At 37.0% G+C, this 281,774-nt stretch overlaps 35 protein-coding genes, 1 long non-coding RNA gene and 2 other non-coding genes across 68 annotated transcripts; 22 read left to right on the top strand and 16 right to left on the bottom strand.

Moving 5' to 3' along the window:
- The first annotated feature begins 8,791 nt into the window (after positions 1-8,791).
- LOC109159061 lies at positions 8,792-10,003 on the top strand. Its single transcript, XM_019307066.1, has one exon. The coding sequence runs from the start codon at positions 8,792-8,794 to the stop codon at positions 10,001-10,003; it is 1,212 nt and encodes a 403-aa protein (XP_019162611.1).
- A 2,582-nt stretch (positions 10,004-12,585) lies between these two features.
- On the bottom strand, positions 12,586-14,121 carry LOC109158516. Its single transcript, XR_002050401.1, has 2 exons — positions 13,516-14,121; positions 12,586-13,234 (listed from the first exon to the last, which is right to left on the bottom strand). It is a non-coding gene; the product is annotated as an uncharacterized LOC109158516 (long non-coding RNA).
- Positions 14,122-53,012: 38,891 nt separating this feature from the next.
- On the top strand, positions 53,013-57,901 carry LOC109158420. 5 transcript variants are annotated; one of them, XM_019306343.1, is made up of 6 exons: positions 53,020-54,948; positions 55,134-55,194; positions 55,524-55,744; positions 56,156-56,425; positions 56,525-57,229; positions 57,452-57,901. In XM_019306343.1, exons 3-6 carry the CDS (start codon positions 55,528-55,530, stop codon positions 57,493-57,495), a joined length of 1,236 nt encoding a protein of 411 aa, XP_019161888.1. In that variant the 5' UTR covers positions 53,020-54,948; positions 55,134-55,194; positions 55,524-55,527; the 3' UTR covers positions 57,496-57,901. The 5 variants fall into 5 exon arrangements, 4 of the variants coding, with proteins under 4 accessions (XP_019161888.1, XP_019161876.1, XP_019161886.1 ...); XM_019306331.1 differs by having other exon boundaries at positions 55,322-55,744; XM_019306341.1 differs by having other exon boundaries at positions 54,938-54,948; positions 55,158-55,194; positions 55,322-55,744.
- Positions 57,902-58,890: 989 nt separating this feature from the next.
- Positions 58,891-62,094, top strand: LOC109159383. The gene is made up of 3 exons (XM_019307500.1): positions 58,891-59,772; positions 60,462-60,989; positions 61,941-62,094. Exons 1-3 carry the CDS (start codon positions 58,984-58,986, stop codon positions 62,040-62,042), a joined length of 1,419 nt encoding a protein of 472 aa, XP_019163045.1. The 5' UTR covers positions 58,891-58,983; the 3' UTR covers positions 62,043-62,094.
- A 4,288-nt stretch (positions 62,095-66,382) lies between these two features.
- Positions 66,383-68,173, bottom strand: LOC109163964 (probable protein phosphatase 2C 24). The gene is made up of 3 exons (XM_019312699.1): positions 67,540-68,173; positions 67,125-67,439; positions 66,383-67,032 (listed from the first exon to the last, which is right to left on the bottom strand). The coding sequence occupies exons 1-3, from the start codon at positions 68,044-68,046 to the stop codon at positions 66,610-66,612; spliced, it is 1,245 nt and encodes a 414-aa protein (XP_019168244.1). The 5' UTR covers positions 68,047-68,173; the 3' UTR covers positions 66,383-66,609.
- A 13,029-nt stretch (positions 68,174-81,202) lies between these two features.
- On the bottom strand, positions 81,203-85,496 carry LOC109157995 (methylsterol monooxygenase 2-2). The gene is made up of 7 exons (XM_019305812.1): positions 85,166-85,496; positions 83,405-83,542; positions 82,752-82,897; positions 82,388-82,507; positions 82,077-82,289; positions 81,911-81,991; positions 81,203-81,661 (listed from the first exon to the last, which is right to left on the bottom strand). Exons 1-7 carry the CDS (start codon positions 85,193-85,195, stop codon positions 81,580-81,582), a joined length of 810 nt encoding a protein of 269 aa, XP_019161357.1. The 5' UTR covers positions 85,196-85,496; the 3' UTR covers positions 81,203-81,579.
- A 6,777-nt stretch (positions 85,497-92,273) lies between these two features.
- On the top strand, positions 92,274-93,518 carry LOC109159039 (protein FAR1-RELATED SEQUENCE 12-like). The gene is made up of 3 exons (XM_019307033.1): positions 92,274-92,403; positions 92,706-92,783; positions 92,875-93,518. Exons 1-3 carry the CDS (start codon positions 92,274-92,276, stop codon positions 93,516-93,518), a joined length of 852 nt encoding a protein of 283 aa, XP_019162578.1.
- A 338-nt stretch (positions 93,519-93,856) lies between these two features.
- On the top strand, positions 93,857-95,430 carry LOC109159030 (protein FAR1-RELATED SEQUENCE 9-like). The gene is made up of 2 exons (XM_019307021.1): positions 93,857-93,938; positions 94,323-95,430. Exons 1-2 carry the CDS (start codon positions 93,877-93,879, stop codon positions 95,428-95,430), a joined length of 1,170 nt encoding a protein of 389 aa, XP_019162566.1. The 5' UTR covers positions 93,857-93,876.
- Positions 95,431-102,087: 6,657 nt separating this feature from the next.
- Positions 102,088-106,959, top strand: LOC109163923 (liprin-alpha-1). The gene is made up of 15 exons (XM_019312648.1): positions 102,088-102,248; positions 102,354-102,444; positions 102,536-102,582; positions 102,889-102,978; positions 103,127-103,180; positions 103,259-103,336; positions 103,423-103,491; positions 103,579-103,734; positions 103,809-103,935; positions 104,250-104,290; positions 104,842-104,931; positions 105,020-105,124; positions 105,978-106,160; positions 106,526-106,635; positions 106,746-106,959. Exons 1-15 carry the CDS (start codon positions 102,213-102,215, stop codon positions 106,825-106,827), a joined length of 1,359 nt encoding a protein of 452 aa, XP_019168193.1. The 5' UTR covers positions 102,088-102,212; the 3' UTR covers positions 106,828-106,959.
- On the bottom strand, positions 106,911-109,056 carry LOC109163852 (pentatricopeptide repeat-containing protein At3g46790, chloroplastic). The gene has a single exon (XM_019312568.1). The coding sequence runs from the start codon at positions 108,947-108,949 to the stop codon at positions 106,994-106,996; it is 1,956 nt and encodes a 651-aa protein (XP_019168113.1). The 5' UTR covers positions 108,950-109,056; the 3' UTR covers positions 106,911-106,993.
- Positions 109,057-109,123: 67 nt separating this feature from the next.
- On the bottom strand, positions 109,124-109,195 carry TRNAD-GUC. Its single transcript has one exon. It is a non-coding gene; the product is annotated as a tRNA-Asp (tRNA).
- An 830-nt stretch (positions 109,196-110,025) lies between these two features.
- LOC109163948 (DNA-directed RNA polymerase II subunit RPB7) lies at positions 110,026-113,539 on the bottom strand. Of its 2 annotated transcripts, none has more exons than XM_019312692.1 (7): positions 113,374-113,539; positions 112,432-112,640; positions 112,136-112,301; positions 111,991-112,041; positions 110,692-110,757; positions 110,529-110,597; positions 110,026-110,165 (listed from the first exon to the last, which is right to left on the bottom strand). In XM_019312692.1, exons 2-7 carry the CDS (start codon positions 112,545-112,547, stop codon positions 110,100-110,102), a joined length of 534 nt encoding a protein of 177 aa, XP_019168237.1. In that variant the 5' UTR covers positions 112,548-112,640; positions 113,374-113,539; the 3' UTR covers positions 110,026-110,099. The 2 variants fall into 2 exon arrangements, with proteins under 2 accessions (XP_019168237.1, XP_019168230.1); XM_019312685.1 differs by having other exon boundaries at positions 112,432-112,635.
- A 1,628-nt stretch (positions 113,540-115,167) lies between these two features.
- Positions 115,168-117,169, top strand: LOC109163861. Of its 11 annotated transcripts, XM_019312640.1 has the most exons (4): positions 115,171-116,447; positions 116,583-116,606; positions 116,649-116,690; positions 116,805-117,169. In XM_019312640.1, exons 1-4 carry the CDS (start codon positions 115,539-115,541, stop codon positions 117,066-117,068), a joined length of 1,239 nt encoding a protein of 412 aa, XP_019168185.1. In that variant the 5' UTR covers positions 115,171-115,538; the 3' UTR covers positions 117,069-117,169. The 11 variants fall into 11 exon arrangements, with proteins under 11 accessions (XP_019168169.1, XP_019168126.1, XP_019168176.1 ...); XM_019312624.1 differs by having other exon boundaries at positions 115,168-115,746; positions 115,807-115,868; positions 115,983-117,169; XM_019312631.1 differs by having other exon boundaries at positions 115,170-116,447; positions 116,649-117,169.
- A 685-nt stretch (positions 117,170-117,854) lies between these two features.
- On the bottom strand, positions 117,855-122,478 carry LOC109163932 (serine/threonine-protein phosphatase PP1 isozyme 2). Of its 4 annotated transcripts, none has more exons than XR_002051358.1 (5): positions 121,809-122,478; positions 120,202-120,761; positions 119,908-120,127; positions 119,489-119,590; positions 117,855-118,189 (listed from the first exon to the last, which is right to left on the bottom strand). XR_002051358.1 is itself a non-coding variant. In XM_019312668.1 (4 exons), the coding sequence occupies exons 1-3, from the start codon at positions 122,005-122,007 to the stop codon at positions 119,954-119,956; spliced, it is 933 nt and encodes a 310-aa protein (XP_019168213.1). In that variant the 5' UTR covers positions 122,008-122,478; the 3' UTR covers positions 117,855-118,189; positions 119,908-119,953. The 4 variants fall into 4 exon arrangements, 2 of the variants coding, with proteins under 2 accessions (XP_019168213.1, XP_019168204.1); XR_002051361.1 differs by lacking the exon at positions 117,855-118,189 and adding an exon at positions 119,055-119,263; XM_019312668.1 differs by lacking the exon at positions 119,489-119,590.
- Positions 122,479-124,931: 2,453 nt separating this feature from the next.
- LOC109163835 lies at positions 124,932-142,131 on the top strand. 2 transcript variants are annotated; one of them, XM_019312553.1, is made up of 8 exons: positions 124,932-124,938; positions 137,646-137,652; positions 140,408-140,545; positions 140,916-141,006; positions 141,275-141,405; positions 141,506-141,569; positions 141,655-141,716; positions 141,927-142,131. In XM_019312553.1, the coding sequence occupies exons 3-7, from the start codon at positions 140,414-140,416 to the stop codon at positions 141,669-141,671; spliced, it is 435 nt and encodes a 144-aa protein (XP_019168098.1). In that variant the 5' UTR covers positions 124,932-124,938; positions 137,646-137,652; positions 140,408-140,413; the 3' UTR covers positions 141,672-141,716; positions 141,927-142,131. The 2 variants fall into 2 exon arrangements, with proteins under 2 accessions (XP_019168098.1, XP_019168102.1); XM_019312557.1 differs by lacking the exons at positions 124,932-124,938; positions 137,646-137,652 and having other exon boundaries at positions 140,260-140,545; positions 141,308-141,405; positions 141,927-142,127.
- On the top strand, positions 129,248-132,514 carry LOC109163795 (metal tolerance protein B). 3 transcript variants are annotated; one of them, XM_019312503.1, is made up of 3 exons: positions 129,248-129,485; positions 129,665-129,680; positions 131,242-132,514. In XM_019312503.1, exons 2-3 carry the CDS (start codon positions 129,666-129,668, stop codon positions 132,388-132,390), a joined length of 1,164 nt encoding a protein of 387 aa, XP_019168048.1. In that variant the 5' UTR covers positions 129,248-129,485; position 129,665; the 3' UTR covers positions 132,391-132,514. The 3 variants fall into 3 exon arrangements, with proteins under 3 accessions (XP_019168048.1, XP_019168051.1, XP_019168059.1); XM_019312506.1 differs by lacking the exon at positions 129,665-129,680 and having other exon boundaries at positions 129,249-129,485; XM_019312514.1 differs by lacking the exons at positions 129,248-129,485; positions 129,665-129,680 and adding an exon at positions 131,007-131,123.
- Positions 132,629-135,107, bottom strand: LOC109163826 (ras-related protein Rab11C). The gene is made up of 3 exons (XM_019312541.1): positions 134,861-135,107; positions 134,571-134,740; positions 132,629-133,585 (listed from the first exon to the last, which is right to left on the bottom strand). Exons 2-3 carry the CDS (start codon positions 134,733-134,735, stop codon positions 133,103-133,105), a joined length of 648 nt encoding a protein of 215 aa, XP_019168086.1. The 5' UTR covers positions 134,736-134,740; positions 134,861-135,107; the 3' UTR covers positions 132,629-133,102.
- Positions 142,132-142,184: 53 nt separating the features above from the next.
- On the bottom strand, positions 142,185-144,604 carry LOC109163846. Its single transcript, XM_019312564.1, has 2 exons — positions 143,989-144,604; positions 142,185-143,431 (listed from the first exon to the last, which is right to left on the bottom strand). Exons 1-2 carry the CDS (start codon positions 144,466-144,468, stop codon positions 142,211-142,213), a joined length of 1,701 nt encoding a protein of 566 aa, XP_019168109.1. The 5' UTR covers positions 144,469-144,604; the 3' UTR covers positions 142,185-142,210.
- A 61-nt stretch (positions 144,605-144,665) lies between these two features.
- TRNAD-GUC lies at positions 144,666-144,737 on the bottom strand. Its single transcript has one exon. It is a non-coding gene; the product is annotated as a tRNA-Asp (tRNA).
- A 2,971-nt stretch (positions 144,738-147,708) lies between these two features.
- On the top strand, positions 147,709-152,039 carry LOC109163810. Of its 2 annotated transcripts, none has more exons than XM_019312523.1 (5): positions 147,709-148,111; positions 148,193-148,339; positions 148,423-148,765; positions 151,334-151,453; positions 151,587-152,039. In XM_019312523.1, exons 1-5 carry the CDS (start codon positions 147,794-147,796, stop codon positions 151,706-151,708), a joined length of 1,050 nt encoding a protein of 349 aa, XP_019168068.1. In that variant the 5' UTR covers positions 147,709-147,793; the 3' UTR covers positions 151,709-152,039. The 2 variants fall into 2 exon arrangements, with proteins under 2 accessions (XP_019168068.1, XP_019168075.1); XM_019312530.1 differs by having other exon boundaries at positions 147,710-148,105.
- Positions 152,040-164,962: 12,923 nt separating this feature from the next.
- On the top strand, positions 164,963-167,595 carry LOC109163790 (UDP-glucose iridoid glucosyltransferase-like). Its single transcript, XM_019312497.1, has 2 exons — positions 164,963-165,688; positions 166,522-167,595. Exons 1-2 carry the CDS (start codon positions 165,205-165,207, stop codon positions 167,397-167,399), a joined length of 1,362 nt encoding a protein of 453 aa, XP_019168042.1. The 5' UTR covers positions 164,963-165,204; the 3' UTR covers positions 167,400-167,595.
- Positions 167,596-167,922: 327 nt separating this feature from the next.
- Positions 167,923-170,335, top strand: LOC109163786 (UDP-glucose iridoid glucosyltransferase-like). The gene is made up of 2 exons (XM_019312492.1): positions 167,923-168,579; positions 169,325-170,335. Exons 1-2 carry the CDS (start codon positions 168,099-168,101, stop codon positions 170,215-170,217), a joined length of 1,374 nt encoding a protein of 457 aa, XP_019168037.1. The 5' UTR covers positions 167,923-168,098; the 3' UTR covers positions 170,218-170,335.
- A 2,578-nt stretch (positions 170,336-172,913) lies between these two features.
- Positions 172,914-173,595, top strand: LOC109159024 (MADS-box protein JOINTLESS-like). The gene is made up of 4 exons (XM_019307007.1): positions 172,914-173,090; positions 173,194-173,235; positions 173,300-173,341; positions 173,437-173,595. The coding sequence occupies exons 1-4, from the start codon at positions 172,983-172,985 to the stop codon at positions 173,593-173,595; spliced, it is 351 nt and encodes a 116-aa protein (XP_019162552.1). The 5' UTR covers positions 172,914-172,982.
- A 4,910-nt stretch (positions 173,596-178,505) lies between these two features.
- LOC109163781 lies at positions 178,506-182,574 on the top strand. The gene is made up of 3 exons (XM_019312487.1): positions 178,506-179,158; positions 179,838-181,878; positions 182,000-182,574. Exons 2-3 carry the CDS (start codon positions 179,971-179,973, stop codon positions 182,279-182,281), a joined length of 2,190 nt encoding a protein of 729 aa, XP_019168032.1. The 5' UTR covers positions 178,506-179,158; positions 179,838-179,970; the 3' UTR covers positions 182,282-182,574.
- A 7,057-nt stretch (positions 182,575-189,631) lies between these two features.
- Positions 189,632-193,770, top strand: LOC109163750 (probable serine/threonine-protein kinase At5g41260). The gene is made up of 10 exons (XM_019312461.1): positions 189,632-190,107; positions 190,209-190,432; positions 190,614-190,749; positions 191,025-191,158; positions 191,269-191,374; positions 191,634-191,719; positions 191,885-192,073; positions 192,198-192,362; positions 192,570-192,683; positions 193,311-193,770. Exons 1-10 carry the CDS (start codon positions 190,026-190,028, stop codon positions 193,551-193,553), a joined length of 1,479 nt encoding a protein of 492 aa, XP_019168006.1. The 5' UTR covers positions 189,632-190,025; the 3' UTR covers positions 193,554-193,770.
- A 631-nt stretch (positions 193,771-194,401) lies between these two features.
- Positions 194,402-195,301, top strand: LOC109163771 (DNA-directed RNA polymerases I and III subunit RPAC2-like). The gene is made up of 4 exons (XM_019312480.1): positions 194,402-194,589; positions 194,669-194,774; positions 194,955-195,031; positions 195,134-195,301. Exons 2-4 carry the CDS (start codon positions 194,674-194,676, stop codon positions 195,283-195,285), a joined length of 330 nt encoding a protein of 109 aa, XP_019168025.1. The 5' UTR covers positions 194,402-194,589; positions 194,669-194,673; the 3' UTR covers positions 195,286-195,301.
- Positions 195,302-195,307: 6 nt separating this feature from the next.
- Positions 195,308-198,343, bottom strand: LOC109163760. Its single transcript, XM_019312470.1, has 2 exons — positions 197,486-198,343; positions 195,308-195,769 (listed from the first exon to the last, which is right to left on the bottom strand). Exons 1-2 carry the CDS (start codon positions 198,010-198,012, stop codon positions 195,556-195,558), a joined length of 741 nt encoding a protein of 246 aa, XP_019168015.1. The 5' UTR covers positions 198,013-198,343; the 3' UTR covers positions 195,308-195,555.
- Positions 198,344-199,536: 1,193 nt separating this feature from the next.
- On the bottom strand, positions 199,537-201,664 carry LOC109163739 (tubulin beta-2 chain). The gene is made up of 3 exons (XM_019312450.1): positions 201,100-201,664; positions 200,706-200,975; positions 199,537-200,373 (listed from the first exon to the last, which is right to left on the bottom strand). Exons 1-3 carry the CDS (start codon positions 201,491-201,493, stop codon positions 199,700-199,702), a joined length of 1,338 nt encoding a protein of 445 aa, XP_019167995.1. The 5' UTR covers positions 201,494-201,664; the 3' UTR covers positions 199,537-199,699.
- A 23,164-nt stretch (positions 201,665-224,828) lies between these two features.
- Positions 224,829-232,060, top strand: LOC109163713 (neutral ceramidase-like). 2 transcript variants are annotated; one of them, XM_019312448.1, is made up of 11 exons: positions 224,829-225,230; positions 225,443-225,497; positions 226,294-226,683; positions 226,846-227,054; positions 227,602-227,943; positions 228,624-228,888; positions 228,972-229,242; positions 229,337-229,462; positions 230,457-230,520; positions 230,807-230,973; positions 231,252-232,060. In XM_019312448.1, the coding sequence occupies exons 3-11, from the start codon at positions 226,346-226,348 to the stop codon at positions 231,798-231,800; spliced, it is 2,331 nt and encodes a 776-aa protein (XP_019167993.1). In that variant the 5' UTR covers positions 224,829-225,230; positions 225,443-225,497; positions 226,294-226,345; the 3' UTR covers positions 231,801-232,060. The 2 variants fall into 2 exon arrangements, with proteins under 2 accessions (XP_019167993.1, XP_019167992.1); XM_019312447.1 differs by lacking the exon at positions 225,443-225,497 and having other exon boundaries at positions 224,830-225,230.
- Positions 232,061-233,801: 1,741 nt separating this feature from the next.
- LOC109163671 (mitochondrial uncoupling protein 2-like) lies at positions 233,802-238,348 on the top strand. Of its 2 annotated transcripts, XR_002051318.1 has the most exons (10): positions 233,802-234,260; positions 234,468-234,698; positions 234,771-234,849; positions 234,935-235,068; positions 235,136-235,234; positions 235,422-235,526; positions 236,059-236,133; positions 236,809-236,895; positions 237,882-238,057; positions 238,172-238,348. XR_002051318.1 is itself a non-coding variant. In XM_019312432.1 (9 exons), exons 1-9 carry the CDS (start codon positions 234,195-234,197, stop codon positions 237,903-237,905), a joined length of 900 nt encoding a protein of 299 aa, XP_019167977.1. In that variant the 5' UTR covers positions 233,802-234,194; the 3' UTR covers positions 237,906-238,348. The 2 variants fall into 2 exon arrangements, 1 of the variants encoding a protein (XP_019167977.1); XM_019312432.1 differs by having other exon boundaries at positions 237,882-238,348.
- A 2,809-nt stretch (positions 238,349-241,157) lies between these two features.
- On the top strand, positions 241,158-244,194 carry LOC109163661 (serine/arginine-rich splicing factor SR45a). Its single transcript, XM_019312420.1, has 7 exons — positions 241,158-241,257; positions 242,203-242,225; positions 242,318-242,407; positions 242,512-242,623; positions 242,791-242,940; positions 243,323-243,386; positions 243,477-244,194. Exons 2-7 carry the CDS (start codon positions 242,203-242,205, stop codon positions 244,085-244,087), a joined length of 1,050 nt encoding a protein of 349 aa, XP_019167965.1. The 5' UTR covers positions 241,158-241,257; the 3' UTR covers positions 244,088-244,194.
- A 33-nt stretch (positions 244,195-244,227) lies between these two features.
- On the bottom strand, positions 244,228-246,276 carry LOC109163653 (calmodulin-binding receptor-like cytoplasmic kinase 2). Its single transcript, XM_019312409.1, has 6 exons — positions 245,978-246,276; positions 245,636-245,877; positions 245,283-245,451; positions 245,105-245,194; positions 244,711-245,012; positions 244,228-244,632 (listed from the first exon to the last, which is right to left on the bottom strand). Exons 1-6 carry the CDS (start codon positions 246,207-246,209, stop codon positions 244,321-244,323), a joined length of 1,347 nt encoding a protein of 448 aa, XP_019167954.1. The 5' UTR covers positions 246,210-246,276; the 3' UTR covers positions 244,228-244,320.
- Positions 246,277-246,789: 513 nt separating this feature from the next.
- LOC109163641 (probable anion transporter 4, chloroplastic) lies at positions 246,790-249,661 on the bottom strand. 2 transcript variants are annotated; one of them, XM_019312391.1, is made up of 8 exons: positions 249,068-249,661; positions 248,404-248,630; positions 247,944-248,349; positions 247,802-247,846; positions 247,557-247,703; positions 247,333-247,470; positions 247,217-247,250; positions 246,790-247,135 (listed from the first exon to the last, which is right to left on the bottom strand). In XM_019312391.1, the coding sequence occupies exons 1-8, from the start codon at positions 249,497-249,499 to the stop codon at positions 246,951-246,953; spliced, it is 1,614 nt and encodes a 537-aa protein (XP_019167936.1). In that variant the 5' UTR covers positions 249,500-249,661; the 3' UTR covers positions 246,790-246,950. The 2 variants fall into 2 exon arrangements, with proteins under 2 accessions (XP_019167936.1, XP_019167943.1); XM_019312398.1 differs by having other exon boundaries at positions 247,944-248,307; positions 249,068-249,658.
- Positions 249,662-249,730: 69 nt separating this feature from the next.
- LOC109163679 (acyl-coenzyme A thioesterase 13-like) lies at positions 249,731-252,980 on the top strand. 3 transcript variants are annotated; one of them, XM_019312442.1, is made up of 4 exons: positions 249,731-250,179; positions 250,302-250,442; positions 252,169-252,309; positions 252,612-252,980. In XM_019312442.1, the coding sequence occupies exons 1-4, from the start codon at positions 249,985-249,987 to the stop codon at positions 252,759-252,761; spliced, it is 627 nt and encodes a 208-aa protein (XP_019167987.1). In that variant the 5' UTR covers positions 249,731-249,984; the 3' UTR covers positions 252,762-252,980. The 3 variants fall into 3 exon arrangements, with proteins under 3 accessions (XP_019167987.1, XP_019167991.1, XP_019167989.1); XM_019312446.1 differs by lacking the exon at positions 252,169-252,309; XM_019312444.1 differs by lacking the exons at positions 249,731-250,179; positions 250,302-250,442 and adding an exon at positions 251,681-252,067.
- Positions 252,981-254,688: 1,708 nt separating this feature from the next.
- LOC109159015 (UPF0503 protein At3g09070, chloroplastic-like) lies at positions 254,689-256,503 on the top strand. The gene has a single exon (XM_019306995.1). The coding sequence runs from the start codon at positions 254,689-254,691 to the stop codon at positions 256,501-256,503; it is 1,815 nt and encodes a 604-aa protein (XP_019162540.1).
- Positions 256,504-256,553: 50 nt separating this feature from the next.
- On the bottom strand, positions 256,554-273,819 carry LOC109163624 (protein NRT1/ PTR FAMILY 8.2-like). Of its 3 annotated transcripts, XM_019312360.1 has the most exons (7): positions 273,807-273,819; positions 267,451-267,452; positions 263,947-263,951; positions 258,866-259,005; positions 258,521-258,738; positions 257,844-258,397; positions 256,740-257,574 (listed from the first exon to the last, which is right to left on the bottom strand). In XM_019312360.1, the coding sequence occupies exons 4-7, from the start codon at positions 258,984-258,986 to the stop codon at positions 256,740-256,742; spliced, it is 1,728 nt and encodes a 575-aa protein (XP_019167905.1). In that variant the 5' UTR covers positions 258,987-259,005; positions 263,947-263,951; positions 267,451-267,452; positions 273,807-273,819. The 3 variants fall into 3 exon arrangements, with proteins under 3 accessions (XP_019167921.1, XP_019167905.1, XP_019167914.1); XM_019312376.1 differs by lacking the exons at positions 263,947-263,951; positions 267,451-267,452; positions 273,807-273,819 and adding an exon at positions 259,217-259,532 and having other exon boundaries at positions 256,554-257,574; XM_019312369.1 differs by lacking the exons at positions 263,947-263,951; positions 267,451-267,452; positions 273,807-273,819 and adding an exon at positions 259,118-259,135.
- On the top strand, positions 263,952-266,991 carry LOC109163591 (protein NRT1/ PTR FAMILY 8.2-like). Its single transcript, XM_019312343.1, has 4 exons — positions 263,952-264,284; positions 264,368-264,585; positions 264,834-265,387; positions 266,006-266,991. Exons 1-4 carry the CDS (start codon positions 264,158-264,160, stop codon positions 266,880-266,882), a joined length of 1,776 nt encoding a protein of 591 aa, XP_019167888.1. The 5' UTR covers positions 263,952-264,157; the 3' UTR covers positions 266,883-266,991.
- Positions 267,764-270,375, bottom strand: LOC109163601 (protein NRT1/ PTR FAMILY 8.2-like). 2 transcript variants are annotated; one of them, XM_019312357.1, is made up of 5 exons: positions 270,119-270,341; positions 269,803-269,967; positions 269,512-269,729; positions 268,875-269,428; positions 267,764-268,806 (listed from the first exon to the last, which is right to left on the bottom strand). In XM_019312357.1, exons 2-5 carry the CDS (start codon positions 269,906-269,908, stop codon positions 267,936-267,938), a joined length of 1,749 nt encoding a protein of 582 aa, XP_019167902.1. In that variant the 5' UTR covers positions 269,909-269,967; positions 270,119-270,341; the 3' UTR covers positions 267,764-267,935. The 2 variants fall into 2 exon arrangements, with proteins under 2 accessions (XP_019167902.1, XP_019167897.1); XM_019312352.1 differs by having other exon boundaries at positions 269,803-270,375.
- Positions 273,820-281,774: the final 7,955 nt, after the last annotated feature.

The raw sequence follows: 281,774 nt of genomic DNA, 5'->3' as shown, positions 1-281,774 counted from the left end.
GTTATAACGAGCATATGCAGTTCACAACAGATAAGGCAGATAAGGCAAAGCATAAACATTGATCATAACCCAATATGAACAATCCCCAATATAAATCCCATAGTCACATCCCCCAAGACACTCGTAATCACAACTCGTCCATGTCACAGCACATAACACACTTTGTTGGCGCCATAGGACCAATCGCATGCCCATACATGAGGGTCAGCGCATATAGCTCTGACACGGCCCCGCAGCACCCTGCCCCGTATCGCAACACGGAGGGGTTGATCGCAACCGACCGATGAACCGCAGCTCATCATAGTGTTTGATCGCAACCAAACAGTGGACCGCAGCCCAAGAGAATGTCATCTGACCGCAGCCAGGAAAAAGGACGAACCGCAGCTCGTATAGAAACGTTTGATCGCAACCAAACAGTGGATCGCAGCCCAAGAGTATCAATCTGACCGCAGCCAGCTTCTGAACCGAAGCTCAGGATAACCAATCCGATCGCAACCGAATTGGGGTAACACACACACATAACACATAGCAAGCACATGCAACCCACATTACACATTGGGAAGGGGGAGAAAATGTATAACGAAACCTATGTGTGATCCATCACATACTAAGAATAGTCCTAAGGGGTTCATACTTCTACCACCTAGGTCAACGGGATACCAATTCAACTAGCATGCAATATAATAGACTCGTAAACCTACGAACGGCACCCGAAATATCAAACTAGACATAGGCACGATGAACGGAGTCCGTTGGGACACCACGGGGATCGGGGGAACATCAAACGGGGAAGCCGGGATCCCGAATTGGGGAAATTTCCAGCGGGTAGCCGGTGGGTGGGGGGCCACCCGCCGGAATTACTGTTCCGGGCAGCGGGTCGCCGGCGGGCAGCTGCCCGCCCGCCGGCTACCCGCTGCCGGGCGGTGTTTCACGGCCGTGGGTAGGTGGCGGGTCCCCTACCCCCCACTGACTCTTTTCACACACTTTTCGCCCCGGGAACCGTTGTGGAACCCGAAACCATGCTTAGACACTTTACAACGCAATTAACGACAACACGTAGACAATTAACGAATCAAATACAAGAAACGAACGACACATAACCTATCATGCTTTTCTAAATATAATCAACACCCAAACATGCGATTTTCCCACCCGATAATCCAAGAATAAGATCATACGATACAACCTAGGGTTCTAATCACTTTTATATCAACAAGTATACGGTTCGTCTTCTAATTGCAAGATTCGGTAAGAATAACACATAAACATCAAGAGCATCACACAATTATCAAGAACAACACATAATCATCAAGAACTCTATATAATCATCAAGAATTCCATAATCATCAAGAATCTCCCAATATCAAGATTATCAAAATCCCTCATGGGATCATCACATCAAACATCAATAACAATCATCATATCTCGCCAATACACAATAATATGGGGGAAACCCTAAGGGGGAATCATAGCTATGAAAATAGGTTTGTTGAGACATGGGTTACCTCTTAGCCTTAATTAATTCCTTGGCTATGAAGGATCTTTCTTTAAGCTTCCTTGCTTTCTTGATTTCTCCTAAGGGGATTCTTGGAGCTCTTTTGGGGTGGTGGGGCGTTAATCTTGTGGGGAGTTCTAGGTGCCTCTTAAGTCCCCTATTTATATATTTAGGAGTCCTAATTAGGAACTAATATTATAGGCTTGCTAATTCTATTCCTTTTGGAACTAAGGATTGGGTTTAGGGGTTGGGTTTATATATGAGGGCCCATGGACTATGGTGGGCCTTTTTCCCTAATTAATCATTATAATTTATTCTTTCTCTTGGGCTATTGATTAATTAATTAAATGGTTTTAGGGGTCGTAACACGGGGTGTTACTAGCTTCCATTATCTCAGACACCTAATTGTTAATATTAGAAGAAGAACATAATGTCATTTTTTACGCTAATTCGAATACTAACGAGCTGATTACTAGATTGTATAGTAGAATTACACACAATCTTTCATTCCTTCATTCTTTAATCAAATCTTTTTTTTTTATTTTATTGAATTAGAGTATTTAATTTGATCAATGTATTCTAAATATGTATGCAATATGTGATTGCATTGTCGTACAGACTTAACTCACTAGTTCACTAGTTCAATAATTGAGAAAAATGTTTGATTGCATGAGCAACAATACTAATATGATACTCCATAGTAGGGGTGTAAACGAGCCGAGCCGAGCTCGAGCCTGGGTAGGCTCGAGCTCGAACTCGTTTATGAAGGCTCGGCTCGAGTTCGAGCTCGAGCTCGATCGAGCTCAAGAATTGATGCTCGAGCTCGAGCTCGGTAATTTTCGGGCTGCTCGAGCTCGGCTCGAGCAACTCGATTGTTCGAGTTCGAACTCGAGTTCGATCTGGAGCTCGAGTTCGAGCTCGATTTTGATATTGCATTTGACCTATTTAAAACTTTTGATTAAAAATTCAAACTACTTTGTTTTAGGGATTTTGAGTTTAAAATTTTAATTTCTAATTGTTATTTTTATATTATATTATATTATATTATATTATATTATGTATTATATATATTATATATTATATGGGTTGCGAGCGGCTCGACGAGCCACGAGCCTAGAATATCTAGGCTCGGCTCGAGCTCGATTACTAAACGAGCCGCTCGAGCTTGGCTCGAGCTCGATTTTGACCGAGCTCGAGCCGAGCTTTGACCGAGCCGCTCGCGAGCTGCTCGGCTCATTTACACCCCTACTCCATAGTAGTTTGTGGGGCTTACTTTCCTAAATGTATATACCATGATTAAACGAAGAGTTTATTAGCGAAATGGTCCTTCGACTATTGCAAAATTACCAATTTAGTCCTCGACAATTTTTTTTACCCAATTAAGTCCTCAACTTTGAAAATGTTAACCATTTTAATCCTCTGTTAGATCAAGTGTTAAAAGTCTGTTAAATTGGAGGGCATTGATGGAATTTCGCAAGATATCTACTTTGATGGTTGTAAGCATTGAAAAATTTAATAATATTGTTGGACCATGGTGGGTAATTGATTGCTAAATTAATTACTTTAATTAGGCTAATTGGACCAATATTTATTTAATTGGGTTAATTAAATGGCCCATTGAATAATTAATTAGTCTAATTACTTAATTAAATGTAATTGGATGTTGGATTATTCGGCCCAAGTTGGTGGAATATTTAATTGAGTCGGACCAGACTGCTTGGATGAATTGGGTTGCCTAATTAGCGGGTTTGACTTGGTCTTGGCCCATCAAAATTATATGTGGATTACATAATTTTGAGGAAATTGGATTATTTGATAATATTTAAAATTTAATGAAATGATGAACCTGGACGCAATGGTGTCCCGATACGTTCCTTAATTTAATTAAAATAATTAAATTAAATAAGGAATTGAGAGTTGGTTGGAGATTTTTCCTCACCCTCACCACTATAAATAGTGGGTTCATTTTCAAAGAAGGAGAGCTGGAAATCTATATAACGAAGCTCTGCCGAAATCTCGCCGAGAAATCATCTGGAACACGCCTGCAGTTATATATACTGCGTATATTGCGTTGAAGAACACGCCGTTTGAACACCGGGAGCCCTTCTTTGAAGATCAAGCTGCATATTAGCCCTTCATTGAAGAACAAGCTACATAACTCCGGAGGCCCTTCAGCAAGGAACTACTTCCAGTTCGGCATACTCCCGAACTTGGCATACTTCCAGTTCGACATACTCCCGAACTCGGCATACTTCCAGTTCGGCATACTCCCGAACTCGGCATACTTCCAGTTCGGCATACTCCCGAACTCGGCATACTTCCAGTTCGGCATACTCCCGAACTCGGCATACTTCCCGTTCGGCATACTTCCGAACTCAGCATACTTTCAGTTCAACATACTTTGAACTCGGCATACTTCCAGTTCAGCATACTCTGAACTCGGCACACCTCCAACAAGGAACAAGGAACAACTTCAAGTTCAGCCATACTCTGAACTCGGAACACTTCCAATTTGGCATATTCCAAATTTGGCACACTTCCAATAGGCATACTTGTAGTAGAGAATCAGAGGACTTCTCATATACAGAGATTGTACCCTTTCCCGTTTGATATATACTTGATACTACTTGTAACCGATACTTTGAATTTTGAATATATATAATTCAAGTTTTTCGCGTTTACATATTTTGGCACGCCCAGTGGGACCGCTCTGCCTCTCATCTCTCTACTACTACTATACCTCTATCTGCGCATCAAATGGCATCGAACAATCTCATGTTCAGGAGAACCTATGCCCAAGCTACCAGGTCCAAGTCTACGCCTGTAGCTAGCTCTGGCACTACCCAGAAAACGCAAGGTCCGCTGACAAGGAACCGCGCAAAGGATTTGGGGGTCCAAGTGCCTGAACCTCAGTCCATGGCACGACGTGTGGTTCGAAGGCTCGACAAGGCCCCTGTTGCCTCAAAGGCAATTGCTTTTGCTGGAAGTCCACCCTCTCCCAAGGGAGCTACTGATGGTGGTAGTCCAACTTCTATGCAAGGGAACGCTAGTAGCGGGAGCACTTCCCCCGTAACTCCGCCACATCCATTATGGAAGGCTGCACCTGAGTGGTCGCATGTCTACAACGTCATGCCGGCCATGGCGACAAACACAGAGTCTGTGGAGGAGCAATTAGCTAGAATTGCTAAGTCTCTGGAAGGAATGGCTGTCGCTCTCCAAAATCAAGAGAAACGGCTTAACACCCTCGATAATAGGGTAGGAAGCATCATGGAGGAGCAAGGAAGCCGTGCTCCAGGAAAGCAACCCGAAGGGCAAGAAGAAGTTGGTCAGCAATCACCACCACCTCCTGTTAGCCATGCGGCAGGAGAAGCTACTTCCCACTTACCTGCAACTGAGAAATCTATACCAGTCACCGAAGGCATGATACCGGTGGATCAGTTGAAGGACTACATAATGAGGGCCATCAAAGGCAAGTTGGATGAAGGTCAACCTTCATATTCCTATGCTAAGCCCTACACACAAAGAATTGAGGAGTTGAAAATGCCATACGGCTATCAACCTCCTAAGTTCCAGCAATTCGATGGCAAGGGAAATCCCCGACAGCACATTGCCCACTTTGTGGAAACGTGCAATGATGCAGGGACCTATGGCGATCTGTTGGTAAAGCAGTTTGTCCGTTCATTAAAGGGAACTGCGTTTGATTGGTACACTGACCTCGCGCCCGGCTGCATTGATAGCTGGCATGATATGGAACGTGAGTTCTTAACCCGTTTCTATAGCACGAGGAGAACGGTCAGCTTCTTGGAACTCACCACTACTCACCAATGGAAGGGTGAACGCGCCGGTGCCTACATCGAAAGGTGGAGGGAACTATGCCTGAATTGCAAAGAAAGAATATCTCAAAGTTTTGCAATTGAGATGTGCATCCAAGGCATGCACTTTGAACTCTCCTATATCCTACAAGGGATTAAGCCAAAGTCCTTTGAACTTGCCTAACTCCTCCAATGCACCTGGAAAACAAGAAGTTAAAAAGTGGAACAAACCTTTTCCAAAGCAGGAAAAGAAAGAAGTGATGAATGTGAAGGCTACTCCCATGACAGTCTTCACTAAGGCAACTGAAAGGCCTAGGTCAAGATCATTTTCTGGCCCGTCAAGGGGTGGTAGAAGGCCGACAATTGAAGAAAGGCAGGAGAAGACTTATCCTTTCATGGATTCCGATGTATCTCCCATGTTTGATGAGCTACTCAAACTTAGACTCATTGAGTTGCCAGAAATGAAACGTCCCGATGAAGCTACAAGGGTGGATGACCCATATTACTGCAAGTACCACCGTCTTCTTGGTCACCCAATTGAGAAATGCTTTATCTTCAAAGACAAAGTAATGGCACCAGCCAGGGATGGAAAAATTGAGCTCGCTGATGCTAACTCAAGCTCGAATCAAATCTCAATTACACTCGGACGGTTTGCTCCGTTGTGTGCTGAAAAGGAAGATGGGAAACAACGGAAGCGTCCACTCCCCTTTATCGTTAAGCACGCTGTCGGTCAAAGTTCAGAACCACGGGGGAATGATAACACATCTGAAGGAAAATGGGTGATTGTCACTCATAGAAAGAAGAAAGTTGAGCCTGTGAAGCATCAAAAACACATAGTGAAAAGTTGGCTTGAGAAAACCTCAAAAAATACTCATGCCCGCAAATCAAAGGCGAAGGGCCATGTCAAACAGCCACGAGCACCAGTTCCTTTGGCTCAATATATGCCAAAAGGATTTGATCTTCAAGGGGCAGGCACTTCTAGCTCCTGCCTAAATACAAATGACAAGCCAGAAGATGGAGGTGAATGTTCATCTCCTAAGCATATCGAGGGTGAGGAAGTGCTAATGCATAAGGCTACTTCCTACTCCACAGAAATTACTTCAAGGATGAAGACTTGTTACTTGGAGGCACACCACACAATCGCCCACTATTTGTTGAAGGCTATACCCGTGGGCAAAAACTCAAAAGAATTATGGTTGATCAAGGATCAGCAGTCAACATCCTATCCCTCCGAGCTGTGAAGGACCTTGGTATATCTACAGATGAGCTTGCCCAGAGTCATCTAATGATACAAGGCTTCAATCAGGGAGGGCAAAGAGCAATCGGCATCATCAGACTTGACTTAAGGATTGGAAGTCTAAGTTCAGGTGTCCTCTGCCATGTCATAGATGCAAGGACATCTTATAACTTGTTACTTGGAAGGCCGTGGATACATGAAAATGGGGTGGTACCCTCGTCTTGGCATCAATGCCTTATGTTTGAAAAGAACGGCGTAGTTGAAAAGGTTGTCGCCGATGAAAGCCCTTTCACAGAGGCTGAGTCTTACTTTGCAGACGCAAAGTTCTATATTAAAAGGCAAGTTATTGTTGAAGATATTGAGGAAAACAATGACGATCTGCCTTCCCAATCAAAGTCAAAGGGAAAACAAGTTGTAGAGGGAGATCAACACAACACAAAACTCATCTTCCCGCTTGCGAGGATTGATACACAAAAAGCACATGCAGCAAAATCATCTGAAGAGAAAGGTGGTGGTAAAGTGGGCCAAATATTCCCCGCCAAACGTACCGAGGGTTTTGACCCTAACGCTTATAAGCTTCTAGCCAAAGCTGGCTATAACCCCAACGAGCCACAGAAGTTGGGAAAGCTTATCCCAGAAGCCGGTGGTAAAGGCAAAGCAAATCACCAAGAACCTCAAACGCGCAAAGGGTTAGGCTATGTTCCCCCTAAACCAGTGCGAATTCTTATAAACAGGGCTGCGAGTAATTGTATCTCCGCGGAGGGAAGCGAGTATGATCCAAAACTCACCCCTACCAACGATAATGGGCAAGACAAAAAGAAATCAGTCTTCGACCGAATTGGTAAGGCAGACTCTCGACGCTCAGTCTTTGATAGACTGGGGTCAAGTCCTAAAGCCCTAAAGAGAAAGTCAATGCATGATCGACTTGGAGTTGTCCAAGTTGTTAAAGACAGTGTCAATGTTCCTGCTGAAGTGGAACCTCCCAAGAGGCTTAGAAGCATGATTCCTTCTCGGATGAAACGAGAAACATATATTCATGTTTCATGCGGTGAAGTGTTGAAAGTCCAACCGAAGACTATTGTACACACTCGCGTACATAAAGAGGAAAATGAGGAAAGCGTAGGCTCAAGTGATGACGTACCACCAACTACTCAGGAAGAGGTGGCATCATCGTTCCATATCACTTTATGTGATGAAACCCCGATTGAGGGGGAAGATGCAGAAGATGCACCCCATGAGTTAGAAGAAGGGGTACGAGCCGCGGTGGACGAATTAAAAGAAGTTGATCTGGGAACTCCTGAAAATCCTCGTCCTATCTTCATTAGCGCACTCCTATCTGATGAAGATGAAGAAATCTATGTCACATTGCTGAAAGAATATATAGATGTTTTTGCATGGACGTATAAGGAGATGCCTGGGTTAGACCCAAAGGTAGCTGTGCACCGCTTAGCGGTGAAGAAGGGGTGTCGCCCGGTTAAGCAAGCTCAACGACGCTTCCGCCCCGAGCTCATTCCCTCGATTGAAACAGAAGTTAATAAGCTTATTGAGGCTGGCTTCATTCGTGAAGTTAAATATCCAACCTGGATATCTAGTATTGTGCCCGTGCGCAAGAAGAACGGACAAATCCGCGTCTGCGTAGATTTTCGGGACCTCAATGTGGCATGCCCGAAAGATGACTTCCCGCTTCCTATCACGGAGTTAATGATAGATGCCGTGACTGGGCATGAGATCCTGTCATTCATGGATGGCTCCTCCGGTTACAATCAAATCCGCATGGCGCCGGAAGATGAAGACTTAACTGCATTCCGAACGCCAAAAGGCATCTACTGCTATAAAGTAATGCCCTTTGGTTTGAAAAATGCAGGTGCTACATACCAACGGGCTATGCAGACAATATTTGACGACATGCTGCACAAAATGGTCGAATGCTATGTAGACGACCTAGTTGTGAAGTCAAAACGGCGCACAAATCACTTGGTGCATTTAAGGCAAGTCTTCGACCGCCTACGAAAGTTTCAACTAAAAATGAACCCCCTGAAATGTGCTTTTGGGGTTGTCGCTGGAAAGTTCCTCGGGTTTACTGTTCGACACAGGGGCATCGAGATTGAGCAAGCCAAAATTGACGCCATAATGAAGATGCCCGAGCCGAGGAACCTTCATGAGCTTAAAAGCTTACAAGGGAAGTTGGCTTACATCCGAAGGTTCATATCAAACCTAGCGGGAAGATGTCAACCTTTTAGTCGGTTGATGAAAAAGGGCGTCCCATTCATATGGGATGAGGCATGCAAAAACGCATTTGAGAGTATCAAGTCATACTTGATGAAGCCGCCTGTGTTAACTGCTCCTGTTCACGGTCGCTCGCTGATCCTTTATATCTCCGCCCAGGATTGTTCTGTGGGCGCCTTGCTTGCTCAGGAAAACGACAAGGGGAAGGAGAATGCTCTCTACTATCTTAGTAGAATGATGACCCCGAACGAGTTAAAGTACTCCCCAATTGAAAAGCTATGTTTGGCATTGGTATTTGCCATCAAAAAACTTAAACACTACTTTGAGGCTCATACCATCCGGCTTGTTTCCAAAGCGAACCCGGTGAAGTATGTTATGGCGAAGGTCGTGCTCTCCGACCGCCTTGCAAGGTGGTACTTATTGTTTCAACAGTTTGAAATCATCTATGTGCCGCAGAAGTCTGTCAAGGGGCAAGCCTTAGCTGATTTCCTCGCAGATCACCCAATACCTGCTGAATGGGAGTTGTCTGATGATTTGCCTGATGAAGATGTGCTTGTCATTGAAATACTACCCCCATGGAAGATGTACTTTGATAGAGCTTCACATAGAGAAGGGGCAGGTGCTGGAGTTGTCTTCGTCACTCCAGAAGGTGAGGTGTTGCCATATTCATTCACCTTGACCGAGCAATGTTCAAACAACGTTGCTGAGTACCAAGCATTGATACTTGGGCTCGAAATAGCGGCTGATATGAAACAACTGAGAATTAACATTTATGGAGATTCAAAGTTGATCATAAACCAAGTGTTGGGTCTATATGAAGTGAAAAAGGCGGAGTTAGTCCCATATAACAACTACGCAAAGATACTCATGCAATGGTTATGGGACGTTACAATTGAACACGTACCGAGGAAAGAAAACAAGCAGGCTGACGCCTTAGCCGCATTGGCTTCAACTATTACTCATCCTGCAGCCCGAGTGCGGGTATGTCAAAAGTGGGTAGTTCCACCAATCTTTAATGAAGACGGATCAGTTGATGAAACTGTTGAACTCCCTACTGCCTCAGTTTATGATATAGGCAAAGACGACTGGAGGCAATCGCTAATTGACTACCTCGCTGAGGGAAAGTTACCCGAAGATCCACGTAAGAGGGTGGATATAAAGCGTCGAGCTCCTCGCTTCATCTATTATAAAGAGGCGTTGTATCGTCGTTCATTCGAGGGAGTCTTTCTCTGATGTCTAGGGGAAGAGGAAGCTTTACAAGCTATGCAAGAAGCTCATTTTGGGGTTTGCGGTGCACATCAATCCGGTCCCAAGTTACATTTCCACATTAAGCGAATGGGATATTATTGGCCTACAATGGTAAAGGATTGCATAGACTATGCTCGAAGGTGCCAAGCTTGTCAATATCATGCAAACTTTATCCATCAACCACCAGAACCTCTGCACCCAACAGTTGCATCTTGGCCATTTGATGCTTGGGGACTTGATGTGGTTGGCCCAATTACGCCTAAGTCATCTGCAGGGCATGCATATATATTAGCTGCCACCGACTACTTTTCAAAGTGGGCGGAAGCCGTGGCATTGAAGGAAGTGAAGAAAGAAAATGTTGCAGACTTTCTCCGTGTCCACATCGTTTATCGATTTGGTATCCCGCGATATATCTTAACAGATAACGGGAAGCCCTTTGACAACAAGTTGATGGACAAGATCTGCAAGCTTTTTGACTTTAAGCAGCGAAACTCATCCGCTTACTATGCAGCTGCAAATGGGCTTGCTGAAGCTTTTAATAAGACCCTATGCAATTTGTTGAAGAAAGTGGTCTCAAAATCGAAAAGAGACTGGCATGACAGAATGGAAGAAGCTTTGTGGGCGTATAGAACCACATACCGCACACCCACTCAAAGCACTCCATACTCTTTGGTGTATGGTGTAGAAGCGGTCTTGCCTCTAGAGCGCCAAATACCTTCCTTAAGGTTGGCTATACAAGAGGGTCTTACCGATGAAGAAAATGCTAAGCTACGCTTGGCTGAGCTAGAAGCCTTGGATGAAAAACGTCTGCAGGCGCAACAAAGCTTGGAGTGCTATCAAGCTCGCATGTCTAGAGCTTTTAACAAAAGGGTAAGGACCCGTTCCTTTCAAATTGGGGACAAAGTCCTAGCTGTTCGCAGGCCCATTATCGTCACGAGAAAAACTGGTCACAAGTTCACTTCAAGGTGGGATGGTCCCTACGTGATTCTAGAAGTCTACACCGGTGGGGCTTACAAGCTGATTAGTGAAGATGGTTTGAAGATTGGTCCAATCAATGGAAGGTTCCTAAAGCTTTACCACCCTTAAACTTGGGGTGTCAACACAAGTCATGAAGATATGATGAATGACTCGTCCACCAAAAATGCAGCACGTGGTTAAACTGCTAATGCATCTCGCTTTGTCTATGGGTGGGCCCAAATCATAGACGCTCCTGGCCCGCATGAGTCTAAACTGTGAACGGCTCTACTTTTAAAAAAAAAATCATTTGAACTACGTTTGACTTGATCTCCTTTATAGGAGTACGTAGGCAGCTTAGAAATCAAATTATCTAAGTTCAGTCATAACAAAAAACAAATCCAATTCATGTTGCAAGAGTGGTTTATCAAGAAAATCATTCGACAAGTCAAAGCAAAGATGTACGAGTTTGCTAAAAATCAAGCACAAAAATGAGAAACACCCAATTATCAAGAGTTGAGGAAATAAACAACATCAATTTTGCAACAAAAAGAAATGACTAAGGGGGAAATGGCCTCATTCAAGCTCTCCCCATCTTTTGGAGTCAACAGAGTCAACCCTTAAATGAGAGAGACTTCTACCTTGGCATTTGAGACTAAATTCGCCTCAGAAGCGATAGAAGTGTCATAATCACAGCCATAGGGGCAAACCCTTCATGAAATCTTAAAGGGAGGAAGCTACAATTTTAAAGGAAAGACACTACAGGATACTCCTTGGCACGAGTCGAAACTGCCTCATATCTTTTCAAGACTCCTTACGTCACTAAGCATATATTATGTACGTACATATGTATATGATCCGCAAGGTGAAAATGCCAAACATATATATATTGTATACATATATATACAGTCGCATGGACCAGTAGTGGAGTAATATATCTACAGTGCATGCAAATGGTGGGGCAAAACAAAAACATTAAATATATATGCCTATGGACCACGTATATGTGATATATATATACATGCAAACAAGATGCATGTGTATATTATATATATATTAAACATGGGCCATGTTTTATATATTATATGTATATAAACATATATGTAATTTGCACAACACAACTAAATTTAGTGCGTTACATATATTATTATATTATTATATACATATATGTGTGAAGTTAGTGCATTGCATATATTGTTATATACATATGTGTGTACATTCACGTAAGCAGTCATGAAGCAGAGGGCATGAAGGTGAACTACACATTACATATATATATATTGCGCGAGAAACAAGGATTACGTATACTCCGTATTGTATGCACCCACAACACATGCAAGTTGCCAGCTCATGCGCTATGTAAATGTGTGTATATTGCACTCGTAGCCACATGCATTTTGCACAACACAGACGTGGCAAACAAAGTGAGAACATGCGAATGTTTCAGCTTGTTTACACGCAAGGCAAAGACTGACATGGGTACAGTGAAAGGCAAGGCACATGGCTCAAGAAGCATAAGATCACATCGTCGTACATATATACATCGATATCCACGTGGACCATGCTATGTGTTGAGTATATGCATTTACACACGCAAAGTGGAGTGAAAGATGGCACTGCCCAAGCGATGCTTGGTCCTCTACTCTCAATATATACACTCTTCCCAGACTCTCAATGCATACATATTTCAGTAGGAAGTTCAATAAGAGAAAACATAGCACATATGTTCAAGCATGGCGAAAATCAAACAGTCATGCAGCGGAATTTTTTTTTTTTTTCCCAAAGCGATGAGGCAACACCTTACTTGGCTGGGAAGAGGGGTTTCACGTTTTTTTAAACGCCGTAGTTGCGTTTGAAGCGACACTGACGTCCCAACAGGCCTTCCTCTCCGTCAAGTCCTTCGACAATAGTTCTGTGGTGAACATAAAACTCCCGGGACATGTGAAAGTAAGGCAATAATCAATTCATTTTGTATGAGTCTCCAATTCCAGAAGAGCAGAATCGAGGTGATGTTTCTCCATTGCGATGTTAGTTCAACGGCAACTCGTCGGAGCACGGCGACCATCCAATAGCTTTCCTCTCCAAATGGCGTCATTGTCGACAGCCATCCCTCCAAATGGTGTCATTGTCGACAGCCATCCTCCAAATGGTGTCATTGTCGACAGCCATTAGCATCCCCGTCGACGACAACAACGTGTCGGAGCACGCGCTTGGTGACATTTAACCTTGTGACAGCGACAAAGACGTGCCTGAGGCGACATCCTAGCAGTGACCGACAATTAGAATTTGACAATGGTGAAAACAGGCCGAGAAAATTAATTCACAGGTGCTTTATGTCCAATGTCTCTCAGTTGTTGTTCTTCCCCATTCACGATGGGTGGCGGGCGAGTCCAAGCATTGGTGAGAAAACAACCCGGAAAATCAATTCCCAGGATGTCCCATCCAATGCTCTCAATTCTTCCCCTCTTTGTTTCTTGATAAAAGCTGCAAAAATTAAATACATACATATATATATGGGGCAGAAATTAATGTTCGAAAATTACCTGAAGGCTATTGTGCTACTCTTGGACGATTGAGGATGCAAAGCAACTAACATGGAGTAACTATTTATAGTTGTGGAATGCCGGGGATAGGGATGAATTTGAGTGTATCTGTGGTTCAAAATTTGTTTCATTCAAGTCCTGTTGTGATTTTGTGGTTGATGTTATGACTAGAGTCCCATGCTGATGAAATTGCGAGTATAGTGGGACGAATAATATCACTCCAGAAGTCCATGTAGACGCTTGGTTGAATGGAGATTAGCCAAAGTTGATGAAAATCTAATTCGCAAAAGCAAAAAGTGACGTACATGTGTCGATCTGCATATTCAATGTACATGTGTTGAAGTTTAATTTCTTTCAAAATATTCTGGAAAGAAATTAACTTGGTTAAAATTAAGGTGAAAAAAGAAATGGGCCGTTGGATATACTATGAACTTCGGATATTGGGCTGCTATAAAATATAAATATTGGGCTGTTATCAAATTAGGTGTTCTACCATCAAGATATCATTTATTGGACTGCTTTCTCCAAAATTGGACTGCTACGGTTAATTTCGAGACTACATTCCCTATGCATTAAAGGCACGTCAAGCAAGTCTCGAAGGGGCAATTTGTAAGCATTGAAAAATTTAATAATATTGTTGGACCATGGTGGGTAATAGATTGCTAAATTAATTACTTTAATTAGGCTAATTGGACCAATATTTATTTAATTGGGTTAATTAAATGGCCCATTGAATAATTAATTAGTCTAATTACTTAATTAAATGTAATTGGATGTTGGATTATTCGGCCCAAGTTGGTGGAATATTTAATTGAGTCGGACCAGACTGCTTGGATGAATTGGGTTGCCTAATTAGCGGGTTTGACTTGGTCTTGGCCCATCAAAATTATATGTGGATTACATAATTTTGAGGAAATTGGATTATTTGATAATATTTAAAATTTAATGAAATGATGAACCTGGACGCAATGGTGTCCCGATACGTTCCTTAATTTAATTAAAATAATTAAATTAAATAAGGAATTGAGAGTTGGTTGGAGATTTTTCCTCACCCTCACCACTATAAATAGTGGGTTCATTTTCAAAGAAGGAGAGCTGGAAATCTATATAACGAAGCTCTGCCGAAATCTCGCCGAGAAATCATCTGGAACACGCCTGCAGTTATATATACTGCGTATATTGCGTTGAAGAACACGCCGTTTGAACACCGGGAGCCCTTCTTTGAAGATCAAGCTGCATATTAGCCCTTCATTGAAGAACAAGCTACATAACTCCGGAGGCCCTTCAGCAAGGAACTACTTCCAGTTCGGCATACTCCCGAACTTGGCATACTTCCAGTTCGACATACTCCCGAACTCGGCATACTCCCGAACTTGGCATACTTCCAGTTCGACATACTCCCGAACTCGGCATACTTCCAGTTCGGCATACTCCCGAACTCGGCATACTTCCAGTTCGGCATACTCCCGAACTCGGCATACTTCCAGTTCGACATACTCCCGAACTTGGCATACTTCCAGTTCGGCATATTCCCGAACTCGGCATACTTCCCGTTCGGCATACTTCCGAACTCAGCATACTTTCAGTTCAACATACTTTGAACTCGGCATACTTCCAGTTCAGCATACTCTGAACTCGGCACACCTCCAACAAGGAACAAGGAACAACTTCAAGTTCAGCCATACTCTGAACTCGGCACACTTCCAATTTGGCATATTCCAAATTTGGCACACTTCCAATAGGCATACTTGTAGTAGAGAATCAGAGGACTTCTCATATACAGAGATTGTACCCTTTCCCGTTTGATATATACTTGATACTACTTGTAACCGATACTTTGAATTTTGAATATATATAATTCAAGTTTTTCGCGTTTACAATAGTATCTTCGCTTCTCGTATTCTCCGACTCCATCGTCAAAGCCGCACAACTTGGCCATCGAATCCAAATCGTCGTCTTAGATTTTCCGGCCAGTTCGTGGGTGACGACCCTCTACCTGAGGAGTCTCTAACAGTGGATCAGTATTGGATTCGCGGCAGTGGTTGGGATTGGGAGAGATTGCGAGGAAAGTACCGCCGGCTACCGTTACAAACCTGGCTCTGTTCGTGATTGATGAAATCTACTGGACTATGAAGGCTCGGGGTGTTTCTCGGTAACATCTGCTTATGAGGCTGTTAAGGGAACTTTGAGCATCCCGGACAAGAAGGAATGGAAGATTATCTGGAAGCAGCGAGTCCTGAACAAGGTATGCACTTTTGTCTGGCTTCTCTGCCACTAGAGGATCCTTTGTAACGCTGAAAGATGCAGACGGGGTTTTACTATCGACGGCACCTGTGATCGTGAGATGAGTCTCAGTTGTCGGAGGTGCAGTTTGGCGGAAGATTGGGGCGGGAGAGACTGGGTGATGATCAATACTGATGCATCATTTGCCTCTGGAGACTTCCCATCTGGGTGTGGAGGTGTCATGCGATCATGCAGTGGTAGTTGGCTAGCAGGTTTTAGCTGTATGGTTCGAATGAACCAGTGTGCGGAGAGTGAGGCGTGGGCCATTTATACTGCCTTGAGGTGGACTTGGGAGAAGAATATTTCAAAGCTTTGGATCCGCAGTGATGCCAAGGAAGTGGTGAGTGGATAAATGGTGATTTTACCTTGCTTGGCCCTATCACTGGTATCATCATCGCTTGCAAGGGGTTGATTGGCAAAGTGTGGCGGCGGATGCTCTAGCTAAAGAAGCAGTCAAGCGCTGCTGTGACTGTGTTCTGGAGTTCCTTGAGTTGATAGGGGTTTAGTTGAGGGTCTTCTCTAAGAGCCATGGTCTGGCTTGGGGATTGCTATCTCCTTCCATCTTCCCAAAAGAAATAAAATTAAAATTAGAAAAATATGAAATTACCTTTTTATCCTTAAATTTAACAGCTTATGGATGAAGTTTGAACGGAGGACCAAAATGATTAACATTTTTAAAGTCAAGGACTTAATTGAGTAAAAAAAATTGTCGATGACTAAATTGATAATTTCGCAATAGTCGAGGGACCATTTCGGTAATAAACTCTTAAAAGAATTTATTATTTTGACTTTGGTATAATAGACCTCTATATATACATAGAAGGGGGCTTTTGGGGTTTGATTTTCTAGCTCTCTAAAGTAAAAAGTAATTAAAAAAAAAGTACATTCTTTTACTTTATTATTTATCTTTGCATTTTTTCTTACAAATTGAGGGATTGTGTTGGCCTACTCTCAATTGTAAATTCTAGTTATAAAACTAATACCATTTTTCCTTTGTCATCCAAAAAGGACAAAATATTTAATTTTATTATGTGATCACCATGTAAGATTTCCATAGATGTCGTCATATTACAATTTTTTGTTATAATTTATGATTTAAAAAAAATAGATGAAATTCAAAAGTAGTTATATATCATATAAAAAATAATTTGAATTTTAATAGAAAAGTATATCAAATTGAAGTTATTTTTAACTCTTGCAGGCTAATCATCAACTTAGTTATGATTATTAGGACTCTATTATCCATATTAGACTAGGACTATATTATTCGTGTTAGACTAGGATTCTATCTAGCATCTCTATATATTCGCTCCATGTACTCTCAGACATCATTCATTGAATACAACACAATTATATTCTCATCTGGTATCAGTTAGCTAGGGTTTTCTTTTCCAACATCCATGTTCCTCACTTCGTAGAAGTAACTGATGGCATCATACCAAGATACACCGTATGAGAAGCGATCCGGTCAACGATGTGACGTTGATGATCCGTGTCAAATTTGTAACCGTTTCGGTCACACGGGAGCCAATTGTGTTTGGCGTTATGATGATCCGTGTCAAATTTGTAACCGTTTTGGTCACACGGGAGCCAATTGTTTTTGGCGCTATGATGATTCGTGTCAAATTTGTAACCGTTTTGGTCACACGGGAGCCAACTGTTTCCGGTGTTATTCAGGGGCTCTGGGTTTTCAGGCTAATGTGGCCGTCTCTGGTAATAATGGTGATTCCAACGGTCCTCATCAGTGGTTCCTTGACACTGGTGCTACAAATCATGCTACGCCTGATTCTTCTTTGATGACTTCCGCGACAAGTTATGATGACCTGGAGACTCTGCGAGTCGGCAATGGTACAGGTTTGCCTATTGTTAATGTTGGTTCTGCTTCGTTAGCTACTGATTCTATGTCTTTTAAGTTACATGATGTTTTGCATGTCCCTGGTCTCTCTTCTTCTCTATTATATGTCCAGCGTTTTGCAAAGGACAATAATGTTTTCTTTGAGTTTCACCCTCTTTGTTTCTATGTAAAAGACATTTTGACCAAGAAGGTTCTTTTTAAGGGACATGCGTCTGGGGGTCTCTACACATGGCCTGCGTCTTCTGCTTCCCCTGCTGCATTTGTTGCTGCACGGTCCTCTTACGTTTGGCACATGCGGTTGGGGCATCCTCATTCTCGAGTCTTACGTAAAATTTTAGCGTCTTCGTCTGTTAGTACATTTAATTCTAGTGATCTTCCCAATGTCTGTTACTCTTGTCAATTAGGAAAATCTTCTCGTTTTCCTTTGTCTCGTGTCGAAACTACTAGCACGCATCCTTTGGAATTAATTTATTCAGATATTTGGGGCCCTGCACCATTACTTTCTGCGTCTGGCTTTAAATATTTTGTGTTGTTTGTGGATGATTACACTCGTTATATGTGGTATTATCCCATGCGTGCTAAATTTGATTTGTATTCTATATTTGATAAGTTTCGGTCACTAGTTGCGCAAGATTATTTCTTTTCAATCTGATTTAGGGGGAGAATATAAAAAGCTTGGTTCCACTCTTGCGTCCTTAGGTATTCGTCACAGGCAATCCTGTGCGTATACTCATGAACAAAATGGCATGGTAGAACGTAAGCATAAGCATGTTGTTGAAACGGGACTAGTATTAATGGCTCAATCCTCTGTTCCGTCTCGTTTTTGGGATTATGCTTTTGAAACTGCGGTTTATCTAATCAATAAAATGCCAACTCCTGTCTTATCTGATAAATCTCCTCATTATCTTTTGCATTGGTTTCCTCCATCTTATTCGTATCTGCGTGTTTTTGGGTGTTTATGTTTTCCAAATCTGCGTCCCTATAATCGCAACAAACTACAGTTTCGGTCATCCCCTTGTGTCTTTCTAGGATATCCTCCATCTTTTCGTGGCTATCGTTGTTTAGACACTAACACTAACAAGGTTTTTATCTGTCGCCATGTGCGATTCGATGAGGTTGTCTTTCCTTTTGTTGCTTCTATGGATTCGCAGGTTCCAAAACCACGCAAGGAGCAGTGGGGTGTTGTACCAATTGTTTCTGGTGGTGATCCGACAACTGTCACGACTCGTGACCCTCCTGCTGCGCCCATAGCCGCTTCTGACCACCACCGCCAGCAGCCTACTACCGCCGAGCCCATGACCGAGTCCGAGCGGACAGTCACGGACCAGCCGGCTCCTCGGCTAAGAGGCCGGCCTCGTGGTTGGTCTCGTCCCGTGCCCTCACCCGTTCGCTCTCATGGAATGAATACGAGAAATTCGGGACCACATGATCATGTTGCTTTATCTGCTGCTGCTGTTACTACTGAACCTACATGTTTTACTCAAGCGGTTAAATTTCCTGAATGGCGGGATGCAATGGATTTGGAATTTAATGCCTTGGTGCACAACAATACATGGAGGCTTGTTCCCTTTAAATCAGGTATGAATGTAGTTGGATGTAAGTGGGTGTGGTTCGATTCAGCGTTACAAGGCTCGGTTAGTTGCCAAGGGATTTAATCAGATTGTTGGTGAAGATTTCTTTGAGACCTTTAGTCCCGTTGTTAAACCGACTACGGTACGTCTTCTCTTATCCCTAGCTATTTCTCGTGGATGGACTATTCGACAGCTAGACATACACAATGCTTCCCTAAACGGCAATCTCACTGAGACAGTTTATATGCGCCAGCCCCCTGGCTATGAAGACAAAACGATGCCCGGGCACGTTTGTCTCCTTCAACGTTCTTTGTATGGGCTTAAGCAAGCTCCCAGTGCTTGGTTCACTCGTTTGCATGATTTTCTGGTTTCTGCTGGTTTCTCACCTTCCAAGACAAATGTCTCTCTATTCATATATTCACATGGCAATACTCGTCTATATTTTCTGGTTTATGTGGATGATATTTTGGTTATGGGATCTGATCCGGCTCATGTGACTGCTCTTATTGACAAGTTGGCTCTTGAGTTTAAAGTTCGTGATATGGGTGTTCCCTCGTTCTTTCTGGGTATTGAGACCGTTCCGTTGTCTGATGGCATGCTTCTGTCTCAACAACGGTACATGAAGGATATTCTAAAATGGGCAGGTATGGTTGATTGCAAGCCCGTGGCTACTCCGGTTTCAACCGCGAAGGCCGAGACTGATGCAGTGGTACCATACGCCGATCCCACTCAGTATCGCAGCTTTTGCTCTGCAATATCTTACGATAACTCGGCCTGATCTTTCCTATGCAGTCAATCGTTTGTGTCAGCACATGCACTCTCCCTCTACTGCGGATTGGGCGGCTCTCAAGAGGGTGTTACGGTATGTAAATGGGACACTACATCTCGGTCTTAAGATTACTTCTTCTCCTTCTCTAGATATTCATGCCTATTCTGATTCGGATGACCAGGCAGCTATAAGTTAAGGACCACATCGGGAAAGATGGTGGATAGGGTGTGGAACTCGGAGCACTTACTGAAGTTTTACCAGTAGAAACCCATTTGTACGGCCTGCCCCATCCCCAATAACAGGCCGACTTCCCACAATAATGTTTGTTGTTTGCTTTCTCTCGTAATGAAATAACAATTTTGTTGAACATTCATCCTACTTCGAGTTGGGGGCGAACTCAGGCACGTCTAGGCTCGGGTACTCGGGCGCCACTCGGTCGCCACAAGGCCGGCCTACGTGAAGTCGGCCGACGCGAGGTCAGCCATTACGAGGTCGGCCGGGGCCGGCCAACACTCGAACATGACGCACGCCCTAGGGGTGGTACGAGGTCCGACCTCGCCTACCACCGAACGGAAGGATTCGGGGTGCGAGTCAAGAGACTCCATCCCAGGAATCGCTAAGATGTCCTAGGGGCGGTACGAGATCTGGCCTCGCCTATCACCGGACGGACGTAACGCAATCCCAACACCCTAGGGGTGGTACGAGGTCCGACCTACCGCCGAACGGAAGGATTCGGGGTGCGAGTCAAAAGACTCCATCCCAGGAATCGCTAAGACGTCCTAGGGGCAGTACGAGGTCTGGTCTCGCCTATCGCCGGACGGGCGTTACGCAATCCCAACACCTTAGGGGTGGTACGAGGTCCGGCCTCGCCTACCGCCGAACGGAAGGATTCGGGGTGTGAGTCAGGCGACTTCACCTCAGGAATCGCTAAGGCGTCCTAGGGGCAGTATAAGGTCCGGCCTTATTCATCGCCGGACGGGCGCAACGCAACCTTAACACCCTAGGGGTGATACGAGGTCCGGCCTCGCCTACCATCGGACGGGTAACATAGCTATGAGCGGCAACCAGCCGAGCTCACGGCATAGCTCCTCGTGAGGTCGGCTAGCCGAGCTCTGGCGGGCCGGTTAGTCTAACGTTGGCGGGATAACTAAGTCTCGCGTAGGCAGGCAGGCTGGACCCGCGACGGCGAAGGCCTTGAGGCCCGCGGGAATACCTTTGGGCACGAGGTAAGCCACGCCGAGGAGCAATCAAGGAAAACACGCAAGTAACAAGCAAAGCGGACAGAAGTATAAGACGAAATAAACAAGCAGTGTCATAGCAAACGATGTTATGGCGAAGCCAACAGTCTAATGCAAACAAAAGTGAACATCCGGGCAGCGACCCGCGCAACAAGATAACACATGTCTAAATAAAGGAGATAATCTGTGCAAACAACTAAATAGAGAAATATAAGGGGCCGCCAACTCTGAAGGACATCAAGGCCGCGCAGTCTCACGGACACCATCATCACCACTCAAGTTAGCCGCCTGAGTCTCCTCCGGGGGGCGTTAACGCCGGCAAAGCGAAGGAGGTCTGCCACGAAGTCCGCACTCGACGAGCGGTCGGCCACCGTGTCCATCGGGGGGAGGGGGGGGGGGGGGGCGCCCTCTCCCACCACCATATCCATGGGATCACCTGGTTCCTCCTCCGTCAACTCCTCGGGCAGGCCCCACGCCACGGGGTCGAAGGATGCATCTCTCGCGCGAAGGACGGAATAGATCTTGCTCTGCATGGAACCCTCACCCGCCTCATACATCGCCAACCCCTGCAAAGTCACACACTCACTCCCCTCGGGGAAACTCATGAGATCATCCAGGGTCTTCTGCGGGTGCTCAAAAAGGTAGGCCTTCGCGTCCCTGGCAAAGGCCTCGGAGTCCTTGTAGCTCGAGACAGCCACCCTCGCAAGCTCCTGGTGCGCCTTCAGGGCCTCCTGATGCGTCGTAAGCTCTTGATATCGGCTGGCAATCAACTCAGCATGCTGACCCTCCAGCGCCACAAACTGCTAGCTCACGGCCTGGCGAGCTCGTGTCTCGGCCTCCAGCTGATGGCGGGTACTCCCTAGCACCTCCTCCATGCTCACGGCACGGGCAACCGCCTACATGAGGGCAAATGTGAGCGGAAGACAAAATGACAAGGAACAAGGAAGCACAACATATAATCAGAAGAAAGTGAAGGCAAAATGGCAATGAACAAAGAAGCACAACATGTAATCATAAGAAAGTGGCGCGTACCTCTAGAAAAGGACAAAAGATGGTGTGATCCTCATGCATCGCCGCATCGCGGGGTAAACGAAGGCTGCGCAGAAAGGCCTCCGGAGGGATATCACCACAAAGTATCGAGGCCGTAGGGGGGAGATGGACGGACCACTCAGTCAAGGCACCCTGAGGCGGCGCCGTGGTCATCGGAACTCGGGTAGGGGGGTCGGCTGGCCGACCATCCGATAGCTCGTCCACGTCAATGGTGGACCTCGCCTCACGTCGGCGTAACACCCGGGTACCTGGGGGGGCCCGGACGCCCGAGGAGGCATGGCTAGTCTCGCCGGTCTTGCGGCGCTTGGGGTCCTCACCACCACAGCTCCGCAGACTCTTAACAAGGCTCGTGAGGGCAGAACGACGGGGAGCCATACCTACACCAAGACAAGTTGGTAAGTACTTCACATAGAGAACACATAAAAGAAAATATACGTCAGCTGGGCGACAAAGCAGAATTGGCGGGGGGAGGCATCAAGTGTCCGGCCTGCAACTCGACGACATCATCATCCTCTGAACCCTCGCTCGAAGACTCCTCCTCGGTCTCCCCCGCGGCGTCTGGAAGGGGGGGGAGCACCACGAGGAGGCGGAGGAGGGAGGTCGCGGGAAAAGCCCGCCGCGACTAAAGACTCGTGATCAACGAGGGCCTGGGAGTCTAACAAAGCAGCTGTCTCACCCAAAAACGCCCGGGCCAGGACGTCAAGCTCCGGGGTGGGTTCGGACAACGGCACTTACAGAAGTACCCCCCCCCCCAAGGCACCTCAAAAGGAAGCGTCGCACCCGTAGAAACAAACACGAACCGGGGCCTCCAACCCTTGTTGAAGTCGCGAACGTGTCCCATGATCTTCGTCCCCGGCCAAGCCGAAAACGCCATGTAGCCCTTACTCTCTTTAGACGAGGAGTTGGTCGCGTGAAAGAAGGAGTGGAAAAGGTCTAGGTTAGGGCGAATACCCACCTCGACACATCGAACAATGAAGGCCGCCACTGCCCGATGAGAATTGGGGACTAACTGACCCACGGCCACACGGTGGAAGTTTAGGACCTCAATGGTAAACAGGTGAAGTGGGAAGGCCAAACCCATGAGAAGAGATGTGATATGGACACCAAAGAAGTTGGGTCCGGGAGGCTCCAGTATACTCGTTCCGGGAGGCGAAACGTGGACCACAGCGGTCGGGCCGACCAAGGCCTTCGCCAAGGCGATATCATGGGGGGTCAAGAAAGACCCGAATCCCTGGGGGATGGCGGAGTCGAGCACGGTGTACCGTCTCAACGGGAAGGGATCCGGGAGAGGCGTAGGAGTCAACATGAAAGGGGGGTGCGTAGCTAATGGATCTATATAGGGGTAACTCAACGTAAGGGGATAGTGGATCTAAGTCAACGAACTCGTCATCACTAGGTGGGAGGTCCGCATAATCAATGGAATCCAAGATAGTCCAATAATCGAAAAACAAGGGTAAATCTATGGGGTGCGCGTCCTCGGCAAGAGGAACTATACTCATAAAAAGCTAGCTAAGGAACTCTAAAGAGGGTGTGCAACGAAACTCACCCGACTCAAGCAAGGAGGAGATGAGCAAAGGAGACGCGGTAGGAGGACACGGCGGGGTTGGCCGATGGCAGGTTCGGGTCGGCCAGTGCTTGGGGTCGGCCTCGGCTGGCGGAGTCGGGGTCGGCCGGTAGGGTGAGGTCGGCCTCGGCCGGGGCTGGGGTCGGCAGTCCGGCAGGTCGGCGGGCAGTGGCGGTCGGCGGCGGTTCGGGCGGTCGGAAAAATTGGGGGGGAGAGGGGAGGGAGATTTTTCAGAATTTGGGAGCTTGGTTGTGTGTGTGGGGAGTGAAGAGGGAGCTACTTTTTGTAGAAGAAAGGGGGGGAAAAAGGAGGGGAAAAAGAGGAGACATTTTTTGGGAAAAGGGGGAAATTTTGGGGAGAGGAAAATGTGTGGTTTTGGGAATGTGATGAGGGGTTTGGGAAGATGGGGGGTATTTAAAGGGGAAGTTGAAGGGTTATGGTAGGATAAGGATTCTTAAGCCGATAAAGATGAACACAAGTTTAAATTCCAGTTCAGTTAGGAGTCCTATTGCGATGGGAATTCTTCAAGAGGCTGGGTTGGATTTTTGGAACGCGATTTGGGGTCCCGTAATTATTAAATTTGTTTTTACTCTCTCGCACTGACGACTTCTCGCTGCCCCGAGAGTGGGGAACTGATGATGAAATAATCACGGAGCCGGATCGGAGCAGGAGAACACGGACCGGGTTGGACCCGCGTTCACCCACGTAGCATGGCGAACCACCCCGGGGTCGGCCCAACGGGGGGTCGGCGTGGCCGGCCTCACCGAGCTCGGCCGAGCCCCAAGGGCTCGGCCTCCGCCCCCTGGCCGAGCTCCGTGCTCGGCTAAGGGCCGGGTCCTCGCGTGGAGCGAGTCCCGCGGTGCGGGCTGCGGCTCCTCCCGCGGGCCCAGGGCCCGTAGCGCCCGGGGTATATAAACACCCCCCAGTGTCCTAACCAGACATCTTCTACTTTCATACAATACTTGTAACGTTATTACACGTCCCGAACCTCTGTAATAACATTTTATGCTCGATTAGTACAATATTTACTATTTTATTATTCATCTCTTATATTCAATATATATACGGGTTGTATAATCCGGACCCCCGGGTTCATATAATCCATCACATACAATTCATCATCATCATCATATCATCTTCAACCTCTCTGGTCTATCTGAGCTTCAATTCCATCTGAATCATCATAAACTTGTTCTGATATTTTCAGCAGACAATTAAGATCCAAAAGACAATGAGACATCAACCTAGTATTGTTCCAGCTTTTATTTGTTTGATTCTTCTACTGAGAATCCAGCCTTATGAAGCCTGTAGAACAACCAATCTTTTGCTTCCATCTCTGCAATGGCGGCCGGTTACGACGCCGTCGACCAACCCCGGGCACAACTCGGTCGGAACGGTGAGTGAGCAGAACTTTGCTGCTGAGACGACTATGCCGCCGAGAAAGAACCACCTCTTGCTTCCTTCTCTGCATTGGCGGAAGGTTACGCCTCCGTCAAGCAACCCCGAACACAACTCCGTCGGCACCGTTAATGAGCAGAACTTTGCGGCGGAGATTCCCCAGAGAAAGAAGCCTAACCACCTTTTGCTTCATTCCCTGCAATGGCGGCCGGTTACACCTCCGTCAACAAACCCTGCCCACAACTAGGTTGGCACGGCGGCGCATGCACCTAAACTATATATACATATTCTTTTATTATATTCTCTCTTTTTTTTTTTTGGAAATTAATTGATTATTACGAAGAATAAGTAGTCAATATGCTCAAAACATGTATGAGCAGCTGTGTATGATGACCAACATAGTCATGACTGATCAATAAAATTGAGGCATTTTTTTAATAAATATTTTAGAGTAATGCATAGTACGTATTGCATGCGTGAGACTTAATATTCAAAATTGCATGCCTTTAATTTTTTGTATATACCACTTTGTATTTAATTTGCATATGGACAACTTTTGCCTTTTCATTGCCGAGCTAGCGGAATAAGAGGAGCTAATTACATGAAAGAGAAATATATATCTTGCGTTAAGAATATATATAAGGTCTCTACATGGATAAATTATCTTGATCAAATTAGTTCCAAAATATGACATTATTCGAACCCAAATGTACCCATATATAACAAAATGATAAAGCTAAGCTGTCAAAATGGGTTTAACTCATCGAGCCAACCCATGTAGCCATCTAATGAGGTATGGGGTAGGGAGCTTTAAATTTAGAGGCCAGCACCACCCTGTCAGCCTTCTCATGAATCTCCCATCATCGATAAATTATATTACTACGTATTGATTATGGTCCATATTTTAAGGTGAACATTTTAATATACTAAATTTAATTTTTTAGGTAATATATTAAAAATTAACTTTTAGTACACTCAAAATTAACATTTGAAAAGTAAACATTCAATAAACTAAAAATAAACATCGAGTTGTAGAAGGCTGGTCTGCAATGACCAAGTGGGAGTCGGTTGGCAGCGCATGATTGTGTCTAACATCTAGTGTTTTGTTGTTTCTTTTGTCTTTTTCTCAGGGTACGGTCCCCCTCCCCTTTATCCCAAAAAAAATAAACTAAAAATAAACATGTATGTCAGTGGTGATATGGACCATAGTACACAATATATAATGATTGCCCATTACCTTATTGGGCTTAGTTGTAATGATAGTTATAAATAAGACTAGGGATGGCAATTCAACCCGCCTCCGACGAGGAAAACCGGTCCCCGCCTTGACGGGGGCGGGTTCGGGGATTTTTTTCAGGGAATGGGGCGGGGATGGGGACGGGGAGGGCATCCCCCGCCCCATCCCCGATCCCCGTCGCCGTCCTCGATTCGCCGTATAATATTAAATAAATAAATAAATAAATATTATATATATATATATATATATATATATATATATATATATATATATATATATATATATATATATATATATATATATATATATTAATAAACTTAAAAACAAAACATTCATGAACATTCACAGTAGTGCTGCTTGTGCGACTGCCACTGTTAGTGTTTTAATTGCTCAAAAAGCCCCAACATATAATTGGCAATATTATTATGGCAATCTAAGATAGGGTTAGCTTGGTGTCAGTTTGTGTTACAGAATACTGATTGATCAGATACAGCACCAGACGTACTGACACTGAAGATCTGTTTTAGGAAGATGTTTCGTTTTACTGAACGCAGTTTAAGAAGTCAGCTTTGGAAAGAATATCAGCGGATCTGTCTTGGAAAGGTATGGACCGAATCTGTAAGATTACATCCTTCTCATATGGTCCTACCATCTACAATCAGAGATACCTATGGAAAGTGTTGTTGCTATGGAAGTATAAGTACCCTTATTCGGTCATGGATTAAGGTTACGCTTTTGAGAAGAAAGAAACACTCCTACATATTCTAAGAGAACACATCTTTGATTATCATGCCTCTTCTCAAGATAATTTACTCTTGTTGATTATGATAAAGAACTTGAGAAGAGATATCGTTGCTTAAACGAAAAGGACGCTAAGATCACGCTGTTGTGGGAACAACATTGGACTGCGTCACTGAAGTGGACTGCATCAGAGTTAGCTCTCCATGTGAAGGGATTTCATTGGACTTCTGTATGCACGGCTCTCCATCTTCAACAATCCACTAAATCTGTGTAGACTGGGTACGTACCTTGTGTGGAACACTTGGGTGAGAGTATTGTATCTCTACCTTTGTACATTGATTATGAGTTAGTGGATTGGACGCCTCTGTGATCGTCCCCCAGATGTAGATATACACTGTATCGAACTGGGTAAACATCTTGTGTGTTTGTTTTTCGCTGTCTGCCTTAGTTTACTCTTTTTGCAAACAAACAAATGATCTATCTAATTGACTGACATCATCATTGAATCTGGCAGTCTAATCTATCAGACATTTAATGTCCTTAAATTGAGGAAATGCAAAATTTCATGTGGTATTAGAGCTTTTAAGTCTACATAGTGACTTGATCCGTACGGGAAGATTTGTTTTTGCATTACTCTTTTTCCCTGGAAGTGTCTCTGGTTTTCGGTTGGCAGTTTGCTTGCTTGTGTGTTTTTGGCTGGTTTTTTTTTGTTCAGATGGATGCAAGTATGAAACCACCAGAACTGAATGGACACAACTTATCATTCTGGAAGGCTCGTATGGAGATCTATCTCCAGGCACAAGGTACCAGGGTCTATCGTACTGTTCTCTCTGGATGGAGTCACCCAATTATTCATAATCCTGATGGAACCACTGAGGCAAAGCCCATTGATACTTGGATAGAAAATGAGATGACGGCCTCTGATCTGAACAATAAAGCACTTAACTCTATCGTAGGATCTCTGCATGAATTTGTTTTTACCTTAGTCACTGGAGTAAAAGAAGCTAAACGAGTATGAGAAATTCTTGAAACCAGATTTGAGGGTACAAGTGATGTGAAGCAATCAAAGCTTCAAATGGTTCTGTCAGAGTTTGAAGCGCTTAGAATGGGCGTAGTGGAAACAATATCAGTTTTTCACAGTCGAGTTCAGAATCTGATGAACAGAGCCTCAATACTCGGCGAACCGTTCACTGATGAGCGAGTAGTAAAAAAATCCTTCGATCCTTGCCAAAACACTTTCGAATGAAAGTAACCGCAATCCAGGAACACACAGGCTGGGAAAGGAAAAGTGTGGGAGAGCTTATGGGGAGCTTACACACATATGAACTTGAAGTTCTGGGTGATGATGATCTTGCTGTCAACAGAAAAGGCAAGTCAATGGCTTTTGTTGCTGAAGCTGATCGTGAATCGGACACAGAGGACATAGATGTTGAAGCCTTGGCCTTGATAACCAAGAACTTTAAGAAGATCTTGAAAGGCTTTAACAGAAGGAGTCAAGGACAACCTAACAAGACACAATACAAAGGCAATAACTCCTCATATCAGAAAATAGAAACACCCTCTTTCACACAAAACAATCAGCCCCAGACTGGCCGAACAAGACAAACCAGAAGCAGTTCGACTGACACAGGTAGATCTCTCAACCGGTCAGTACAGTGTCGAGAGTGTGAAGGATTTGGACACATGCAGGCTGAATGTGCAACTTACCTCAAAAGGAAGAAGGCTATGTCTGTGGCTACACTAAGTGATGATGAGGAGGAAGCATCTAATGATCAGTTAGATGACAACGTAGGCAACTTTGTGGCCTTCTTTTCAGCTACAGAGAATCAACCAGAAGAAAATGAATCTGATGAAGAGTCTTATATATCGACAGATGATTTTGAAGAGAGGCATATCCAACTTGAAATGGAATTTGCTAAACTCGTTGAAAGTTGGGAACAACTGGCGAAAGTTAATAAGAATTTAAATGAAGAACTGAAGCAACAAGATGATCTTCTGAAGAAACTAAACACAGAACTTGTCACAAAAGAAGATCTTATAAATCAGATAAGATCTCGAGAGGGAAAATTGATAAAAGAGTTGGAGGATCTGAAGAAGAACATCAAAATGATGGACACCACATCAACTCTAGACAAAATTCTGAATTCTGGTCGAAATCCAAATGATAAAAAGGGTCTTGGTTATGAACGAGGAGAGCTCTCGAAGACTATTCCTGAGTTTGTCAAAGAGGGTACGACAGTTGGTACATCAGCTCGCAGGTTTGAACTAGGTCAGTCATCCCGGTCTGTCCAAATAAAGGAAAAAGGAAAGATACATGCTCTAACTGCAGGAATTGGTTCTGGCAGAGTGGAGTTTCAATCACAGTGCTCAAAGTTCAAAGCTAAATTTGCTAGAATCAGACAATATACACCCATATGTCACTACTGTCAAACAAAAGGTCACACTCGACCTGAGTGTTATTTTTTTTACAAAGACCAAAGGAAGGAGAAATATCAGAACAAGACTATTACACCGTTCACAAGACAGGTTTGGGTCAGGAAGTCAGAAGTAATATGCTATCCCACTATAGTTCTGAGCGCCTCTACAACTGAAGCAAGATGGTATTTCAACAATGGGTGTTCCAGACACATGACAGGAAATGCCAAGTGTCTTATGGCTGTTCAACCTAGCAGTGGATCAGTTACATATGGAGACGGACAAAAAGGGGAAATAGTTGGAAAAGGTACCCTAAATATACTAGGCTTACCTCATCTAGAAGAAGTTCTATTAGTCAGTGGTCTGAAAGCAAATTTGATTAGCATCAGTAAGTTGTGTGATCAAAACTGGAATGTGTGCTTCAATCGTAACTGTTGCAGAGTCAGTGACAAAGCCGATCAACTGGTAATGGAAGGAACACATTTCTCTGACAACTGTTATGTTCTGACTAATGAAAATGTTTGTCGCCTATCTAAAGCAGATGAATCAAAACTATGGCATAGACGACTGGGTCACATAAACTATAGAGATATGGATAAAATGATCAAATTAGATGTTGTGCGTGGGATACCTAAGATCAGAATAGAACAAGAAGGAGTTTGTGGTTCATGTGCCATTGGGAAACAAATAAGAACTCCTCACAAAGCTGTAAAGGTTATCACCACTGAAAGATGTCTAGAACTGGTGCATATAAACCTTATGGGACCAACACAGACTGAAAGCATTGGCAGAAAGAAATATATACTTGTGTGTGTAGATGATTTCTCTCGGTTCAGCTGGGTATATTTCCTAAGAGAAAAATCTGAAGCCTTCAATGCTTTTAGAACCTTGTGCATAAGGGTTCAAAAAGAAAAGGACGAGCCTATAATAAAAATTCAAAGACTGAGGAGTGATCATGGGAAAGAGTTCGAAAATTCTTTATATTCAGATTTCTGCTCTGAGAATGGTATAGTCCATGAATTTTCAGCTCCCAAAACTGCTCAACAGAATGGTGTGGTGGAAAGAAAGAATCGAACCTTATAGGAAATGGCTAGAGTTATGCTACATGCATCGCATCTGCCACAACGCTTCTGGGCTGAAGCAGTACACACAGCATGTCATACAGTAAATAGAGTCTACCTTAGACCTGGTACGTCCAAACACCATATGAGATCTGGAAGGGGAAGAAGCTGAACTTGAAGTATTTTCATGTGTTTAGAACAAAGTGTTATGTGCTGATTGACAGGGAACAAAGACGGAAATTTAAACCTAAGAGTGATGAGAGCGTCTTTCTAGGGTACTCTCCAAACAGTCGAGTCTACAACAAAAGAACTCAATATGTAATGGAATCAGTAAATGTTATTATATATAACTATCCTGACGAATCTGTAGAAGCATCAGTAACTGATCCAGAGACAGAACCTCCTCTCAGTGAGTTAAACACATCTGAGGACACCAGATCCAAAATACAAGATTCATCAGATGAAGATCAAGAAGGTTCTGAACAGGAGACTTCTCTTGTTGATAATGTGGGTAAGAACAAGCCCACCAGAACTCAGAAAAATCATCATTCAGACAACATCATTGGGAATCCAACATATGGGTTGAATACCAAAAGCCGGATGAGAAATAATCTGATAGAAATTTCCGGATCAGCCTGCTATACCTCAAAAATAGAACCAAAAAATGTAAAAGAAGCTTTACAGGATGATCTGTGGATCAAGGCGATACAAGAGGAACTCCACCAATTTGACAGGAATCATATTTGGGATCTGGTACCAAGACCTGATCGTGTCAACATAATCGGAACAAAGTGGATCTTCAAAAATAAAACTGATGAAGCTGGAAATATTGCAAGGAACAAAGCTCGGTTAGTTGCTCAAGGCTACACTCAGATGGAGGGAATTGACTATGATGAAACGTTTGCTCCTGTGGCAAGGTTAGAGTCGATCAGAATATTGTTGGCAGTCGCATGTATACTGGGATTCACACTATTTCAGATGGATGTTAAGACAGCGTTCTTGAATGGGTACCTGCATGAAGATATTTATGTGGCTCAACCGAAAGGATTTGAAGATCCAGATCATCCATCTCATGTCTATAAGCTCAGAAAAGCCCTCTATGGTCTCAAACAAGCTCCAAGGGCATGGTACGAACGACTGACACAATATCTGCTACACCATGGGTATAAGCGAGGAAGTGTTGACAAAACCCTGTTCGTAAAAACCAATGGAAGTCATGTTACCATTGCTCAGGTTTATGTGGATGACATTGTCTTTGGTTCTACTTTACAAAAGTACACTGATGATTTAGTAAAAGTCATGAAAGAAGAATTTGAAATGTCCATGTAACACCCCGTGTTACGACCCCTAAAACCATTTAATTAATTAATCAATAGCCCAAGAGAAAGAATAAATTATAATGATTAATTAGGGAAAAAGGCCCACCATAGTCCATGGGCCCTCATATATAAACCCAACCCCTAAACCCAATCCTTAGTTCCAAAAGGAATAGAATTAGCAAGCCTATAATATTAGTTCCTAATTAGGACTCCTAAATATATAAATAGGGGACTTAAGAGGCACCTAGAACTCCCCACAAGATTAACGCCCCACCACCCCAAAAGAGCTCCAAGAATCCCCTTATGAGAAATCAAGAAAGCAAGGAAGCTTAAAGAAAGATCCTTCATAGCCAAGGAATTAATTAAGGCTAAGAGGTAACCCATGTCTCAACAAAACCTATTTTCATAGCTATGATTCCCCCTTAGGGTTTCCCCCATATTATTGTGTATTGGCGAGATATGATGATTATTATTGATGTTTGATGTGATGATCCCATGAGGGATCTTGATAATCTTGATATTGGGAGATTCTTGATGATTATGGAATTCTTGATGATTATATAGAGTTCTTGATGATTATGTGTTGTTCTTGATAATTGTGTGATGCTCTTGATGTTTATGTGTTATTCTTACCGAATCTTGCAATTAGAAGACGAACCGTATACTTGTTGATATAAAAGTGATTAGAACCCTAGGTTGTATCGTATGATCTTATTCTTGGATTATCGGGTGGGGAAATCGCATGTTTGGGTGTTGATTATATTTAGAAAAGCATGATAGGTTATGTGCCGTTCGTTTCTTGTATTTGATTCGTTAATTGTCTACGTGTTGTCGTTAATTGCGTTGTAAAGTGTCTAAGCATGGTTTCGGGTTCCACAACGGTTCCCGGGGCGTAAAGTGTGTGAAAAGAGTCAGTGGGGGGTAGGTGGGGGTAGGGGACCCGCCACCTACCCACGGCCGTGAAACACCGCCCGGCAGCGGGTAGCCGGCGGGCGGGCAGCTGCCCGCCGGCGACCCGCTGCCCGGAACAGTAATTCCGGCGGGTGGCCCCCCACCCACCGGCTACTCGCTGGAAATTTCTCCAATTCGGGATCCCGGCTTCCCCGTTTGATGTTCCCCCGATCCCCGTGGTGTCCCAACGGACTCCGTTCATCGTGCCTATGTCTAGTTTGATATTTCGGGTGCCGTTAGTAGGTTTACGAGTCTATTATATTGCATGCTAGTTGAATTGGTATCCCGTTGACCTAGGTGGTAGAAGTATGAACCCCTTAGGACTATTCTTAGTATGTGATGGATCACGCATAGGTTTCGTTATACGTTTTCTCCCCCTTCCCAATGTGTAATGTGGGTTGCATGTGCTTGCTATGTGTTATGTGTGTGTGTTACCCCAATTCGGTTGCCCCGAGCCAGAAGGGTCATCAAGCTCTTCGGGGACCTCGGGGTCAAGCTCCAGCGGGTCGGGGAGCGAGGAAACGTCCATGAGCGGACGAAACTCCCCGGACGAAGGCGTTAGGGAAACGCCTACGAGGGTAATAGGGGATTACCCTCAAGTCGAGCCCGAGGAAGGACACCGGGCCAACGAAGCCGAAGCGGATGAGGAAGACTCGGCCGGGCCGGCACCGCCGAGCGGGAACGGGTTTGAATTCCTCAACAGCGAGAGCGTCGAAGGCCAGAGGAGCTTGTTGACAAAAGGAGAAGCAAGCAGAATCGCGGCAACTCTCGCTGGTCGGGTCGAGTTCGACACCAGCAGGCAGCTCGAAAATATCATCGAGCGGCATCAAGGGAAGTGGATCGGGATGCATTACGATTCGCTAATGGCCCCGATCACGTTCCCCTTCTCCAGCCTCCTCACCACTACCAGGTTATGCCCGGGCAGATTTGCCCAAACGCGCATCGTATGATCGCGTGTTTCCCCCAAATCTGCAGTCGGCACAACGTAGCCTGCACGATGGAGCTCTTCAACTTTGTCTACCAAGTGAAGGTGCTGGCGGCTGCGTACGGGGGTGGATTTCTGATGACACATTCCCAAGCGGACAAATGCTCGATCGAAGGGCTGCCCGGGAACAACCGGGGGTGGAAGAACCGAATCTTTTCGGTGAAATACGATCCGTGGATCCTCCCGGTCGAGAGGGTCTGGAGTCAGCATTTTCGAAGGCAAGTCGTCCCAATCGAGACTCAGGCCCTCATAGACGCCGTCACCAAAATCTCGGGCGAGATTTACGAATACCAAATCTTCAAGACGCCCGAGTCCCTCGAAGCGGCCAACTTACCCGAGCCCGTATACGATATACCCGAGAAGTACAAGCCCGAACCCCGGGGCATTACGATCGCAAGGATACCCGCCCGGGGAAAACGAAAGGGCAAAGGTTCAACATTAGCCTTCTTCTCCGACCTTAATAGCCCGACTGGGCCTTTAACTCGATCTAACCCTTTCTTTTATTTGCAGAGATGGCCGGTTTTGGAGATGAAGACATCCCGCTACGCCTGGTGGCCAAGATTTCTCTTGGCAAGAAGAAGGCCCAGGCCAAACCGGCCGGGGAAAAAGAGATTCCGGTTGCCCGACCCATAGGGGCATCGACCGTCACCACGACTGAAGGCTACGTGGTGGACGCCTCGGAGGTCCTGGTCGCCCGAGTGGCGGTCGGGAAGAGAAAAGAGAAGATGAAGGAGAAGACCGCCTCGGAGACCGGGGCCCTAAAACGGCGCCGCGAGCAGCACAGCCCGACGCCCTCAGGCGGCGGCAGCAAAGGTGGTTCTTCGATCCTCACCCGGATCGGGAATGCCGGGTCGGCTAAGGAGAACATCTCTAAGCTGACCCCGAGCCAGGTAGCCGAGAAGATCGGCCACGACCTGGCTGAGGTAAACACATTTCCTTCTTTTAAGTTTTCTTTTAAGTAACTCCACTCGGCTAAAATTCGATCGTGTTATGCACTGCAGATCTCCCGAGCGGCCCAGTTCCTTCAATAACGGGCCTTACAGGCCAATGAAGCCGAGGCCCTGAAGAAGGTCGCCAACCGGCGATTACAGGAGATCCGGGACCTCGAGGCCGAGCTCAAGAAGGTGAAAGCCGAGCGGGATCTCTCGGAGCAGGTCGCCCAGCAGGCGGTCGAGGAAGTGGCCGAGCTGAAGGCTCGTCAAAACGACCCGGACGAACTCGCCCGACACCTCTTCCGAGACAACGAGTCGGGCACTCGTTTTCTCCGGTCCGTTCGGGGCACCGAGATCGGGGAGAAGCTAATATGGACGTTTGGCCGGTGGGCATACAAAGCCGGCCAAAGAAAGATGCGCGAACAGACGAAGAAGATCATGGAGCAAGCCCTTGAAGGGGATGATCTTCAGCTGGTCCTAACTAGGGATGTCAATTGTACCCGCACCCGACGGGGAACTCGATTCCCCGCCCCTACGGGGACGGGGATGGGGATAAAAATAGGGGATCGGGGATGGCGATGGGGATAATTTTGAATTCCCCGCCGGGGATGGGGGCGGGGATGGGGAGTACTCCCCCCGCCCCGCCCCGTCCCCGATATATATATATATATATATATATATATATCACACAACACACACATATGTATTACTTTGTATACAATATATAATTTTAGAAGCATTATTGTTATATTGTTATTGTATGTCATGCCTAGGAAATGCATATTTAAATAACATGTTTATTGTAAAATATTAAATACTACTTTAAGTTGGGGATGGATATATATGCGTTATTTATTTAAATGATTTTTAATGTTTAATTTTTATTTTTTTTCATAACTTATTAACGCGGCGGGGATTCCCCGTCCCCGAATAATCCCCGTGGGGATGGGGATGGGGGGAGTTTTTCCTTCCCCGGCGAGGATGGGGACGGGGATGGGGAATGAGAAAAAAGTCGGGGGCGGGGATGGGGGGTATGTCCCCCGCCCCCACCCCGCCCCGTTGACATCCCTAGTCCTAACTACGCTCCCTGATAACATACCCGACCCGGGGCCTGCACCCTTCGAGCCAAAGGAGCAGATTAAGGGGAGCGGAGCCGTGGCCACCCCAAGCGGAGCGGAGCTGCCGAAGAAGGGCGATGCCGAGGCCGCGAAGAAGTAGGATAGGGTTTACTTCTTGTTGTAATGACCTCGATCGGGAGCCCGGTCCCGAATTTGTACCGGGCGCGTTTTGATTAAGTAATAAACCCTTTTGTATCCAAGTTGTGCCCTTCGTTTTTGTTTTACGTTTTTATCCTCAACGCGCATATACCGATCGTAAGTGCTCGACCTCACGGCCATTTAGCCCGGTCGTGCACCACTCACTCGATATCTGACCTTGTGGCCTGATGGCCCGATCGCACATCCAATATTTCGACGTCTCATTGGCCTACCCAACCGAAATTTCAAGAATAGGTAAGCCTCCACGTTCGGGATATCTCCGAACAACGGACTTATGTCAACGTCATATTGGCCAACCCGATCAGGTTTACCCGATCTCCAGGCCTTAACGAAATTTTGAAAATGGGTAAGCCCCCACGGTCGAGTTTTCCCGAGCGATGGGCCTACAGACACTTCCTTATCCCAGCCCCCACACTATTGTGCTCTCGAGGCACGAGTGAGTGCGATAGTGGAAAGAAGTTGATTAGATCGGGGAATTATGCTGTATGCTCCTGGCTTCCCCGATCAAATGGCGTGACCCGATTGTCCGCCGAAGAGGAGCGTATTTGACCGGTCGATAAACTCGCTTCTGTCGATGTAACTTCATCTGCATACACCAAAAGGTATAGAAAATAATCGATCGGACCGCCGTATACAAACGGTCAAGCAATCACCGATCGTATATACATTAGACATTCCCGCTCGCAGGCGGTTAAGACATATTTACAATAATAAATTTAATTACAAATGACGACCGGGACTAACTCGCAGGTCGAGCCCCCACTTCGTCCAAAGATTACAAAATATAGGCTAGTGCCTAAACATAACGAGGTGCTCGGAATTCCAAGTCCCCTCGATTATCCGACCGGTTGTCGTCTCCAGTCGGTATGTACCCGGCCGTATGATAGCGCTGATGATGTACGGTCGTTCCCAATTTTGAGCTAGCTTTCCGCCTTCCAAAGGTTGACTGGCCTCCCTTCGTTGTAGAACATAGTCTCCCACCTGCAAATAACGAGGGTTGACCCGAACATCCTTCGAACTCTTGACCCGTTTTTGATACTCAGCCATACGCCGAGCAGCTAGCTCTCTTTTTTCCTCGACCCCGTCGAGATCCACGACCATCGCATGTTCGTTCTCCTCCGCATTGTAGGTTCTTTCTCGATCGGTCGGAATCCAAGCCTCGATCAGGAGTCGGGCCTCTGCTCCATAAACCAGGGCGAAAGGGGTCTCCAAAGTAGCTTCCCTCGGGTTCGTCCGATAAGTCCACAACACATATGGCAACTCATCGGCCCAACTACGACCAGCCGAGTGTAGCTTCTTTTTTAGACCTTCCAAAATCGTCCGGTTGGCATTTTCCACTTGTCCATTTCCCTGCGGGTAAGCCACCGACGACCGGACGTGGGTCGTCCCGATCGTGGCCAAGAAGTTTTGAAAAAATTGGATCACAAATTGGCGGCCGTTGTCGCTGATGAGATGCACAGGCACACCAAAGCGGGAAATCACATTGCGCCAAAGGAACCGAGCACACTGCTGAGAAGTGATCGTGGCTAAGGGCTCGGCTTCGATCCACTTAGAAAAGTAATCAATGGCGACAATCACAAACTTTCTCCGACCGGAGAGCTGAGGGAAGGGGCCCAAGATGTCTACCCCCCACCTAGCGAAGGGAATTGCAATCGTTACCGGCTGATAGAAAGTTGCCGGTCGTCCAGGCATCCGGGCAAATAGTTGGCACGTCTCACATTCCCGAGCTAACTTTTCACAGTCTAGCTGGAGGGACGGCCAATAGTACCCGATCAGCATGATACGACGGGCTAACGATCGGCCTCCTTGATGTGAAGAACAAATTCCCGAATGCAATTCCTTCATGACTAGATCAGCCTCAAATGCGGTCAAGCAGCGCATAAGAGGTCCTCCGTACGATCGCCTATAGAGACGACCGTCCAAGACTTGGAACCTTGGGGCTCTAAGCTTGGCCTTTCGAGCACGCTGTGGGTCGTCTGGGAGTCGACCGTGCTCGAGGAACTCCTTTAGATCGGTGATCCAATTGTCTTCTACCGGCTGGATCGGATTGACCGGTAGACGATGGATGCTATGTCTCGGGATCACCAAAATTCGTGCTATCTTCGACATATGTTCTGGGGCGTCTTGAGCCAACTTTGACAAGATGTCCGCGTCGGCATTATCTAATCGGGGGATGTGCCGGACGGTATACCCCCGGAACTGAGCCAGCTTCTCCATGGCTAGGTCTCGGTATAATTGCAGACGCTCTCCATTGACTTCATAGTCTCCGAGAACCTGCCCGACCACGAGCGCGGAATCTGTTTGAGCTCGAATGTAGTCAGCTCCCAAGTCTCGAGCGCACTATAAGCCGTTAACAAAGGCTTCGTACTCGGCTTCATTATTGGTCGGATGGAACTGATACATGAGAGCAAAATAGACTTTGAATCCTTCCGGGCTCGTGACTACTACTCCTCCTCCTGCTCCTTTCTTGCTACTCGACCCGTCAGTAGCTAACGACCACCACTCAGCCTCGGGATCCGCGACTTCGGCGGGTCGGGTATCCCGGGCGGTGCACTCGACCAAGAAATCAGCTAGGGCCTGACCTTTGATAGCTGGTCTCGGTCGGTATTCGATCGCGTACTGGGTCAACATCAACGCCCACTTGATTAGGCGACCAGACGATGAAGCAGTTCGGAGGACTGGCCCGATCGGCTGATCGGTCAACACGCGAATTGCTCGACCCTGGAAGTAGGGAGCCAACTTCTTCGCAACAATGTATAAGGCGTAGACGACCTTCTCTAACCGGGAGTACCAGAGCTCGGGACCATGTAGCGCGTGGCTTACATAGTACACCGGTCGCTGGACCCCTTCCGGATCAATTGCTGGACTTCCCGAACGGTAGAAGGTGGTTGCATGTCCAGAATCGCTTTCACCTTGGCCGGGTTAGGCTCGATTCCTCTCTTAGTCATCATATAGCCGAGGAACTTGCCGGTCTGAACCGCGAATGTACACTTGGTCGGGTTCAGCCGCAACTGGTACTTCCTCATGATCTGGAAGCACTCCCGGAGATCCCGAGTGTGGTCGGATCGGTCCCGGCTCTTGACCAGCATGTCATCAATATAAGCTTCCATTGTTCGGCCCAGCAAATCAGCAAAAAGCATATTGACCATTCTCTGGTAGGTCGCTCCTGCGTTGCGGAGACCGAACGGCATCACTTGGTAGCAATACAGCTCGTCCGGGGTCACGAAGGCTGTCTTGCTCTCATCTTCATGGTGCATCATGATTTGATGATAACCCTTGAATGCATCCATGAAGCTCATCAATTCGGCCCCGGCCGTCTCGTCGACCATCTGGTGGATACTCGGTAGAGGATACAGGTCGAGCGGACAGGCCTTATTGAGGTCGGTAAAATCAATGCACATCCTCCACGCTGGGGGCTTAGGAACAAGAACTATATTAGCCACCCACTCGGGATAGATCACTGGTCGGATGTGCTCGATCGCCGTCATCTTCTTGACTTCCTCTCTAACAAACTCGCGGCGATCAGAAGAAAGGTGCCGCGTTTTTTGCACGACCGGCTTTGCTGCGGGATCAACGGCTAGCTTGTGGAAAATTACCGATCGGTCGATCCCGGGCATGTCTTCGAGCCCCCAGGCGAAGATATCGGCATACTCCCTGAGTATGGCCAAAATTTCTGCTCGGAGCTCGGGGGTAAGGACCCGACCAATTTTAATCTTCCTATCCGGTCGGTCCTCGGATAGGGGAACTTCTTCTATCTCCTCGGAAGGCTTTGGCTGTTCCTTCCGATCTTTAGCCTCTTCTTTGGCTATGGTGTTCACCCGGGAAGACGAGCCGGAATCGCGTCTATTAACCGCTCGGGTGTAACACTTTCGGGCGGATTGGACATCGCCACGGACTACACCGACCCCATTGGGGGTGGGGAATTTCATGCACAGGTGAGGCATTGAAATTATTCCACCGATCTTCATAATAGCGGGTCGGCCCAAGATAATGTTGTGGACGCAGTGGAGGTTGACCACAACGAACTCTAACTCCGTCTTGATCGACTTCGGGGCTGTGCCGATCTCGACCGGGAGCGTTATCTTTCCCTCGGGGTAAATAAGAGCCCCGGTAAAGCCAAACAGTGGTACACCGACCGGAGTCAGCTCCTTCCTGTCTAGTCCAAGCTTTTCAAACACGTCCAAATAAAGGACGTTCACACTGCTACCAGTGTCGACCATAACCCTCTGGACATCCGTCCCTTTCACATCAATTGTGACCACGAGCGCCTCCATGCCGTGGTCACCGCTGCTGGGTTGATCTTCCAGGGTGAAGGTTATGGGCTCCATCTTTTGCCTCTTCCCGGTATCCCGGGAGTCCACTATGGCGACCGGGCAATTAGTCCGCGGTCGGGAAGCGTCTTCCAATCCACCGAAAATAACGTGGATGGTCGGCTTTCCTGCTGGTTAGCTGCTAGATGGAGGGTCAGGGTCCCGTCGGTCATCGCGACGATCATCCCTTCGATCGTCTCTTCGGTCCTGACCTGACCGGTCGGAGCGGTGATAGGAGCGCCGCTGATCTCTCCGATCGGTGTTCCTTTTGGTGTCTTCTCTCCTCCCCACACACTTGTCCAACTTCCCAAGATTGAGCAAATCCTCCAACAGTTGGCGCAAGTGGGTACACTCTTTAGTATCATGCCCAGCACATCGATGGTAAGCGCAATGCTTACTCTTGTCAGGACCATCTCGATCGGGATGGGGAAGCTTGATGAGATTGCAGGACTGGGCATACTGCATGGCCTCCGCTGCCGATCGGTTCAAGGCCGTAAACTCGCCAGTCCTGGTGCGGGATCGGGGATGGTCATCACCCGATCGGTGTTCCGCCCGGCCGGCTGGTTTACGGGACGAAGACCCGACCTCCTGCGAGCGCTTTACGGCGTTCGCCTCGCCAGCATTGGCATAATCTGTGACCCTTCGAAGGGCCTCCTCATACGTGGCCGGGGGGTGTAAAATGAAATCTTGATATAAATACCCCGCCCGGAGAGAGATGTGTAACATGTGAGTGGCGGTCGCATCATCCATGGGCTCAACCTCCCCGACCGCCGCCTTCCACTTGATGAGGAAATCGGTCAAGCTCTCGCCTTCAAGTTGCTTGGCCTTCTCCAGATACATATAGGGCTTCCTCACCACTTTGGAAGTGATAAACTTCCTCACGAACTTGACCGCCAGGGTGTCAAACCTGTCGATCGAACCCGGCTGCAAAGTTCAGAACCATTCCGCCGCCCGACCGGTAAGCATGGAATAGAAAGCCCTGCACATTAACTCTTCTCTCCAGAGACCTTTAAATCGAGCGGGTAAGGCTGAGCCATCACCGCCGCCGTGAAAGGCGTCTGGTGCAGGGTCGGTTGATCGACCTGGGGTGTTGCAGGGTGCGCGTTTCTGAATTGCGCAAACTCCGCCTGGAGGTTATAGAGTAATCCTCGGGTCTCGTTGAGCTCGGCGGCTTGAGCAGCTTGGGCTGTATCCCGAGCGCGTCGCCGTCGGTGAGATCTCGACCCGCTATACCCGGATGAAGCCTCCTGGCTGGCCTCTTGCATCTGTACGTCTTCTTGCTGGTGGTTCGGGTCTTGGGGTCCCAAACGCTGACGCATCTCCGGTTGAAGACGATCAAAAGCTGCCGCTCGGGCAGTCTCTTCGGGGTCCTCCGCCTGGACGGGAACCTCGGCCGCTTGCTGGGCCTGCCCTGGTGCCTCCATCGCATCAGCACCCCCCGACCCCAACCGCGAATGAGCCGAGCGTCGAGCCTGGGAAGCGAACCGACGCTGCGGCTCTACCTGTGCGGTCGGGTGAACTGGAGGGGCAGCGGCTGGAGCCGTGTAAGCAGGCGTATATGGTGGATACCCAACTGGGGGAGTGTAGTACATCGGTTGGGTAGGCCAATACCCATACGGCGGAGGTGGGACCGGGTATGGATATTGCCCGGGATACATCACCGGCTGCTGCTGATATGGCTGACCGGGTGTTGGGTACCCCGGTTGAATGTCGTTCACCGGTTGTTGGGCAACCGGGTATGTGTTAGACGGATGCGGTGGTGAGAGATTGAGATTCAGTTCCACCGTCTGACCTTGCTGTTGGGTGGCATGGTGCCCAGATGAGCTCGCTGCATCCGCCTGGTCGTCGGCGAAGTTGTTGTAAGCCCACGGATACATGATTGCGTTGGGATCGGGTGCTCGTCAAGACGTTGCTTTCTCGCACGGGTCCCCACAGATGGCGCCAAAATGATACTGCTAATTCTACGTAAGCAATATAAAATAAACCCGAGACCAATTAAAGCAAGTAAAAGACTTTATTGATCACGGTAAAGGCCCTAAGTACAATCTACTTGGTTGCTCTGAGTGCCGACTGACTGCGGTCGGGATTCTCTAGTAACAACCTATCGATCGTCCAAAAGTCCTCTACACTGTAGCTACTGTGGGTATTTATAGCCGCTGTGCCGGGGACAAGAATCCGGTCGTTCGGCATGTCCTCCACGTAGCCACCACGTGTCATCCTCCCGGGTGCCCTGTCTATCGTCGTAAAGGGCTGCCACGTGTCCTTTGTCAGCTCTCTCGCCAAAGGGCTACCGCTCGGTGGTCGACACTAATGCTCGGGCAATTCCCGGTCGCTTCCCGACCGGGTTTTTCATAAAAAGCCCGACCAGCTACCTGCAAAGACAAAAAGACAAAGACAAAGGCACCTCGGTCGTAGTAGAACTATGGCGGTCGGGATATTCCCTACCAGCTGTTATTTCTCAAGTGTCAGAGTGTACTTGACCGTTAGTTCTTGGCATGGAGACAGTGCGGGAAGTGAACCGAAGTCAAAGTTATGGCAATCTATGGCCAAATTTGATAGATTCTATCCCATATAGGTGAGTTGCAAAATTTTCAATTATATTTTAATTTTAGAAAATACTCTAGCGAACCGACCTTAGCCCCGTGTCATGTGCGAGAGCTTCTCGTCCCTCACCTAGTAGGTGAGGCTATTGTCTCTTACGAACGAGGTCTATCGACTAAGGTGGTGGCGAGGCATACAGCGGGGTGACAAGGCATATGGTGGATGAGACGGGTTGTACGATGAGGGTGGCAGGGTTCTCTAGATGGTTTGTAGGGACCTCAATCATGTATAGTGGCGGATCTAGGATTTACGTTGAGTGAGGCAAAAAAGCAAAAGTAAAATGAATTAAAAAATGATCAAATATAATGTTCAAATACAAATATCAAATACGAATAAAATTGTTAAACAACTATGCCAACTAACATTAACGAATTTCCAGCAAATGTATTCATCCTTAGTAATTGACATAACTATTAAACAACTACACCAGTACAAGACTAAACACAGCTACAAAGAGCAATTACTAGATGGAAAAAAAGAAACCAACTCTAAAGTTTCAAACTGCTAACCTTTCACTCATATTTAAAGTCAAATAATGGCCTTACAATCTCAGTTAAATCTAACTTTGCTTAAATGTTTATATGTTTAATATATATATATATATGCCATTTATATGATTGCCCTCATTGTGGGTCCGCATATAATTATGTATTGCGACGTGACGCAGTTCTCTAGATGAATTGCAGGGACCTCAATCATGTATTGCGACGTGACGCATGGAGGATAGTCCATCAAGAAAGCTTAACACCTAGTAAGACACATATATGGTTGAGATAATGAAACGTTATGGTTCATATACTTGTTCACAACATGTGGCCCTGAGAGTAGTATAAAAGATGAGAGGTGAGGGGGTTGATGTCTCGTTTAGACCATCATGAGCTCTCTTCCTCTCCTCTTAGCTTATCTATTGGTCAAATGTGCATTACGCCATTAATTTCTACGTGTCAGCTAGTTAGTAGCAGTAGCCTACCGGCCTATTGGTTAGGCTCATTTGTTGGGCTACTTGGGTCTAATTTGTTCTTTAATTAATTCATAGCTCTTGTAGCTTGTTTACATTATTTAAAACGTCGTGGGTATTGTTCAATCGTGCACCATGTATGGCGTATACGGATGTAAAAATGAAGTTTTGATTAAAAACGCTCGTCGTACTCAAAATAAAAAAAAATCAGTTTCAATTCCCCTCAACAGCATTATGTTGTTCATTCATTCTGGATTTTTGGTTTATAAATTCTGGTTTTTAGTTCATTGATTCTGGATATTTAGACGGAAATTGAAATTGATTTTTTTTTTTTTCATTCATGCTGGTTATTTAGTTCATTCATTATGGATATTTAGTTCATTCATTATGGATTTTTAGTTCATTCATTCTGTATTTTTAGTTCATTGATTCTGGATTTTTAGTTCATTGATTCTGGATATATAGTTCAAATTATGCACAACATAATGCTGTTGCCGGGAATCGAAATTGAATTTTTTTTTTAAAGTGAAACGTGCGTTTTTAGTCAAAATGACGTCGTTTTTGCATCCGTGTGCACCATGCATAATTTGCCGATATTGTTAGTTTAATACTCCGTATTAATTTTATACCTATTTCTTAATATTAACTCGGTATAATGGTAGATTTAATCCATTAAAAATTATTATAGTATAAAAATAACTCCAGTCACATATACAAAACTTCACTTATAACGATTTTTGAATTAGGGATGGCAACAGAACGGGGCGGGGGCGAGGAGTATACTCCTCGTCCTCGAAACCCAGATTCTATCCCCGTCCCCATCTCCATCCCCGACGGAGAATTGAAAATAGTCCCTATTTCGTCCCCATAGGAAATTAGGTGGGGACGACGATTCCCTATCCCCAATCAATTTTTAGTCAAAATTTTAAATTAGTATAATTTTTAATTTTAAAAACTAAAAACTTATATTTTAAGTTACAATATATATATTGTTGGAAAAAATAGCTTGAAATGGCATAAAAATGACATATTAAGTGGCTATTTTGTGGTACAATTATCAGTGGGGTCCACTTCCGATTTGGGTCGGGCCAAAGTGAATTCGGGTTCTTCGTAGTGAGACGAAGAGATTGATATATTGTACGCTCAAAACGGATAATGGGTGAATGAGATATTGATTCTCAAAGTAGACCCATTTGAGTTGGAAAATGAAGGGAAAAAGTGAGCTTTTGTCCCACATTGGTTTGGGAAGAAGATTTGCCCCACTATTTATACATGAGCTCTTGTTAAGCTTATTGAATTGTATAGCATAAAGGGTCTCTCTCACGCGTAGGGGGGTGCAAATTAAATCCCAAAACTTTGGTGTTTATTTTCTGACAAAGCCACGAAATTTCTATTGAAACTGCAAGTTTCAAAGTTTCGGCCACGCTAGGCCAAATGTGCAAATGAATTGCAAATTGCAATTGCAAATTTCGCCCAGCCGCAATTTGCAAATTTCGCCCAGCTTGGTCGAAACTTTGCAAAGGCAGTGGCCGAAATATGCACAGTATACACGAATCAGAAAGCTCTTGTTTGTGACTGTTGGGATTTAATTCAGCTGTTATGGGATTAATTCTTTGAATTAATTTCAATTTTAATTTTTGAATTAACACCCATGTTAATGGTTGTCGTTACAGGAGTTGTAGGGGTGTCCCTAAATTCCATAATAAAGGCTATTCACTCCTCAATCCCTATATAAGAAGGGGTAGAGTGTAGCAGAATTTTTCTAAGGAAAAGTAACAAGAACACACAAGAAAAATAATTTTTCCAGCCTCAAAATACTTCTGCTTCTACTCCGTTCTTGAAGCTGTGCTTTTGCCCGTGCTCTTGTTCGCCGGGTTCGTTCGTTTGGGTGCTCAACCGTCGAACCGTTGTACGTTTTATCCTGGGAGACCTAGGCCACAACGCTCCTAGCACTTTTGGGAGGTGGCAAATAAGGTTTTAAGGAAAGAAAGACACTTTGCCTAACTCGTACATTTCTTTCTTCCTCCTCCTTCTTTCTTGTTTTGGATTATGCTTTTAAGCAAAAATCCGTTCTCCCTCTTTTGATATTTTATTTGGATTGGACTCATAATCTGAGGATTATTAGTTTCAATTTTGGTTGATATATATATTGGTATATCTTTTTCGTAGATATATATGTAATATAACCTTTGGATCCGTTTTATATATATTTGTGTGTATATATATATTTCGGATAAATATCCAATAATATTTTATATACTAGTGTGTGTATATATAAATATTATTTTTGAGATATTAAATCGATTGTGGTCCATTATCACCAACAATCTTAAAACCTTATTATTTTTTATAATGAACAAGTCGATGGATTCCAAAAGTGTTGGATCCGTGAATGTTGCTCGTGGTGCACATTCAAATGGTCGGAACGGCAACGATGTTGCACATTCCGTGATGCCAGTTGATGGCAGCAACGTTGGAAATAGTATTTCCATGGGAGTTGCAAAAACACACGATGGTGCTCCGGAGAACTTTGGTTCACGATCCGGTAGACCTGTGGCTAATGGCACACAATTGGTACCTATTGTGTTGTCTAGTGGATCGGCTAAAAGCCACGAAAGATCCTATGATGGGGTAATGACTACATGGTCAGAGGACTATGGTAGTGTTACCAATGATTTCAACCGTAATCGAAGGAAACTCAAGCGGAAGCTTAGCTTTCAAGAAGATTACGAGAAGAAGGAGAAATGCCACTATGAAGCGAATCGTCATCCTGGTGAAAAGGTTGAGGACAATTTCGCTATGTTCAAAACATGTGGATGGTTGGACGAGTGAGGTCACAACCGAGGTACCCCCGATGTGCGCTATGGACCACCCTTCGTGGAGTGGACGATTGAAAAATGGAACAAGGCACACGGGTTCGAAGGACTACTACATAGGAATAATGGAAATTGGTTTCCAATGTAATTTTTCCTATTTATTTATTTATTAAATAAATGTTGTAGTATCCTTGTGTTACATTTTATTGTTGAATAAAATGAATTGTTCCATTTGTGGGTATTGAACTTTGTATATTTTAAATATTCTTGTGTGATATTTTTAATATATAAAAGATTCAATATGGGTGCGTAGTGCATCACGGGGCATTATGTGGAAAATGCAAAAATGGCTTAACGGTCTGAACGAAATGTAACAAACATGTTGCATGTTTGAAATCCCGTAAAAGGACTTCGGTTCTAGTTCATGTTGAACGATACAGATTTCAAATAGGATCAATTTGTCAAAATTTTGGATAACTATATAATTGTGAGCATCACAGCTCAAGTGTTGAATATTTTATATAATATTCTAAGAATGATTATATGAGTTTGGTTCAACTAGTTTTGGAAATTTGGTTGATTTGGTTTTGTTAATTGTGTTATAATTAACTTGCTCAAAAATTTCAAATTATACTAGTATATTTAATTTGAGACAAATTGTGTTTTGATGAATAGTGTTTTTGTAACACTAATGGATAGTGCAATTTAATTTGGCACTTTGAAGTGCAAATTAAAACACTGTAACAGTGCTATTAAGCACTAGGTAAGAGTGCCTAATTAGGCACTTTCGGCCACTTGGTGGCTACACCTTTAGGTGTTGAAAACTTACGCATTTGGTGTTTTGGTAATAGCAATAAAGGTGCTAGATTATGATTGGTCTTAATGCTAATCTACTTAGCTTAAACCTTTCGTATGTGGCTAATTAAATTTAGCATTGTAAAAGTGCTATGTGATTAGCACGAAAGGAGGTTTGGTTAATTGAGTAATTAACTAATAATCCTAGTGTTAAGTAGCACTGTAGTTATGAATTAAGCAACCGAATGTTGCTATGAGTTTATAATTTAAAGCAATAGAATATTGCTTTGGATTCAGTGCGTTAGTTAAGCAGCAATGATTCGTGCTTAGTATAGCATGTTTCGTGATTCACTACTAAGCACTGATTCGTGCTTCGATTTCGGAAGCACTGATTCGGGTTTGTGGCCTTTCGGTCAAAACCGAATGGATTTGTAAAGGCTAATCTGTTAGCTTCTACGAGATGTGTTAACGTGTAACACATGTTTATTCGTTATAAGAATAAAAGAGAATAACCAAATTAATCGTGGATTAATGCGGTTACGAACGATCATTGTAGTTAATATGGAACACCTATTGGTGATTCGGCGCAACCGTGGGTATTGTACTCGAGAGTACGGTATGGTATTCACCCCAATCGATCGAACGTTGTTGCCGAACGTAAATATCAAGACGTTGATAAGTTCGGTTCTACCTCAAAGTATGTGGGGTGAGACAATACTTTGGACAAGTAAATACCTTTTAAATAAGGTTACCCTCATGAAATTCTTACGAATTGTGGGTACGTAGGAAGTTTTCCTACTAATGCCTGAAATGTGGGGGTGTCTTGCCAAAGGTGTGTATTGGTTCTTAATACATGAGTCCTAGGTTTTGGACGTACATAAGAACACAATAAATTGAATCAAGAAATTCATCGTTCTTTAAAGATGTATTTTTGTGAAGGTTCAATAAAGGCTCAACACGTTGAAAGGAACTTTCGGCGTAGCTGTGGTTGAAGGGTATGAAAGAGAACCCGAGCTCAAAGCTAAACGTAGCAAGAGAGCTAGGATTGAATAATCCTTTGGTCCAGATTTTCTGACGTACATGCTAGAATGTGACGCGCATATTCTAACTTGTTTACTAGAAAATAAATTGGTTTTTCTGACATGGTTGTTAGAAATCGAGCCTCGAACATATGTAGAAGTGGTGACTTTTACAAATGGACCAACCCGAGAGAGGCTACCGAGAGCAAAGCAGATTCTATCTTAGAGAATCATACTTTGAACTGGTTGATCTCCTTTCGGGTTATAAAACCTTTGGATCCTAACAAATCACTAGTCGGAAGATAAAACCGGTTGGTTATATTGAAGTAAAATGACCGGGCTTGTAATTATAGATTACATGTAACGCGAGTGCCACGATTACTTCGATATATATTCTCTTGTGATGAGAATGGAATGCATTAGAATGTTTCTTGGCAAAGTCGTCTAACGAGACTTGGAAGTTCATCGAAATGGATGTATCGCTTTCTTAATAGACATGGAACAACCTGAGGGTTTTGTGGTTCCGCGCTATGGAAAGAAAGTGTGTAATTGGTGAGATCATTGTATTGTTCGAAACAATTGCCTTAGTGTTTGGCATGTGAGGTTTTGATCATGCAGTGATGACCAACGAGTTTGGTATAAACGAAACTGAAAGTGTGTCTACGTATTGCGTACTGATGGTGATATCACTGTTTGTTTATACACGATAAACTCATCGTGGGCAGTAATGATCAAAAGATCAATTCTACCAGGATCATGTTAAAATTTGAGTTTTGACATGGAGGATATGGGGTTGGCAGATTTAATCCTCGGGATTAAAATTGTGAGAAGACCGTATGGTCTCATGTTAAGCCAATCTCATTGTGTTGATTAAATCCTTGCAAAGGATGTTAATCAAGTGGCTTGGACACCGTTAGATACTAACGTACAACTAGCCAATAATCACGAAGATTGTACATCTCACGGAGAATACATTCAAATTATTTGTAGTTTAATTGTATCTAATGGGTTGTACTAGGCTGGATATTGCCTTAGCAGTTAACGAACTCGGTAGATATACGAGTAACCCTAGTGTTGCGCACTAGAAGGCAATAGCGTAAGTTATGAGATACTTAAGGTATGCTCGTACACTAGACTGCACTACGTGGGATATCTAACTGTACTTGGAAAGTATAGCACGGATATCAAAGGATGCTAAGTCCATCAAAGGCTACGTCTTTACGTAGGCCAGTGCAGTCGGTTGGACGGAAATTCTCGAAATGAATTTGTGATAGCTAAGATCCGACGGGATCAAAGCTGAGAGCCTTACACTCGTGTCGCGAGCGAGTAGGCCGAATGGCTATGCCATTTTTTCGAGAATGTTCCTAGTGGTAAACTTGTACCTCCAATTTGTGTGCGTTGCGATAGTCAAGCCAAAATTGGTTAAGTACAGAGTTAGGTGTGGAATGGTAAGTCTAGACTTATAAGTCATTGACACAATACCATTAAACAATTTCTCACAACAGGGGTTATCTCCATTGACTACGTGATGTCAAAAGATAACGTAGCAGCCGCTAACTCGCTAACCCGAGGGTAAGCAAATGGTTGTTGAGAAATTGGAACGAGGAATGGGTCTAAAGCCCTTGGACTAAAAGTTCTATAGTGGATACCAAACCTAGCTGGCACCTAGGTTCAATGGGACAACTAAATTATGGAACGGAGCGTGTCACTGTGGGGGTCTCTGACTTCCTACCACTCCTCGTTAGAAACAGTGACTCCCGCACAAGGCTAGCACGTTGGTCCTTTAATGATTCGAATGTCGGTTGACATGTGTGAGTATGCGGGATACTCGGAAAAGAATCACCTATGTGAGAGAGAAGTGAGGGTCGCTTCAAAGGAGAATTGATGGGCACAATTCTTCACAAACTCTTGCAGAACCAGAACGGTGACCCACGACCAAAATGGGCACACTCATGAGAACAGAGCATGGTTGGGAGGTTTCTGTGTGAGATATGTCATCGTCTACACAAACGGCAGTCGGTTCAAAGACATCGCGTTCTACCGTACAGCCAGTAGAGTAAACATATCTTTACAAGGGAAGGTTCAAAGGGTATAGTGATCCCTACCTATCCTATGCAGGGATCGACCGTTGAACACAGTTGTATCCGATTTCAAAATACCCCGAAAATCAATTTTTCATTCATGTGGGGGATTGTTGGAAAAAATAGCTTGAAATGGCATAAAAATGACATATTAAGTGGCTATTTTGTGGTACAATTATCAATGGGGTCCACTTCCGATTTGGGTCGGGTCAAAGTGGATTCGGGTTCTTCGTAGTGAGACGAAGAGATTGATATATTGTACGCTCAAAACGGATAATGGGTGAATGAGATATTGATTCTCAAAGTAGACCCATTTGAGTTGGAAAATGAAGGGAAAAAGTGAACTTTTGTCCCACATTGATTTGCGAAGAAGATTTGCCCCACTATTTATACATGAGCTCTTGTTAAGCTTATTGAATTGTATAGCATAGAGGCTCTTTCTCACGCGTAGGGGGGTGCAAATCAAATCTTTTCGTATACACGAATCAGAAAGTAATTCTTTGAATTAATTCCAATTTTAATTTTTGAATTAACACTCATGTTAATGGTTGCCGTTACAAGAGTTGTAGGGGTGTCCTAAATGCCATAATAAAGGCTATTCACTCCTCAATCCCTATATAAGAAGGGGTAGAGTGCAGCAGAATTTTTCTAAGGAAAAGTAACAAGAACACACAAGAAAAATAATTTTTCCAGCCTCAAAATACTTCTGCTTCTACTTCGTTCTTGAAGCTGTGCTTTTGCCCGTGCTCTTGTTCGCCGGGTTCGTTCGTTTGGGTGCTCAAACGTCGAACCGTTGTACGTTTTATCCTGGGAGACCTAGGCCACAACACTCCTAGCACTTTTGGGAGGTGGCAAATAAGGTTTTAAGAAAAGAAAGGCACTTTGCCTAACTCGTACATTTCTTTCTTCCTCCTCCTTCTTTTTTGTTTTGGATTATGCTTTTAAGCAAAAATCCGTTCTCCCTCTTTTGATATTTTATTTGGATTGGACTCATAATCTAAGAATTATTAGTTTCAATTTTGGTTGATATATATATTGGTATATCTTTTTCGTAGATATATATGTATATATAACCTTTGGATCCGTTTTATATATATTTGTGTATGTGTATATATATATATATATATATATATATATATATATATATATATATATATATATTTCGGATAAATATCCAATAATATTTTATATACTAGTGTGTGTATATATAAATATTATTTTTGAGATATTAAATCGATTGTGGTTCATTATCACCAACATATATATATATATATATATATATATATATATATATATATATATATATATATATATATATATATATATATATATTATTTATTTATTATTAATAATTATTCGGAAATGAGGCGGGGCGGAGAGGTATCCCCGTCGAGGACGGGAAATTACAAAGCGATCGTTTATCAAAATGGAAAAATGGAGAATTTTCTGAGAAAATGGAAAATTGAAGAGGTGAAAGAATGAAAAATGAAAATCTTGTTTACTAAAATCATCTCTCCAATTGTTTAACTCCATTCCATTCTCCAACTTTATGTATAATTTTGGAGAAACCCAATTTGAACTTCTCCAAATGGAGAAGTGGGAGAAACATGGGTGGATAGTGATGGGGTATGGGAGGACTATTGTTTAATTCTTACTATGCACATTTGTTTCGTTTTCTTCCCTTTTCTTTCGTTTTTCTCCTTTATTATTATTAATATTATAAGTATTATTATTATTATTATAATTTATAATTATATTATTATTATTATTATTATAATTATTATTACTATTATTATTATTATATTATTTTCTTTTTTCTTTTTTCTTTTTTCCCCTTCTTTATGCACACAAATTTGTTGGTGTTGTTGTTGTTGTTATTATTAAATTATTATTACTATTATTATTGTTGTTGTTGTTGTTGTTGTTATTTTTATTATTATTGTTGTTGTTGATGTTATTTTTGTTATAGAAATGTACAAAAGCTATTTAGGACGATTGTATTTAACAAAATAGAAAATTAGAGAAATGAAGAAATGAAAAAAGAAAACTAGATAAATGAAGAAATAGAAAATTGAAAATGAAAAAACAAAAAAAATGAAGTAAACGACCCCAAACATTCTCCGTCCCTATTCCCATTTCCCGAAAGTTTTTTACATCTCAGTCTCTATCGGGGTGGCGATTGGAGATTCCCGTCAGGAACGGCGCATATTGCTAATTTGCTATCCCTAATTTGAATAGCGAATACTGGGAGTACGGATCATGGAACAGTAAAGAAATGAAGCTGCGATCACCTGCAATTCGCTTCCCATACACCCTAGGCAACTTGACTAAATCAGTCAACCACTGCTTATACCGCGCTATAACGACTCATAACTACCTTTCCAAGTACGCAGAAAACTATCTTGCTTCCTGTAGCTGCAAAAGCCAAAGCTTCACTGTCAATGGTGAAGAAGGAGATATTATTGATTTAGACGTTCTACCTCGACTACAGAAACATGGGTTTTTCACAGACGCGTTCCTACTAAACAAAGTTGTATCCACATGCGCGAAAACGGCGTCTTTAACAGCCGGCTTTCAGATCCATTCTCAGATTATCAGGCTGGGTTTTGCCTCAAACCTGCATATCAACACTTCTCTCGTTGATATGTATGGGAAATTTGGGACCCTTTCGTTAGCTCAGAAGCTGTTTGATGAAATGCCCGAAAAGAATGCTGTCACTTGGAATGCGTTAATTTCGGGATATGTGGATGCCAGCTGCTCTGAGATTGCCCTGGGAGTGTTTGTGAATATGCTGAGGGAGGGTGTTGATCCGACACCGTTTAGTGTTTCGACTGTTTTGGTAGGGTATATGCAGCTCGAAGCGTTTGAACTTGGGGCTCTGTTGCATGCTCTATCTGTGAAAGCTGGGTTCAATTCTCAGGTGCGGTAGGGACTGGTTTGATTGATATTTATTCGAGATGTTTGAATATCGAGGCTTCGAGGAGAGTGTTTGATGAAATGTGTTATAAGAATGTTACTGCTTGGACTTCAATGTTTACTGGATATGCTTGGAATCAATGCAAGTTTGATGCTATGATTTTGGTGAAAGGAATGTTGTTCGTGGGGATTAAACCAAACTACAAAACTTATACTAGTTTACTCAGCTCGCTTTGTTGCCCACATGACTTGGTTCACTGCAAGCAAATACACAGTTTGGTGATTCGAGAAGGCTTAGAATTGGCCCTTCACTTAGCAGCCACACTGGCATCTATATATTCAGCATTTGGTTGTAGCTTAGAAGATTTCTATCATCTCTGCTCTAACATTACTGTGTGGAACCAACTCACATGGAACGTCGCTATTTCTGGATTTTCGAATTTGGGAGCTGTGGATAAAGCTTTGATAATCTTTGGTAAAATGAGGCGGGCAGGTTTTGCTGGCGACTGTTTCACATTTACGAGCATTTTGAAAGCAGTTGGGGTTGTTTCAGGTCTCGAAGAGGGGCAGCAGACCCATTGTTTATCTTTAAAAACGGGGTGTGACTCACATGTTCGTGTTCAAAATGGGCTTCTTTCCATGTATTCCCGATGTGGAAAGCTCGAAGGTGCAGAGAGAATTTTCTCAGGAATGGAGAGACGGGATTTAATCTCGTGGAATTCACTTCTCACATGCTATGCTTATCACGGCTCTGGCAGGGAAGTCATTACATTGTTTGAACGAATGAAGAGTAGTGGTATTAGACCGGACTTGACCACATTCCTCGTTGTGATTTCCGCGTGTAGACATGCTGGATTAATTCATGAAGGACTCGAGTTCTTCGATCTGATGATCACCGAAGATTCTCTGCCTCCACCTAAGGTAGAGCATTACGCTTGCATTGTGGATCTCTACTGCCGGGCTGGTCTTCTACATGAAGCAGAGGGCTTAATTAAGCAAATGCCAATCGAACCAGACCCCTCGGTGCTCAAAGCTTTACTGAGCGCCTGTCGAGTCCATGACAACAAGGAAATTACCCTACGCTGTGCTAGAAAGCTCGTTCAACTTTGCCCCGATGATGTTGCAACTTATGTACTGCTAGGGAATGTACTAGCAACAGGAGGGAATTGGAATGACGCGGAATTAGTGCGCAAGGACTTGTGTGATCGAGGGGTGAAAAAGGATCCTGGTTGTAGCTGGATATGACGCATTTCTATTTTTTTTGGTGCGCCAGAGGGGCCGAGGCCCCAAGGTTAGTAGACTCTTCTAGTAGCAATGCCGTGAGCGTCCCTTTTCAATACCGTAATTCTTAGTATCCTGACTTAAGAACCTTCCTGACTTTGAATATGAATCCCCATATTTTGTTTCTGTACATAGCTAGCTGATCTGTTTTTCTGTCATTTCCTGATTCTTTATTCATTTGTTCTTTATTTTCAGAATGAATCTTGAACATTTTTACAGATGAAGCTGGGTGGACATTTGTTCATATTGATTGCAAGTTAGTATTATTTGATCTGTTTAGATTATATGAAATATCTTGAAGATTATGGCAATTTAGAATTTTTTGATTATTTTTTCTTCAAATCTTACAGTGTGTTGGTACTTTAATTTGTTGGTATGACCAGGTCAATTGTTGGTACTTTAATTTGTTGCCATATGTTGAAAGGGTGTACGCAGAGGTCAATTCTTGGATCAAATGACACCTTGTTCCCCTCCCACAGACACACCCGACAAACATGCATTAACACATGATGCTTTGCTCTTAAAACCTTGTACTAATTTCACAGAGAAGAAAGAAACTTCAAGAATTTCGAAAATTCTATGCAGATCAATGGCTCAACTGGATCGAAAATCGTCTGAGAGCTTCAAGAATTCCAACTCTCCAGCTTTCAAGAATTCCAACTCTCCAGCTTTCAAAAATTCCAATTCTCCAGCTTTCAAGAATTCCAACTCTCCACTCAAGAATTCCAATTCTCCAGCTTTCAAGAATTCCAACTCTCCAGTTTTCAAGAATCCCAACTCTCCAGCTTTTGAACGACATATACAAGGTTTTTTTTTTTTTTTTTTTTTTTTTTCAACTCTTAGGCTCTGTGTGGCAGAAATTATTTAGGAGTTTATAGCTTCTTACTCTGTTTGGTAATATTACAAAAATAAAATAACAACTTAAAATAATAACTTATTTTGAAACGCTACCACCTTCAAAAATAAGCTAGTAGCTTCTAAACTATTTTTTCCATCTTTATCGTTATTATTTTAACCTGTACCTTTCCAAATTAAAACTCTTTTGGAATTTTTTTTCTCCTATTTTTTTTATTCATCTTCGTTATGCAACTCCTTTACCGCCAAGCATCCTCCTTGTCTTCATTCGAACAACTGGGACCATTTGAATTATTACAAAATGAGCCCCATATGAGGTTATTTATGTGTTTTTTGACATGTTATTTTGTGCTTAACTTTAGGTGATGAAAGGGTGTTGAGTCCATTTGCGTCCCCAAACCAGAAGTGTTATGATCTAGAAGAAGCTTCCCCACACCAGCAAAGTAGCAAGAGATCTGTTCTCACAAAAGTGAAAGAAAGGGCAAGGAAGCTGCGGCACAGTTTTAGTGGCAGCAGGAAGAAGCATGATAACCAGGGTCATGGCGACGTCAGCACACCGACATGGGGTGTCACCTTAGAGGACGAGGATGAGGACGATGAAGATGAAGATCCAGAATATCTTGGAGCTCCAAGTAGGTACCAAATGGTTCGATCTTTAAGGTAGTAATGTCTTGACTAGCCACATTACGCAATTAAGCTTATATATATGCGCGTTTCTGTTGGGTGATCAGTGTATGAATCAGAACTGGCACCTGATTCCTATAAAGAAACTGCACGACAACACCCCCGAGCAGATCCTATGTTTTTTGAGAGGAATGCTTCACCCCAATGCGTACAACATTCGCAAGAATTCGAAAATGAGAATGGAAACGAAAGGTCTGATAGCTCGAATAATGTGACAGCAACCTCAGGTGCAACTCAGGACATTGATTCTAAGTTTTTAGGTCTGAGTATTAAGAACACAAGGGAGCAGTCATCAAGAGATTGGAAAACCGGGGAGAATTCTGATCATCCTGCTGGCTTGGCGAAATTCGGGCAGAATGGCGAGGGAAGAAAAGATGAGGTACAGCAAGGGATAATCACCCCAACAAGATGGGATAAAGGGGTATCAGTGAAGGAGTACTTCATGAACAAGCTTGAGCCCGGGGAAGACGAAAAAGCACTCTCAAAGGTCATCTCTGAGGCCATGAGTCCCAGAAGAGCTCCAGGAGAAATGGGAGTGGTGGAGAAAGTGAGGGAGGTTGTCAATTCATTTCTCCGGCCTCAAGAACCCTCTTCTCATTCCAATCCATCATCATCATCATCATCTTCCACCACTACTACAAACCCGTCGCTTTCCAGAATTAAAACCTCCATCAGCAACACAACTTCATCACCCAAAGCTTCCACTGAAAACTCATCTCCAATCATCCCTGTATCTACCAACCTTGATGAAGGTAACTACTATACCACTACGCCAAAAGCTATAGCTAGTAGCAGCAAAGGCGTAACTTTATTTCCTGGGCCACATTTTCGAAAGGCAGGGTGCTGGACTTGGCCCTTCAGGGGCCTTCGCCCAACAATCCCCAAGCCTATTGGCGTTGGATTTGGCCTTTCAGGCCTCCGCCCAACATATTACTTGTGTTAATAATGGCAATCTGATGAACATTTTTCTGCAGCTTGTGATGAACAGGTTCATGCAAGGATACCCCAAACAAACTGATCAAGACAGTACTTTGAATGTAACTACATATAGCAGGGAGTGAATTATTATTTGGATTCAGTGTAAAAAGTAGGAAGAAATCATCTGCTACCTCTCTCAGTTTTTATGGACCCTCTCTTTTTTCCTTTGGCTGAAAGAATTTGTATTAGTTGTTTCTCTATCTTCCCTTCTACAGAACTGTTAGCATTTTATAGGTAAGATGTAATGATTAATTAATTAATTTTTAAGGAATAATAATAAGAGTGGCTGACATGATCTCTCAGCACTTCAGTTTAGTGATTCCTCTCTATAGAGGATACAATTAAGCATTATTATTTTTGGGAGAAGAAGGAGAAGAGGATACAAGCATTTTCTTTAACTATAGTTTAACAATTTTGGACCTTTATTGGCCCCAAAGGCCCTTTTATTGGATGCAGGGTATTTTTGTAATGGGCATTCCTAAATGCTTTTGACTCATTTTTTTAAAAAATGTTCTTGGTTAGCAATTTTGTAACATATTATCGTATTTGTTTACCTACTTTTGCTATATATCTTAATATTGGATTCAAATTCTTTAATAATCATAAAACTCATTATCCTAACAATTATTATTGTGTGGATCATGGTCCACACAACTGTGTGGACCATACTATCAAATAATGTATATTCAGTACACAAATAATGAACTTTTAATATATTAAAAATATACATTATATCCGGGAAAAATACATTATTTGAGTCCTGAAAGTAATGTACTTTTAGTATATTAAAAATGTACTTTTTGTTATAGTCCACACAATAATTCGCCTTATTCTAAACATCAGGCCGGGGCAAAAGATGCGGAATGAGAAAATTAAACGGAATGTTAATTATGGCAAACAAATGAAAGTCAATGATGTTATCAGCAAAATTAAAAAAGTATGACTAAATGTGACAATGCCACACTACTGAATGACAAAAAATGAAATTTGCTTCCGCTATAAATGGAGTACTTTTGCTTTGTTAAGCGATCAGCGAATCATGCTGTCCATACTGTTGCTAGGGAAGCTGTTTCTGTATCAGGTTGCTGGGAGTGGTTTGATGATCTTCCTCATTATCTTGATGATTTAATGAATTAATTTCTTATCTTCAAAAAATGAAATTTGCTAAAAAAAAAAAAAAAAAAAAATCCCTTTTTGTACCCAAAAATGATGAAAAAAAAAAAAAAAAAAAAAAAAAAAAAAAAAAAAACCTCACAAATAATGAGGCTAGGAAGCACATGAACCACCATTTATACCAGACGAGTAGAATGTTAAAAGTTAAAAACTATTTTCAGCAGCATAATACACTCCAGCAAAATCACAAGATGCTCCATAGGCTGTCACATGAATCAACAAGTTCTTACAAGTTAGTTACACTTCTTCATTATAAACTAATAGAAGTATAGATTGCATTGACAACATTTTTGTTCACATCATCATCCTTAATTCCCATCAAACCAACAATTCTTGAATCACAGGAATCAATAATATGTTGTCACCAAAACATAGTATTGCTTCAATGCTGAAATCAGTAGTAATTTCAAGCCTGATCGTGTTCTTATTCTACAGTTTCTTGAGCACCCACCCTTATTGCCAATCATACAAAATCTTCCATAAAAGGCTGCCAGAAAACGCCGCCGCCGATCATCTTCTAGAAACATCTCCGACAAACATCACCCACCTAGTATTCGGAATCGCAGGTTCGTCAAACACGTGGGGGAACAAAAGATGGTACATAGAATCATGGTGGAAGCCAAACACCACCCGGGGCTACCTCTTCCTGGACACCCCTCCACTCCGGCACCTCCCATGGCCGCCCACCTCGCCGCCGTTCAGAATCTCCGACGACAACTCCAAGTACCTGCAGCCCAACAACCGGCGCCGCACGCCCTCCGCCGCCATTCGGATGGTGCGCGTGATCCAGGAGACATTCCGGGCGGCGGAAAACGGCGGCGGGGCGCGGTGGTACGTGATGGCGGAGGACGACACGGTTTTGTTCGTGGAAAACTTGGTGGGTGTTCTGTCGAGGTATGATCATAGGAAGATGTTTTATATTGGGATGAACTCAGAATGCATTATGAGAAACTATGATACCTCGTTTGGAGTGGCGTTTCGTGGAGGTGGCTACGCCTTGAGCTATCCTCTGGCGAAGGCCGTGGCGGAGAATATGGACGCTTGTATCAAACGGTATCCGTTTTTGTTCGAGAGCGACCATATTTTGCAGTCGTGTATTGCTGATTTGGGCGTCTCCCTCACTCAAGAAAAGGGTTTTCATCAAGTAAGTATAATATACTTACATGCAAGGAAAAGTTTACAATGACAACATAAGTAGTCAGGAATTTCAACCACTTACAGATCCAGATAATAGGGGCCGGGTCGAATTTGTAACTTTGTTGTTAACAAGTCAACACTCTGCCTACAACATCAAATATAATATAAAATAGACAATACAATTTCAACTGGTCATAGAAGTGAAGTTTGGAAAGTATGATCATGATCGAGTCTCATCAGCGGCAGTGTGAGAGCAAGCTCTCAAAGTGAGGGGCTCTTTGTGCGCAATAAGCAAAGGTCTAGCCGGGACGTAAGAGACCCTTAAGGTTGGGGTTCTACCTTTTGGAAAGTAAAATGGACAATACTAATCAAGTTAGTCAGTTAATTGGCATGCTAATTATACAAAGTTACAAGTTCTTTCAATGACAGCGGCCTATCAGCTATCTTGGTTTAAACCCACTATGAATAATTTAATTTACTTTCTTGTTGTCATTTACTCAATATACATCCTCTAGTAAAAGTTGCAGAATTTCGTCTATATCACTCGAATACAACATGAAAAAGTACATGATAGTACTCGATCCAAAAGACACTAAAACCCTATTTTCCTCTATATATCTCTATACAAAAACAGCTAGCTAGCTAGCCTCTAACATTACCTTAATTGTTGTTGGTGTATATATGTTTGGCATGCAGATTGATCTAACCCAGGACATTTCTGGGCTGCTGTCATCCCACCCACATTCCCCAGCTCTTTCCCTGCACCACCTAGACGCAGTGGCGCCCATCTTCCCATCCATGAACCGACAAGAAGCCCTAAAACATCTCATGAAAGTCGCCGAGGTTGACCAGCCACGTCTGCTACAACAAAGCGTCTGCTACTTGAAGAAAAGCAACTGGAGTTTTGCTGTTTCCTGGGGCTACTCCGTACAAATCTACGAGCAATTCATCCCGCCCAGCGTTCTCCAGAAGCCCCTGGAAACGTTTTCCGAGTGTCGGAGGGGAGCCAGGCCTCCTTACATGTTAAACGCCCGGCGGCTGTCGAAAGACTCCTGCGAGGCTCCGCATGTTATTTTCTTCGATTCCGTCGAGGAAAGCGTGTTTGACCATGTCGTCACGACCTACTCCAAGCGATCCCCGCGTGGGCTGCCGCCCTGTGCCAACAATTCCGCCGACGGCATTGCCAAGATCCGCGTGCTTTCTCCCATGAAAAAGCTTCAACTGGTAATTATTACACATTTAATTAAACATCATGAATGGAGCACAACTGCCATTGCTAAAAACAAAAACGAACCTTCTTTTTGCAACTACTTTAACAAATGATATGGTCGATCGGTAATATCAATATATGATCACTTAAAAAAAAAAAAAAAAAAAAAAAAACTTAGATGATCACATTTTAGTGGGACTAATTTTAAGTTAGCAGGACCTGTCCCTAGAGCCTCTGCCAGTTTTATATATATATATAGGGAAGGGATCAGGTGCGGGTGGTGCTTTCCAAGCGGTTGTGCGGGTGGGCTTACATTAAGCATTACACTATGGCACTTTTAAGTACACAACAGACGTACATTAAACACACAAACAAAATACATTCAGAATACAAACTCACGCATCTTAAGCACAATCCTCACACACCTTAAACACAAAACTCACGCACCTTAAACACAAAAATACACGCACCTTAAGTTTTAACAACAACTCACATTAAGTACACACTCACGCATATTAAGTACAAAACTCACGCACCTTAAGCACAAGACTCACGCACATCAAGTACAAAACTCATACACTTTAAAGTTTTAACAACAACTCACATTAAGTACACACTTACGCACATTAAGCACACAACTCACGCACCTTAGACACAAGACTCACGTACCTTAAGTACAAAACTCACGCACATTAATCAACCGCACAACTACACGGGAAGCATTCACCCGCACTGGAAACATATATATATATATATATATATATATATATATATATATATATATATATATATATATATATATATATATATATATATATATATATGACTTGTTTGAGTGATGGGGAAGAAACCCAATTTTCTGACAAGTTTAGCAAGACATGTTTAAGGAAGAATTATATATATATATATATATATTCTAAGATGAAGTTATTAAGAATGTTACGTTGTGTGTTTGGTTGGTGCAGGTTGGAAGCAGAAGAGAATGTTGTGATATAGTTGAGATAGTAGGGATGGATACAATGGGAATAATGCTAAGGAGTTGTATGAAGAATGAAATAGTTGGGTGAAGTTAGCTTAGCTAGTATAGGTTGCATTCCATCCATCTGCTACAATAATAAGATATATATATATATATATGCCCCAATAATAACTTTCTGTCTAGCTAGCTACTCCATTCTCTCCTCCTAATAAATTTTTAGGTAAACAAAATGTAGTCCATTGTTTTATTTTATAAAGAGAAGGAACATTTATTTACATTTATATGCTCATATAGTACTATGTAAAGTTCTAGAAAAATAAAATTTCAAAAATCTTCTACATATTTCAAGTACACACCCATATATTCTAGGGAATATGTGTGTGTGTTGGTCTAGTCCACACAAAGTTAATTTACCACAACATTTGACAATAAGACAATTTATATGTTCCAAAAAAAAAAAAAAAAAAAAAAAAAACTCAACTAGTTAACCAATCAACCCAAAATAAGTTTATAAACTTTACTTTGTTAGCATTCAATTCGCAGAATGTATGATTCGAACCTTACCAATAATCATAAAGGGAGGTATGAATTTGGTCTTATTATGACACTAGTGCACAATCATTTTTTGGGACCCTGTCGACTAATCTCCAAGACAAGACAGGAGTAGTGTTGAGAGACTCGCACGGATTTAGTTCAATGGTTCAATAGACAATATTTGGAAAAAGAGATCAAGATTCGAACATCGACGGCGGCAGTGTGGGGATTATGTCTAAAGTGGACAAATCCCTTATGCACACTGGAATTTGACTTTATCTGTTGAATCATTGAGCCACCGTAATTTACATCAACCCAAATGCTCTGTTGGGTCGGAGTGTGGGGACCATTGGGGTTGGGGATTCAACATTTGGGAGAAGAAGGGAGAAGGAGTAGTGTTGAGGTATAATTCTGTCGCGGAATAGGTATGGAATGGCATAGCATTCCCAGTAATAGATATATTCATTTGTTTTGTAAAACTTTTTATTCCCATGAACAATGTTCCTGGGAATGACATATTCCTCCTATAGGGAGAATAGCTATTACTAAGACCCCAGTGATATTAACCTATTCTTGAATTTGAGGAATAAATTTTATATTTTATTTCCTATTTTGCCTTTGTGAACCAAACGTGCTATTATATTGTCTAAGCAGATCATGAATTGACATACTTTAAAAATCATTATATATTTCTCGGTTGTTCATTAATTGGCTAAACACTCACGAGTTTTTAAAAAATAATTAAAAAAAATCGTTCAATAATCAAATATAAACATTCCAATTAAGTAGTGTCACGTGAAAACGTAAGTAAATTTAGGAAAGAAAGGTAGCATCTCCCTGAAATATATTAGTCTACACAATTTAAATTGGTAGATGATTAGGAAATAGGAAGCTTTATATTTCTTGCCAAGGTAGCTATCTTTTTCTTTATTATTTTTTATTGTATATTGAAATGTTGATAAAAATATCTCTCCTATCTTTATTACATTTTTATTTTTCTTATTAAATGTTTGAATTATTGATCAAAATATCTCTCTTATCTTTACCTTATATTTTAATATTTTTCATTGAATATTTGAATTATTGATCAAAATATCTCCTCAACTGCTGTCATCTAGTGGAGTTGGAACGCTTATAGCCTAAAGTTTACCTAAAATTTGCAACCTCATTAACTATCAACCAAATTACAATTATTAGGAATTTTTTTGCTGAAATTTTTTATGGTGTCTCATTTATTTTTTAAAAAGAAAATTGTACTTAAATTCAATTAACTATATTATCAAGCTAAGTATGAAATCGGGTGTGCAACCATGTGCAACAAGTACGACCAAAATATTATTGGTAATAATTGAACTTGTGATCATCGAAATACAAGAATCGCATTTCACATAGTCAATGTCCATTTTGAAATTTTTTTAAAGGAATAAGGGTCAAATAGGTCATCTAATTACACACCAAAATGCAATTGAGTAACGCAATTTCATGCAATTTAATTTAAAATGACTTGTTTACCTGTTAATGTGCTGATGTGTCGATTCTTTTATTTAAAAATAATTTTAAAAATTTTATTTTAATACTTTTAAAACAAATAATTATTTTAAAAAAAAAAAAAAAAAAAAAAAAACTGTCGGAGACGAAGAGGCTCCATGGCTGGCCCTTCGTTTTCGTGGCTGGCCGGAGACGAAGGGTCTCCTTCGTCCCTGGCAAGCCATGGGGCTAATTTTTTTTTTTTTTTAAATTAAAATAATTATTTTATTTATAATTATTGAAATAAAATTTTAAAAATTATTTGTAAATAAAGAAACTAACACGTCAGCACATTAACAAATAAACAAGTCATTTTAAGTTAAATTGTATGAATTTTCGTTGTTTAGGAATTTAATTGTAATTTTTTTTAGTTCATTAACCTTATTGTATTTTGGTGCGTAATTGGATGATTTATTATTCTTTTTTTAAAAAAAAAATAAAACAAGAGACAGCGATTTTATATTGACAATTAAAAAAACTATTGACATTCTTGCAGCATGTTGTCATTCCTTTCATCAGATCATCTAATAAATTGTCTTCTTAAATTACTTGTCGACGGCGGACGTTGAACAACAATTACACAAGTCAAACGCCCTAAATTCGAGTAAGCAATATTAGTGGTTGATGCCAAGAATGAAATTAAGGGTTTAATTTGGCTTCAAACACATACAATACAACAACAATTATTTTAGAAGATCAAATATCAAATTTAGTTGATTTAGTCGCATGACACGTATAGAATTTATTTATATCCTATATTACGAAATTAGACCACCATTCAATTTATTAAGCTGCTCATTTTGTGTTATAATTTAATTTGTGTTACGACTAAATTAAAAAAGTCTAAAATGACGATCAATATCACAACATTTGCAATTAGATGTATGTTTATTATATTTACTAACAATTTGTAATAGATATATCCTTAACGTATTCAATATAATATGTAGCATAGTAGTATTGTTAAAATGAATTAAAGTAACAAACTGTTAAAACTAACCAATAACACGATGAGACGATCTACTAACGGGACATGATAGAATGACCCACGCTCGTATGGATAGTTTAACTGGTCATAGAGGTGAAAATTTGAAAGAATGATAGGATGACCCACAACTTGATAGGTCTCTAAATCTCCAACCCTTATCAGATCACAAATTATACTATCAAACATTACGCATTTTAAATTGTAAATTTTAAGTCAAAATGATAATCTGATTATGTATATACAATTAATATATTAGGGATGTTTGGCAATGGCTAATAGCTTAAATTAAAATAGATAGCTAATTGAATTAGTTAGTTTGACCATTTGATAATATTAGCTGAAAAAATGTTTAACTGTTTGGCTAAACGTACATTATTTATGTACTGAATGTACATTATTTAATAGTATGATCCACTTAATAATGATTGCTCAGGTAAATTATTATGTGATTTATGATCCACAACATTGTGTTGTGTGGACCATAACAAAAAATACATTTTTAATATACTGAAAGCACATTATTCATGTACAGACAAACTATTTGCTTGGAGATAGTTTAGGTGTAGTTGAATTATAATTTTGCGGAGATTACAATTATGCTGTTTGGTTAGGGAGAATTGTAATTCTTTCCAAATGCTAAATTACAATTTCGAACTCTCCCCTTTAAATTGTAATTCATTGTTGAATTGGAGATTTGAAAGGCATTTTTATCCTTGAGGGTATTATTATTATTATTATTATTATATGAAGGCATCAATTATTGTATCACTTACTCCCTTTCAATTCCCTCTAATCTTATTTTGCATACCAATCACTATTTAAATTCTTACTTTATTCTTTTCCCATCGAATTACAATCATTTCCACCCTAATTCCTTCCCTGTGGAATATACATCATGCAAAATAAGAATTTTAAATACTCAAATAATCTATTTTTAAAAATATAATGTACATTTTTAATATACTAAAAGTACATTATGAAAAATACTTGGTGTATTTCAAAACTTGTACTTCCTCTCACATGCTCTTGATATAGAAATTTTTATGTGGACCCACATGACAAAAAATAACAATCATGATTTGCCATTACAAAGAGTATAAATGTGGGAGTATAATTTTAGAAGTCTATGTAGTAGAACTCGTACATCATATGTGTACTGAAAGTACATTATTTGACAATATAATCCACACTAATAATTTATTTATGGTCGAAAGACGGGACAAGTAGGTGACAAAGCAAGCCTACCCAACCGGCTAAGCCCAGGTGTTTCGTGTTTTGGTGATGGGGAAGTGCTCTGTTAAAGTTGCACAAGCTGCTATCATCTAATTTCTTTACATTATATTGCATGCAGAATTCTGACTTGACTGACACAGCTTATATAGTTTTACTTTTCAACAAGATTCAAATCCAAATCTTTGTTTCGAAAATATTCAAAATCTGAAGATTTCAACCTATGACACTCTAATCAAACCTTAATCAACCTTAATAATTAATAATTAACAGTATCAGATTAGATCAGACGACACGGGATGCATTACAAGATTTCATTAACATTAGAAAAAGGATATGATCTGATAAGGAAATGATATGACGTAGCCGCGGGGGTTTACGTGGCCTTTTTCAAATCCACCACGACTACACTCACGTTGTCGGAGCTCCGCCTCGCCAGGGCCAATTTCGTCAATAACATCGACGCATCGGAGCAGACCTTGTCGGAATTGTCTATCCCGACGTCCTTCTCCGGCGAGCTTGACCGCCGCTTCTTCCCGTTCAGGCACATCCGTGCAACTCCGCATGCGGTATCGTTCGACACCACGTCCCAGAGTCCGTCGCTCCCCAGAATTATACAGTCATCTTCCGGCGTCCGGTCGGTGATTGTCACCTCCGGCTCACATATCACGTACGGCTTCAAATAGTTATCGCCTATAGCTCTCGACATGGACAGAACTCCCAGAACCCTAGGCCCTTCCCAGTATATGACCCGCCCCCCTGCTTCCTGGATCCGGTTCAACTCATCGGGGCGATCCGGCTGCAGAATTGAAATCAAAATTTAGCGCCACAAAATAGCAATCGCGAATAGTTAAACTTCACAATTAAATTTCGAAGAAAAAATTTGTTTACCTTGTGATCGTTAGAGAGGGGAATGGCCTTGCCGTTCCGGCAAAGGACGGCCCTGGAATCGCCGCAATTGGCGACGATAATTTTGTCTGGGGTTACAATTGCGACGACGGCGGTGGATCCAACGGCGTCGCACTCCGGAGTTTGAAGCTCGCACCGGCAACTGCCGCGAACGACGCTCTCGTTCCATGCAATCACCTCCTTGTCCATGCGACTGAAGCTCTGCTCCATCGCTTGTTTCCAGTCGGCGCTGGTTTCTTTCTTTTCCAGCTCTTCTTTCACGAGCTCGTGTAACCGCTCTTTACACTTCATCGCTACCTGAAAGCGGAAAAAGTGGAAAGCAGTTCAGAACTCCGTTCACGTAACAGAAATATAAAACAGGGGAAAGGCTTCTTAATTTGGAAGTGTTAAAGCTTACATGAGAGCATCCATGGCCGTCATACACTGCAAAATAGTGCAATTCGTTGTTATTTTCGCGATCCATACGGCAAAACCACGGATGAACCGCAACCGCATCTTCCATGTCCCGCCTCCGTCCACAGACGGAAGCCATGCCGTATTTGGGAAGCCGTACCAACTCAAAAAGCAGAGAGGAACCCGCCGGACTCAAAACCGGAGGCAAAAGGAATTTCCTCGAGAAATCCTTCGCCTCCGCCGTGTGTCCACTCTCAACCGCCACTTCACCCTCGGAGCCGTCGCAACTATCCACCGCGTTATCGCACAACCGCGAAACCGATCCCGTGGAAGTGGAGCACAGCTCAAACCGAGGACGCTTCAGTCCGTTCTCCGCCTCCGCCGGAGTAACTCCGGGAACGAACTTAATCCTCCTGATCTCCAGCCTCCTCCTCCTAGCCGACCGAGAGCTCGACTCGCAAGGCGGCGACGCCTCGCTCTTGTTCACCAAACCGCAACAGATCTCCGCCATCCACCACCCCGCTCGTTCTCAACACACGCAGATCAATCAAAACACGATCAATGAAATTTTAAAGGCGAAAATATATAAAAACACGACGCCAGAGAGATCAATGAATAAGACAGGGGAAACCATTAAAAAAGAGTCCCACTACCCCCCCCCCCCCTTCCCCTACCCCACCCCGCACTGTACATGTACAAAAACGGAAGTACCCTCGGTCAGCGCTGCCCGCTGCCCGACCACCACAAGTGCCTCCCCGCCTAAACGAATCCATCCACACCGTACATCCAGGACCAGCGGAATCACGCCCGTCGATTCCATCACAACACGTGTACGAACATCTCTTTAAAAATCCGATGCGTGGACCAATCAAAATCCTCCACGCTGCTGACACAGGTTTCCTTTCCCGACACGCATGTGGCTCTGGTAGACGCCGGTTTGAAATATCGGAAATTTCAGGTTTGATTTTTAAAATTAAAAAAAAAATTGAAATTTTTACAGAAACGTGACACGTGTAAAAATAAGAGGAGAAGAGAAAAAGAAGAGAAGGAATTTGAGTAGCTTTATTCGAGAAAAGAGGAGAATTGGAACGCAATGAGGGGTGTGGGGTAGGGTGGTATAGTACACGTAGCAGGTGATGACGTTGACACTGGGGTCCACCTTGTTTGCCTTAACTCCTGCAAGCTTCGCTGTGAAATTGCTGTGTCTAGTATACACTGTGCACAACTTTGTTGTGATTAATGTGGTTCATCGGTTCGGAAAGTGGTGTTCAATTACGTAGTACATTATACTTTTCTTTCATAATAAATGAGTTTTTAACGTCAATCGAATATTAGGTGTCGGGCCGATTTTATAAGTCAAGCCCATAGATACTTTTTAAGTCTACCGGAATGCCACAAAACCGCCATATTACATCGTGAACCTTGATCGAAAAACATATTGGCCCTGTTTGTTAAAAAATTGGTCTATAGGCCAATTTGACTTATTTGACAACTATTAATTGTTTGATTTAGTTCAAATATCAATATAAATGTTTGGTTAATTAGCTTTTTGCAACTCCAAAAGGCTAAAATTAAAAAAGCTGCTCCTAGCAACTTTTTCAATTAGTTTTTTGAGAAAAAAAATTATACCAAACAGCTATCAGCTAACAGCTAATTTACCAAACACTTTTCTACAATCAGCTAATGTTATCAAGTATTTATACCCTCTAATCAACACAATCAGCTAACAGCAAACAGCTGTCAGCTAACAGCCATTTTACCAAACAGGACCATTATCTATCTGCAATTAAAAGATCATATAGGGCTGTTAACACTGTTAACATATTATTACATGCATGCAGTTAACAAATTACAACCGGACGTATCCGAACGAGATTGATTGGAACCAATCATCTTTGACCATTGTTAGTCCCATCTCCCGATCTAGGGTTTCTAATTCAAACGAGTACCCAGTAAACCCCACTTCAATCCATGTCACACTAACTATTCCCAACCATACTTGAGGCCGGGAAAATCATTAACGTGACTAGCTGCTTAGTCATTTGATACTCTCAAAATTGAAAGTATATAATTTTTAGAACAGAATTCATAATATAAAGTGCAACTGATCTATATATGGTATAACAATTTCACAAAACCAGACTCATGTTTTATGGCATAACAATTTCATAAAATCAGACTCATGTTTTATGGACACGTTTATGATTAGAGCGCATTTAATGGGCGCAAGACGCTGCAACAAATAGCACATACAATGACACTAAGAAACACATGGGGTCTACTAGGTTATGACTAACGTAACTATTAGTCTAGGGCCCCCTTTCTATTAACGTCTCTTAATTGTTTTACAAAATGGCCTGGTAATATAAATAGAAATTTGTTACATGAAATAGAGATTAGACTTTTACAAATTAAATTGTTATATATATACTAAACAATAAAGAAATAATTACAAACAGCTATACTCAATCATGCGACACACGTTGATTAATACTCCGTAATAAATAACTAATTAATCTTCAAAAAAAAAAAAAACAATATTAAAGCGGATTTACCGAAGATAATAAATTTTATTAAGAAGATCTTATGCAATAAAATTAATGTGATATTTTGGTGAAAGAATCATGTTCCAAGCATTTACTCACCTGGCCTTTTCGTGAAATTGAACCCTAACTCATGGTAAATTTGTCTTGTAACTTTAGTCGTAAAAGACCACAAAGAGATAATTAAGCAAGCTTAAGTTATTCATAACTTATTGGCTAAAAAAATACGTCAATAAATTATTCATATTGAGAGTTAAATTTAAAATTTTGTGATTATCAAATTAACTGTCATAATTAAATATTATTTTTATTAGTACAAGTGAGGATATATATAAATTTTAATATTATTTTAAAATGAGATATTTTGGCAACTTAACAATTGAAATAAAATAATAGTTTTAAAAACATTTGGTTAGGAGTTATGAGAGTGGACGCAAGTAGATTTGAAAGCGTGATGAGGTGTAGCCTGAATTGACCGGAAAAAAGGGGAAGATAATTTGGTGAGAGAAGATAGATGTAGGCCCACGGGAAGAGCACATGACAAAACGGAATTCCAAAAACCAGAAATCAAGGGAAACCTTACACGTCCAAACGCAGTCTTGTGCTGGCCAGGCCAGCTTGTGGGATGAGACAAGGGATCGATGATTCAATGTATACACCTATCGATATTTGATATCATATTGATTCAATTATATTGTAGACGCCGTAATAACCCTCGTGACACTTTATAATTGATTAACATGATTCATTAATCAAACCACATTATAGTGCTAGCTTTCAAATAGTTATGACAATTCAACTTATAATTTTACAGGGCGTTTGGTTGAAAGGAAAGAATTGTAATTCTGTGAGAAAGAATAAAATTAAATAGGAATAAAGTATCAGGACTATGTGGTCTAATGATATCCGGGTTGGACTTTCATTTGGAAGGTTGTGAGTTCAAGCCTCAGTGGAGACGTTATTGGTTATTTTTGTTTCAGTAGGTTGAGAAAGTATATAAACAGATACTACAATGTAATAGAGCCAGTAACATTCAAAAAAAAAATAGGAATAAAGTAAAATTTTAAATTATACTTGTTTCTTTCCAATTGAGGTCCTTTCGTCAGAATACGGTTAGTTGAATTTTAAATGTAGGGGTAAACTCATCATTTCACTTGCCTATGTATTATTCTTAGTATTTCTCCATTTTATACGCGATATATATGAAGATAATCTTAGTCGAAACCCTAAAATGTTCCTCGTCGTTCCCCATTTGCTGACTACTCGTGTGTGCGTTCCTCTATTATTGAGATGTTTACAAGGTATAACAGCGAAATACGAAGAATAATACATAGACATGTGAAAGGACGAGTTTACCCCTTCATTTAAGTCTAATGAACCATATTCTAACGAAAGGACCTCAATTGGAAAGAAATTGAAAATCAAGAGACCTAAAGTATCCAAATTAAAAGTCGGAGACTAATTTCGAAAAATCACTATAGTCGGAAGACCATTGCTGAAATTAACTCATTATTATTATAAGAAGACAACTTGACATGAAACTCTTTAATAAAACACATTCGTACAATAATTAATTTTACAACTTTATAATTAAATTACCAACTACTACCCAAATTGTTAGGCCTATCCTATTCATACAGCTCTTGAATCCAAGCGACAGCAGTCCACCCCTATCACTTGCCACCTCAACCCCCTTTACAAGACTCGTTTTTCCAGATCCCTACTCCCGGTAGTAATCTTATATCACACGCCCTCGTAATCCTTTTCGGCTTTTTTCTGGGATTTCTACCTCATACTATACATCCCTCATTCCCAAGAACCGGCTTTAATTTGCAGATCGAATTGAATAACAAATAACTCCTGGCTAAAAATCATCCATGTCTGCCTTTTGACCTTTTCTTTTATTTTCTTTTCTTTATTTCTTGGATCAGATGGTTTGTGTTATACGAATAATATAACGTATGCTGTCATGTTGAGGCGGTATAAAGAAGGCAAAACTATTTTTCGGGACTAACTCAGTTGGTTCGATTAATTATCCTAAAATCTTGTTCTAATAATAGTATAAACTGTTATTGAGGGTTTGGAGATCAATAGGAGACCTGGCCAATCAGAGGATTATATCGGCAAAGATGGGAAACTGTAATTAAAGGAGAGACTCCTAATTTACCTCTTGGCTCTTGAAAAGGAATTCTATGTGCTTAGAAGTAGTCTATTTTAAACTAAAAAAGTATTGGGGAGGTCCGTGAAGGGCCAAGTCTAGTACACTCTTCTTGAAAATGTGATAGCAATGTATAAAAAAATAAAATTACACATTCGCTGTAATGAGATAGTGACAAGTGCTTGATTTAATAAGTGGTATCATAATTAGGGGCTTGATACAAACAAGAAAGTTTATGTATCAAAAAGAAAGAGTTAATACCAGCTGGAGTTGTACGAGTAGAGTGGTTTTACCATGTTTAGTCCTAAACTTTCAAATTATCCATTCGTCATCCTTCGACTTTCAAATTGTTACATCCGCGTGTGGTCAAAGTAACCACCCGTGGTTCTTCAACTTTTAAAATTTAACCATCACTGGTCCTCCTAGAAGGAACATAACTGGTTAAAATTTGATAATTAAAGGACCATGAATGGTTAATTTGGACTACGGATGGTAACAATATAAATGTCAAAGACCATGCATGGGTGATCAATTTAAAAGTTTAGGACTAAACGTAGCAAAACTACTATACTTGGAGGACCCCGGATGGTATTAACTCCACACAGAAAAGTGGGGAAAACCAGGAGCGCTGGTGGCATAGTAAAACCGTGAATGCAATGCAGGGTGGTATAGTGGTATTGGGTTTCCAAGGCGTGGTTTGTTATGGGCATGCAGGTGGGAAGGGGACACGTAACTAAGGAGGGGAGTGCATGCATGCATGGCAGCTGGGACTACACGGCAAGGTGATGCATGGCACGCGCACTGTCCTGAAAAAACGACCAAAAACAACAACGTTAAAGCTGCCTAGCTACAAGGGAGTGGGTTACGTGGAAGGTGCGTCTTTTGTTTGGAGTTTGAAGTGTCAACTATGCATGTGTTTTGTGAATCATTGTTGGTTTACGTCATCGGACCAAACACTAAACTATAATAAGCAGCTTCAAAATCGAATTCAAGACTGTACTGCATGCACTGATGCCAGCTTTGTGACAGCTGCTAATGTTCCGTCATCACTCTCAAAAGCTGACACACATGCACCCATTTAACCCTCGCCTGCCACGTCTCCTCCTCCCCCTTTATTATGTGCCTATAAATCCGGTTATTAAGTTTTTGACATCAATATCTAAACATCCATCCTCTTTACTCCATTTTTTTTTTTTTTTACAGATTAGATTTCTTAATTTATGTCAGATTAATTCTATGCTCTGCATCTTCATTAATTAGGGATTTTAATTAGTTTTTGCATAGATGAGTAGGAGAGAGAAGGGATATATAAGAAAATATAAAACAAAGAAAATTACGCGTGGAGTGCACGTGCTCAGTTGAGCGCTTTTAGTGCGTTTCACGTGTAGAGTGCAACAACTTTTTCATTTGGGTGAGGTCCACTGTAGAGATAAAAACTAGATCTCTTTATAAAAATCTCAAATCTTCTCTCTCCTTATTTCATCTTCTCCACATATACTTTAAAACCTGCAAAAATCAACTAAAATTCACTATTATGGATGCTCTAAAACCTTTTCTCAATTATTAAAGAAGATAAATCACAAGTTTGTTTGTCAATCGCCAAAATTCTTACCCTTTGCATATACACTCTGAAATTTTAATAGAGGAAATATTTACACACTAATATTTACAATAAAGTCAATTTTAATTTATACCCTCTCCTATGTTAACTTGATATGGACATACAAAACGTTTGCAGCAGTTTCCAACTTCAAAAGTCTGGGGCAGGACCTTCTGGGTTGGAGGCCAACCCATTTGGACAATCAAATGATGTGTGAAGTGTCTTCTCAGTCATCTTATCAACTTTAATATATTCAGTACGAATATGTAACGTGACCAATCTGACTACTCCAAATTATATTGCTAGGCACAACATATTTTTGACCAGTGAGATTTTCAGAAGGTGTCTAGCCTCCTCGTGTAGTACTTAAAAAAATGAATAACTCTTCCGTAAAAAGGATTGTATCGGACGAAATTGCACTTAATAATATAACTTCTTTAATCCATTTTTGTACATCTTAAGAATACATACTTTCATCGCATTATCCTAGCTCATATGTTAATGAAGAGGTGCCTATTTTAGTGTTAAAGAGCCGCATGTAAACTTGATATGGATAAGCCAGAATGGCGTCATATGGGCCAAATTGATACTATATCAAAATCCAAAATCCAAAATCCATACTTTAATAATTACTATAAAATTGAACTTTTGTATTTCATCAACGGTGTAATGATTAGTGGAGCTTTTCATAAATTAAAGATTATTGATTCGTTATATTTACCCCTAACGCAATAATTAATCTTTTTTTTTTTTCTTTTTTTCATATCAATAGCTTCCCTCTTTGACATTATTAACCATACTTCCATTTTGGGTAATTTATCACTTTTATCCTCTTTATTTCATTGTTAATAATACACATAAACTACAAGTTGTTACAGAACTCAATATTTACAATTGCATAACTCTATATTCACAATTTCATAATTCTATATTCACAATTACAGAACTCTACACTCAACAATATAACACAAATTTTGAATTTATATTCACAATTTTTTAACTCTATATTCACACACAAAAAAAAAATAGCATTGACGGAGGAAACGATATCACTAACAACACCGTAATTCCAAACGCATTTGACCTGAGTCCACCTTGCAAGGTGGACCCGGGTCCATGCCATAACAATTGTTATAAAGGGAGTCTTGTCACATTTTTCTCATAAAATTATTTTTTAATTTTCATTTCATGACGATTTTTTTATGACACCAGTATCTGTATCTTACTGGATAAGACTAATTTGGCAAAGTTTCAATAAGGACTCATTTGAGATAAGTCCACAAAGGCATTGCATTGATACGTTAAAATGGAACATGAACTATATGTTGATGTAGTGGCCATGAAATTAGAAGGAAAGAGAATTCATGAAAGCGGTGATCGAGGCAGGAACTGAAACTTGGTTGGTTTCCCAGTATATTGGAATCTATTATCAACGCAAAAGCACAGGAGAATGGAGGAAGATAAAAACAAAGCAAGAAGGCAAGATGATTGAAGTGGATTGACTAAGGGTCAATTAATAAATCTTGGTGGGTCTGCTAATTAGGATTCGCAGGTTACGTCGGGGAACCACCGCTCCCGATGCCTTACACGTATAAGCAATGCCATCCGGAACTCTATCCATCTGTCGTGTATGCAAGTGCTGTTGGGGCAAAATCCCATCTTCTTTTCCCCCAACATTTATCTTGTCTTTAGCTTTTTGAGGTGTGAATGACATTTTTTTTTTTTTTTGGAGGGTTGGTAAAGAAGATTCGGATGTCGTGACATCAAATCATGTTATTGAAGGAGAAAAATTTTTTATCCACATGGACAGCTCATTACAGAGATCGAGCCTCATCAACAGCAATGTGAGAGCAACCTCTCAAAGTGAGGAAGACTCCTTGTGCGTAGTAAACAAAAATTGTAACAGTAGGCAAAGATCTAACCTCTGTGTTTAGCTCAGTTACCATGATTTACATCCTCTCATATGCTCTATCGAGCTGGACCGTGGAGACCTGAACCTTTGGGAACAATGTTATTGAAGGGAGAAAGCTAGGAATGGAACATATATGTCATGTTTGGTAAATGACTGTTAGCTGATTGTGTTAATTAGATGGTATAACTAGTTGATAACATTAGCTTATTGTAGAAAAATGTTTGGTAAATTAACTGATAGGTGTTTGGTATAATTTCTTTTCTCAAAAAACTAATTGAAAAAATTGCTTTGTGTAGCTTTATGTATTTTAGCATTTTGGAGTTACAAAAAGCTAATTAACCAAACACTTATATTGATTTTTTAACCAAGTCAAAGAGCTAATAGTGGTCCAAACCAAAATTGGCCTATAGGCTAACTGTTTTACAAAACAGTATTAGGAGAAACAGATAGATGACACTTGGCAGCATCTCAAACTCACTCTTTGTTATTTCTCTATTCAAGTTAGTTACTTAGTTGTTAACTTTTCCCCTATTTTTTCCTAATTAGCTCAGGTTGTGTATAAATAAGAATGGATCATCTCCTTGAAACGGTTGAATAAAATAGTTCTCTTCCTTTCCCTTTTACCTCTGGTTTGTGTTCTCACTTGCAGCACTGATTCCCGACATGGTATCAGAGCACTAAATCGGTGCTCCTCGAGAACGTTCATCATGGCAACATGGCCTTCCACCAGCAACCAATCGACTACGATCAATAATGCAACAACAACTCCTCTGCATCGACAACCTCTGAGAACATAGGCCCTTCTCCTGCGCCGGCGACTGGATCGCTCCCCGATGAGGTAACTTTCGATCCAGAAACTCAGCCTAACCCATACTTCCTACATGCTAATGAGAATCCAGCAGTGGTGCTTGTTTCGACACCAATGGATGGATCAAATTATCACCCGTGGGCTAGGGCTATGATAATTGACCCTGTCTTGCAAGAATAAGCTTGCATTCATTAATGGCGCCATTACTAAACCTTCCGACGATCACAAGTATGAGGTTTAGGAACGGTGTAATAACACAGTAGTATCGTGGTTAGTCTGATCCCTGTCGCCACAGTTGGCCAAAGTGTGCTCGGGATAGAAATAACGTATGGGATTTGGAACGATCTAAAGAGAAAGTTCAGTTAGCAGTATCTTTTCCAAACTGTTGAGATTAAATGTGAAATCTATCAGACGAAGCAAGGGGAAAACTCTCTAAATCAATACTTCACTAAACAAAAATTGCTATGGGATGAACTCTCAATCCTTAGACCTACTGTGTTATGTAATTGCAATCCAAAATGCCAATGTGGAAAGAAAATAGATGGTCTGAATGAGCTGGCCAAGAAGGACAAAATATCAATTTTTCTAATTGCACTGCATGAAAGCTATGCTGGAACAAGAAATCAAATTATGCTCATGAGGCCCCTACCTAATGCATGTGAAACCTATTCTATGATAGCTCAACAAGAGAGGCAGATCCAGATGACTACATCAGGGTTTGGAAGTCAACTTTATCAAGTTGGGAAGAGTTCACCAACTGGAAGCATATTATTAGCTAATGCAGACTATGGAAATCAACAGATCTATAAGAAGTCCTCAACAGGCAACAAGAGGTCAGTGTGTACTTATTATGGCTACACTGGACACACACCTGACAAGTGCTAAAAAAAATATGGTTACCCTCCGGGATGGAAGCCAAGATCAAAGAACCAAGGTTCTATAAATCAAGCCCAAGGACCTCTGGCAGTAAACCAATCAAATCCTGGAACTGGAGGTGTGTCTTTCACTCAGGAAGACTTCAAGAACTTCCTAGATTTTATGCAGCTACAAAAGGCATCTGCAGAACTTCAGAACACTCCAATTGATCAGCCTATTGCATAGGCCAACACCATATCTACCTCAGCCATCCCACTGCCAGGAGCTCAACTAGAAGGTTGAATCCTTCACTGCATTCTGTAGCTTATAACAAAGATGAATGGATATTGGATAATGGCGTCACACACCACATTGTTTTCCATAAAGATCTGTTGCAAAATCAGAAAGAAGTACACAGCATGCATGTTAGTTTGCCTAATGGTCTACAAGTTACTATCACCTGTACTGGATCAGTGCACATATCTGATGAGTTTATCCTACATAATGCCCTGTATGTTCCTAGATTTCATTGCAATTTGATATATGTTGGTGCCTTCATCAAAAGCTCTAATTACACTATGCGGCTGCATACTAATCAGTGCATATACAAGATCCTATGCTAAACTGCAATGTTCGAATAAACTGAACCCTACCATTGAAATGAATAAAGATCTAGTTTGTGGTTGATGCCATTTTGCTAAACAGAAAAGACTCCCTTTTCAGTCTAGTACTTCTAATGCACCTGCCTGATTTGATTTGTTACATATGGATATCAAGGGTCCCTACAAGGTGGCTACCCTCCATGGTCACCACTATTTCCTCACCATCTTAGATGATCACAGCAGATCAGTGTGGGTTTATTTAATGAAGAAAAAATCAAAAGTTAAAAATCTGGTTGCAGCCTTCTGCAGTTTGATTGAGAATCAGTTTAACACCAAGGTGAAGTGTATAAGGACAGATAATGGGCGGGAGTTTGACATGGCTGACTTCTTTGGTCAGAAAGGGATAATTCACCAAACCTCCTGCACTTATACCCCTCAGCAAAATAGCAGTGTTGAGAAAAAAACATGGTCACCTCCTGTCTGATGCCAGGGCTCTCAAATTTCAAGCTTGTTTGCCAGAATGTCTTTGGGGGGAATGCATCTTGCATGCAACCTACCTCATCAATAGACTGCCTTTTGCTGCCCTCAATCATCAAATACCATATCAGGTACTAATACACAAAGAACCTCAGTACCAACATCTAAGAATCTTTAGTTGTCTAGCATATGCCACCACAGTTGTTCCCAAGTCCAAGTTTGATCCTAGAGCAAAATAGTGTATATTTCTTGGATATGCTAATGGCATCAAAGCCTATAAATTGTATGACTTGCACTCTAAGTAGATGTTTATATCAAGGGATGTGTCACTCCATGAACACATCTTCCCTTTTCAATACACTACTATGCCAAAAAAGGAGCCTTGTCAGATTATATTCCCTATTCTAGATGGTGCTTCAGATGAGATTCCAATACCATATCAAGCTCATAGATCAATTACTTACAGTCCAGAGCCAACATCTGAGGAAACTAGTCACTCTATTGAGGCAGTACCTGAGGAAACTAGCCAATCCCTTGAGACAGTACCTGAAGAATCCCCAAATGACTCACACAGTTCCACACCTACACAGGTTCAACAGGCAATGCCCAAGAGATCTACAAGACAAAAACAGACTCCAACATACTTGAAGGACTAATATGTCACAATTCTACAGTAAGAACTTCTCCTCATAGCTTGTCTAAAGTTCTACGCTATGATACTCTTTCACCCTCCTTCCAATCATTTGTCATGAACATCACTTGCCACACGGAACCAAAAAATTATTAGGAGGCAGTCCATCATGATGTTGGAGAAAAGCCATGGAGGAGGAAATATCTGCCTTAGAAAGTAACAATACTTGGCAGTTGATGGAATTACCCCCTTCAAAAAAACCCATAGGCTGCAAATGGGTGTATAAGATCAAACATAAACCAGATGGCAGTATTGAAAGATATAAGGCCAGGCTGGTGGCCAAGGGAGACACACAAACTCTTGGGATTGACTACCTAGATACCTTTAGCCCTGTGGCTAAAATGACTACTGTCAGAACCTTTTTGGCTATAGCAGCAGCCAAAGATTGGCATCTCCACCAAATGGATGTCAATAATGCCTTCCTCCATGGAGATCTTGATGAAGAAGTCTACATGCAGCTCCCACTTGATTTTGAAGGAAGACATAATGGCCAACTATGCAAGCTGAACAAATCTTTATATGGGTTAAAACAAGCCAGCAGGCAATGGAACACCAAGCTGAATATGGCCTTGCAAGGCATGGGTTTCAAACAATCAGTACCTGATAATTCTCTGTTCGTTAAGGGAGAAGGCATTCTTTTGTGGCTCTATTGGTTGTAGATAACATAATAGTAGGCACTTAAGGGTGATACAGCAAATTAAAACTCAGCTTAATGCTAACTTCAAGATTAAAGACCTAGGGCTCTTGAAATACTTCGTAGGATTGGAAGTGGCCAGACAAAGGAAAGGGATTGCAATCTCTCAAAGAAAGTATGCTCTTGAACTATTGAAAGATGCAGGGTTCACAGATGCTAAGCTTGTTCATAGTCTTACCACTCCATCACACAAGCTAAGCAAAAATGAAGGAACCTTGCTAGATGATAACACTAAGTACAGAAGGTTAGTAGGAAAGCTCATATATCTCACCATCACTAGGCCAGATATAAGCTTTGCCACACAACAACTCTCCCAATTCTTGGATACACCTACTGATCTGCATCTCTAAGCAGCCCATAAGGTCTTGAGGTATACAAATGATGCCCCTGGTCAGGGCCTTTTCTTTCCAGCCTCATCTGACCTACAGTTAAAGGCTTTTTCTGACTCAGATTGTGGAGCATGTGTGGACACTAAAAAGTCCATCACTGGTTTCTGCATCTTCCTAGGAGGAGCCTTGATCTCATGGAAATCTAAAAAGCAGGTAACTGTCTCAAAGTCCTCTTCAGAAGCTGAGTACAGGGCCCTAGCAGCCACCACCTGTGAAGTACAATGGTTGTTCTATCTACTTGCTGAGTTTGGCCAACACTATAACATTCCAGCAGCCCTTTATTGTGACAGCAAGTCAGCCATAACCATTGCTGAGAATCCAATGTTTCATGAGCGTACCAAACACATTGAATTGGATTGCCACCTGGTACGAGAGAAATTACAGAAAGGGATCATCAAGCTCTTCCATATAGCCTCTACAAATCAGTTAGCAGATGTTTTCACAAAAACACACTGCCCAAATTCTTTTCACAACTATGTCTCTAAGCTTGGATTGTTCAATCTATACAATCCAGCTTGCGGGGGGCTATTAGGAGAAACAGATGGATGACACTTGGCAGCATCTCAAACTCACTCGTTGTTATTTCTCTATTCAAGTTAGTTAGCTTAGCTGTCAATTAGTTGTTAGCTTTTCCCTCCTCTTTTCCTAATTAGCTCAGGTTGTGTATAAATAAGAACGGATCATCTCCTTGAAACAGTTGAATAAAACAATTCTCTTCTTTTCCCTTTTACCTCTGGTTCGTGTTCTCACTTGCAGCACTGATTCCCGACAAACAGGACCATAATAATATCCACTTCACAAGTCAAGTAAACTTTGCATCGCAATTTTAAGGTACGTAGTACGATGAAGTTTTACCTGTTAATGTTGTTGGGCAGCTTTCGCCATTTGCCAACCACTGTTTCCGCTCACTTTTGTATCTGCTTATCAACATCGCATGATGAACAAGAGAATCAGAGACGATGGCATTAGAAATAATATGTCATTTTCACAACTACAAAACGGAATTGATCATTACAAAACTCTAAACACTTCAGTGTGTGGTCCCACAATGCAACTGACGTGGATAGCAGACCAAATGGGGAGAAAAGAACTTCCATTAATGGAGAAAGAGATTGAACTAAACCAGGCTTCTAATGGCTTCCAAGTAATACACAATGCAAGTCAAAAACATGATCTGCCATAAACGACTACCATAGCACACAAGATGTTCTAAGATCAGGTACCCCATTCGGAAATCTGCCCACATCCTCTCACATAAAGAACCCATCTCGCAATGCCACAGCACCCAGAAGTATATATCTTATTAATATTTATGTTACATCTCTTTGAGCTCCACTTCACTTCCACCGCTCATCAGAGCCTTCAATTTTCTGTAACCCTTGTCAGTACCAAATATCCTGACAAAAGACACAGGACAATGATAAACAGGCCGGTCATATATGTAGAATTGTCTAACAATCATTTTCAACACTCAATTACTAGAGTCCAATATGGTAAAACAGTTTTGGTCTTAGTACAGCATACTAAAGCATTATCATTTCCCCTCTCTACCTTATAACCAGCTTGAAATACAAAGATCAAACAAGCAGAAAAGAAGACTTATTTGAAACCTAACTGTTTCTTATGCAATGGTTAACAGATCTTACCAGTCCATGTAAACAAATGTTGACGAGTAGTTTCCAGACTTTGTATACAGCAATCGGTGATGATAGTCATGAAAATCAGCCCTGGCAACCAAACAACAGATTTATCTATTTAAGGCATAAACAAATAAATAGAAGTAATTAGGAAAAGCAGAATTTATATACAAACCCTCCATATAAAGGCAAGAAGTTTGAGAGACTCCATGGGAAATGATAACCACAATGTGCCTCAACTGTCTCGAGGACTCTAAGTACCATCCACAGCCAAAGCGTAATCAGATGAGGACCAGTGATTGCAGGGCCAATTATTGTTGCAAATCCAAGAAAGAGGATTTCAGCAGGGTGAGCATATTCAGATGTCAATCCAAATGGCGTTGCATACCTGCAAGAAATTAACACCAACAATAAATACATGAACAACAAAAGAATAATAATAACAACAACAACAACAACAATAATAAATCGGTGCTCTTTACTTACTCATGATGGACACTGTGGACATGCTTGTATAGCCATTTTGTATGCAAAATCCTATGTCCCCAATAGAACACAAAGTCTTCAAGGATAAAGTAGAATATTATTTGAATTGATATCACCTTCCTGTAGGAAAGAATGGATCAAAATTCACCCCAAAGTTTAAATAAATACAGAACAAAAATTTAAGCGTGCATGTGTATAGAAGAGAGAATTAGCAAGGGCTCAGAGGGGAGAGGGGGGAGGGGGCGCTAGGAGGGATAAAGACAATTGAAATATCTCGTAGACTGGTAGCACTGTGCCATTAGGCAAAAACAGGAAATGCCACATCATTCGACTAAGCTTAAGTATATAAAGAACCTGAAAATACCAGGACGGCAACGGAAGGCTACTTCGCATCCCCATGTGTCTAAAGACAGGGTAGGATAAAATCATTACTGGGAGATTAACACCAAAATGATACAGTAGCAGGCGAGTGATGCATTTCTCCTGTGCTGCTGGGGTGTTATTTTTCGTCTGCACCAAAGAAGAGATCACAAATATAAGTTATGAAAATCAGCACAAATATGTGTAATGCATCCTCAAAGGATAAAAATACCCCTTTAAGTTGCAAATTCATGATCTAAAAATGTTATTTTAAGAAACGCCCTTTTCAGCAATTAACCATTGTGAGCTTTGCAGAAGCCATGCTCAACATGATGATACATTTAAATGCCACTTTCAAAACCATGTTCAATGCTATGAACCTGAGAACTTCATTCTCCAATTACTACCTACTGCAAAAAGCATAAATGGAATATGGAGCAATCTTCAATTTCTCTCTATACTAATTAATTTTCTAAAAGAATTCTCTCTGAGAATATGGATGACAAACCATTCTAAAGTCTAACTTTAAGACATCAAGTAGTATGAGCTTTAAAATGTTACTCTGTATCACTTAAGAATTCCACTTAGACAGCCTGAAAATATGCTTTGCTTCAAATGCATGATAAGATTTCCTAATTCAAAACTTCAGACTGATACCTGGATCTTGTACTTGTGCAACCATCCAGCCCTTTCAAATAATATAAATGGAAGCCCAGACAAGAAGAAGACACTTTCATGAATAAAGAAACTTCCAAGGCAAGCCAATTGGAAGTCACTAAAATGAGTAATAAGATACTGCAACATCAAGAAAAGAAAATCCATCGAATGGGCATTAGACATATGGTTGATACAATGTAATAATGAATATATAGACAATACCAAATATCCCTAAAAACAAATGAGAAAACAATAAAGAAAGAAACAAAGAAAGCTTCTTCTTTTTATTTTAGTCTTCTATTTTTCTTCAATCGATACAGCAAGAAATACTTCATCCATGGCCACCAATAATAAAGTCCAGAATAAGATCATAAATAAATCTTCAACAGGCACCAACAGTCAACCAGATTATACGATATTATCTCATGTTTGACAAGCTTGGGTTAATTTTGATTGGTAAATGAGTAAAAGTCAAGTTTCAACCATAGAAGGTTAATAAAAAAAATAAAAATAAAAAACATTCTGGCATAGCCAACTCCGGAGTGTGGTTTCTACCCAAAAGTTGAAGAACAAGCAGCACTCCATTCTGGCAGAATATGATTTATGTATAGTGTATACAGTTGACTTATTAACATCGATATCCTACATAGTTGAACATTTAATTTTATAGGAATATGTGTCTGTGTATCTAGACTGTTCGAGGAATTCAAATTCAAGCAGCAAAACTATTGAAACCAAAAACCGAGAAACCCAGTATCATTCTTTTCTCAAAAAAATTATGAAAACTTCATAGTACTGTGTTAGTTTAGAAAAAAAATTCTTTCTTGTTATCAGAAGTGCATTATTTATATTTAAATGATGACATTTGTTTACATTCAACAGTTATCAAATCATCATTCTTCTAGTGTTGGAGATGACATTTCCAAGCATACAACAATTCTTTTTTCTTTTTAATAAGCAAATATACAACAATTCTATTTCTATGCAAAATTAAGCAGGTCCAGGACATGGGATTGTAATACCATACACCTAAACTGTACAGATTCTCCAGGTGAATATGATCTCTTACAAGTTACATCACATCCAGCAAAGGACTAAACATTACTGCAATGCTGATTTATCCCTCTACTGTTTGATCTAATTTGACAACTTCAAGCTAGCCCCATGACTACATTACCACCTATCAATTTCATTTTCTTCTGTACCATTCAATTTGTATTTACACTAAAAATAGACCTTTATGCAACCAACAAAAATAAATAGGAATGGAGCATGACAAAACTTAGACTAATCACATTATCACCTGACGTCACAACATAAATTCCATTATCATTTGTGGCTAATGATGAGAAACAAGGCTTGTCACCTCCGAGGCACAGTAACATAACATGTTTCACTCATTAGGTAAAAACAAAGTATACTAAAAGTAATCAAGTAATCAGCTCAATCAGCAACAAGGCTGCAAACTCGGCCACATATCTAAAACTCGGCAATATATTGATTTTAAATTTACTTTGAGAAGCACAAACCGTGCTTAAACCCCAAAATGGCTGCCCGTCCTTCTCAGAACACGAATTTTAGAATGTACTGACAGGAGAGACTGGAAAAACACAGACAACCGGTGCCATTCGGAGCAGGCGACACAAACAATTCCATATATCAACAAATTGAGTAGATCCACGAGTAGCAATGCTGCAAATCTAAAGCAATGAAAAGAGCTAAATGCGTAGTTCATCCAAATAATTTGAGCAGAAAACTTACCGACCAAGCAGATTCGATCATCGAAGCCATGGCGGACGGCGGCGAGGATTGACTGGTTCTCAGCTCAAAGCCTGTATTCGATAAACACACACGGAGAGAGAGAGAGAGAGAGAGAGAGAGAGATGGACTATGGAGCAGGTGTTAGAGGAGCACGAGGATGTAAGACAATGGTGGATACGACGAGACAGCCTGTCACGGGAATCTGCGCTCGTGGGTCGTGGCCTCGTAAGTATAGTGGACTAGTGGAGATGATAAGTACATGTGCTACCACGCAGGCACGCACGGGGCACGGGCGAACTCCCGTCCCGTTACGTGTGTGTGGCCTCACTGGCCTCGGACTTGCGGTGCGCCGTTGCAGATTTTGTTTTTATTGTTATATATATATTTTTTTTGGAATAATGGTCAAATAGGCCATCGAGTTGCACACCATAATGTAATTAGGTCACTGAACTTAAAAAACCAACAATTAGGTACCTAAACTAACCAAATTCAAACAATTCTTTCAATTTCAAGGTTTCCAACAGATCATCCTCTCAAATTAATTATTTTTTAAAAAATAAATATTTTTAAATTAAAAAAGAAATAAAATAAAAAACTGATTCTGGCCAAAGACAACAGTTTCTTCATCTCCATTGCCAGAGACGAAGAATTTTTTCGTCTCCGGTAGTGGAGACGAAGAAACCGGCCGGAGACGATCGTTTCCGGTCGATCCTTTTTTAATTTTTTTTTAATTTTTTAAATTTAAATAATTAATTTTAAAAATTTATTTTTTTAAAAATAATTAATTTGGAAGGTTGAACGGTTGAAAACTTCAAATGGGAAGAATTGTTTGAAATTAGTGAATTTAGGAACCTAATTGTTGATTTTTTAAGTTCGGTGGCCTAATTAAATTATTGTGTGCAGTTGGATGGCCTATTTGACCCTTATTCCTTTTTTTTTATATATAAGTTTTATTGTTATATTTTAATATTTTAATTTTAATTGTCAAAATTTGTACGGTTGAAATTAAAAAAAAAAAATCAAATAAAATAATTATAAACCGTACTATGATTAAATAAAATGATTTGAATAGTACAGTTAGGTTTACGATATAAAAAAATTATAAAAGGACTTAAAAAATATGGAACTATTATTACTTTGAGAGAATAAGATTATGTCAATTATAAGTTTGTTTTTTTTTTTTTTTTCAAAATATTTATACAATTTAAACTATCAATTAAAGTATTTTGACTAAATATATAAAGTACATCCATTTAATAATAAGTGGCATTAGTTTCAAGTTGATATTCTAAAGAAAGTGATGTTTAAAATAATAAGGAAAATAATATCTTAAAATTGAACCAAGAATTTTCTAGCTGCACTTCAGATAAATGAAATAGCATGTCCCTCACCAAGACTATTTGGTCTAATGGTACCCGGGTTGGACTTCCATTTGGAAGGTTATGAGTTTGAGCCTCAGTGGAGGCGTTATTGGTTCTTTGTGTTTCAGTAGGTTGAGAAAGTATATGAACAGATACTACAATGTAATAGGGCCAGTAACATTCCAAAAAAAAAAAAAATAGCATGTCCCTCTATTGTAGTAGGGCCAGTAACATTCCAAAAAAAAAAAAATAGCATGTCCCTCAAGTTTCATACTATAGTATGTCTAGATCGATAATATCATGTAATGAAATTGTGCGGCGTTATTGGTTCTTTGTGTTTCAGTAGGTTGAGAAAGTATATGAACAGATACTACAATGTAATAGGGCCAGTAACATTCCAAAAAAAAAAAATAGCATGTCCCTCTATTGTAGTAGGGCCAGTAACATTCCAAAAAAAAAAAAATAGCATGTCCCTCAAGTTTCATACTATAGTATGTCTAGATCGATAATATCATGTAATGAAATTGTGCTTGAAAGCGTCTGATTGTGGCTACTACCTACAATAAATATTATATGTGAGATCTTCCAGAAAATTAGTCTTATTATTCAGTTTTTTTTAGAGCAAAAGAGAGATATAACTTCTTTTGATAAAAGAAATGAACAAAATTAGTAGTCCCTCTATAATAGTAACATTGTTGAATTCACTTAAGAAGATAGTGCATCTATTTTTATTCTCATACATGCATCAAATGTAAGTTGGATCTCTAAGTGGGTTCTAGTTATAGGGTTATACCATTAACAATAAGATTATTGAACCAATTAAAGCAATAACGATTAAATTGAAAAAAGGAATAAGGTTCAAATTGGCCACTGAACGTAACCTGAAAATGCAATTAGGCCACTGAACGAAAAAAATGTGCAATTAGGCCACTGAACACTCCAAAAATGTGCAATTTCACCTGACAGCAGGTTACCCTCAATTTTAGCAGGTTATCTGCTTAAGTGGCAGCTGAGTTGTCATTTTTAATAAATTTTAAATATTTTTTAATAAATTTTAATAATAAATTTTTATTTAAAAAAATTTTTAAAAAATAAAAATGACTTTATTTTATTTATTATTTATTTTTTTCAATTTTTTATAAAATTTATTATTAAAATTAATTATTAAAAATTATTTAAAAATTATTAAAAATGCCAACTCAGCTGCCACGTAAGCAAGTAACCTGCTAAAATTGATGGTAACCTGCTATCCGGTGAAATTGCATACGTTTGGAGAGTTCAGTGGCTTAATTGCACGTTTTTGGAGTGTTCAGTGGTCTAATTGCACTTTTTTTTCGTTCAGTGGCCTAATTGCATTTTCAGGTTACGTTCAGTGGTCAATTTCAACCTTATTCCTTGAAAAAATTATTTTGCCTCAATTGCTTTGTTTATGTTCATTTTTTACCCCTCCAGTTAAATATTTTGTAACTACTTTAATTATACCTTATCTTTTTGTCACAGATAATGTATAGTTAAAGTAGTTACAAAATATACCTTATTTAATTGACATTTTTTTAAAAAAATAGTTAGAACAGTTCTCTTTAATAATTTGTGTATATACAACTTAAGAGACAAACATTAAGCACACTGCAATGTGAAGTTTGCAATGCATAAATAAAAGCACTACAAATTCGTTTACTATACATTTGGGAAAAATAGTTAAAATAGAATAGTTGTAGCAATCACTAAAGTACTATTTAGAATACCGGCCATGGGTTAAACTGTGATTGAAACAATTGAAGCGGGATCTACTCTAATTGCAAACAAGTTGAATTAAGGGGCTGTTTGGTTGGATGGAAATTATTTTGGGAAAAGGGTCAAATAGGTTCCTAAACCTTGCACTAAAAGTTAATTAGGCACCTAAATTTTTAGAAAGTGTAATTAAACCTTCAAAAATGTTAATTTTGGTCAAATAAGTCATTAGTTACCGGTAAAATTACACTATTAACTATATTTTTTGCCGTTGGCCGGATAAATCTTACCGGAAAACATCATCATCGACCAAAAGGCCGCCTTTTTCGATGACGGCGACCAGAATTCTTTATTTATTTGAATTCACCATACCGCTACTCGAAGCTTCGTTGCTGTAACTGTTGGATGGATAGTGCACTCTAAGCACATACGACATCGGGGCTTTCACCAAGTGGGCTGAGAAGTTGAGGAGTGCCCTTGCGCCGCGCATTTGAAAAGTCGCCCGGTCATAAGTCAATGTTGCTTTTTCCGTCGTGTCAAACATGCCCAGCCACACCCTAGCACCTTGCATCGCCTAGTCGCGAATTTCCGCCACAGCCACGGCCACCGCATGCACACCCCTATAATGCTTCTTGGTTATCGACTACGTTGGGTGGAGGATGCTCTGCTGGGCGACTCCTCTGCTTCTGGGCTGCAAAAAGGGGCTAGAGTTTAGTGTGCTGGCTTCATTCAAGATATGGTACAAAACCACCTCCGGTTAGTCGTTTTCGTTCAAGGGTAGCTCATTCTAGGTACTAGGAACCATGTCGATCTGATCTTATCATAAAAGTTAAGGTTGTGAAAAGGTTGGACCACTGGTCGCCGAATTTTCGCCAGACTGATGTCTGAATTGAAATGACCTGTAATAACAAGTCATTTACCGATTCTTGGGTTGCAGTTCCTCAATTTGACATGTCAAATGGTGCAATTGCACTTTTTAAAAGTTTAGAGACCTAACTGACTTTTCAAATAAAGTTTAGGGGCTTATTTGACAATTTTTCATAACAGTGGAGAAAAATTTTGTTTTATGTTGTTTAGTTGGATGAAAAACATTTTCTATTGTAAAAGCAATTCCTTAAAGTTGAGGAAAACAAATTCTTAGCAAAATGGTGGTGTTTTGTTTTCCATATGACATGGGAAGTAAAGATAACATGGTTGGACAATTATATCCTCATAAAAGTTTTTAATTACATAGCTGATATTTATGATTAATTTATTATCATTATTATTGTAAAGGGCATATTAGTCTTTATATTCATAATTTCCAACCAAACAATGGAATTCATATTTATTCTCAATAATTTCTTTCACACCAACCAAACAATGGAATCTATTTTCCTGATACTTTATTTTCCATGGAACTTTAATTTCATTCATCTTCAAATATTTTCTAGCGAACCAAACGAGCTCTAAATGAGTAATAATTAAGTGGGAGAGATGCAATTGGCCTAATAATAGGATTCAAATAAGCCATTGAATTATACACGAAAAGACAATTGGACCACTGAACTAAAAAAGTTGCAATTAAGCCATCGAACAACTTAAAATGATGCAATTATACTAAATAACATATTACTTTGCTTAGTCACAGGGAAGGAAACAAACTTCTTTAGTGTATAATTAGCAACTTACATTATATTTTAAGTAACCTACATTTTTTTTTTTGGTTGTCCAAAGGTATCCCTCCGGCCGATAGCCAGAAGATTAATCGGCTAATCTCTCGTCTCTACCGTCAGCACACTAAGTGGTAAGGTACGGGTCAAATGGTTTGCTCCATTTAAGTAACCTACATTGATAATAGTTATACTCTACCAAAATTATAGTTGCTATATATATTAGTTGTGATATTCTTCAAGTTTTTATGTCGTCAATATAATACAACTACAATATAATAACCATATTATGTTGATTAGTATTGTTAATAGATCTCAAGTCCCAACTCTTAACTCTCATGCCTAGTCATAGTTGCACCCTTGGTCAAGATCAATCTTAACCCCAACTCTAAGGCCTAGATATAGTTGCACCGTTGATCAAATCCAGCACCTTTATGATTAAACTCATAGTATAAGGTATTTTTAGTACAATTTATTTTTGTGCTTAATTTTAGTATATACATTTTAATTGTGTAAGTAATTACTAAATTTGTATCCCTTAAGAATTGGATCCCTATGTAATGAATAAAAAATAACAATGAAATTAATTGATCATACGCATTTATCACATCAAGAATCGAAGGAAGTGCATCAATACTACTAAAATCATACACAAATTATCATATCATATATTAAATTATTAAATAAGCAAATATTCAAAATATTAAATATCCCAGAAAGTGGAAGCAGGAAACAATATCAACAAAGGCAAGACAATCCAAAACCAAATACTCAAACAGGACCGTAGATCTCCGGCCTATTCACCTCCACCACCCTCACCGCCTCCATGTCCGGCGCCGCCGTGCGAACTACCCTCAGCGGCGCCGATGCCCTCCATCTGAGACACGTGGCTAGATGCCATCATCGCCGCGGCCATGCCGGCGTCGTGGGTTGCAACCCCGTCATGGTTGCTGACATGATTACCGTGACCACCGGTTTGCTCATTCTTGCCGCCGCTACTGGACATCGGAGTCTCCGAATCGTCTTTGGCGGCCTTGGTTTTCTTCCCACGTGGGATGCAGAAACAGAATTTCTTGCCCTCCATTCCCATCTCTATATCTCACCGGTTCACTCGTCGCTCGTTTTATACCAGGGTAGGACCTCAATAATGTTGTGTTAACAGTGACCGCAGTCTTTGCTTGGTGATTAAGTGAAAATGATTAAGGAATTTTCTCCTGTATATATCTCCGTTATATTCCGTTCTTTTCAGGGTCACATCCTGTTACTTTCATCGTACCAGTGTCTTGTTTTTGCTTCTTAATTTCACCTAACGAGGAATCTACCTGCGAGATCAGTGGCGCTGATAAATGCATGGACCAAAACCTTCGAAACGAGTAGTTAGGCGGATCACGTTAAGGTATTAATCTAATGGTAGTGTGGGTTTCAAATTCTAGTAAGAATATGGGATTATTGGGAGAGGCCTTAATTAATTAGAAGAGATGAAAATTGGTATACAAATAATAGTAAGACCTATCAGCTTAAAGTCTTCTTTCAGTGTAAAAATTCTAATTTTAATGGGCCAGGTATACAGTCATGCAGAGACGCAGAGTGTAGAGTGTAAGGGTAGGAACTTAAGATACTTGTAATTTACATTTTTTAATGGTTATTGTACAAGAGATCGATGGCTTAAAATTAGTGTAGTATTGATATATTAAAAAAAAAAAACAAATAAAAAGCAAAAGCAAAAGGAAATGGCTGTCCATGAATGATTATCACATGTTTCGGTGATAAAAAAGGTGGACACAAATAATTGATTAAAGTGAGGATAATCCGGGGACGCGCATATATACGTAGGCACATGGGGTCGACGTGGTTTCAACCTGTTTTCATGCAGTAGACTGTAGACACGATCTGATTAATTAATATTACTCGTGTTTACTTTAATTTATTTCCTTCTTGTTAAATTGTAACACAATTTGACAGAGACATTCTCGTCTTATTGGGAATATTTGCATAATTGCATTAAAGCTAGGATTGATTCTGTTTATTGGGTTGCGGAAATATTACGGTGTTGATAAACCTCGGACTAAAGAATCGCAATATTATGCTGTGGATCTGTATGCACCATGCATGGTGCATACAGATCCACACGACGTCGTTTTAACCTAATGACGCGGGGTTTTATAAATAAAAAAAAAAAAATTCCGTTAACGGCGTTTACTTCCAAATTCCTTTTGAGTTTGTTTCCAAGTTTCAAACTCGATCGTTGGCAGTTGTTCGTTGTGGTATTGGCATTCGATATCACCGGAATCGCGATCGCAATCTCAATCGCATTCGCAAATAGCAATCGCAAATCGAAATCGGGAATTACAAAGTGATTGATAGATGGAGGATGGAACAGAGCAGACGAATTTCGCAGTTGATGATTGGCATTCGATTCAAGGTGATCTTGTTATTGTTTTTGCAATCGTTCATTTTGGTTTTTTGTATGATTATGTGATTAGCAGTGATGTTTGTATCTAGAATCTGCAAATAGTTGTGCAAAATCACGTAAGTAATTTCCATAATTGTGTAACAACAATTTCAGAATTTGAAAACAATAATTCCATAATTTCATAACTATATTTCCAGAATTGCATGTCTATATATTCAGAATTAGGGGTACTCTGTTTTGGCAGTTTGTTGCGACTGTGTATCCAGAATTGTATAACTATATTTCCATAATCATATAACTATATATACAGAATCTGTAGACACTCTGTTTTTTCTGTTTGATGAACTGTTTGAATTAATGTTCACCATGTCTATATAATGTAGTTAGTGAAGGCATTGTGGATGGTTCAGTGAGTTCAGATCAAGTAGATGTAGATGTTGATGGATCTTCATCAATTCCAGGTTTATTCATAGTGGTTTACCTTTTAATTAGCAAATTATGGTTAGGAATTATGTGTTAATGAAAATGGTTATTATTGTGTTATATTTGCAGTTGATCAAGATTTGGTTGGTTTGGTAGTAAGTAATGCTGATGAGGCTTTTGAGGTGTATAACAGTTATGCATATAGACTTGGTTTTAGTGTGAGGAAGGGTCATCAACGATACAAGGGATCTTCGAACACAATTCAAATGAAGAAATTTTGTTGTTCTAAGGCTGGTTACAAGGCTAACAGTGGGGTTAAGGCTTATTCCAAAATTGACACAAGGACAGGGTGTGGAGCGTTTGTTCAATTTGACGTGGGTGATGATGGGTTGTGGACAGTTACGAAACACGAGAAAGTGCACAATCACGAGTTATGTGTGTTCAACAAGAGTCATCTACTTCGTTCACATAGGAGTGTCGGAGATAATCAGCTCTTATATTTACAAGGTTTGAAGGACAGTGGTGTTGCATTGGCAGATGGTATTAGGTTCCTAAAACACCAATCGGGGGGGTCCCCTTTAGTTGGTTTCACCAGTAGAGATGCTTATAATTCAATGGCTGCGGATACTGTCAAGCGATTAGATGGAACGGATTCTAACTCTTTAATTGAAATTTTTAGGAGGAGGCAGTCTACCGAGACTGATTTTTTCTTTGATTTTGAACTTGACTTGGATGCAAGGTTGTGCAGTTTTTTTGGAGGGATGGTCAAATGAGACGAGATTACGAGGTGTTTGGGGACTTGTTAGTGCATGATACGACATATCGCACAAACAAATACGATATGATTTGTGCCCCTTTCGTAGGGATGAATCACCATTGCATGAATGTAATGTTTGGATGCGGGTTTTTGATGAACGAGAGGATAGAATCGTTTGTGTGGTTGTTTAAAGTGTTTTCAAGATCAATGGGTGGCAAGTCTCCACAGACTATTATGACAGATCAATGTGCAGCTATGGCTGCTGCTATATCTAAAGTGTTTCCAACATCACTCATCGTCTTTGCATATGGCATATCGGTGAGAATTCAAAGAAGCATATCAAGACGTTAAGGAGCAATAAGGATTTCTTGGATATGTTTAACTACGTGTTGAAATACACAGAGACCGAAGCTGAATTTCAATTCTATTGGACAAGGTATGTTAGTAATTAATCGTTTTTATTGCATTACGTTTGTAATTATGGATGTATAGTGCATCAATTATGGATATATAGTATTTCGATTATGGATATATAGCAGTGGTGGTGTCTGGAAATGTAGTATATGGATTATGGATATATAGTATTCCGATTATGGATATATAGTATACCGATTATGGATATATAGCAGTTGAACTTACTGGTGGTGTCTGGAAATGTAGTAGTATGGATTATGGATATATAGTCTATCAATTATGGACATATAGTATTCCAATTATGTATATAGAGCAATAGAAATTCTGAGTATGTGTTAGATGTGGTGATGTTGCTTGTTAATATTCTGCTTCATAATCATTTGGGATTTTGTCTTACCATTTTCAGGTTGGTGACTGACTATAAATGTCACAAGAATACTTGGTTAGAAAAGCTATATGACTGTAGGGAGAAGTGGTGTCCAGCATTTAACAAGGACTATTTTTCTGGGGGCATTCTATCATCACAAAGGAGTGAAACTACAAATCATTCGATTTCTAGAAGGTTGTCCAAGACAGCGGGTCTTTGTGATTTCTATTCATCGTTTGTAAGCGTAATTTCTGAATGGAGAAGTAAAGAGAACGGTGAAGACTTTCGGTGTGCTCAAGGGGTACCCGCTATGATGATGGAGCATGTGAAACTTCTTTCACATGCTAGAGAGGTATACACGATTGAGATATATTTTCTGTTTGAGGAACAATTCATGAAAGGCAGTGCGTGTCATCAAGAGATGGTGTTGAATGATGGCCGTCAACAGAAGTATCACGTGTGGCGGCCAGATATAGATATTATAAGGCATGAGGTTAGTTTTAACGCAGCCAACTTGGACATTTCTTGTAGTTGCAAGTTGATGTCTGAGTTGGGAATTCTATGTTGTCATTGTATACGCATTCTTCACGTACATTGTGTTTCTAGTATTCCCGACAAATATATACTTAAAAGATGGACTAAAAAGGTTATTGATGGTAGGAATGTCAACATTGATTCTATGGTTTATAATGTTGGTGTTCCTCCATCAATTTGGGTGTTCGATATTAGTAGAAAATTTCAAAGATTAGTTGTGTCTAGTCAAGATAGCAGCGTAGCGAGGAAACTGTGTGACGAGGCTGTTGATGATGTAAAGAAAAAGGTTGAAGCCGAGGTTGGGCATGTGCATATTGAAGAGTGTGGTGTTTCATCTTCAAGTGGTGGTGTTCAAAATCCTTCAAGTCGGAGATTGAAAGGTGAGCGTAACAAACGGAGGAGTGGTGTTATTGAAAAGAAGTACAGTCTTGCAAGGGGGAGAAGGAGTGCTGCAAATAAAGCTGCATTGAGTACAAAGGGTGTTGTTCAGTCTTTGGTGTTGGAAAACATATCCAAGCTTGCTGGGGATGGATACCTTGTACATCCAAGTTCTTCAAGTTCAGATTTTGTTCAGTTTAGTAAGGGTTTAGATGACAATGTAGGTGTAGATTGAGAAATACAAGTTGTTATCATTGATTTTATGCAATTATACAGTTTTAGTTTTGTAATTCTGGATATGTAGTTTTGCAATTTTGGAACTGTAGTTATGAAATTATGGAATTATAGTTATACAATTATGGAATTGTAGTCATGCAATTATGAAAGGTATGCAATTATGAAATTATAGTCATTCAATTATGAAAATATAGTTATGCATTTATGCATGTGTAGTCCCCATTGTGATGGAATTTGTAGTTATGAAATTGTGGTGTATAGTTATGCAAGTATGGATGTATAGTTTTGCAATTATGGTATTATTGTTACGCAATTATGGAACTATAGTTATGCAATTGTGGAATTGTTTATATACAATTATGGAATTATAATTATGAAATTATGGAATTATAGTTATGCAATTATGGAACTATAGTTTTGCAATTCTGGATTTATAGTAGTCATGCAATTATAGATTTGATACATGAAAACAAAAACAAAAAAAAAAAAAAGTAAAGAAAAGAAAAGAAGAGAAAAGAGAAAGAGGTGCATAGATCAGATGTAAATTGTTATTTAGCTATTAACATCATGCATCTACATTCACAAAATACAAGTCACATTGTCAATGTAGTTCACAAAAACTTTCTAATTGTTTAGAATTCAGTCAACATGTTGAAGAATATTCATTCAATTCTTCTTCGAAACTCTTTTGGCCGCTTGCAGAACCTCCCCCCTGACTTCATTCATTCTCCACTTTATGAGGTTCGCAACATATTTCGCTCGCAATTCACACATGAAGCTTGCCTATAAACAAAGAACATTAAGTAATTAGTCATTCGCAGTTTTATTTATTTTTTAATGTATTTTGAAACTATAATATGTATGGTAGTCTTACATTCAAGCGCATATTTTTCTTGAATCCTGGCTGCCAGTCTTGTAGAGTCCCTCGGAATGTCTCCATATGACGGAGTACATAGATCCCGCAATCAGTGACGTTTTCAGTGTTTGCCCAGTCCAACTTAAGGTACTTTATATCAACTTTTTGCAATTTCACATACAAGGAGTGGCACTCGGCCTTAAGGTAACCACTGAATGCTTCAATCTGGTCAGAAAAGTTAGTTTAGTGTTGATAATGCTTTTATGTCAATAGATAGGTAATGGTAAGAATGTCAAGTTTTTTTTTATCAAAATTACCAATAAGTGTGGGCAGTTGCCATATTTGTCCTTCTCCGAAACACCAGCTGGTAACTCCTTGTTGTCAATGACCTGTACTTTATGTTCTTTCACATTGAAGCAGACCAAGAAGTAGTGACCATGGCGATGAACTGCGAAAAATATCTAATTCCAATTCAAAGTTAAAGCAATGTTAGTATTTTTTTGGACATGATAAAGTCAAATTGGACATGGGTAATAGAACTTACCAGATCTACATCACTGATGTCTAGGTTCCCGAAGCTGGTTATTTCATAGCTCAATCTCTCATTGAAATTCTTCATTTTTATGTGAGTTGGGAGATCCTTCATCCACTGATCATTGGGATCAATTTGAAGCTACACATACAAATGCAGGAATGAGTAGTCATAATCCAAATAATATTTGTTGAAAATGTTAAAGTTATACATACAGAGTTATATATATATACATTTCCAGAATTGTACAACTATAGTTCCATAATTGGATAACTATAATTCCATAATTTCATATCAATAATTCCATAATTGCATATAACCAATTCCATAATTGCATAAGTATAGTTCTATAATTGCATAACTATAATTCCAGAATTACAAAATTATAAAACCAGGGGTTCACAGGTACACATCCAGAACTGAATAACTACATATCCATAATCTAAAAACTATATATTCATAATTTGTGAACACTTACATGTACTAGGGTGGAGAAGTAGACCCGCTTTGTCTCCCCAACCGCACGGGGCATGTTCAGCAATGTAAAACGTAGGGACCAGACATCTAGGAAGCTGCTCAGTAGCTCACCGTTGCACATAGTTGCAAAATCATCCCTTGTGAAGTAGTAATCACCATATTTGAACAATGTCTCTCTACAATACAGTAAATAAATAAATATAAGAACATAAATTAATGAATAAAATTTAAGTAAAATTGGTGGATGGAAACATACCCTCCCGGGTGCTCACTTGAGGCTTCCAAAAATGCGTAGTTTGAAAAAACCTTTTCTTTGGGAGTTGCATTATTGATGGAGCCTTTGTTCTTATTCCAATATGGTGACCTCAAATGAAGCGGGATGTTCCTGAATTTGCGCACAGGTCTCTTTCTCACAGTAACATCCTCAACATCAGATTCACTTTCATCCATAGCCCTGTTGTCCAGAAAAAAACAGAGGCAGTTCATAACCCCACAAGTATAATTCCAGAATTGTATAACTACATTTCTATAATCTATAAACTATATGTCCATAATTTGAGAAATACATATCCATAATTGTAAAGAAATCAACGTCACTAGTTGAATAAGAATATATTCATATTAATCAAACTTAATATTCATAATTATTGATGAATTGAAAACCATATTTATAGTCTAAATCTGCATAAGAAAGCAGTAACCTACTTATCAAATTCATCAATCTCAGCAACAGTTTGGGCAGCAGGGGTAGTAGGAGTGGTGGACTTTTCGAATGGCACTCTGATTAGTAATGGAGTTGCTTCCTTCTCTGTTGAGGTTGATACTCCTGCACTCCTCACAATGTTATCCACCAAGGTGTCCAAAGGCTGCTGTTGAGATGGTGGTGGGGTTGGTGTAGAGCGTCCAAGTAGCTCAAATGATGGGACTTCTATTTCCATTTCCTTTCTTGTTTTTTCAAAAGCTGCTACCAGAGAATCAACTGCTGATGTGAAGCTCTCACTTCCGAAGAAGATGTCATCCAATTGCGAGGCAGTTGGGCTAGGAGTCGGTTGAATTGTGCTTGCAGCACTCAGCATTGTTGATATTCCTGAAAAAGCCCTCTTCATGATTTCAACCGGGGCCCCTTGCTTGCCAATGTCAGACATGACCTGACCGAACTCAAGGACATCTACTGTAAGCCGTTGAAGCACATTTGTTACTCGGTCAACATTTGTCAGAGGCACAGATGGAGCTGGAATAGTTGGTGTAGCAGCAGGGCTGGACACTGGCCTTGGTATTGCAGCAGGAGGAGGTGCAGGTCGGGGTGATGATGTAGATGCAATGGCAGTAGGTCTCTGAAATCGAGGGATAACTTTGCCCTTACCAAAACCCCCTGATTTTATCTCAGCCGATACTCGCTTGCGTACAAGGCTTTTTGTCCAAGCTTTTATTGCTGGGAATGTGCGGTTGACGGTCATGCCTCTGAACTGTACTCGGTCAAAGTAGAAGAGCTTCAAGAAGTACAGAAGAGTATGTTAAGGAATTGAATAACTACATATTCAGAATTGCATATCTATAATTCCATAATTGCATAACTATAATTCCATAATTATAAAACTAGATATCCAGAATTGCATATCTATAATTCCATAATTGCATAACTATAATTCCATAATTGGATGACTATAATTCCATAATCCATAAACTACACATCTATAATTGATTAACTATAATTCCATAATTGTAAAACTATTATTCCATAATTGGAAAACCACAATTCCACAATTACAAAACTACACATCCATAAGGGCATAACCACACATACAGAATTGCATATCTATGATTCCATAATTGCATGAATATAATTACATAATTAGAACATTTTATGTATAATGGGATATTACCAGGATGAATACCATTGGACCTCCAAAGGATCTGGTAGGAGAGTCTTTGTAAATGTCATACGAATCAATTAAAGAATTGTACGTGTACTTGCACCAATTAAGTCTTGAGATTGACCGGATGTTGAGCAATGACTTGATAACTCGATAGTTGGCATATCTTCCAGTATTTCCCCGGAGCAGAGATGAGACAGCAAACACCACAAAGTCTCTCTTGAAGGCATCTCCATGGTCACCTCTCCTGATTATTTCATCAGGCATCTTTGTTGTTATGGGTGACCCTGACCTGACATTCCATCTTTTCCTCCACTCAGTCAGGACCTTATTATATGCAGCTGTAGAATTTTCCTCACTCTTTGTACCTTCCTCAACATCTCTCTTCCCCCGGGGGAGTCCCAAGATGTATTCAACATCCTCTTCACCGACATGTAGATGGTCACCATCCAATATGAAGTCTGATTTGAAAACATCAAACCTTTGCAGGAGATACTCAACAAGTTGTGAGTAATTGCTTGAAAATTGTAGGTGCAGCAGCCCTCCAAAACCCATATCAATCACAGCATCCTTTTGGTCATGTGTTAGACGCTGGACAAGGTCATACATTTGCTTGAGACCCATTCGTGTACTGAAGTAGTTCACATCAGGGTCCCGTACTCTCTCTCGCTTTTGTGGTGGTGCCCTCTTTCTTTTTACAGCTGCTGGTTGTTGCCTTGTCGAAGGCTCTGCTTGATCTTCCTGGGCAGGGGTGAGTTCAGCAGCTTGTGAGCTCAATACTGCTCTGGTTGTTCTCTTTTTTACAGACTTCACAAATTGACCAAGTGTAGAATCATCTGCCACACCTGACTGATCCATTTCTGCAAATAAAAAACATCAAGTGAGGTTAACAGAGTACTATATCCAAAACTTCATAACTACAATTCCATAAACACACAACTATACTTCCAGAATTGTAAAACTACAATTCCATAATCTCATAAGTATACCACAAGGCAAGTTATGCTAAAAAGGATTTGAATGCAATTTGGTGCACAGAGTAAGGTTCACAGAGTAATACATCCAAAACTGTATAACTATAATTCCATAAACGCACAATTATACTTCCAAAATTGTACAATTACAATTCCATAAGCATACCTACAAGGCAAATTATGCTAAAAAGGCATTGATGCAGTTTGGTGCACAGAGTAAGGTTCACAGAGTACTACATCCAAAACTCTATAACTACAATTCCATAAACGCACAACTATATTTCCAAAATTGTAAAACTACAATTCCATAAGTATACGCACAAAGCAAATTATGTTAAGAAGGCATGAATGCAGTTTGGTGCACAGAGTAAGGTTAACAGAGTACTACACCCAAAACTGTATGTCTACAATTCCATAAATGTACAACTATACTTCCAAAATTGTAAAACTACAGTTCCATAAACTTATAAATATACTCATAAACCCATAATCATAACCATACACGTTAATAATCAAATAACTATACATTCATACAAGATTAAACAGTATAAAACCCTAGTTTAAAATTTCATAAATATATACTCAAAATGAATGCTTGTTTTGTATAAATGCATTATGTATCAACGTAAAATGCATTTATACCTGTTATAGGATGATGATGAGCTCTGGTTTACAGAGAAAGCGCTGTTGAATACGCGATGATCGGACGCCGGCGACAATAGCGACGACGAGTGTGTTTGAAAGCTAGAAAATGCTAAAGAAATGGTAAGGAAATGGAGATGATTGAAGCGTTTACGGAGGGTATCGTGTTGGAGAAGGAATGGAGTGCGGGAAGTGAAATGCAGTGGAGAAGAAACGAAGGAGCATTGTTTTATATTTAAAAAAAAAAAAATATCTGATTGGTGGAGTGAAACGGTGCCACTAACGGCACCGTTACTCCCTAAACGACGTCGTGTGGATCCGGATGCACCAAGTACGGTGCAACCGGATGCACAGCATAACGATTGGAAATACTAGAGCAAATAATACTAATAATAAGAAAATTTGGTGCTTATATTTATGTTTGAATTAAATTATATGATGGGATATAGACCCAATGGGCTTAAGGTCCGAAAAGGAAAGAAGATAGGAAGGGGTGGAAATTGGGCCCGCAAAAGATCGGCCCCAACGAAGAGGAAGAAAAGTCCAGAGATAGACGTAGACGAGTCCAGGAGGTCGGCGTAAGCAAATGGTCGGCGCGAGCGAAGGGTCGGCACGAGCAGAGGTCGGCTCAGCAAGATAGACGTTGGCATTTAAAAAGCCCTTTAAAGCTCGGTCAAACAGGCTATTGGGAGGCCCTGTAACAGCAGCCCAACAGCCTCTAAAGTATAAAAAGCCACATTATGACACCTCAATGTGTACATTTAAATTAACAAAGGGTGACCTCCTATAAAAATGGCCCTTGAAGAATGTAAAAGGCAACCAAATTAGATTGCTCAAAGAGTATAGAAGGAAGATACTAAGAAGTTATAGTCATTTCCCTTGAAAGCCTCATAGCTTTGTTTGAAAGGTGAATCCACCAACCACGGTTGCGTTGGACCTTCTTGGGCCCAAAAACCCTAAAATCAACATTATACTTTATAACACTGTTGCAAAAATTAGTTTAGGCGTCCCTAGATCGTGGCGTTTTCGCCCTTAGGCCACCTAGGCGCTGTCTATGTGTTAGGTGCTACTCTACCTAAATTGTGAATTAGGATCATCACAAATTATAAATTTTTAAAAAATAAATTGTGTATCTTTGGATTTGGGGACCAGGTCTATAGAATAATTTGCCATCATCAGAGTCCCAGTCCCTAAAATGGGCTGCAATGAGTAATAGCTGGGCCTATCAAATGGATCAGTTTATGGGCCTTATTGTTATCTACCAATTATCCGATATAGTACATGACTTGTGAAGAAGCCCAAACTTGGATATCATCTTCGCGCCCGGCGAGCCAATGTTCGCTAACCGACGACTGTTAAAAATTCAGCCGATCTCCCTCTCTCTCTAAGGAATTCGTATTCGTTAGAAGAAATTTTCTCTCTGCGATGGACTCTCGTCATGCATCACTAGGTCGAAGAACGGTATGGATCTCCGTTGTTTGCAATCATGGATTCTGATTTCTTATCCGTCAATTTACATGTTTTTTCTTTGCTAATTTGTCGTAATTTTTTAAATGTAAAAATCAGCTAGAAGAAATTCGCCAGAAGAGAGCCGCAGAGAGATTGATCAAAACGTCCTCTGGACCTGATCTCGCCATAGCTGTTGCAAGCCCTAACGGTATTCGTTTTGTGATTTTTTGAAATTTTATCTTCATAGTCCATTCTTATGAGCTTAGCTTCTTTTGTTCTTTTAAACCATTCTGGTGCAGATGCTCCCGAGATAAGAAAACCAGAGAGCGGAAATCGGCTTGCAGAGGTATGGAACTCGACTCATTTTCAAATTATGTCCATTGACTTTATGTTTTTTACTGCAGTTAATAAATAGTATCGATTAGTCTGCTGAAAAAGTCTCTCTTTAACTTTGGCACTTGTTTACAATCCTTAATATATGGATTAAATTGTTTTGTGTTTGAGAAATCATCTTTGCATTGAAGTTCAGAGATGTAGTGTCTTGCAGTTAAGAAGTTAAGCTTTGTATGTTGTGAGCATTGTGTTATAATTTTTCATGGTAGTTCTACTCATTAACTTTTATTGTTATTTTTCTTTTTAAATTTGAATGCAGAATGATATTACAGGCTTAGTTGCTCAATTACAGCACATACAAAAGAAGAACATTGATCTAGAAGAAGAAAATAAAACTCTGTTCTCAAAGGTATTAAGTATTTCTCGTACTTTGTCAAGTTATTCATTGTTTCTATGATAGAACTTTATTTTAATCTTGGGAGGGCTAATTGCAGTTTAATCTTCTTCATGTTTAATCTATTTTCTATGATCAACTTTATCATTACCTTATTTATCAGCTTCGGGCAGTAGAAGCTGAGAATGACACATTCCAGAAGCGTCTCAATGATCTGGTAAGTGCAACACGTTCCTGTTATACATTTTCAGTTGATGAATCTATTTGACAGCCATGAGACTTCTATAATTTGCAGGAGCAAAGTACTGTACCATCATTACGAAAAGCACTCAGGGATGTAGCAATGGAAAAAGATGCAGCCGTGGTTGCAAGGGTACATATCATCTGACCATTTCCTTCAAATCCTAATCATGCAGTAGTTTCTATACACGTATGAGTTCTGTTTCTAATTTGTTATAGGAGGACCTGTCAGCCCAGCTTCGTACACTGAAGAAACAGTTGAAGGAGGCAGAAGAAGATCAATATCGGGTATGCTAGCAGTGCCCTTAGCAAAGCAGTGAAATGAGAGTAGAGGGGCAGCAAATTTTATGCATGCTAATTAATTTTTTGTATTAGGCCGAGGAGGATGCAGCAGCACTCCGTGCAGAATTAAACTCATTACAGCGACAAGCAATGAATGGTCCACCTAGTGACACCACCTTAATGGGGTTTTCACCTGATCACATGCAAGCTATGGAAAAGGAGCTAGCCAATTTAAGATCTCTGTTTGAGGTCAGATTTAGCATTGGTGTTATTTACATTTGTCTAAAAGAAAAATAGTTGCGCTCAGTTGGAAAAAATAACAGCAAGAGTCTCTGTTGAGACAACAAGAGCAACAACGGCTAGTAGAGGAACTAGCACGGACAACTACCCTTAGTTCGGAAAAGCAGGACTTAGAAGAGAAGCTTGCTGCTCTTTCAAACAAGGTTTCAGGTATTGGAATTCACTGTGATATACTGTAAAGAACTTTTTTGAACTAAATTTCAGCTTTTAGAAGTCATAATTTGAACAGTGAATGAGTTGTAGCTATTTCAGGTTCCTTTCACTTTTCTATGTGACGTGTGTGTGTATTGTTAGCATTTTTTGTTCTCACTTGTTGGGAAATGGGAATTGTTTTTAGAGCCAGATGTAGTATAACTTGAATCAAAAGATGGATTCTTCATGCAGCTTATCTTTGCTTCTGAGAGCACTACTTAGTTTCCTTGTACCTAGCTATAGGTTACTAACGACATATCTGATTACTGCAGAGGATGTCACTCAACAGGCTTCGGATAACACATTCTCATTGGTAAATAATGACATCTTTGGTTGGTAATATTTGCCCTGACATTTTAATTGTTTGTAAGCTTAGAAATGATTGTTAAATGCCTTGTGCTGATGATTAATAATTGATGTTAAAAAAATGACTGTATTTGATTCCAAAAGCCATTAATTTTATGCTGATTCCTCCAGGGTTCTCGCTTTATACATTGTAGCTATAAAATATTGGTCTAGTTATTTTCAACATTTATACGAATCTGTTGAAAAGACTGTAGGGTGAGGAAATCTGGCATTTTTTTTCTTCTCATAACTAGCTTTACATGTTTGATAATGGATTGCGTGCATCCCTTTTTACCTAGACACTGCATTATGTGCTCTACTTCCGTTGTTTATCATCAGAATTTTTTCCGATAGCAATTGTACATTTTACTTTGATTTCTATCTCTTTCTGGCTCCTTCAAAAGCCATGACTATTTTTATTACAACTTAGATAAGTCTCATTGTGCATGCTATTGCAAGTGAGATAATTAATTATTTATGTTTTGGGTGTTTTGTGTTAAATGTTTGTTATGTTTTTAGAAAGACAAAGAGAAACTTGAGAAGCAATTGCATGATATGGCTGTAGCTATTGAAAAATTGGAAAATAGCCGGCAGAAACTGCTGGCGGAGGTAACATGCCTTGTCCTATTATCTTTTTATATGTTTAACCCATAGAGCATAGATAAGGAACTAACTTCCTTCTGGTCTTGTTTTATAGATTGATTCCCAGTCCTCAGAAATAGAGATACTGTTTGATGAAAATTCCAATCTCTCATCTGCAAATGAAGAAGCAATGGGAATGGTAGTGCACTGGGAGAATAAGGTAATTATGAAGTCTTTAGTTTATTTGTTCCTGGAGAGAGTTTGAGACTTGATGCTCACCTTAACATTGCAAATTGTCAATGTAAAGTTAGGATGGTGACATTTGACATGGATTTCCTATGCTTTCTACTGTTACACCCCGTCCTTGTTTCAGACCCCCTGGATGCCTTCTCAACCACAAAATAAAAAAAAAACAATTAAACATAATAGAAAATCTGTATTGTTATTTTTGCCTTTATGGAAAAACCGTTCTTTAAAATTGAACTTTAGTTTGATGAGATACTGGCCTAATTTCAATTGATTATGAACAGTTGCATATTGAACAGTTTCCATGAACTTTAGTTTGATGAGATATTATTTGTGTTAGCCTTCAAAAATAGAAGTATGCTGGCAGGAAGATTCAACACAACACACACATGTAGCATCAAGATAACTAAATAATAATGGATTAATTATTTTGACAATCCAAATCTTTCATGGAAAAGGGAAAAAAATATTTCAAGAAATGAAGTGTTTGAGTGCAATGGCATTGAAAGAGTGTTCACAGTTACAGTAAAAAAATCCAAACAAAACCCTTTCTCAGTGTTACCAAAAATGGTATGATGGGATTAAAATTGAATTGGAGAAAAATTATATGGGTATAAATTTCAAAATTTTGTACTATGAAAGCAGTGCAAATGAATGCCCTTGGCATTTTTAATTTAATTTTTCAAACAGAGAATCCCAATTGTTACTGACCGAAACTTCAGGTGGTCTTGGTGAAATTATCATTCTATAATTAAATAAGAATAATGTAGGAGTAATCTGAGGGTGAATACACATTCCACTCTTTGTATAATATCATTCTCATGCAGGTGAAAGATTGTTTGAAACAAAACGAGGAGCTTCGTGGCTTGTTAGACAAGTTGAGAACTGAACAATCAGGAATAGGAAGTGCCAATGACAAGCCAAGTCAGAGAGGTTTTTTTGGATCCAATAAAGAGGGGGGAAATGGTGCTCAAGCCTCAGAGTATACAGCAGAAATTGTCTCCCTCAAGGTTCGTCATTGAGTTTTGGTTCCTTTTCTATCCTATTCATTACTGTTGTAGTCTCCACATATTAACATACTTTCACATACATCTTATTCCACCTTTGGGGTTCAGTCAAACTGGTATTTTGGTATTCTATTTAATAATCATCTCCTTTTAGGTTTACACTTACAGCAATGTACATGCATTAGTAACATATAGAAATGGCAATTGAAAGCACCCCATTTATGATACAGATCAACATTTGGCCCAGTTTTTGTGTCATGGAGTCTCTGTTTTGGTTTACAGATAAAAGTGAAACATGTGTTCTTAAAAATGTTGTTTTATATATTGGAATGACTGGCCTTCTAAATAGCTAGCTATTATTTCTTCAGGGTCAGCTTGTGAAAGAACAGAGCAGAGCCGAAAAATTGTCTGCAGAAGCTCTACAACTATCGGTAAAACTCCAGCAAGCAATACAGGCATACAATGGTCTAGCACGCATGTATGCCCCTCTAGTCCTATCTCCTATTTTTTCCTTTGCTGTCAAATTGCCTAAGCCCCCCTCCCCATGCATCTGAGTTTCTTATAATATTCATTTTTTCCCCTTTACAGCTACAAACCTGTGCTTAGGAATATTGAGAATAATCTTCTGAAGATGAAGCAAGATGGCTCAGAGGTCGTGCTGAGAGCCTGAGAACGAGGCCAAGGCTGTTTACGCGAGATTTTTATTCTTTATTTTTTTAGAGATTTTTATTCTTCATGTAAGAATGCTTGTAAAACCATCAAATGATGTCTAATCTTAATTCGATAAGTTTTAACTGTGTAACAACTGTACATCTAAAATTTGAAAGGGTTACCATTTACCAATAATCCCCGCAGGAACAAACCCCGTCCCTGAAATGATGAAAGCGGTTGATATCTCTAACTAAAATTTCACGGTTAGTATATTTGGAGATAAACTTTGTGAAAGAGTGACAGTCTTCACACAACCTGAGGTTCTTGGCAATCCTGATGGTTTCACCTTTGCTACTATTGATCAATCCAAACCCAACTGCCAATTTCTCGCTATGACCTAACAAAATGCGTTCTTTCTCCTCCCTGTCGAGATCATACAGCACGATTTTCACATCCGGGACATAACCATAATCCTTCATTTCTGCTGATAACTGTAGCAGCAATGCATGAATCTGCTCTATTTGGGGGTTAAACTCCTCCACTGAAGTGAGAGAGAAAATTCTTCTCCTCACTTCAATCCAGCTGCAACCTGAAACTTTTTCTAGCTCTCTACAGTCCAAAAGCTTCTTTACTCTCTTTACTTCCTCCCACATCCCGGCTTCGGCATAAATATCAGCGAGAAGGACATAGTTCCCTGCATTCCTGGGCTCGAGCTCGAAAAGCCTTCGACTTGCCCTCTCCGCAAGCTCCACATTGCAATGAATCCTACATGATCCAAGAAGAGAGCCCCAAACTTCAGGCCCCGGTTCAATTCGCATGTCTTCTATGATCCTAGCTGCTTCATCCAGCCGGTTGGCTCTGCCGAGAAGATCAACCATACAAGCATAGTGCTCCACGCTAGGGTAAATCCCGTGTTCCTTCACCATAGATTCAAACAAAACCTTCCCCTCCTCAACAAGTCCCGCGTGACTACAAGCTCCCAAAACGCTAACAAATGATATCGGAGTCGGGGACACTCCTCGTCGAACCATCTCCTCAAACAATTCAATAGCCTTGGCTCCACGCCCATGAATCCCATAGCTCGAAATCATGGAATTCCAAGCAACCACATCCCTCTTACTCATCTGATCAAAAATGCATTGCCCCATATCAAGATTTCCACACCTTGCATACATGGTCACAAGAGCACTAGTAACAGGAACAATTGTATCGAGCCCTTTTCTAAGTATATATCCATGTATTAACTTCCCTTGCTCCAGTGCAGCTATCGCTCCACAGGCTTGTAGCACGCTCACTATCGTTACTGAATTAGGCAACAGACCACTAGTCTCAAGCATCATCATCTCTCGAAAAAGCTCCAATGCATCATAAGGTCTGCCATTCCTGGCATAACACGCAATCATAGCACTCCAAGAAACCACATTTTTATCAGGCATTTCACGGAACACACGGCTAGCATAGTCCACACAGCCAAACCTCGCATACATATCAACTAAGGTAGTCATAATATGAACAACATTGTCATACCCATGTCTTAGAATATGAGCATGAATTTCTTTCCCATTCTGAAGCAGAGACACCGGTGACTCAGAAACAACACAAGCCTTCAACACATATGTATACGTAAACCTATCAGAAGCAATGCCAACCTCAATCATCCGTCTATATAAGCCCAAGACCTCATCGCCATGACCAGCCAAAGATAACGCCTGGAAGAGAGCATTCCAGACATATATCGTTCTGTTGCAAATTTTATCAAACACCTGGCGTGCGTCATCGATGCAGTCCAATTCTGAGTACATATTTATGAGTTTAGTCGCCAAAAAGGGATCTTCGCCAAAACTATCGTCGATAAGCTCGCGGTGAACATTTAGGGCGTCCGGTAGAGATTTTTTGTCGGCGCAGGATAGGATGAGGAGCTCGTAGGTTCGTTGCGTCGGATTGGGCTCCTTCGATAGCAGATGAAGGGCTTGTTTCAGCTGGCCTTTCTTGCATAGAGATTGTATCAAGGAGTTGTGGCTGTTAGCGCCGACGGCGGGGCTAGTGACGGCGGCGGTGGTGCGGTGTGAGTGAGAAGACGAGCGAGTTGGATTGGTGAAGAGGAGAGGCTGGAGACGTGAGGGTGCGTGAACTGTCCACATTTACATCAAAAAGTTACTCTGCAACAAGGGATCAGCGCTACCATGGAAATCACTTGCAGGATTTTTGTGAAGGAGTAAAGCAGTAAGTCAGTAACCTCCTCTCGTCCTACGGAAAACGGTCGAAATACTTCCTTAAATATCGGCAAAAAGGATTCGACACGGGATGGGAAAAAACGCCGTTGCCGGGGATCGAACCCGGGTCACCCGCGTGACAGGCGAGAATACTAACCACTATACTACAACGACTTGGTGATATGGAACCAAATTTCCACAAATTTAACCCAATATGTTTTTTTTTTTTTTTTTTTTTTTTTTTTTTTTTTTGTTGTTGAATTTGTTAAACTATTAATTCATGAATCAGAATTAATTAAAATTGTAGAAGTATATATTAGGTAAAATTTATTCTGGTAGAATTTATAAAGCCTACAAAAAAATTATATATAAAATTGTACAATCATACTATTACACAAAAGTACAATTTATGAATTTAATAAGTGCGTACATTTAAGTGACATTATTCTCACATTTTAAGTTAACAATTTAAAGATTTGTCTAGAATAATCTCAAACTACAAATTTCACCCATAGATTTAAATTCCAAAACCAATAATAAATGTAGTTTAGAAATATGTTATCATTAATTGTATTGACTCTTTGTGCTTAAATAGGTTGAGAAATTAGTTATGAACAGATACTACATGTAACAGAATCAGTAGTACTCAACAAAAAAAATAAAGCAAACTTCTAAAACAACAACATAACTCCAATAGAACCATGTAGTACAAGACACGAGATAGATCTTCCAAAGAACAAGACTTTTTCTTTTTGAATAAGCCAATTCATTTGGGACCCCGCATATCCACTCTTTTTCCTATTCAAAGATCGATCCCCTAGCTCTGTGTTTTCACGTCGAGAATTATTTGCAGATGAAGAGATGTCAAAGGGGCTTCTTATTGCCCAAACTTACCAAACTAATGAGCCTTCTACATCTAGATCTAAATCTACACGCTGATTTATCAAGAATACGCAAGAAAAGCACTTCGAATTGTTGATTAATCATCAGAAATGGCTCAGAACCAATCCATATATCCTCGTACAAGAAAATCAATACAGCATCACCAACTATGGCAAAGAATTTGAAACTTTGTTTATCAGACAGCTGCTCCGGGATCATTGATGACACCCAAGAAATCATCTTTAATTGTACCAATGCAGAACTGCAAATAGAAATGCCCATTGTACAAGTCAATTTCAAAGGCAGATAGTTATTGCGGGGAGGGTAGAGTGAAGTGTGAAAAGCAATTGAGTAACCAAATTAGTGCACATTGTTATACCAAACCATTTTATTGTGTTAAGTCCAAATCAAACTTTAAACGAAAAGAACTAAACAAAACGAGTTTATATGAGACAAAAACAAATATGGGTTGGAAGTGAGGATTAGTGGAGTAAAGAATCCAGTGCATCCAGAACTAGATGAAAAAACATTTGGACTTTGATAACAATAATGAAGGAACAACAGGTGAAGATTTCAGCTAGCGAGTTCTATTATGTTAAAATCAAGAGTGGGCTTGAGAACATACAATTTCTGTAGCATCAACACGAGTTCCAATGATCTTTAGTCGTACTTCACTATCTTTCTGAATTTTAACCTGAAAACAAAGGACAGACCAAATACTTAAAACACAACCAAAGTTATGAAAAATACACAAAGATTATTGTCAAGAAATGACCCATAACACGTACCGATCCATCAGATGTTGTGTAGTTTGGCGCATCTCCAGACTGAAACTCCATGTCATCTGGTATTAACTGCACAACAAGCCAATAACTCAGCGCCCGTTTATGAGCCAAGAAAAGCAGCATAGCATATGCAATTATGTTCGGACTTTTACATATCTAAACCTCTCCCCATATAAAGCACAGAAACTATAGTGGAGAAGATCAACTCCACTACGATTGTTACAATACTGTGAATAATGTTAAGCAGATGCCTTGCTACAAGATTCACTGAATGCGATGGTATGTTTCACATACATAAGCAAGAATGCCAATAAAAGAGGATTCTAAAGCTTGAAATGTTAAGGGAGACAATAAAATAAAATAAATAATTCCATTGAGTTCCTAAAAAAAATAGTAATATCCATTATTTTTAAGTACATTTGAGGGGAGGGGGAATAAATTCCTAATCTTGAGGTCAGGAAGCCACCTCTTGGCCACTTGAGCCATCAATGACATCCTATATTTCCTTGAGCAAATTACATGTCTAAGAAATTCACCTACAGATTCATCTTTAATAGCAACGTAATCCTCCTAAATGACTAAATCTAATGGTACAAATTCGTAAAGTCAGTTATCCTGACAAAGATTGAATCAATATTAGAGGTTATGCATCTGGTCTACCAAATACTAGCTATGAAATTACTCTTCCCAATCAAAATGATTTGGAGTACTTCAGGTTTAGCTTAACCCGAGTATATGGTGATGAACTTGTGAAGCATTCTCCATGAGTAAGGTGTTTCAAAGTCCTTGATAATAGGCATTAGAGAGACAGAAATTCAGGCAAAATCTAGGGTGTGTTTGGTTCATGGGATTAGACACAAGGAATGAGAATAAAAGTCATACACATATAACTTTTTAAAACTCAAGTATAGGATTTGATTACAAAACATATTTCCTAATTTAAATCAAGTATTAGTCCATTAATTCAGGCTATTCAGCCCTCCTCTCACTCATCTCATCTCTCATCAGTTCATCTACTTCCTCACTGCATTGCCTACTCACTTCATGGCCACACTTAAGATCAATTGCCTTAATTTTTTGTTTTTGTATTTTTAAAACCTATCAATATCCGTAATCATTCCAACTCCAGCTTCGAATCAAACACATCCCTAGTTTTATTGACTATGCTCAAAATTTAGTTCATTTTAGTTGTATAAAAATGAATAATCTTTAACCAATTGAATATATCCAGTGAATAATACCTTGCAAGCTTCTATAAAGTGCTCATTATGATTCAAAAATTGTAAAGAGAAGGGAACTCACATGATTAGAGACAAAAATTTGTACAGGCCCTGCTTCGGCGAAGAAGCCCATCTGCAGCAATCCCATATACATCAAACATTCCATAAACAACCCATAAATTATGTATTTCGCTGTTAATTGACTTAATTCAAAACAAAAAATTGACCTTGTTCACCATAGTAACAACAGCTTCTAGAATCTCCCCTTTGAAAGGCCGAAACACAACACACTGATACTTCACTGGGAAAGTGACGAACCCTGTACCGTCGCGAATGAGACCTTTTCCGACGCTCTCGATGCCAGTGATTGCTACTATGAAACCATGTCGTCCACTGTAAAAGATCAAAACTTTAGGCCACCGTTCTTAAATTTTGACTAAATACAACAGATAAATTGAATTTCAGAGTGAGTTTCGAATTGGGAATTGCGGAATTAGGGCTTATAATAAGGAAAGAAAAGAACCTGCAAGTTCCCTCGACGTCTTTCATGAGCTTGGATACGAGCTTGTCGCGGAGGTCTCGGCCAAAGTGGCGAGGGTGGAGTTGCATTTTCCGTTCCAACACTATGTGAAAAAACATCCTTAGATTCTCTCTTTCTCTTCTGTCTCCTCCTCTTCCTCTCCCTCTTCGGCGGATCAAAATCACCGGCTCAAACTAAGACTGCTTACTGCACTTTGGTTCGCGGGTTTGTCAACACTAACAAAAGTAGCCTATTTTATGTACCTTAATAAATACTCCGTCATAAGTAGAGATTGCAACGGGGCGGGGCAGGGAGTGGGATCCCCTCCCCATCCCCGAAATAAGTCCCCATTCCCCGTCCCCTAAAAATCCCCGCGGGGACGGGGAATTCCCCATCCCCGCCAGGATTTTTAGGGGACGGCGGGACGGAATCCCAGCCCCGTTTTTTGAATGATGCAAAAGAAAAGAAAAAGAATATATTATGATTTTTTAATTCTTTAATTATTATAATATTCATTCAAAAAATTTCAAGCATAGCCAAAGAAACCAGCATAAATCAAGCATAAAGAATTTAGATGCTTATTTATGGACCAGCAACCAGCATACAGAATTAAGTCATAGATAAATCAAGAATCCAAAAGCATAACACACTTTGATAGACAGTCCAAAAGAAACCAAATGAAACTACATATATAATAACCAGAAGATAAATAGAGAATCCAAACATACTAGATATTCCAGTTCCCACAAAAATACTCAAAGTTGGAATTCCTGGAAGAACAAAAATAATCTACTGCACGAAGAGATAACCAGGCTCAAACTACTATTTATTTCCAAAGAAGATGAAGTACAACATATCTTGCACCCTACTGCTCAACGAAAATTCTCCTATATTTTAAAATTTAAACTTATACACTGCCTGAGAAAGTGAGACTGGAGGAATTACCTGGCGACGGGCTGACTGCGAGCCTGGGATGGTCGGACGGCGACGACCAAAGAAGACAGAGAGGCAGCGTCGCAGAGCTTCAGAGGCAGAGAGAGGACGGCACGGGCGCACGGCGAGTCGGCGACGGCGTCTGTGACTGCGTGTCTTCGTCTGCTACGGCTTGCGATGGGAGATTGGGAGTCGCGTCCGATTGTCTGAAGTTACAGAGATGAGAGAATAGAGATGCCAAATTGCGAAGCTAGGTTTTGACAATCTATAGCATTTTCATTTGATGATCATAATCCCAATCTATCTGGAATTCAGGTTATATCTCTAATGTTTATATTATATATTTTTTACTCTTTAATTTTTTAAATTAAGACTTATGTTTTTAACTTTTGACCTAGAGTCTTCCTCTCTGTCTAATTTCCCATTGTGATGGAGATGGAAAATATTTTCAATTCTCTATCGGGGATTAGGATGAAGTGTATATTTCCCCCATATTTAGATTTGAAATTACGATACTGGATTTTAGAGACTACGTTCTACATAATTGAATTAAAAACGTTTTCTTATCACAGTCGTAATCTTTCAATTTTGTCTACAAAAAAATGATTTCTATTATTTCCTACAAATCTGAAATCTCCATAACTATACTATGACAAAGGGTTAAAGCCTTCTAAACAAGGAATCCGCTTAAGCATAAATACTATAGCAATAATTAATTTATGATATTTATTAAAACGTATCTTTTTATCAAAATATATAAGATTTTTACACTTATAATATTTTTTTAACTTTGTATATTAATATATGTATTTCATTTTAATTTGTTGAATAATTTCAATGTAATTACACTTTTAATATTGAGTTCCAATCCCTCACATTATGCAAAAAATGTCTAGTTTTAATAATAAATAAATTTCTGATGCCATGTGTGTGTGGAGTTTTTTTGTTTTTTTGTTTTTTTTTTTTGTTTTAAATAAACACAATTAAAATGTACCCTTAGATAACTAAACTCCTACAATATTTAAAAATTTGTCGAGTACCTAATCAAGCAAATCTCAATTTTAATTTGTATTGAACACCTAAGCTTCCTGAAGGGAGGAGGGTTTGGAGCGGACTGATGGTATCCCTAACCATTGATCGATCTCAAGTTGATTTAGGATGCCATTGATCCATCTCAAGTTGATTTAGGACCATTCTACATATACAATATAATCCCTTCTACTATTTATCTATTTTTTAATGTAAAATATTACTTACGTATAGATCAAATGATTTATTAATAATGTATAAGTTTGGATCTAATGATTTTTTTTAAAAAAAAAAAAAAAAATTACATACAAAAAGAATTAATTTCAAGACATTTTATAGAAAGTGTCATTTCTATATTATTAGATTACAAAGTTCATAACCGATTATTCATGCTTTCATTGTTTTAACTACTAACGGTTAGCTGATAGCGATTTGGTATAATTTTTTTCTCAAAAAGCTAATTGAAAAAGTTACTTTGAGTGATTTTTTGAATTTTTGCATTTTGAAGTTAAAAAAACTAATTAATTAAACACTTATATTAATTTTTTAACTAATTAAGTCAAACAACTAATAGTAGTCAAATAAGACAAAATTGGTTGATAAGCTAAATATTTTACCAAACCCAATATATTTAAAAAAAAACCAAAAACAAAAAAAACAAAAACAAATTATGTTAGTTGTAACAGATTAGAATACACGAATTTTGTGTGAATGGGAATCAAAGGTTGAGAAGCCTGGCATGAGACATACAGAGATGAACATGCATTTATTTTTTTATTTTTTTTAAATACAACATGCATTTAATTTATTCATCATATACTGATAGATTATTATTACAAAGAACTGCCCAGCCATATAGTAAAGTTACACATTTTGATGGCCTTCACTTGGGTAAAACTGACAAGCTTAGCTTACACTATAAAGGGACAACACTTAATTTAAAGGCAAGCATTACACATATCACAACTTTATAATACATATACCTAGTGATTAATCACATATATGGTTGTTTGTATTCCATTGCAGGTCTGCATCCGTCCCTATATGCATGAAGTTTGTGTGTATGCACTCTGCTGCACTTATTGCGACGGAGGATAGGAGTAGCGATTAAGCAAGACTTCAGTTGCGAGAGTTGGCGATGGAGAAATATGGAGCGGGTGGTGGTGACTGTCCGTATGATGGCGGAGATGGAGAGTTTGGAGGAGGAGTATAGCTATGAGATGGCGGTGATGGTAGCGGATGGTGGTGGTGAGTGGGCGGATGTTGATGTCCTTTGGTTGGTGGGGGGGTGTTGTGTGATTGAGAGGGTGGTGGAGAGCCACTGTGGGAGGGCGGATGATGTCCTTTGGGAGGTGGAGGATTGTAGCTGTGGGAGGGAGGCGGGGAAGCTCCATGAGATGGTGGTTGATGTCCTTTGGTTCCATGGGAGGGTGGTGGATGGCCGTGAGACGACGGTGGAGGATTGGACCCATAAGAGGGTGGGGAAGGCGGAGAGCCACCATGGGAAGGTGGTTGGTTACCTCTCTCAGGTGGAGAGCCACCATGAGAAGGTGGTTGATGTCCATGTGAAGGTGGCGGAGTCCCATAAGAAGGTGGCTGATTTCCACCCGATGGAGGTTGATGCCCATGGGATGGCGGTCGCGGGCTCCCACGAGTTGGAGGAGGTTTGTACCCACCGGAGGGAGGCGAAGAGCCACCGTGTGAAGGTGGTTGGTTGCCACCTGAGGGAGGCGAATAGCCGCCATGGGAAGGTGGTTGGTTACCTCTCTCAGGTGGAGAGCCACCACGAGAAGGTGGTTGATGTCCATGTGAAGGTGGCGGAGTCCCATAAGAAGGTGGCTGATTTCCACCCGATGGAGGTTGATGCCCATGGGATGGCGGTCGCGGGCTCCCACGAGTTGGAGGAGGTTTGTACCCACCGGAGGGAGGCGAAGAGCCACCGTGTGAAGGTGGTTGGTTGCCACCTGAGGGAGGCGAATAGCCGCCATGGGAAGGTGGTTGGTTACCTCTCTCAGGTGGAGAGCCACCACGAGAAGGTGGTTGATGTCCATGTGAAGGTGGCGGAGTTCCATAAGAGGGTGGCTGATTTCCACCCGATGGAGGGTGATGCCCATGGGATGGCGGTCGCGGGCTCCCACGAGTTGGAGGAGGTTTGTACCCACCGGAGGGAGGCGAAGAGCCACCGTGTGAAGGTGGTTGGTTGCCACCTGAGGGAGGTGAATAGCCGCCATGGGAAGGTGGTTGGTTACCTCTCTCAGGTGGAGAGCCACCACGAGAAGGTGGTTGATGTCCATGTGAAGGTGGCTGATTTCCACCCGATGGAGGGTGATGCCCATGAGATGGCGGTCGCGGACTCCCACGAGTTGGAGGAGGTTTGTACCCACCGGAGGGAGGCGAAGAACCACCATGTGAAGGTGGTTGGTTGCCACCTGAGGGAGGCGAATAGCCGCCATGAGAAGGTGGTTGATGTCCATGTGAAGGCGGTTGGTTGCCACTTAAGGGAGGTGGGGAGCTACCATGGGAAGGTGGTTGATATCCATGCGAAGGTGGTTGGTTACCACTTGAGGGAGGCGGTGAGCCGCCACGAGAAGGTGGTTGATATCCATGTGAAGGCGGTTGGTTGCCACCTGAGGACGGTGGAGAGCCACCATGAGAAGGTGGTTGATGTCCATGTGTAGGCGGTTGGTTGCCACCCGAAGGAGGCGAAGAGCCGCCACGAGAAGGTGGATGATGTCCATGTGAAGGCGGTTGGTAGCCACCTGAGAACGGCGGAGAGCCACCATGGGAAGGTGGTTGATTACCACCCGAGGGAGGCGGCGTACTGCCATAAGGTGGAGGATAGTTGGAATTAAACCCACCAAAAGGAGGTGAATGGCCAGCATGGGAGGGCAGCAAATGGGCGCCAGAAGGTGAAAGTTGTGAGTTGTCGTAGCCGCGATACCATTCTTGCGAATTGGCAGCTACAACAACAGAGAGGATTAAAACAAGTATGAGCCAAACAAAAGGAAGTAAACTGTGTGCCTTCTTCATTGTTCCGTCTGATGGGCAAAGAGAGCAAAAGTAGCAGGATATATATACACCAGAGGAAGAGACACTTGCAAAAACCACCAGGAAATCAGCAAGAAACCCTTTCATGCAAAGCTTCCACGTCCATACTTTATGGCATAAATAATAATAATGATGGCCATGGGAGACAAGTGTACATTGGGAACATGAAATGTGTCTTGGTCTAAAGTCTAGACTTGAATTGTGGAACAGAAACCACATCTGCTGTCACACTCACATTCCCTACGCACATATAAAATATTTGATTATTTGTCGGCAGAAACGGTTCTTGATTTAAGCTAGATGCAGAAGAGCAGATCAGTAACATTATGGTCTACTCAGAACTTTAATGATTTTCAGTCTGCACATGATGTCCTGCATTCTACTGTAAGAATAATCCACAGATTCGGTCCAAAGAAAGAAAAAGGAAACTAGACTAGAGTAACGCAATTTACAAAACCAAATGTATTTACACAGTCAAGTCAAATCATAAGTTGCCAATAACATTCAAATGAAGATTAAAAGAAAAAAAAAAAAAATTCTTGCCCTTAAGGCAGTCACTTGAGGTTGTTAACCGGAGAACAATTGCCTCCAAACTACAGTTAAAAAGTAATAGAAATATCCACCCCAAACAGAAACAAAATCCTTAGTCCCCCGCCCCGAATCAACAACAGAACCATTGCTTGTGCATTACTGAAAACCAGCATCCTCACCCTGTCCTTCCCCAAAATAGGTTATATCTGCATAAAATCAACTGTGTAGTGTGTTAACACCGAAAAGAACTGAAAACATTGCAAATAAATGTAGCCATGAATGCAGTACAGGCTGTACCGCATTTTAAGAAAATATGTTTCTTAGGACAAAAGGAAACTTATACTATATTATATAAAAATAAGAGGTTTGAAATAAACAAAGTGTCCAGCAGTGCCATTTGAAGGTCAAATTCTCATAAAGCAATGAATAAGGTAGAAATGAACTATGAATTATATGATGTGGGGCCTTGCAATCTTCTAATATCAAACAATATGTTTATGACAGAAGTCAGTTTAGCACTTTAGCATATCAATTATTAGAGAGAATTTAAACTAGGAAAAGTAATTTTATAAAGATTTCTCCCCTTTGATATTTGAATTAATTTTATAAGTTTGGTAACATATGTTTTTGGTATGCACAGCTTATTACCTATCAAATTATCATTGCTATTGAACAAAAGTTAATATGTAAGGCGTACCAATAAAAGCAGCATGGTGTTTTGAGCCTAAAAAATTTCAAAACTTTCATGTCAACTTGCTAGAGAAGTAGAGAAACAGAAATGCAAGTGATTTGGAGTTAATTTACAAAGAATTATCTTCCTTTTCTTTTAGTTGTATACTTGAATAACTCAAATTTAAATTTACACATTACTTCATCAAATGGCCTAAAAGATATTCTAGCCCGCTGAACTATTCCTCACTTGACTTCTCAGGTACTAAAAAATATAGCTTTCAACTAAACATGTCTTGGTAATAATAAAGTCATGACTGTCAACCACCCAAAATGTCCAAAAGAACAAATAATGAGAAAAATACAGAAGAATATGGAACTAGGCATGAATGCATGATATTTAGAACAACCAGATATAGTACTCACTTTAGAAATAATTTTGCTTAATTCTACTGAAGGATCTTAAGAACACAGGTCATATCCACAAATTAGTTTTACACGTAATATTGATTTCATCAACTAAGTGTCCTCCATGGAAAAGGCAGTGCTTTAAACCTCGAACAGATGGAACTTGGAAGGTCAAACTGGTCCAACCAGAAATGGGCTACCTCTGTGATTTGGCCCTCTGGCAATGATACAAACATGTGTATAGAACTTAGAAAACAGTAAAACTGGTAACAGCAGTGACCCAACCCAAAAAACCCAGCTAGTGAATTCAAAAGCCATCTCTACTGCTTCTCGTGTACTTTTGTATGTATGTGGAGAATTGTAGATAGCCTAACAACTTTAAATATGAAATTGGGAAAGAAACTGTTCTCTAATGAATAAAATAAAGACGTGAAATACACACTTCTGTTAAATTCTTCCCCATCTTCTCTCTTTACTAGGGAACTTAAACATCAATATTTAGAATGGTGGAGTAACTGACACAGTATCTTGAATATCTGATTGCCTAGATAATGAGAGATTGAGAGGGTGACATGGTTATTCCATTACACTAATTTGATTGTGACAAAGTAAATCATTTTTATAATAAAAGTTGATTTTGAAATGGAGTTCCATTCTTCACGCCCACCATTGGCAGTATCCAGTATCCTTTCTTCACCCTCAAATAATGAAATCTACTGTGGAAAGGACCCAATCCTAATAAAATCCCAAGATCAAAAGATTGTGTAAAAGCTAGAAGTTCCAAAATTAATAGGCAGATGATCACATTGAATCAGTGAATTATGGATACATTTGGAAGGCTAAAAAATCATGACAACTAACCTTTGGTGCTGTTAGAAGAATAAGCTAGCACCAATCAAGTTGCATTTCATATGAACCTAGGCCTTCTATCTGTTGGCCTTAGAATCTGGAAGGAGCACATGAGACTTTCATCAACACTCATCACTGCACCAGCATTATCAAATTCACCACAGTAGTTCGGAGCAGAAAATATTGTTACAAGCTGCCTTTCAGCAAAAAATTCATATCCATCTTCCACAACCTGGAGAAGAGAGCATTTGGTTTAATGAACTTTTTTGTGGGGGATGGGGGGTAAGAATCAACAGGTTCATATACCTGGTGTGCACGGCAAACAAGGTCCATATCATGCTGCATCAAGAATTCTGCCACCTTATCCGGACCAAAAGTGTATGAAACACCCCTATCATTCATTCCCCAACCTTTAATCTCTCTACTAGGATCTGACCAGAGTAAATCACAGAGCAGACCAGAGTCTGGAACATCAGTTGGGCGAGGTAAGGTCCTAATTTGATCTAAATGTGTTAAATCTGGAGAAAGACCACCATGCATGCACAGTATTTTATCATCAATGAGAGCAGCTACTGGAAGACAATTGAAGCACTCAGTGAAAGTTTTCCATAATCTCACATTAAACCGACGCTTACATTCATCATAGAACCCATATATCCTGTTGATTGAAGCACATTCATGATTCCCTCTCAAAAGGAAGAAGTTTTCAGGATACTTTATTTTGTATGCAAGTAGAAGGCATATTGTTTCCAAACTCTGTTTTCCACGGTCAACATAGTCCCCTAAGAACAAATAATTGGCCTCAGGGGGGAATCCTCCATATTCAAAAAGCCTCAGAAGATCACTATATTGCCCGTGAATGTCACCTAAAACCAGACCAAGCAAGAGGAAAATCCAAAACATTAGAGACATGCCCAGGCTGCAATTATAAAAACTACAATGAACTAGACCAGTCTCACCACAAGACTTGAAGATAGGAGGAAAAGAAAACAACAAAAACGCAAACAAATTATAGAAGGGAAAACTATTTGAGGCAAAATGTAAAAAGTAGCATAGTATGCACTTCTTTGTATATGTGTATATATTGTATATAAGCATCACATACACATTATGATGCAAAGAGCAACCAAAAAATGGTATATAAGATTCCTAAACCAATAGATCTATTCACGAACATTAGAAGTAAATTGACTATTAGAAAAGCACAACCTACTCTGACTGTATTCAATTGAACCCCAGTTGTGTCCGCATGTCCAGGATCTAGTTATAGCTTTAAGGAACGGTCAAAAACAATCTTTTTATGACCTTTGGACATAGCAAAAAACAATGAGGCTAATTCACCAATTAATTCAGTTTAACAAAATTAAATACCTATGGATTCCCTGGCATCAGTATCAACTTCTCCCGAAAAGGGGGAAAAAAAACCACATTCATCTTCATTTAATTACAAGAATATACAGAACTTCCTAATACAAACCAGCAGCCCGTACCAGTTACAATCTAATCTATTAAACAAGCAAGTAAACCAAACAAGCAATCAACAGTTTTCATCATCAGCTCTTCATCAGAACAAAGCACTTATGCGGGCAAATTATATAGCACTTGCAAGCAAATTGACCAACAACCTTAGCCATAATCCTTCCAGGAAATGCACCATATGGCAGCAGCTAAGAGCCATGCCTTCAAGGTCCACATCCACATTCCAAAACCTCAAACTTTCCTAAATCTATCAACTTGAACCCATGTATCCCAAAATAGAAAACATTGGACAGGAAACCCCACCGATTCAAATAAAAACAAAAAAATATCAGATTATATACATAATAATTTCACCTACAGAAGAAACAAAAACAATACCACATTGCACAGACATAAATATGTCATAAAGAGAAGGGAGGTGGGTTGGGATATACCGCAGATCTTGATGGGAGCTTCGAGCTCCAAGAGATTGGGCTGCTGCAGGAAGATTTCTCGGGAAGCGTTACAGAGAGAGCGGATCTCATTCTCGGAGAGCTGAACCTGCCGCACAGTCCTGGCGTTCCTGAACTCCAACAACCGAGTGATTATATCATCCAAAAGAGCAGGCTCTATTCCCTGCCCATTCTGCGCCATCTCTCCCCTATCTCTCTCTCTCTCTCAGCTAGGGTTTCAACAAAAAGCCTAACAATTAAAAAAGCAAAAATCCTATAGATTCCCCGAAATAACGAACACTCAAAGATCAATGTTCAATCCTCTTGCTGTTGGCAACGAGATAACAGACGACGTATACGCGTTCAGATACGTATGTATAGGTTCCGGGGTGGAAACAAAATGATAGGATAATAATAATAATTCCTAATAATAATAATCAAAATAATTTTCACGGCCAAGAGAGAAAGAGAGAATGGGGCGATGGTGGGGTGGCTGCGGCTCTGATACGGCGGAGACGACTATATATAATCTCTCTCTCTCTCTCTCTCTCTCTCTCCCCCTCTCTCTCCCTCTACGAATCTACTTCTCTCATTCTCTCCCGTCTGTGATGGAAAAAAAGGCACTTCGTAGTCGAATTATTCGCGGCCTCCCTCGTGTCGCTAGCTTCCGTCCTGTTTTCTTTACATCTAATATAACTAATCCTACCAAAATTTCGAATAAATATTGTCACATCAACGTTTTAAGTTTTAACGGGTTATCTTTTAAATAACTGATTATTTGATTTAATTGTATCATATTGACGTTGATAATACAAATTATTTCAGATGAACATGTCTCTTGAGTCATTAAGTCACCGTGATTTACATCCTCCAAATGCTCTGTCAAGTCAAGGTGTGAGTGTTCTTGTGGTTGGGATAACCTTTTTGGGAAAATGATGGGTAATACAAAAGAAATAGCGAGACTGGGCATTTTACGTGAAAATCTAAAAAATATAAAATTTACGAGTCTTTTTAAGATGGGTGAGGTCGAAATTTACTAATACGATGGAATAATACAAATTCCAACATACAATACTTAATACTATTGAAATGCACATTAAATATTAAAGGTGAGTGGTGCGACCAGAAAGCAGGGTCGGTTTTTAGATTTGTGTAGTCCTGTTCGGGTAAATAAATGAGATCCTACCAAAATCACAATCTTTAAAATTAATACCATAATTTTTTCTAATAATAATAATAATAATGTCGTAAAATGTTACTATGCGCAAAGAAAAAGCCAAAAGACATATTATGGAATAAATTACAATTATAACAATAATAGTATGCTCAAGGATTAAAAAAATAAGGAGATGTTCAAAGCTAGAGCAACATGCAAGTTTTGAACCTTGAACCTCCAAGTTAAAATACAATGATAAACACATGTTCCTACCATTTATTCATGGAGTCCTTTAAATTTAATTGAAAATTTTTAATTTTTATTTCTAAACTAGATAGGTAAAAATGAAATATTGTGCCTCTAAATTTTGGGACCATGTGCAGTAGCCCAGCTTGCACAGCCCAAAGTCCGGCCCTACCGGAAAGTTTACTAAGGGCATGACAGTAGGCAAAGGGCTTTATTTATAGAGAATGGTAAGGGAACATAATGAAGACAAAAGCTAACACGGCTGACGTGACATCTCTTGATTGGGCACTCATGTCGACCATGACACGTGAAAGTTGTTGCGGTGACCATGAAGTTGACGTATCTATTAATGATGATCAGAATATCTATTGATACTATAACTGAGAAGTCTATTGATAAAGTGACCGGTAAGTAGGTAAGCGCTCTCAGAGTCGAAAAATAGACTAATGAGACCAAGAAATGCACTCACAAGAACGAAAAGTGCGCTCACGAGTGTGTTTATGAGACCCAAAAATATACTTGTGAGCCCTATGAAACAAATGAGTTGCCTTATAACCCTTATCATATGACTTGATATGTTTAATTATAACTTTTTATTGTAATTACTTTTTTTTTAAAGTATAAATATATATTTGACCATTTTTTTTTCTTAGAGCAATCTAATAGAGTCCTAGTTGAGAAGTGCTAGGATTTTTGTCATTTTAAAAAAGTAAATGAAAACTAAAACAAAATGAATGTGGTTGCTACTTGGCCACCATCCTCAACACATCCAACTTTACCATCTTTTTTTTTTTTTTGGGATCCAATAAAAGTCGAAAAAAAAAACATTGCAAATTTGTTGTTCTTTCCTATCTAACCCCTTATTTCTTCCATATTAATTAAAAAATATATATATTAACTTGGTAACCACTAATCACAATATTATAAGTTTGACTCTTAGTTGAAGTCGGTTAACTATGAAAAACTTATGTTGCTTTACTTATTTGTAGTCATTTGCCAACTATAATTACAATCTATAATTTACTCAAATATATAGTGACTATGAATTTTTATCGTCACTCAAAATAATAATAATATTAATATTAATAACCTAACAAAACTATTACCAGCGTTGTCCTTACAAAAGTAAAACATGAATCGATCGAGTATATTAGTTAAATTTATGGTATATTATAATTTGTTAAAATTATTTTTGAATGATAATTATGTTTCCAGTTGTTAATAATTAATTACATTAACACGCTAATAATGTGTGTTGTTCATACCTTTTTATTATATCTTATTGTCTTATACCTTCATAAATGTTAATTCCAATGACACCATATTCTACAATGTCATTTATATACTATTCAAATTCAAATAACACAAATGATTATCATATAGGAGATTTATATAAATGTTACCCAATGTATAATACATAGAAATAAAAGAGGAAAAGACTCGCGTTTACAATTTGTTTGTTTTATTTTATACGAGTATAAATACTTAAAAGAATAAATATAAAAAAAGTGAGCCATCAAAATAAGCAAGTGATTAGAATATGTGAAGGTGATGTAATGGTCGGTTGTTGGGCTTTGTTTGTTTACAATATCTGATTTACGTGCCAATGTGGCAATGTAAAGTTAACGGCACAGAATTGGTCAACTAAAGAATGCCTTTTGTACAGTTGTATGTAGACCGTAGGCCGTAGCCTACTCATTCATTGGTCACCAACTCACCACTTTTTTTGAAGTTCTACTACATGATCTATCAAATTTACTCCCTGACGTGACGGACTCTGATTGATTATTTTCTTCATATTTGTTGCTGTAAAAGTGACTACATCAATATTTTATGTGTGGGAATAAAAGTAAGGAGTATAAAATGAGAGTACATGTAGTACTTTTCCTTCTTTTGTACCCTTTATCATGCGTTTGGTTGGAAAAAGTAAATTAAAAGATAAAAGAATTGTAATTTGGTAATAAAAAATAAAGTGTGAATAAAATTAGAATTCAAATTATATTGTTTAGTAAGAAGGAATAAAATTATTGGGGATGGAAGAGAAGTAATATAAATACTAAAATATCATTATGTAATAAGAATAATAATAATAAAGGGTAATTGTGTCATTTTTACTTTTTTTTTTTTTTCCTTTTTACCCATTGCTGAATTGAAATTCATGAGGAGGCATATGAATTGCAATTCTAAAAAATGAGAGAATTGCAATTCTCTCTAACCAAACAATATAGTTTTTAGGAATAAGGTTCAAATTGGCCACTGAACGTAACCTGAAAATGCAATTAGGCCACTGAACGAAAAAAAAGTGCAATTAGGCCACTGAGCACTCTAAAAATGTGCAATTTCACCTGATAGCAAGTTACCCTCAATTTTAGCAGGTTATCTGCTTATGTGGCAGCTGAGTTGGCATTTTTAATAAATTTTAATTAATTTTTAATAAATTGTAATAATAACTTTTTATTAATTTTTTTAAAAAAAAAAAAAACGACTTTATTTTATTTTTTATTTTATTTTTTCCAATTTTTTATAAAATTTATTATTAAAATTAATTATTAAAAATTATTTAAAAATTATTAAAAATGACAACTAAGCTGCCACGTAAGCAGGTAACCTGGTAAAATTGATGGTAACCTGCTATCCGGTAAAATTGCATACATTTGGAGAGTTCAGTGGCCTAATTGCACATTTTTTGAGTGTTCAATGGCCTAATTGCACTTTTTTTTTTTCGTTCAGTGGCCTAATTGCATTTTCAGGTTACGTTCAGTGGCCAATTTGAACATTATTCCTAGTTTTTATGAGTGTTTTGAATTTCATTGGAAAATACTTTCAATTACACCCAATCAAACACATTGGTATTCCTCAAAATTAGAAATGACAATTTACTATACAACTTGTTACAATAATTTGAAATCGAGTCTGATCGAAAATAATAGGTTAATATTTATTGTTAATGTTTCATGAGTAACTAATGGGTTGATTGTACTAAAAAAATATATGAATGGGTTGATTCGTAAAAATGTTGGTCTCAATGGATCAAGACGATTAACTCATTAAGAATTGTTTTAGTATGTTAATATTAGTATTAGTTATGAGTTTTAATATTATATATATTCAATGTTGAAAAAATCGCTAGGCGTCTGGGGACCGTCTAGGGCGCCTAGCAACTAGGCGCGATTTTTGCAACAATGTATATATTAGTATCCTCACTTCTACTTATCAAGAAGACACGACAGCGAAAAAGAAGGAAAAAAAAAACAAACAAACAAACAAAAACAACACAATAAGTAATAAGTAATACAAAATGAAAGGGGGGGGAAAATTAAAGTTTCACGCATAATACAGGATCATAAGAGCATCCACGCTAGTAACCCCTAAAAATTTATTGATATGGATGCTCTAACTTTCATAGGAGTTTGGTGATTGAGTATCGATAGTGTAAATACTATCTGGTATATGTATATTAATTAGGATAATACAGTTGCCTTTTTATTTCTGTATTGGTTTATGGATCTTATAATTCAAGGAATTGAGCTCGGGTTAATATGATAGTAGGTCAGAAGGTCCCGAGCATATAATAACTATGTAAAGTGAACCAAAAAGTCCCTCCCCTTAACACCTATGGAGAGTTGGGGGAATACATGTCAAAAGCTCGGCATGAATGACACGTGCTACTCATGCACAAGGGCAGACCAAAAAAACTGTTGCTAACTAAGCTTCTGCAGTTCTGCTTGACTCTTTATGATAGGCAGTGTCGGGTTGAGACACATCTCATGATGTACATTATTCACCAGTTTTAAAAAGTGAGAAGGTATTCTTAAATTTGGATTTCAAACTTAATAATTTGATTTTAACTTATTAATTGAAAAAAAAAAATCCATCAATTAATTCAGATGGAAATATTTGATTATAATATTAGCTTTAATACTCCAATCAAGTTATGATTCTATATTAGACAATATTTAGTCATGTAGCATGTTTGTTATTCAAATGCAGTGAGCTTTCAAGCTAATATTATTTATAAAGTATATATATATATTTTTTATCACTCCAATAAATAATTAGAATATTACTATTTCACCTCATAAATTTTTGCAATATAATATGCACATTTTGATGTTGCGATAAATTTTTTAATTCATTAATTATCATGAATTGATTGACTCTCAATATCAAAAAATAAATCTAATATCCGAAAATAGTAGTCAAATGAGTAGAACATTATTCTCATACTAGAAATTCTCGAGTTTGATTCTTAACATCACCGTCTTGATCAAACTCATAACACACGATATTTTTAGTGTAATTTACATCTCATGTGTGGTTTATAGGCTATTACAGAGGAACATGATTTCTCAAAATATATTATTGACTCTCGAGTGGTGACTATAAAATTTTTTGGTATAAAAAAAACAATCTATTTATTATTAATAATCAAGTATAAAAAGGAACAAATCACGTATTGATATGAAATCAGAAAGGAATGTAGAATTACTCAAATAATTATTAGGGAAAATTGCACTTTTCGTCCCTAAGTTATAGGGTAATTGTAGAATTCGTCCCTAAGTGTTGAACATGCTCACTTTTCGTCCCTAAGTTATCATTGACGTTGCACTTTTCGTCCCTGAGTTATAAGGTAATTGTAGGATTCGTCCCTAAGTGTTGGTCATGTTCACTTTTCGTCCTTAAGTTATCATTGACGTTGCACTTTTCGTCCTTGAGTTATACAAAAATTGCAAATTTCGTCCCTAATCACTACTACATAAATGGTATACTACGTCATTTAATAGACGACGATTTTTTAAATAACCGTCATCTAATATATTGTGTTATACTACGTCACTTAATAGACGGCGGTTGTTTAACAGCCATATATAGTTAACATACACGGAAAGTGTATATTTACAACGGCAGTCACTTACACGCGCGACACTTCGAAAACCGCCGTGTATGTGTAAAAAAAACAGCAGGTGGTTATTTAAAGTGTATGACGTAAATAAATTAATTAAGGTATATACGACTTATATTTAAAAAATCGTCGTCTATTAAGTGACGTAATATAACAAAACATACTAGACGGTGGTTATTTGAAAAACATCCGTCTATTAAGTGGCGTAGTATACCATTTATGTAGTAGTGATTAGGGACGAAATTTACAATTTTAGTATAACTAGGGACGAAAAGTGCAACGTCAATGATAACTTAGGGACAAAAGGTGAACATGACCAACACTCAGGGACTAATTCAATAATTACTCTATAACTTAGGGACGAAAAGTACAACGCCAATGATAACTTAGGGACGAAAAGAGAGCATGACCAACACTCAGGGACGAAATCTACCATTATCCTACAACTTAGGGACGAAAAGTGCAATTTTCCCTAATTATTATTGTTGTGATTAGTGGCAAAAAGTAATGTTAAAGGGTATGTGTTTGACAAAAATAAAAGTCGCAGATCGAAACCCTGAGGTTTGGTTAATAAGGATTGACGAGTTCCTTACATTCAATCACACTCCATGTTAAATATTTAAAGTCATATTTTATCTATTTGAGAAGTTATGATGTGAAATTGTGCCTACCTTGCAATGTGGGCATGGTTCTATGTTCATAATTTTTATAGTTTAGATTCATAAAATTTATATTTTAGATTCATAATTTTTAAAAGGTAGATTCATAATTTCTATACAGTAGATTTATAATTTTTATACTGCAGATTCATAATTTATGTACTGTAGATTCATAATTTATAAACTGTATAGTTATCAAATTATGAACATATAGTTATGTGATTTGTGAAAACAGAGTTCAACAATTAGGAATATGAACATATAGCTCTATAATTATAAACATATAGCTCTATTATTATGAATTTACTGTATAAAAATTATGAATATGGAACCATGCCCACCTGGACACGTTTTCACATCATAATTTGCATCTATTTGATCACCATTTCGCGCTATCCTATGTATTTTGACAATGTCCAATGTATGACTACAAAAATCATGAATACATTGACCATATATAAACTAGTATACCGTTTACATTGACCGTATATACTATTGGATTGATACCGTCGTCATATTCTCTCACGCGCCACACGCTCTTCCCCGTTCTTAGCAATGATGATATTCTTGATTCTTTCCTTTCATATCCTAGTCTTTAATGCGCTCTCGCAATGAAGAATTCGGGTTTGTGGAAATATATATTATCGGAAGCCCGTCGGAAGACCTAATCTCCGGCCTTCCTCCGGGCTACCGTCTTTCTTTCTCCCCGTCTCCAGGTAAATTTCTTATCGGCACAATTAACGAATCGGTGTGTCATTTGATACCATATTTCCGTATTTAATCGTTTGCTTTAATGTTTCTTGTCGTATCAGAAATGGTAAATGTCATTTCTCAGAACTTGATTGTGTTCCTCCCCGATCAATGCGTGTTTATGTTTTTTTTTTTTTTTTCCCAGAATGCAGGACAACATGGTATCGGATGCATTGTTTGTTTTTTTCAGGAAATTTATTGCTTTTAGGGTTTTTTTTTTTTTTTTTTTTTTTTACCAGTGCCAATATGTTTGAGGTCTTGAACTAATTAGGGAAATGATAAAATTGAATGTGTTGAGGTCTTCTTCAACTAGTTCCATAGTTGGTTTGCTTTGATTGCTGTGGGGTCTCTGTAGTTTCTTTGCAAACTGCAGCAGATAAGTAGATTGCTTTATCTTTTGGTTTGGTTCTTGGTTGCAATTGTGGGAACCTTTTTTTGGAGTTATTCTTGAGAATAATAAGCAATTTTTTTCATATATCTATTAGAAGATGGAGTGGTGGGGTTTGAATCCCGGTCTACCGTTAAACTATACTTCAATATGGGATGCCTTTTTTTGGTGACGAGGGAAACCCTCCGTCAGTACTCGAAGGTGTGCACCTGGTAAACCCTGTCTTGTGACAAAGGACAACAAGGTGGTTAACTAGCCTAGGTTGTCCATAGCTGACCGGCCGGATCAAACCAATAAGGCTAATAGGCCGCTCATGGAGTCGAACTTGTAACATTGTGGTTATCAAGTCAACAGTTTGATAAATTTGGCTGGGGTTGCCCCTTGATGGTTTTTTTTTTTTTTTTTTTTGAAATGCACATTTGATGGGGATGGGGGATAATAAGCATTTCGGTTCTATGGAAATCTAGTGGTGGCAGCGGCTTTGATTTTTTTTTTTACTGATCTAAATTGAAGTTGTAATTCAAATGGAATGGATTCCAAAGCCTAAAAAATGATCAGGGTCCATATTAGCTGCTGTTCTTTTTTGACCAGACAGAGCCTGTGTATACTCAAAAGATTTGAACTTTATTCTGAAACAAGATGGCTTGAGTGCAAGTTGTCTATTTATTTATTTTTTGAAACCAGTGCAAGTTGTTTATTATGGAGTAAATTGTATAAACAAAATTCCCAATGGATGGTGGGGCGAATCACACTGCAGAGTTAGGGAAGGTGGGGTGCATGTAATAGTGGATTTTTTGTGGAGAAGATAAATATATTATGAGTATGACCAAAGTTTGGAGTTAGCATCTTAACGTACCCGATTCAACTGTGGTGGTGAAAATAGTTATCAATTCCCTTAAGCAGAATTGAAACATGTGCTCCATGACCTTTGGTCTGACTCTGATACCAAATTGAAACATGTGCTACATCTCAACTAAAAGCCTAATCTTATAGTTGGATTGCACATTAATGGCTATATGCTCAACAAGCAACTGTGGTGACAAAAATAGAAATTTACTCTTTTTCAGTGGTGTGCATAAACCGTGCATATCATATATGACAACTTACCACCTTTTTTCTTTTTCATTTCATTCTTTTGCTTTGCTTCTAAGATGGTTCTTAGTTTTGAAAGTGTGCATATCCTCATCTACACGTCCCACTGAATCTGCACTGATCAGTATGCGTTGAGAGCCAATTGGTCTAATTATGTTTTGAATCTTGCATGTGACTTCAGAACACCGAATTGTGTATCTAACAAGCAAACTAATGTATAGTAGTAAAATTAATTGAAACAGATGGAGCAGCAGGAGGATTCTGGGTTGATACAGCAAAACCGGGAAGCTGAACTATATGACATCCCCAAACCGCTACAATTTTCTTGCAGTCCCATCTGTTTGTTCTCGCAACAAGAATACAATACGTTGGATTCAAGGAACAGATCAAAGTCCACTACAAAGCTGTGTGGGCTTATAATCTTTTATGTAGCAGTTATGGTTGTGGAGATTATTGGAGGCATAGAAGCGAATAGCCTTGCTGTTTTAACTGATGCAGGTCACTTGCTAACTGATATTGCTGGATTCTCGATTTCTCTTTTCACAGTATGGGTTTCAGGCTGGGAGGTTACGTCAGAACACTCGTATGGGTTCCATCGCCTTGAAGTCTTGGGTGCCCTTGTATCGGTACAGTTGATATGGTTTATCTCTGGGATCTTGATCTATGAAGCACTCGGGAAAATTTTTCACGAGAATGTCAAAGTTAATGGGATGCTCATGTTTGCGACTGCTGCATTTGGGTTCGTAATTAATTGCATCACAGTTCTGTGGCTCGGACATGATCATTCTCACCATTCCCACGCAAGTGGAGATGGTCACTCTCACTCTTGTCGTTCTCACCATTCCCACACGAGTGAAGATCATCACGATCATGAACTGGAAGAACTCTGTCCTGGAAACGGAGAAGAGAGTAAAATAATGATGCCGGGTTCACCTGGACAGACAGAAATCTTAAACATAAACATCGAAGGGGCATACCTGCATGTCATTGTTGATTTGATTCAATCTGTTGGGGTGATGATTGCTGGAGCTATCATGTGGGCGAAACCAGAATGGTTCCTGGTTGATCTGCTGTGCACTCTCATCTTCTCAACCGTCGCTCTCAGCACCACCATACCCATGCTCAGAAATATCTTCTCAATCTTGATGGAGAGAACCCCACAGGAAATCGACACCCCCCAACTAAACAACGGTCTGAAATGCATAGAGGGGGTCCATGATGTCCACGACCTGCACGTTTGGTCCATCACAGTTGGAAAAACTGTTCTGGCGTGCCACGTTGTAACTCAGCCCGGGGCAAATCCAAATGAAGTCCTTCATAGGGTTAGGGAATATTGTGAAAGTAAGTTCAATATCCATCATGTGACCATACAAATAGAACAAGAATCTTAGCAATTGTTACATGATGACTTTGGGGTCCATTACTTATCATTCGTTTGTTATTTCCTCTCCTTTAACATTCATTCTGTCACTGGTTTAGAGGGTTTAATGATCATCATTGCATAGTTTCTGGCAATTTGGCCTTCACTGCACTAACGTCAGAATGTCATATTGAAAGGCTGTCTTTAATTTACGTTAGACTTAGTCATCCACAGCCTCACGTAATCCCATTAACAACGACGTGGAGAGGTGAGAAAAAGTAGTGTACTAAACAATGGGACGAATAATTCCGACGGATTACAGGTAAAATATGCCTTTCACTACAACGGCACATATTGAAAAGGTAAACATTTAAATCATTTATATAATCAAAGGATTAGGTGGTAGGCCTGCAATCTGCATCCGTGGTTGTGGTTGTGGACACGCAAAGAGCACTAGCACTACTTCGCTTTCAAAACTTGTGTTTTCAAACCACCACTCTTCCACCTCGCAGAATATTTTTGTTTTTTTGTTTCTTTGGTGCGCCATATTAGAGAACATCCTCCTAACCCACTAAACAATTTAACATTCACGGGCTCTTTTGTAACAATGCGGTAAGAAAGTACTCTACAAGCCTCTCTTGTCTGAGAGAAGAAAAAGAAAAATACGAAAATTTAAAAAAAAATAAAAAGAAAAAGTTTGTGCTTGCTAAAACCACCCCATGTTTCCCTCCGGGAAATTCAACTCAGTTGGAACAGCAGCCTCCCTTCGCATTGTCAGAGGAATCGACGTTGATGGTGGTGCCCTGACCAGGAAGGGCTGCGGCTTTTGCTGCTTCCTCTGCAGCTAATGCCTTCTTGCTGATTATATGGTAGGTTTCAACCAAAATAGTCTGAAAAGCCTTCTCAACGTTAACTGCTTCCAGAGCGGATGTCTCTAGAAACGAGAGCCCTTCCGTTTCAGCCAAAGTTTGACCATCCTGCTCCGAGACTGCTCTAAGGTGGTTGAGATCGGACTTGTTGCCAGCCATCATGATGACAATGTTAGAATCTGCATGGTCTCTTAGTTCCCGTAGCCACCTTAGGACATTATCAAAGGTTTGCCTCTTTGTTATGTCATAGACAAGGAGAGCACCTACAGCTCCTCTGTAGTAAGCGCTGGTGATAGCTCGGTACCTTTCTTGCCCTGCAGTGTCCCAAATCTGAGCCTTGACTGTCTTTCCTTCCACCTGCATCATAGGACCAGGTAAGTAGCATCGGTGATTCAAACGAACCCTACTTCCCCTATACTAAAGTACAGAAGCACTATACAATACAAAATTAAAAAGAAATAGGATGGCATTGTAGACTATAAGAAATAAACATTGATTCCAATTCTATTATTGCTCATGAGTAAAAAACAAATTCCATCCAGAATGCATAATTCAAAAACTGATGAATTAATCACATTTGGTCACATGTGATGAAAGATGAATTTAGCCATTTTCCAATTTGAGTTCCTCTTTTTCAATAAAGCATGCAACAATGGTGAAACTTACAAGTTACTGTGTAAAGGTCACAGACCAGAGACCTTCCTACCTTTCCTTACTAGATCCATGAATGTCATAGGAGAGATTCATCAGTCATATGCATACAACCAAACCACAAAGACTGAGAAAAAAGGTTCTCTGCAGTAAATATGCTATGACACCAAGTTAGAAGCATTGCAAAACAGATACTCCTAGAAAAATGAATAATGGGGATAAGGGCAGATACATCCACTAAGCATAGGACATATACATCAAAAAATTCATTCAAACACCTCCACAATAAACTTCCGGTTCTGTCAAGTAATTTTTGCTAAAAGAACACCAAAAAATAACCACACATTCTCTGTGTCTTTCCAACTTCAAAGTGAGAAGCAGCAGCAAGCAATTATGCAATTAATTCATATAATCATATGAAATTGTTGTCTAATTCTTTCACTCGAGCATTCACCAAACACTGGTAGAAAGAACACTCATAGTGGTCCACCCCTACATACAGCAGAAGTACAGAACCTATAAACACTTGAAATCAACCTATAGAATGAAAACGCGAAAATGCAACAATTGCAACCGTAGCTCCGGCTCTATTTCAGAAAATTGGACTGCAAATATAAGCGTTTCTATCTCGACAACAATCGAACCTATCACACAGAGCTAACAATTGGAGAGAGCGAGAAGCGGACAATACCTGAAGAGTTCGGGTGGCGAATTCGACTCCGATAGTGGACTTAGACTCCAAGCAGAACTCATTTCGGGTAAACCTGGACAGAATATTGGATTTCCCGACTCCAGAGTCTCCGATCAACACGATCTTAAACAGGTAATCGTATTCATGCTCCACTCTACTCGCCATCCCTCCTACACAAACAAAAAAACGCACAAACCGAACAATCAGATCCAATCAATCCGGTCGCCAATCAAAACCGTATTCACGCAATACAAAACAGCATAAACGCACGAAAAAGACAAAAAACTTACCGTAAAAGGAGAGAACAAAACCGGCGATACGGCGGATGAGAACGGAGATACAAACAACGGAAGAAACGGAGAAAAACGCAGCTTTTTGAAACGGCCAATGCGAGGAATTGTCTCTTCTGCTTGCTTAAAGGGACTGATTACATTACATTACATTACAATATTACATACTCTTCCTCCCTGGCGGGTTTCTATCTATAAATGTAATTTGCAATTTTCTTATGGATTTCTGGGAAATGCGGCAAAATTATGGAGATTCTGGATTTAAATATTTGGGGGAGGGGGGAAGCGGCGTCGTTTTGAGGAAGTTGACGATCTTGCCAAGTTGACAAAAAGGTACGTATGGTCTGCGTTGGCACCTGGCAGTTGAGAGCGACGGAGAGTGGAATGTTAGTGGCTTCCACGTAGGCAAAGGTCGTTGTCCTTCCCACTCTCCCCGTCTCCAACCCCACCGCCCCACACCCATTGGATCTTGACGTACCAAAAATAATTGGGAATTTTTTAAAATATAAAATCCATCTTTCAAAAAGAAAAAAAAAAAATCATACTTTTAATAATTAATTATTTTGGTATTGTCATTTTTAGTTTTATTTTTTAAATTTTATCATATTATATCCTTAATTTATATTTATTTATCACAATTAATGTTTTTGTTTAAATTTTTATCATTTCACCATTCAATAAATATAGTTAATATTTAATTGAGTTAATACCCAAAATCGTCCTCGACTATAGTGATTTTTTTCAATTTCGTCCTAAACGACTTTGGTGACCTAATATCGTCCCAGACTTTTGTGTTTCGCTCAATTTAGTCCTCCATTTGTTATTCCGTCAAATTGGTGTTAAATTAAGGGACAATTCAGTAATATCAATATTGGTCTCTCTTTACTTTCAACTTGTGAAGTGCGAAATTCCTCTTTCTTGTACGAATTACACCCAGAATTACTCCCGGACCTGCAAATCAAATTTTATATTCGCAGTTTTAGGAGTAATTCTGGGAGTAATTCGTAAAAAAAAAAAAAAGATTTCGCAATTCACATGTCTATGAGTAAAGAGATGCTAATCTTAAAATTACTGAGTTGTCTATTTATTTAACACCAAATGGACAGAATAACAAATGATGGACTAAATTGAGCAAAAACGCAAAAGTCTAGGACTAAATTGAGCGAAACACAAAAGTCTGGGACGATATTAGGTCACCAAAGTCGTTTAGGACGAAATTGAGAAAAACCACTATAGTCGAGGACGATTTTGGGTATTAAGTCATATTTAATTTATCATTCAAGCATCTTTTTCTCTTTTGTAACTTTTTTAAATTAAATGATTAAATTACATATTAGTCATATTTATTAAATGGTATAATAACAAATTTAAAATAAAAACAAATGAAAGTAAAAATAAATAAATATATAATGTGTCAAAATTAAAAGAATATAATTAAATATGACAATGTCACAATAGTCAATCACTAAAAGTGAAATTTTCTTATTAAAAGTTAGTTTTTAACCGCGCATTATGTGAATGTGATAATGTCCAATGTTTACGTTTTAAATAAATACTTCAAAGTATATCAATGCAATATTATATATGAAATGTTCATGCATAGATAATTGAATAATGTTGAATTTTGTTTATTTAAATCGGTAATTCAAAGTATATGAATGCAATATAATATATGAGATATTGATTATAATTTTCATTAAAATAAATGTTTGCAACTTTGTAACAACGCTAATCTAAAAACAATAGTTTAAATAAATACTACTTTTGGTTTGAATTTCTCTAAATCTTCGTAATTCTCTTTTAGGTGACATTGTCATTGTCTTCATCTTCAGTAATTGTCATCTTCTTTTTATTGGTATGTTATATGCAATTGGGTTACAGGTGGTAGCATCATGCAATTAGGTTATGGTGTAGGAAGATGTGGATTTGTCTTGTTGTGTATATGACTGAGATCTTAGTTGTACTATGAACTCTCTTGATCTTGCAAGCGCATGTTGATACTTGACAGTGGTAGTTTTTTCCCCCACATGTTTCCATCCCACGTATACAAACAACTTTGTCACTAGTCGCTAACTTGTCCTAAGTTGGCGAGAAAATTTGCACACTGATTCCCCTCTTGAAGAACATAAACAATGTCGCTAATCCCCAACTGCTCCAATATGATTTTGCAGTCAACAATAAGTGTATCAGCCTCAGGTCAAGGTCCATTATCCCCTTTGATCGCCTGAATAATCGTTTCAGAGTACATATCCACGACCATCCCGCTGAACCCCCTATGTTTAGCAAACTAGAGATCCTCTTGGAGACTCCATAGCTCAGCCATGAAGCTACTAGTAATCCCAACCTTGGTCATGAACTCAAAGGTCCAGGCACCATTGTGGTCTCGAATAACACCTCCTACACTAGTCATTTTCGTACTCGCTTTTCTCGCATCATTGGTGTTGAGTTTGAGCAATACAATTATGTTTATTTACAAACATACTCGGTAACATTATTACCGTCACAAATAAAATTCAAAATATATTGAATATGCTATTTTAAAAATAATAACTAGATTAAAAAAAAAATCAAAGAAGAGTCAAAGAAACTTATATCAAGTAACACACATTAGATCTAGGAACATTAAACCACATATACCGTTAAAAAAAAAATACTTTTATGAGGTGTTTGGTTGAGATGAAGGAATTGGGAAGGAAATGAATTGCAACTCGATGAGAAAAGAATAATGTAGGAACTAAAGTTACATTGTTTGGTATGGTGGAATATAATTATTGAGAATGAGAAGGAAAAAAGTGGTATAAAGACTAAAATATTCTTGTGTAATGATATAATAATAATCACCAATGATACTTTTGTCATTTCTTTTATTTTTCTCTTTCCCACAAACATTGAATTGCAATTCATGGAGTACCCCCATTAAATTGTAATTTAACAAAATGAGAAAATTACAATTCTCTCCAACCAAACAATGTAATTGGAATTTTCATTGAATTACAATTCAATTACATTCAACCAAACGCCTTGTTAAAGATTTACAAACTAAGCGGATTTTCACCCAAACACACTACCATCCAATTTGAACACATACATACCTTTCTATGGACATGTTTAGCCTCCCTTTGAAATCAACATATCTAATCAAATATTCTGTATTACAATTTTCATAGATGTAGGTACTAGGTAGTAAAGTGGAACTTTATTAGACATAAAGGGGTCCAAGTGCAATTTCCACAAGCTTCAGGGCGATCCAAGTGAAATCATTCTTGATTCTTTGGTACGTTTCTCATCATTCATCAACTTTCCACGTTGGTTTTCGGCGCTAGACTTGCGGAAGGGAATGAACACAACTGACATTTGATCTCCAAAGTCCAAAGGGAGAAAAATGGGGTCAACTTTTAGAATATAAGCGTGGCCTATCCTAATAAAGGAAAATTATTATTTATATTTACATTTTATGTGTGATTTACACGCCACTTAATATACATTATTGGATAATAATTATAATTTTTTTATTATAATTTTTTTTTATTTGCATCGCAAGAAGTGGGCGAGTAGTAGTGGAACATGATTCATGTGATTATTACATAAGAGCAATAGAGCATGACTTACTCTTTGTACACTTTGAGAAGTGGTGAAATGTTTCCTCACTACCCCAAAAAAACTATTTACACTAATGTTGATTGTACTAAAATGTTGAGATTTTTGTAATTCTTTGGTTACAAAAAGAGACCGCTACCCAAAAGTGCACTATAAAACATTGTGGTTATAAGACAACAACCCAACCGATTCGACTGAGATTGTCCTCAAATTTTGTGATTCTTTCTATTTAACAATGTTGTATCATAATTTAAAATATAATAAAACATAATTTCATCACATATAAAATAAAATTCATAATAATCCTATTACATAAATTTGGTAAATACAAACTTTCCCAAAACAATGCTTAGCTTCCTTAATTTTGAAATTTTCATAAGTCAAAGATGCCTCGCATTATATTGGACCGAAGGTCCATGCTTACTAAACCCTCATCGCTTTTGGCCACGGACAAGGACCGAGGTGGACTAAGAATCCTCGTTAGGTTGAATGACCTCTTTAGACTTTTATAACAAGTTGTGTATATTAAAATTTAAAAGGTTCTATATTAAATTTTATTTAGTAAGAAGGAAATTTTGCATGTACAATTTAAATGGAATTGATTAGTGTAATAGTAATGAGAATATCCAATACTGTATACAAATGAATGGTGAATGATAATAATTAAAAACAAAAACTAATGTAATTAAACCAAACATTTTTGTTTTGAAAAGTGACATTCATTAATTATCATTAACTAACGCGCAAATACAGGGGAATGGCATTTCATACCCCGATCCAGAACCAAAAGTCTTTTGCTTTGTTTGACAGAGTTTATAGCTTATTTTAAGCTACTAATAAGTTATAAGTTCTGTTTGGTAATGTTTCCAAAATAAGTTCATAACTTAAAATAAGAGCTTATTTTGGAACGGTAGCGTTTCAAAACAAAATCCTAGCTTCCTAATTTTTTTTTTATCTTTATCCTTATTATTTTAAAGAAATGACATAATTTACTTTTTCCAATTAAAACCATTTTCTCTTCTCCTTTATCCGCAACTTTCACCGCAATTATTATTATTATTATTATTATTATTATTATTATTATTATTATTATTATTATTATTATTATTATTATTATTATTATTATTATTATTATGAGATTTGCAACAATATTGCTACTTCATTATGAGATGCTAGATTATGATTATGCTAATAATTTTATTTTAAAATTTTAATATTTTTTTTAAAGACAAAATGTTAAATTTTAATATGTAAAGAAACTAATTTAAATTTTATGAAGATGTCATTTTTAGTCTTTTTACATTTATCATATTATCAAAAAGTTAATTTTATCACACACTTTCAATCATAACAGCTAGCTTAACAGCTCTTTAATTTTCAGCTCCGAGCTTATAGCTTTTCAGCTAGGTTTGTCAAACAGAACCCTTATCAATACATGAGTTTCATGATTCGCTAAACAACTTGCATAACGAATCAAAACCAAATAATTAATCACATTAAATTTTAATGTAACAAATAATAAAATTTCTATTATAGAAAAATAGAAATTATATTATTATTTTTTGATATATAAACAAAACGTATCCTATCAAATTGATATTTATATTTGGGAGAAAATAAAGTGTCCCATAAATAAATAGCATAATGGTTGATAACCTTACCAATCTGACATAAGCTGAAACCTATGTATTAAAAAAAATAATAAAAAAAAAAAATGGAGTGTTAGTCTTTTACGTGGAGAAGTGTAATGGAATGAATTCCCGGTTTTGTACAGTCAATTCGTAGAGTCTGCTTCAGTTCTCACTACTACCATCTGTGATTGCGATTTTCACGTGCCCTGTTTCTTTCCTTCTTCATTTGTCTCTTCAAATTATCTTTAAAACGACTTATTCTTCTTCTTCGCTCTCTTCCTCCCGCACCTTCTGATCATCCGCTCCAAGAATCCCAAAGAAGATAATGGAAAGTTCTAAGAAGCAAGCCGCGGGTTCCGCTTCGTCGCTCACGGATTATCTTTTCGGTGCAAAGGGTTCATCCCAGCCGTCAAACTCTTCTGGGATTTTCTCCTCAATCTTCCCGCCTCCATCCGCGGTACGCTTTTCTCCTCAATCTTCTAGCCTCTTTGGTTGATGGTATTGCATGTTTCTTGATTGTTAAGTGGGTTTTCAGTGCTCGATTTGAAGCATCGTATGATACTTGAGAGTGCCAACCACCAGTTTGTGGAAAAGACTGTGTTGAAATTCATGATATATAGCCACTTATGAAACTTATTAGTCCATGCATATATGATGCCCTTTTTTTTAATGGTAATTGAATGATGATTATCAATGGAACCACAAGTTACAAGTTTGACTCTTTGATCATGTTTATGAAACATGATGGGATTGCATATTTAAGCTTAAGTTTTGAAGCATCAAATCTTGGTAGAATATTATGCAGCATATGTTCTGTTGGCTTACAGGCTGGGGGAAGAAAGTCTCCAACTTCTGACCTTATGGGATCTCTTGAGAATCACTCATCTGCAGGTCAGGCATGGAAAAAAGGACTTCCTGGTAGGCTACCTTCTTTGTGCCCTTTTCTTTTTATTTTCTCATCATAGCCCTGTCTTAAGTTAATATGTGTCTGTGTACTATGTGCTTATTTTTCCTGATGATCTTGGGATGAATTCTAAATAGATGTATCATATCATAGTTCATTATAAGCAGCATAAGTTGTTTTGCAATTTGCTTGATTGAACACACGAGGTTCATATGCACTAGACTTGAGCAAAACCTAAGTTTGACACTTGAAAAATAATGTGGAAATGTTTTATGAGCACAGATGTTGTGACTAAAAGTCTGTACCGAGGAACAGGATTTCAGGATAGAGTGGAACCGTGCCCATTGAGTTCATCGCTTTACTATGGTGCGCAAGAGGACATGTATATCAAGTCATCTGGACCATTGCCTAATGTGAGCCTGTTCCTGGAAAACTGATCATTATGTTTTTCCTATGTATAGTAATTATACTCATGGTGGCACTGACTCGTGTTTGAACTTTTAAATGCGACAGTACAACAAAAAGGAGGATGACCCCAATGGAAACAACTTTAGTGCCCCTGGGAATTTGTGGGATGGTATGGTTGCTGACAATATGAGAATTCTGTACAATTTAATGAGAAAAATTCATGGAATATAAATATGTTTGCATCTTTTATGCAGGGTCAGTTTATTATTAAGACACTGTTCTGCCATGAATACGCAAATTCCTAATATTATCAAAGGTGAGTTAGTGATAGAAGCTTGTGTAGATTGTCTGGAGATTTTTATTCTTTAAGACCCGAGGTTTTGGTTATTTTCAGTTCGACTTCTCTATTGTCTGGCTAGTTCTTGTTTCTTCTCTAAATTCTGATTCATATCACATTTCTTCTACACTTTGTGGTAAGTCGTGTTGCTTACTGTTTGACTGTCTTTTGTTCCAAAACGACCTGCAGGAATTCTTCACGCCTCGGAACAGAATGGTTTAAATTCAAGGAAGATAATTTATTAGTTGTGAACAGGCTCTTGTGATCATGAACTTCAGAAGTTTTATCCCCGGTCCCGGTTCACTTGATTACATTTTAGTATAACTTAAACTAGTATTGCACTCTTAAAATTATATCAAGCTCTGAGAAAAAGAGTTCGTTTTTGTTGAATGCACGTCCTTTTGTTATCTCTTATGTGGTATGTGACTCTGTGTAAATCCCTTCCGAATTTGTGGCTTATAAAAACATTGTATTCAACTAATCTGAGGTTTGTACATACAGTAATGATCACTATAGATACAAAAGAATAGGCTTTCATAGGCTGCTGCCATTTTTGTTGCAGTAAATAACTTCAAACCCCTCTCCCTAGCCAAATTCCCTTTTTGCTTAAGAACTTCCCTCCCATCTTCCCGAACTTGATAAAGAGATTTCTTGAGTGCTTCCACTGTGGGTGAAAACGTATACCCCATCTCTTTGCTGACAATTATAGACTGTGTTATGCTTGGTAGGTTAGTAGCCATTAATGGCTTACCAGTAAGGATAGCCTCCAGGAGAGTATGATCGAGTCCTTGAGCTCTGAGAGTTGGATTCACAAATATGTCTATTGCATTATAAAACCCTGCCAATTCAGCCTGCTCCAATGGCCCCAAAACCAGTAAATTTGATCCTAATTCTTTATATCTAGTTCCCCATGGACCGTCACCTGCAACCAGAACAAGAACACTGTCTCTGAATGTGGAATTCTCCATGAATATCTGCCTTAGAGCTTCGAACATCAAAGGGTGCCCTTTATCCTTCACCAATCTTCCCGCTAATCCCAGAACCAGTGACTTAGATTCTTGAATGCCAAATTTTAGCTTGAATTCTATATCCTTTGCAGCATCTGGTATGAAAACGTGCTCGTCTACTCCATTGAGGATGACATGAACGCGTTCTTCTGGTATCATGTAGATCCTCTTGAGCACTTCACCTGCATGGTCACTGGTGGCCACATGGTGAGCATAGTGCTTGAAAAACTTGACCTCTTCCACAACTTTTTTCACTCTCTCAGTCAAACCAATCGACTGAGACTGCTCCGGAGCCCTTAAAAGCTCCTGGATGATATCGGAATGTATTGATTCGTATGCAATTCCATGCCAGCTAACAGCAAGGTTGCTCAGGTTTCTTGATCTGGTGTACCTGAGCCCTACACTCTCGGTGTGAGCCACATCAAAGGGCCTCCCCGTCGAGTTCTCAGCCCGGAATTGCTCCCAGACAGTGGCCTGGTCTAAATAACCAGCAGCCGTCGGATTTGACAGGTGAAAATGCAGATTGGCGAGGAGGGGATACACAGGGAAGGACGACGAGTTGGAGGTGAAGATGTGGAGTTCATGGCCGCGTTTTGCAAGGGCAAGGTGGAGAGTTAAGGCGTGGCGTTCAAGCCCCCCAGCGCGGTTCTTGTCTGGCCATTTCTTGACAAAAAGAGCAATCTTGAGCTGCCTGTGTGGCGATTCTGATGCAAAATCAAGGTGATTCCAAGCATATGGAAACTCCAGAAGATTAACAGGATGCTCCTCCTCTCTCTGCACAATCTTAGCTACTGAGAAGAAGCTGCTAGCAGTGTAAGAAGACCAGAAGACAAAAGAAATGGAGGAGAAACCCGACATGAAAAGCAAGAAACAGCAAGAAGCTCGAAAGCGTATGGTAGTATTCTGATCCTTTGCCATAACAGTGACAAAAGCATATCAAGAATCAAAGTCTTTTCAAAGTTGCAGATCTGATAAATCTGGTTTCAATGTAAAGTAGAAAAGCTCCAGTCTTAGTTGACTTCGAGATTAGGAAAACCTTAAATAGTACAAGTTGTGTAATAAACAAAGATTTCCATACTAAAATACTTCCCCATTCCAAACGTTGGAAGGAGTAAAATACATTAAAATACAGATTCACATTCAATGTCTTCATTGCCGTAAGATTAATCTAGATTCGCGGTCTGATCTTATTGCCGGAAAGCATGGAACACAATGGAAATATAAATGATGAGACCAAAAGGGACTAACGTGACGAGAGGGATGGTAGCAGCCAAAGTGTAATAGCCCCAACAGGCCAAAACCCCCAGCTTAATCTGAACCCAATCCACCAGCGCCAGGGTCAAGAAAACACACCCAAAACCAGAACCCAAAGCCGAACCCAGAATCCCAAACCGCAACATTCTAAGATCAACGATCCCGGCGCCGTGCAAAACCGCGTGGTAATTCAATATATGGTCATGGTTGGCAATCCTGATGGCCTGTTTTAGTCCCAGCGCGATTAGGCTGGAGAAAAGGAAGGAGCTGAAGGAGTAGACGTGGCGGGAGACGAGGCGCTCCGCCGTGGCCGCGGTGGCGGCGCAGGCGGCGGAGCTGACCAGGGTGTGTGAATGGTCTGAAGGGGTCGAAGTGAGGCCGATGAAAAGCGCGATGGTGAAGATGGAGTTCACGTTTACTATGCCGTCCAAGGCCATTATGTGGATGGCTGTTGTACTGGTTTGAGGCATTTTGAGGACGGAGAAGACGACGAACGACTTTGGGTGCTATCATCTTCAAGGCGACATTGTTTATTGTTGAAAGGACTGAGGAGTGGCGTTTAAGCAAGAAAATGTGATGCGGGATTCCCTATGAACGTCTCTTACGGGGCAAGGAAAAGGGTGTTTTTTTTCCATACATTTCGGTACACAAATCGTGCCAAAAAAATCGCCGTTGCCGGGGATCGAACCCGGGTCACCCGCGTGACAGGCGGGTATACTCACCACTATACTACAACGACATTGATGTTGGACGTTCCATTAGTTCTGAACTAATGTTTGGTAATAACTCCACACTGGACTCTTTTGTAATTCAGTTCCTATATGGCTATATCTCATCTTATCTTATTATAAATTTCTAAGATTTTTTTTTTTTTTTTTGGATAAAAGTGATATTTTTAATGTAAATTTAGTTGGAGAAACTCCAATTAAATTGATAAGATTGTTTAGTTGGTAATCACAATGTCTCATGTTCAATTCTTAATGAAAGTTGATTTATCATATTACGATTTATCGGCTAGAGTCATAAGGCGTAGTTTACTGTTTACCTACCTAGTGCACACCCTCAAATATTTGCTGTGAGTTTTCATCATTGTCAAAAAATATTAATTTTGTCTATCACATAAATTGTTGCTAGATTAAATTTATCCGACAAAAATTTTGACGCTAAATTTATATCATTTCACCTTCTTTAAAAATAAAAAAATAATTAAAAAAAAACTAAAAGTGTAATTTTTCTAAATCCTTCCAATCTTTATATAATAATCCTCCCAAAAAAAGAAAAAGAAGTGGTGATATAGTCCATGACTCCAAAATGGGGATATCAATATTCTAGTAACCATTGATTGAGGGTGGTGTTGTCCTCTTTTGGGTTTGCTTTTCTTAGAAGCTTTTTAACAATTCCTCTAATAAAAGTCTATCTTAATTTCATCATATCATTTCTTAAACGTCATTGTTGCAAATTTCTTCTCAAACTCCACAACTCCACCCAAAAATCCTATCTTCAGCCGGTTAAGAGTTGTCACCAACATTCTCTCTTGTACTTAGTTTTCAATTTTCTAACATGATTTTAAAGACCCCAACAACTTAGTAGATCTAATGCATAGATTTAGGTTGGTCTAGCTGCTAATTTATTATGATGTATTATTTACTTTATATGGAATTCATAATTTATTGCTTTTTACAATTTATGTGATTGACGTATGACCAACGTGATCAATAAGAAATCAAGAGAATAGCTAATTAAGAAAAAATAAGGGTGACTGCAGTAAAATATTATTGCTGTCTGTAAAAGAGATTTTGAATCCTTTCAAATCTTTTTAGGGTATTTATGTATTTCGATCCTAATTATGGTACTTCGCATAAATTCGGAAAGTAAACTCCACAAATCATGTGTATTAATTACAAATTGATTGTCTATACAAATAGAAAAAATAGCCCCCTAAATTGGGAAACAAATTACCCCATTTGCCCTTTGAAAAAATAGGCAAGCGCATATGGGAATCACATACTAAAATAGGTCGAGGCCAGATATCAAACCCCGTGCGGCCGTGCCTAATCCTTCATATTTATTAGAGAAGTACTACAATCATTGTATCATGGATTATGGTTTACAATGCGCATTGTAGATCCTGATCCATGATATAATTTGTGGAAGTATCGTAATACAATTCAAGTGAAATTGTGATTTTACATGTCAGTTAAGAAGTATTTGTGATGCATGTTAAAAGTATATTTACTGAATTATCTTAATCAAATAACTTTATGTTGCTTTAATTCATAATCTGATTTTTTGAAAAAAGAATAATATTCTTCATGAAATATTCATGTGATTTTCTAAATAATGTAATGCTATTGGAATTTCAAATCATAGGTAGCCAAGTTAGTTAACTTGTAAATGTTCCTACAACTTACAAGTCAACTACTTTTCCTACTTTGTGCATTTTCAATTAAAGCAAAGAAAAACCCAAATGGGAACAAAAAAATTGTACCAATACAATGAAGTCAATGTATATTTATTATATAAAAAAAATTGTGAAAAAAGTAATAGAGATTAGAGAATAGAGATGGTAGCCAACCATTAAAACTACTAAAACCATACCACCATCTATAGGCATGTTAGGAGAGCAACTACACCACCCTCTTTTTAATACCTATATTTGTATATTAATATATTATACATAAATTTTACTGAAATTTCATACTCGATATCGTTATTCATAATACTGATACAATAATTTTTTTTTTATTGTATTGATAATAGGTACCAAGTATTAAGTACTAATAAGATTTAAAACATTGTATATATTATCGATAGTTATGCTGTGGGCTCGTGCCCAGCGTGCATCATGGGCACGGTAACGGTGCCGTCAGGCACCGTTATCTTCCCTCTTTTTTTTTTTTTTTTTTTAAATTTAATTTCAGACCGCTTCGTTATAGGAGCATATATTCACAGCGTTGTGTTCATAATTTTATAACTATACATTCATAATTCCATAACTGTACATTCATAATTCTATAACTATACATTCATATTCCGTAACTGTACATTCATAATTCAATAACTGTAAATTCATAATTTTCGAAGCTCTATGTTCATAATTGTAAGTTCATAATGTCAGAGTTCTATGTTCATAATTTCATAACTGTACATTCATAATTCCATAACTGTATATTCATAATTCCATAACTGTACATTCATAATTCCATACTGTATATTCATAATTCCATACCGAACATTCATAATTTTTGAAGCTCTATGTTCATAATTATAAGTTCATAATTCCATAACTATACATTCATAATTCTATAACTGTACATTCATAATGTCATAACTGTATATTCATAATTTTATAATGAATATGCCGTTAACGGCGTTTCGAACAATTTTATTTTTATTTTAGTTAAAACAGCGTCGTTTTCCGTAAAAACGACGCCGTTTTAGCGCCATCAAAGGTGCGGATAGCATAATTTGCCATATATTATACCTATACCTAATAAAATTAGTACGATAGAAAATCTCATAATGGTATAGAATTACGTTATTTTTTTGGTTGTAAGTTTTTATTATTTTTATTTACAAATTCCAACAAATGGCAGGTGATTTGTCGGCCTACAAAACTGTTCAGTCCAACCACTAATAAGTCCAAATTCAACTTGACCCGCCCAGTTGTCATTTGTTATATTTATATACAAACGCCTCTTCTACTTTCATATTATTAATAGCGCATTCTCCCTCTATACAAAATACCGAGAGTCCAGTTGTGTGGGTTCGGGGCTCCGATTGTAGACCCGGATTATGGCTTCTCCGGAGTTGCATGCGAAAGACGATTCTCCTCTGCGTCTTCCCGTTTGGGGCGTGGATTCGATATTCGGGTCCGAAACGTCGTCGTCCGACGGGTTTAGCACGTCGTTCGGGTCGGAGCTGGGCTCGACCGGAACCGAAACAGAGAGCGAGGATGGCGGAGGTGGAGAAGACGACGATGATTTCATCGCTGAGTTGGCTCGGCAGATGGCGGATTACATGCTTCAGGATGATGAGGATGAAACCTTCGAAGATGACAATGGAGGAGTTGAAGTTCCGCCGGAATATTCCCCCAAATTCATGCAGGTAACGGTTAACTAACCGTTCTCGTTCATCAGTTTCTTCTCTCTGATGATTTAGTTTATTGAATCGTCGTGAAATTGTGTTCTGTAGCCTTGCGGATGTGGATACGAAGGAAAATGGTGCAATTGCAATGCGAGCTCGGTGTGTTATTACGATAACAAGGAGCTGTTGGAATCGGACTCTGTAACTGCAAATCAATCCGCCTTCATGTTCAACGATTCCGCGCGGCCAATCGAAGTAAGCAGAAAAGTTTTTCCAGTCCTTTTGTTCTCGCTTCACTCTGAGCTCCGCAGCCTCCATTAATGGCGTTTCCTCCGCAGGTGTACAGATTGAAGAACCAACCGTCCGTGATAAAACAGGGGCACGCTTCGCGGGGAAGACGAGCCAAGGCAGGGGAGTCAACACAGCAGAGAAAAACACTCACCAAATCACAACTCGAACACAAAGATGCGCCGCCGCCGCCGCCGTACGGGTCGAAAAAGGGTCACAGAAGAGGCGGCGGTCGCGGAGGAGGAAAGGCGAATCCGATTAAAACCGGGTCGGGTATGCAGGCGATCTTCCTCGGGCGGTCCGGGCACAGGAGCGATTCCCATAGTGGTGGGACAGGCGTTTTCTTGCCCCGTGGAACCAACCAACACCCAACTGAACCCAAAAAAAAATCCGGTACGCCACTCTTTTCTTGTTCCATCCTTCCTTCTACCTTTTGCTTTTAAAACCAATTCTTTTGTCAATTGCACCTTTTTTCTTTCTTCATTCTATTACTTTTCCTAAAGTGAAACTAATATTAAAAATGGTCAGGTGTTCAGATAAAATGTAGTGACTCTCATATATGGGAGATTATGAGATTGAACTTCCATAGGCGTGGTAGTAACTACAAGTACTACAATGTTGTAATAAAATCTAGAGTATTCAAAAAAATATCTTAAAAATGGCCAAATAAGTCTTTTAATATTTTATTTTATATAAAAATACAGCTGTCCAGAATGAGTATATTCAATGAATCCTATCATTCCACTCCAAAAATACCAGTTAGGATTCTTCTTCATATGGGCACTATATAGTACATACTATCCCAATTGGAGAATCCCTTCCCATTCTCTATTCATGCATATTTTTTATTTTAAAAATATATAATCATAAAAATATCACTAAAATGTTACAAGTCATGATTGGTTACGTTAGAGTGATTATTATTATTTTTGATTAAATATAATATCTGATGAAACTGATACCTATAACATATTAGTTCAATTTATAACAATTTACGTTATCTTTACATTATTTGTTTGTGTCGTGTTTTAATTTTAATAAATCTTAAAATAATTATGTGAAGTTTTAAAAATAATAATTATATATTCCCAGGCAGTTGTTAGGCCGGTGCACTTTACAAGTTGGTTGTCACTTGCACAGTGGCCATTATCACTAATTAAGATAGTGATACTATTTGCCCCACCTACAAGCCGTAAGATATTTCATCACAGAGTCAGCCACACAATATTAACAAATTAGGATTTAATGATCATGTATTGTATTCAGAAATTTCATTTTATAGTTGTTATGTGTTTTGACTTAGAAACACAATTTATATATTAAAAGTTTACAATTCAACTACTAAAATACACAATTTATACGTCGTTTAGGACTAGAGTCACCTTACAAGTTGCAAGGCATAACAACTCGTGTAAGAACTCATTAATGCAGTTGAAATGAGTTTAAAGCTCATTAATTACAGGCAGGCATAAGATTAGGTAACGGTGGACTTTTAATGTGAAGATTTAAACTGTACTGACCAACAACGTGATGGAATTAGATTCGAGAGAATTTATTCCGTGAAATATTAGGAGTTTTAAGGTAAGAAGACTTTTAACATGTCTTCAAAAAAAAAAAAAAAGGACTTTTAACATAGAACTGCAACTAGGTTCATGTGATGCCTACACTACTGTTAGTACGTTTACATAGTGGCCGCCAAGAATCAGATTTTGTGGGATATATGGGTGTCTCTAATTCCCTATCAAATTAGATGCTCTCCGTATTTACATTTTTTTAGGTCACTTAAAGAAATTGTAATTAGTACATGATAATTCTTACATAACTCATAAATTATATTAGAGAATCAACTAATTAAGAAATTTTATGACACTAAAAAATTATTGATAATAGCGCATGTTTGGTAAATGGCTGCTAGTTGTTAGTTGATTGGGTTAATTAGAGAATAACTAGTTGATAACATTAGCGTATTGTAAAAATGTGTTTGGTAAATTAGCAGTTAGCTGTTTGCTGTTTGGTATATTTCTTTTCTTAAAAAGCTAATTGAAAAAATTATTTTGAGTAGCTTTTTGAATTTTAGCATTTTGGACTACAAAAAACTAATTAATCAAACAGATTTTTAAACCAAGTCAAACAACTAATAGTGGTTAAATAAATCAAAATTGATCTATAAGCTAACTATTTTATCAAGCAGAGCAATAATGTTTAAATACGAAATCTCGGTTCACCAACTAGAGCCCCTCCTCGGGATTTGGGCATATATATATATCTTGACATCTTGTTATTTTGGGAATCTGGAATCCAGATCGGCCAACCTTCGGAAAGAATAATAAACCGACAACCTTGCCCTATAAATCTGGAATCTTTTGGTCGTGGATGGATGCCAGTGCTCACTCACCTGTTCGCGTGTTTAATGCAGCCACGCAACATCTACTAACTTATTTTTCGTCTTTTAATTAATTTCTTTTTTTGGTGTGATGGAAACATATGACCTGTGTTTGATTGAAATGTCACTGTACCACCCAACGTGCATGTCGCTCTTAATGTTTTCTCTCGGATGTTATTTTTGGTAGTAGCTTATGCCCCATCACTGTGAAGATGGACACATAGATAACTACTTTTTTTTTTTTGAAAATACATAGATAACTACTTAAATAAATGAGAATTTTACTGTTTTACCATTTGTCGTTATATTTGAAATATGTGTTCCATCTCAACTAAAAAATTTTCTCCCAATCTCAACTAAAAGTCTAAGCTAATTGTTGGATTGCACATTAATGATTATATGTTGCAACACGTTCCTTTATGGGACCGATTACTTTTTAGGCTCCAAGTGAACTATAGTCTCTTTTTTTATTGGACCGATGACTTTTAACATGACTCTGATACCAAATTAAAGCATGTGCTGCAACTCAACTAAATGTCTAAGCTAATAGATAATATGTGTGTTTTGACAATTGCCAGGATGTTCGACTGTTTTAATACCAGTGAGGGTATTACAAGCTCTGCAAATTCACTTCAACCACATGGATGCTTCTTCGTCGTCACACTCCAATATATGCACTCCTAATCACCTCGACCGCGGTATGTATCTCCATCTTTCTGTCTGCAACAAACGAATTTTTCCTTATTCAATCTACCGACGGGTTTACTAAGTTTAATTATGTTGTTTCCGCAAAGGTTTATGATGCACGCTAAGTGTTCGACGTTTTTACAGATAGCAAGAAGACACGAGATTTGCTCTCACAAGGACTGCGACAGGCAACCGACATCCAACTCCCACAGACAAGCGAAATGAACACCCACGAGATGCAGTTGCCACAGGAATGGACCTATTGATGACGTCACGGAATTTTCGGAGCAGTCAATAGAAAAAAAAATATAATGGAATCTTTAGTTAAGATATATATATCCTGAGAAAATTTTTAAAAAATAATGAAATTAGTGGGGTTGAAAACGACATCGCTTTATTCGTTTTCTCATTAATGGCTGCTCATTAAGATGGGTGTGGTTGTTGTGTTCTTCCTCCTCTGTAAATTAATAATGTTATGGGAGGGTTGGCATATGATATGTGCATATAATGATGCATGTCTCTTTGTATAAAATAAGGATTAGATTCAAAGATTCTGTTTGAATGAATAACAATAAAGTTATGCCTATTCATGATGAATCTTTCATTCCTTAGCTTGTCTTGCAGTTAATTCATTGCATTTATATTGTTTTTTGAAGTATCATAATCTTTACCAAATCTAGAGATTTAATAAAATCTTTTACAATAATAGAATGAATCTTCATTGTCATATTCGAGAGGACTATTAAAGATTGCTTCTTTTTTTCATTTTTTTTTTCTGGGTATGCTATTCATACAAAAATCAAACTAATTCAGATTCAACTAAGTTTAGTCAATAAATAAAAAATTCAATAAAAAAATAAAAAAATCTGAAATGAATTTCATTGACCTTGAGATGGGAGAGAATGGAATATTGGATCAAGCTCAGGTAATTTAATTTCAAATAAAAAAAAATCTGAAATGAATTTCATTGACCTTGAGATGGGAGCTCAGGTAATTTAATTTGAACGTTGGGTAAAAGAATGCAGTAAAAAAAAAAAAAAAAGTAGTCAAATATAGGGGTGTAAACGAGCCGAGCTGAGCTCAAGCCTGGGTAGGCTCGAGCTCGAGCTCGAGCTCGTTAATGAAGGCTCGGCTCGAGTTCGAGCTCGAGCTCAATCGAGCTTGAGAACTGAGGCTCGAGCTCGAGCTCGGTAATTTTCGGGCTGCTCGAGCAGCTCGATTGTTCGAGTTCGAACTCGAGCTCGATTTTGACATTGAATTTGACCTATTTAATACTTTTGATTTAAAATTCAAACTACTTTGTTTTATCCACACATAAATAATAGAAATCTTTTAGGGATTTTAAGTTTAAAATTTTAATTTCTAATTGTTATTTTTATATATTATTATTATATTATATTATATTATATTATATTATGTATTATATATTATATATTATATGGCTCGCGAGCGGCTCGACGAGCTACGAGCCTAGAATATCTAGGCTCGGCTCGAGCTCGATTACTAAACGAGCCGCTTGAGCTCGGCTCGAGTTCAATTTTGACCGAGCTCGAGCCGAGCTTTGACCGAGCCGCTCGCGAGCTGCTCGGCTCATTTACACCCCTAGTCAAATAGTCTTTTCAATTATTAGCGAAAATGTAGTTAGTCTCATAAAATAACAAGAACTTCAATTAGGCCCTCCATATTTTCACTTGTACGCAATTAAGTCCATAACTTATTAAATTGTGTAATTAGCTCAATTTACAGGTAAACACAAAATAATTGTAGGTAAAATTGATTATTTTAAAAAATTATAAATAAATAAATAAATAAACAACTAGGTTGCTTCTCCGTCATGGTCAAACTGGACGGAGAAGCCAGGCCGACTTTTGCATCCAATTAGACAAAGAAGCCAAGCAGTCGATGGATATTTTTATTTATTTATATATTAATTTATTTGAATTGAAAATATTTTTTATTTTAATTAATTTTTTTAAAAATTACCTGTAATTTAGATATAACCTATTAATTAATTTAATTGCATAAAAAAAAAGCACTAATTAAAACTTTTGTTAGTTTAAAGGGTTAATTACATTTTGATAATAGACCCCTATCTAAAAACAAAAAAGGGTGGGCAGTGGGCTGCTTACTGGGTCTAGGCCCACACTAAAAGACAAAGAAGACAGTCCTGGCTTCTCTGTTGCAAATTATGCTGTGAAAAAGTTCCTGGCTTCTCTGTTGCAGAAGGTGAACACATGGGTAGATCCATAATTTTTATGTTGTAGATTCATAATTTTTTTTTTTTTATTGTTAACGACTTTTCTCTCTTTGCAATAGCATTATTTCATCTTCGCAGTACAGATATTATGAATCTATAGTATAAAAATTATGAATTTATAGTATAGAAATTATGAATCAACAGTATAAATGTTATGAATCTATAATATAAAAATTATAAATTTACAACTTAAAAATTATAGATCTATGTCATGTTCACATGCACATGGTGAACACGGTTCCACGGGATAACTATTGCTTCTCTGCACCACATGTTGGTCTATCTGCGTCGGCGATTGGTTACTGCAGCAGAGTTTGTTTTATCGTACCCAACAATTCCATTTAATCTACTATACTAATAAGAGCCCAAGAGAGTTAGGCCTATAATGGGTAGAAAAAATGGCGGTCACAGATTTTAATCAAATGAATGACTCAGATTGATTAAAAGATTGATCAGATTTAAATTTTACACTAAAATTTCCTAAAATACCCACACACCGTTACTAATTCCGTTAAAATTTTAAGAATTGCCGTTAGTTCACCGTTAACTTACTCATTGATTTCAATAAAAAAGGGTCTTAGGTTCGAACCTCATCCCAATCAAAGTTGGCATAATTAGTACTCTATTTTACTCTTATTAAATTACTAGTTTTTTACGCGCATTGCGCGATTGGGATGATGCCCAATGTTTTTTTTTTTTTTTAAATAAGTACTTTAAAGTATATTAAGGCAAGATTATATTGAAATTGTTCATGCATAGATAATTGAAGGTTGAATTTGCGTATTTAAATAGGTAATTCTTCTCTCAAAGGTTGAGTCCCCTACCCCAAGGGCCCCCCACGCTCTGACCCGACAAAGCATTGTAGGAAGTTGTAAATCACGGTGACTCAATGGTTCAGCAGACAGGACCAAATGTCGGTGCGAACAAGGAATCTGCCAACTTTGGACATAATTCCCGCACTGCCGCCGCCGAGGTTCAAACCTTGGTCTCTTCTCCCAAATACTGCCCACTAAACCATTGAGCTAAGCCCGTGCGGGTTAAATAGGTAATTCTAAGTTTACAAATGCAAGATAATATAGTCAAGATTGATTATAATTGTCAATAAAATAATTGTATAGGTATGGTTGAAACCAAATACGGGACATAAGGGAGAACAAATAAAAATTAGGGCATAAAATATTAAATATATACTAATATTGTTTGAGGAGATTTCGACATTAGGATTTGTGGTTAAGTTCTATTAAGACTTTAATATTAGAATTAGATTAATGGTGTAATTATAATTCTATATTAGATGTTAATATTATAATTAGACTAACGGTGAATTAACGGTATTTAACGAAAAAGTTAAATGGATAATCATATAATTAAGGATAAATTAGAAAAAAAATTTAAAAAAAATTAAAACCTGAACAATTTGAACCATTCATTTGATTTAATAATTTGGCAGTTATTTTTTCTACCCAATGTTAATAATTAAATAAATTCGTTGGTCAAATCCGCTAATATAATCCGCGCTAACTGCTGATTGTCAAACAAGGACATTGCAAGGTAGTTCTCACTTCAATTTGTTGTGTGATTTGAATACTCTCTTTGTCACAAAATCTATCAAGTAGTTAATATGGTTGGCTTTATTAATTATATATATTTTTAATTTTTTCATGGTATTAATAAAATACTTGGTAAATAAATATATAGAATTATTTTGTATTATAACTTTTATATTTAATTAGAAAAATAGTGCAAAAAAAAAAAAAAGATAATAGACAATGTAGTGAATATAATCAATTGATGAATTTGAATGTAAAAATTTTTACATTTGAGAAAAATAAAGACAATATAACTAATGAAAATATTTCTCTTAATTAATTTATTGATAATGAATAATTTTTTTTCACTGAATTAAGACATTGTAAGGACAACGTAGCGAATATAATCAATTAATAAATTTGAATATAAAGAATTTTTATATTGTAGGAAAATAAAGACAATATAACTAATACAATTATTTCTCTTATTTAATTTATTGATAAATAATTTTTTTTGAATAAAGACATTGTGGACACATAATTCTAAATTAAAGAAATGCATATCTATAATTTTTTGTTGTAGCTACTAAATTATTATTTATATAATTTAATAAGAGTAAAATAGAGTACTAATTATGCCAACTTTGATTGGGATGAGGTTCGAACCTAAGACCTTTATTTTTTTTTTTATTGAAATCAATGAGTAAGTTAACGGTGAACTAACGGCAATTCTTAAAATTTTAACGGAATTAGTAACGGTGTGTGGGTATTTTAGGAAATTTTAGTGTAAAATTTAAATCTTATCAATCTTTTAATTAATCTGAGCCATTCATTTGATTAAAATCTGTGACCGCCATTTTTTCTACCCATTATAGGCCTAACTCTCTTGGGCTCTTATTAGTATAGTAGATATAAATAATAATTTAGTAGTTACAACAAAAAATAATACATATGCATTTCTTTAATTTAGAATTATGTGTCCACAATGTCTTTATTCAAAAAAAAAATTATTCATTATTAATAAATTAAATAAGATAAATAATTGTATTAGTTATATTGTCTTTAGTTTTCTTCAATATAAAAATTCTTTATATTCAAATTTATTAATTGATTATATTCGCTACATTGTCCTTACAATGTCTTTATTCAGTGAAAAAAAAAATTATTAATTATCAATAAATTAATTAAAAGAAATATTTTCATTAGTTATATTGTCTTTATTTTTCTCAAATGTAAAAATTTTTACATTCAAATTCATCAATTGGTTATATTCACCACATTATCTATTATCTTTTTTGTGCACTATTTTTCTAATTAAATATCGAAGTTATAACATAAAATAATGCTATATATTTATTTACCAAGTATTTTATTAATACCATGAAAAAATTAAAAAAATATAATTAATAAAGCCAACTATATTAACTACTTTTGAGAGATTTTGTGACAAAGAAAATATTCAAATCACACAACAAATTGAAGTGAGAACTACCTCGCAATGTTCTTGTTTGACAATCAGCAGTTAGCGGTTAGCGTTAGCGGATTATACTAGCGGATTTGACCAGCGAATTTATTTAATTATTAACATTGGGTAGAAAAAATGACCGCCAAATTATTAAATCAAATGAATGGTTCATATTGTTCAGGTTTTAATTTTTTTCTTTTAAGATTTTCTAATTTATCCTTAATTATATGATTATCCATTTAACTTTTCCGTTAATTCACCGTTAGTCTAATTCTAATATTAAAGTCTAATATAGAATTATAACTACACCATTAATTTAATTCTAATATTGAAGTCTTAATAGAACTTAACCACAAATCCTAATGTCGGAATCTCCTCAAACAATATTAGTATATATTTAATATTTTATGCCCTAATTTTTATTTGTTCTCCCTTATGTCCCGTATTTGGTTTCAACCATACCTATACAATTATTTTATTGACAATTATAATCAATATTGACTATATTATCTTGCATTTGTAAACTTAGAATTACCTATTTAACCTACACGGGCTTAGCTCAATGGTTTAGTGGGTAGTATTTGGGAGAAGAGACCAAGGTTTGAACCTCGGCGGCGGCAATGCGGGAATTATGACCAAAGTGGGCAGATTCCTTGTGCGTATCAGCATTTGGCCCTGTCTGCTGAACCATTGAGTCACAGTGATTTACAACTTCCCACAATGCTCTGTCGGGTCGGAGTGTGGGGGGCCTTGGGGTTGGGGACTCAACCTTTGGGAGAAGAATTACCTATTTAAATACGCAAATTCAACCTTCAATTATCTATGCATGAACAATTTCAATATAATCTTGCCTTAATATACTTTAAAGTACTTATTTAAAAAAAAAAAATCATTGGGCATTATACCAATCGCGCAATGCGCGTAAAAAACTAGTACTTTTATAAGTTTTATTGATTTTCCATCAATTTTCAAGAAAAATATTGCGTGATTTGGGCCATTGAAGAAAGCGAATTGTGGGCCCATAAAAAGATACATTTTGCATCAATTTTTCTTAACTTAATTTTTTCATTTTCGCCAACTAAATAAATCTTGAATTGTTCAAATGATTACAGATCCCTTAGGCTTGGAGTTAACCCTGCAATTCACCCCTTTTAAGCTGGCATGCCTATAAAAAAATTATGTAAAATTTTTATAATGTAATGTAAAAGTGAGATTGTTTTTTAAAGTGAAAGAGTATTGCAGATACCTAAAGAAAATAGTGAATAAATTGCAAATTTAATAATATGGAGGTAGGAATTACTTTTAAAGTGAAAAATAATTTCAGGAATAAAAATAGTCTTATCTCAAATACATTGTTTTTGAAAATAAAGCATAATATTGATTGGTCAATCACTTTAATTAGTGGCACATTTTGCATCAAATTGGATGGTCTAAGTGGCCAAGTGAGACCGGATTGGCCAGAGACTGTATGGACATGTAAATGACATTTACAACTAGATACACCCTGGAAAATTAAAAACAAAATTAATAAAAATCTATGACACCAATGATTTTGATATGATGAAAACGTTGACAAGCTTAAAGATTCAGTTTTTTTTTTTAGAAATTATGAAGGTTTTGTCTTTACTACGTTTTATGGTGACGTGTGCATAAGCTAGAAGTGACTTCTAAAATAAATATCAAGCAAGAAAATAAAAATCTTGAAAATATTCCATTAATTACAAAGATTATATATAATTCTTCAAACATAATTTACACAATAAAAATTGATGGCTGCAGTGGGTGCAAGAAAGCAGTGTCAGGTTTATCCAATACATATTTTTGAATAATAATTGCAAGTTTTTTCTCGTGGCTCAAAAAGAAAAGAAGAAAGCAGTAAGGGATTAACAAGTGAGAGGAGGAAGATCAGAGGCCTTTTGATACTCCGACCGATCAAACACCCGACTACCAAACACCAAGAATCCCAGGGTGTACCCGGCAACCGCCACGACCAGGATGCCGACGTTGAAAGACATGACGGCGAGCATGACTAGGTAAGCCATCGTTATCCGCGCCCCATACAGCCCTGTCTGTACGAGACCCGCAACAACGTTGTCCGTTTCCGAACTGACGAACCTCGTGTGAGACAGGCATTCCACCAGTAACGACAGGAAAAACACCGAAACCAGATTTAACACGTACATCTCCAGGCTTTCGGAGCCCCTTCCCCACACAAATGTCATCCGCATCTCCATGTTCTTCATCTCCTTCAATTCTTGTAGATCAGATGATCTCTCAATATGTCCGATCCTAGAATGAAACAAGGATGTTGTTCTTGATGGCTATATATAACCTAATGACGTATCCACACTAATTAAGTAATTAAGTACATGTTGATTAGTCTTTGCAGTACAACAAGTTTGGTGGATCGGAGGAGAGTACCAACTTATTACAAGTGCATTAAGAACTTTTTTTTTTTTTTTTTTTTTGATAACGAGGAAAACCTGTCATCAGTGTACTATTTGAGGGTGTGCACTGGGTAAACTCTGTCTTATAGTTTTAGCCCCCACAAGTGACTATAATAATACAAATTAGTTTAGACTGTCTAATTGACTCAAACCAAGAAAGTCATAAGTTGTTCTAATTGAAAGTTGAACTTAAAACTTTATGATTATTACCTAGTCAACATCTGAAACTTGAAACTTGAAATCTTATAATTAGTATTGGATTATTCTTTAATTTATGGGAAAGTCAGAGGTGGGGTTCTGAGTTAAGAAACTTTTGACATGCATGAAAACATCATGTGATTGGTATTTGGTAAAACAACCCACTGATTACATGTTTTGCTTAAGTCATAAAATTAGGTTTGGGTATGTGGATGATGCTGATATCTGCCATTTGGTGAAACCCATCTGGGATTTGGAGTTCGTTACTGTTATGATTAGGAGCGGGTGAGGTTGGATTTGCACTTACGGTTGTACTAAACATATCTGCAATTTCTGTTGCTTGTAGTACAGCCATAGTACAATGATTGGGACAGCTAATGGGCTGGGCTTCGGCTAGTTAAAGGCCCAATAATAAGCCAAGATGGTGATTAGTATGCAATTGTATCCAGCCCAATTCATTGGGTCTTTTTTATTTGAATAAAGTATGCGGCCCAGAATTGGAGGCCCATTATCGTGTATATGCTTCAAACAGAATAAATGCAAAATATAAAAAAATCAGCAGTTATCCTATGAACTCTGGTCCACCTGAGTTCAAAATACATAATTTTTTTATTTATTGAATGTTCACAATTTAAATTATGAACATTTCGTAAATAAATTGTGAACTTTTAGTATGTAAAATTGTGAACATTCAATATATAAATTTAATATTTTTTATCTGGGTCTACAGAATAATTTATAATAAAAAACATCAACCTTCCAGCTGTCGCCATCACATGAGATAAGAGAAGTTATCTTGATTCCTCTAGATTTAATTGAGAACAACCATTGACCTTTTTTAATGTCAACAATTTTTTTTTTTAAATGTTTAAATCACCATTTGTGACCCGTGATCGATCCGCTTATCCGGAGGCCACGGGCTTGAGGCGTTCGAGGAAATGCTCATACAATCATAAATCCCAGAGTTTCTAGAAATGTAAGAACAAATGTGTTATTTTTTTACATTTTTTTTATGCACAGAATCCGGCAACAATCCCAGTTGGTCGTTTAGTTTATTTCTTATGTAGCTGGCCGGCGGCAGGCGGGCGTAGATCGTGATGTATGAATAAGAACAGATTACGACCTAATTCGTAGAAAACTGACAGGTAATTATTCTATGGATCATAATCTATGAATCATAAATATCAGGTACATTTTTAATATATTAAAAATATAATATTTTTGTAAAGATATATTATTTGATAGTATATACGGAATATAAAATAATGTACTTTACATACACAAATAATGTACTTTTTATTTATGGTCTACATAATTGTGTGTACCATGGTCCATTTAATAATGATTGGTGATTCTCAATGCCGCTTAGGGCATCCTCAATAGTTAGGGATTTTACCCCTAATTTTTGTGGGCCCCAACATCCACCTCATCATCCACTATCTCACTCAATCACAAAATCTCTTCTTCCCATTAGAGCATCTACATCAGAGGAGAAATTGGGGAGAATTCACTACTTTTGAGGTCAAAATGCCATGGTGGCAGAGAGAGAACCAAGAGAGAGAAAGGGTGTGGAGCATCTGCAAAGATTGGGATACTTCTCTGCCCAAGAAAAAAGAATTAATGGTGGAAGAGAGACCCAATAGAAAAATGACATGCTTATTTTTTTTTAATATATATTTGGGTGAAGTGCCAAATAGCACCATGAACCAATTGCAATATGTCATGCCGCACCCTGAACTTACATAAGTGATTATTCAATTCATAAACCGAAAAATCTTGTCCGTCTAGCCCTTTTAGCAGGTTGTCTCCAAGTAACAGGTTATAACTTGATGATGTGGAGGTATTTTTATTTTTTTTTTGCTGATGTGGAGGTATTTAGTTGGCAGGTCACCATTTATTTATATTAAATATAAACTAACCTCCTGTTATACTCCTCCGTAATATTCTGGCCGATCTTCGCCACAACGGCGATATTCTCTTGAAGTCGGCAATCAAGAGGCTCCAGGCCAGTGATGATCTTTCGCGACCCTCCAGAGCAGAGCAGTTTCCCACTCCCAGCGACGTGATTGCCACCATCAGTTTGGCGATTGACAATCATCAGCGAAGTCGCAAGTAGCGAACTGGTCTTCGTCGCGGGAGGTTTTTCCGGTGTTGAGTCCATGCATGGACGATCGGAAGCCATAGATGGGGTTAGGGATGTGTCTAGATCAACCTCCGCTGCTCGGATTGTTGATCGGAGTGGTCCAGAATTTGTGGACTCTGTTGCGCAGCCGGCGGTGCCCCGACGATCGGAGGATGGCGACGATGCTCAGGACGATGGCGAACCCCTCTCGCGACCTCAGAATAGTAATCGCCGTCCTCAGTTTGTTATCGACTATCAGAACCTCAGCCAATTGGTGTGCTGATTTCAGTTTCTTAAAAACCCAGAATTTGGAGATCTACATTTAGCTGAGGTTTTTGGTTCTATGTTGTAAAGCTACTACCGATCAGCCATAAGTTGTCTGAGGATTCTGAATCAGTGAAATATAGGGTGATGATTCAAAGTAATCAGAATGCCGTTAGTTTTCATATTTGCATCTGCTGTTAGTTTTATATTGAGATTGATGTTTGAATTGGGTTGGTGTTTCTTTTCATGCCAAATCAAGTTACTGACTTACTGGAGCAAGAATGGTAGTGGATTTTGCAAGAATGGTAGTGGGTTTTTTTTACGATGATCATTGTTTTCATTACCCAGTCTCTGTACGTAGAAAAGCTCAAGATTCCGGTGTGTTGGATGTTGGCGCAGGCAGTGAGGACGGTGGAAAGGGTATAGTGGTCTTGTCTGAGAAGGTGGGAGGAGTGGATGTGGTGAAAGAGGTGGAGAGCACTGTAGAATTGGCGGCAACGAGTGAAATCAGCAAGAAGACAATTAAGTTTGATGAGGTGCTCTCTGAGGTTTTGTGGTATGCCCATTAAGAAAAGATGGAGTTCTTGTTCGTGAAGGCTGAAGCCAATTCATATCAAATGTTTTACACCAGGACCCTGTTTTTTGAAGCAAAATAAAAGGAATATTATTACTGTAAAGAAATCAAATAGCAAATGTAACTAATGGGATTGAAGTTCAGTATCCCGGGACCAGATTAAGAGTCTGTAGACTTAGCAAGAGTATAGGATTGATTGACATGAAGAACTCAAACAAAGGCTATAAAACTAATTTGACCAAGCAAAGAGCCAAAGATTGACTTAAAACCAAAAAAAAAAAAAAAAAAAATCCACATCAGCACATTACCTGTGCCATGTCATCAAGGCAACAGGGAAACCTGCTAAAAGGGCTAGGCGGACAAAAATTTTCGGTTTATGAATTGAATAATCACTTATGTAAGTTCAGGATGCGGCATGACATATCGCAATTAGTTCACGGTGCTATTTGGCACTTCACCCTATATATTTTTAAAATCAGTTTTGATTTTTTTTCCTCCCCTCCCACATTATTCTCTTTCCTACTCACTCTTGCATTCTCCCCTTAATATCCCCAACTGATAAGCATGCTCTTAGTTTTAAGTTTTTAACAACTTTTTGTGGACCCACCATTTTATCTCCATACTTTAATTATTTCTTTATTTATTTCTTTATTTATTTTATTTATAAATTTATAATTTTAGAGATAAACATAAATGATACGTAAAAATAATATGTAAATTAGCATCCGTAAAAATTGTAAATAAAAAGTGTTAAAAATTGTGAAAGATGTGTTATTTATAGCAAATAAAATCATAATTATTAATTGCAAAAATCATATGTAAAAATCATAATTATAGCAAAAATCATATTATTAATAATAAAAATTATAACAAAAAAAATAATTTCAGAGTGGCGGCCACTCTGAAACGCCTTGGCGGGCGCGTGTAACCAGGCTGAAGAGTGAGACGCACCTGCGCGTCTCACCCTTCTTTTCTTCTTTTTTTTTTTTTAAAAAAAATTCTGACAAATTTTTTTTTTTTTTTTTTGCAGGAGAAAAATGTGGTGTGTTTTTTTACTTCCCATTAGTTAAAAAATTAAACATGGAGATTTTATTGTTCCAAAATTAGGGAAAGAACCCCTATTGGGGATGCCCTTACAGCACGTTTGGTTCACGGAATGAATTTGGAGGTAATAGGAATGTTATTCCACAGGGAATGGAATAGGTAAGGAATAGAATATGAATTGTATTCTGTTGTTTGATTGGCTGAAGGAATAGACTTTAGTAATTGTATTCCAGTGTTTGGTTGGTTAAAGGAATAGAAATGGAATAGGTTTTAAAGACATAAACACCCTTATATAAAATAATAATAATAATAATAATAATAATAATAATAATAATAATAATAACAATAATAATGAATATGATTATGATATACTGAATGTTATATATATATATATATATATATATATATATATATATATATATATATATATATATATATATATATATGTTTGTGTGAGAGAGAGTAATAATAATAATAATAATAATAATAATAATAATAATAATAATAATAATAATAATAATAATAATAATAATAATAATTATTATTATTATTATTATTATTATTATTATTATTATTATTATTATTATTATTATTATTATTATTATACAAATACATAATCATATTTATATTTATTTTTTCACTTATTCCACATCGGTTGGAGAAGTAAGGAATGGAGCCTTGATGCTTCTATAAAAGGAGCCTTAAGGCTCCATAATTTCAATTGCAATGCTCATCCGCTAGGCAAGTTTGCAATGCCCATCCGTTAGGCATGCAGATGGGCAGGCTATTTAATTTAGTAGCCAAGGCTCCATAATTAAGGAATCTTATACAGTTAATTTTTTTTATTTACATATATATATATAAAATAAACTGTCGAGGGTGTTTTGAGAAAATACTTTTCTTTTTTCAAAATGCCAATTGCAAACGCTGCAAAATGTGTTTGTATATATACAAAATGTGTGTGTGTGTGTGTGTGTGTATATATATATATATATATATATATATATTGATAGATTGATGGATAAAAGTTATAATTAATTAAATATATACATTTATATAATACATTATATTTATTAAATAAATATAAATATTATATAATGTCAAAGGGTATTTTTGGTATTTATGACATAAAAGCTATTCCCAAGGGCATGGGAATAGCTAATACCAAGGCCCCCCCTAGGAATGGCTATTCCCCTTGCAAAGGTAATAGCTCATTCCTAGGCATGCTATTCCCATGGCAAAATGATCCAACCAAACGATGGAATAGGTCTATTCCAAGGAATGTTATTCCATTCCTGACCTATTCCATGAACCAAACATGCCATTATAGAAAATGAAAATCTAGTCAGATTGTGGGTAAAGACACAAGGTTGGACTTCACAATTCTTGCATAGAATTCTACTCTAATGGACTCCTTGTGTACACTCGACACTAATCTTTCATCTAATATTGTTCCAAGGCCCGAGTGTGGAGTCTTAGGAGTTAAAAAAATTACCTTTTTTAGAATTAAACAAGTGAGGATTATGTCTAAAGTGAACAGATATCATTTGATCATATTTACTAAGACACTAAGTTACTCTGATTTACATTCTTTTATATTCATTAGAATTGAAACTTCAATCTTTTGGGAGAAGAAAATGGAACTTCAAACTAAGGCAGGAATCAGTAACTAAATAAACAACATATAGAAAAACTCCAACTGTCGGGGGGAATCAGCAATTCAATAAACAACACAGAAAAACATTCAATATACATTAACCGTTACGCCCACGTTGGACTGCATATAAACTTGTTCAACCAAGAAATTTTACGCCCATCCATCAACGCCGGAGAAAAGGGTTAGCAGAAGAAAGAGGTCGGCAATGGAAAACCTGCAGGGAGGAGGCGGAAAGCGGCGGCGCGTGGTGCTGGTGCCTTATCCCTTCCAGGGGCACATCACGCCCATGCTTCAGTTAGGGAGCATTCTTCACTCCCGTGGGTTCTCCGTCACCGTCGCCCATCCTCAATATAACTCACCTCCTCCTTCTTCTCATCCCGAGTTGGAATTTCACAGTTTATATGACGGCTTGTCCGGCTACCAATTGTCTTTTCAGAGCTTGCTTGCTGCCATTTATGGCATGAATGAGAATTGCAGGGCTTCACTGGAGGAGTATTTGGTTCAGTTGATGGAAGAAGAAGAAAAGCAGGATATTGCGTGCATCATCTACGACAACATCATGTTTTTTGTGGACGATGTGGCGACTCATCTAAAGATTCCCACCATTGTCTTGCGCCCTTTCAGTGCTAATTACTTGAATTCTCTCCTTTCCATTCTTCAACAATCAGACGCCATCTTTCCCTTCCAAGGTATGTACTATGTATGAAACTTCGGGTTGTAGGTACATATAACATTTCGGTCATGTTTGGTAACATAGTTAGTTTTATTAGTCAATTTTGACTTATTTGACCAGTATTAGCTGGTTGACTTGGTTAAATATTAAATATTATTGCTCTAAAATGTTAAAATTAAAAAAATTGTTCAAAATAGCGTTTTCAATCAGTTTTTTTAGAAAATCATTTTGCATATAATCAACTAACAGTTAATTTACCAAACACTTTTCTACAATAAACTAATGCTATCAACTAGTCAAACATATTAATCCAATCAGCTAACAACTATTTACCAAACATCCCATTTGTGAAATTGTAGTTAAGTTGGTGAGACAGGATGATTGGGGAACCACAATAATATTGCAAGTTTAACTTTTAGTGTGAGGGGTAGCTGATTATAATATTTAACCGAACAGTCATAAGATTGGGTTTGCTCAGTATAACCTAGACTATTTAGTTCTTTATCGACTAGGTTCATAAGATTCGGATGGATTTTAGTACACACCTAAAGTAAATTAGGCTAGTTTACCTTCTTATAATTATCTACCAACACAATCCTCGGTCAAATTTGGATAACCTAACCTGATTTATCTTGATGTTATTTTTTATTGGCTCAAAGTTACCTAATACACACCTATATAGATACCAAGCTCCTTGTGAATTTTTACCACCTAAAGTCACTAGGAGGAAATTTAAATTTTAAACTGTGTATATCTTCGAGTAGTGACTATTATTTTTCTTGTCACTCAAATGAGTAGTTAATTTATTATTCTTTAAAAAAAAAATTGTGTTTTCATGGAATCTTGTAGACAGTAGTATTCTTGAGCCATTGCCGGATCTTCATCCCCTGAGGTTCAAGGATCTGCCATTTCCAACGATCAACAACCATGTTATTGAACCGGTAGTCGATTTCTCGGTGAGAACAAATGACATAAGATCTTCAGTGGCGTGCATTTGGAACAGCGTGGATGAACTGGAGCATTCAGCGCTGTCAAAGCTTCAACAGCGCTACAAAGTTCCGTTCTTCCCCATCGGACCTTTCCACAAGCGGGCTTCTGATTCCTCCACCAGTTTGCTAGAAGAAGACAAAACCTGCCTGGAATGGCTGGACAGGCAAACCCCAGCCTCAGTTCTCTATGTAAGCATTGGGAGCTTCGTGAAAATGAGCGAAAAAGATCTGGTTGAAACGGCTTGGGGCTTGGCTAATAGTGATCAGCCGTTCCTGTGGGTGGTCCGGCCTGGATCCGTCGACGGCGGCTCCGACCAGCTGCCGGAGGATTTCGAGAGAGTGGTCGGAGACAGAGGGAGGATCGTGAAATGGGCCCCGCAGAGGAGTGTACTATCACACCCGGCCGTGGGTGGGTTCATGAGTCACTGCGGGTGGAACTCGACTCTGGAGAGTATATTCGAAGGGGTTCCTATGATCTGCTCGCCGGTTCTTTCCGACCAACCGGTGAACGCAAGGTACCTAACGCAGGTATGGAAGGTGGGAATGGAATTGGAGAGAGCCGAGAGAGGCGTTATCGAGACGACGATTCGAAAACTCATGGCCGGGGATGAAGGCAGGGAAGTGAGGAAGAGAGTTGTTGATTTGAAGCTCAAGCTAATTGAGTCTTGTATGGAGAAAGGTGGGTCTTCATATCAAGCCTTGGATGAACTAGTAGAGTTCATTTCTTCATTACCATGAGTCTTGTTTTCTATCAGCTTTAATCGAATTTGTTATGAACTGATTTCAATCTATGCTTTTCAGATCATTTACATGTTTCAATAATCACAGTTTACTACAACATTACTATCAAGATATTTCTGATAGTGATTCATGATTGTGTGTTGTTTTCATAGAATTTTTTGTAGTTTTCAATGAAATTAATGTCACACTGTAATTGTTGGTAAAGGACAACCCCAAAAGTCATGGTTTCACACTACTGTTTTGAGTGTCAAGGAAAACTGCAATAAATATTCAATGGTGTATGCCGGGTAAATTAAATCCTGTCTCGTATACCGGGCAAACTACTACAAGAAAGTAAATTACTTGCTAAATAAAGTAAAGTAGCTTAAGTTGTTCAAAATTGACCAGCTCAAATAACGGAAGACCAATAAGTTGTATTTCTATTTGGAGTCGAATTTGTAACCTTGTGGTTTCACAATACAGTTGTTGTTAGCTGTGCAAGTGTGCAACAAGAAATCAATCATTATCTTGAATGAGTCAAAGTGCATTGTTTTCCACACTGACAGACCAACTAGGAAAAACAAAAACCAGAATCACATCAAGGTTGTCTGCCAGTGTCTTCTGAGCATTCAAGGTCACTCCACTGCTCCACAAATAACTTCTTGTTTTCCAGCATTGCTTATAAAGCAATTTCCAAAGTAACAATCAGAGGTGAAGATGGAAATGGAGAAGGGAGCTCAGAGGCCTCGGAGCTATGTTATTCTGGTGCCATACCCGTTTCAAGGGCACATGACACCAATGCTGCAATTGGGGCACATCCTACACTCGAGGGGATTCTCCATCGTGGTTGCACACACTGAATTTCAAGCGCCCAGGCCTTCGGATCACCCCAAATTCGCCTTCCACAGTTTGGCTGATGGAATGGATGGGAAGAAAAATGAGCTCACCAAAAAACTGGATACTATGAAAGCTATGAATGAGAATTGCAGGGTGCCCTTCCAGGACTTTTTGGTGAAACAGGTGGAAGAGAAGGGTGATCAGCTTGTTTGTATCATCTATGACAACTTGATGCTCTTTGTTGATCCTGTGGCTTCTCATCTTCACCTCCCCACCATCGTTTTGCGCCCTTTCAACGCTGTTTACCTGCAAATTTTACTCCATAGCCTTGAAAATGCAGACACTATTTTCCCCCTTAAAGGTACATATATTAATATATACCTCATAGTCTTGTTATTGAGTCTAGTGACTCTGTTATAATGTAGTATGTGTTCATATCTACTTTTTCAGTCTACTGAAGCACAAAGAGTCAATGTAGTATCCATGATATCTATTCTTTAACCGAACCAAACAATCAAATTGAATAAAAGTGTCAATTAGATCCATCTACTACTGCGAAATGTTCAATTCCCACCACAAACTAAATTAAGTGTCAAATAGGCCCATGTGCCTTGTGTTGGATTAACTTTTTTTGCAGGTTGCCTATTCAATTATGGCCGCCGTCCTCGTTTCAAACGGCCATAGACATGACGGTCATGGTCGTCCCCAGACAGCCATGGCCGTCTAGAAAAGATTCGTTCCAAGCCGTTTTTTTTTTTTTTTTTTTTTTGTGTCTATCTGGACCTCATGTTTGAAAGCAGTGGCTGTCTGTGAAATATATAGCCACTGACTGTCCATGCCAAAATAAATTTAGTTGAACAAATTTAATAATTGAATAGACAATGTGTTAGTCATCTGTAAAAAAAAATCAATCGCACAAATTTAGATGGTAGATAGCCTATTTGACATTTACTTTAGTCCGTAGTGAGAATTGAGCACTTCGAAATAATAGATAGACCTATTTGAAACTTCTGTCTTTAAAATTTATTCCATAAACCAAAATTTATTCCATAAACCAAATAGTTTGGTATCAACTCAAATGTTTATGTATGCTTATGTGATTACAGAGTCAATGCTGCAGGATCCAATTCCTGAGTTTCATCCCCTGAGGTATCGCGATATGCCGATTAATATAGTGGATCCCGATGCCAGGGAAGCTGTAAAACAATTCTTGTTAACTTCAAACGACATAAGATCTTCAGAGGCCATAATCTGGAACACAGTGGAGGATCTGGAGCATCCATGGCTGTCAAAGCTTCAACAACGTTACAAAGTCCCCATTTTCCCCATCGGCCCCATGCACAAGATAGCCTCAACCAGAAAAACCAGCTTGATAGAAGAAGATGAGAGCTGCTTTCCATGGCTGGACAAGCAAGCTCCGCGATCAGTCCTGTACGTGAGCACAACCGGAAGCATAGCCGAAACTAACGAAAGGGATTTTGCAGAAATTGCTTGGGGACTGGCCGGGAGCGGGCGGCCGTTCTTGTGGGTGGTCCGGCCGGGATCGGTCCAGGGGTCGGACTGGAAAGAGCGGCTGCCGCAGGGGTTCGAGGCGCGGGTGGGAGATAGAGGGCGGATAGTGAAATGGGCGGCGCAGAAGGAGGTTTTGGCGCATGGGTCGGTGGGCGGGTTCTGGAGTCATTGCGGGTGGAACTCGACGCTGGAGAGTCTGGGCGAAGGCGTGCCGATGATCTGCCGGCCGCATTTTGCCGACCAGTTGGTGAACGCTAGGTTTTTGGTTCAGGAATGGAAGGTGGGGGTGGGGTTGGAGGAGCTGGAGAGAGGTGCCATTGCAGAGACTGTTAGGAAAGTCATGGTGGGAGAGGAGAGTGAAGAGCTGAGGAAGAGAGCTATGGAGATGAAGAGAAAACTGGAGGCTTCTCTTCAGAAAGATGGGCCTTCACACAGGGCACTTGATAAACTAGTACACTTCATTTCTTCACTTCCAGTGTTGAAATAGTCTACAAATTACATAAAAAAAGTAAATCACATGTAACATACTCAATCGAAAAGAGGTTAGCAATAATCAAATTTGTAATTTTATGATACAAAATTATGATATACTAATTCGTTCACTCCTTTCAGACCATATCCATATGTATATACTCCGTATATTAATTGAGGAGGCATATGGTATTAAGAACATATGTGGCCGACATAATTATCTTTATTTGTTCCAGTTTAGCTCTGGTTGAATAGCAATAAGATTAGTTGTTGTAACTTTTTCTAGTTTTCTCCTCTGAACACTATTTATATCTGCTTGGGTTTATATGAATACATTCATTAAGTTCATAAACTCTACATGGTATCAAGAGTCTAAATCTCCTACGAAATATTTTTTTTTTCTTTTCCTTTTTCTCTAATGGATGGCCCCTACTACCACTACCAAGATCAATGAGATCATTCAACTAAATGCTCTCACCCACTTTCCTATCAAATTCACTACCACCAACTTCTCAGTTTGGCGCCGACAGATTCACACAATCCTTGTTGGTCTCAATCTCCTGGGCTACGTTGACGGTTCCACCAAGGAACCGGCCAAATTCTTGGATTCTGCATATTTCATCTCTATTTGTTCTAGTTTAGCTCCTATTGAATAGATGTATATGTTAGATTAGTTGTTGTAACTTCTTGCTAGCTTTTATCCTCTAAACACTATTTATACCTGCTTGGGTTTATATCAATACATTCATTAAGTTCATAACTCTACATATGGAACTATGACAAGGCTGTAGAACTAAATTACATAAAGAATTCTATTACATGTACTCCTAAATTTTCACTACTACAGAATTCACATACAACGTCGGGTCTTTAACGTCGGCTATATAAATAGCCGACGTTAAAAACATTTAAATTTTTTTTTATAATTAAGTTTATAACGTCGGCTATTTATTAATAGCCGACGTTATAAATAAAACATAAAAATATAAAAGAAATACGTAACCTACGACGTCGGCTATATTAATAGCCGACGTTGTAAGTTGTTTATTACTTTTTAAAAAAAATTATTTATATATAACGTCGGCTATTTCCCTTTAGCCGACGTTATAAAGAAAAAAAAAAGAAAATAAATATAATAAGACGTCGGCTGATTATATAGCCGACGTCGTATTCTTTTTAATTTTTTTTTTCTAATTTTTTTTTTCTTTATAACGTCGGCTAACTAAAGTAGCCGACGTTATAAAGGTTATTAAATAAAGCCATCAGACGACCCGATCTCAGACCACCGCATCGCATCTCCTCCATTTCCTCCGATCCATCTCCTCCCCTCTCATCCATCTCCTCCATCTCTTCTTCCAACCGCCTCCCCCGCCGCTGCCGATGCCGCTGCAACCCGCCGACGTCGTCCCCGACGCACACTCCTTCCCCGCCGACGTCGTCCCCGCGCCGCCGCTGCAACTTCATTCCCCCGCCGCCGTCGCTGCAACTTCAACCCCCGCCGCCGTCGCTTCACACTCTCCTCCCCGCGGCCGCACCGTCTCAGACCGGCCGCTTCCCTCCGCCACTACGCCATCGACGGACACTGCCGGTACGTTATATATATATATATATATATATATATATATATATATATATATATATATATATTAATTATTATTAATTAATTTCGAATTTTATTAAATTGATTTGCAATTTAGGGTTTGTTTGTATATATTTGTATATTTTATTGATTAATTTCGAATTTTAGTCAATTTATTTGCATTTTAGGGTTTATTTGTATATATTTGTAATTTTTATTGATTAATTTTGAATTTTAGTCAATTTATTTGCATTTTTTAGTTTATTTGTATATATTTGTAATTATTATTGATTAATTTCGATTTTTAGTCCATTTATTTGCATTTTAGTGTTTGTTTGTATATATTTGGTAATTGGTATATTCTAGATTGTTTTGTAATCGGTAATTATTTGTATATAATTTGTAATTGTAATTGGTAATTTGTTATTGGTATAACTCTACAAAATTCTCTAACTTAATAACGAAAAAATTAATTAAGTATTTAATAATAATTTTTTAAAATTATATAATATAGGATTAACAACTCTAGAATTAACGAATATTGAGGTTAGTTGAAAATTTAGAAGATATGAATTGATGGATTAATTTGTTGTTGGACTTCATTTAATGAATTGGTGGGAAGAGGCAGAAAAGACACACCTAGGAGAAGAGCTCTCTGATGTTTTGTTGTACCTAGTGAGGCTGTCTGATGTGTGTGGCATTGATCTTGGCAAAGCTGCACTTAGAAAAGTTGAGCTTAATGCCTAGTCTTTAGCTGTACCTAGCTTAATGTCATTAGCTGCATCAACATTGAGTAATGAAAGGTTATATATCTTTGTTCGATTTGTAAGAAATTAAAATGAGATTACATTAGCTATTATGTAATGTGCAACTGTTAACAATGGCTTATAAAATTATTTTTGTCAAATTTGTAAGTAATAAGTTTAGTTAGCTGTCAACTACCATGTAGTGTGATGACATCTCAGTTACCATTCCAAATTTATAAGCTTTGCTATTTATACTAACGTTGCTCCAGAATATCAAGAACCACCAAAAGAAAAAAAAAAAAAATCCCATTAGAACCAATGTGACATCTAACCTACTAAGTTGTGATGATATTTCTAGTGAAATGCAATAGCTGAGGTGAGTTTAATTTGTGTGTTGTTTTCTGTACTCTTGGCTAAATGATGCATACTAAAATCAAGATGTAGTCTTGGCTATATATGAACAGGCAAATGAGGGGAGAGGAGCTTCAAGAATTGAGTATTGAAGAGTTGCAGCAGTTGGAGAGGTCCCTTCAAATAGGTTTGGGCCATGTTATCAACAATAAGGTTTAATTTGTGCTACCCAGTGATATTATGGTTTATTGTTATGATTATATATATGGTCTATTATATTTTTCACAAACATTTGTTTTTTCGACTAATTTGTCAGGGTGAAAAGATTATGAAGGAAATAAACCAGCTTCAAGAAAAGGTATACTAGTGTTGTTTTAAGGTTGAGTACTCACAGTGGTGAATTGAAGTTTCAAAAATTGCAGGGAGTGCATTTAATGGAAGAAAATGAACGATTAAGACAGCAGGTATTGGCTCTATATAATAGAATGTACAAATTAAACCTACATTTTCCCACATAACAGGGAACTGAAAATCAGTTGTTGTGTGATATAATGTGAAGGTGGTAGAGACATCAAAAGGTCAGAGATCGATGGCAGTAGCTCCCGGGGATTCAGAGAACCTGTTGAACCAGGAAGGCGGCCTATCCTCTGAGTCTGTCACTAATGCTTGCAAGTATCCTGGCATCCCACAAGATTATTATGAACATTGTCAAATATAAATTATACCTTTTTTTTCTTTCTTTTTCTTGCATACTGCTTTGCTGGTATCTGCATCTCGTTGGATGAAATTAAGTTCAAACTCTTAATCTTATATGCTTAAACGACTCAAACGTACTATGTCGTCTCTTTGAATTTGAGTCAATACAAATGGTCGTTAGAGCTCGATACTTAACCATCGGGCTGTCTATAAGTATATGAACTTGTTAATTGGCTGTCATCCTTTTCTTCTTTCTTAAAGTCCATTCATTATGGCAGGTTGCCCTACACAGGCTGAATGGAGAATCCTAAACAGTAACCACTGGTTTAAGAGTCTTCTAACTTCTTTTTTTGGGGTACTATTTATAATTGCAGTAATTATGTATTAAGTACTTATATATTTTCCAAGTGTTACGTTGATCCTAATGTTTCAATTTTAGGTGTGTCAATTCAGCAAAGTTGTTGAGAAGCAATGGATCAACTCGTTCACCAAAATGGACTAAGGTTTTGGTAAGTATTTTATACATTTGTAAAACTACATATATTTTATTATTTTTTATTAAATAAAATTTTAAATATAATTTAATTCAAATGTAGTGTGCTCAACAAGTTGGAAGTACGGCATGTGGATATTATGTGATGAAATAAATGCTTGAAATTCTTTCCAAAGAAGCATGCGCGGGAATGGATAAGGCATGTAATTTAATATAATACCTTTCTCTTTCTAATTTTAAAAATGCTAGCTTACTAATTATTTAATAATTATCAACTTTGTAGATTGTTGAGAGAGTTGGTAGATCGAGCTACACTCAACAAGAAATTGATCAAGTAAGAGACGTATGGGCCGACTTCTTTTTCTTTGTTGATGTATGGTTAAGTATGTAAATTGAACAAATTGATATTAGCTTTCGATAATGTTAACTTGTATTATTAATTAGTATCAAATTGTGAGATTTATTACTTTTATTACTTGTTTCATTATAAATATTAGATTAGATTGTACATATTTTGTTGTGGTTGCGGTGCAATAATTGAGCAGGTTTTGATTGTGGTTGTGAGAAATTGAGCAGGTTTAGGTTGTGATTGTTGTTGTGAGTAGATTTGAGCAGGTTTTTGGGTATAAATAATGGACAAATAAATTGTATATTAAAAAAAAAAAAATACAACGTCGGCTATTAAGTAATAGCCGACGTTGAATATATTTTTTTAAAAAATAAATAACGGTTACAACGTCGGCTAATAGCATTTAGCCGACGTTGTATAGTATTTTAAAAAAAAAATTAAAATACTTACAACGTCGGCTAAATGCTAATAGCCGACGTTGTAGGTATTTTATAAAAAATTAAAATACCTACAACGTCGGCTAATAGCATTTAGCCGACGTTGTAAGTATTTTAATTTTTTTTAAAATACTATACAACGTCGGCTAAATGCTAATAGCCGACGTTGTAAGTATTTTTTTTTTAAATACTATACAACGTCGGCTAAATGCTATTAGCCGACGTTGTAAACTTTATTTATTTATTTTTTAAAATAATATATAACGTTGGCTATTTATATAGCCGACGTTATAGATAATATTTACAACGTCGTCCAGAACAACTACGGAACATAGTCGACGTTAAAAGCTCTATTTAGCCGACGTTAAAAGCCTGCTGTGTAGTAGTGTTTACTCTCTTCAAATTACTTTATGATGTGGCAGGAAGTTGATAGGTTAATTTTTTTTTTTTTTTTTATGTAGACCCTTATATACGTGTCTACATCAAAATTTTGAGTGTGTAAGTAAAGGTTGAGAGTGGAGAATAAAAGTAGTTCATGGGTGTTGAAGGGCACTTGATAAACTAGTACACTTCATTTCTTCACTTCCAGTGTTGAAATAGTCTACAAATTACATAAAAAAAGTAAATCACATGTAACATGCTCAATCGAAAAGAGGTTAGCAATAATCAAATTTGTAATTTTATGATACAAAATTATGATATACTAATTCGTTCACTCCTTTCAGACCATATCCATATGTATATACTCCGTATATTAATTGAGGAGGCATATGGTATTAAGAACATATGTGGCCGACATATTTATCTTTATTTGTTCCAGTTTAGCTCTGGTTGAATAGCAAAAAGATTAGTTGTTGTAACTTCTTCTAGTTTTCTCCTCTGAACACTATTTATATCTGCTTGGGTTTATATGAATACATTCATTAAGTTCATAAACTCTACATGGTATCAAGAGTCTAAATCTCCTACGAAAGTTTTTTTTTTTTTTCTTTTCCTTTTTCTCTAATGGATGGCCCCTACTACCACTACCAAGATCAATGAGATCATTCAACTAAATGCTCTCACCCACTTTCCTATCAAATTCACTACCACCAACTTCTCAGTTTGGCGCCGACAGATTCACACAAGCCTTGTTGGTATCAATCTCCTGGGCTACGTTGACGGTTCCACCAAGGAACCGGTCAAATTCTTGGATTCTGCATATTTCATCTCTATTTGTTCTAGTTTAGCTCCTATTGAATAGATGTATATGTTAGATTAGTTGTTGTAACTTCTTGCTAGCTTTTATCCTCTAAACACTGTTTATACCTGCTTGTGTTTATATCAATACATTCATTAAGTTCATAACTCTACATATGGAACTATGACAAGGCTGTAGAACTAAATTACATAAAGAGTTCTATTACATGTACTCCTAAATTTTACTCTCTTCAAATTACTTTATGATGTGGCAGGAAGTTGATAGGTTAATTTTTTTTTTTTTTTTTTTTTATGTAGACCCTTATACGTGTCTACATCAAAATTTTGAGTGTGTAAGTAAAGGTTGAGAGTGGAGAATAAAAGTAGTTGTTTTTTTTTTTTAACATAAATTTGTGGGCACTGTTTTGATGTCATTGTAAGACACAATATTTATGATGAATGCATAAAATCATGCGATTTATGAAATATATGAACAGCAAAAAATCGAATGGTAATGATTCTATCAAGTACAAATGGCGGGCCCCGCAGAGATTAAGGATCCAAACCTTTTCATCATAATTCATGGCGTTTTTATCAGCCCAACTTTGTCTTGCGAATAAAGTCTGCTTTAACGTAAGCGTCCAATATCCAATAAATAAGGTTTAAAATTTGGGTTGTGTTGTGGGCCCCAGGGGGAGACAACCTTGATGTTACCCGGCCACCCGCTATTAACCATTCGCTTCCGAGTTCCGACCGTTGGATGAGAGCTAGTGATCTTCTTCTACGGTTCTACGCTTCTCGCCACAATTTTACGAAGCTAAATTAATTTTATTATTATTGTACATTTTTAATATAAGTTCATTAGCTTAGAAATTTTCTTAGTTTGGGCAGGTTCAAGTAGGAAAGAGAATGAGTAAAAAAAAAAAATAAATAAACAAAAGCTATATTAAAAATAATAATAATAATAAAACAAGAATCACGCCAACATGTGCCATGCTGTATGAGAATATGTTTCACATAAAAAGTGATGACTGATATGATTTATCTATACAGGAGATTATCGGTTGAAAGTTGTTGACAAAAATAGAGAGATTACTAATAAGTGTTTTATTATTTATATATTCACCCTTTAGTTAAACCATTTTATTCATGAATCGTTCCAAATTTCATTTGAATTATGATTTGTTTGTGTTATCTTGCTCCTATGAGCATTTATCCACAATAAGTAAGGAGTTAGAAAGTTTTGAAGGCAAACAATGAACAATTAAAGGACAAATTTGAAAGTAAACTTGCATGAAAAAAATCCTCCCCATTTGTATAAAAATCGCGCTATTATTTTTTCACATGCAAAATTTTTGTCAAAATTCACAAATAGTGTTGATCTAAGTTTAGTTTTATTCGCATTATATAACTTACTTATACTATCGGCTCAACATGATACCTTCTCAATTGAGATGTGACTCTGAATCCAAGACCCTTCATTTGTAAAGGTAACAGTGATGCTATCATATCACAAGATACTTGACTTTTTTTAAAAAAAAAATGTAGTAACTATTTTTTCAACAAGTTTCAACCATTAATCTCTTGAATGGATAGTTCATATGATAATATGTTTCACGTAAAAAGTGATGACTGATATGATCTATCCACACATGAGATTAACAATTAAAAGTTCTTGACAAAAATAACAAGGTAAGTTATAAATATTTTATTATCTATATTTTCAACCTTTAGTAAAACCATTTTATTCGTGAATCGTTCCAAACCTCATGTATTTATGATTTATTTGTGTTATTTTGCTCCCAGGAGCACTTATCCATAAGTAAGGAGTAAGAAAGTTTTGAAGGCAAACAATGAGCAACTAAAGGACAATTTTGAAAGCAAAGTAAACAAAAGAGGATAAGAGTCAATATGAAGCTAATGAATTGGCTAAAATACTTTTAAGATAGCCAAATAATGGTGCTTTTAATGGTTTTAATTATTTAGACAAATTCAAATAAAAGTGAAGTAAAAAATAAATGCATTACAATTTTCGTACCACTTGTCTAATATTGAATATTTCGATCACATCTCAACATAAAAATGTCAAAATCAAGTAATTTTTTGTGTCATTGAAAAAAAAAAAACTCAAATAGCTACAACTTCTGTGAAACCATCAAACCAAATTCAAATGTTAAAATAGTCGAAACCACAACCAAAATCCAACAAAAAAACATAGTAAAATTTTTAACAAAGTATATTTATTTGGTTAATATTTACGATTGGTGTGGGAGCTACCTCTCAAAGTGAGGGGATTTCTTGTGTGCAGTGAGCAAAGGTTTAGCCTTTGTGATTCTTCAATTGAATTACCATGATTTACATTTTCCCAAATGTTCTCCGGTCAGAGTGTGGAGCCCTTAGGGTTGGGTCAACCTGTTGGAAGAATATTTACGACCTCAAATGAATGGCACTGTGTATCCCTGTGCAGAAATACTTGAGTGAAGCGTAGTCAACCTCACTGTTCACCATTTCACCAGATTTCAGAACGAGACAGAGCAAGTGCAATTAAACCCATCCCTTAAACGTAAAGAGTAGAAATGCTGATGTAGTGCTGCAGTTAAACTTGCATGAGGCCCACAAAAAGATGAAGATGAGAGCTCAAAGATTTACCCAGCAGAGAATCCTATAGAGGAATCACAAGACGCTATCCCCAGTTCCCCACACCCTTTTCTCCTGACATAAATCCAGAAAAACAAAGTGAACTCCAGCCAAAAGTTTTGCTCTTTTCCCATATCTCCTCTACCTTTTACCCACCTTTGCTTTCACTCATAGCCTCTCTTTTTTTCCCTTTCTCTGTGATTCTGTATATTCCCTCACACCATTTCTTGAAAGGTTTCAAGAATCAAGAGAATGAGCTTCAGCCCAGCTGTGAAAGGACCAAAAATGGTTCTGGAATTCAAGGAGGCGTTTGGGTTCTGATAAAGGCCTTGTTTTTCTTCTGGGTTTTTGTTATTTTTCACTCTTTTCTTGGATTGCAAGTCTGGGCTTCACCGCCGCCGGCATTTCTGGTCCACCGACAGCTATTTCTGAGGCAATTGAGGGGTTCTTTCTGCACTGGGTTTTCGCAATTTTGAGTTGTCTCAGTTAGGTATGCTTCAAATCATTTCCATAATTGTGTAATTATATCTTGAGGTTTGTTCTGTGGGGTCACTATTTTCTTGTATTTTTGTGATTGAAAGCTGAAACCCAAGGGTTTGTGCTATCATTGTTGATGTTTTATGATTATTACCTTTTCAGAACATGAAACATTTGCATTAGCAAAACAAAGTTTCAGAAATTTGGGCAGTCTTTTAAGGTCTGCAATTGTTGTAGAGAACCCAAAAATAATTGCTAGATTAAATTTGGCTTCATTGCAGATGGTGGAAGATAACAATAACTATTTCCTGTCTTTGCCCATTGTTTGTGGTTCTTATTTCTCCAGAAGCTTATGAGAGATAGATGAATAGGAAACAAGTAAAACATGCTTTAAAAAGTTAGATTCTTTAGTGATGGAGGGCTTGTGTTGGAAGGTTCTCTGTTATGTTCCTTGACTTGTATCTTCACATGCATCCTCAATGAGGTTTCGCTATTCAAAACTTTGAAATTAGGTCATCCGTGATCTGTAATCGGCACGACGCTTTGTCCTTTATAAGAGTTCCATCTTTGGTGAGGATGGGTGGATTTACCTTATCTTTAGAGGACCACTCCATTAGTTTATTTTACTGTCTTTTTAAAAAAAATTGAATCTTTTATCGACTACTTGCTGGAAACTTTGTCTTTTTTTGCAGTTGTCATCCATTTTCTTCAGGTCCAATCATGAAATCACTTGATTGTATACTGAGGAACCTGTCTTGCATTCTAAAAGTTGTAATCTTCGAGGCTAGAATAGACAGATAGTTTGCGGTTACATCTCTGCAGCTCATGGAGTGCCACTCTGAGAAAGGGAACGGGATAGATGGTGGATTTACATCGAACCAAGCAAAGCATAGTTCAAAGTTTGGAGATAGGGTGATGTTTGAGAGGCCCGAAGTTTCTAATTTCAATCGTGGTGCGTTAGAAAATGGGGGTGTGGTTCCACCGAGACCTGCCAAGTTAGGCCAGAAGAAACGGGGTGAAAAGAAGGGAAGTGATGATGAAGAGGTTGTTAGATACATGTCGAGTTTGCCAAGCTATCTGCAAAGAGGAAAAAGCCAGCACGAAAAGGCTTTTAATGTTGGGGTTCTTGATTGGAGGCATCTAGAAAGGTGGCAAAGTAAACATAAGCAAATTCCTTCTAGCACTAGTGGATTTTCACCGTCGAGCAGCAATACGTCTTCTTTCTCCTCAACCGAAGAGTCATCGTCCAATTCTAGTAGCGGGCATAGCTGCTCTCCTTCGAATCACCCTACACTGCAATCTCATCTATTTTCTTCTGAAAAGTTGCGGGGGGACCTAAAACCTTGCCAAGCTAAACCCTCGAAAGTGCAACAAAGTGTCCCGAGGAGTACACTTCATGATTCGATTGAGAAAGTAGAGGAATTGAGTAAACATTCGGAGTGCCATCATGCTACTAAGACTAGGAAGTCACAAGATATAAAGGTTGATATCTCGATATCCAAATCGAAGGGAAAGATGATGATTCTAGATGGAGAACCTTTTATGAAGGTAGACGATAAGTTGTGTAGCTCACAATCCAGCACAACCAGAAGAAGCTTTTCGACTGGTATTAAACTATCATCAAAACCAAATGAACCTTCAATCAGTCCCGGGAAAAGGTCATCTACTCCTCCCAGAAGCTGGAACCTGCAAAATCCACCTCGGGTCATATCTTCTCGTGGATCGAATCCAAAAGAAGAATCTTTAGAACCTACGGCCAGAAGTCCTTCTCCATCTCGTTGGTTTGGCATCACGATGGGTAGGATAGACCGGACCAGTAATGCTAAAGGCACTTCAACTATGCCACCCGACAAAGCAGATGCCAAAAATAGGGCAGCATCTACTCCTTTGAGAAGGTTGCTGGAGCCATTGCTGAAGCCAAAGACGGGCAGTTCTGACAATTTTACTGGATTATTTCCGGGAGATTCAACATCTAGAGATAAGCGTTCCAAATCAGCCCCAAGGCGAGGAGAATCTCTTACTCCATACATGATGAAAGTAAAACTAGATTTAAAAGGATGTAAAACCATTGAAATTGGCGATCCATCTCCTGCTGGGAGACATGGACCCTCCACAATGCGAGCTCTTCTGCAAGTAGCTATCAAGAATAGCGTTCCTCTATATAAATTTGCAGTTGAGAATGAAGGTAACGTTATAGCAGCCACAATGAAGCATTCAATTTCGTCCACAAAGGAGAAGAACAATTTGATCTACACATTCTTTACCATCCATGAAACGAAGAAAAAGGATAGAAATGGATATATTCCTAGTGTCATTGCACAAATGAAGGTTTCTGATGTTCCATTCCCCGATGTTATTAGCCAGAAGTCAGGCTATCAATCAATCATTAGAGAGTTTGTGTTGTTTACCATGGGAGTAAAACAGGCAGGTCAGCAAACTGCAGACCCGCAGCTGAATGATGAGCTTGCAGCCATTGTTGTAAAAGTTGGAATGTGTTCTGAGACCCAAGATGTTAACATGAACGTTATTCTTCCTGGTGGTAATCATGGAATACCCAGAAAAGGTGAACCTTCTTCACTCATTGAACGATGGAAGTCAGGTGGGTCGTGTGACTGTGGGGGTTGGGATTTGGGTTGTAAACTAGGAATCCTTGCCAATCACAATGGAACGAGCAGGGAATCCAGTTCAACTAAAGTTTCATCGAATGCTGAACCGTTTGAGCTTTATCCTCAGGTATATAATTGTTTGTCCAAAGTTTTCTCCCCCCATTGTTATATTCATTTTCGAGTTCCATATTTCAGTTGAAACTTGAAACCAATACCAATTGTGAATGTCATTTCCGATCTTTTGATAGGGAGAAGATCAAGAAAATAAGCCTGCCCTCAGGCTGTTTCCTTTCAAGAATGGTATCTTTTCTGTGGAGTACACCTCATCTCTCAAAACCTTACAAGCATTTTCCATTTGCCTGGCTGTTTTAAATACTAGAAAGCAAGATGGATTTTGTGAATCCGGCAATGCATTTGGGGAGGATTCTTCTCGACCCACCATGGTGTCAAATGTTTCTAACAAAGCCCAGGCGGAGTTTCCTGGCAAGCGGGTCTCAATTCCACCACTTTCCCCTGTTGGAAGAGTCTAGATTGAATGCTTCATAGTAAGTAGACGGGATCTAAATCAAGTCTGTATAGTGTTTTTTATTTTTATTATCATGAGTTAAGATCTTAGACCTAGCAACAAAGGGTCATGAAAAAAAAGCCAAAATGGCTCAAAGTAACAAAGTTGAAGCTGTTTATAGGAGAGCACAACTCATGTTAGTAGTAGTAAATAGTTCTAGTTTCATGTTAGTAGAGTTGAAAGAAGCATTATCATGTGATTGGCATCTGAGGTGGAACAACCTATTTTATGAATGCATTTGGTGTTAGCTGCTGCAGATATGGAAACTTTTGGGGGCACCATTTAGTGATCTGTCCAAATAGGAAATGATGATTCAACCCAACTATCATAGCCATAAAATCACCAAAAAGGATGAATTGGAGAACTATATCCCTTCCCTAACTCCCTTAAATGGGAGAACTGTATGTTTGTTCTGATACCATATTGAATGATGCATTGCGAAGAACAGAGTCCCTTAGGCATCAGTTAGGAGAACTGTATGTTTGCTCTGATACCATATTGAATGATGCATTGCGAAGAACAGAGTCCTTTAGGCCTTAGATAGGAGAACTGTATGTTTGCTCTGATACCAAATTGAATGATGCGTCGCAAAGAACATAGCGAGATAACACAAGATGAGTTGGAAGAATCAATCACGTGAGGATTGGTGGAATGATGGCTAACATGTGAGCCAATGATAGTGGCAAAATAATTGCTTCTTGGTTGAGGAATGAGTGAAAGGTCCCTACACCATCTTCATTTTTCTCCTATATACCTGCACCTTCACATGGCCTCCTTTCTGCTTCACTCCAATCACCCTGTCCAACTCATTTTCCTTTTCTTCTTTAATCCCTCCCCCCCCCCCCCCCCCCCATCCATTGTACCCTACCAGTGTCAAGATTATTACAAAAAGTTGAAGACTTTGACATCTTTGCTCTGTACATTTTGTTCCCTTATGACCATTTGCCAACTTGGACTAGACCCCAATTTGGTTTTTTGCATTTCACACCATAACAATATAACATATCATGCACCATTGCTGTAACTAAAACAAAATCAAAACCCTAAACATGGTAGTTATGGACACTACACTATAAATACTACAGACATTACATATTGACATGCACTGGATATATAGATAGTAGAGCACTTGCCCAGTTGCCCTGTTGAATTATTATATAAAGACGAGAGATTAATTACTTTACACTTTGTCCTCGACAATAATTGTCAATATGTGACAAAACACCAAGTCCCACTTTCATCATCCGTCCTAACATTTTTTGACCAGCCTGGGAAATTTTATCGTTTTAATCGTCAATCTAAACAGTTACACGAATAAAGAAAAAACGTAGATCAGTGATGGCCGGCGGTCCAATCATGGCCATAGAATCTCTGCTGCTTGTACTTCATCTGCTGCTAAATATCTCTTGGGGAGACATAAAACATGCAGATGCAGTAGTACTGTTTAACAGCTAGTTTTGCCTGTATTGGATCTTGAAGGGGGAACTGTTTGGAGGGACAAACTAACAGTCTGTGAGCCTGTGAGGGTCTGAGGAAGAGAGTATTAAATAGGAAAATACATGCATTTCATGATGTCAATTTGGGGTCTAAGGCCCCAAAATGTTTGCTCAGATAATATGATGATAACACAGCTAATTTTAACCATAATTTGAGCTGGAAATTGGAGGCTTTTTTTAAAAAAAATGTATAAAATAAAGACAAAAAACAAAAGTTAGGTCAAAGTGAAAGGACCCCCCCAAAAATTCTGGGTATTCTTTTGGCTTTTTAACTACATCATTTCATTAGTTCTTAGAAGAGTATATATTAATTTTGGGAAAGTCAATAAATATATAAAGAGAAAATTGATACTTTTAGTCTTTCAATTATAATCATGTAAGATAGTCTTTCAATTATTTGTGGTGTACATTATCTTCTTTAATGAGTGACAAATTTGATCTTATGGTTTAACGAAATCTTAATAGAGATTGAAATTGTCACTTTGATAATCATTTAAGAACTAACAATATATTTGATTATGGAAAGAATTTTGAGAAAAAGAAAAATCATATTTCACAGGAATTGGAATAGACAATAAATAAAATATAAATTTTATTCCATTGTTTGGTTCTGAGTTATATTATTATTATTATTATTATTTGAAAGCCAACAAATCAAACTATTATTATAGCAAACTAAGAAATTAACATGGTTGATGTGGTGGTTCAACACCTCGTTTCTTAATCATGAGGTTAGGGGTTCCATTCTCATTCCCATGTTAATGGAGCAAACTATCGCTTAGGTCCCTGACCGTAGGGACGGAGAACGGGGATGAGCTTGGTTGTTCGCTGACATATTACTTACTAGACAACCAAATATACACATTCTCAAGAATGCTATTAAATAAATTCTTTACATATTTCGTGACTAAACATGTTGTAAATCTATATGACAAAATATACAATGGGAAAGAGAGGGAAAATAGCTCCGTATAGATCAATTTTGACTTATTAACTGTTTGATTTTGTTTAAAAATTAATGACCCAGTTTGGTAAAATAATTAACCTATAGGCTTCCTTCAAAAAAAAAAATAACATATAGGTTAATTTTGGCTTATTTGACTTGATTTAAAAATTAATATAGGCCCTGTTTGGTAAAATAGTTAGCCTATAGGTCAATTTTGGCTTATTTGACCACTATTAGTTGTTTGACTTGGTCAAAAAATTAATACAAGTGTTTGGTTAAATAGCTTTTTGTAACTCCAAAATGCTAAAATTAAAAAAGCTACTCAAAATAACTTTTTCAATTAGCTTTTTGAGAAAAGAAATTATACCAAACAGTTATCAGCTAACAGTTAATTTACCAAACATTTTTTCACAATCAGCTAATGTTATCAACTAGTTATACCCTCTAATTAACTCAATCAACCAACAGCTAACAACCATTTACCAAACAGGGTCATAAATATTTGGTTAATTAGTTTTTTGTACTCCAAAATGCTAAAATTCAAAAAGCTACTCAAAGCAACTTTTTCAATTAGCTTTTTGAGAAAAAAAATGTAAAACAACTATCAACTAACAGCTAATTTACCAAACACCTTTCTACAATCAGCTAATGTTATCAACTAATTATACTTTCTAATTAACCCAATCAGCTAATAGATAACAACCATTTACCAAACAGGACCAATATAATGTTTAAACAATCCAAAACTCAACTTGCATAGTTATTAACTTTTAGGGATGACCACAATTCAATTCGAATCGAACAGAAAAAGTTCCAATTTTTGGTTAAAATTTGAAAAAAAAAAGTAATTAATTTCTAAAAAGCATACAATCAGCTTAGACTCCAAAATTATTTCGAACCCCAGTGTGGTAGCATTGACTCTTTGTATTTCAAATGATTTAGAAAGTATGTGTGAACACATACTACATTGTAATAGAGTCAATAACATTAAAAAAGTACAAATTCAATATTATTTTTATTTTTTAGTTTAAATTTAAAATTTAAATATTTTGTATAATCATTCTTCAAAAAATTTCAAAATAAATAAATCTTTTAAATTAATTGTTGAATTTAGACTATTTAAAACAAATTACAAAAAAAAAAAAAAAAAGTTCAAACAAATCATGGTCACCATTTACCAAAATCAAATCATGATCATCCCTAATAAATTTTCAATAAATATGGGGCACTTACAAAAATATTCAAAATTTAAAATTTAAGAGACTATAAGATTAAAAACATTAATTATGTGTTTCGCGAACATGATGATAACTGATATGATTTTTTTTTTTTAATAATAAATTAGTTCATGATGATAACTGATAATGTTATTTAAAAATAATAATAAATTAGTTCAATTATTACGCCTAATTCCTAGCTTAATTGGATTTTCCAACTTTGAGTCTTTGACCAAAACATGCGGACATGCCCTTTTGCTTTTACTCTTGATATTTACTTACATGGCGTTTGGTTAACATGAGAAAATTAGAGAGAAAGTAATTATAATTTTATGGGAAAAGAATAATATTTATTGTTTGATACTTTGATAGATAAGAATATAGTTATTAAAAATTTCAAGTATAGTATTTGTTTTATATACATACATACATGTGTGTGTGATAACTAAAATAAAATAAGTAGTATAAAGATCAAAATATTTATACAATTGTAATTTTTATATAAAGATGTATGATTATTAGGGAGGACATGGTCCTCAAACTCTAAATTTTCTTATGCATAATCTTGGGAGAGATAGGATTTGCAATTCATCAAATTTGAAGAATTGTAATTCAAACTCTGAAATTTTTCACTTCTTTGAATTAAGTGGGAAAAGAATTACAATTTATATCTACCAAACACCCCATTAGGGATAATCGTATAGCAATGTGGAAGGACAAAGAGTACTCTATGTCTTTGTGATGAGGACAGTTTTCAAGCATCCATCAAGTATCAAATTACAGTACAGTGTTAAGATATCTGTTCCACTGGAGATGACTCTTGTAATGTTAGGAATTGATGCAAAGTGAAGCTAAACACAAGCTAGAACTATTCTTTTAGAAGCTAAACATATCGATAAGGAAATGGTTTGATAAGATTAAGCTAATAACAAATAAGACAAGTAAAACAAAGGACCGGGACAGTTGATTCAAGCTAAGATGCCAAATATTACAGTAAGATTAGGGAATTAAACAAGGCATAGGGTAAGTGAGAAGCACAAAAGTGTCCAAATACCACTCTCATAGCTATTTGGACTTGCAACCTATCTTTAAACTCCACTCTCGTGGCAAATTAAATCCAAGTTTGTCCAAGCAAGAACACAAAGCATAAATTCTCCTTAATACCCGAAATACTCTCGTATTGGGCATTAAGTGTGTGAATGTGTGGCTAGTGTACAAGCTCTACTCTCGTAGCAACAAACACACCCCAAATAACGCATATAATTGGGATCCAACAATTATACACAATTTCATAACAAACCCAATTCACACAACTAACCCTGGAACACTCAAATAATCCCCTTTATGCAATACAACTCAAATAAGCATCAATAGCAAGAAATCAAACCAAATCCTAGTCTCAAAACACTTAGTTATTCATAATATAACAATAGATACACAATATTAAAATAGTAATTGAAAGCATAAATTAAAGGTAAATAGAAGAGATAATAAGAAAAACTTCTCTATTGAAGCTTTGAAATCCAAGATTTGCAATCTTCTTGAGCTTGAAAATGCAAAGGAATAACCAATCTACACCTATCTAAGATATTCTAAAGTTAACCATAGCTATGAAGTGAAAGAGAAATGAAAGGTGAGTTTTTGGGGTGGAAAGAGTTGTCTTAAAACAAAGGAAAGACCCTTGCCCACAAAACAGTGAATGTTGTCCAGTGGCGACGGGTGCAGGCAAGGGCGTGCCCAGACCCGTGGCCACAAGACAGTGCTCACTGTCTACTAGCCATGGGTGTAGCCACACCCGCAGCTAGTCGGGGAAGCCTCTAAGATCTTCAGTAATGCTTTGCTGTCTTCCTCAGTCGCGGGTCTCGTTATGGTCCATTCCAAAACTTCAAAAATCATTACTTTAGTCATTCAATTGTGCTATCGTGCTAAGGTGACTCTAAAAATTTGATCAAATACTTCATTAAATGCCTCAAAACATTGTTTCTTTGTCAAATCACCTAACACACACAATAATTTCATAAGTGACCAAAATAACTCCATAATATAATGAGTAACAAGCAAAAAGTACCAAAATATACAAGGAAAAAGTATTAGTTTTAAACATCCATCACATTGTCCTCGTGATCTCGTTGTGTTCTCCATATATATATTTTTGTTCAAAAATAAAATAAAATAAAATAATTCTCCTTCCTCATTTTCGAGGAAAATATTAGAAGAAGAGAAATATCGTTAAATTTTAAATATTAAATTCTTAATTTAAACAAAAAAAAAATCAAATATTAGTATAGTACTTTATTTAATTCTTCCTAATTATATACATATAGACTCATGATTAAATGTACAAGTGAGATGCACAGTTTGCAAAATCTAAGCTATTGATTTTAAGCATTTCATGATCCAAATATGTCTACATGGACTTATGGAAAAGGATGGACTCACCTGAACAATGACTCACCTAGGGGGCGCCTAACGTGTTTTGCAACCTTGTCAGTATAAGTATTATATTTGGTTTTCACTCAATTCATCTCACAAACAATGATATATGTGACGGTCAACTAATTTTTGCCTAATCAAATACATATCGTTATAAAAACATTTAATAAGTAATTAAATAAATCTTTTTACAACCAGTTTAGTTGACGTGAGTGACTGTATATTTTTATCTTTTAAAAGAGATCGAGGCCGGCTGAATGTGAATGAAAATTAGTCTGTAATTTTTCCTTTCAAAAAAAACATAAGAGATAATTTTTAGAATAAAAATATGTGAGAGGCTATCCTTAACAAGCAATTAAATCTGGGAGATTGTTATGTGTGAATGGAACTACGTTGAAAGTGACGGAAGCATGAAGCGACAGCACGCCGCACCCGCGACGCCCTCCACGTGACACTATCCTACGTTAAATTACTGCTTTGTCCTCTATAATCTCTTCGTATCAAATTACAGATCCAATTTGTTTTTCGTTTTTTCTTTTTAAGATCAAATGTAGTTTTTTTTTTTCTTTCTTTAATAAATAACAAAGGAAAGTGGTGATCATTATTTATGGATCAAATACTTATTCTGTATTGAAAAGATAAATTGTATTAAAAATATTATGTACAATGATCTCAACTTAGGTCAAAAAATGATGTTAACAATAATCGAATTCATTATTTTTTAATATAATAATTTTATTTCACTTACTCAACAACTTATTTTTAGCTATAATTTTTTTTTAGTATATTGTTGGTAAGGACCAAATATAAAAAAGTTAAGGAGTTTTTAACGCAATAACTCTTATTTTAATTTTTTTTTTAAAATTAGTTTATCTATAATAGCATGAATAAAATTAAGGTGTCATGTATTTGCATTAAGTAATGATAAAAATGAGTAGTTCAATTGGTTATAGAGATGAAATTAAAAAATATACTGATACTGATTCAGGATCGAATCTCACCAGATTTTTTGTCCCAGGTCTCTGGAGTGACTGAATATACATTACTATTTTGTACTCTTGAGATACTACATACTTTACATGTATTTTAGAAATTAAACGTCAAAAAAGAAGAAGAAAAATTAGAATATTTTTTGTTGGAGTGATAAAATAGGATTAAAGAAAGAAGAAGTGGTTTGTTGGGTAATGACTGTGAATGTCAAAGGAAAATAGAGAAAATGAACAAGTCACAGGCATGCTTTCTTGATTCAAAAAGATGAAAGATAAATAATGTGCGTTTGTGTGTATGTCCAGGCAGATGGAATGTGGAAGTGTGCAACCCTCTCCCCTCTCCATCTCCATCTCCAAAACCCTCTTTCCTTTTCTTCTCTCTTAATGGGAAATCATTAAACAATTCTAACATCACATCATACCCTGTTTGCTATATTCCCATCTCCATTCTCATTCCACCAGCTGAAGAAAAGCCTTCTAATTCTTCTCTTGCCATGTTAAGTTTAGAGAGAGAAGGGTTTTGAGCAGAGAAGAGTACCAAGAAACACTGTTGCATTTCAGTCTCTGACTCTCTTTCAAAAGATTCTGTCTTTATTTTTATTTTTTTTAGTCCTCCATAATTGATTCAATGGGAGCTCGTTGCTCCAAGCTTGGGTTTTGTTTCTGGTCTTCAAACATCGATTCCAATATCCCACGTTCCTCTGATCTTGGTAAGGTTTTGTTCTTAATCTATAAATTTCAGTTTTTTTGTCAACTTAATATCTCCTCTTTTCTGCTGATTCTTTCTTGGATTTGTGTTATTCTTTCAAAGACAAAGGTGGAGAGACTGAGCAGGGGAAATGGCCAGCTTTCAGAGAGTATGGGTTAGATGAGCTCAAAATTGCCACCTCAGGGTTCTCTGTGGACAACATTGTATCTGAACATGGCGAGAAGGCTCCAAATGTTGTGTATAAAGGCCACCTCGAAGACGGCGGCCATTTGATCGCCGTTAAGCGTTTCCACAAGTCCGCCTGGCCCGATGCTCGCCAGTTCCTTGTAAGTATTTGATGGCAGTATTTGATGCACAACTGTTTTTTCTATGTTTGAAGAAAATAAGGATGTTTTTTCTATGTTTGAAGAAAATAAGGATGTTTTTTCTACTGTTTGATGAAAATGAGGAATGTTTGCATCTGCAAATTGTGTTTATGTGTGTGCTGTCTTGATGTTTTGTTCTTAGGATGAAGCAAGAATGGTGGGGCAGTTGAGAAGCGAGCGGCTGGCGAACTTATTAGGGTGCTGCTATGAGGGGGATGATAGATTGCTTGTTGCAGAATTTATGCCTCACGAGACACTGTCGAAACATTTGTTTCATTGTGAGTTGTGTGATTTCTTTCCAGTATTTTCGGATAAACGAGACTTGATGAAATGTATTAGGGTTTAGGAGGTTGTGTGCTATGTTGACATTATATACAAAGCTTTCCGGAGATTTAAGATGTGATCCGTATTCAAACCGTCTCATGATAGAACTTGATCCACGGGATTCTTGATTCGTGCTAATAGTTTGCTTGATTATATGTAAAAATGAGTTCTTTCGTCTTAAGAAAGAGTCGTAATTCGTAAATATTTGGTGTTGATTGAATTGATTTAGGGGATACCCAACCGCTGAAATGGGCAATGAGGTTAAGAGTTGCTTTGTATTTGGCACAAGCGTTGGATTATTGCACCGGTAAGGGGAGGGCACTATATCACGACCTCAATGCCTACAGAGTTCTCTTTGATCAAGTAAGTTTGCTAACCTTAATCTCGTGGACTTATTGGCATTTCCTAAGTTGTGTTTTGTTCGATGTTCAAAGAATTTCTACTTTCGTCTCCTAATATTTGGCATGTGACAGGAAGGTAATCCAAGGCTCTCGTGCTTTGGCTTAATGAAGAACAGTCGAGATGGAAAGAGTTATAGTACAAATCTGGCCTTCACCCCTCCGGAGTATTTAAGAACAGGTGTGAAAATTTATCTTTGAGAGGGCATATTTCATTGTCATAATTGCAACATATAGGTACTGATTGTTGAGCATATAGCCATTAATGTGCAATGCAACTATCAGCTTTGGCTTTTAGTTGAGATGGAGCACATGATTCAATTTGGTATCAAAGCCAGACCAAAGGATCGCACACGTGAGGGGCGTGTTGAGCATATAGTCATTAATGTGCAAACTCAAAATGTTGACTGAAATTATTATTATTGTTATTCTTCTGGCAGGCAGAATAACGCCTGAGAGTGTAGTTTTCAGTTTTGGCACCCTGTTGCTTGATCTTCTTAGCGGAAAGCATATTCCACCGACCCATGTAAGCACTCGTTCTTAAAATCATGATGATCGAGTTGCAAGATTAACTTAGGCATCTCCATAATCAGAATTAAACATTACACAAAAAAGATATATATGCAAAAGATTAATAGTAGAAGCATTTCATTAAAACAAGTTCCATCCGTTCAACTACTTCTTTGTACAGGCACTTGACTTGATACGTGGAAAGAATTATCTGGTGTTGATGGATTCGTGTTTGGAGGGTCACTTCTCAAATGACGAAGGAACTCAAGTAGTGCGATTGGCTACGCGTTGTTTGCAGTATGAACCTCGGGAGAGACCAAATGTCAAATCCCTTGTTACCAATCTTACTTCTCTTCAGAAAGAAGCAGATGTAACTTTTATTCTTTTATAAATTTCGCATCAGTTCATGGCAACATCTTAAACTGTATATATATATATATGGTCAACCTTGATCCTTTTCCAGCTGTCATGGCCATTTTTCACTATTATTGCAGGTGGCATCACATGTTTTGATGGGCATGTCTCAAGAAACACCAGCTCAGGAACAATCACCGAGATTATCACCTCTCGGTGAAGCTTGTTCAAGAGTCGATCTAACTGCCATCCACGAAATTCTTGAAACTACTGGATACAAAGATGATGAAGGGGTTGCCAATGAGGTTGGTGTTTCTGCTTTCAGATCGTACTCATCTACTCAAATGCCCTATCTTTTCCTTGTTTTATTCTCGTGTTAAATCGCTGCAACTGTCCAAAGATTAAATCTTTTTGCGTTTTGTTTCTTATATTTCTCAAGCACAATCCTTGTACAGTCAGTCTCTTAGTAATTCATCTCTGGGTTGATATGCTGACATTCTTTGCTTTTGCAGCTCTCGTTTCAGATGTGGACTGGTCAAATACAGGACACTTTAAATAGTAGGAAACGAGGTGATACTGCTTTCCGGGCTAAAGATCTTACAACTGCCATTGATTGTTACACAGAGGTAAGCCACCCGTTTTTTAGTTTTTATCAACACCAGTGTGGAAGCTCTAATTTTGGACATGCGTCATATAGAAAGAAATTCACATTAGAATACTAATATCTCCATAATTTCTGTCGATCAAAAGATTGCAAAAGTTTTACGAAAGCTGTGGTTTTTTCGTGTCTATTGATTGAATGAACACTTGCTCCTAGCTAAACCAAGACTGTCTACAATTGAAGCATATGCTCCATCTCAACTAAAAGCTTAAGCTAATAGTAGTTGGATACCCATGACCTTTGGTCTGGCTCTGATACCAAATTGAAGCATGTGCTCCATCTCAACTAAAAGCTTAAGCTAATAGTTGGATTGCACATTAGTGGCTATATACTCACATCTATTAACACTATAACCTAGTGAGGCTATGACCAGCCAAGTTGGTTAGACTATTAACTTGGTAACCATAAGATTACAAATTCGACTTCCAGATGGAGCAACCTATTGGCCTTCTTGGCTCAGCTATGGGCAACCTAAGTTGGTTTACCTCCTTTGCTGGCTAGAGTCACAAGGCACTCGAAAAAGTATTTGCAGATCATTATATCAGTGCCCGTTCTTTCTGTATCTATAGAATTGAATATGTTTCGGTTGCAGTTTATAGAGGGCGGCACAGTTGTGTCCCCATCTGTGCTCGCGAGACGCTCTCTGTGTTACCTGATGAGCAATAAGCCACAGGAAGCGCTTGCAGATGCTATGCAAGCTCAGGCGGTGTATTCTGAATGGCCCACCGCCTTCTATCTTCAAGCAGCCGCCCTCTTCAGCCTGGGAATGGACTCTGATGCGCGGGAGACACTGGGGGATGGAGCTGCGCTGGAAGCCCGAAGAAAAAGACACTAAAAACTGTATAGATATTTCTTGTTCTATTAAACTCCTTGCTGCACTAATCGCCTTCCATTTACCCAACCCATGAAAATATTTGACAGTATGCTGAAGAAACAAAGATTCATTCTTGCTTTCATCAGAATGGAGGTGATGATTATCTTGTATTTTTTTTTTTCAGCTTAGAGATTTGAATGTCTGCAAATGAAAACAGATTTTCTTTTGGCTTCTGTGAACATTCCCAGAAATCTTCATATCCTTCAAAAACATCCTCTCCTGAAAAATATCACAACTTCATGGCTTTATTAGCAATGGGGAAAACAAAAAAGCCTAAACTTGATGGAAATTTCTTGCTATGTACAGATTAGTTCAGATCAGGAATATATAAGGTATAAGGCTGTAATGAACTTTCTTGAGAATTAAAAGGCGGAAAATGAGTTGATGTAATCTTAGTTCTCCAAGTATAATGATTTTGTCAGGTTCTTTTAACTTTAAAATTTTAACAAGTCATGTTAGTTTTAGCCGTTTAGGCAGTGTAAAGTAAGGGCATAATCATTCTTTTAGAAGGACCATTGATGGTTAAATTTTGAAATTTGAATAATCATGACCAGTTAAAAGATTACATGTCGTTAACAAAAGTTTAGGGCTAAACATGACAAAATTATTATATTTGGAGAACCTCAGATGGCATTAACTCGTGAAAAATTATTGACATGTAGTTTTAGTCAACTAGGAATCTAATTACTTGATACCCTCAAGGGATATAGGATTCTTTTCCAGGGAATGTACAAAATTTATTTATTTTATTTTTTTTCTTTAGTATAGAGAGTTCTTTAGTATTTAATTACACTCTATACTAAAGAAAAAAAAAAAAAGATTAAATCCAAGAAAATCGCCCTGGAATCCTGGATGAGTTGAACTAGTCCCCTCCGGAGTTTCTAAGAACTACTGAATATAATGCAGATTGGCAACAGGGTTTATTTAGGGTTTCTTCACCGGCGAAGAAGAAGAGGAAAACAGTTTGGGGCTTTTTAAAGTGCTGATCAACTTTCGGGTATATAACTGTACCTGTTACTATTGAAATTGTTTATGTATGTATGATTGTATAGCTGAAAATCAGTTGATCTTGATAGGGCTAATGGAACACGGATCAACCAAAGATCAATCAAGCTCAACATTTTCATTCAAGGATGAGGATCATTCTCTAGCCAATGCTCTTAGATTCACTCTTAATCAAGAGTTAGATCTTCTTCTTCTCCTTCCTTTTTCTGCAGATTTCTGTTTCTCATTCATGCAAAACACTGAAATTTTCATGCAGTTCCTTCTCAACAAGAATCTTCCTGAAAATGTTTTGTTTTGTTCTTTAAATCCTGTGAAATGTGAATGAATTTTACCACTTTTTTTGTGTGAATTCTGCAGCCCAAGAGTGATTACTTGTGGGTACAGCATCCCTCATCCCTCCGAGGTTCGGGTGAACATTAGAGTTCAGACTACTGGTAAAGCTTCAAACTTTCATCTCTCAAATCAATCCTTGCAGTAATTATGTTAAAATTCTTGAAGGATTATTAAAAAAAAAATGGATTTGGCTTCGATTATAGGGGATCCTGCAAAGGAAGTGCTGAAAGATTCATGCCAAGACTTGATGCTTACCTGCCAGCATGTAAGAAGCACCTTTGATCAAGCTGTTGAAGCTTTCAGGAACAAAAATGGCAGAGCAGAAATGCAGAATTCCAAGAATTTAGATTCTTAGGTTACTGTTATGAACACATCTGTTTACTTTTATGCACTGATAGACTGCAAAAGGAGTATTAATTTACACGCAAGGAATAATAACAATTCACTCTTCCAGAAGGGTTTTATGTACAAACTAATCATCCAAAAGGGCTGAACTAGTAAATGTTTAGAACTTCTTAAAGATGATATCCCCCTACTGTATATCCAAATAAGCCTCTGCAGAATAGATTAAAAAGGGCTCGGGATTCTGTCTCAAACCTTGAGAGTACTGCCCGGGTGGGTGCCTTCACGGGAGAATATTGAAATGAAAGAGCCACGAGATGACAAAGGCAAAAACCATACAGGCAAGTAGGAAGTTCATGACACGACGACCACGCCAAAAGTTTTGGTTCTCAGACACCACCACCGGTGCTGCTGAAGCTACTCCACTAGTATCGATTTCTTCGATCGCCTGCTCTCCAGCAATATTGACCGCTGTTGCCCCGCAGATTTCGCAAGTTCTGCATCCAACATGGATAGATAAGAAAACCTAATTCATAAGTATGCTCGTCTCGACATAAATTGTTATCTCTAGTTGAGAGAAAAGCACTAAGTCAATCTTTGCCCTATTCCCCTTTCAAATCCCAAAGAGAAATCTTGGAATCAAATACCCTTATAGACATAATAAGGGTGGATAAATTCGGATGGGACCAGATGTTGTTGACATTATGGTAGGTCAGATGTTCTATCAACTTTGTTTAGTGTTTACAATTTCACCATTCTCATTATCTCATCTATGATTAATAATGATATGATGTTTTGCGTGTTGTTTAAGCAATGCCTAAAGAGTCTAGATTGGATTAGAAATCTCACTTGTCAAACTTTTGATTGCTAAGCCGGTCACCCAGACATCTACAAGGGAGTTGGTCTAGTATGAGACTATCTCACGTGAGACGTGTAATTGGTCTTGTGTGAGATTGTCACACGTGAGACTGTAACACTTATTAAGCTAAAATGTAACACTCTTTGTCTATAGAAAAGTTATACATTTTACCTAAAAAGTATTACACATATTACACGAGACAATCTCACACAAGACCTACTCTTTACAAGGTCATCCATATCCATCAAGATTAGACCGACCTAGTGGGTGCAAGACTTATCATGGTTGAAGTACCAAATTAACCATCATTTTCCTATTGCCAAGCCAAATACTCATAAGACATCATTTGACTACTTTATTTCACAGCCTGTTATGCATTTTTCTTTCTTCTTTCACTCTGTATTACACTTTTTCTCGCATAAAAGATCTCTGTCCAAAGCTTCAAATTATAGCTACAGTTACCTAGGGATGAAGCAGAAAGTCCATGTAACAAACCGCAAGAAATTCAAAGACGAAAATTTACAAGAATTATGTGCAGCAAAAATAAGGTTGAACTCGATTTGATACCAAATGACAAGAAAAGGCAAACAAATGAGGACAATAATCACTGGGAAATGGAGCAGAGCACCAAAAAATAAGTGGTACACAAACCACATTAGCTCAAAGAAATGCTCAGGGGTATGGAGTGGGAACTGCATAGACCCGTGTGTTTGTTTTCTACTACAACAGGAACCAAATTATTAGAAAGTGACAAAACCATTGCTGAGAATCTGAGATCAATCCCATTTAATGAATGTTCAAAGTGAAACGAAAACCGGCCCCACGACTCTGAACGATTATCTACTTCTAGTATCACTACACACAATCAATCATCTTATGAGTGGCACCTAACTTTAGATCCATTCCCTCTTATGGTCAAGAGGAAACCACCGATTTCTGATTTTAGAAACTACAAACCATACTGTACATATGAAGGATAACAGATAAAAGTAGACATTCTCAGTAGACACAAGATGTTGTACCTAGTAAATACTAAATAGTCACAAAATGGTACTAAGCCCTATTCCACTATCAACCAGAAAACAAACTGTTGTCCAGCAAACTACAAAACCATATCTGGAAAATAGTGATCAATGGGGAAAACAGTTTTCCAGATTTCCCTTAACAGTTCCAGAACAAGATTCATGTTTCATGGGATAACCTAAGAAACCTCGGAATCTACAAGGACCAAGATTTTAGAAACATTAACCCTTTCTAGCTGTGAAGATCAATAGTTTGATTTTATGACAGTTAAATGTAACAAAGCTAAAGATTCTAAGAAGCAATAAAAGATGACATTTTTATGAAGACTTACGTGTTTCCTTTGATTTTGAACCAAGTTTCTGCGCACTGTTTGTGGGCAGTCCCCAAATCGCCTCTACAAGAACATCCCAATTCGATAGCGCCGCCGGAGGGCTCGAGTTCGCCGTCGCCGTCGCCGTCAACGCCGCCGCCAATGCCGCCACTTCCCGACAAGCTCAAATGGCAAATTCTGCAATCCCTCTCCTCCTTGTGCACTTTGAGCTCCAATTCGCCGCTCTCCAAATCAATCTCGTCGTCCGACAGGCCCCCCGACACCGAGCAAGACTTCCTACGGCTGTGCCTGAGCCGCTCCGAGCACCGGCATTCCTCGTAGGGCCCACCAGCAGCCGATACCCAAGACTGATCCGAGTCCGAATCGGAGAAGCGGAAGCTCCCGTCGGTGGTCGTCTCACTACTCGCCGCCAAGGACGGCCTGCGTCGACGCCGCCGACGGCGGCGTCGACGGTAGTGGGGATTCCCAGCCCCACCACCACCCCCATTTCCTTCCATGTCAACGTCGGCAGCCTCCACAGTCGGCATTCCACACCAAACGTCGCCGTTCACCTCTGAAAAGAAAGAAACACACCCACAAAAGCTCAGAAAAATCCCATTGACGACGAGAGGGGAAGAACAGAACCGATCAAAGTGCCCTCAAACAAACGAAACTACTAAAGAAAAAAAAAAGTAAAACAACAAAGAAACTGAAGAGTGCGGTGCTGGGAATTAGGTGGTTTTCCTTTTCTTCTTTTTATATGTAAAGATGTAACATAATGTACGTATCTTAGGTGAGGGTGGGGGGTGGGGGTGGGGTAGGGGGTGTTGGTGGGTGTCAGTTTAGAGCAGAGAGATGAAAAGAGAAAGAGACTAGTAAGGCTACAGTCTCCATTTTCTATGGTGTAAAATCACAGAGGGTTGCAGAGGGGGGACCCCACCCCCCATTCTCAAAGCTGAAACTGCTTTCCTGTTTGGGATAATTTAACTTTCACCACCAATGTCTAGGATAATAATACTTTTGACCCTTCCAAACTTCTAAAATTTTAATACTCTCTATCAACGCAAAGTAATTTATTTTCTTTTTGAAGTTCAAATCAATTTTTTTGTTTACACAAATGTTTCATAATGTTGAGTTGTAGTATGGTGTGATTGGGTAGAGTATGATGAGATTAAGATGTAAATTAAGAAGAATAAGTTTTGAATAATGGCACACAAGTATGGTGTAAAGAAGGTAATAAAACTTGATCTTTTTTTGATATTAAGTGTCCTTAGGTAAAGATGGTCTAGGCTAGTTGGCAAGCCAACTAATCGGTCTATTCAATCAATTTTTATTTATTTAAGGTTATTTTGTTCAAAATAATATAATTTTGAATGGAATAATTCTAAAATTTGATGAGCAAAAGGGTACACAATCCTATAATCATAAAATCAAATGTAAACATAGAGACGTTATTACCCAATCACTCTTCACAATTGTTGGTCAACTCACAAGTTGCAATTGGCATAGACAATAGCTCATCACTCGTTAAAAAAGACTGTTAAATATGTCATTGTCCATTATAGTGTCACAAATCTCACTACTTTACCATCGCGCTCGTTAAGTCCTCACCCTCACAATTAATCATAATCTAAAATTTTAAGATTTTTCACTTGTAATTTTTCTTTTTTAGAGTATGTATGGTGTAAACAAGGTAATAATAAATGTTTTAAATGTGTAGCATAGTGTGGGCAGCCTAAACAAACTAAAACACATTAAATGTTTTAACTAGCCGTATAGTGTGGGCGGCCTAATTGTATATCACAGCACCTGCCCACCATAGATTTTGAGATTTTTACTCTATAGTCATTTAATGAAACATAATCAATCTAGTTAAAAATTGACAATTTAAAAACAAATACATTTTGAAGACAATGCGTCCTTTTTTTTAATTGAAATGATCTCTGAAAAACATTTTAAATTGTTAACAAGGAAATGATCTGAAAAACATTTTAAATTTTTAACAAGGAAATAATCCAAGTAATAGAAATGATCTAAAAAACAGGAAAAGAAACATGTTCAAACATTATAAGTACTAGATAAAGGAACAGAGATTCATTAACTAAAACAAAATACAAGTAATTGTTTTCAACTTCACCACATATTCATAATCCGGGCATGGGATATAACCGGCAATAACAAGAAATATTGCAACAAACAACAATACACCTTCCCAGTTAACAACACCCAAAAGTATCACTCAGCATAATCACACTCCTCATCCTCATACTCTCCCTCTTCATCAGCAGTTGCATCCTGGTATTGCTGGTACTCAGAGACCAGATCATTCATGTTGCTTTCAGCCTCGGTGAACTCCATCTCGTCCATTCCCTCCCCGGTGTACCAATGCAAGAAAGCCTTTCTCCTGAACATAGCAGTGAACTGTTCACTCACACGACGGAACATCTCCTGGATTGATGTCGAGTTTCCAATGAATGTCGCCGCCATCTTCAGGCCAGTGGGCGGGATGTCACAAACCGTGGACTTGACATTGTTTGGAATCCACTCAACGAAGTAGGACGAGTTCTTGTTCTGCACATTCAGCATCTGCTCATCCACCTCCTTCGTGCTCATCTTGCCACGGAACATAGCCGATGCTGTTAAGTAACGCCCGTGTCGGGGATCAGCTGCACACATCATGTTCTTTGCATCCCACATTTGCTGAGTTAGCTCAGGCACAGTCAAGGCACGGTATTGCTGAGACCCTCGGGAGGTCAGAGGCGCAAACCCAACCATGAAGAAATGAAGACGAGGGAATGGAATGAGATTCACAGCTAGCTTCCTGAGATCAGAGTTCAGCTGTCCAGGGAACCGAAGACAGCAAGTAACACCAGACATTGTTGCAGAGATCAAGTGATTCAAATCACCAACTGATACATACACACAAACCATAATAAGTTACTGAACAATTTCCCTTTCAAAAATTATACAACTATTAAGTCTTACATGATATATTAGCACAACTAGCAGAAACACAAATCATTTATTGAACAATATTTCAACGAGATTAGTTGTAGATCTGTTTAAATTCATAAGATCATCACAGGTGTTTGTATAGTACCATATACATCACATGACAAACAAGCCAATAACAAGTAAACTAAGGCATATAAGTAGAATACAATGTCAAACAAATAGAAGGTATACTATAAATCAAGGAATGCCATAACTAAAATCCAACAGAGCAGTATTGGGAACTTACAGCTTGGAGTAGTAAGCTTGAGGGTTCTGAAGCAGATGTCATACAAGGCCTCGTTGTCGAGAACCATGCACTCATCTGCATTCTCCACGAGCTGGTGGACCGACAATGTGGCATTGTAAGGTTCCACGACCGTGTCTGAAACTTTTGGGGATGGGAAGACAGAGAAAGTCAACATCATCCTATCTGGGTACTCTTCCCTGATCTTTGAGATCAAAAGGGTTCCCATTCCAGATCCAGTACCTCCTCCCAAGGAATGACAAACTTGGAACCCTGCAACCATAACAGAACATATATAAGAACAACGAACAGACAGTAGATCTACACATCAGTTAAGCAGAGAACTCGTATTGAAGCGAAAAAAAAAAAAAAAAACTAAAAGCATTTCAACAAATACCTTGCAGGCAATCACAGTTCTCCGCTTCTTTGCGAACAACATCGAGGACGGAATCAATCAACTCAGCTCCTTCGGTGTAGTGTCCCTTAGCCCAGTTGTTACCGGCGCCGGACTGGCCGAACACGAAGTTATCGGGGCGGAAAATCTGTCCGTACGGCCCAGATCTGATGCTGTCCATGGTCCCAGGCTCGAGATCCATGAGCACAGCGCGTGGGACGAACCGCCCACAGCTAGCCTCATTGTAGTACACATTCACCCGCTCCAGCTGCAGATCTGAGTCGCCATGGTAGCGCCCGGTGTCGTCGATGCCGTGCTCGGCGCACACCACTTCCCAGAACTTAGCTCCGATCTGGTTGCCGCACTGGCCACCCTGAATGTGAAGGATCTCACGCATCTTCGGTTGTGGGGGAGGAGGAGAGATTCGGCTGTGAGTTGAGGAGGAGAAGAAGAAGAAGAGAGCGAGAAATGGCGAAAAGGAAGAGGGAAAATGAGGAGCGCTTGCAGAGTGAAAGAGTGGTGTGAGGATTATATACGGGGGGTGATAGAGTGACTAGGGTTACACCACTACTAGTACAGTAACTAATGTTCGGAGTTTAGATTTGAATTTTGAATTTTGAATTTTAGTGAAGTCCAGCTGTGTTGGTGGTGAAAGGCGTGCTGCCAGAGAAGATCTAACGTTTATAAATCTAACGGCTGCCTGTTACTCTAGCAGTAATCATTTTGACGATTAAAATTTTCCTTTTTTTTTTTTTGGTATTAGTTTAGTGGTTGTGATTCTATTTTTTTTTTTTTTTTGAAGATAAAGATTCTAATTTATTTTTATGTTGACGAATTTCTTTATTATAATAATAATAATAATAATAATAATTATTATTATTATTATTATTATTATATAATGGGAGAAAATTGAATTTTTTTAATATATTCAGGTCTAATAACCAGTTAGTCACCTATAATTAAGTTTCAGTTAGAGTTTTGATTATTATATTAGTGACCGGTAACCAATCGCCTTTAGCGTCATTCGTGAATAAGATGACAGGCGATGGCCTTTTTTTGTAAATGAATTTGATTAATGGCGGCTTGCATGTGTTGTTGCTTACATGTAAATATGACTTATTTGTCTGATTTTAGTAAGTTAATTGAACCTTTTGAAGTATGTGGACATAATTGCTCTTTCGTATAATGTTTAGGGTTTATTTGATCATTTTCCTTAGTTAAAATACGAAGTAATAAATAACAATGGTGAAAAGTCAAGTACCTTTGGTCTGATGGCATCATTGTTACCATTCCAAACTGAAGATCAAAAGTCTGAGTCCTATCAAGGAAGGTGGTGAAAACAACAACAATCTATATCTATATTCTATATATATATAAAAGTAAAATCCTCCTAACAAATTTTCCCCCCAAAACTTTTGTAGTAAAGCTTATTTGGTAAGTAAATTTCAAATGGAAATTAAATAAAATATATTAATTGTTATATTACATAATTGGTAATATTATGTATGGTATTATATTCTATAATATTATTGAAAATATTATTGTTCAAGTATAATAAAAATATTATGAAATAATGTAATCATAATAAAATAAAATAAAAATAATAACAATAACAATAGAATAACAATAATAATAATAATAATAATAATAACAACAACAACAACAACAATAATAATAATAATAATATAATAATAATAATAAAAACCATATAAATTCCCCCCCCCCCCAAACTTAGGGGCATTTATATAATATCCTAATTTTCTAATTTAATTAATTATCAAAATATAGAAATTATATATTATATATTATTCATTTACGTGTAGACATACTTAATACTGTATATAAAGTAAATTAGGTAAATATATTCTTCAAATATAAATTAAGTATCTATATATAATTTTTTGGTAAGCAAATGTAAAATGGTAACCCTAATTTTAATTTGTAATTGGTAATTGGTATTGGTAATATAATAAAAACCATAACTGTTACCCTTAATCATATCTAAACACCTATATATACATCACATTCTATTCAATACAAACAGTACCAAGTTACAAAGAACGAAAGGGAATATTCTCTGCAACTGCATAGCAATGGTGTAGAGAACATGGACCTTCAAGAGGAGGAGGAACAAGACCCATATTCTTTGCGTGAGGTGTGGCCGCCGAAGCTTCCATATCCAGAAGAGTTGTTGCACTACACCTGCACATTTGGTAAATCTATGTATCCTTTTTCAACTTTTTTTTTTCTATAAAGAATAGAAAATCATACCATTGGTGAAATTTAAAATCTATCTACATATATTATATAAACTATGATTTTATATATATATATATATATATATATATATATTTCGTTAAACATTTCACTTCATCTTCTTCATCATCAATCTGGATGAGTTTGCTCAACCCATTAAAAGGTATTTCTTTAATACCTTATCTCAATCTGTTAAAAGTTATTTATTATTGGACTCTGGGCAGGATTAAATAATGCACTATTCATAATGATAGAAAAAAAAAAAACGACCATCTGATTATTAGTGGATTCTGAGCAACTAGATCTGCAGGTCATTTGCATGAGAGGGGACATCATTGATTGAGTTTGGACTATTAATATTTTTTTTCCTAATGTGACGGTCTTTCCAGCACCAATAGGAGTAAAACAAAGATTTGGAGCCATGTCAATGTGTTAAGGATCATGAGTAGTGCTCCTTGATAAAAACCTAAAGCAACATCATATATGAATATGATAGAGATTTAATTATTTTTTATTTGATAAAGATTATTCTCTAACTAAAACAGTTAGTAATATTTACGATTTATTGAACCAACCTTCATATTTTTGGTCAAATGAGTACACATGATGGAATATATGTTCATTGCACGTAATCTTAATATTAATTGAGTTTCCAAATCGTATATTGCAAAAGAATTATTTTACCATAATATGAATTGTAACTAATTTAATAAATCTAAATATTAACAAATATGTATGATAATTTTATGTATGTTAATATTATTTCATATGGACGTAATACCATAATATGATTTATAACCAATTTAAGAAATCTATATTGATAACCAATTCAAGTATGTATGGTAATCGTATGCATGGTATCAAAAAAAATAATTACGTATGGTATCATGTATAGTAATATTAGGTATGATATTATGTAATACGTAGTATTAATTAGGTTGTACATTTATCCTTTTCATATTCCCATATGGACGTAAATCCATAATATGGTATATAACCAATAACCAATATATATATATATATATATATATATATATATATATATATATATATATATATATATATATATATATATTCACTCCTTATTATAAAATAATAATTCAATAAAAGTATTATATAAGTAAATAATTCGTAATATTTATCTTAAGTATAATTTGTCAAATTAATCAATTTTAATTTGATAATGATCATTTTCTAACCAAACAATTGGTAATATTTACAATTTATTGAACCAATCCATTTTTTTCCATCCAGACTAATTTTAATGCTCAAATTAATAATAAATTTTATTAGTTATTAATTAGCATAATATTAATTTATTATGCATAATTATTGTATAAAAATAAATTACAGTTCAAATGAGTACACAAGATGATGTACATGTTCATTGCACGAAATCTTAATATTAATTGAGTTATCAAATCGTATATTGCATAAGAATTATTCTTACCTTACTATTTACAATTACAAATTTATTCCGAAATTCTGAAAATTAAATAAGTTAGAAATCTAATTTTAAGTATGTATTTTTGGTTTTTTCATTTCTAATTTATACAACTAATTTATTAATTTATATACACAATTTTTTGCTGCTTATAATAAAATAATTCACTAACGTTTTTTCAGTAAGTAATTCCTCTAAGCAAATAATCCGTAATATTCACTGATATACTTTACACAGTTTAATCATTTTTTATTTTTATAATTTCAAATTTATTACATAATATATATATATATATATATATATATATATATATATATATATATATATATATATATAATTTAATATATATATATATATAATTAGATAAAGCTTATTTTGTGACCAAACAATTAGTAATATTTACGATTTATTGAACCAATTCGTAAATGAGTCAATCTATACAATAATTAATAACAAAACCTATTTACTTGATTTCCCACCCAAACAATAGTAAATAGTAAAGGTAAATTTTTTATTAAAAAAATGAAAAAAAAAAGAACATAAATATTTCACAATAATATTCTACATCATCAGTTAAAATGGAATGGAAATTAGGTAAACTGAAAAAATAACTGAATATTAATAATTGACTGAAAATTAAAAATGAAAAAAGGAACATAAATTAGGTTAATTTAAAAAGGAAATGAATATTTATAATTGACTAAAAAAAATGATCCATAATTAACTAAAATGGAAAAGGAAAATGGTCAGATGATTACATTTTAATTTTTCACAATAATATTACACAATGTAGTACATCAAATCATAATTATGTCATAAATCTTTCACAATTTTAAAAATAGAACGCAAATAATTTAATAATAATATTTACATCATCAAGTAAACGTAAATTAAAAATGAAAAGTAAATATTTAATTAATAGTATTCTACATCATCAATAATAAAGGAATATTCTAAACAATAATAAAGTTAAATTAAAAATGCAACGAAAATTAAAAATGAAACGGAAATATTTCAATAATAATATTCTACATCATCAATTAAAAATGGAACGAAAATTGGGTAAAATATCACTACATCTGATATTCTAATCGTCTAATTGACTGAAAGTAAAAAAGAATAATTGGTTGAAAATGAATATGATATTACTAATTAACTGAAAATATAAAATTAAATGAATATTAATAGTTGACTACAAATAAAAAATGATCTATAATTAACTAATATGAAAAAAAATGGTTAGATCATTGCATTTTAATTAAAAATTGATGGAAACTAAAATTGGACGGAAATTTTCAATAATAATATTCTATATCATAGATAATAAAGACATATCATTGCAACGGAAATATTTCAATAATAATATTATTGAAAATGCAATAAAGTTAAATTAAAAATGCAACGGAAATATTTCAATAATAATATTATACACAATCAATTAAAACTTGAACAAAAATTAGGTAAAAATATCATTGCATATGATATTCTAATTGACTAATTGATTAAAAAAATTGGCTGAAAATGAATATGATATTACTAACTGACTTAAAATATATAAAAAAAAAATCTCTAATTGACTAATATTCTACCATTATATATTTTCACTCGAGTCACCCATCATGGTGGACTGGAGGTGTTAGCTATAGACGATGATGGACAAGATTGTGTTGCTATTACCAATGTCGAAAGAGGTTTCAATAATGTGTACATACAATCGTTGATATTTTTTTTAAATGACAAATTTGCTATATATCTAGACAAAAATATATATATCTTCCATACAAAAGAATTAAGATAGTAATTCATTCCTATAACTGAGTTGCTTGAGAATGAGCACATTTGCCGAATTTATAAAAAAAAAATACTAAACAATGATAAATAAAATCTCCAAAATTACAGCACCGCATGCGTACATCTACACATTAGCTATAAATTTGAGCAATCATTTGCTCAAATTTAAGCATTGATAACATCAAAACACATAAATAATCCAAACCATATGTTCAATTGCACTATATAATATTTGATGTTCTAATTTAAATAATTATATATTGATCCAAATATTCTTAATATATTACAACAAATTCATTTCGTGCATCGAACGGGTGAAAATTATATTATTCTAATAATTTTTCTTTCATTCTTTCGTGCAATTACTATGCTAATGTATTTAAATATTGAAAGAGAATTCTATAAAAAGGATCCTTAATTCACTAAAATTCTATATTATTCTTAAAAACAAAACCCCCATTTCTTACTTTCCCGCACAAACTATTAAAAAAAAATTACCAATTAATAATACTAATAATAATTAGTAAAAAAATTAGTAGTAGAATAGAAAAAAAGATCCTTAATTCACAAAAACTAGAAAAGGAAACGGAATTCACTAATTAATTAAAACTAACAATAATCAGTAAAAAAAGATCATTAATTCACTAAAAATGAAAATATAAATGGAATTTACTGATTATGACTAATAATAATTGGTAAAATAGGAAAATAAAAAATGAGTCTTAATTCAATGAAAATGGAAAAAAGAAACGGAAGGGTGTGAAAAAAAAATAGGGTCATAATAAGGAAAACAGTAAAAAAAGAAAATTCTACCAAAAATCTATATATATATAAAGTTTCTTAATTCACGAGAAATAGAAAAGGAAACGGAATTCACTGATTAATTAATTAATAATAATAATAATAATAATAATAATAATAATAATAATAATCAGTAAGAAAATTAACAGTAAAATATGAAGAAAAAAAATCCTTACTTCACTAAAAATGAAAAAAAAAATGAAATTTACTGATTAATACTAATAATAATCAGTAAAATTGAAAATAAAAAAGGATTCTTAATTCAATGAAAATGAAAGTTTTTTTTTTTTTAAAAAAAGGGGTCATAATAAAAATAACAGTAAAAAAAATTCTACAAAAAAAATTGAAAAAAAAACAGATTCATAATTTACGAAAAATAGAAAAGGAAATAGAATTCACTGAATAATTAATACTAATAATAATCAATAAAATTAAAAGTTAGCATTAAAAATAAAAATATATAAAAGGATCCTTAATTCACTAAAAATAGAAAAAGAATCGAAATTCACTGATTAATACTAATAATAATCAGTTAAATAGGAAAATATAAAAAGATTCTCAATCTATACCATTATTAAAAAATAAATCCTTCTTCCTTACTTTCACACCCAAACAATAGAAAAAGAAAAAAAAATCTATAATATAATTAAAAACAAAATTCTATTTACAAAAAATATTCTATATTATCAATTAAAAATGGAATGAAAATTAGGTAAATTGAAAAAATAAATAAGTATCTATTCAAACATATTTTCTCAACCAATGCCTTCAATGAGGCTCAATCTCATGACTTCCCACATGAGAGAGGTCACTACATGCCATATGAGCACAAGGTGATTGGCAACAAACATTAGGTTAATTGAAAGAAATGAATACTAATAATTGTTTGAAAATAAGAGAAGATTCATAATTGACTAAAATAGAAAAAAAATGGTCAGATCATTGCAATTTAATTTTTCACAATAATATTACATAGTATAATACATCAAATCACAAGTATGTCATAAATTTTTCACAATTTTAAACAATAGAATGGAAATATTTCAATAATAATATTCTACACTATCAAGTAAAGGTAAATTAAAAATGAAAAGGAAATACTTCAATAATAATATTCTATATCATCAATACTAAAGACATATTTTAAACAATAGTAAAGGTAAATTAAAAATGTAACGAAAATTAAAAATGAAATGGAAATATTTCAATAATAATATTCTAAATCAGCAATTAAAAATGAAACGAAAATTGGGTAAAAATATCATTGCATTTGATATTTTAGTTCGCTAATTGATTAATTGACTAAAAATAAAAAAAGAAATAATTGGATGAAAATGAATATAATATTACTAATGGATTGAAAATATAAAAGGAAATGAATATTAATAATTGACTGCAAATAAAAAATTATCCATAATTGACTAATATGAAAAAAAAAATGGTTAGATCATTGCATTTTAAGTAAAAATGGAAGGGAAACTAAAATTGAACGCCAATATTTCAATAATAATATTCTACATCATAAATAGTAAATGCATATTTTAAAAAATAGTAAAGGTAAATTACAAATGGAACAGAAATATTTCAATAATAATATTATACATCATCAATTAAAAATGGAACACAAATTAGGTAAAAGTATCACTCCATATGATATTCTAATTGACTAAAAAAAAAATAATTGGCTGAAAATGAACATGATATTACTAATTTATTCAAAATATAAAAGGATCGCTAATTGACTAATATTATACCATTATATATTTTCACGGAGTCACCCATCCTGATCAATTGGAGGGGTTAGCTCTAGACAATGATGGACGAGATTGTGTTGCTACTACTAATGTCGTCTACAAAGAAGTTTCAACAATGTGTAAATAAAATCGTTGATATTATGTTTTTTAAATGACAAAATTGCTATATGTATAGACAAAAAAAAATATCCTCCATACAAATGAATTAAGATAACAATTCATTCATATAACTGAGTTGCTAGAGAACGAACATATTTGTCTAATTTATAAAAAAAAAAAATACTAAACAATGATAAATAAAATCTTCAAAGTTATAACATTACATGCATACATCTACACATTAGCTATTAATTTGAGCAATTATTTGCTTAAATTCGAATGATCCAACCCGTATATCCAATTGAACTATATAATATTTGATGTTCTAATTTAAATAATTATATATCAATCCAAATATTCTTAATATATTACAACAAATCTATTCCGTGCATCGCACGAGCGCAAATACTAGTTATTATTAATTTACATGTTAGTTGCTAACAGTAAATAATTAATTTACCAAACATTTCCATACAAGTCGTTAATACAACCCATTGATCAAAGCATTTAACAAAACTACTATTTGTCCCGTGCGATGCACGGAAAATATGTTATAAAAATATACCCTATATGAGGTTTATTCATATATAACATTTTTGTTATTTAATAATTATTATGTGTGAATTCCTATGATAAAATTATGAACATAAATATATTTACAATTAAAATAATATTTAAGGTGGGTGATTACTACAAATCTTAAACTATATAAAAAATTTAGTACATAGTATTTAATATTACAAATTTTTAAGAACTTAGTAAACTACAATAGTAATTGAATTACAATTTTATAGTCACCACGGATCAAAATTTTTAGACCTATGAGATTTCTAACTCTAGATGTAGCAATATACAATTGACCTTTAACGACCAAACAATCACAATCTTAGTTCGAACATTGATTTTTTCTTCCAAATACTATCGAATTAAGTGTGTAATCAATAAAAGATGAGAACTAATAATTCAAGAATATAATCTTAATGTTACTAAGTCTACTTCACGTCAATTAAGTTGGAGAGTGTTGTTGGATAGTATCCGATGAATCCACGAATAACGCATCTTTGTCTCCGTAGTCCTCGATATGCACATCAACAATCTTAAATATTAGGCCGCCTAACTATGCTATATATTAATTTCAAACTTATGGACTTTGGGGTTGCACATGTGGTGCGCATGCATTCTTCTTAAAGTCATATGGTCTTGTGAAAATTACATGTTGTTAATACCAACATTTAATTTTCACAAGACTATATAGTTTTATTATAATTATTAAGAAGATAAGTTACCATAAATCAACAGCTACAATAAGTTATTAGATATCAACTCAAAACAAATTATTCCAAAAAAAAAAAAAAAAACTAAAAAAAAAAACTAAAAACAAATTGTCAAACATCCTATACAACTTTTGTGCGAGTGAATGGATGCTTATGCCTTTGGTTTTTGTTTATTTTTATTATGCTAAGGAAGTTGTAAATAACACTTCTTCTTAATTATTTGTATCAGATAAAAATGTATACTTTTACTGTTGATAGGGAATATATTTCCGGACTCATCACCTATACATATTGCATACATTCGCGATATCTGGACGAGTCGTCAAGATGAATTATTCTCGAGCATTTACCGACTTGGAGCATCCCAATCCGATCTATCATAAAGTGCCAAGCAGAGGCATGATTGGCAGTAGTAACTCCCCACCTTCAAGGTCTTCCCGATCTCCCCAACTTAGATAACGAAACATCAACCTCTTTTGTTGAACCCGGCGGAAACAAAAGCGAGGGCGTCAAGAACCTTAGTGCACGTGGATGAATCAGCAGGACCTTCTAGTTGTCCCTGTGCATAGGTAGCACGTGTCACGCATGTAGAGCATCCTGCATGTCTTCCACATCTCCCCTATAAATATTTCCGGAGATGTGACTTTTGACTGATTTTACACAGTTATTATATGATCGGGACCCTCTGACTCACTATCACTCAATCCCAAGCTTACTCCTTAATGACTCCTAACACCATAAATCATTACAGAATTCAAGAAGTAGCTGTATCATTCAACTTAATATATGTATTCCTGATAGTATTTACATTATTAGTTGTTATACCACATCTAATATTAATATTATATCTATAAAGCTATGACGAAAAATGAAATTAACTTTTACATTTCATCCAACTAATATATTATGGAGTAACATTTGTATAAAATCATCATAATATTTACAAATTCATAGTTATTTTATTGAGGGTAAGGATGTTTTGTAAATATTTAGTTATTGGTTGATAGTTATTAGCTAATTGGGTTACTGGTTTGATTAGTTGATAGTATTGATTGATTGTAGAAAGATGTTTGGTAAATTTGCTGTTAGTTGATAGTTGATTATATGCAAAATGACTTTCACAAAAACCTAATGAAAAAAACTGCTTTGAGCATTTTTTTTAATTAACATTTTGGAACAATAAGCTGTTACCAAAAGCTAATTAAACAAACACTTATATTGATTGTTTAACCAAGTAAAATAAGTAAAACAACTAATAATGATTAAACAAGTCAAAATTAATTTTTTTTTTTTTTGAAACAAAACGGAATAGTATATTAATTCAATAAATCCGAAATACACTGGGGTGGATGAACATCCCACGACCCTAGGACAGATTCAGAACCCGTTGCCCGTGCAAGCACATGAGCTACGTGATTCGCTGACCGCTTGACATGGTGAACCCGAACGTTCCCGATGTCACAGGCAAGCAGTTGGCACTGCTTTACAATAAAATCAACATACGATAAATCAAGACAACGTGAATTAAAAGCAACAGAAAAATTCAAACAATCCGTTTCTACGATTACATTATTCCAGTTGTGATATTTCAGCCAAGTGAGCGCCTCCTTCACCGCTATAGTTTCCGCCATGAGGAGGTCTGTAGTATTGACTAATCTTCCACTATGAGCAGCGACAAACCGACCATCATGGTTGCGAAGAACAGCTCCAAAACCTGCACCATCCACGAACAATGCTGCGTCGACGTTGCACTTTAGCCATTCCGGTGGTGGCGGGCTCCAAGCGATCGTCATTGATGCACTGCGGAACGCTAAGGTTTGGAAAGATGAGGATAGGTCGATTGACTCTCTTCGCATTCAAGTGCATTTGTTAAAAACGCAATGGAGAGACACTCTCAGTCAAAATTAATTAATAAACTAACTATTTTACGAAGCAATGCGATTGTGTTTTATATTCAAGAGGCAACATGCCAATAAACTACCTTAGATGTTTTTGTTGTGTAAATATATTATAAATTTTATATTAAAATTAAATTTTTAAAAATTGTCTCATTCTCTACCTAACAAAAATAATATTAGCGGTAAAAATCGTACCCACCCCACAAGATTCGAATAGTTATGCTGTGCATCTGTATGCACCATGCATGGTGCATACAGATGCAAAAACGACGTCGTTTTATTAAAAACGCACGTCTCCCCTTTAAAAAAAAATTCAGGTTCGATTCCTAGTAACAACATTATTTTGTTCATTTATTATGGAATTTTAGTTCATGGATTATGGAATTATAGTTCATCGATTCTGGAATTATAGTTCATCGATTCTGAAATTTTAGTTCATAGATTCTGGAATTTTAGTTCATTCATTCTGAAAATTTTAGTTCATAGATTATATTATGGAATTATAGTTCATCAATTATGGAATTATAGTTCATCTATGGAATTATAGTTTCGAACCTAATTTTTTTTTTTTAAGGGGAGACGCGCGTTTTATAAAAACGATGTCGTTTTTGCATCCGTATGCACCATGCTTGGTGCATACGGATGCACAGCATAATTTGCCACAAGATTCCTATAAAAGCAGGTATTGAGAGGAAAGTTAGGCCAATTATTATATGGGTTTGGGTTCACTTTGTAAGGTGACTTGTCCAAAATATGTCATTTACATATTAAATTTTTATAATTTTGTAAAAAGTAAATAATAAATATTTAATATGTAATTTATGTATTTTGGATCTGGGTTCACCTTGCAAGGTGAATTTTAATTCATGGTATAAATATTCGGAAAGTTATTACCCACTCGAGTACAATTTTGGGATAGAGATGTGAGATGGACCCGGCCCATAATCATGGCTAACTAAATTTGCCAGTCCATTTGAGCTCACAAATTTAATGCCGCTAAACAATATCTAAGTTACGAATGTAAAGTCCACCAAACAACACACATTACATAAGCAGGATTTACGTACTCGCAAAATACCTAAGCATTAAATTCTCATACTCTGTACCAGAAAAAAAAAAAAAGATTAAAAGTAGGTATTTATTTCTAATAATAAGTTTGATGTATAATCTTATATGCCTCTCACAATTCTTGCCTTGAAAACGAATGAATGAGATAAATCGTGAGATATGCTCTAATTAGTCGATAGATTTTGAATGCACACAACAAAGTTAAATCAATACCTCCCTTTTCTTTTTTATTCTTAGTAAGATTTGAACCGGCAAATTATTGTGTGGATCATGGTCCACACAGTGTTGTGTGGACCATAACAAAAAATACATTTTTAATATATTAAAATTATATTATTTGTGTACTGAATGTATATTATACAAAATAATATACTTCCAGTACTCAAATAATATATTTTTCACTTAATACAATGTACATTTATAATATATTAAAAGTACATTATTTATGTACTGAATGTACATTGTTTGATAGTATGATCCATCTAACTATGTAATGATTGAGTTGAACTTTACACCTTGTTATTTAAAGTTTATAGACTTATTTTGAATTGATATTTATCCTAATAATAAAGTGTGCAAGCTATTGGCAATGCAATTAATACTAATCACTTAGCTTGCTTCTTGTACCGTGTGTTGGGTATTATCGGACTATAATTAAGTCTTACATGTAAAATACGGAAAGATACATTAAGCATCCATTTAATGAGCCATATGGCTATTATTATTATTGTTGTTGTACGTTAACACATTAACCATACTCGCACGACTTCATATTTAGTCAATGAGTAATTACCAAGTTAGCAGACCGTGCAATTGAAGCCGAATTAATGAATGATGCTAACAAATGAATAAAAGTCTTGATACCCATAATGTTAATGTCACCGTCTGATACCAGCTAGGTTGTCATTCAAGTTTCAACGAAGACAATTCTCGTTGATGTTATCATATGCAATGACTATTAACAAAAGTCAATGTCAAACATTGTCACATGTAGAATTGTTACTTAAAAAATCAATTTTTGTGCATAGTCAATTGTACGTGACTGCATCTCGAGTTAACAACCCAAGTGGTCTTAAAATATTAATTGCCCACGACTCAAGAACAAATGCTACATCAACAACCAACGTGGTATACCACGAAATCTTCAATAATTTGTAATTGCGTGACACTTATTTTTTTTTATATTGTATGTTAACGTATTTTCATTATTGTTTCTATTTTGTAATTTCAAAATTTTAATTTAATAATGTATTAAATTATTCACACAATTAGACAATATCTCGAACAATATTCATTTCGAGCATCGCACGGATACTATACTAGTACAACTTAAAAAGTATAGTATATTTAAATTTAAGTTAAGAAGTGTTTTATATAAATATTTCTAAAATAAACAAAGACTTCATTAATTCACATTCGAGCGTAAGACATCATAAAGAAAAATATTCAAAGAAAATCAAATTGTACGAACTATCTTGAATAAGGCTTCATTTGTAGGTAAGTGGACCTGTCAAACTATTTTAATTAGTAGGGTAAATGTATAATGAGAGCACTTGTCAATGATCATGTGATCTAGTATTATGAAGTAACTCTTTTAAATGAGATATTGTTTTAATTGGAACGGTCAAACTATTTTAATCTCATTATCTTTGAGACAAAATTACCATCTATTTTTTAAAACTAAAATTGATGTTTAACATATATCTTTCAAAAGCAAAAATTGATTTTGGTAATTTAGGAATAATAATAATAAGTATGTGCATTTTAGATTTTATACTATTTATTCCCTTTCATTCCCTGAATAATTATTATAATAAAAAATTAAATAGATAACATAGATTTTAGTTTTTAAAATTAAAAATTATTAAGATTCTAACTAGGTTATGACCGGGGATTGCCTAGTTCCCCACGGGGCCCGCCTCGTTGCCATTCCTAGTAATGCATTGACTATGTGTAAAAATAATTGTTTCCTCATTCAAAAACGTTGGCGGAAGACGTGTTCAGGTTCTTATTTAAATATCGTCTTTTCTTTCTCGGTTTGGAAGAACTTTGCTATTTTTGAAGTAGCTTTTGGGTCAAGCACAACATGTTTGTCATCATTTCTTCTTCAATTGGATCATCACTACTATCATCATCCATGGGATGCCAATTAGCAAGGAGGCGGTGATGGCATTTTGATAGTAAGAAAAATGTAGATGTAGAAGTGTAAAAATTGAATAATATTAGTATAAGAATGAAGTGAGAGTATGATGCAAAGTGTTTAATAATTGTTGAATAGATGGTATTTATAGGAAAAAAATATAATTTTTTGTTTTGAATAACGATCAAATGGGCCATCAATTTAGAGTGGTTGTGAGTTGGCAGCCACTCTGAATCGTCCAAGTGGACACCAACTGCGCGTCTCACTATTTTTTTTTCCTACAAAAACTAGTTCCTTGTAGGGAAAGAATACATGCAAAAATCAACTTTCCCATTGGATAAAACCAACACAACAATTTTGTCCTCAACAAAAACACGTCTAAAATCTACACTTAAAATTGCTCTTAGTCTTAGATAATCTCTATAAAAACTTGACTAGCCTTGGTTGACCGTTAATAACCTTATATTTGAACAATAATAATGAACATCTTCCACTATCATTTGGTAAATGACATATTGACCAAAAAAAAAAAAAAAAAAAAAAAAAACTAACAACAGAAAAGAAGTAGATTTGACTACTTTAGTGGATTAACATGATCAAACCATTGAAATAAACATTAGTAATCAACAATATTGTTAGCACTTGGGAAAAAAATTGTTATTCAAAATATCCTTTTACTTCAAAAATTTTAAAAGTTGATATCGGAGAAGAATTATCCTTTGATTTTTATTTTGTTGTTATTATAACTAGTTTTTGCCCCGTGCGATGCACGGCATAAAATTTAAGTAACTTTATTATTGATAATATCTTAAAAACAATAAAATAAAATATTAATCATGAAATTAAAATTTATTCTGAAATGTATTTTTCTTTAACAATACTAAATTGGTTGTTATATCGAACATCACATATTGTTAGCATATATTATAAAGAATTGTGTTATAACATACCATATGAGATTTAAAAAGTGTACATTAAAATAATTATATACACACACACATTTTTATAAAAAAAAAATAAAAATTAGGAAATCAAACAATATACAATAAAAAAAATTATGAAATTATATTTTCTTATATATAAAAACATTTATTAATATGATTTGCAATTAAAGCCTATAGTACATATACTTGACAATATATAAATAAAAAATACAGTATCATCATCCTACATTGAAACTAACTAAGAAAATCTTTTCTTAAACATTGCTTAATAATAATAATAATTATATACGTACAACATATATAAATCTAAACTAAATATGAAATATTTCATGACATGAAAGAAAAAATAAAATTTGCAATGCTAAGCCCAATAAACATTTAATTATCTATTCATATAACCTAGTTACGTTGCATTTCAGCCCAATACCCGAGCCCATTAACCCAATTATAAAACCTCATTACCAAACCCTAATCCATATTTTTTGACGATTGCGCTTTCGTCTACTCTGTTGCGTTCGTCATTCTCTCTAAAATGTTCACTGACTTACGCGAACCTTCTCTGTTTCCAGCGTCTTGACACACTCGATTTTAAATCATCGCACGTCCAAGTAATCCACTGCTAAAAAACTTTTCAGATAATCTGACCGTAGCTTTTGGCCGTTGTGGAATTGCTTTCTTCCCCAAATGTCGATCTGAAAAATCGGGTGACCGGAGCAAATCTAAAACAAACTAATAAATACATTATCATCTTCAAGTAAAACTTATTGTTTAAAACGAAATTAAGAAATACATCATATTTTCTAATTACTTAATATCAGTTCAATAATTATTTGTTTAAACTTATTCGTCTCTTCAATATTATTGTTCATACAACTTGATTTAAATTTTAATAAATTTTTTTTTCAATTTAGTAACTTTTTTTTAAAAAAAATTTCCCTCTCAAAACTATATTAGAATGAACAATTAAATTGTTGTCGATCAACAAAATTGTAAGAATAAAAAAATAGGTTAATCTTATTTTTTAAAATTGGATACTCTAAATTTTTTTTCCAGTAAACAATAAATTAATTTATATAATAAAATGTTAATTTAAAAATACTGGAATGTATTACCTGCTTCATCATTAAATAACAATAATTGTAGGTTAACATGTATTGAAAATAGATAAGTATGATGCATTATATACCTTAAAATGATGCAATTTCATTTAATTGGTATTTAATACCTTAAAATGATGCAATTTCATTTAGACGGGAAATTGATTGGCAAAAAACATTTTGCTATTATATAGAGTAAGATGACGACAACACTAAGAAGACAATTATTATTATTATTATTATTATTATTATTATTATTATTATTATTATTATTATTATTATTAAATGCAATTGTTATATAATTAATAAACTAGTATTATAAAGTATAGAGTAAAAGATATTTTTGGTCCTAGACTTATAGTGGCTTGGACAATTTTAGTCCTTTATAAAAAAATTTGCCATTTTATGGACAGAGTTATTGTGGCGAGGACATTTTTGGTCCTCCATCTATATTTCGAGAACATTTTTGGTCCTCCGTCTATATTTCTGTTAGATAACCGTATGAGAGAGGGGCAATTACGTCAATTTAGGCTATCTCCTTCTATATATTATATCAATGTGTGTTTGGCGGCTTCGATTCTCCTTCTATCTATTTGATTAGTAACCTGTTTGGCGGCTTCGATTCTCCAGCAATTTCTTCGTACAACTGCAACTTGGACTCTCCGACTCCTTCGAATTATGATCGAGAAGAAAACAAAACACACATAGATATAATAGATAGAAGGAGATAGCCTAAATTGACGTAATTACCCCTCTCTCAGACGGTTATCTAACATAAATATAGACGGAGGACCAAAAATGTCCTCGCCACAATAACTCTGTCCATAAAATGGCAAATTTTTTTATAAAGGACTAAAATTGTCCAAGCCACTATAAATTTAGGACTAAAAATGTCTTTTACTCTAAAGTATATGTTCATTTTGATATGTAAATCATTATGAAATAGGAGTAATAAATAATTTTTTTTTTTTTTTTTTTTTGTATCAAACACATCTTTACAATCAATTAATACAATTCAGATCAAAATTGTAAAAATATCTTCCATTCATTAACCACTAATTAGCAACATAGGCTAAGTAACGAATACGTTAAACTCATATCACATTTCAATCTAATAAAAAACAAAAATTCGCACATTGCATGTAAGTGAGGCATGACAATAAAAATGTCAAATTAATTGAGTGTTAAAATAAGAATATTTTAATTAGTCAAATTAGACACAATTATAATGCATCATGAGAACGAAAGAAATGTATATATATTGGTCATATATGTTTAGTAAAATAGTTAGCTTATCAGTCAATTTTGACTTATTTGACCACTATTATCTGTTTGATTTGGTTAAAAAATTAACATAAGTGTTTGGTTAATCAGCTTTTTGTAACTCCAAAATGCTAAAATTCAAAAAGCTGCTCAAATCAACTTTTTCAATTAACTTTTGAGAAAAATTATATCAAACAGCAATCAGCTAACAGTTAATTTACCCAATATCTTTTTACAATCGGCTAATGTTATCAACTAGTTATACACTTTAAGTCTCTAACCCAATCAGCTAACAACCATTTATCAAACATGGCCATTGTATATTCTCAAATAGTGCATAGTACATAGTATATATAGAAGAGAAACCAACACAGTAATGTACCAATTAGATTAAATCATCAAACTAATACAAGTACAAATATTAATTCTTACCAACGTTAACCAAAAATTTTATCGCTAATCTATCTATTGTATTAATTTTAATGTTTTCCCTTGGTTAGATTTCAACAATTAAGGCAGGACCTCCTATCATAAGTGGAAACAGCAAACCTTCCCCACAAAAAGGTACTGTCCCCGCAACTGCTAGGATAGCTCCTCCATTATTACATGTCCGTGAGGACCGTGAATGAATGAACGATAAGAAATTAAAGAAAGAGAAGAGTTAGCAGAAGCCAAATGATTGTATTATCTGATGATTGTCAATGTCATACATAAATAAGTTGAACAACCAAGTAATCTTCATAATAATTATTTGGAAGTGACAAAGCTATCTTCAAGGCCGGCATAGTTGTTACTTAGTAGTTGGTAATTAACAAATCATCAGGATAATGATTTCATTCTTCTTCCCAGCCAGGCCGACCCGACAGAACATTGAGAGGATGTAAATCATGATAACTCAACTGAACTAGAGAGGTTAGACCTTTGCTCCCGACCCAACAGAAATCATGATAACTCAACTGAACCAGAGAGGCTATACCTTGACTTAAAGGTTGCTCCCACACTGCTATTGCTGCTGGTGAAACTTGATCCTTGGTCATTTTTTTCTAAACTTCACCCCTATGACCAGGATAATGATTTTATATGTATATGTAAGGGTGATGGTAAAAGATGAAATTAATGTTCTTTTTTAATATCATAATTTATTTCCAATGAAAATAATAGGTAACTAAAATTTATATACATACGACTATATGAGTACTATACCCACATGATATAAATAATATTGAAAATTTTACTATATTTATACAAAATTATAATAATGATGCACATGCATATATAAGTAGAAAATGGGTACCTATGATGATTCACGTGATCCGACCAACCCCAACGATGGCGCTTAATTACGCCGAGACATCGGGACAGCTATGCCGATGCTGACAACAAAATAGAACGCATAGTAGTGATCGAAATTTCCTGTCATTATACCTTAGAAGCTAAGAGTTCCTTGGAAGCAAGTCAAACTAACTGAAATAATTGTTTTCTTCTTCTTCTTCTTTTTTAAAGCTATGACGTGGCGGCGGAGCCGTAATCTGCACTTTATGAGTTTATGTACCCACCATACATACATACATTCACCTTCAAGCTTCGTTCCCATTTCCCATTCACATTCCGATCGATCTTAGCTTGTTCTATAAGTATGGACACGATTCCACCTCTCTTAGACAGATCACTCAGATCTCTGCTCACTACTTGAAGTACTGCGACAGTAATGGCATTACAGAAAGAGATCCAGAGTTGAAAAATTAATAAATGAGATTTAATTTGGGCACGCAGATATCGTGGAATGTATATATATTATTCCATTTTTTAAAAACTACTTGTTTATCTATATTCGTAACCCATGAATTCATACCCAGATTTATAGGGAGATAAACTCATTCTATGTTTATAAAAAGGTAAATCAAGTCAATATAGTTTAATTTGGATATTCAACATGAACCTGTACATTATTTTTGCAGACAAAGAGTTCAACTCAAATTCAAACATCATTTCATGACAGGAATCAAGTCTCACCATGTCGCTAAAAACAAGTCTTAAGTGAAACTTCTCACCCACTGTGCCAATGATATGGGGGTGTAGACTATATTATTCATTGTCAGCACTTTTGATGCATTTTCACGTCCCAATATATAGCCAGACTTCGTTGATTTTTTTTTTTTTTTCTTTCTTACGATAAGGATGAAATGAGAAGAAAAAAATGTATTTATAGTGACAATTTTTATAATCCACATTGAGACGATATGTGTTGGAAGGTGCATATTGTCAGATGATATGCCAATACACATTTATTAAGGCGTAATACTAATAGTCAACATTTTAGGTATATTGAAATAATTTTTTTAAGAATTATATTATATTATATTATATATATATATATATATATATATATATATATATATATATAATTTAATGGTAATAATATATGTAGACATTATATATTGAAGTAATATAATAAATAAATTTGATTTCATTTAAATTTTAAGTAGTAATGGTTGGTTAGTTAGTTATTCCCTAGATATAAATTTTAAATTTATAAAAATGTTTTATATTATTATTATTATAATTATCCAAAATCTATATTAAAAAAAAAAACTTATAAAAGTGAATCAATGTTATTAGTTATTCCCTAACTAACTAACCAACCATTACTACTTAAAATTTAAATGAAATCAAATTTATTTATTTATTATATTACTTCAATATATAATGTCTACATATATTATTACTATTAATATATATATATATATATATATATATATATATATATATATATATATATATAATATATATAAAAGATATGATGGCAGTGAAAATAGAAAATAAAAATAACGAAAAAATTATAATGATATGGATATTTTTGTTCAAAAATATATATAGTACAACTTTTATAGCATAATGTATGAAAAGTAACAAAAAAATGAACATAAATAAATGGTACCAACATTCATTCTCTATTATTATTATTTTTATATTAAATTAAATCGTAGTACATAGCCAAACACTTTGTGCTCAAATGGCATGTAGTGACTCTCTTATATGGGAGGTCATGAGATCGAGCCTCGGTGGAGGCTGTGTTGACTCAGGTGATGAATAGATAACTGCAATGTAATAGAGTCACTAGCTTAAGAAAAAAAAAATCCTAGTACATACAATGAATAAGTGAGTATAATTTTATTAAGTTATAATTTCATATTTATTATTGATATAACCTTATTTGAGTATATCTGTATAGTGTTTCAATTATAATATGCATTATTATTAAACATTAATTGTTTATTTAAAAACAAAATTGCTAGTATACAAAAACATATAAATTGTATTTAAAATTATTTTTTTTAAAACTCTAATTTAGTACTACTCTGATAAAATAAAGAATGGCCGGATAAATGATTCAAATTTTAAATATACTAGTAAGTCTTCCGTGCGATGCACGGTAATTAAATATGGCCTGTTAATATTTCAAGATTTTACCATATAATATAATATAATTAAGATGTTCAATGTTGTTCTTGTACTTGTTTACCTGAAATGAATACTTCAATTTAACTGTACTCACAAATAATATAATACTCCCCATCTTGTTTGGTTTGAAGTACATAAAACAATCATAAACACCAATGAAATAAATGCCTTAGTAAGTTAGTAGCGTGAGCTGTGACATTTATAACCTATATTTACACGTCAAAACTTTTAGTGTTAAAAGACAATGAGTACAATCATACATTATATATATTTAATTATATCATAGTACTATTGATATAGATGTTAATAATATCACTAATGATATCAATTATATAATCAAACAATCTGGCCGGTGTAAGTTATTAACAGTTATTACTCCGTAATAAATTTATTGCATGTGTAAATTAATGGCGCGGGCGCGTAGAATGTAATTGTTGTTGAAAAAAAATTAAACATTTAAAATAATTATTTTTAGATATAATTTTGAATGGAGTTCACTATTCATTTGAGTCGGGTTAAGGTGAATTAAAGTTCACATATTGAAATATTTAATTTAATATAGTATATGCTCACAATTGATAATGAATGAATAAAATAAAAAATTGATTCTTATAATATATCAATTGAGTCTGGAAAACGGTATTCTAAAAAGACTTTTAGGTAGCTTTTGTCATACATTAAAAATAGATGTAAGTTTATACTTATATAAATATAATTCAACTTTTAAAATACTTTGAATCATACAACATAAAAACTTTATCTCAAAGTAAACATTCTTTCAAAGGCTGAACCCCAACCCTAAGGGCCTTCCATACTCTGGCCCGACAAAGCATTTGGGAGGATGTAAATCATGGTGACTCAACTGAACATGAACCATAGAGGCTAGACCAGTGCTCACTGCGCACTCAACTGAACATGAACCATAGAGGCTAGACCAGTGCTCACTGCGCACAAGGAGCCCCCTCACTTTGAGAGGTTGCTCACACACTGCCGCTGGTGAGACTCGATCCCTGATCATTCTTTCAAAATTTCACCTCTATGACCAGTTGAGCTACCCATGCGGACATCTCAAAGTAAACATGTTTGCCTTGCATGTTAATGCACTCGTTTTTTGTCACTTGTTTGAAATTTCTTAACGTGGATACTAGACTTTATATTACCTTCAAATTTCTTCTTTTACACGACTTCAATTAATAGAAGTTCATACATCCCTGTTTTAAGCATTATTTTCTTGCATGATCACACATCTTCCTAGCCTTTGTTGTTAAAACAAATACTGGGCGTTTGGTTGGAGAGAATTATAATTTCATTCCCACATAATTAAAAAAAAGTAAGCAAATTATTTCGTTTGGTTTGACGAAATTGCAATTACGTACGTAGAATTGAAATTTCTTCATTTTTATGGAATTAGGATCCCATGCCCCCTTGATATTTCAATTCTATGGATCTTAAGAATTTAAAAAAAAAAAAAATTTTGAGACAAAATTATCCCTCTCTCATTTTAACATAAAATTGATGTTTGACATCTCTTTTGATTATAGCGTGTCTTCTTTTTTATATTTTCAACACAGAACGTCAGTCAGTAGGCCAACCTCAATTAAATATATTTTAATTTCTCAAAACTCTCCTATCTATTTTATTACTTTTGTTATGCAATTATAGAGTTCATTTATACAACGTTTTACATACATTTTCAAAAGCAGAATTTGTATTTGGTCATTTAGTATTTATAATAATAACAACAATAACAACAACAACAACAACAACAATAATAATAATAATAATAATAACAATAATAATAATGGGCATGTTGAACTTTATACTACTCATTCCCTTATCATTCCCATATATACCAAACATTGAAATTATAATTTTTTTTTTTGAAAACCCAATTAGAATTTGTAGTAATTCTATTCATGCAAAGAATTTAAATTACCATTTTATCCACATTTTTTATCTCCTATGAAATTGCAATTTATTATCTACCTAATTTCTTTCTTCCAACCAAACAGCCCGTTAATATTATAATAAAATTTGAACTAACATTTTAAAAATTTTTGTTGACACCTCAAAATTTTAATTTCCATTCCTACAAAATTTGTCTCTGCCCTCAAAATTTAGCGAAACACTTCTATAAAAATAACAAAGTGTTTATTTATTCAAGTTTATTGAAATTGATATAGTTGAGTGGTCAAATATACTCATTAAAATTTATTATATCTTAAAAAAATGACACTTTAATACTTATAACATCCTAAAAACTTATCAATCTTTTAAAAATATAAATGTGTCACGCTTTTAACTGTGAATTACTCGAACTGAAAATGTAGAAATAATTTAGAATAAAAATTTGCTTCCATACCACAATTTTGTCCCAACAAAAGTGGCAGTGTGAATTCTATTACGGGACGCATCCGGCAAAACTGGCAACAAAAAGAAAAAGAAAAAAAAAAAAGAAACAGAAAGGGAAGAGGAAGAAGCTTCGTTTATCCTGATCGATAAACCGGGCAATGAAATTTCAACTACCACAATTGTCCATAAATAGTACAATTACCCACAGAGTGAGCACTAAGCAACAAGAAATTCCGCTGCTATTTTGACTCTTTCGCTAATGAGCAAACAACAGTCTATATTTATTCTCTCTAAGCTCAAGTAAACCGCAACTTAATCTCTCCCTCTCAGCCCGTGAACTCGATTCTTCGACGGAACTGAAATCGGAAGAGGCGGAAGCCAGGCTAAACACAAACGTGCAACTCTCGGATTCCTCTTCTGCGCTCAATCGCTTTGATCGGACGCGAGATCGTCATTCTTCTCCGGTTTGTTTGTCTTCTGCGGTGATATCTGTAAGTATCTGATTTTTTTTTTCTTCAGCATTGAAGTGGAAACCAGTATGTTTTACTTGGACTTTAAGATTTCTGACTGTCGAGCAGCTAAAATGTAAATATTCCAGCATTTACTCCGTTTATCTATGTATATACTGCGATAAAATATATTCTAAGTAATTTTATTGGGGAAAATGCGAGATCATGAGTCTTATCCGATTTGTCTTCTGCAGTGATGTACGTGAGTATCTGAAACCTTTATTTTCTTCAGCATTGAAGTAGAAACCAGTATGTTTTACCTCGAATTTCTGATTTCTGACTATCGAGCCGCTAACATTTGAATTGTTCCAGCATTTTCTCCGTTTATCTATGTATATATTGCAAAATAATATTTATTTTTTACTTAAGTAATTTATTGTGGAATATATATATATATATATATATATATATATATATATATATATATATATATATATATATATATAGATTTATATATAGTCGGGTTCCAATAATAACACTTGCTTAGGTGAGAACTTGAAAACAAATATCCTTCTAATATTTTTTAATTGTTTAGATTAGATTAAGTGTGTGCGAACACGAATTAAATGTGTGCAAACGCACTTAATTGCGGTTGCACACATTTTATTCGCGTTCGCACATACTTAATCTAATCTAGACCATTAAAAAATATTAGATGGATGCACACGATTTGTTCTCACCTAAGCAAGTGTTCTCATATGATCCTAAATCTATATCTATATATATATATGTGTGTATGTATTTATTTATTTATTTATTTATCGTTTTTCGCTAGTTCAGGCCTCAAATTTGTTCAGTGCTATGATATGGTCCATGGCTCTACTTTTGAAATTTGACGGATCATTTGTTGCAGTCGTTTAAAATTAGATTAAATACTATTTAGTTCAACTTGTCTTACTAGCGCTTGAAATAATTTTACATTTCTAGGCAGATAACAGGTTATCTGGTTACTTGGTTAGGATACTCCATTTGATATATGCTTTTAGTTTTAGAGGATGCGTAAGTGTTTAACATTATCTCATTTTCTGAGGTTGACTTGATGCAGAAAAATGTTTAAATAAGTTAAACTGTGATCCAGCTTTGTTGTGGGAAAAGTGATGGGGTTAGGTTCGCTTCTCAAGCTCAACATGCGGAGACTGAATGTTTGGTCGTACCTGCTACTGCTATTGTTGCACATAGATGGCAGAGAAGTGGATGCAGCTTCTAAGTACTTAATTGGGCTTGGGAGCTATGATATCACAGGGCCAGCAGCTGATGCTAACATGATGGGGTATGCTAACACAGAACAGATTGCATCTGGAGTTCACTTCAGGCTGAGAGCTCGTGCATTTATTATAGCAGAACCACAGGGAAACCGCATTCTATTTGTAAATCTTGATGCTTGCATGGCCTCACAGATTGTAACCATTAAAGTGCTTGAGAGGTTGAAAGAAAGGTAGTCAATTAAACCTTATTACTTATTTTTTGCCCCATTATTTAATTCTCTAAAGCTAATTGGTTTTGGACTTCTATATTCTGATGACTGATGATATGCTCTAAGTAACCAACTGTAACTTAACAAAAAAACTTATTACCATAAGTATCTTTTCTTCTTCAGGTATGGGGACCTCTACACAGAAAAGAATGTTGCCATTAGTGGCATTCACACTCATTCTGGCCCTGGGGGATATCTACAGTACGTAGTGTATATAGTAACGTCACTGGGATTTGTCCGGCAGTCATTTGATGCTCTTGTCGATGGAATTGAGCAATGCATCATTGAAGCTCATGAAAACCTGCGACCTGGATCAATATTTGTTAATAAAGGTAATGGTGTGGAGTTGCTCTCCTCTCCCATTCTAACCCTGTATGCGTTTATCATTTCACTGTGGCAGTATCCATACATTCTCTTGTAATCAGAATGTTTAACACTCCATAGTAATAACATGTGCTAGGGACGCACTGATTTTCAAGAAAGAACCTGTGCAAATGTTCCATCATAACTTTAAGGATGCATGCCATAGTTTTAGACAGGATATTTTCATCCATTTCTATCCTATTCTCCTTTATTCATGGTAATTTTTCTTTAGATTGACCAAATGCCTCTGTAAGGAATGTTCTGCCTGCCTTCTCCATGGGTACCCAGCATTGATCCCTATTTCTCACTACCTCATGTTTTTTAGGGGGATATGTTCTATTTGTTCAGCATTGACAAAAAGTAGCTAAAACAAATGTGGGGAGGCTATCTTTGCCTATCTATAGTAACATTTCATATAGCTTCCTTTTGCTACATTTTATATTGGAGTGTTTCGCTGTTTGCCTATTCTTTACCTGACCATATTATCCTTATTCGTTTTCGGCTTTTATTAAACAGGAGAGCTGTTGGATGCTGGTGTGAACCGCAGTCCTAGTGCATATCTGAATAATCCCTCTGCTGAACGTAATAAATACAAGTATGATGTCGATAAAGAAATGACCCTACTAAAGTTTGTAGATGATGACTGGGGTCCAGTTGGTAGCTTTAATTGGTTTGCTACCCATGGAACTTCAATGAGCCGTACAAACTCTCTAATAAGTGGAGACAACAAAGGCGCTGCTGCTCGATTTATGGAAGACTGGTTCAGCCAGAATAGTACTGAAACCGAGGTCTCTCATGTAACCAAAACTATTAAATTGCCAAGAAGGATCTCAAACATCATCCCTATTCATGAGAAGCGTAAGATCTTTATCTATTCTACTGCACATGACATAATTCTTGGAATCAAAATATGAAAGACTGCTTGAGACTGCTTCAATTTATGATTATGAAGTCTGTAGTCTGCAGAAGATTTTTCTAATTCAAGCTGTAGAGCTTCTTTGATTGCACTGTTTGACACTACTTGCATTCATAAACATGAATCCTGTAATCTACAGAAGACTTTTCTCATTCCTTAAGACTGGCTGCAGATGATTCTATGTTTGCTCGAACTTTGTTTACTTAAGTAGTTAAGTGAATTAAAGAATGTGCATACAAGATTTGTGCAATATGCTTTTGTGGACTTACATGATTTAATGTAACAACTATTAAGTTGGAACAAGGAATTTCTTTACTCTTGAAGGAAAGGTAATTGACCTGGACCTTAAACAGAGGAATATTCAGGAAGAAAAAGAAATAGAAGCATATTGAAAATTGGAAGGAAAAAGGTTAGGGCAGTATTTTTCTATTGTTTGGTTTTCATCCAAGACTACTTTGGAGTTTTCACCTGCACTATTTTCTTAAATTTGAGTTGCTTTTAAATAGAAAATGTATGTTGATGAATGCTTGATGGTAAAGTTATATCTTATGTTGATGAACATTTTGTAGAAAATGGAGCTAAGGGTTGAATTGCTAAACTATTGGGTGTTATTATAATGCAGATCATGAGTTACTGGAACTTGCTGCTTCCTTCCAGTCTTCTTCGGGTAAGCGAGCTACCAGGCTCACGAGTGTTGCTCGACGTGTAAGGTCTGCACTCAGGCTTGCTGACAAGCCTAGATTTGTCTCAGCATTTTGCCAAACGAACTGTGGTGACGTTAGTCCAAATGTACTTGGTGCTTTCTGTACTGATACAGGGTTACCTTGTGATTTCAATACCAGTACATGTAATGGGAAAAATGAGTTATGTTATGGACGAGGACCAGGGTATGCATTATGAATTTTACACTATTTAGGATTCCCATTTAGTTTTAAATGGATGATAACTTCTTCTCTTGCATGAGTGCCAGATACCCAGATGAGTTTGAGAGTACCCGTATCATTGGGGAGAGACAATTTAAAAAAGCAGTGGAACTTTTCAATTCTGCATCAGAGCAGCTGAAGGGGAAAATTGATTACCGCCACACCTATCTGAACTTCTCCAACCTTGAAGTGACCATTCCCAAAGAAGGTGGTGGTACTGAAGTTGTGAAAACCTGTCCTGCTGCCATGGGGTTTGCATTTGCTGCTGGTACAACTGATGGTCCTGGTGCTTTTGATTTTACACAGGGTGATGACCAGGTACTGAAGTTGGATAAACTATGTGCATTCTGTTCTATCAGAGTAGCAAATGGAGCTAAAATGTACTCATTTTCTCAAACTTGATATTACCTAGGGAAATGCATTTTGGAGAGTGGTACGCGACTTACTTAAAACTCCTGGTAAGGAACAAGAGGAGTGTCAGAAACCAAAACCTATTTTGCTCGATACTGGAGAAATGAAGTTGCCTTATGATTGGGCTGTGAGTTTCTTCCTTCCAATGCCACTTAGCTCTAATATATCATCAATAGAAACATCATCATGCATATTCCTGAGTTGCTTCCTAATAGCTTGGTGGGGATGGTATAGCTGTTTGACCCATGGGGTTGGAATGTGACCTTTGAGTCCTGCCCTTGCTGGCAACAGCTGCCCCCTCCCCCACCCACCCCTTTATATATATGTATGTATACATATACATATATATCATTAAATGTTATATTAAATCCATATTTATATTTAAATTACTAATAGTTTGAGTATATTAGTTGGTTTAACTCTAAATCTGATGTTAAAAAGCCTATGTCACAGGTTCAATGCAAATCTCATTAGTAACACTTTCTCTCATCTTCTCTCATTTATTATTTCTCTTTCATCCCTTCACAAGATAGATTAAATATTTTTTTAGTCTACTTTTTTATGAATCATTTAAATAACAAATCAAATGCTCTTTTAGTCTACTTTTTATGAATCATTTAATTAATGTGTATACAAGTTTATATTATACTTCATTGTATTCGAATTAATTTAGAAAAACTTAAAGTTGATCTAACTAAAAGAAATTAAAATTAAAAAGTATTTATGAATATAGTGTTATTCAAATTATTTTATCTAATTGATTATGTTTCATATTTTGTCATAAATACTTTCACATTTTCACCCCACTCAAGTATATTTTTGGCTCCGACCCTAACTATCATGTAATTTATCAAAAACATTCTATTGTAATTTATAATGTATTTTGTATTTTAACCTTATTATGGTTGTTTGATAGTTTGTCATTGACATTTCTATCGTCATTTAAACTTCGCCCCCACTCAATGATTTTCTGGATCCGTCACTGGTCCCAATAAGCCATTGCCACTGTTCAGTGGGTTTGCAGGAACCATCACTCCTTTCCATTTTATTTACCAAAAATAATGACAGGGAGTCAGGGAGTAACCTAAATAACTTACTTTTTTTTTTAATGATTCTTGCAGCCTTCAATACTTCCAATCCAGATCTTTAGAGTAGGGCAGCTTGTAATTCTCAGTGTACCTGGAGGTATTTTTCGGATTCAGTGTCTTGTTCATTGTCTTGTTCACTGTCATGGTTATGTTCTTCATAACTCAATCTTCATAGTATCAAAGGTCAAATTTTTGAGTAGAAATATTTGTGCTTCCAATTTTTATTTTATTAATGTCTAAAGATCCTGAAGTTTTGCAGTCACCTCCTCTAAAAACACCTTAAAACTAATTTTGATCGAAGTTTACCTTTAATCTGTATCACTGTATGTGTAAGTTTGCTACTTGGCAGTCATAGTATTTTCATCTGTTTGGTTTTCTATTAGAATTCACTACAATGGCTGGGAGGCGTCTACGAGATGCAATAAAAACAGTGCTCACAAGTGCCGCATCAGAATTCAACAGTAATGTTCATGTTGTGATAGCTGGGTTGACTAATACATATTCACAATATGTTACTACGTATGAGGAGTATGAGATACAAAGATATGAGGTTAGTTGACTGAGTTACAACATGATTTATGGAACACAATTGTGTTACATCATACATGCCACTCGCTTTTTACCTTCACATGGAACTAATTTCTTTATGTTACTCCAATCTGTTTAAAAAGTTAAAACTCAAAAATAAAAATCTGGTATATAGAATTATAGAAACAGAAATACTTAGGCTTGGGATATGGAGGGAGCTATTACTACCGCTTTCAGAATTTGTACATGGTTTAAAATCTATTTAAGTTATTAAGTATCCATATATTTGAACATTTTCAGGGTGCCTCGACATTGTATGGTCCACATACACTGAATGCCTACATTCAAGAGTTTAAGAAGCTTGCAAAGGCCATGGTAACTGGTCTGTCCGTGGAAGCAGGCCCCAATCCTCCAGATTTACTAGACAAGCAGCTGAGCTTCTTGACACCAGTTGTAATGGATACAACACCACTTGGCACTAGCTTTGGAGATGTCGTGACAGATGTTCCTAAAAACTCCACTGCGAAGAGGGGCGACCTGGTGACAGTTGTTTTCCAATCAGCATGCCCCCGAAATGACCTCATGACCGAGGGTACATTTGCCCTTGTGGAGATCCTCCAAGGAAAGGACACCTGGCTTCCTGCTTACGACGATGATGACTTCTGTCTTAGGTTTATTTGGTCAAGACCCGCTAAACTAAGTCCTAGAAGTGAAGCAACCATAGAATGGAGAATACCCTCCTCAGCCACTCCTGGTGTATACAGAATTAGGCATTTTGGTGCTGCAAAGTCTCTTCTAGGCTCCATTAAACACTTTACAGGTACATCAAGTGCCTTTGTGGTCGTTTAGTGAAGACTCTCTACTGTTTTCTCGCTTGTGTCCAATTACACCAGTATCATGCGAGTGTACTGAAGCAGTTAAAGCAATAGCGTCCACACAAATCGCAGTCTCTGTTTTATAGATATAATTAACAGTTCTGCTATTGCAAAATATATTTATCAGAACAGTTTATTAAACCCATTTGTTCTACACTTTGTACTAGACTATATCTACATTCTTGTGTTAAGGATATGAATGAGGGAGAATGGCAAGAGAGTTCTTATTAAAAAGAGGAGAGAGATAACCTACAACAATATAATCTTGCATGTTGCATCGAAAGAGGATGAATGCCTTTTGGTGGAGAGTCAGAGCAAACATTGTACCATAGTTTGTAAGGTGAACCACGGCTCATTTTTAATATATTAAATTGTTATTTTTTGTATACTAAAATTCATAATTTGATATATTATTATTTAAAAATGAGCTTTTAGTACATTAAAATGAATATTCAGTATACAAAAAGTAAATATTTATTTGTGATCCACAGTATAATTTGTTGAGTCAGATCCTAATGTGCAAATGATTTTTTCTATTGACTCTATTACATGCACAACAAAGAGTCAACATCGCCTCTATTAAAACTCAATTTCATGATGGGAAGTCACTACATGCCAACTGAGCACAATGTGCAAATCTATGCTTTGTAAAATGGGCCGTAGTTAATACAGGCTGGAAGCCCAATGCGATAGCAGCCCAATTACTTCGTTTTGGGTAAATTATTGTGTGGATCATGGTCCACACAGTGCTGTGTGAACCATAGCAAAAAGTATATTTTAATATACTAAAAATACATTATTTGTGTACTAAACATTATACAAAATAATGTACTTTCAGTACTCAAATAATATACTTTTATTTGAATACAATATACATTTTTAATATATTAAAAGTACATTATTTGTGTACTAAATGTACATTATTTGATAGTATGGTCCATATAATAATGATTGCTTCACTTTGACATGTGCTCGCCAATTGATATTTTTATCTGGCCGACTATAAAAATAACTAGTTATTTTTTAATATTACTGATTCTATTAAAATTAAAATATAATATAAAAGTGACTAGTTATTATCTATAATAAATTAATAACCTCTTTTCTCAATAATGTCTATGGTGAAATGAATTTATGGCAACCACTGTCCTTAGATTCAAAGCAACCAATCAGGCAATCAAATTTTTTGGACACGGGAAACTGTAACTTGTGAGGAGAAAAATAAAATTTTCGAACAACACAATATATTGTGTCGAACTATTATGACTTGTCCCACCTTTTTGTAGACAAGTTGCATCAACTCAAATCTCAATTCAACAACCAAACAACCTGGATATTTTAAGAGAAAAAAATGGTTACTTTTAATAACTAAGAAATTAAATATAGATACATGAATAATTAGGGAAAAAAAAGTGTTATAAACATAAAAAGTGTCATTTTTCTTGATATTTTTTTGAGAAAAGTGTCAAATATGCCCATAAACATTTCGCTAAAAGTCAATTAGCCCCACAAACTTTTAAAAAGTTCAATTGAACACATGAACATATGATTTCTGGTCAGTTAACCCCATTAGCCGGTAACTTCTCCGGTAAAAACCGATAATTGCCCCCGTGTCACGCCACATAAGCGTTGGAGTGGGTACTTGGTTGCCACATAAGCATAAATACAAAAAATTAAATTAAAGAATTAGAATTTAGAGTTGAATCGTGATTTTAAAACTTTTTTTTTTTATTTCTTTAATTTAATTTTTCTTTAGTTTTATGCTCATGTGGTAGCCAAGTATGCAATCCAACGCTGATGTGATGCGCCACATGGGCAATTACCGACTTTTATCCGAGAAGTTACTGGCTAATGGGGTCAATTGACCAAAAATCGTGTGTTCATGTGTTTAATTGAACTTTTTAAAAGTTCATGGGGCTAATTGACTTTTAGCAAAATGTTTAGGGGCCTATTTGACCCTTCTCTCTATTTTTTTTGGTTTAAAAGGGTGTGGTGCAGTGTGTACTGTGTACGAGGAAGCCAAAAAAATGGTTGTTTAATTCCACTGCAAATCTGGAATATACAAGGGACAGTCATTTATTCAGACTCATTTGACTTTGATACCTTTAACCAAAGCTGCACATGCATTTTAGTTGGAGCGGAGCAGCAGACGCCATCTGAAACTACCACACCGGCGATTGGCGAAGGCAGATCCAATAGGGGAGAATCTTTCAACCGATCACAGTGGAGAGGGATCAAACGAAGCCTATCGTCTACGCCTTTACTTGTTAATTACTCATCATAACATAATTACACTCTTAATCGCTCTTCATGCACATCTAAACACTCTCCGCGCAAGCCGACCGCCGCTGGATTTTGCTTTCCAATAATGGCGTACGAGATCTCTTTCGCCGGAATATTCGCTTGCAGCGCCTTCGCTGCCTGCTTCGCCGAGGTAATTTCCCGATTTAATTTCACCTCATTTTCGTGTTTTCACTGTTTCTGTCCACAATGTCAGTGTTACGCTTCGCTATTTAGTGATCCGTGTTGACTGTTGAGTAGTTAGTGCTGTCGGCGAGACGGTGGCGTTAGATTTGTAGAATGGCTGTGGTTTGGTGATGCTAAAATTTGAAGTGTTTGTATTGATTTTGATATGTGGCAGTTCTGTACTCTACCTTTTGACACAGCAAAAGTTAGGTTACAGCTGCAAAAGGGGGCGGCGTCAGGCCATTCAGGGGACGGAGGAGGCGGTGGAGCTAAGTATAAGGGCTTGTTGGGTACTATGGTGACGATTGCTAAGGAGGAAGGAATTCTTGCCCTTTGGAAGGGCGTTATACCTGGCTTACATCGACAGTTTCTCTACGGGGGCCTAAGAATCGGGTTATATGAGCCTGTGAGTGTTCAACTTCTTGTTGTTGAGCTATTTTTCTTCATTGCTATTTGTATTTACATGTGTGTTTGGCAGGTTAAGGCCTTCATCATAGGCAGTGATCATGTTGGAGAAGTTTCTTTGTTCAGTAAAATACTAGCTGCTCTATTAACTGGTAAGTTATTAAAATTTTAGGGCTAAACTTCATCTCTAGCTGTAATTTCACTTTATAACTAAAGTTGATTTTTATTGCATGAAAGGTGCTATTGCAATCGCTGTGGCTAATCCCACTGATCTTGTGAAAGTTCGACTTCAGGCTGAGAGTAAAGCACCTGTTGGTGCACCTAGGCGTTATATTGGAGCTATGGATGCATATTATACAATAGTGAAACAGGTATCGAAGGACAATTATATAACCAGGTTGACCTTATAAGTTTGAGCTTAACTGTTTAAAATTATAGGAAGGATTGACAGCTCTATGGACAGGGCTTGGGCCAAATATTGCACGAAATGCTATTATAAATGCTGCTGAGCTAGCTAGCTATGATCATGTTAAAGAGGTAATAATATTTTTTTTTCTTCTATGGATAAGCTTATTATTTACTAATTCGTATTAAGCATTAGCAGTTACTGAATGTAGTTTATCATATCAGTAACTCTATTCAATAACTATTAAGCATTATCATATTGTCGTATTTCACAAGCTTGACCAGTGCAATAACTATATTTTACCATTTCTTTTTGCAGACAATCTTAAAAATTCCAGGGTTCACTGATAGTGCTTTAACCCATCTTCTAGCTGGTGTAGGTGCGGGATTTTTTGCAGTTTGCATTGGCTCTCCTGTTGATGTGGTAAAATTCCTAAGAAAAATAGAATCATATATTTATCGTGCTCTGATGTACTATTTTGTTGCTTATTACAGTAATATGTTGCTGCGAAATATTCCCAGGATGTGGCCAAACTAATATCTTAAGCAGTAATGCTTTTGAAGCGGATAACAAAATACTTGACTGAAGTAGACTGTTAACACTTGACATCCTCACTAAGGCACTAAAAGAGCTTGCATATCCCCCAGGATGAAAAACATAATTAGCATATGGTTTATCATTAACTTTCTTCCAATTTATCCTCTGAATCTCTAGTTTTCTATTGTGTCAAGTTCTTCAAATTCTTAATCAAGTACATTCTGAAAGTTCAGTGAAATCTATAGTATATACCAGCAAAGTCACATGTATAATAATATTACAGATAACCAAACAACACAAAGTGGGTAGTTCTGTTTGAAGTTTACTGAGGATGGAGATGGGGAAAACAATTGGACTATATGTACCTGTTCATTCCATGCTGATAATCTGATGCGTATAATTATTTTCTCTTTTCTAGGTGAAATCTAGAATGATGGGAGATTCATTTTACAAAAGCACTTTGGATTGCTTTTTCAAAACTTTAAAGAATGAGGTATACTTCTTTCCCTTTTAGCACTTTAATGACATCCACAATGTGCACAAAGACTGCTTTTTTCTTTTTGCATCTGCCATCTCTTCTCAACAAACAATGGGCAAAATCATGAAAAATATCATCAATTGCATATATTGTAATTTACTTGTTTTTACAACAAAAAATTTAGAGGAAAAGTCATCCTTTTTGACAATAAAAAGAAGTTAACCTCTCTTGATTTATTGTTAGATGCTCTTTTGAAATTCATCCTGGTTCTGGAACTTATCATGTCTCTGAGTTTGCCTGGTCTTTCTTCTCTCCTTAGGGCCTTGTAACTGTAATTATAAGATAGATATGTATAAGTTGCCAGTTAGACATTGAAGAATCAAGTAATGATAATTAGTACAATACAACACTTGAATATTACTCCGTCAATTTTGTGTCATTTCCTGTCTCTATAGAATTTCTACATACAATCATCTTTGGTCCAAATTTCAAAGTTATGGTGGGCTGTGTGCATTAGCTCATAGATGTGAAATTACTTTCTGTCTGGTTTAAAATATTTATTTTTTGATGCATTGGTTAGTGAAGACGACTAGATCTTGACTGATATGTGAACATCATATGAATAGTTAGAGGTTTGAGAATTTCAAATGATGTTACTCGTTAATTTATTGTGAGTAATGCATTTTGCAGGGTCCTTTTGCCTTCTATAAGGGCTTCCTTCCCAATTTCACTCGACTAGGATTATGGAATGTTATCATGTTTTTGACTTTTGAGCGTGTAAGTACATATTCCATCACGACAAAGGGTTAATGTTTTAAACATATATATCTTTGTATAGATTTTGAATCACTAGAACTCTTAAATAGGATATTACTGTTGCTGGTTTTGTATTTCTTTCATGCCAACGTCACTGACAATTGGTAGTATAATGTCTCGGACTCATTCTCGATAACGACATCCAATAGCTAAGTTAGCCTTGCTCGACCTTCGGAAGTGATGCTAAGTAAACGAGCTTAAGAAAGAACTCGTAAGCCTTGTATGGAACTTGGATTGCTTGAACTCTCGAATTGTTGGGGTTAATTGCAAATGATCCCCGTATTTATAGTCATTCCACTTCCTCAATGGATGGTGGAGATTTACTTGACCCTATGGCTATTAATCTAGTTCTAGAACCCTCCCTAATTTTCTATAAGCATGTTAATATCTAGTCTAGATTTTATACAGCCAGTAGTGCTATTTGTCTGCCAATTTGTTTAGTCGGCTGAGTTACTCAAAACATGTTTGTGGCAATATGCTGATTTCAGTTTGCTAGTTGAGTTTAGCCTAGCCGCATAGTAGCCACGTGCGCACCATTGATCATTAGGAAATGTCATAGCTAAGCTTTGGAAACAAACCCTGAAAACAAATGTAATTTGGTCCACGCACATCTTCCTTCCCAGACCTGCAGTCCAACTATTAGTTTGATTTGCTTCTTTTTCTAGGAGTCTGACTACACTAATCTTTTTGTGAGAGAAACAGTCTTCTACAAGCTATAGTCATCTTTCAATTTAATCCTCTGCTTATGATTGTGAACCTGTGTATTTGACATGAGGTCATCAACTTGCTGAAGGATTTGGTGCTTTTATTTTTCCTTTCTTCTCTAACTGATTGTAAGAAAAGTTTACAACATCATGGTTACTGATTTTGTTGTTTTGAACTATGCTATATAATTTATAATAACTGTTCTTTTATTTTTTATTTTTTTTTTAAAATTTTAATGGCAGGTCAAGAGATTCTTCTTCATATGAGAAATTAAACGAAGCTAAGGATTTTTTTGAATAGCCTCAATCTGGAAATTCTTTTTGTGAAATATTCGGTTGCTCTCCTTGCAAATAGTCATTCCACTTGGGTATGCTGAGGGGATTTATTTATTGAAGGAGCATCCTGGAATGCCTTTTTGGTAATATAGGCCTGATGCTTTTTCTCTTCCAGTTCATTAGTTGATGAATCTTGAATAAACAGTAAAGATGAACAATTACTGTAATATACGTATGACAGAAATTTATGATTCTAGTACTCAGGAAGAGAATTACCACTCCAAGAGGCCATATGAAGACACATTGAGTGAGATTTTACAATTGCATAGGTAGAACCGTAGAAATATTCAACATGGTACACCTATTCAGTGTAAATCAAAATTACCAGATTGTTTCATCATTTGGAAACTAATGTATTCACATTGCGTTCCTCATCACTGTGCGCTCATCTCATATTCCGAGATTTGAAAGTATACTGTCTAGAGCAATCCGATGTAGGGATATGACCACGAACAGGGTAGTGTAGAAACTGAACTGGAATTCAAAAGGTTTCAGTTTCGATTTGATGATATCAAGAACTGAAACGGCTAGTTCTGGTTCCAAACTAAAAAAAGCCAGCAGCCACTATCTGCGTTATCATTTCAGTGATACATTTGGTACATCTTGTTTCTGCAAATTTTTTTTTGAAGGGTTGATTGACACACACTTGCACAAATAGAAACCACTTTAGAAAATAAAAGGTTAAACAGAACTCTCCAAAATTAGAGAACTTTTTAATAAGTAAACATATATGAGTTCATAGGTAGGGATGTCCAACGAAAAAAAAATGTTAAATTTGAATTGTTTTAAAAATAGAAAATATAATTTTAAAAAAAAAATCAGTTCGAATTAGCGCTTCTGATTTGTCATTTTCAAGAACCGTGAACTTTCGGTTTAGAACCATAATCGAAATGTGGTCTTGTGATCCGATAATCTTATTAATGCCAATTTGAAATTTCTACAATGTGTTTATCTATAGTATTCCACATGATGATTGCTATTTGCTAAAGCCGAGGCTGTATATAATTTGGACCACCATCTATGATCTACCATGACAAAGTTAGGGTAGTGGGTTATTACACATGAGTATATTTTACTAATGTATATTTTCAGATATTGTTTGTCTTTTTTCTTCATCACACCCAACAAAAAAATATTAGATTTCAGTCTCAAGTTGAGTAAAAAATTTTATAGGGTTGGAATGTACCTAGGTATAATTTTGATTGCCCTTGACTGCCCTTTGTAAGGACAAGGGCAAGGTCGAATTTGAGTTTAAGTTTTACTACATGAACTCTCAATTTCTACTTTTACTTTTACTCCATAATGTGATAAGAGATGATAAGTTATCTTCATTTTGTGAGTTTCAAAAAAAAATGTCAATATCAAAATTTTGAATGAAGAAATAAGACTTGGAATCAAAGTAGTATTTTCCTTTGAGTTAAATAAGGATTTGCACAGGGTTGCAATCGTATTTAATTATTTATAGTGACATTTGGGCTTGTGTGAGTTGTGTCTACCAGAACAAGGACAAGGCCAATCTCAAGTTGAGTAAGGATTTACACAAGATTGCTATTGGACTATTGATTTGATACGGCAAATTATACAATGGACTATGATCAGTTTATTTTTAAGTTACTGAAGATTCATTTTAGGTAATATAAGTACTGTTACCAAGACTATGTGGTCTAATGGTATCCGGGTTGGACTTCTATTTGGAAGGTTACGAGTTCGAGCCTCAGTGGAGGCGTGTTATTGGTTCTTTGTGTTTCAGTAGATTGAGAAAGTATATGAACAGATACTACAATGTAATAGTGTCAGTAACATTCAAAAAAAAAAAAACACTTGTAAAGATTAGGTGCTAGGCCCTCCTAGGGCATGTTTTCCTTGAATTTGAGGAAAACTATTTCAAAAAAAAAAACGGCCCATAGATTTTTTTTTTTGTTTGGTTCATGGAAAACATTTTCCTAAAAAATGAGGAAAACATTTTCCATGGTCTCCCTTGGTATTTTGTTTTCCATGGAAAACAAGTAGGACAATTATACCCTCATCAATTTTTCTTAATTACAATTATTATTATTGTTGTTATTATTATGTAGGGGTATAATTGTCTTTATACTCATTATTCCTTACAATTTCAAACTCAACCAAACAATGGAATCGATGTTCACAGTAATTTATTTTTCACCAACCAAACAATGTAATTAATCTTCCCGGTAATTTCTTTTCCATGGAATTTCAATTTCATTTCCCCTTAAATATTTTCTGCGAACCAAACGGGGCCCTAGGTTGAGGTGATTTAAGTCCTATGCGATTTTTAATCGGCTGACTAGACACCTTAGGCGCCGAGTTGTGCATCTAATTCAATTGAGTTGAGCACTCAACTCAGCGAAGTTTTTTTTTTTACATGCTCAACTACATCGTTTTGGACAGGATGCACAATACATTGTGCGCCCTGGCGCACGGTATAATTTGTCATAATCATTAGTTGAGCTAGAATGGGACGTTGGGGGGACAACACTAACGGCCCATATGTAATAATGGGCTAAAAAGTTGACGTAGATATTGACCAATCATTATTACATGGATCATAGTTCATATAACTGTGTGAACCATAAATAAAAAATATATTTTTAATATATTAATGGTACATTATTTATGTACGTAAGATACATTTTTTGAAAATACATTTTTAATATATTAATGATACATTATTTTATATAATGTACATCCAATACAAAAATAATGTATTTTTAATATATTAGAAATATATTTGATATTTATGGTACACACAATAATTTATCGATATTGGTGGGCCGCTCATAGAGAGAATCAGTAGAAGACGGCAAAGGAAAAATTGAGTTGTTATTGTATGGATTGATTTAAACAACGGTGTGGACCATAAAGAATATTGAAAGTATATATTATTTTATATACTATTACATAATGTATATTTAATATATAAATATTCGAAGAAAATATATTATTTGAATACTAAAAATATATTATTTTATATAATGTATATTCAGTATATAAATAATATATTTTTAAAATATTAAAAATATTTTTTATAGTCCACCCAGCACTATGAAGTCTGAACCATGATCCACATAAAAATTTGTCGAAAAATTTAACCATATTTAAATGAAATTTCGCATCCGCTACTCCAGAAACTTCTATTCCCAACGGAGTGTATAAACTGTCCCTACCCGTGCGGATCCAGACTATTCGAGAGTCTTCATATCTCAGAGCCTCAGACGTCCCCCCGGAAGAAGAGAACTGTGTCGTTCTACGAAAGCTAATTAACGTAAGTCCTTCTCGATTTCTTATGATTTCTGCTTCAATTTCTGAAACGATTATGGTTTGTGTATTTATATTTATCTTTCTGTATACTGCGTCGAATTTGTCCATGTGTTATTTATATGGAATTGAAGCTCGATTGATTTGATTAGAATATTAGATGTTAATATGTTATAGCATTTTATTATGGGGTGCATATTATTGTGTTGGATTAAGTGGAAATGATGTGAATTCTTGCGTTCCTAAAGATGGTTTGGTATTTTACGGTTACCCTTGATTATCCTTTTCTTCGATCCAAAGCTTTTCCTTATGATATTTTTGAGTTTTTTGTTCATTGGTTCTTTACGATCATGTTTTTTAACCTAACCAATGGAAATTGTTTGTCACATCTGCCATAAATTGTAGCAATTTAATTCTTTTAGATCCTTTCTGCAAAATTTGTCTAATAGACATTATAATGAGTATTACAACTATTGTGCAGAAGTGAATTTCCCAGTGAGACATGCTTATTGTCATGAAAAATAGTTTTCTTATTATTTGGCTTGTGAGTAATTGGAAACAAGAATGGAGGGAATTTCCCAGTAAGACATGCTTATTGTCATGAAAATAGTTTTCTTATTATTTGGCTTGTGAGTAATTGGAAACAAGAATGGAGCATACAAAATTAAGTTTGGCATCAAATTTCTCTTCCTCTAATCTGTGGGTCCAACTTCTTATGTAAATGCTAAACTATGAATCTATTTATAATATTGTGCATTTTTGTTTTACATATTATTCAATGATCATTTCTTGCTGATGGGTTATGTTGTGTGCCTGAGACCTTCACCTTTTAGTTTAAATTGTTTAACATATCACAATATAATACAGTACTCTATTACCCTGAAGAACAATTTATGATTTATCAAATTATGCACTGATTCTAACAAGCTTAGTTTTATTTATCTTTTCACAGATGTCGTACTCCAAAAGATCAAGGTGTGTTCTGAAGTTGATATTTTCTTCTTCTCTCTATGCTCTATATGTTGTCATCTCCTTCATTGTGCTAAATAATGCTAATTTTCCTTCAGGTATTCACGCTCTCCTTCGTACAAGCATTACAGCAGATCTGTCTCAAGGTCACTCTCTAAGTCCCCATCTGTATCAAGGAGCCCATCAAGGTCACTTCATTGCTCTGGTCCATCTAAATTTTCAGAGGATATATATGAATAATATTTTTCTGTGTTTTTTACTTAATATGTGGTGTATTTGGTATGTTTGACAGGAGTCGGTACTCAAGTGATGCTGAAAATCCTGGGAATAATTTGTATGTAACTGGACTTTCAACCCGAGTGAGACAGAAGGATCTTGAGAAGCATTTTTCTTCTGAGGGAAAGGTATGCATGGATGGAAAACCACACATCTTGCTTCTATACAATGTTGCATTCCTAACTTGGTTAATTTAGTTGTCAGACGTGCCTGCTATGTCTGATGAGAGTTTTTAGAAAACTGCGTGCCTATTTGGCATGTGCTTACATGCATTTGTGAGTTGTGTTCTTTTCAGGTTGAAGATGTTCATCTTGTTATTGATCCATGGACCAGAGAATCACGTGGATTTGCTTTTGTGACAATGTCCAAACTTGAAGATGCTGATAGGTGCATCAAGTATTTAAACCGGTCTGTGCTTGAAGGTCGTGTTATCACTGTTGAGAAGGTAAACTGCCATTATCTGTTTGTAACTCTCTTATTTACACCTCCTTTATTTTCACATCATAGTTCTATAAATACATCATTCATTGCTTCCTCCTAGCTTTATTGAGTTTGAAAGTTGTTTGCTTGTTTCGCCTGAAGTTTCTGTGACAGCAGGGTAGCTGTGTGTAGAGCAGCTCTTCACCAAAGTCAAATTAACAAATCAAATCAAACTCATCACGCAAACAGACTATTTAGTCAGAGGGTTGTATGCCCTGCATTTCTCTTTTTTCCTTGCAATGTTGCCTTGCGACTATATATAATTTTTCTATAGTAATTTCGGCATTCAGAAGCTTTTAGTCATTGGAGGTTTTACTTTGTGATCTCATACTCTGTCACTGGTGCAGGCTAGGAGGAGAAGAGGCCGCACACCTACTCCCGGGAGGTATCTTGGATTGAGAATAGATCGCGGTATGATAATTCTGTTGTTGATACTGAGCTTTGACTTGGTAATTTTAGTACTCCGTATGAAACACTGACGATATCTTTTAATTAATGCAGAGCGACGTTCACCAAGTTATTCCAGGAGTCGCTCTCCCCGATATTCTTCTGAGCGAGACAGGAGCAGGAGCAGGAGCAGATCATACTCCCCGTATTATAGGCGCAGGCGCAGATCATATTCACCACATTACAGTCGCCGGAGCCGCCACTCTTACTCTCCATATGGCCGTGGTAGATCCTACTCGAGATCTGTGTCCCGCTCCCCATCCAACTCTCCTTACTACTCTAGGTACCGTTCTCCTGATGATGGCTACTACTATAGGAGGAGCAGTTACCGCTCCCCTGATGATAGAGATTATTATTACCGAAGAAGCCAACGGTATCGCTCAATCTCCCGGAGTATCTCACCACCCAGGTATCGAAGGTACAGGAGAAGTTACTCACCCAGCGTATCTCCAAGGCGCCGCAGAAGAAGCTACTCGAGAAGCGTCTCCCCGCCATCAAAGGACTTGAGAGGCTCCTATCGCAGCATTTCTCCGAGTCCCAGGAAGAGTTCTAGGAGAAGTGGTTATGATAGTTGCTCTTCTAGAAGCCATTCTAGGAGTGCAAGTCCATCTTCAAGATCTCATTCCAGATCTGTTATGTCCGATTCTGCCTCCCCTTCGCCATGAAAACCCCCCCACTTCATCTGTTGTAGGCATGTCTTTTTCTTAGATGGTTGTGGACTGAGACTAGTGTGTATTGAGACTTAAAGAGCTTAACCCCACTTTTATTTACTCTCAATAATTATTCACTGGCAAGTGGCAATCTGTCCTCAATAATTATTTTATTTAGTATTTTTGTGTGTTGTTGGCATAGCCTTTTCTTACAAGTGTTTTCAGTACAAACAAATAATGAGGGTTGTTTAAGCAGAAGCAAACTTAAGTTTATCGCTAAAATCAACACTGGGCGTGGGGGAATTTTTCCCTACAAAAGCTGTGTAGTAAGATGCAGAAGCAGCAGCACTGGAATGTACACTTCGATCTCTGAATTCTTTCCTAACTCTCCATAGCACCTCTGCACATTTTCTCATGGATGGCCTTCCCGATCTTGAAGGCGCAACACATAGATGTGCCACTTTAAGTACCTTCTCCACTGCCTCAACGGAAGCTGGACTTCTTCGTAATCTTGGATCCATAGCCATTACAGTATCTCCTCTTTTCAGTATCTTCAACGCCTAAACACAATTATACAAAAAATACTATAACAATAATGTTTTGCACTCTTCTTTACACTCGACAGAAGCTTAACTTACCCATTTTGTTGTTAGCTTCTCATCAGAACTGAATGTCTGTTCAATTGGACTTCTCCCCGTGACAATCTCGACCAACAAAACTCCAAACGAGTACACATCACTCTTCTCGGTTAGCTGATATGTCTTCAAGTACTCGGGGTCCAGGTACCCGGCTGTTCCTTTCACCTGTGTGGATATGTGAGTGGCATCTGCATCTTCTTCTGCAGCTAACCGCGCAAACCCAAAGTCTGCAACTTTGGCATGGAAGTTGTCCGTGATGAAGACGTTGGTAGACTTTATGTCTCTGTGTATGATTGGAGGATCTGTAATATAATACAGACAAGAATGAATCCAATCCTCATAACACTTCTCTCGTGTTCTAAACACCATGACTGAAACCCGAGATACTACATACCTGTGTACATGTGCAAATAAGTAATGGCGTGTGCTACATCAATTGCAATGTCTAAACGCTCTGCCATTTCAAGGCACTTTCCCTGCGCACCTGCACCATACAAAACCCCTTGAGAAATCTTAGCAAGATAGGTATATAATCTATTTATTAGGTGTAAATTCCCACTGCATTGCATTACCATCCAAATGTTCCCGGAGAGTCCCATTGCTGACATATTCAACAACAATGATCTTCTCATCTCTGTGCTCCAAATACCCATAGTACCTCACAAGGTTCAGATGCTCAATCTTCGATAAAACCATGATCTCATTCTTGAACTCTGCTGTCAGACGATTATCATAATTATCCTGCCCATATATTATAACTGTACTACTGAGATTAACCAGAACAAAAATTCAAAATAATGACAGAAAGTTCTAATCAAGAAGACAAGATTTACGTGGTTCGACAACAAAGAATGCAATTTTTTTGGTAGTTAAACTTGTTGAATTCATGGACCATGGTGGTTTGACAAAGAATATATTTACCTACCTTTCTAGCTCGCTTAATGGCTACGCAAGATCCATCTCTGAGCTTCGCCTTGTACACCGTTCCAAATCTTCCTTCCCCAATCTTATTTGCCGCAGAGAAATTCCCAGTTCCTTTGCAAATTTCATCGAAAGACAAGTCAACCGTGCCCAATTCTCCACTGGCAGACGCAGCAGTAGAAGATCCTCGGGAGCTCGAGTTCCTTAATCTCCCCAAACCTTTCTTCTCGCTCCCGGCAGAACTGTCTATTCAAACAGCAATAAAAAAAAAAAAAAAAAAACAGAATCAAACAAACATCGGGATCATTAGTTTCTACAGTGACAGTAATTAAGGTTAGTAACTGACATGAAAGGTCCCTGATGGGGCTCTGGATTGTCCTGGTCTGAGTGGTCTCACCCTCAAGAATCTTGGAGTTTGGCCTCTTTCGCCAGAAAAGAAATGCGGCGGAAAGTTTTCTTGTGGAGGCTTTGATGAATCTGAAGAAAGGGTAACTTTTGTGATTGTCTGTAATGGCGGATTTGCAGAGCTGATCGCGACTGACGGTGGTCGCGGGAGAAGCCGACGATTGCTTTCTCATTTGCTGAACTGGCGTGTTACTTGGTCCGTTCTGGCATCATTTGTTTATGCTAAAGGCGGCTTTATATTTGTGTCAACTATTACTAATTTACTACAGCGTGACTCCTTCAAATCACTTGTCAATGTTGTATGTGTCGTGGGAAAGTTAATTAGCATTATTCAACTGTCAACTAGAAACACTATCCTTTTTTGGAGGGAGACACTTACAACTTACGAGGGTACATTAGGTAAACTTTGTATTCTAATCTTAGTCGATAAAAAGATTACAAGGAGACAAATCAGCTTTGGAAGAAGAGATCAATGTTTGAATCTCAGCAACGACAAAGTGAAGGTTATATTCAAAATGGACAGATCTTTTGTGCACACAACATTTGATTCTGTTTGCTGAATCATTGAACTACTTTTATTCTGTTGAATCAGGGTGTGGGGACCTTAGATTGAGAATTCAATCTTTAGGGAGAAGGTTAAGTTGCTAACCAGTTCAAATTAAAAAAACTAACTTTGTATTAACCGCGACCAACTAGTGGGAATGTGGGATTGGTCTATTCTTGATTTAAGAATTGAAGGATAAAGATGACGAAGTCCAAAAACGAAAATCTTTATTCGAAAAGTTCATAAAGATGACTTCTTGACAGAGTGACAGACATTGATTCCCACATTTTTTTTCTGGGAAATTAACATCTTCTTCTTCCCATGATTTGTATGAAGCCATGGGGGTGGAGGAGATAAAACATCCTAGAATCTAAGTGGTTTCATCAAAGTTGACTCTCTCCCCTGTGGAAAAGGCATTGTAGAAGACAGCAGCAGAGAAGTACAGAAATGCTGTGAGCAGCAAAAATCCCTTGAAAGAGCCAACCAACTCCACAAAGAAGCCAGCACCAACAGTCCCAATGATGGCTGCTAATGTCCCTCCTGTGTTCGATATACCTATATATATATATATATGTATACGGGCAAGAATAACCATTAAAACGCCTAATAAATCGTATAGTCTCAAGGAGAAATTACCGTGTAGAACGCCTGAATACTGGGGGGCGATCTCCTGGTCATTGAAGAACCGAGATCAGTTACTAGCTAGGTAGCATGGAAACGAGAAACAGAACACGAGAGAATTTCTTACAAACCTGAAAGTTAACGAGGAAGCCGCAATGACTAAACGCCTTCAAGCCAACAGCTAAAGTCAGCCAAGCAGATGCTATTACTGGAGTTGGAGCAGTGGTTAAACCAACAAGAGCAGTGCAAGGACCAAAGAAACCAATTGACTACACAGAAAAAGACGCAGAAAATATCCATATAAGATGCAATGAACTTTTCATTCTACAAGTATGGTAGGAATAACCATGCATACTTGCATGACTTTGCGGGTAAGTGTAACACTTATGCCACTTTGGATCATTGAGTCTGATAAAACACCAGCAAAATAGCCCATCAACGCCATCACGCTCCACGGGACGGCACTAAACCATGCCGCCTGTCTGAGATCAACATGGTATATCTACAAGGGAGGGGCAATAGGAATCTCCAAAGGTTATATATAAGTCATTCAAGTCTGAGATAAAGAAACACAAATAAATTAAGGTCTTGTTTTCTTACGGTTTTGAAGTAGATTGGCATCCATGAAAGTATAACAAAGAAGCCCTGCATTGCAAAGATACTAACGCTGAGTATAAGACAGACATTCAAAAGACTCATCTTTGAATGTTAATACTTAATAGCGACAAATAAAAGAAGTTACCCAGCTATGCATGGCATTTGCAACGATTAGAGACCACGTTGGTGGCTTAGAGAGCAAACGCCTGAAAGGGGGAATCACTTTGCCTGTTTTCATTTTACTGTCAACAGCATGTCTCGGTCCCTTGTTCTGTATGTACTGCAATTCGTGTAATGAGATTTGATGACTCCGCTCAGGTGTGCTGGAGACTGCAGACACCCAAACTAGCACCCAAAGGAACCCACATAATCCGAATATGACAAACGGTCCAAATATCCCGCCCTGGGACATAAGAATTGGGGAAAGCGTGAGTCCAATCGCACTCCCGAGTTGAAATCCAGCCATTGCAAGCCCTACAGCCCTCGAGCGTTCTGTCTGAGGAAACCATCTAAAAACAAAACATCGAAAGAAAAAGTTCACAGTTTTGATCCTACAAGAAACATAGCTAGCTAGTACTATTTAGCAGATGATGACAACCAAATACCTTGCAATCATATTGTTCATGCAGGGCAAAGCGACGCCTTCAGCAATGCCTAGCAACATCCGCATGAGAAGGAGCATCCATATCGAAACTTCTGCAGCCCACGGGGTTAGGAACGTGGCTAAAGACCACAGAGCCACGCCCCAAGCCATGACTACTTTGCCACCAAAATAATCTGCCAGAGTCCCTCCGGCTATTGGTGATATTAGGTAACCCCAGAGAAAAGACGACTGCCATTAGTATATATACATACATATTCATCAATCAGAGCAACACAACACAACAAAAACTTGCTTCTGCTTATGTTGTAATAGACATAGCACACTGCTTTAGTACTTGCATTTGCATTTTTATATAAGAAGGTTGAATACTATAAACCCAAACCCCCCTCTTGATGCCTTCTCTGCAGATTATGGCTTTGGATGTATCTATAGAACTATGGTTCTGTTTGACAGAGCTTATTTAGGAGCTTATACCTTATTTTAAGCTAGTAATAAACAATAAGCACTGTATAGTAATGTTCCCAAAATAAGCTAGTAATTTAAATAAAGGCTTATTTTGAAAAGCTATTTCAAAAATAAGTTAGTACCAACAATATGTAGTTTGTAAAGATGTAGCCTGAGTTTATAGTAAATGTATCATATGAGTTAAAGAGACAGGAACTTACCTGAACAACGCCGGCGAAAGATTGACGCCAAGCCCGGGAGATCGACAGCGGAACAATGGCCACCGACATGACAACTCGATCGGCGTTACACAGAGCTAAAGCCAAGCCCACCATAGCCACAACTTTGACTCTCTCCGACGTGACGAACTCCACCCAGCTCGGCTCAAGCACACCGGCGGGACCGTCGGCGGTTGACGGAACATCATTAGACGAAGCTCTGTTTCCGTTTCCGTTTCCGTTCCCGTTCAACCAGAGAGTCCGAGCCAGGTATTTCGGCCCCAGTAAATCAAAGGACTTAGAGTAGCTCTTGCTCGATGAGCTCGCTGCCCGTGTCTTGACGTTGAACGACAGCGAGGGTTTGGAGGGATTAAGGTTTAATCGGAGGCTGCCGGGAATCAACGTTGTACGCCGGAGAGCCACCGGAGAATCCATGCGGAGAGTCGGTAAAACAGTAGACTGAGGAGAATTGATTGAATTGGAATCTTGCGATTAAAGTAGAAAAAAATAGGTAAAGATAAAGCAGAATAATGTAGCTTAAATCGGAAAAGATAGCCTTAAAATATGTCGGAATATCACTTTCATCATTATCTTTAGTCTTAACCTTAATAATTAATACAAACAAATTAAAAAACAAAAAAAAAAAAAAAAAAAAAAAAAAAAAAAAAACACCACTTTCTTTCACGAAACCTGCAGTAAATTCTCAGAAATGTTTAGGGTTACTGAGAGCAATTCAAGAAGTTTACCCAGATTAAAGTAATCAAGAAGAGAAGAAGAAAAGTTGGTCCATATATATAAAACAACATGCATAAAATGTGAGGAAAATTAAAGGAAAAGAGAAAAGCGGTGATAAAAAGGTGGGAGAAGAAAAGATTGAGAGAATGATTGGATTGGGGGGTGGGGGAGAGAGATCAGAGTGAATGGAGAAGGCGAAAGAAAGTCTGGAAGCGAGCAAAGAAGAAGCGGAGAGAGTTTCATCGCTGAGCTTCACTCCTCACCGCCTCGGCGTCGACGTTACCAGTTTCTACCGCTACTTTTCCCTCCGAGGAATCCGGGTTGACAGTTACCGACCCGGTTTCATCTCCTGCACTTTCAAAGTCCCGCCGCGCCTCACCGTAAGATCAGAGACGGCCAAATCCGGCCTCCATAACTTCCGATCATTCTCTAACTCCTTGCTACTATCAATTCTTCGATAATAATTTGGAGAAATTGAGGCTTTTCGGATTTGAATATACAGGATACGAACGGGAATTTGGGATCCGGGGCGATCGCTACGCTGGTGGATGAAGTGGGATGTGCGACGGTGTTTGTGGAAGGGCAGCCGTTTAACGTTACTGTTGACATTTCAATCAATTACGTCTCTACTGCGAAGCTTGATGTGAGTTTCTTCTCTATTTCCAGAATTTCTGTATTGTTTTGATTCTCTCTCAAATTTTGGCTGCTACTGTGATATGGAGTTCAAACGAATACATGATGAAAAACTGGGATTTTCTCTTCAATCTGCCTGCTATCTGTTAATGATTGAAAGTTGTGAAGAATAAATAACACATATGAAGATGCTTTTCATGAGAACTAGGAAAATAAGGTTTACGAATTTATTTTGAGATATTTGATCAATTGAGTCGTCTTCATTTAGTCATCCTATGTTGCCCATTTTTTGAGTTTCATCAAATTTATATTTTAACATGTTTGATGATTTATGCAAAATATCTTGTGGTTTAATTTGATAGTATGTTATTATTTCAAACGAAAGGTGTTAAATGTGAAATTTATCTCTTTCGACGAGCGATTCTTGGATAGGAGTTGAAATTTAAGATCCGTTTATAAATTTAGAAAAATATTTTTTTTTTAAATGACTTATTTTTAAAAAATATTTTAATATTATGATATTTAACTGAATGTAAGAAAACTATTTTTTTTTTCGTTTAATTGAAAATTAAGAAATTGTATTTCTTTTTTGTTTGGTTCATTTTTTTTTAAAAAAGAACATATTATTTGTTACAACAATAATAATAATAATAATAATAATAAATATTATTATTATTATCATTATTATGTGGTGATGTAGTGGTGGTAGTGTGGTGTGGTAGTGGCAGTGGTAGTGGTGACGGTGTATGTGATAGTGGTGGTGGTGATCGTGTGGTAGTAATGATTTAAAATGGACAATTAAACCATCAAACTTGTTATTTTAATTTGGTACATTTAGACCCGGTAATCAATTATTCACCTAGAATAACATGGTCATTAGGTTTGATCGTTTGACTTTTACCCACAATCGACGACTTTTTGACTGTCACCCGTTGTCATTGTTAGTTGAGAAGGCATCATTGCCTTCTCCAAGAAGGCAACCACTGATCGTGGAGAAGACGATTGGCGATGATTTATTTATTTTTTTGGTAAACGAAGGCGGTCAACGAGAAATAAATAAGATTTATTTAATTAATTTTAATAAATTGAAGTTCTTAATTGTATTTTTTTTTAATTCGAGAGTTTAATTATTTTTTTATAATGTTTAGGGATTTATTTAATATATTTTCTTATAAATATAATAATATGAAAATAGTAAGAGAAATTGAGAGTGTATTGCAGGCAGCTAATGAATAGTGAAAGAGAAAAACCAATTAGATAAAGGACAATCAATTTCATGTGAAACCATCATGGAAGCAATTAAGTTGAATTAGAAAAAGACGATCAGATTTCGTGTCAACCGTCATGGAGTTGGAAGCAAGTAACTTAAATTAGCAAAAAGTGTAATTTGGATTTGTAAAAAGAGAAGATTTGGTGATTGATGGGAGAAATTAGCAGATGGAGAAGGCGAAAGAAAGCGTTGAAGCAGCAAGCAAGGAAGAAGCAGAGCGAGTTTCGTCTCTGAGCTTCACCCCTCACCGCCTGGGCGTTGACCTTACCTCCTTCTACCGCTATTTTTCCCTCAGAGGCATCCGGGTCGACCGCTGCCGACCCGGTTTCATCTCCTGCACTTTCAAAGTCCCTCCACGCCTCATCGTAACTTCCCTTCATTATTTTCTTTCTACTGTCATTCATTAATTCGTTCATCAATTCGTAATCCTTGTGGAATTTGAATACATATATATATATATATATAGGATAAAAATGGGAATCTGGGATGTGGGGCGATTGCCACACTGGTGGATGAAGTGGGATGTGCAATGGGTTATGTGGAAGGTGTGGCCTTTAATGTTACTGTTGACATTTCAATCACTTATCTCTCTACTGCAAAGCTTCATGTGAGTTTGTTTATTGAGCTCCATTATTTCTGCAATAATACCGAGAATTCCAGCTTGAGAACATGTTCCTTTATTGCTTGACCATAGATCAGAATCATTGTGCGGAATATAATATACAATTGTGTTTTGGTTTCTTTGTTTTCCATATCATCCAGTTTTTGGTCTATAAACATTAATCTATTGCCATCACCAAAACCTTAGTGTACTGAGTTTCAATTCATCCTTGTTTCTTGTAGTTCCCTATAATTGGCAGAGCTTGAATGTGCCACTAATTGTGTGTTGATGGCACTCTGATCTGGCAGGATGAATTGGAGATCACCGGGCGGGTTTTGGGTAAAAGGGGAAGTTATTTTGGAACCAGCATTGTTGTGAAGAACAAAGCAAGTGGAGAGATCATTGCTGAAGGGAGAAATTCTTTGTACCGTAACCCTATAAATAATAGCAAGATGTGATTGAATTGATGCCTTCCCCTTTCTGCTTTCATTTCATTTTCATCTGCAAACCCTACTGTAGCAGACTTCAGAATACAACCATGCTTTCATCTCTATGATTTCTATGAACATACTTCTCACATTTTCTCTTGTATGTCTCTCAAGTCTCAACTGGGAATTAAAATCTTTCATTTACTTTGATTTTAGTGGGTCCGGAAATTGAAAGAGGAATTATGTACTCTTCTAATGTCGTCTACTTTGTCACTTTGACTACATTAAGATAGTGTGACTTTATAGTAATATTAGATGTCTCCTTATCAATTGTGACAAACTATTATACTCAAATGTACAATGTATTAAGTCTTGACAAAACATATGAATTTCAAGACTAAATTGAATACATTATTTACTTGATTATTATTCACTTTTCATATCATTGGAAGATGTAAATTTTCTTTTTTTGGGGTTGTTACAATTAAAAAAAAATTGTTCATTCAAATATAAATACACAACATTATTACTAAAATTTATTTTATAGTAACTAACATTTACCTTATAGCGACTGGAAATGAGAGAAAATTAACAATTTTCGGTAACTAATTGCCAGAAGTTTAGCATGCAAGACCAAAATCAACTTTTGAAGATAAATTTTCCCTCTAGTCGAGTGGGTGCTAGATGATTTGTCGACTAGATACCCCTTAGGGGCCGTTTGGTTCAGGTCATCTTAGATTACCTAGGTAATCTGAGTCTGGTAATGTTATATTACCTTGTTTGGTTCAAGTTATAAGATTACCTGGTAATGTTATATTACCTGAAAGCTGATGTGGCGGTAATGTTTCAAGATGATGTGATTACCCCCGTTTTTTTAGGTAATCTTAGATTACCTTGAATTATTCCAACTTTGCCCTTGTTAACTAATCCTTATATAATAATAATAATAATAATAATAATAATAATAATAATAATAATGAAATTAATATATGTTTATATAATCAAATATACATGTGTATATTTATATATTTAGTTTTTTTTTTTGTTGAGAACATATTTAGTTTTTTTTTTTTAATATTTAAGCATTGATATACATTCATACATATAAATAAACACACACATTATATATATATATATATATATATATATATATATATATATATATATATATATATATATTTATTTATTTATTTATTTATTTATTTAAAGACATTATTGTAAATTGATCCATATAACCTAAAATATAACCTTGAACCAAACAAGTTAATATTATATTACACCATTCAAACCAAACACACAAGGTAATCTTACATTCCCAACATCTCACATTACCTTCCGGGAGGTAATTCTATTATCTGGGGTAATCCAAGATTCCGTGAACCAAACGTCCCCTTAAAGTTGTACATGCATGTCTCTCTGCATGCGGCTCATGCCATTCATGAATGGGTCAGAATGGGACTTCGTTCTCTATTTTCAAGTCAGATGAGAGGTGAAGGTCATAAGATAAAATCATCCTTCCAAATAAAGAAGAAGAAAAAATATGCGCTATTATCTATCTCAACTAATTTTCCGAGATCTTAAAAATTCAAACCAGATAAAAAAATTACTTGCACAATTTGGCCCTTGATTCCAACAAGAAAAAGAAGTAATAAGTGAATAATAATTAAATGATCAAAATGACAATAATACCTCTTTTTAAATTTGTTACTTTTTGGTATTATAGTTGTGTCTCTCTTTTTGACCAAAATTGTCAAAGTCAAGGGGGGTTTACGAAGGGTTTGAGGTTTCTCGCATTCTTAGGGTACCCGTGTGCAGTGTGCTCTCTCAGTCTCCGTGCCTTCTTTCTCACTGTCACTCTCTCTCTCTTTCTTCTTCCATTTCGTTACTGTTACGCTTCCACTGCTCCTTCCTCTCACCGTACCACTCCTTTAACCTCTTCTCCCGTCTTCCGCAATCAATGACTCACAAATCCGACTCGCGGACCCGGAACCGGACCCGAACCCGCTCCGGATGCAGTCGCCACCGCACCCAATCCTCCACCGGAATATGCGCCGCGTGCTTGCGCGAACGCCTCTCCACCGTCGAGCCTTCCGATGATCCGGACCTCTCGTCCGCGCACATCATTCCCGCGCTTATCGAGAACCCCGCCGGAAATGGCGGGTGCGGAGCTCGCCGGAGCAATGCCGCCGGAGATTCGTCCTCCTTCGCGCCGGATCTCCGGCGCTGCAGGTCAGTTTCCGCTTCTAGGCTCGACGCTGCCGCTGGGTCCACCACCGAGCCCCGTCGCAAGTCCTGCGATGTTGGGGATCGGAACACCCTCGCGCTTCTCTTCGACATCAATGACAAGAACAATGCGCCCAATGCGGATACGAAAGTGGAATCGAAGAACATTAGGTTCTCCAGGCTAGCTCAGTGCGATGAGGAGCTAGTCAAAGATGCGGAAATTGGGGAGGAAATTAGGGTTCCTGTCAATACATTGCAGCCAAATGTGGAGGATGCTGCTAATGACGATGTCTCCATGGAAGGAGAGCTCAAGACGATGAAGGAGTATATCGATCTTGAAATCCAGAGTAAGAGCCAGAAACCAAAGGATTTGAAGGACATTGCTGGGAATTTCTGGGAAGCAGCTTCAGTTTTCAGCAAGAAATTGCGAAAATGGAGTCAAAAACAGACTGCTAAGAAGCCCGGAAGTGGAGACGGGAAAAGAGTTGATCGTAATAGTAACAATAATGCGTTGCCTACAAGAAAGGGTAAGCAGAAAGTAGAAATGTTGAGGGAGAGCCGGTCTGAGATTGGGGAAAACGCAATGGGTCGAAGATCCTGCGATACTGAGCCTAGGTTTTCTGTTGATGCTGGTAGGTTGTCTGTGGAAAATCCCAAGATTATAATGGATGAGCCTAGGGCTTCTTGGGATGGTGGCTATTTAGTAGCTAGGAACACTCCAAGGATTCCTCCTAGGTTATCTGTTAGTGACAGCATGATGCTGGGAGGAGGGGACACCATTTCTGATTGCAATAGCTTATCCATTGATGGGCAAATGCAGTCCATCATGGAGGATGAGAGTAGCTCTGGGGGTTCAGGGCAGTCCAATTCGGATTCGTCCTATTCCCAAAGGGAGAGTAGTTTCGACAGGTCGAGTTCTGTGTGGAGTTTCGACAGGAAAGGCTTGGGATTAGAGTGCGACGAATCCAAGTCTGCAAGTCTCAAATTGGTCATCACCGAGAGGGAGCTGAGAGATTGGCACCTTAAATCTGTCAAAGATCATTGCGTCGAAAAGCCTGAGCCTTTCCCCCAGGAACCCACTCCTCTTGAAGCTAGTAAACCCTTCAATGTCTCGAAGAAGTCCACTAGGTGGAAGAAGGTCTGCAATGTGTTTGGTTTCAAGCAAAAACGCGGTGAAAACTTAGCGGGGGAATCCATGAACACGAAATGTTCAGTTCATGATAATCCCGAGAAGCCGAAGAGGGAGATTGAGGCAAAGGAGCTTAAAGGCGTGAGGCTTATGCGTAGCAACAGCAGCATTGTTAGAGGTAGAAGCTCCATTGACAAGACTGAAATGATCCCCAGTAGGAAAAGTGTTTCAGAAGGTGTTGCCTTTGCCAACACTGCCAGGTTTCTACCAGAGAGAACCAGAAATGGAAGATGCACTTCTGGGCACTTTGACAATGGTGTCCTTCCATTTTATTTGATGCCATTGAGGAGTTCAAGAAGCAAAAACAGTAGAAGCATGCTTCTCAACTCTGATTGCATCTCCCAAAATGTTCTGAACTGAAGTGAATTAGAACTTAGAAGTACCACAATTGTTCATCAAATGTGTTTGTAATTAATTATGTTGTTATTATCAAATGCCCTGTCTTTGACTTCCAATCTGATCTTTAGTTTTAACAGTACAATCATTCTTGTTGCTTACACAATTACACCTACTGATACACAGCCAAACAGTATATATTGTTGGTTTCTTGAACCATTTAAACACACAACTTGAAAACCTATGGGCAAAATAAACGTTCAGCGAAGAGGGCCGACTGGTTTTTTGTAAGTATACCACTGGGCAATCCAGAGATAAACTCCCAAGTTGAGCACACTGAGAATTGCCAAGAGATAGTAGAAGTAATCTATGTGTCCGTGGTTCAGATTATCTGGAATCCACCCCGCCTTCCCATTCTTTGCTGTAATGCTCGTAACGATAGTCACCAGCAAAGAACTCAAGTAGTTCCCTAACGCGACAGTGGTGAGCGAGAGAGCTGAGCAGAGACTTCTCATGGCGTCGGGTGCCTGCTCGTAGAAAAACTCCAACTGGCCGATAAAGGTGAAAACTTCCGCGCAGCCTATAAGGAAGTACTGAGGGACCTGCCAGAATATCGACATCGGGACCTCCTCCAGGTCGTAGTAATTGTGCCTCTGCACGAATCTGAGTCTCACGAGCTCCAGAATCCCGGCAGATAACATGGCGAAGATGGATATGAAGAGGCCGATGCCCATTCTCTGGAGTTGTGTCAGGCCGTTCTTGTGTCCCGTGAACTTTCTCGTTACGGGGACTATGATTCTGTCGTAGACCGGGACCCAGAAGATGACGCTAAGCGTGTCGAAGATGCTGAGCGACGCTGGTGGGATCTTGAAGGTGGAATTCCCTACACGAGTATCCATAGCAGCGCCTTGCAACACGAACAAAGTGCTCATTTGACCATAAACCGTACTAAAGATGATCCCCGTTGCCCATACGGGTAACAGCCTTACGATCGCTTTCAGCTCTTCAACTTGAGTCACTGTGCAGAGTCTCCATGGATCTATCGAGTCTTTCTTCTCATCTGATTCCACCTGAACTGCTGCCTTGTCAAAGAAACTGCAGTAAATATTATGCAAAAAGATTCAGTTTTTTGTGGATTCAACTGCTGCCTTACGTTTATGTTATATTATATGCTAGCCCCCTCTCACGTGTACAGGCCGAGCAACACGTGGACCATAGTCTCTTTTTTTTTTATCGGATAAATTGAAGTATGTGCTCCATCTCAACTAATAGTTGGATTGCACATTTATGTTTCTGTTAATATTATATGCTCAACAGAATAGAACTTCATAAGAACAAAAGCTAAACATATCAAATATGCTTACCCAAAATCTCCTGTATGATCAAGCTTGCGGCTCCCAGTGATAGCAGACTCAGCATCTGCAGTCTCATAAAGGAGAGACTTTTCTGCAGGAACCGCAACTTTATACTTTCTTACAGAGGCTACGAGCACTTGACAGATCCGGGTTAGAGGGCTCCCGCCAGGTTTTTGGTTACGGTACAATCTCGTGCCCGAAAAGAAGCTGACTACAGCAACAGCCATGGTCACAGCAGGAATGCCGAAACCCCACCCCCAACCGACATTATCTTGTATCCAAACCAGCACAGAAGAAGCAATGAGGGCACCGATATTGATGGAGAAATAGAACCAGTTAAAGAAAGACGACTTGTGTTTCTTCTCAACTTCATCGTCGTCATCAAACTGATCCGCCCCGAAAGACGAAACACAAGGCTTGATCCCGCCAGTACCCAGAGCAATCACGTAAAGGGCAATAAAGGAAACCGCACTTTGTGCCAGCGTTGGATCACAAACACCATCCTTCGAACACGTTGGCTTCAAGCCTGAAACCGATGCTGACAATGTCAACAATGCCATTCCCTGCACATTACATAAAGGGATGGACACTCGAGTTTATCAACCTCAACATCTTAGCACAAACATTAACACAATCGGGCCATTTATAAACACACAACATACATATATACTTCAATAAGAACTTACAATAACATAAATGATCGAGAAAGAGGCAATAGTCCAGTATCTTCCCATAAAGGCATCAGCAAGAAACGCCCCGATGAGTGGCATTATGTAACATGTACCTGACCAATTCGATACATTTTTTGAAGCTGTAGCACTATGCTGGTTGAGTTTATGCTTAAAATACAGGACAAGATTTGTGCTCATTCCATAATATGCCAACCTTTCACAACATTCATTTCCTGTCAATCAAATACCCAATACAATAACTCAGAGAAACAACAACAACAACAAAAAACATGAAAAAGTAACAAACTTTCTAAAATTTAAGGATTCAAAAGAAAGAGGGAAAGTTGAGAAAAAGAAAACCTAGGATAAAAGGGCATGCTTTCCAGGTCCCAGTTTCATTCTTCTTGGCAGGGTTACCCTGATAATCTACAGTCCCATCCTTGGTATAAAGATCATCATCTTTTCTATGAACTTCTCCCATGGCTTTCACAAGTTACCAACTGAAAAATATGAGAAATTAGCAGATAAATCACCATACCCATAACCCAAAAATGAGAAAACTCTATACTGCATTTTGAACAGGAATTCAAGCAATTTTGGTTCAGTATTCACCTGAAATTTTCTCAAGAACATGCCTTTACATAACCACTCACTCTCAACAGTATAATCCAATCCGATAAAAGAATAATAATATGAAAATGTGAAACATACCCGCAAGTTTAAATTTCTTGCTTGCTCTGGAAAACCCCAGGAACATACAGATCTCCGGCGGGGTGGAAGGCGACAAAATCAGGGAAAGAAGAGATGAGGATGAAGTTAACGTGAGGTTCTTTATAATTAAACTAAGCATACAATAACTTATAATTAAGTAGTTTATGACTTAATTATCGGCCTTTGATGAATGATGATTGCAGGTTTGACTAAGTGGACTTTTAGTATCGAGTGTGAACACGAAAGTTTCAGTCTTTGTGGATGCCAGCGAAAAAGAGATCCACCGCACAGATTCCGGAGATACTGAAAAGGTGGGATTCCTGATTCATTCGTAATCTTGTGTCTAAAATAGATAAAAGGTCAAACAGGGCAGGCGTAACGGCACCTGGATAATGCAGTATCTGTGTATATCCGTGTGTGTGTTCATAACGGGACAAATACATATAGTAAATGTTGAACTACACAACTAATTCTCTGGCTGAATTATAAGTACGTCTATTGTGTTGGACAGTTGATCTGAAGATTTAAGATTGTTCCATACATAAAGTTAATGATTAAACTTTTGATATTTTGTTAAGGATAAATGAGTCTCTTCTATTTAACCACATCCCCAGATTTTGAACTTGATAGCGAAATGGGAGGGAGTGTGAGGACAAAAGAGGGTGATGTAGTTTAATGATGAAGTTATGGAGTGGTGAGTTGCATTGGGCAATTTATATCCTACACCACGGCGCGCGTTGTACTATGCGTCCAGATGCAAAACGACATCGTTTTAATTTTTTTTTTTTTTTTTGAAATTTCCTGCCCTAGTGAATGGCAGTAGTTTTTTCTTTAAAAAAAAAAACCCGCTGTTCAAGAATGTACATAATGTTATACTATAATACACATAATGTTATACATGAATGTACATAATTATATAACAAAATATACATACTCTTTTTAAAAGATAATACACATAATCTAACATAATACATAATAAATATAAACTTTTAACATAATACACATCAACTCTTAACATAATACACACAAATTTTTTGATTCGAATGTACATAATTGTATAAAAAAAATGTACATAATTGTATAAAAAATACACATAACTGTATGAACCAATACACATAACGTTATGAATAAATACACATAACGTTGTGAACAAATACACATAATCTCAGCAACTTCCTACCGCGCCTCCCAACACTACCCCAAAACGACATCGTTTTGGGAGGCGCGCGACGCACAGTGCTATGTGCGCCGCGGTGTAGGATATAACGATTGGTTGCAGTGTGAATGAAAACTACATCCACAAAGTCACGGGCCACGACTTCATTGAATGCAGCAATTATGGCTAGGAAGGTGATGGGTAGAGTGGGGTGAGATAGTGACATCAATTTTTTCAAAGTAACGACTCTAATTCATAATTTTTTTGGTTAAGGTTTTTTATAAAGGATTTAGTACAATTTTTTTAATGTGATTTGTGAACTATTGCGTAAGAATAAAATTTGTTTTTGTGTACACTTTTAAATAGTAACTATGAGTTTCTCTTTGTACCTCGAATAATTTTTAATTTTTTTATAATTTTAATTTATATATGTATGCATCATACAAGACGAATGAGACACGACATTAAGATAGGTACATTTGGACTAGATTATTCAAGAGTAAATACTCAAAATGGTCCCTCGAATATAGCTAAATTCACAAATTGGTCCTCAACTTTCAATTTCACCCAATTAAGTCCTTAACTTTGTAATTTTAACACAATTTGGTCATCTGTCTATTTGACCGTTTGTTGACTGTGATTTTTGAGGATATATATGTAATTTCATGGTCCATCGTCAGTTTTTTAAGGTTCCGGTTGCATTTCCAGACCGCACTGTTACATTTGAATCCACTGTCGAAAGCAATCTACCAAACCCGGTCACCTTCTTCATCCTCCCTTTGGATTCAATATAATGTGGTTGAATTCGTACCAGAGCGAAGAAGACGACGTGTTTCCGAACCGGTGCAACGTCATCCTGGAGGCCTCCACGTGCTCCGACGAGAGCTGAAGGTTCTTCTGGAGATCGTCGATCACGGTCAACAAACGGTCAATTAGATGGAGGACCAAATCGTGTCAAAATTGCAAAGTTAAGGACTTAATTGGGTGAAATTGAAAGTTGAGGATCAATTTGTGAATTTAGTTATAATCGATGGACCATTTTGGGTATTTATTCATTATTCAAATAGGCAAAAATTATTATTTTTAGTTGATAGAGGGAAACATATAGTCAACCGGCTTAACCAATAGGGAGTAGACAAGAATCTCTAAATTAGACTTTCAAGTACTAAAATCATATTCCACCCTTTAAGCTACTCCTTTTTTTTTTTTTTTGGTTGTCTAAGGATATCCCTCCAACCGATAGCTAGAAGTCTAATTCCGCATCCCTACTGTCAGCACACTAAGTGATTGGGGATTGGCCAAATTATTTGCTCCATTCACATGGGTGGCGATCGAACCCCAACCTCATGCTTAAATGACAAGGTGATGAACCATCACACCAACCATGTTGGTTTAAGCCACTCCTTTTTGAATAGGCTAAAAAATATATATTTTTTAGCCTAATAAATTCTCTATCAATTGGTCGTTCGAGATCTTATTTAAAAAAACATTTTGTTATTTAATCCCCTAATATAGGGTGAATTAAAATTTATTTCTTTAAATTTGGAATGATTTCTGGAAATTGGACAAAACAATACTGGAAGGATCAAAATTGATCACTTATTTGTAATTAATTACGGGCACGGCTACAAATGCATGCAGTGTGAATGCGAATCTGTGGTCTATGCAAGTGGGCAGAACAATACAAGAACTAACGCACACTGTTTTAACTTTTAACTTTAGAAAATCCAAAACAAAACAAAATTGGAATTATATTTTTTCTTCTTTATCTGTTATCTTATATAGAAAATAAGGGAACGGCAACTCATCTACGTACGTACCTTAGCTTGATTACGACCATACCATATTTTCTCGTGGAAAATAGAAATCCAAAAATTGTTACTTTTCAATATTTCGTCACCATAGCATAAGCACAAGGATTAAGTCATTGCTATAGCATTTACACCAAATTATTAAATTTTAAAAAATACTTTTTTTTTTTCAAGTCATGAAAATAAATCTGTAGAAGGTATACAATAAATAAACTCTATTCATGTGTAAGTCTGTAAATCACATATGATATGTAAACTGCACTAAGCAAATTGTGTACTAATTTTATCAAGAGGCTGTTAAAAAAAATCAAATTCGTGACATTCTAGTACACAAATTATACTACACCGATACACCCACTTAAGTACTTAACATCCCTTTAGGACTAGTTATTCAATTATTTGAAGTATAAATTTAGTCCCTAAATTATTATTAAATTCGACTATAGTTTTAGTAATCATTGTGTGGATATATATCACTATTAGTGTTCGAATCAATGTAAAGTAAATGTTTTTTTAATCTTTAAGTTTAAAACTAATTAGGTTTAATATTTTATAATTTTAATTATCAAATGATTGAAAGCGACGACATAATTTAAAAATTGAAAATGACGACATATGTTTAAAAATTAAAATGAAATTAAATATGATCAATTTTTAACTCAAAAAATTAAATTTAATATGAAATAAAATTTATATATGGTTTGTAAGCTATTATATAAAAGCGAGTTTATTTTGTACACATTTTAAAATATTAGAGGTAAATTTTCCTAATCATTTAAAAAAAAAAAAAAAAGAAGAAATTAACACTATATATCACTTTGACTATCTCTTATTTCATTTTTCTTTATTTATGGTAGAATTTTGCAATAACACATGTGAATGATATGAATCTACCAGTCCATTTTAATGTTATCCTTCACGCATTGAGCTAATGAAAGCACAACGTAACAACCATCACTGCTTCAATTCCAAAATTTCCAGTCAAATTATTGTTCTTGATGGACCCCCAAAATTATTTCTCACCACAAAAAAACACAATTGCAACCAGATTCTTGCAAATATCTTTTTGGTTAAACTTGTCACTTAGGGTCTTTATAGTCCAATTTACTTCTTTTGTGTGATTTGTGAGAGCAATTTTTTTTAAAAAAAAAATTTGATTTATGTATTTTACTCAATAATAAGAAAGACATAAGAAATAATAGAGTTTACTCAATACACATACACCATCTAGTAGTCATTGCGAGTTTCCCTTGTCATTCAAAAAAAAAAAAAACAATTGGAACCACTTATGTCCATCCTCATTATTACATGCCAAAATAAAATTTCAAAATATTTCTCCGCCATATAATTTTATATTTCCCTAATTTTGCATTACATTTCAGACGTCAATCATATTACTAGGAGTAATTTTACATTTCATGAATTAAAAGCTTTCTAAAAATCATTTCACATGCTCAATTAATTTTACTAAATACTTCTTACAAAAAGCTAACAATTAACCACTAACAACTTACCATTAATCAATATATAACTGTCAAATTAAATAATGCTTATATTCTAAATGATATGATTTTATTTGATTACATATCATATCTCGTGAATGTACCAAATGACCAATACATAAGATCTGATGTGAATAATTCTCATAATAAAATTCCTAATATTTTTCAAAAATTAAAAAAAAAAAAAAAAACAAAAAAAACAAAAAAAAACAAAAAAAACACACACACACACACAAAAGGAAGAAAAGTATAAGTACCTACTCCAGCTTCCCACACTCCCAGTGACTGAACACCAGAAGGGGAAACAAAACTATCCACTTTCTATGGAAATATTCACTGAGAATCAGGAATCATGAAATTCAGATTCCAGGAATCTTGGTGCCGGCCTTATATGATATGCCTACATGTTCATACGAATTCTTTAATCCCATGAGTGTATATATTTAGTAAACTCACAAAAATTGGCCTGCAGATGATGGAGCAATCGAAAGCCATGGAGGAAGATGATGTTTATACCAAGGATGGGACATTGGATTATCGTAACAGACCAGCAAACAAGAAGAAAACAGGAAACTGGAAGGCCTGCCCTTTTATCTTGGGTAAGTTTAAGTTTTCTTCATTTTATTTCTCTTCTGTGATTAGATTTAATTCTTTGTTTATATGGTGATCTGATTCTGGGCAGGGAATGAATGCTCGGAGAGATTGGCGTACTATGGGATGAGTTCAAATCTCATGATTTACTTCCAAACCCGTCTGAATCAATCCACCACCAGTGCTTCGAAAAACCTGTCGAATTGGTCGGGGACCTGCTATATCATGCCGTTGGTCGGAGCGTTTCTTGCTGATGCATATCTGGGAAGATACTGGACCATTGCCACCTTCTCTATCATCTATGTTATGGTAAGCCCTTTATTTTGAGTGACAACAAAAACCGTATTCACTATCTGAAGGTGTGCACGGGATAAATCCAGTCTTATGACCTTAGTGTAAACGCTCATAGCTGACTGGATCAAACCAAGAAAGCTAATAGGCTGCTCCTGTACAGCCGGACCAACTTGATTGGGGTTGCCTTGTAAGCGCTTTATTTGTTTTAATCTGTGTTTGGTATATGAAATAAAATTGATTAGAGTGTCTGAATTGATATAAAGGGGATGACATTGATGACACTATCAGCAACAGTTCCTGGAATTAGCCCAACCTGTATCGCACATGATAAGTGCACCGCGACAGGGAGAGACACCGCGGTGTGCTTCATCGCCCTGTACTTGGTGGCGCTAGGGACCGGGGGGATCAAGCCCTGCGTCTCATCCTACGGCGCAGACCAGTTTGATGACACCGATGAAAAGGAAAGAAAGCACAAGAGTTCTTTCTTCAATTGGTTCTATTTCTCAATCAATGTTGGGGCGCTCGTGGCGGCCTCTCTGATCGTGTGGATTCAACAGGACGTGAGCTGGGGGTGGGGATTCGGTGTTCCTGCGGTGGCTATGGCATTGGCTGTCACCTTTTTCTTCTCGGGGACTCGTTTGTATCGGTACCAGAAGCCCGGGGGCAGCCCTTTCACGCGGCTGTTTCAGGTTGTCGTGGCTTCTTTAAGGAAACGTAAGGTTAAAGTGCCGTCCGACAAATCTCTTTTGCACGAGACCGTAGGCCTTGAATCAAACATCCAAGGGAGTCGTAAGCTTAGCCACACAAATGAGCTAAGGTATGTGTCTTGTCTAATCACCTTTTACTCGATAGAAAACTGCAGAATGGGTTAAAAGTTCGGTTTTTCCACTTTCAAATTGTTACTAAGTTAACCGTTAACCATTTAGGGTCCTTCAACTTCCACTGAGGATCAAACTCGCAACCGTCTAAATGAAAGTTCAACTTGGGTACCATTAGACCATATAGTCTTGGTGCCTTGGTAACATAGTTAGCTTAGCTTATAAGTCAATTTTGACTTATTTGACCACTATTAGCTATTTGATTGGTTAAACAATACCAAATACTTTTCTACAATCTGTTAATGATATCAACTATTCAAACTTACTAACCCAATCAGCTAATAACTAACAACTATTTACCAAACACCCCCAAGAATCTTAATAATTTGAAAGTCAAAACAGTCTTTGATCAATTGGAAAGTTTAATTAGGACTAAACATAGCATATCCCGGAATGCCAAATGGTATTAACTCAAAACGGTCATACCTAATGGGCTAGTGACTCACTTCCCCTCTAATAGTTTGTTAGGCCCGGAGTAGGTAAGGAAAGAGAATTTCGCTTTTTGTGAGTAAGAAAACACAATCATTATATTCCAATCTTTGAACACATGATTTCAGATTCTTTGACAAGGCAGCAGTGGTGGAAGAATCATTAGATGAAGACAAGAAGGGCTCAGTTAGTCCATGGAGACTATGCACTGTGACACAAGTTGAGGAACTCAAGTCCATTATTCGCCTCCTCCCAATCTGGGCAACCGGCATAATCTTCAGCACAGTGTACGGCCAAATGGGCACACAGTTTATATCACAAGCCGAAGGCATGAACACCTACGTAGGAACCTTCAAAATCCCCGAGGCATCCCTCGGCGTTTTCGACACCATCAGCGTTATTGTCTGGGTTCCAATCTACGACAAGATCATAGTCCCCGCCGCCAGAAAACTCACCGGCCACAAGTCCGGCTTGACTCACCTCCAAAGAATGGGTGTCGGCTTGTTCATATCCATCTCCGCCATGGTTTCCGCCGCCGTGTTAGAGATGGTGCGGCTCTCAATGGCGAAAAGGCACAATCTTTACGACGCTAAAGAAGTGCCCATCTCAGTTTTCTGGCAAGTTCCCCAGTATTTCATAATTGGGTGCGCAGAAGTGTTCACATTCATCGGACAATTGGAGTTTTTCTACGACCAAGCCCCGGATTCCATGAGAAGTTTGGGCACTGCCCTTTCCCTTACCACCGCCGCCATTGGGAACTATTTGAGCTCTTTCCTCGTCACCATTGTTACAGACATTAGTACGAGGAATGGCAAGCCTGGTTGGCTTGCCAGCAACCTCAACCGCGGCCACCTGGACTACTTCTTCTGGCTTTTGGCGGCGCTCAGCGTGGTAAACCTCGGAGTTTTCGTTGTGGTGGCGAAAATGTATACATACAAGAAGGCCATCAATAAGGACTCCGACCTTGTTCATGCTGAGAATGGCAACTCGGATCGTAACTTGTGATAATGATGTAGTTTAATGATAAGTATAATGTTTTCTAGACATGCAATAAGCTAGCTTACATACATGATACATTTCAATCTTACCATCTTCCTTCATGTTAAATGTACTAGGATCGTAACTTGTACCCGTCCATTTTAATGTTATCGTTAATCGATGGTCATACCGCAATGATGGATCTTTAATACAAGTTTATTTCTGTATATTGTAAACTCAGTTTTAGTGTACTATCGTTCATTTTAATTGTCAATAGACTAAATACACTGCTTCTAAAATTGGTACATTTTAATTGTCAATAGACTAAGAGCATCTACACCCAGGGATAATGCAAAGTTTATCTACGGTTTTTAAGAAATATGGAGAAGAGAAGGCTAGTAAAATTATTTCAATTGTGACAGTCACGCGCTGACAATCTCCCTCCTATTAGAGATGCTCTAAAGACACTGCTTCTAAAATTTAAGAAATGACTATAATTTTGAATCAAGATTCAATTCCTAGTTTTGTAGTCATCAAATTATTGTTGTTGATGGACCCATTATATTGTCTCTGAACACAAAAACGATTGCGCAACCACTTTTGTCCTCATCGTCACACACCAAAATGCCAATTTCAAAATACTTCTCCATTTGGTATTTAACCCCAATTTTCTTTTTCTTTTTAACTTGTTCTTTTTTTAGGTGGCTAGAAATTTTATAAAATAAATACTTTGAAAAAGACTTTTAATTTTTAATACGCTTGATAGGCCACAAGATTAAACTAGATTTTGAACTTTAAAAAAAGAAAAAATCTCATAAATTTAAACCCAACAAAACAACTCTGAAAAGAATAACCGAGTGGATGAAACAAGATTCTCGTACCAGAGAAGGTAATGAGTGCAAATCCGGTAATAAAGAAACATAAATTCATTCATATGAAATAAAGTTGAAACCAGTATTTAACCTGTAGCCATGTTTCTCCACTTCAATAGCTAAATACTAAAAGCTAAACCAATTCATAAGAGTTCTTACAACAATAAACAGAAGTGCAGCAGAGATGAATAACTGATAATCCTGCTTACTAGTTAGAAGCTAAGCTGCCATTCTCAGCTTCTTCCACTAGATCAGAGACCTTGTTGATGGCCTTCTTGTACGTATACATCTTCGCCACCACAACGAAAACCCCCAAGTTCATCACGCTAAGCACAGCCAAAAGCCAGAAGAAATAGTCCAGATGGCCATAGTTGAGGTTGTTGGCCAGCCATCCAGGCTTGCCATTCCTGGTAGTAATGTCTGCAACAATGGTGACAAGGAAAGAGCTCAAATAGTTCCCGATGGCATTGGTGGTAAGCGAGAGGGCAGAGCACAAGCTTCTCATGGAATCCGGGGCTTGATCATAGAAGAACTCCAATTGCCCGATGAATGTGAACACTTCTGCACATCCTATGATGAAATACTGAGGGACTTGCCAGAAAACCGAGATGGGCACTTCTGTAACGTCGTAAAGATTGTGCCTTTTCACCATTGCAAGACGAACCATCTCTAAGACGGCTGCAGAAACCATGGCTAGGATCGATATGAACAGCCCGACCCCCATTCTCTGGAGGTGAGTCAAGCCGGACTTGTGGCCTGTGAACTTTCGGGCCATTGGCACTATAAGCCTGTCATAGATTGGCACCCAAACTATGACACTTAGGGTGTCGAAAACACTGAGGGATGCCTCGGGGATTTTGAAGGTTCCCACGTAGGTGTTCATCCCTATGGCCTGTGACACAAACTGTGTGCTCATTTGGCCATAAACTGTGCTGAAGATTATGCCCGTTGCCCAGATTGGAAGCAGGCGAATAATCGACTTCAGTTCCTCAACTTGTGTCACAGTGCATAGTCTCCATGGACTAAAAGAGCCCTTCTTGTATTCATCCGATTCCACCACAGCTGCCTTGTCAAAGAATCTGAAACCATGTGTTTCAAAGATTAGATTCTGTTTTCTGTTAAGTAAAAAGTGATTATATATATATACCTTAGCTCATTGGTGTGGCTAAGCTTACGACTTCCTTGGATGTTTGATTCAAGGCCTGAAGTCTCGTGCAGAAGAGATTTGTCAATTGGCACTTTAACCTTACGTTTCCTTAAAGAAGCCACAATAACCTGAAACAGCCGCGTGAAAGGGCTGCCACCGGGCTTCTGGTAGCGATACAAACGAGTCCCGGAGAAGAAAAAGGTGACAGCCATGGCCATAGCCACAGCAGGAACACCGAATCCCCACCCCCAGCTCACTTCCTGTTGAATCCACACGATCAGAGAGGAGGCCACGAGCGCCCCGATATTGATTGAGAAATAGAACCAGTTGAAGAAAGAACTCTTGTGCTTTCTTTCCTTTTCATCAGTGTCATCAAACTGGTCTGCGCCGTAGGATGAGACGCAGGGCTTGATCCCCCCGGTCCCTAGCGCCACCAAGTACAGGGCGATGAAGCACACCATGGTGTCTCTCCCTGTCACGGTGCACTTTTCATGTGCGATACAGGTTGGGCTAATTCCAGGAACTGTTGCTGATAGTGTCATCAATGTCATCCCCTTTATATCAATTCACACACTCTAAATCAATTTTATTTCATAAACCAAACACAAATTCAAGGGAAAATAAGTAAAGGGCTTACAATAACATAGATGATAGAGAAGGTGGCAATGGTCCAGTATCTTCCCAGATATGCATCAGCAAGAAACGCTCCGACCAACGGCATGATATAGCAGGTCCCCGACCAATTCGACAGGTTTTTCGAAGCACTGATGGTGGATTGATTCAGACGGGTTTGGAAGTAAATCATGAGATTTGAACTCATCCCATAGTACGCCAATCTCTCCGAGCATTCATTCCCTGCCCAGAATCACCATATCAACAAAGAATCTAATCACAGAAGAGAAATAAAATGAAGAAAACTTAAACTTACCCAAGATAAAAGGGCAGGCCTTCCAGGTTCCTGTTTTGTTCTTGTTTGCCGGTCTGTTACGATAATCCAAAGTCCCGTCCTTGGTATAAACATCATCTTCCTCCATGGCTTCCGATCTGATCTGCTAGTCTGCTACGATTGCTCCCAGAATTTCTCGATCTCTCTCTTCAACAAAAAGAAAAAAAAGACGCCACTCCAGGCCAAATTTAGTTTCTTCTCGAGTATATATGTCGTTGTTATCATCAACGTACGTTAAATACTACACTGGGTATTAAAGAATTGGTATGAAAGCGTCGAATAGAATATAATAATAAACCTGGAAAATTCTTTTTCAACCGGACGTCAGGCTGTCACCAGGATTCATGGAATCTACGCCCCCACAAGAAAAACCCCATTTCCGAATTTCATGATTTCTGGTTTTCAGAGAATGTTTTCTTTACAAAGTGGATAATCTTGTTGCTCCCACTTCTGCTGATATGGCGGCTCAGTACTAGGTTTAGTCACGCTGGAGAGCGTGAGCCGGTACAGATATTTTCCGAAGAATTAGGATTTGTTAAAAACTTCTAGCCACCCAAGATAAACACATATGAACTAAATATATAAATAGATGAAAAAAATTATGTTATACCGTTTTTGCCCGTCCTGAAAATTCATAGAAGAGATAAATTGCAAAAAAAAAAAAAAAATAGATGAAAAAAATTATGTTATACCGTTATTGCTCGCCCTGGAAATTGATAGAAGAGGTAAATCGCAAAAAAAAAAAAAAAAAAAAAAAAAAAAACGAATTTATTTTGCATTATTTGATCGGTTAAGTTATACCTAAACATTTACTACAATGTAATAGAGTCAGTAATTTTTTTAAAAATAAAAAAAATTATACCCAAACATTGTATTATTATTATTATATTATTATTATTATTTATTTATTATTTATTTATTTATTTTAGTAGTAGTAGTAGTATTGGTAGTAATGGAATATAATGCATTAATTATAGCAATGAATATTGCGTGTGTCTCTTATGGAATATTTTCTAAATTTTAACTTATTGACTAAATTTGGCTTGCTATGAGTTGGCAATTATTAATGGCTTCATAATTATGATTTTTTTTTTTACCAAGTTTGGCCTTTACTCTGTAATATTTTTGGAAATTTTCATAATATATACGTATGGACAATCTATGGCTAAGCGTGTTGGCAAAATATGATGCTTTAACGTGTGTATTTAATATTTTCTTTGTGGGTGTTTGGTAAATAGTTGTTAGTTGATTGGATTAGTAGGTTTAATTAGTTGATAGCATTAGCTTGAGTGTAGAAACGTGTTTGGTAAATTAGTTGTTAATTAACTTATAGTTGATTATATGCAAAATGACTTTCTTAAAAAAAAAATTTGATAAAAAAAAATTACTCTTAGTAACTTTTTGAATTTTAACATTTTTGAGCAATAAGCTGTTACAAAAAGTTAATTAATTAAACATTCAGTACTGATTGTTTAATCAAGTCAAACATATAATAGTGGTCAAATAAGTCAAAATTGATTGATAAACTAATTATGTTAATTTTATACGGGTCAAGTCATTATTAATTACTCATAGTATTTATGGCATTGTGCTTTAAATAAAAGAATTAGTAAAACTTGATCGAGTGAAATTGATGGTTGTTATTATAGTGGTATGAGAATATTTCAGATATTAGAGATAAATATTAACCTTTTTAATTTTAATTTAATCCATATACTTAATGGCAATGCATGAGATATAGAAATATGTCTCTGTACATAATAGTTTCGTACGTAGGAGGTGTAGAAATATGTCTAGATACATATATATACTACATGTGATAATTTGTTCCTATGTTTAAATAGGGTAATATATGTCTTTTAATTATGTCACGGTCGACTTTCCTTATTCACACCGCAGTATTTGTGGGTTGTTACGCGATGAGTAGAAGTGTCATTTTAAATATATTCATAAAGAGATTAATTCCATGTATAGATTAGTTGGCAACAATTGCGGACCGGTAACGTTTGCTAAAATTTTGTATCTAATTTTTTTTTTGGGTACATAATCATGCTCTTTGTCTTTCTTTGATATGCCATACGAGACCGTAACGCATGTCTCGAGATATTAGTCTAGTATATGAAAAAATTTCATTTACGACTTATTTTCCCCGATAATATGAGGGTTCAATTTTTATAACGAATATTGGGGGTTTCTTAGTGCACAGAAGTGTACTGTTTAGTATTGTGTTTTGAAACTAAATAGACCTGAATTAACTTCTCATAGGAATGGGGTTATGAAATTCAAAATATAATTTGATAAAGTCAAAAAACTGGGATATTAAAAGAAAAATGAGACATTAACACAATTTACTCGAGGCACCGTGCAATGAGATCTGTCGGATTGAGGTGTGGGGACCTATTGGGTTGGCAATTCAACCTTAGGAAGAAGAAAATTAAGGTTGTGAGAAAGGGGAAGAGTACATTAAAAAAAAAAAAAAAAAAAAAAAAAGTGACAACGTAACGAGATGTTACCGGTAAGAACGTGATGTTATCAGTTGCCACTTTATTTGGAAGACTGAATGAAGGCAAATTATATCGTGCACCGCGGTGCATAATCGGGTTTGCACCGAGCTTCAAAACAACGTTGTTTTGTTTAATGAAAAGAAACGGCACCCATTCCGCGCTGTTCCGTAAAAAATAACTCTGTTGTTCAGTTTCATTTTGTATACACTGCAGTTTCAGTTCAACACAACTACACTTTCATTTCGATATAAGTACAGTTTCATTCGATATTTATACACTCAAACATGTGAAAATGTTATTTAATTTTATTTTATATACACTATAGTTTCATTAAAACACAACTACATGATTATTTTGATATAACTACAGCTTCATTGCACAATATAGACTCAAATATGTGAAATGTTATTTAGTTTCATTTTACCACAACCACGGTATCATTTTGATATAACTGCAGATTCATTTGATAATATAAAAATAATACATGAAGCAGTATCGATTTAGATACACTGTAATGTCAGTTTAGATACACTGTAGTTTCAATTGATAATTAACACACCAAAAAGGACGCACTCTGTAAACAGTAACGACGTACCGTTTCTTTACTTAAAGAAACGATGATGTTTGTGCCCCGCGGTCCACCGTATAACGACTGCTGGATGAAACGGTAATCCGTTATATTTTTAACCAAAAAAAAAAGAGTAAAATTACGTATTTGACATTGTTTGTCAAGTAAGAATTTAGAACTTAGAAGTATCACTTGGCAAAAAGTCGCACCAACATCAGTATTCTATGAACTATGATCCACACATTTGTATAGATTATAAATAAAAAGTACATTTTTAATATATATAAAATACATTATTTAAAAGTACATGATTTTTTTTTTAATATATTACAAATAATGTATTTTTAGTATATTGCATTCATGGTCCACACAACTATGTAGCAACAATTATACCGTGGACTCTAATCCACCTTGCAAGGTAGATCCATATCCAAAATTTACAATTTACATATTAATCCACCTTGCAAGGTAGATCCATGTCCAAAATTTACAATTTACATATTGAATATTCACAATTTACATACTAAATGTTCACAATTTAAACTCTGGACATTTAGTATGTAAATTGTATATTTTTGGATCCGAGTTCATAGAATAATTTGCCACTATGTGGACCATGGTCCACGTAATAATTTGTCTGCACCAACTCTTTGGACTTTCAAAATTAGACAGATTTGGGCCGTTTGATTTTTGGCTAAGCTGATTAATGAGCTGGGCCTAAAATAATATACTGGGCCAAACACTGATATCCCAAACTAATTTTTTTTAATTCTGTATTTTATTTTGTAATAATTAATTTAGTGGGTAACTGTTAAGGAAAATAAATAAATAATTGCACTGAAATCGGAGTGTTAGAGTGCGTGCGTGGCGTGGATCTGAAATGAGGCTCACATGACATGATGCAAAAAGATGACGAACCCAACAACTTAAATGGAATCTTTCCTTTAATGGAAACAATTTTGGTTGTGGGGCCCAGCTGATGTTTAAAGTTGCCAACCCATACTTACGTTCCCCTTTTTCATACTTTTCCCTAATAATTTATTATTATTATTATTATCTATATTACAATTTATTAATTATTCTTCCGTTACTAATATAGTAATATGCAAATTCATTTTGATATTTTTTTGGGATAAAAAACAAATAAGGCACTAAATTATTTAGAAAAATCAATTAAGCCATCGAATTCTAATAACTCTCAAATAGAACATTGAACTTGAAAAAAAAGAGCAATTAATATTTTTAACAAGTTAACTCCAGTTTTTGTTAGGTTTATTTACACACCTCTTTTGGGTGGGACAGCTGGCATGGAGATTTAAGCCTACTCCATTCCCAAAGTCAAGAATCAAACTCTTGACCTTTGATTAATGATGGATGAGTCCCTTCCTCTCAATCACACCCTCCAGGTTAAATTCATATTGATATGGTATATGTGTTTAAATGTTTTGTTATAGAATGGGAGGGACCTAAGTCATTTAGGTATATGGTCTAGATGTAAAGTTTGAGTGAGATAATACAAAGTTTAAGTAGATTAATTTTATCACGCGAGATAATGATATTGATGTACTATATTAAAAAATATTTATATTTTGTTTTGTTAGCTTACAACGTTTTTTAATATGAAGTATGTAACACTTAATAATATTAATTATATGCGAGTATTGTATTAAGTCTAGGTGTGTCAGATTGTGAATCAAATGTAAGAATTTGTATTGTAGTCCTTCACACACAACTATGGTTAGAGTTCAAGGGTTCGAGCTATCTAAATAGGTCAAAAATACTAAGAATACAATTACACCCCCTCTTTTTTGTATGGCTATCTTCTTTTTTTTTTTTTTTTTTTTTTTAATGACATTAGATCAGGGACACATGCTGTAACTCTCTGTTGGTTGCGTCACACAAGGAATTTGAGTGAGCGTGATGGTTGAGATGATGAGTCATGTTCAACTTGTTGGTCTGGACATGGTCTACTTCCCGACCTAACAGGTCAAGGAGCACACAATTAGAGTTGTAAATAGTCGACGACTATCAAATACATCGTGTGCACACCAGCACTATTTTTATAATAATATGTAATATATGCGTATGTATTATGATTGATAATATAAATAAACAATAAAAAAAAAACAAAATATGATATGATATTTCTTATAAAATTAATTATTACTATATTTTTTTTAAATGCATGTTGTTGTTGTTATTATTATTATTATTATTATTATTATTATTATTATTATTATTATTATTATTATTATTATTATTTTTGGAGATTTACTATTGTTAAAACAAAAAACATTTAGTTTAATTTATTTACGAGTATGTGGTCACCATCATTCCCACCAATGAGTACTGTACTCTATCCCTTTTCTTGCAGTAAGAGCCAATCATAGAATTTCTAAAAGGAATCAGAATAGTGAATACGGAGTATTAAGTGTCCTTTTGTAGTTTTGTTCTGATCTTCCCAAAAATATTATTTTTTCCCAAAAAAAAAAAAAAAGAAGATAATTTAATAAAGAATATAATAAAAGCTCCTTCCTAGATTAATTAGACTTGTTTCAAAGAACATTTAAGTAATTAAAAACTAAAACTTTTAATTCATTAAATTATTGATTATTCAAAAATTATGTTCACCCTTACTATATAGTATATGAATAATACTATAATCACGCGATCAGATTTTCTTAGTGTGATTTACCTATCAATATCTCATGTGTGATTTACGAATTATAACATAAGAGAACGAAGGGTATACTTCCTGCACACCATCGAATAATAATTGCATATTTTTCTTTTTTTCATTCCAATAATATAATCATGCAAAATGTATATACTTTATATAAAATATTTCAAATTGAAAACAATTTTTCTTGAATGTATCAACAAAAAAAATAACCAAAAAAAAGAGCACAAACTTTACACAGATTAGACCTAATTTTTTATAATAATAATAATAATAATAATAATAATAATAATAATAATAATAATAATAATAATAATAATAATAATAATAATAATTTAATTATTAGGGGTGAAGTGAACTAGTGAAGGGACCAGCCACTGGGTACATCGCATCTCGAGAAAGAGCCAATTGTAGGTCAGGTTATAAATCATTAAATGCTATATTTATATTTATAATTAATATACAATGATTATTCGTCCTTTTCAACTACTTTATATTATGCATAGTTTTTTTTTTTAATCATTTAAAGTATTTTAGTTAGTGTATATAGAAAGGAAAAAAAGAAAATCTTCAAAAGAGATGATTAAGTGGGTAGAGTATGATTCATGTTGATCATAAAGTTAAGAGTTTGATTTGATTTATCTCTTTTATGTAATTTGTGAACTATTACATAAAAATATAGTTTATTTCGTACACACTATTGTGTAGTGGTTACGGTCGGTTCTACATTAAAAAAAAAAAAAAAAAAAAAAAAAAGCATCAAGGTGTATAGCACTATAGGTAGGTTATAGCTTTCCACCATTATTGGAGCTCTTAACCAAATCAAATGGACATTCCCCTAACAAGCTAGGGCAGTGCTGACTATCCCATTACTGCTTGCTTCCTAAAGCCTTAATCACACAAAACCAATCATTCATCATCTTTATTATTATTATTATTATAAGATTATTCTTTTATTGTTAAAAAAATATTATTCTTTATTAATCTATATTATTCCACATATTTCAATCAAAGAAAAGTATGTACAAATAAACTCTAAGATGTTGATCAACACCAGGCACAACTAAAAGTGAATGCAAAAAGTTCTTACTAACGTAAATCAATTTAATTGTAACAAAGAATCTAAGAAATAATACATTTAATTTATGTGTCATCATAAGTTTGAGTATATCATGAACTTATGAAATCAGTTATTTTGCATGGATTGGTAAAGTATTATTAAATTTTATGATTTATTTAATCGATTGTACGTATTGATCATTTTTAATGTGGAGGTTATAATGATAGACTTTATTTGGTTAATTTTCAAATATAATTCATTGTAAGCGCTTTATGCATTCATAAATTGATTATTATAATTAGAAACCTATCATAATCAAATGTGTTGCTTTTTAAGTACAAATGCTATAAACAATGCATCTTTTCATAAAGCACCAAAATGACAAGAAAAGGAAAAAGACCAACATATACACACGCATATAATTGTGGATGCACGTGCATCGCAATCAATTAACAATAACAAATAATTTTTTTCATACAGAGACTATATATATATATATATATATATATATATATATATATATATATATGGTGAGAACGAATTCCCAAAAAAAAATTGAGAACCAATCGCAACAATTCACGTGTTCAAATTTAATGGATTAGAAGTAATTAAAAAAAAAAAAAAAAGACGCGATAACATTTTTGTAAATAACTCAAAATTTTGTGCAAGTAACATGTGTTAAAAGTGCAAGTGTGCAAATAAAAAGTGCAAGTAAAATCACTTAAAAGTGCAACTATTTCCATTTAATAGTGCAAGTAATTTACCTTTTTAACATTGATGCACCTGATAAGGTCTTTCACATTGGTACACTTAATGATCATGTTTGGTGCACTTAATGATAACGTTAGGTGCACTTTTAATACATTTTACTTGAACTTAGGTGCACTATATAAAACTATTACTTGTACTTCAAAGTTTAATTATTTATGAAAATGTCACCGCAATTTTTTTAAAAATAGTGTTTCTAATCTCACCTGATCCGTCACACACACACATGTTTTAACACTAAGCATCTAATTCCAAAAACTAATAAAAGTAATATGCACATTTGAATTAAAATAATTAATGATTGATGTTATCTCACAATCTCAAATAAATTGGGTGATCTCACCTAATCCTTATCTTACGTACGTACATACATATACATATACATATGCATACATACATACATATACATATACATATACATATACATATACATATATATATATATATATATATATATATATATATATATATATATATATATATATACACACACACACATACACACCGACACACATATTCATATTTATAATTTTATTATTTTTTTTAATTTTAGTTTAGTTTTAATTTAATTTGTTCATTTAACTAGTTATTAAGAATATAAGTTCTAGATAATGTTGTGATTTCAATTTATGAGAAGTTATACTTGTTGAGTCTCGATTCTCGAACATAACTTAAAATTAATGCCATATTAAGTTAGTGAAACAATGACTAAGTATAAAGTAAAATAAACATTATTTTTAATAGAATTAGAAATTTGTACAAAAGGTTTTAGCATTTATGTTTACTAAATGAAAATATAGAAGGTGTGTTAAGAGTGTATTTAAGCCAACAATTGAAACAATCCACAACTCCAACCTCTCCTTTTAGAGAGTTATGTGAATGAATTGCGTTAGAGATTTGGAGTGGTCTATAGCATGTTTTAACCACAAAAATTTTAATTTGTTGTAATAAGGTGTAATGTTTTCCATTAAGGCTACAAATTATTATGAAAGTTTAATAAACCAATTATTATGACCATTTTGTTGTGGTTTGTAACGAAATAACAGTTTATGTTACACAATCCATGTGGTATGTAGGCTATATAAGTCCTCGTTCCTCTGCTTAGATTATTTCATATACACAATCCTTTTTGTATGAGATTACGTGAGAGACAACCTCTCCATTATAGTTGTTGTGTTTTTACTTTGACTTACTATTCTTTGAAATGTAGTTAAATTATGTAAAAATAAAACATATAAAAAGAAAACACTAAATATTAGAGAAAGGCCCACTAGAGTGGTAGATATAGAGTGTAATTGAATTGAAGAATCCATACCCATCCAATGGGAGCTCCAATAATGCAACAACTTGGAGATTGTCTCTTTTACTATCAATATGATTATTCTTCCCACGAAAGGACACCTGCACCAGCAAGGCATTGGAGTTAGTAGAAAACATTTATTTATTTACTTACGATAAATCTTGTGATCGAGTGACATAACTGCTATACTGTACTCAAAATAAGAATATATATAATATTACTCTAGAAAAAATGACACTTTTTTCCGCTGTGTTATATGCTTATAATACTTTTTTCTCTCTGAGTTATTCATGTACTCATATTTGCCCCTCAGTTATGTTAAAAGTGGTGGTTGTCCACCCTTTATATTAGATTGACATTTTTACCCTTACAAATATGTGTCTCATTTATTTTTATTCTCCAACAAATTATTGCTTGTATGTATGGATGACCACCTAACCGGACACTGTAGCACCTGAATCAAAACAGTATGGACAATTCTGGTTACGATTCAGAACTGAAAAAATAAAATAAAATAATTGTTAAATTTAGACTATTTTAAAACTAAGAAATTGATTTATAAAAATAAATAAAAACCGTCACTTTTAACATATCTAAGAGGGTAAATGTGGATACATAAATAAATCAAGAAAAAGTGTTATAAGCATATAACTTAGAGGAAAAATTGTCATTTTCCCGATTACTCTATTAATAATAATTGAGAAAGGGAAAAATGAGTTGGAGGGTGGGAGTATTAATTGACACGTTGCGGAATTGATTATATGTTTGGAAAATCGAGGTGATTAATGAATAAAAAAACAAAGAAAGGGGCCTTACAAGTTAGGGGAGATGGCCTTCTGCAGTCAACAAGAGACCATCTTACATGTGACCTATAGTCTATAGAGTAAAGGCCAAATGCTATTAAAAGATTCTTCCAAATTGTTAGCCTATGCGGTAAGTCCATATGACCTACTTTTACTTATTATTATTATTATTATTATTATTATTATTATTATTATTAAAAGATATTTTATCATTTTTTTTTTGTGATACATAAGGCAACCTCAATAGTGAGGTGTTTGAGGTGGTTTTTAAGTGCCAATTAGCTAGGAGAGAAAGGAGGGAAAGAGAAAGAAGAAAAAAAAAGAAAAAAAAAATTTAAAAGGACAAATCTTACGTAACCAAAAAAAAAAAAAAGAAAGAATTATGATGCGTTTGGCTAGGTGCCATCTATGCAGCACACGCACGCATAATCATATTTTGCTTTCATTTTATCTCTCTTGCAGGTCCGACAAAAAAATCACCCTTTAAAGGAAGACTCCAAAAATTTTCTCTCATCAACATAAGCCTTGTTTGTCTAAAATAAGTGTGAAAAAATCACTAATTTGGTTAGTCTAATGATGTTATTATATATTTAACTAATAGAGTGCGTTTAGTTCGTGAAATGTGAATTAACCTGAGGTAACATGATTACTTTACAAGAGAAAATGTGAAATTAGTCACTTACGTTGTATACGTGTCTAGTTGAGATTGTGGAGATGTGATATTAACATGTTTAGTTGAGATTGTGGAGATGTGATATTAACATGTTTAGTTGAGATTGTGGAGATGTGACATTATGTGTTTAATTGAAATTATACTTTAGGTTTTGTTGTATAATTACTTAAATGCTCTCAATACAAATAAATAAATATTATATTGACTATTTTTTATAGGTGACGTCTATTTTTAGTCATTTTTTATCAGAACATCCTCCTTTGGTCCTAGTATTATAGTGACATGACCATTTTTTGTCATCTGTCTACAAAATCGTTTAAATGTCGTTAAATACAATGACATTTTTTTTTTTGTAATAAAAAGTGGATTGACCCGCTATAATTTTATATATATTTTTAAAATTCATAATTAAAGACCGAAATGTCATTTCATTTAACATTATTTAAATTATTTTGTTGATAGAGGACCAAAAATGATTATGCCACATTAATATACTAGGACGAAAGAAGGTGTTCTTAAAATAATAAACTAAAAGTGAACCGGTACCTATAAATCTATAATAAAATAAAATTAACTCTATTATACTTACACATGACCATATATTATTTTATTTATATATGTATAAATATATTATTATTATTATTATTATTATTATTATTATTATTATTATTATTATTATTATTATGACAAAATTTGAATTGAATATCGAAAAATAATATAAGGATACTTAAGATGAAGATAATAAGATAATCACATTACCTAAAATTACCGAGGTAATCACATACCTCAACCTAAAGAAGTTTATTATGGTGTTTGGTAAATATCTGTTAGCTGATTGAGTTAGTATGTTTGACTAGTTTATAACATCAGCTGAATGTAGAAAGATGTTTGGTAAATTAGTTGTTAGTTGATAGCTGATTACATGTCAAATGATTTTCTCAAAAAAACTAATAAAAAAAGAAAAAGCTATTTTGAGCAGCTTTTTGAATTTTAATATTTTGGAACAATAAACTGTTACAAAAAGTTAATTAATCAAACACTTATATTGACGGTTTAATCAAGTCAAACAGCTAGTAATAGTCAAATAATCCAAAATTAACTGATAAGCTAACGATGTTACCAAACAGGTCCCTATATGTATTACTATACTCACACTACATAGGTAATATTACATAACTTGAACTAAACCCACCTATAATGTTATACAATACGTTTTCCTCTTGAAAAAAAAAATATTGTCCATGAATTGCAGTTTGTGTATGATGCATGCTAAAGTTTATCTTTTCAAATTATTTTTCTCAAACTTGTAAATAAAAAAAAAAAAATCACCTAAACATCATCCATTTTTTTTTTTTTTTTTTGGTTTAAAATAAGGTCTTTAACCGTTCTTATGACACTAGTTAGCATTTTATTTATAATATTTATTTTCCATGTTGATGAACAATATATTATTGTTATTAAATAGTTTTATTTTTGTCATGTATATGAGTTAAAAAGGGAAGGTATGATATGTAAAATAAAGTAATATATTTTAGGAAAATTTTAGAAGTAGGCAACTCCTTACCCAATCAAATAAAAATGAACATCATATAGCTAGA

Source organism: Ipomoea nil, unplaced genomic scaffold, assembly GCF_001879475.1.
Source record: "Ipomoea nil cultivar Tokyo-kokei standard unplaced genomic scaffold, Asagao_1.1 scaffold0302, whole genome shotgun sequence".
Taxonomy (NCBI): Eukaryota; Viridiplantae; Streptophyta; class Magnoliopsida; order Solanales; family Convolvulaceae; genus Ipomoea; species Ipomoea nil.
Note: the sequence above shows the minus strand (reverse complement) of the source record. Positions and strands in the feature narration are given on the sequence as shown.

Excerpts from the sequence above, each read along its gene's own strand:
- LOC109159061 (XM_019307066.1), top strand. The coding sequence starts at position 8,792 with ATGAAAAAGGGCGTCCCATTCATATGGGATGAGGCATGCAAAAACGCA.
- LOC109158420 (XM_019306331.1), top strand. The coding sequence starts at position 55,393 with ATGACACCTTGTTCCCCTCCCACAGACACACCCGACAAACATGCATTA. Across the intron at positions 56,426-56,524 it reads AGAATATCTTGGAGCTCCAA|TGTATGAATCAGAACTGGCA; the intron begins GTAGGTACCAAA and ends TTGGGTGATCAG. Across the intron at positions 57,230-57,451 it reads ATCTACCAACCTTGATGAAG|CTTGTGATGAACAGGTTCAT; the intron begins GTAACTACTATA and ends ATTTTTCTGCAG.
- LOC109159383 (XM_019307500.1), top strand. The coding sequence starts at position 58,984 with ATGTTGTCACCAAAACATAGTATTGCTTCAATGCTGAAATCAGTAGTA. Across the intron at positions 59,773-60,461 it reads AAGAAAAGGGTTTTCATCAA|ATTGATCTAACCCAGGACAT; the intron begins GTAAGTATAATA and ends TTTGGCATGCAG. Across the intron at positions 60,990-61,940 it reads CCATGAAAAAGCTTCAACTG|GTTGGAAGCAGAAGAGAATG; the intron begins GTAATTATTACA and ends TGGTTGGTGCAG.
- LOC109163964 (XM_019312699.1), bottom strand. The coding sequence starts at position 68,046 with ATGGCGGAGATCTGTTGCGGTTTGGTGAACAAGAGCGAGGCGTCGCCG. Across the intron at positions 67,440-67,539 it reads ACGGCCATGGATGCTCTCAT|GTAGCGATGAAGTGTAAAGA; the intron begins GTAAGCTTTAAC and ends TTCCGCTTTCAG. Across the intron at positions 67,033-67,124 it reads CCCTCTCTAACGATCACAAG|CCGGATCGCCCCGATGAGTT; the intron begins GTAAACAAATTT and ends TCAATTCTGCAG.
- LOC109157995 (XM_019305812.1), bottom strand. The coding sequence starts at position 85,195 with ATGGCTTCGATGATCGAATCTGCTTGGTCG. Across the intron at positions 83,543-85,165 it reads TGATCGAATCTGCTTGGTCG|TATCTTATTACTCATTTTAG; the intron begins GTAAGTTTTCTG and ends TTGATGTTGCAG. Across the intron at positions 81,992-82,076 it reads TTCTTGCCTTTATATGGAGG|GGCTGATTTTCATGACTATC; the intron begins GTTTGTATATAA and ends TTTGGTTGCCAG.
- LOC109159039 (XM_019307033.1), top strand. The coding sequence starts at position 92,274 with ATGGAGGATGGAACAGAGCAGACGAATTTCGCAGTTGATGATTGGCAT. Across the intron at positions 92,404-92,705 it reads TGTGATTAGCAGTGATGTTT|TTAGTGAAGGCATTGTGGAT; the intron begins GTATCTAGAATC and ends TATATAATGTAG. Across the intron at positions 92,784-92,874 it reads TGGATCTTCATCAATTCCAG|TTGATCAAGATTTGGTTGGT; the intron begins GTTTATTCATAG and ends TTATATTTGCAG.
- LOC109159030 (XM_019307021.1), top strand. The coding sequence starts at position 93,877 with ATGTTTAACTACGTGTTGAAATACACAGAGACCGAAGCTGAATTTCAA. Across the intron at positions 93,939-94,322 it reads TTTCAATTCTATTGGACAAG|GTTGGTGACTGACTATAAAT; the intron begins GTATGTTAGTAA and ends TACCATTTTCAG.
- LOC109163923 (XM_019312648.1), top strand. The coding sequence starts at position 102,213 with ATGGACTCTCGTCATGCATCACTAGGTCGAAGAACG. Across the intron at positions 102,445-102,535 it reads AGCTGTTGCAAGCCCTAACG|ATGCTCCCGAGATAAGAAAA; the intron begins GTATTCGTTTTG and ends ATTCTGGTGCAG. Across the intron at positions 103,936-104,249 it reads TCTTTCAAACAAGGTTTCAG|AGGATGTCACTCAACAGGCT; the intron begins GTATTGGAATTC and ends TGATTACTGCAG.
- LOC109163852 (XM_019312568.1), bottom strand. The coding sequence starts at position 108,949 with ATGTGGACAGTTCACGCACCCTCACGTCTCCAGCCTCTCCTCTTCACC.
- LOC109163948 (XM_019312692.1), bottom strand. The coding sequence starts at position 112,547 with ATGTTTTTTCACATAGTGTTGGAACGGAAAATGCAACTCCACCCTCGC. Across the intron at positions 112,302-112,431 it reads GACGTCGAGGGAACTTGCAG|TGGACGACATGGTTTCATAG; the intron begins GTTCTTTTCTTT and ends GATCTTTTACAG. Across the intron at positions 112,042-112,135 it reads TTGTTACTATGGTGAACAAG|ATGGGCTTCTTCGCCGAAGC; the intron begins GTCAATTTTTTG and ends GGATTGCTGCAG.
- LOC109163861 (XM_019312574.1), top strand. The coding sequence starts at position 115,539 with ATGGAGCGGGTGGTGGTGACTGTCCGTATGATGGCGGAGATGGAGAGT. Across the intron at positions 116,607-116,648 it reads TTGGTTGCCACCTGAGGGAG|GTGGAGAGCCACCACGAGAA; the intron begins GTGAATAGCCGC and ends TACCTCTCTCAG.
- LOC109163932 (XM_019312668.1), bottom strand. The coding sequence starts at position 122,007 with ATGGCGCAGAATGGGCAGGGAATAGAGCCTGCTCTTTTGGATGATATA. Across the intron at positions 120,762-121,808 it reads AGCTCCCATCAAGATCTGCG|GTGACATTCACGGGCAATAT; the intron begins GTATATCCCAAC and ends GTCTGGTTTTAG. Across the intron at positions 120,128-120,201 it reads TTGTTTGCCGTGCACACCAG|GTTGTGGAAGATGGATATGA; the intron begins GTATATGAACCT and ends TCTCTTCTCCAG.
- LOC109163826 (XM_019312541.1), bottom strand. The coding sequence starts at position 134,735 with ATGGCGAGTAGAGTGGAGCATGAATACGATTACCTGTTTAAGATCGTG. Across the intron at positions 133,586-134,570 it reads TCGCCACCCGAACTCTTCAG|GTGGAAGGAAAGACAGTCAA; the intron begins GTATTGTCCGCT and ends CCTATGATGCAG.
- LOC109163835 (XM_019312553.1), top strand. The coding sequence starts at position 140,414 with ATGGAAAGTTCTAAGAAGCAAGCCGCGGGTTCCGCTTCGTCGCTCACG. Across the intron at positions 140,546-140,915 it reads TCTTCCCGCCTCCATCCGCG|GCTGGGGGAAGAAAGTCTCC; the intron begins GTACGCTTTTCT and ends GTTGGCTTACAG. Across the intron at positions 141,007-141,274 it reads ATGGAAAAAAGGACTTCCTG|ATGTTGTGACTAAAAGTCTG; the intron begins GTAGGCTACCTT and ends TTATGAGCACAG.
- LOC109163846 (XM_019312564.1), bottom strand. The coding sequence starts at position 144,468 with ATGCCTCAAACCAGTACAACAGCCATCCACATAATGGCCTTGGACGGC. Across the intron at positions 143,432-143,988 it reads CCATCCCTCTCGTCACGTTA|CTCAAGATTGCTCTTTTTGT; the intron begins GTCCCTTTTGGT and ends CCACACAGGCAG.
- LOC109163810 (XM_019312523.1), top strand. The coding sequence starts at position 147,794 with ATGGCTTCTCCGGAGTTGCATGCGAAAGACGATTCTCCTCTGCGTCTT. Across the intron at positions 148,340-148,422 it reads ATTCCGCGCGGCCAATCGAA|GTGTACAGATTGAAGAACCA; the intron begins GTAAGCAGAAAA and ends TTTCCTCCGCAG. Across the intron at positions 151,454-151,586 it reads TCCTAATCACCTCGACCGCG|ATAGCAAGAAGACACGAGAT; the intron begins GTATGTATCTCC and ends ACGTTTTTACAG.
- LOC109163790 (XM_019312497.1), top strand. The coding sequence starts at position 165,205 with ATGGAAAACCTGCAGGGAGGAGGCGGAAAGCGGCGGCGCGTGGTGCTG. Across the intron at positions 165,689-166,521 it reads CGCCATCTTTCCCTTCCAAG|ACAGTAGTATTCTTGAGCCA; the intron begins GTATGTACTATG and ends GGAATCTTGTAG.
- LOC109163786 (XM_019312492.1), top strand. The coding sequence starts at position 168,099 with ATGGAAATGGAGAAGGGAGCTCAGAGGCCTCGGAGCTATGTTATTCTG. Across the intron at positions 168,580-169,324 it reads CACTATTTTCCCCCTTAAAG|AGTCAATGCTGCAGGATCCA; the intron begins GTACATATATTA and ends ATGTGATTACAG.
- LOC109159024 (XM_019307007.1), top strand. The coding sequence starts at position 172,983 with ATGAACAGGCAAATGAGGGGAGAGGAGCTTCAAGAATTGAGTATTGAA. Across the intron at positions 173,091-173,193 it reads GCCATGTTATCAACAATAAG|GGTGAAAAGATTATGAAGGA; the intron begins GTTTAATTTGTG and ends CTAATTTGTCAG. Across the intron at positions 173,342-173,436 it reads ATGAACGATTAAGACAGCAG|GTGGTAGAGACATCAAAAGG; the intron begins GTATTGGCTCTA and ends TATAATGTGAAG.
- LOC109163781 (XM_019312487.1), top strand. The coding sequence starts at position 179,971 with ATGGAGTGCCACTCTGAGAAAGGGAACGGGATAGATGGTGGATTTACA. Across the intron at positions 181,879-181,999 it reads CGTTTGAGCTTTATCCTCAG|GGAGAAGATCAAGAAAATAA; the intron begins GTATATAATTGT and ends ATCTTTTGATAG.
- LOC109163750 (XM_019312461.1), top strand. The coding sequence starts at position 190,026 with ATGGGAGCTCGTTGCTCCAAGCTTGGGTTTTGTTTCTGGTCTTCAAAC. Across the intron at positions 190,750-191,024 it reads GTCGAAACATTTGTTTCATT|GGGATACCCAACCGCTGAAA; the intron begins GTGAGTTGTGTG and ends GAATTGATTTAG. Across the intron at positions 192,074-192,197 it reads CTCTTCAGAAAGAAGCAGAT|GTGGCATCACATGTTTTGAT; the intron begins GTAACTTTTATT and ends CTATTATTGCAG.
- LOC109163771 (XM_019312480.1), top strand. The coding sequence starts at position 194,674 with ATGGAACACGGATCAACCAAAGATCAATCAAGCTCAACATTTTCATTC. Across the intron at positions 194,775-194,954 it reads AGATTCACTCTTAATCAAGA|CCCAAGAGTGATTACTTGTG; the intron begins GTTAGATCTTCT and ends TGAATTCTGCAG. Across the intron at positions 195,032-195,133 it reads CATTAGAGTTCAGACTACTG|GGGATCCTGCAAAGGAAGTG; the intron begins GTAAAGCTTCAA and ends CTTCGATTATAG.
- LOC109163760 (XM_019312470.1), bottom strand. The coding sequence starts at position 198,012 with ATGCCGACTGTGGAGGCTGCCGACGTTGACATGGAAGGAAATGGGGGT. Across the intron at positions 195,770-197,485 it reads TTCAAAATCAAAGGAAACAC|AACTTGCGAAATCTGCGGGG; the intron begins GTAAGTCTTCAT and ends TGTTGGATGCAG.
- LOC109163739 (XM_019312450.1), bottom strand. The coding sequence starts at position 201,493 with ATGCGTGAGATCCTTCACATTCAGGGTGGCCAGTGCGGCAACCAGATC. Across the intron at positions 200,976-201,099 it reads GAACTGTGATTGCCTGCAAG|GGTTCCAAGTTTGTCATTCC; the intron begins GTATTTGTTGAA and ends TTATGGTTGCAG. Across the intron at positions 200,374-200,705 it reads CAAGCTTACTACTCCAAGCT|TTGGTGATTTGAATCACTTG; the intron begins GTAAGTTCCCAA and ends TGTATGTATCAG.
- LOC109163713 (XM_019312448.1), top strand. The coding sequence starts at position 226,346 with ATGGGGTTAGGTTCGCTTCTCAAGCTCAACATGCGGAGACTGAATGTT. Across the intron at positions 229,243-229,336 it reads TTACACAGGGTGATGACCAG|GGAAATGCATTTTGGAGAGT; the intron begins GTACTGAAGTTG and ends GATATTACCTAG. Across the intron at positions 229,463-230,456 it reads AGTTGCCTTATGATTGGGCT|CCTTCAATACTTCCAATCCA; the intron begins GTGAGTTTCTTC and ends TGATTCTTGCAG.
- LOC109163671 (XM_019312432.1), top strand. The coding sequence starts at position 234,195 with ATGGCGTACGAGATCTCTTTCGCCGGAATATTCGCTTGCAGCGCCTTC. Across the intron at positions 234,261-234,467 it reads TCGCTGCCTGCTTCGCCGAG|TTCTGTACTCTACCTTTTGA; the intron begins GTAATTTCCCGA and ends GATATGTGGCAG. Across the intron at positions 236,896-237,881 it reads TGTTTTTGACTTTTGAGCGT|GTCAAGAGATTCTTCTTCAT; the intron begins GTAAGTACATAT and ends TTTTAATGGCAG.
- LOC109163661 (XM_019312420.1), top strand. The coding sequence starts at position 242,203 with ATGTCGTACTCCAAAAGATCAAG. Across the intron at positions 242,408-242,511 it reads GTATCAAGGAGCCCATCAAG|GAGTCGGTACTCAAGTGATG; the intron begins GTCACTTCATTG and ends TATGTTTGACAG. Across the intron at positions 242,941-243,322 it reads GTGTTATCACTGTTGAGAAG|GCTAGGAGGAGAAGAGGCCG; the intron begins GTAAACTGCCAT and ends TCACTGGTGCAG.
- LOC109163653 (XM_019312409.1), bottom strand. The coding sequence starts at position 246,209 with ATGAGAAAGCAATCGTCGGCTTCTCCCGCGACCACCGTCAGTCGCGAT. Across the intron at positions 245,878-245,977 it reads CCCCATCAGGGACCTTTCAT|ACAGTTCTGCCGGGAGCGAG; the intron begins GTCAGTTACTAA and ends CTGTTTGAATAG. Across the intron at positions 245,013-245,104 it reads TTATTTGCACATGTACACAG|ATCCTCCAATCATACACAGA; the intron begins GTATGTAGTATC and ends ATTATATTACAG.
- LOC109163641 (XM_019312391.1), bottom strand. The coding sequence starts at position 249,499 with ATGGATTCTCCGGTGGCTCTCCGGCGTACAACGTTGATTCCCGGCAGC. Across the intron at positions 248,350-248,403 it reads ATGAACAATATGATTGCAAG|GATCAAAACTGTGAACTTTT; the intron begins GTATTTGGTTGT and ends TGTTTCTTGTAG. Across the intron at positions 247,136-247,216 it reads GTATTCAGGCGTTCTACACG|GTATATCGAACACAGGAGGG; the intron begins GTAATTTCTCCT and ends ATATATATATAG.
- LOC109163679 (XM_019312442.1), top strand. The coding sequence starts at position 249,985 with ATGGAGAAGGCGAAAGAAAGTCTGGAAGCGAGCAAAGAAGAAGCGGAG. Across the intron at positions 250,443-252,168 it reads TCTCTACTGCGAAGCTTGAT|GATAAAAATGGGAATCTGGG; the intron begins GTGAGTTTCTTC and ends ATATATATATAG. Across the intron at positions 252,310-252,611 it reads TCTCTACTGCAAAGCTTCAT|GATGAATTGGAGATCACCGG; the intron begins GTGAGTTTGTTT and ends CTGATCTGGCAG.
- LOC109159015 (XM_019306995.1), top strand. The coding sequence starts at position 254,689 with ATGACTCACAAATCCGACTCGCGGACCCGGAACCGGACCCGAACCCGC.
- LOC109163624 (XM_019312360.1), bottom strand. The coding sequence starts at position 258,986 with ATGGGAGAAGTTCATAGAAAAGATGATGATCTTTATACCAAGGATGGG. Across the intron at positions 258,398-258,520 it reads TCTCGATCATTTATGTTATT|GGAATGGCATTGTTGACATT; the intron begins GTAAGTTCTTAT and ends TGTAATGTGCAG. Across the intron at positions 257,575-257,843 it reads GATCATACAGGAGATTTTGG|TTTCTTTGACAAGGCAGCAG; the intron begins GTAAGCATATTT and ends TATTTACTGCAG.
- LOC109163591 (XM_019312343.1), top strand. The coding sequence starts at position 264,158 with ATGATGGAGCAATCGAAAGCCATGGAGGAAGATGATGTTTATACCAAG. Across the intron at positions 264,285-264,367 it reads GGCCTGCCCTTTTATCTTGG|GGAATGAATGCTCGGAGAGA; the intron begins GTAAGTTTAAGT and ends GATTCTGGGCAG. Across the intron at positions 265,388-266,005 it reads AGCCACACAAATGAGCTAAG|ATTCTTTGACAAGGCAGCAG; the intron begins GTATGTGTCTTG and ends ACATGATTTCAG.
- LOC109163601 (XM_019312352.1), bottom strand. The coding sequence starts at position 269,908 with ATGGAGGAAGATGATGTTTATACCAAGGACGGGACTTTGGATTATCGT. Across the intron at positions 269,730-269,802 it reads GGCCTGCCCTTTTATCTTGG|GGAATGAATGCTCGGAGAGA; the intron begins GTAAGTTTAAGT and ends GATTCTGGGCAG. Across the intron at positions 269,429-269,511 it reads TCTCTATCATCTATGTTATT|GGGATGACATTGATGACACT; the intron begins GTAAGCCCTTTA and ends ATTGATATAAAG.